Raw genomic sequence first — 239,115 nt, 5'->3', positions numbered from 1 at the left:
CTTTTATTTCATTAATTAATTATTACGAATGAAGACTCGTAGGGTGTTTTGGAACGATGCGGACTGACTTATTTCGGGGGTCTATTATAAACCGTCAATATACTGTTGAATTACGTATGCACTTTTTTTGTCTCTTTCTTTTTGCTAATGACGTGAAAGGGATAAAGACAACAGAACCCAAATATTTCGAACTTGTATTAGGCCCCGCACGTTGAAATGACATTCGAATCTAAAGGTCACTTGAATGTTATTTTGTCTCACTCGGTGAGCAAAATGCGATTTTGCTCACTGTTTTTAAGCAGCAAATTACCCTTGTTCGAGCTGCTGACGTGAAAAATTTGTTTAACCCTCGTGCCTTGAAACCCTCGCAATGTTCAATATCTTCTCCGTCTTTTCGAACGACTCGTTACCCTCGGGGTCAATTTTGGAATCTTTCGCTTACTTGGGTATCAATATTAGCACGAGCGGTTAAACAACAAATTTGTCCCCTTGTAAAACAAATAACTATCGTTTACATTATTTTCCATTTTTATAATTCAACTGCACTTTACGAGTATTACCTGCCGCTAATAAATGCCAAACATAATTATCATAATATAAAATCCGCAATAATGTTAATGAATCGACTGAATTTAATCCTGAAGGCAGCCGATTCATATAGTAATTTGAGATCAATTGAAAATGCCCACCGCAGACATCCGCTAACAATTTGGATGGTGAACACGACATTTTAGCTGAATTTATAGCATAACGGCTGCGAGATAAATCGGCGAGTTGGGGAAGAACCGGCGCCGTGAATACCTTTTATTAATTGAATGCCGTGTCTCGAGTGACAGACTGCTTGGCGAATCAATGGCGCTCGAAATTCGCGCTCAGTTCTGTCATAAGCAATCAGCCTTTCGAAATCTACCAATTTGACAACTATAATGAACCATTCGCAATTTTTCTTGTTTTATGGTTTAGTTAAATAACCATACTGACGCCTGCGGTATTGCCGGACCGATATAACCTTCAAACCTTCAAGAAAAGAGCGTACTCCCATCTTGAACTTCGGCATCGCACTTCCAACCCCTCTGTTGTTGCAGGTGTCCATGGGAAAAGGCAATCGCTTACCATATCAGGTGATTCGTCTGCTCGTTTGCCTTCTATATCACAAAAAGAAAAACAGTTTAATAATTTTTTTAATGACAGCATTTGCATAGCAGTAGCACTTAGCTAGAGTTTATAAAAAGGGTTATCACATTTTTACAATAGGTACCTAATTATATAAAAATCTTCGTGGTACCACACGTAATAACGATCCAAATTTAGCTACCGATGGCACTTATTGTACTTAATCAAAGCTCTTCACTCCTATTTTAATACATGCTTTTGTAAATTACAAAAGTTAATGTCTTTACAACCCCTTTTAATATTTTGCCCAATATTATTCCAAAATTTAAGATAACATTACCTAATACTGAAAATGCTAACATATTGCCATGCTCTTGGCTACGTGAACTTTTGTAACAGTTGCCGACCGAAGAGCATTCCATCCGGGTCGACATATTGCTTACTACAAATTGTAACATAGTCGGCACCAACTTTGAATACAAAGGCAACATTGCGAGGCGCGTGTTGAAATATTCCCATCGAGCATGTGCAGCGTTCACTATGAAGATGTAAGCGACGTAGTGAGAATACAATCAAATTATAATCCGTACATTGACTTCCATCATCCAATACATTATGATTTCTAGTGTATTTAGTTTACAATACGCTTTGGAACGAGAGTAGTACCCTTACCACGAGCTTGGCACTGATGTTACACTGACATTTGATAGCGTGTGCGTAACTTACTTTCTATACGTCTCGCTCGTACTGGCATATTAATGCGAGCGAGATGTAGGTATAGAAAATAAGTCTCGCAGACGTCAACGGATATGTCAATGTCACATTAGTGCCAAGCTCGTGGTAGCCGTCTATGTTTACGTATAAATAGTAATATAACATGAATATCTATATGTATATGAGTCTATACATACACGGGATCCTATAGTTTTAATAACAATTAACCTCTTTCTGCAATAAAACTAAAAAAATTGATGCAGTACGGTAATCTTTTAAGCTAAAGTAGATACCCACAAGCTTTAGCCATTTTTCAGCTTATCAATTTTTTTATTATATTTGAGGACAAACTTAAACTAAGCAAAGCTTGTACTTTGGATATATAGGAAAAGACATACAAACAAAACATGACTCGGGAACAAATACCTGTGTTCATCACAAAAATAAATGCCCTTACAGGGATTCGAACTTGGGACCATCAGCTTCATAGGCAGGGTCACTACCCACTAGGCCAGACCGATCGTCTCAATTTTTTTGATAACAATGAATTATAGATTTTTCTTAATGTTCCACAATTAGTTCCAAGCAACTGTAACTCTATTTAATGAAGGACTCAGTTATGGTAAGCCATCGAAAACTAATCCAACAACACCGCACAGTGGTGGCAGCATCGTTCCGTTTTTATCACGTGTCACCACCGTGTCACTATGCCCGTCACCTTCGCAATTACATACTTGTTAGAACATGACAGGCATGGTGACAAATGATAAAGAGCCGACCATCTTAGCCCTACAGGTTAATATTCTTAGGCCATGCCAAAAAAAATGTCAAACATTATAAAAATAAAATAAGTTCTACGTTCCGTTCTCCCAAGTTTAGAGTGCCCTTGATTACGATACTTGCACTGTGTAGGTAGTTCGCAATTTTCTGCCCGGCTGCGCCGCCTTTAGCCTGTGCTCCATGACGTCGAGGAAGATTTATGTCATGTTTCGTGCATGATACTGAAACATTTTTCCGCTAATGCGCTTTATGATAAGAAAAGAATAATGCATTTTTGGGAACATAGTTTCGCTGAGTGAGGAAAACAGGAAACCTATATGGCTTACCTGGGCTGCTGTTGTTTCAGGTTTATAAATAACTAGCGACCCGCCCCGGATTCGCACGGGTTAACAAATTGTACACTTAAACCTTTCTCAAAAATTACTCTATCGATAGGTGAAAAGCGCATGAAAATCCGTTACCTAATTAGTTTTTGATTTTATCGCGAACATACACACAGACAGACGCGGCGAAGGACTTTGTTTTATAATGTGTAGTGATTACAGGGCCTGAAAACCTGTCTACATCACATTATGCAAGTACTTAAATACCCTGTGTCGTTACTGTTTTCAGGTACCCTGCCTGTATTAAGAAACTGAACTTAATTACTTTTAAATAAACATTAATTAGCATAAATAAATGATTCATATGACACTATTTTTAAACCAATGACGTAAAAAGAGGGGTGTAATAAGTTTGCTGCTACTTTAATGTGTCTGTCTGTGGCACCGTGGCCACAGAATTAGTACTTTATACAATCGTGATATAATAGAGAGCTTTCAGCCGTGTTTTGGTAACGAAGCTTGCTGAGTTGCCAAAGTGAGGTACGAGATTGAAAAGCTTGATTATATCGTTCTTATAGACGTATGTTATCAAAATCGGTTAATCTGTTTGTGTGTGTATTTTTTTAAATGTTTAATTTAATGTTAAAATACTACGTTTTTAGGCCGTCCAAGGGGCATGTTTTGGACCTTTGGACCTAAAGTCAGACCAAGCTAACTCGGCAGCGATTTTGATAGTAAAGGCAGACTGTCACTGTAAACGTCATTATTTCATAGAAGTTTGACGTTTAAAATAACACTTGCACAGTCTGCTATCAAAATCGCTGGCGAGTTAGCTTGGTCTGACTCTACGTTCTTATAAATCTCGACTCAGATTTGACCAAAGTTATGATTATTGTAAGGGTACACAGTTTGTAGTGTTTGATACGTTACGTAGACACTAGAACAGGTACGAGTATACCACAGACCAGTTTTCTATGTATGAGGTATACATATGTACTTATTGTACACGTATATGTAGCTAAATTTTATAGTTAATTTTCGGCAAATATAATTACACAATTATTATTAACAAATTGCGTTTCAATAGACGTTAAAAAATAGGTCAGTTCACTCATACGCACCTACCCTAATAATGTTAATAGAGTAGGAAGGCCACAACAATTAGTCGCAAGTAGCACCGTCCATGTCGGCACGGGCAACGACATCCGAGCATGCAACTAATGAGCGAACCCAGAACATGGGCTCAGAGACAGGTTCATTAGGTATAAAGACTACAGAAAGGTGCATTCTCATTTAGGCTAGAACCGCGAAAATCGAAGTTCGTAAATCTTGAGCATTTTTCTCTATCACTCTAATTACGACTTAGTGAGAGTAAAAGAGAAAAATTCCCGCAATTTGCGAATTTCGGTTTTCGCGGTAGGCCCCCGTTGTACCAGAGAAGGTCGTATACTAAGAAAACCTCAAGTGCAAGTTCGCTTAACTCGCGCACCGAGTATATTTTTTTTTAGCGGTCCAATCTCAATCTATTGGGAGAAATTATCCTCGTAAGCACTGAAATTGCTAGTTAATTGGTATGATTATATGTTTGAGAACATGAAAAATAATAAGCACGTGTTTTTTTTTTGCTTTTATCAGCTCAAACTCATATTTTCCGAAAACAGCACCCTTCTAACAATAAGTTTTATATTTCTCACAGTTGAGAACAAAGTGTGTGTCCTGTGAGTAATAATATATTATTTTTTATCATAGAAAGTTTATAATCCAAACTCCACTCGTTAATTCACGGCAATATATAATGTGGTTTGAGCTACAATTATTTTCACAAGCAGCCACTACAATATAGATATGTTTAGTTTTATGTTACAGTAACATTGGTGAAAATTTCAGAAAACGGATTTAAAATATGCTTAGTGCTTTACGAAAAAGGTATAGGAACACCATGCATTTTATACAATGAACATGAGTCATTGTTAGTTACTTGTCTCTGGTAAGTATAATGAAACCTCAACGGATATATATCGGGCGGTAAATGAAAGTTTCACCAGCGCAGGGGCATAAATCATCATTTGCGATGCACTGCGGCTCCAAGATGCAGCATATCTAACTTATTCGCTTTGTACAAGCAATTTAATATGCGCACAGTAAATAACATCTTACGTAGCTGTTATTACAGCGGCGGAATAACAATTAGATTAACAACTGGATTATTCAGAGCTTTCGTCATGAGATTTTAATATTTATTGAAGGTTGTTTTAATATACGCTTGGTTTTAAATTCAACACCTGGCAGCATTATATGATAGAGAATAAATAAAATTGTTTATTTCTGATGAATATTCACATGGGTACAGTTTTTACTGATCTCCACACTAGGCAATGCCTGTCCTGTATAGGAGAGATGGACAATTTTGAATATTATCTAGAAAACGATAAAGGTAATACTTACAAGGTATTTAAATGAAAGTAATATAGAACTGAATCACTATAGTTTTTACATTCAGAATATATAAAGCTAGTTAAAGACAACCAGAATATAAAAAACAACCAAAAAAGGTTAAGAAAAATACTCTTAACATAATGATAAAATAAATTTACGAGTAAAGTAGTAAAACTAGTCTGAGGTAGGTATACTTGTTCTTAAGGTATGTATGCTTGTGTCTGTGTGTGTGGTTACGAATGCGTATGTGTGGATGTATTGTGTGTGTATGAATGTGTGTGATTGAGTGCGTATGTTTGTGTTCATATGAGTAGGAAGGTTTGTATCAGTATGGTATCCTTATGAGGTTCTCCGTCTCTGGCGAAGCGGTGTGAAAATGAAGTATTGACGGAGGCGATAGGTTATTGAATATTCGGTTTTTAAGTAATGTATTATTGGGGCAGGTTTAAGATAGATTCGTGTACATACAACGAGACTCTTAGGGCCTGTTTCGCAATGTCCAATTAAAGTCCTGAATAAGCTACTTGTCACTTATTTGACGAATAAAGTCAACGTTGGCATTTGACAATCTTCAAATAAGCTTAACTGGTACATAAAATGCTAAGTTTTGTAGGAAGTTTTATCAGGCAGTTAATTTATTTGTTAATACTTTACTTGGATATTATGAAACAGGACCTTAGTACATATTGCTGAAAGGTTAACTGAAAGAGATCCCTCAAAGGGATAAGTTCGCCTTTGTACAAATGATGTATGTTCTTTGCTGTTTTATGTTTCTTTCTGTACAATAAAGTGTTTTACTACTACTACAACATATAGCTTTCAGGCACTGAGTACCTATCTTATTATTTAATCCGAATTTCGAAGCAAGATTTAAATCGCAATGGATAAAACAAATACCTAGATTATATTAATTAGGAACTTAAGAGTCACACGAACCTAGCCGCCGACATACAATGGATGTTGCGCTCTCATTTTAAGAGTTCCCGGCAAGCTCGGCAAACTTTCACCTTCCCGTACAAACGGAATTTCATTCCCATTTAAAAACTACGTGTTGGAACGTAATGAAATTTGCACATACAATGATATGAGGTATATCTAGTCCTGCAATTATCTTATATAGCTCCAGTTTATAAAACCAAAGGAAATAGAGCAAAAACAAGTTTTGTAGGAAAATCTTAAATTTGCTGTATTATTTTAACTATAGAATCTGAGGCTAAATTAATTACAGCCCTATAGATATACCTTTATCCTATTGTAAGTGCAGTTTCAGAGCAATCTGGCTAGTCGTTTTAACTTAGTCGTTGCCGACGCCTCAAATTTTACGCACAACGCAGTGCCGGCGCCTTCCAAGCGATGACGCGACGTGTCAGCGGCTTTACGACGTAATCGCGTTTTCTGCACTATGTGTAATATTTGTTTAATAAATATAGAATTCCATCAAAACGAGACGGGATTTCGAGGAAATTCGTGCGAACGTGGTTTAATTTACTTTTTTAAATTAAAATGAGACCGTAACTACGTTTGTATGGAGGACCGGGCTTGCTGGGGACCTTTAACACGACATTCTGAAATAATATGCACATTTAAGTAATATATATATATGTCTGGTACTAGTTTTCGGTGCTAGAATTAGTAACAAAGATTGTAAATGTGCTGCAAAGTTTCATGTAATTTAAGCATGTAGTGTCATGTTATGTACTCGACATTTAAACGTCGTTTTAAAATGAGAGCATAGCTTCGATCGTTTGGAAGCGACTTTTTGGTGGCGGTTCGTATGACTCTTAACTGTCAGTCATAATATAATAATACATACATACATATAATCACGCCTTTTATTTTCCGAAGGGGTAGGCAGACATTCTTCTCTTACACTTCCTTCACTTTCATAATATTCCTCATACACGCTAGCCGGTTTAGTTAGGGTGCTTTTGATCAATATATTATTTAATATTTGGCGATTTATTTCTGCAACGGGCTGTACAGTGTACACCCTCCTATATCTTCCTTATGACTTCCTACTACAAGTAAAAGAAAACTCATTTAGTAGCAACCCAATAAAATAAAGTAAAGAAAAAATGTGTCAGTCTAACGCTAAAAACAGCCCCTCGTTATAATGTCCTACTTTCATTCATTTTTATTTATTTTTAGCGAGAAATTACTAAAAATCAAGGCTTTAGGTATAATGGAATAACTAAATAACCGGTTTTAAATAAAGACTTAAATAGTAGTAGGCGAAGCAAAATGTCTATACCTTTATTAATACATCCAAATTAGACATCATCTAGACAAAACTTGCCTAATCAGGAATTTAGTTCTCTACTCCACTTTTCAACAATAGAAAGACGAGACAATAGGGCAGACATAGGGGTTGTCAGTTGATACGTTGTTACTCATGAGGACATTGATAGCTGATTATGTGTCCTAGGCTGGTACATTAGGGTCGATAATTGCTTGGTACCGGCTGGATATTTGAGGAGGCAGGCAAGAGCCCTCCGACGGGCAGTGCCCTGTTCGGTTGCTCGCCGGACGCCTCTCGACCCAATAGGCATCGAACTGCCACCAGCAGGCTTAATCATGTAACCGAGTTAATTTTGTCTTTTATTGGATCTTTTGTCAAAGCCTTACGATACGTATGTTCAATTTAAAATAACCGGCCAAATAATGATGCTTTGATGATAGAGACAACATTGAGTAATAGGTACCTATAATACGAGAAGTCACGTTTAGGAAACCATTTATTTTTTAATAACAAAAATACATACTTTTCACCACAACAGCTTGAGCTTGAGCATGAGAAAGTTGCATTTTATCCACCACCATGGTCAGGCCATATAATAAACGTAAGTTTACGCGATTAAGTCCCGTCTCTCTCTCTCTTACTCGATTCTCGATTAAGTCCCGTCTCTAACCCAAGACTTTGTAAAAGACCCTATTAAGTGTGATCTGTGTGATTCGGCATTGATATAGGTATCATATGGGTCTAAATAACAATAACTATTTATTTTATAAAAAGGGGGCAAGCGAAATATTCCAAAATTGAACCACGAGCAAAAGCTAGTGGTTCGAAAAGAAAATCGAATGAAGAAACAACTCAAAATTTGCATCAGATTACTTTACCGCTCTTGTGGATAAAATGCAACTTTCTCATTCTCAAGCTCAAGCTGTTGTGGTGAAAAGTATGTATTTTTGTTATTAAAAAAAGTCGTAAAATGCAACTTATTTAAGAGAAAAATATTTTAATTTTTATCCTTCTTAAACCTTACTTTTGCTTTTCCTTAAGATTTACTGGTAGAGAATGCTTTTGGCATTAAGTCAGCCTTTTGCACGATAAGTTTTTATTTTATGCAATAAATATTAAATAAATAAATAAACCTATTAAAAACAACTTATTGCCTTCTTATAGATTATCAAAATTTCTCCATGGACGTTATCCTGTTCAAAACTTAAAAATTAATAACTTACTTACTTACTTCACTGGCTCAGTGACCCAAACAGGATCTTGGCCTCTGACACAAGGAGCGCCACTCTGCCCTATCCTACGCCACTTCACGCCAGTTGGGTATTCCGAGGGCGAACAGGTCTTTTAGGACCTCGTCACTCCAGCGGTATCTGGGGCGCCCAGACGGACGTTTTCCACCCGGGTGCCCCACATACGCTCTTCTCACAGCAAGATCCTCTCCCATCCTCTCTAGGTGACCGAGCCAGCGGAGTCGTGTGGCTTTGATCTCGCCAATTATATTGGGCATCGCAACCAGCTCTTCTCGCTCCCTGATAGGTCCCAGAATCTTCCGCCAGATTTTCCTCTCCGCCACTAAGAGCTTGCTCTTCTTTCTGAGTCAGAGTCCAAGCTTCACACCCATACATCAAAATTGGCCTACTTACAGTCTTGTAGACACGAATCTTGGTTGGTCTACTGATCAGCTTGGACACTAAAACTCGATGGAGCACTGCCGAGCATCTTAAAGCGTTTTGGATTCGTAATTACAAATTAATAACAAATTGGCAAATAGGACACAAATGCGTTTTACGTGTAGGAGATGTAGAAGTCTATACCCCGCTCAAATATGCCACCCTAATAGACAAGCGTGGGTACAATCCAAAAACTAAGTAAGTATATGAATAAATTATAGCAGCACTCAGCAGCATTTTATAGTAGATATGTAAATAATAAATCCTGTATTTAACGTAAATAGTATGAATGTTTAGCTGTTTCCAATTCCATTTATAAATCTTATACCTTTAAACGAGCAATTCTTGTGTATATATATATATATATTTCTGTGATCTCGGAAACGGCTCTAACGATTTCGCTGAAATTTGGTATATGGGGGTTATTGGGGGTATACAATTGATCTAGATTAGTCTTATGTTTGGGAAAACGCGTGTTTTCGAGTTTTCATGCGTTTTTCTTTCGACGCAGAATATGGTCGCTAATTTCGTGTTGCCGGCCACTGTCCGTCTGGTCCAGCGGGTTAGGACGCGGACGGCTAGAAACGAGTGTTACGGGTTCGAATCTCGCCCGGTGACTAACTTTTTGTTTTTTTTTTATATGTTCAAGTTTATATATAATTTTTTTTTTTATTGTTTTAGACAAGTTTAATTTAGTAAAAAAAATGTAGTTAAGATTATCACCTATACACCACCATATTACAATAAATAGTTATAACCGAGCAAAGCTCGGTCGCCCAGGTATAAATATTTAATCTGTCTATCGATGAAACGTGTACATAATCATAATGAAATTTCATATAATCTCAAAAACTCTAGTATACATTTTTGTTGGCACATATAAAGTGGTATAAAATTCTAGCATGAAAAATTCCTCGAGGTAAAATCATAAAAACACTAACTTTCAATTTTCGAACTGCCAGTATTTCTAAAATACTCGACACTCAAACAAATTCTAATTTAAAAAAATATTACGTAGGTACACTATTTTAGCAACAGAACGGAAAGGCTCCGTTGAATCGTCTGCTTTTATATCGGAAAGTTTACCTCGGAACCTCCAAAACACGACACCCTTCGGCCAGTTTGTTTTTAGGGTTCCGTAGCCAAATGGCAAAAACGGAACCCTTATGGATTCGTCATGTCTGTTTGTCTGTCCTTCCGTATGTCGCAGCCACTTTTTTCCGAAACTATAAGAACTATACTGTTGAAACTTGGTAAGTAGATGTATTCTGTGAACCGCATTAAGATTTTCACACAAAAATAGAAGAAAAAAGACAATAAATTTTGGGGGTTAGTTACTTAGACCTGAAACACAATTTTTTTTTTTCATCTAACCCATACGTGCGGAGTATCTATGGATAGGTCTTTAAAAATGATATTGAAGTTTCTAATATATTTTTATACTAAACTGAATAGATTGCGCGAGAGACACTTTTACCGAAAAAGATTTGAGGATAAAGGAAACTAGATAAATTTTTCTTCGTTGTTTTAATGCATCGTAATGACAATTTTGGCTACAAAAAATAATAATGAGCTACAAAGGTCACACTTTAAACAATTTCATCTAAAACGTTCTCAGTTTATAAACTGAGTCTGGCTAACAAATTTGAAAATTCCACCATTCAAAAGGAAACCGGTATCAATGCCCTTGGGTGTTGAAGATTCGTTATAAGGTTGCTCTCTGCATCTCATTCCTCACTATGTCAAGTATAAGAGATACAGGGACGCAACGCGACAACAAACCACGACGAGTGGTAAGGTCCATTTTTTAAAGTGCCCCTTTTGTTATTTTTACTTCACTTGGTAACCATTAGCTACGTTAAACATTTACGCACCTTTTAATAATTGCACATCCAGCCCTATCCGGTACATAGTAAAGCCTGACCAGTAATATATGATCACGCGCCATATTGCGCGTTCAATTGGAACAAAATGTTTCATACTAAACTCAACTGTCACCCCATACATGAGAATAACAGCGCCCTCTAGACAATGATCATATATTTCTGATCGGGATTTACATATGTATCACCAATCACCCTTGTAACTTGGTTTTTTTTAATAGTAGCACTTTGCGATTCGCTGGCCAGACTCTAGCAGTGTTCACAATGAATATAATTTATCTATTATTTTCTAAGGAATGATCTGAAGTAGAATAGTAAGACAAGTAAAATAATGCACATTTCTATGCCGATCACAAAAACACGCCTTAGATCGAAAAAGTGATACGTACAAGTTTAGTATATTTTCATAGCAAACCATACAAAAGCGAACAAAGCGCTTGCGTAAACAACTTATTTCTTGCCTGCATATTCATCAGATATGGTCACACAGTCTCTACATCAGATCAGTCTCAATGACGCTACGAAATCAGAAAAATCTCTGTGGTAAGTTTTTAGATCTCGCAACATAAGAAGAGGCGAATGGAATAAACGATTAATGGAGCTTCAAACGTTACAATAGGGGATATTACGCAAAACTCTGCGTAGGGGGCCCCTCCAGGACACCTACCGTGAAATACGAAACTCAAAGTTTCATTATTTTTCTCTATCACTCTTGCATATTCGAGCGATGCAGAGGCAGATAACGAAATTTCGATTTTCACGTTTCGTGGTAGGCCTCTTTAAACAAACCGCCTTTATGCATCAATGTCATAGAGAAAACTACTCAAAAAGCTGTTTAAGGAGTAGTATGTATAAATTACTCTATGGTTTAGAATATGTGAGTGCTGCACTCTGGCGGCAGAACATTGCAGTAATACTCCCTATTTAAAATGGCACTGACAGTTTCTTGTCTGTATCCGACGTGTTGTCGTATTGTGACCTCTTCTTTTTTTTTAATTTAGTGCTTCTGGCGCATTCAGCCAGACGAGTAAATCGGGGAAATTGGTGGCCTCTTCTTAGGGTGCGATACAGGTAGTTTGGCTCCGTATCCATATCAAGCGTCGAAAGGGTATTTTTGACGGTTTGAAGGGTGTGACGCAACTATAAAACTGAATGATATCCCTCATTTCCCTTGCTGGACCACCGATATGAATACAGCGCTTCCAAAACGGTACATACCTACCACCTACCTTGATTGAATGTTTCCATCTATATGATAATGATGATTATTTTATACAATAATTAAAAAAACTAATCGTTTCAACTTACGAAGGAATGTCATCAGTAGAAATTCTACTTAGATTACAAGAAGATTATGTCTTAGTCTTAACTTAAACATTGATATGGCAACATTTCACACAGTCACTAGTGGCATGGTAACCTAAACTTTTACACTTTCAGTCGGTCTTAAAATTTGTAGACTCATTTTCAATACCGAATATATACTTGTTACTTGATACAAGATATCTCAGACAGCTAAACAATCATTATAATACACCTTTTTTACCGTGTTGGTATGTTATACTGACAAATAAACACTGAAAGATACTATAATGATTTGTATAAAATAATAGAAAGTGATGTCATTAGTATTTAATATATTACCTACTCTTTGTAGTTATTCCAATTTATTTTATTTTATTCTGTGTCGTTAACGTATGTGTCGTCACTAATTCGTAGTTTATGAGTGTAGTTGTGCCGTTTTCGAGACTATACATCTCTATTGTATTGTAGTAATTATTTATTTTAAGATTATTATAATGTAATATTTACCCAGGTATTGGCTGTTGTATTTAGAAATGCTGTTAAGTATGTATTTTTCATGTCACTATATGATGTTACTATAAATGTTGTATTGACTTGTAAAAGAGCCCCTGAGACCTACTTGCAGAATAAAATTTTGTATTTTTGAATTTCGAAAACGTTCTCCATTTTGTATAGGGAATATTCTTGTGCGAGAACATTCCCCATATTAACCAGAAAACGTTCTCGAGAACGGCACAATTATATTTATGAGTCAGGTCGCCACTGAAAATCAGCGCCACTAGCCAGCGCGGCATTATGCTGAGTGGGGATCCTATTTTAGCTTCCAACGTGTTTGTTTTTGATTTAAACCAACACGATTTTCGTTCATAGTATTAAAACTGTGTTTGTATTTGTTTTATATGTAATTTTGATGTACAGTTGTTTTCATAAATATGTATACAATTTTTTACCTTATTTCAATGACTTAAGATGGAAAAATGTATATATATTTAAGAACGCCACCATATCTATGTTGTGACGTTAAATAAATGTATATTATATATTTCTTTCTATTAAAAAGAAATTGGCTACAGTCAACATTCCTATTGCCAACTATTATCTTTTTAGTGCCATATCTAGTGCACCTGCCACATTGATGACACATATCTTGTTTAACTTCGTTTATTATGATAGTTTATATGTCTGAGATTAGTAGAAGGATATAATAACAGTACTTCCTAAGATTCAAATTACTTACAGTAAAGGCCTGACCTGAATAACTTATTATTTTGAGTATAATTAATTACTTGTCTTTATAAAGGGCCATTATATGACATAGTCCCGAGGTCGTTTCAGAACTTCATTACAACATTTAAAAATGGAATTCATGTCATGGTAACTTAGTTAAGAGCATAAACTTATGACTAACCAAAGCCCATACAATTTGGAGAATACGTTGTGTACATAAATAATCCGTAACTGTACATAAAAGGTTGAATGTCTAACTTCTTAAACGAAATAGGTACATGGGTACTATACTGATGTAAACAATCAATTAAAAATATCTGTGAAACATCACACACATTAATACAAAATCAAAACACTAACAATACTTCAACAAAATGCAAAAGCTACAAGAACTAAAATGTAATAAGTTCTTCAGCATCCACCGGACTGACGCAACTCAATGCGTATAAATTAAGAGTACATTTCAGTCAGCATTTAAATGGATAGTAATATAAAACTGGGCAAGTCTTACTGGAATTAACAGTAAGGGCGAATAATATGTCACCTCTGCTTTTTTTTTTACATAATATACCTATTGTTTTAACCTGGATTGCTTGCTCAATCTCGAAGATCTATCTATCGATGTACAGTCAGCATCAAAAGTAGCGGATCAAACAAGGTTTCAAAAGTATCTACCATTCTATAACAGCTTAACAAAATGTGGTGGTTCTATATGTAGAACAATTAAGACAGTAAAAGATATACTTTTGAATGTAAACTTTAGAGATTTATCTATATTTGGAAAAGTTATCCAGAATATCAGATACTTTTGGCGCGTTGTTTCATCCGTTACTTTTGATGCTGACTGTACATGAAGATATGATAATTAATTATTTTTTTCATTCATTTGCTTACGCTAAGCCGCTAATACCGCTTGACGTGAAGCGACTGCAGAGTTTTACGATGAAACGTGCATGCGTAGAAGATACTCCATATTTTTTGTTCTGGTACTTTGACGTCCACCATGAAACTATATCACTTCTCTGTGTACCTTATCGTTCGATAGAAAATCAGGATTAAGAGTCCTTATTCCTACAGACGAGCGTATTTTGTAAAATGCTTCCTTTTTCATTCAAGATTACGACGTAACTATTAGTATTTATTCAAAAACTGGTAACGTACTTAAATAATCGGTTCCTAAACTAGCGGCTCCAACAGTTCAAATTTTCATTTTCTCTTTTAAACCTCTTTTTTAATGAGTTTTTTTGGGAGTCTTTTCCAAATTTTGCAGTGAGATGTGGCGTTTCGGTTCTCAATTTTGCTGTAAACAAGAATCATTTGGTACATGAATGACTACAATTTGATTCAACATATCTCGTACGAGGGGCTGGAATGATTAACAATCGAAGATTCATTTGAAAAAACTGATAAAATACCTTCCGAGTTTTCTTAATTTTTTTGGCGAAAACAGGGTTTTATTATATTTTTTTTCCGCAAATTGTACGCATATTTTGCTTTAAAAATAATATTATAGCAAACTGTAACTTTATGTTAACCTATAAAAAAAAAATCATAACTATGGGACCTACATTGCCGTAAATTTATATTTTTTTAAAACACGTATAAATCACGCAGCAGCGACGCCCCGCTCTCAGTCCGCGCGGAGCGCGCTTAGAGGACGGACCTGTGCTCGATTGTCAGGCATTCGTTGCGATCGTAATCAGCTACGGAGTTCCGAGAAGTGCTATATATAGTATATATACTGCGATTAGAAAATCTTAATAAAAGTTCATTTTTTACACTATGCTTAACAGACTCTCGCTTATTGATGGATTTTCAGTGGTCCTTTTTTTTATACTACGTCGGTGGCAAACAAGCTTACGGCCCGCCTGATGGTAAGCAGTATCCGTAGCCTATGTACGCCTGCAACTCCAGAGGAGTTACATGCGCGTTGCCGACTCTAACCCCCTCCCGCCCCTCGTTGAGCTCTGGCAACCTTACTCACCGGCAGGAACACAACACTATGAGTAGGGTCTAGTGTTATTTGGCTGCGATTTTCTGAAAAACGCATTTTTACTTGAAATTACGTTAGGGTTTGCATTTGCATTATTATTTTTGACCCGGATGAAGTCCAAGTTCTCATGATGGAGTCAGGAGTTGGTCACCAGAACTCCTAATCTACTCATTATAATCCCATCGTGTTTGGGCTCAAAAGATTTGCCCTGACGAACACCATCGATCTAGATGAGGTCTAGGGTCTCATGATGGAGTCAGGAGTTGGTCACCAGGACTCTTAATCTACTTATCATAACGCCATCGTGTTTGGGCTCAATAGATTTGCCCTGACGAGCACCATCAATCTAGATGAGGTCCAGGGTCTCATGATGGAGTCAGGAGTTGGTCACCAGAACTCCTAAACTACTCATCATAACCTCATCGTGTTTGGGCTCAATAGATTTGCCCTGACGAGCATCATCAATCTAGATAAAGTCCAGGGTCTCATGATGGAGTCAGGAGTTGGTCACTAGAACTCCTAATCTACTCATTATAATTCCAACGTGTTTGGGCTCATGAGATTTGCCATGACGAGCACCATCGACCTAGATGAGGCCCAGGGTCTCATGATGGAGTCAGGAGTAGGTCACTAGAACTCCTAATCTACTCATTATAATTCCATCGTGTTTGGGCTCAAAAGATTTGCCCTGACGAGTACCATCGATCTAGATGAAGTCCAGGGTCTCATGATGGAGTCAGGAGTTGGTCACTAGAACTCCTAATCTACTCATTATAATTCCATCGTGTTTTGGCTCAAAAGATTTGCCCTGACGAGCACCATAGATCTAGATGAGGCCCAGGGTCTCATGATGGAGTCAGGAGTTGGTCACCAGAACTCCTAATCTACTCATCATAACTCCATCGTGTTTGGGCTCAATAGATTTGCCCTGACGAACACCATCGACCTAGATGAGGTCCAGGGTCTCATGATGGAGTCAGGAGTTGGTCACCAGAACTCCTAATCTACTGATCATAACTCCATCGTGTTTGGCCTCAATAGATTTGCCCTGATGAACACCATCGATCTAGATGAGGTCCAGGGTCTCATGATGGAGTCAGGAGTTGGTCACCTGAACTCCTAAACTACTCATCATAACCTCATCGTGTTTGGGCTCAATAGATTTGCCCTGACGAGCATCATCAATCTAGATAAAGTCCAGGGTCTCATGATGGAGTCAGGAGTTGGTCACTAGAACTCCTAATCTACTCATTATAATTCCAACGTGTTTGGGCTCATGAGATTTGCCATGACGAGCACCATCGACCTAGATGAGGTCCAGGGTCTCATGATGGAGTCAGGAGTTGGTCACCAGAACTCCTAATCTACTCATCATAACTCCATCGTGTTTGGGCTCAATAGAGTTGCCCTGACGAGCACCATCAATCTAGATCAGGTCCAGGGTCTCATGATGGACTCAGGAGTTGGTCACCAGAACTCCTAGTCTATTCATCATAACTCCATCTTGTTTGGGCTCAAAAGATTTGCCCTGATGAGTACCATCGATCTAGATTAATTCGAGGGTCTCATGATGGACTCAGGAGTTGGTCACCAGAACTCCTAATCTATTCATCATAATGGTAATTTGATGGTGCTTGTCGGGGTAAATCTATTGAGCCCAAACACGATGGAGTTATGATAAATAGATTACGAGTTCTGGTGACCAACTCCTGACTCCATCATGAGACCCTGGACTTCATCTAGATCGATGGTACTCGTCAGGGCAAATCTTTTGAGCCCAAACACGATGGAATTATAATGAGTAGATTAGGAGTTGTAGTGACCAACTCCTGACTCCATCATGAGACCCTGAACATCATCTAGATTGATGGTGCTCGTGAGGGCAAATCTATTGAGCCCAAACAAGATGGAGTTATGATGAGTAGATTAGGAATTATGGTGACCAACTCCTGACTCCATCATGAGACCCTGGACTTCATCTAGATCGATTGTACTCGTCAGGGCAAATCTTTTGAGCCCAAACACGATGGAATTATAATGAGTAGATTAGGAGTTCTAGTGACCTACTCCTGACTCCATCATGAGACCCTGGACTTCATCTAAATTGATGGTGCTCATCAGGGTAAATCTATTGAGCCCAAACTCGATGGAGTTATGATGAGTAGATTAGGAGTTCTGGGGAGTTCTGGTGACCAGCTCCTGACTCCGTCATGATACCCTGGACCTCATCTAGATCGATGGTGTTCGTCAGGGCAAATCTTTTGAGCCCAAGCACGATGGAATTATAATGAGTAGATTAGGAGTTCTGATGACCAACTCCTGACTCCATCATAAGAACCTGGATGGACTTCATTCGGGTCATAAATAATAATACAAACCCTAAAGTGATTTCATATAACACTGAAACTCTATAGCACTAATGTGCGCAAACGATTGGCATCTTGACTAGGCAGCATGGGTGCGTAGCCACCATGCCAATCGATACGACAACGAAACACTATCTGTCTCTCTCTCGTACTAATATGCACAAACGATTGGCATCTTGGCTGGGCAGCATGGGTGCGTAGCCAACATGCCAAACGTTTACGATACGACAAGGAAACACTATCTGTCTCTCTATCGCACTAATATGCGCAATCGATTGGCTTCTTGGCTAGGTATCATGGGTGCGTAGCCAACATGCCAATCGTTTACGATACGACAACGAAACACTACTGTCTCTCTATCGCACTAATATACGCAAACGATTGGTATTTTGGCTAGGCAACAAGCAAGTGTGTGGCCAACATGCCAATCGTTTACGATACGACAACGAAACACTATCTGTCTCTCTATCGCACTAATATACTTTATTTATACCTGCAGTCATTTACTAACTTCTTCATTTTCCATTGGTGTGAAAGAGACAGAATAAAGAGCAAGGGTTATAGTACACTCTGTAGTCTGTACACTTAGTAGTAGTGTACATAAAAAAAACTACTGTGCATATAAAATAAAATAAAGAGTGCCCTTATGATATCATATAACACTAAAATTAATGTTGCTTGAAATTATATTGAAAACTATCAAGATTATTCTAGTCTGCATTGAAACGCGCATCGCGTTGCCGGCGCTCGCGTACCGAGCGCCAACGCCATCTATCGAGCGTTATTTCGTGAAATCGGAGAACGCTCCAAGGATTAAGGGCTCTTAAGGTGAAATGTTATTTACTGGTACTGTATCATGCCGATAGCGCAAAAGGCAGGTTTAGTTATGAGACTAGACTCGTAGTGGCATTTGTGATGTAACATTACACTGATGACTAGCTGTTTTATGGTGAGGTTACGTTTTTATAAAAGCTTTCAAGGATGTAACTCTCGTCTTTAAGTCCATCTACACTTACAACCATATGTGGCATTATCTATGAAAAGGGGCCTTATTGTCGGTGGCCCTTACGCCGCACTACGTCGCGCAGCGTTGTATCCCTTTTCATAGATAACGTCACATATTCATGGTCAAATACCGCCACTTTCACGTCAATAATTGACACACAAAGGTGAGACTGCGTAGGCTTTCCGCATACCAGTTAGTATTTCTTTGTGCTAATCTTAACGTTACTATTGATAATAACTAAAAAGCCTGCCAACCAAGTAGTTTATTGGTTCATTCAGATTTCAAGGTATTCATATTCACATTAAGAGCAATACAGATTTAACAGTATTACTCAAAGATACTTACTTGAGATAATACTATAACTGGCGCTGGCTTGACGCAAATATTTTTTTGTTTCTGAGAGTATAATTTGAGCATTACTTTGCTGTCAACGGGACTCTGTATAGACAAATTAATTTACAAAGGCACACATCCCTAATTGTCATTCTGTACGTAATTACTCAGAAGTACGGACTTCTGTAAGTGACGGATCCATACCAACGTTTCTGTACTTATACGTATTGTTGTTGACACTGTGGATAACGTAAACACATACTAATAAGCTAATAACAATCCAGCCAATACACATAATCGAATTGATTATTTATATATAATAATTATGTAAAAAATAAATTTATGAATAATAACAAATAACAATACAATTACGCCTCTTCGGCTATCTAAAATTAAAGCCTTAACCAAACAGCTGCGAGATTCACAATTTGCGAAACAATATTTTGAGAAGGTAAAGTAAATATTAATATAACATAATTAATACATTGATTTTAATAACAAATAGGTAGTTAAAGAGTATAAGCAGTTACAATTAGAATAAATGTGTTCAAAGAGAGGAGTACGATCCAATAAACGCCGGCAAAACCGGGACTCTTAGTTATAAAAAGAATCCGATACATTTGTTCAGTTACATATTGTACGCTTACAAAATATGACATAAATGTGGTAATAAAATAAATATTTCTAACCTTTTTTATCACCTTAAATATTGCCTGTCGTTACTCAAATGACTTCGCTACGTCACTACACATTAATCTTAACCATAATAAAAATTATCCTAGCTTATATGACGTCTTTTATCTTAAGATTGAACACTACAAATATTAAAGCAAACCAATTACCTTAAATAGGGAAATGTAAAGATGTAGAAAGTATAATAGCTATGTACAGCGTAGATATTGTATATAAAAGTACTAAGATAAAAATCACTTAATAAGATAGCTTTGATAGGCAGAATACTAGGTTTCGATTATTTTGCATAAGGTCCGACATATTTCGTTCTACTTATAAAAGTAAAATTCTAATTACACCAGAAAGAAAGGTATGCATGTGGCTACCATTTATTCCAATAATATTATAATTTTGAGTTCAACATTGAGTATAAAGTGGTGTAATGGGAAAATAATCAAAATTAATATTGTGTATCTTGCCTCGGTATAAAGTTCGGAAATATTGCGTACATCGCCTCCGCTCCTCCATTTTATTTTTAAAAAATTACATGTCATTTTTGTTACACGTAGTTGCCATTTAATTTTAAAACATGGGAAACAAGAACATGTAATAACTACAACATAATTTTAAAACAAACAACATAAAACCATGGCGCAATTGCACTTACCAGTTTTACTACGCCATAGTATCAAACCGAGCGTTTGTCCCTAAGGCTTAGAACGCACTACGAATAATTTCTTGCGGTTTCAGAACCGCAAAAAGTGTAACATACAGCATGCTGCATGAGCGCACGCACTCGCAAGACTGAAATCGCAAGAAATTAGATTGAAACCGCAAGAAATTAATCGCAGTGCGTGTTAAGCCTAATAGTTACTACTTCCATAAAACCCTACAGTTGCCGCTGTTATTTATTTATCATTTAAATAATTGAAATCATTTGCTCTGCCGGTGGGAGTAGTAACCATCGGGAGTATCCTAAACAGTACTCGTTGTGCTTCTCATTTCGTATAATACATTCATAATTGCACTAAAGGCCCTAACGGCCATCGACTGCGGCCAACATCAATGTTAATTACTATGCACACCAAAATCGTCTTTAATTTTAACAAGATTTTTAAAGACTCACATAAACATAACAAACAAGCAATAAATCGAAGGAGTATTATTTATTCGAGATTCTATTTGAAGTTTTCTCGGCATTTTTTCACGATCGTAATAGCTATAACATCTAACAAGTTGAATGAAAATCACACATTCCCGCGTAGTACAGAATTGCCGCCCCGCCCGGTGGAACAGGGTCGGTGATAGTGGGAGGGACTCACAGATGTTCAGTGGCGTGGTTATAGTGGCTGCGCGGAGTCCTCGGGCAGCGCGTGCACGCGCGCCGACAGCAGGTTGTGCAGAATGAACACGGCCGGCTTCGGGCTGCCCTCCATATCCAGTTCCTGAGGACAAATTTCTTATGAGCAACTCTATTCCATAACCTCGTCAACCTCGTTTTTTCTTTTCCGTACGTAGACATAAAATTCACCTTAAGAAGGGACAATACATTTTGAGCAAGTAAGACGAGCAACATAGTACCACTATTTTGAGAGAACCCTGTTGCGAATTTACGTATGGTAGCGTGGCAGCACGCGTTCAAGGTAAACAACTTGAACTGCATTTTTTCTGGGCTGTCGTTGTTGGCGGAGGGCTAGAGATAGAGACAGTACTGACCACGGTGTCGTCGTCCGTGAAGTGCAGCCACAGCGCGGAGCGGTCGTCGTCGGCGGAGGCCTTGAGCGCGTGCAGCGGGCGGCGGTACAGCGCGCGCGCGCCGCCGCGGCCCAGCGAGCCCGCCGCCTCCCACACGCACACGCCGCCCGCGCCCAGCGACAGGCGCGCGCACGCGCCCCGGAACCGACAACCTGCAACCGATATCATTCTCACTAATCCCAAATAATATTACAAATGCGAAAGTAGCTCTGTCTGTCTGTTACCTCTTCACGATTAAACCGCTGAACAGATTTAAATGAAATTAAAAAAAAACTACGCAAAAGTCGCAGACCAAAAGCTAGTTCAATATCAATATATATCTCGTAGATCGAAACTGTAAAAATTTGTGCAGGTATAAAATCAGTCACAGCAAGTCGACGGTCAGATATTTTGCAGAATCCTTAGTGGGGAGTGTTGATCTTACGGAAGGTGAACTCGGGCTGCGCGCGCACGGCGCGATGCGCGCCGTCGACGAGCGCGCCGGCGACGGCGGCCAGGTCGTGCGGCGTGTCGGCGCGCAGCGCGCGCACGGCCAGGCCGGCGGGCGTGCCGGCGCGCACGCCCAGCGCCGCCGCGCCCGCGCCGCGCCGCCACCACGCCAGCCGCGTGGCCGCCAGCCCCAGCACCTCGCCCGCCGCGCACCACGCCTCCGCCGACCACGGCGCCGCCTCGTACAGCCTGGCAACGGGACTACTGTTCACACACTTGCGTTGTCTTCAAAAATGGAGTCGCGCCCGACATTGCGACTCATGCTGGGAAGTCTGGAGCTAGGTGTTTTTGAAAGGTTTCAATCGAGTCAGATTTCCTCAACCGACGAAAGAAAAATAAATAAAAAATCGGCCAAGAGCATGTCGGGCCACGCTCAGTGTAGGGTTCCGTAGTTACTCTTCCGTCACAATAAGCTAAACTGGAGCTTAAAGTATAGTCAATTGTTAACCAAGGGATGAAACGGTACCTTTCACGCGAGTTAAACAAATAGGCAAATTTGCATAATCAGTACCTAATTACAGTAAGTTTTTTTACTATGAAGGGGAAACTTTTTGCGATAACTCAAAAACAGCCAAACTGATCATGTCCGCTATAGTTTTCATTAAATGTCTTTCTTAAGCTCTACTTCCACGTTTTTTTTTTTTTCATATTTTTTGGACCTATGGTTCAAAAGTTAGAGGGGGGGACACATTTTTTTTTTCTTTCGGAGCGACTATCTCCGAATAAGTTCACTTTATCAAAAAATGTTTGTTGAAGACCCCTATTAATTTTGAAAGGCCTTTCCAACGATACCCCACACTGTAGGGTTGACGCAAAAAAAAAATCACCCCCACTTTACGTGTAGGGGAGATACCCTCAAAAAAATTAAATTTTTAGATTTTATTGTACGACTTTGTCGGCTTTATTGATTTATATATCCATGCCGAATTTCAGCTTTCTAGCACTAACGACCACGGAGCAAAGCCTCGGACATACAGACAGACAGACAGACGGACATGGAGAAACTATAAGGGTTCCTAGTTGACTACGGAACCCTAAAAACCAGAAATAATAGTCAAATTTAGACTGATAGAAAATTAGCATCGCCTCATACAACCTGCCAATGACATGACTTGCATCTGGACCGTGAAGTATGGTATTAAATAAATGTACCTTAATTCTCGGTCCGTGATAGCTACAAAGGTAGGTTGCCATCCCTCGGCTTCATCGGAACTGTCGGAGCCACCAGATGCGCTGATCTGTAAAGCAGAAATAAAATTATTCAAAGACTTTAGATTAAATCATTAATAGAATCAAGCGTTACTTTGCGGAAATCCATGCTAATTAAAACAAGAAATGTTACTTTGCTAATCTGCGAAAAAATAACGTGCTAGTCAATCAGTGCTAACCCGTTATACTTACTTGCGTGTTTTTACATGCAATTAGTATTCCCACCCTCCCGCAACCCCAACCGCAAAAATATATACGCAAATAAATATAACAACCCATCACCAAAACTAACGTCCGTCGTTGTAACGTCCGACAACTGAATCATCAAATGAACTGAATAATGATATTCAGTTGTCGGACGTTAGACCGTCAACATCTCCAGCATCTCCTGAGGACGCCTCGTAGAAAGGCGAAACACGTGTCGAGTTTTATACTTTTGGTGATGGGTTGTTATATTCATTTGCGTATTTATTTATTATTTTTTCGCGGATTAGCAAAGTAACATTTCTTGTTTTAATTTGACTTTAGATTAAAAAATAACCACATGAATTCATCTGTGTAATAAATGTAATAATAAAAGAGGCCTTTTCATCTGTGTGAGATGTTTTAAGCAGCATCCTGGTAACGACACTTGCGTTCGTGGCTGTAGCCCTATGCGAGAGAGGATCCCACGTCCACACACGCGGCAGATGTATGTTCCCCCAGGTGGGCGGGGAATGGAGTCAGGGAGCTAGAGTCTTTCAAAAATCCATCACGCGAAAAATTATTCAAGCACATTATCACTACCGTCGGCAGCTGTTCCATAACCATTGCGATAAATCAAAAGTTTCGTCAAAAACCAAAAAATACTGAGGTAATCACCGTTAGCATTTCAACTGTAATCGGGTATATTATATTCTTACGTTAAAAGATTAAGACAACAATGCTGCACCGAAATCGATACAAAATATACATCAGACAGGAACCGTCGGGCTCGGTATTAAAAAAGCACTGACATGGTCCATAGCGGGGCGGCGCGCCAGCCAGCCGGCGTAGCGCACGTCGCCGAGCAGCGCGCGCAGGCGCGGGCGCGCGCGGGCCAGCGCCGCGCGGGCCGCCCGCCGCGCCGCCGCGTGCAGCGCGCGGTGCCAGCCCGCCGCGCCCGCCGCGTCCGCCGCGCGCAGCGCCAGCGCGTGCACGCCGTCCGGCGAGTACACCTCGATCGTACGCTGTTCTGTAACCGAACCGTGTACGCTTCTTCACTTTGCTCAATTCTGACATTATCACATTTTACATGCACTTTTTTGTGATTACCCATTGGCATTTCTTACTGAATATCAAACCCAAAAAATATACAGAATTTTATCTACACACATATCATAAACCCTCTGTGATGCCTTCAAAGTCCGTAAATAATAGCCAACATTACGATAAACTGCTTTGTTACAACAAATTTCTTATCTGTGATGATGTTGTAATTGCTTCATAACTACATCAGAATTGATTTGGTTATACATAAAAAAAAACAATTCGATTTGCCCTCTATTCTAATATCAATCGAGATGCCTTTTTGTTCGAAATGAAATTTCAATTGCATACAATTTTGACATAATCTCGCATGTTAGTTTGTATGGAATGATACGGAAATGGGCCCCAGACTCTATTTTATCTCTGAATTACAAAAGTTTTCATTTATACCGCCATTTGACGTACACTTTATCGTTTAATTAGTTTTAAGTATAAAATGAATAATTTTGTTGTTGTTTTTAAAGTAACTATAGCAAAAGGTGCGTGTAAAATGAGCGATAAAAATATTTCGGTGACGCCACCACATATCCACGAGTTCCGCCAAGAGAGCAATGATGCCCCAATGTTGGCTGTAATTGGGGTTAGTGAAGATATCATAGAAAGTTTATAATATGAGTGTAGATAAAATAGTGTATGTAACTGTGCATAATTAGGCATTAAATCACTCGTGTATTTTAATGCCTTTTATTATGTAGCAGTCACATAAACTACTATTTTGTTGGGGTACATTTTGATTAAAATAAGCACATACATGACAAATGTGACTAAAAATGTTCAAAATTACCTCGGCTATCACCTCCTTAAAGTTTTGCACCTAGCTACCAAGCACCCTGTATATTCTACCGACTAGCCGCGCAGCTCAAGAGTGTATTGATACGTAAAATCTATCCAGAATAAACAAAAACTTGAAGAAAGGAGTATTTAAGAGGGAGCGACTATGGAAATAGTGGAGGATTTGACAAGCCAGTATTATTAAACAGGAGACATATTTCTAACAAGTTGATGTCCTATACGTGAATGCCGATGAATAGGATGAATTTATTAGTGTAGTTAGTATTTACCTGGGTCGTGGTGGCGCAGATTCTTGGCGACGCAGGCCATCAACAGCGGCACGTAGCGGGTATCGGCGCGGCGGCGGCGCGGCGAGGGAGGCGACGGCGGCGCCTCCGCCATGTAGCCGCGCTGCAGCTCCCATCCCACCTCGCTTATGATTGACGCCTTCCGGAAGTATGGCGTCACTTCGCGGAGGTACTTCACTGGAAAGTTATATTATAAGTATGAAGAATAAATCGTGTAAGAAGAAATAAAACAAGACCTTACAGATTTAGACTGGCGAGTGGCAGCCACGGTGGGAGCACCCCGGGTTTTTATTAGAGAAATTGCTTGGCAGTGCAAAGCTGCCTAGGTAACAAACAGCACATACATACATACATTAATATGTAGGTATAGTCTAAGTTTCCATATCGATATTTCTATTACGATTTTTTTGCCTCTTTTGGACCCTCATTCTAAAAACTTTGTTCGGAATTATAATCACATCAATGGACCTCAAGGGCTAAATAAAGTCTATAGAGTTGCAGGCATCCATTGTCTATGGTACTTGCTTACTATCATAGTCTTATGCTTGCTTGCCACTGACATGGTATAAATATATTTAGCTTCCAGTGTATTCACTGGCTCATATACATGTTTTAATAAGCGGTTACCATTGCCTATGGATGCTGCAAATACATTGTAACCCGTATTGAGTACCATGTTGTATGTATTGAGTATGGATCTGGGTTATTATTGACTCGCAAATTTAAATCTCTGGAAATCTCTGGGAGTGGTTAAGACATGTTTAGTAAAAGTAAACCGGGCATCATTTTTTAAATATTTTTTTTTTATTCTCATAAGACAGGGTACATAGGTGTTACATTAAAATAGTACTGCCAAACTGCGAAGCAGTTTGATAGCAGTTAGTTTCGCTCTTGATATCCATTTGTGTCAGTTGATTGAATATAACCATGCTGTATTATCATATCTGCCATGCTAACAGTAAATGCAGTGATCACATTTGAAAACTCATGCAATTGTTTATGTTGTTCTCTTTGAATAAGTTCTTTATTTAAACGACTCATCTCATATAAGTACAGCATTTACCATAAGCAGGGCTGGTATGTAAGGCGCGCAATGTCGGCCGACATGTCGAGCGAAGTCCGGCGACGTCGCGGCACTTCACTCGATGTCGCTGGCTTAAATTTATTCGAAATAAAGTATCAATAACAAAAATGGAAAATAATAAAAACGGAATTGAGCAACAACAGGAACGCTAGTGCAGGGTAGAGGTAGACGGGTTGGGTGCACAGTCATTAAAACCGAAGAAATGTTGGATGGATTTGAATCTGAATCTGTGCCTGTCCCACGGATACATATGCTGGTAGCCCGGATTATTGAAATCATAATTTTGGATCTAAGCCAGCCTATTACAACACTAAGGGATCTATCCCACCAGTCGGCGATGGCTTCACCAAGATATTTGAAAAAGGCGGACATGTGTGGAGTGAAGACTCCATCGACAGATGTGATGAGGGGAGTAAAAGTTGTGTGATACTTTTCTGAGGCATTCAAGTATTTTCTTTTTCTCTTCTTCTGCGGATTTTTGGACGATGCTAAGGGGCGTGAGATAAGAGAGAGACATGTTTAATATGACCTATTATTTGCTTATGATTATGAATAACAAATGCGTGGAAACGACCTTGGCAAATGCAGTACATATTAAAAAATAATAATATATCTATACAATCTAAGGTCAACAACAGTCAATGTAAGGTAAAGTAATCTTCAACAGCTGTATAATCCCAATATTTACATACCACAAACATGGGCCTTAAACAAAGAATTAGCTAAGAAATTAAAAATCAATCAGCATAAAATGGAAAGAATAATACCAAATAATACTAAGGGAAAACTTTCTTTAATTTAAAGCCCTAATAAAGAATTAAGATGTAAAAGCTGCATGAGAGATATACTCCAAGCCGCAAAAAAGCTCGAATGGGAAAATACAATGACAATAGATGGACCCAAAAAGCCATGTCCTGGTACCCAAGAAACATTACAAGGGCGCAGAAAAATGACAGAGGACCAATGGTGTGACAAGCTGGCTGACTTCTAACATGGAACAGACAGGCTACTGAAAAACGGAATTGAAATAAGATGGGGGAGGCCTTTGCCCGACAATAGGAGTCTTTGTAATAACCTTTGTATTACTAGGCTAAATTAAAAAAATATTTGCTTCGTGATCATGATGCAACCTCCTTGTCAAAGGTATTTGCCCAGTTGGCAGTGCGACACAAGCATAGAAGGGCATTAGTATTCTACCACACTGCAAAAATTCATATGCAAAAGCATGTTTGTTTACACATCAAGTTTGTCGTTTCAAATGAATTTGTAGTTTAAATCTTTATTTTAGTTTCATTTTTTAGATACAATGAGACAACAGTACAAAAATATAGCAAAATATTTCAATTATGCTGTTTTCTACATTGTTACTACAAATATGTTCTTCTGACATGCCATAATTAATGAAAGCATTTACAGTGACCTCATCAAGCTTCAATTGCCATAACGTTTATTAGAGTTAATTGATCAATCTAGATGAATTACCACTATGCAACAACACACACAGTGCAACAAATAGAAGAACAAAATTGAAGAATACAATTTTTTAAGTTTTTTACAGTTCATTTTTTTATTGTTATATTGACATGATCTTTGTTGGCCATAGGTATTTTGTGTGGTGGTGGAAGACCTGGTTTTGATCTTCCAATCACTTATATATTAAAAATAAGGGTCAAAAATACTAAAAAAAAGCAAGTTGAAAGTCAGTGCAAAAACTTAAGAGCAACTTTGTAAATGAATCACAAAAGTAATGTTGAAAATTCCTTCAAATATCAATCCTTATTGCTCATTATAAGAAGTTCAAGACTGTCATCATAATCCACAGAAGGGCCCATGGGCACAAAAATAAGTGTTCCTCTATAATTAAAATGGGACTGAAACACTTACAAGAGACAGAAAAATATAACTCTTCAAGTGGCATAAGTATGCAATTTATGAGTTGTTGGAATTTTGATTTAATTTAATTTAATCAAATTCCAAATTTAAATGACGTAATCGGTTGGGAGTCAACGGCCTACCACTCCAAGGGTTAATGTGATATTTTTAAAGTCATTTGTTTCTATATATTGAAGATGTCCACTTTTTGACCACTTATCCTATTCAACTTGATGTTTTACTGTAGCATATTCTGATCAGCAGAGGCCAATGGGAATTTGGTTTATTTCAGCAAAACAGGTCCACATTTCTGTGTTTGTTTTACCCTGGTTATTTTTAAATTACCTTCTTCTTCTAAAATTACCTGTACTATATGAATGACTCACCTTCCAACTGAACCATTTTGCCAGCTCTTTTCAGAGCCTTAACAGCTTCTTCATGTGTAGCATCCTTAAGATCCTCTCCATTGACCGACAAGATAGCATCACCAACATACAACTGTTCAGTCAGGTCTGCTGCCATACCTTTAAATATTTTTGATATCAATATGGGCATATTGTTTTCTATTCCACCCTTAATTGATATTCCAAGCCCATTATTGTCAGATTTAACCACTTGCACTAGTCGTTTTTGATTCGCGATCGCTTCCGGCACTTCCGTGAAGTCACTGTTGGGTGTTTCAACATTGTTATTGTTGAGGGTGCCATTGAGAGTTGTCGTTGCATCGTAGCCGTCGTCCAGGCAAACGCTGAAGTAGTCGTCCTCCAGGGAGCAGTGTACCCGGTACCACACCCCGCGTACCAACGTCTCCAGCAGACCCGACCGCCCGCAAGTCGCGTTAGGGCTATCGCTGCCCCCGCTTGAACCGCCGTTCTCAACCATTATTTCAATGACCTATGTTATGATGAGCAACAAATAAAACTACGCAACACTATGAATGCACAAATGATCACGTACTTAGTTCATAGTCCTCGGCCCATTTTCTTTGCAATTAATTAATACATAACGGAATATTAATATATTGTAAATAATTCGAAATACATTTTCATTGCACAATCAATATACAACACAGACTTGTCATTCTGTATACTCCAATACGTTCTCGTAGTCTGTCGTAGTTCTCTTTTTATTAATGGTTTTATTTTCGTCCGCATCAATCAGTAGCGCTAGTGATTGACTGAGGTGACGTTTAGAGAGGTATCTACGGACGAAATGCGTCATGCTACAAAATAACAATAAGATTTCGTAGACCCAAATATGTCATCATTCAGCTGTAATAGTAGGGAATAAAATAATAATAATTAATTCCCTGTGGTACTGTAGTTTAATAATAATAATTCAGCCTATATACGTCCCACTGCTGGGCACAGGCCTCCTCTCATGTACGAGAGGGCTCGGGCTATAGTCCCCACGCTAGCCCAATGCGGATTGGGGACTTCACATACACCTTTGAATTTCTTCTTCTTTGATGTTGAGTTTACTTTATTTAAATTTGTTTAAAAAATATCGAAATAACTGGTAAATACGGCAACAGCAACACTGCCTTCAGTCACACTGACGTGCCGTGCTGTCGTGGAAATGTCATGTTTTGTGATTTCAACACAGTGAGACCCTGGTGAATTTACAAATTGCTTATAATTTTCGATTAAATCCGCAAAAAATAACAATTTGTAGGATTGTACGGACTTGGAAATAGAATGCGATGCTTCCTCGGCGTCGTAATGTAGGAGGTGTGTCAGTGACTACCTCCGATGAGACACCACTACTGGAGAATGAATTAAGTTCTTACAGTAAATTTGATAAGAAGGGATCTAAATATCTGCAGACAGAGAAACAGGGATCCTTTCCGTTCATTGCTCCCAAACAAGGAAGTGGATTTGAAGAACCAGATTTTGTTTTCGACTTTCTCGAAGAACCTATATTTGAACCAGTCATGGCTGCAAGAGACAGGACCAACGAGTTCGCGTCAACCGTGCGGAGTCTTCAAGGCCGCACTTTAGCCAGGCCCGTCGTTCGTGATGAACGCAAAGCTGCAGTACTCGAGACCTATTCACAATTTATGGCAATGGCAAAAGTTATTAGTAAAAACATTACAGGAACATATGCTAAACTGGAGAAATTAGCTTTGTGTAAGTATAGTTTTTATCAGACTAAGGTACAAACCATATTTCCTATAACTCTGATTTGTTTTTACCTCACTAGGTTTTGAATACTGATTATTTCAAATTTTTAACAACTTACATTAATAGTTTGCAATTATAGGAAGAATTTGAAAGAATCGTTACAATAAAAACACAATTGATTGTGAATACTATTTCCAGTGGCCAAGAAGAAGTCATTGTTTGATGATCGTGCTACAGAAATTCAGGAGTTGACATATATGATCAAGGGAGACTTGAGTGCACTTAATCAGCAAATAGCCCGGCTTGGTGAAATGCCCCGTGGCCGCCGCAGTATGCACAACCATTCCTCCAGTGTGGTACTAGCTCTGCAATCACGACTCGCTTCCATGAGCAACCAATTTAAGCAGGTAACATCTACTTTTCAATACTATTATTTAAACATTCCATCCTTGTTGTTGTAACAACTTCTTAATGTTATTTTGAAATTACATTTCAGGTTCTTGAAGTGAGGTCAGAAAATTTAAAACACCAAAACAATAGAAGAGAACAGTTCTCAAGGGTGGGCCCTGTTGTCAAAGAAGTCCCATCTTTTCTACAGCAACAGGATGAGGTCAGCATAGACCTTGGAGACACTTCAGGTCTCCAAATGCAGACCCAGCAGTTAGCAATAAGAGATGACACTGATACCTATGTACAGCAAAGAGCAGAAACTATGCATAACATTGAAAGCACTATAGTGGAACTGGGGGGCATATTCCAACAACTAGCTCACATGGTAAAGGAGCAAGATGAGGCCATTGGGAGAATTGATGCCAACATTCAAGAGGCTGAGATGAATGTAGAAGCAGGTCACAGAGAAATAATGAAATATTTCCAAAATATTACTGGCAACAGAGCATTAATGTTTAAAATTTTTGGAGTTCTCATATTCTTCTTTATTTTCTTTGTTGTTGTTATGGCTTAAATTTTATCAACTTTGTTGTCTATGCCAATACCAATTTATGATGCTGGCTGCAGAAGCCCTAATCTTCAATTTTTGTGACACGTTTCTTTGTCACTAATGTGCTGTCATGAGTACTTCAGTTAAACATACAATAGATTAGCATTAGGTCATTTCTCTGCCAAGGTAACTACAACAATGTAAAGGGGCACTTAATTTTTTATGTTACTGTGATGCATCCCAGTTACAATATATTGGAACTCCCAGGGCATGAGGGCATGTATGGGCAATACTATATTGTATTATGGTTACTATTTTTGTTTAGGTAAAAGCAAAATGTAAACTGCAACATTATATAAATCAATAATTTTATTTTCTATTATAATCATGAAATTATGTAAATACAAGTGAAAAGTAAACAGGTATTTTTATTATTCTACATTCTTCTAGTTGGGATATTAATTAAGTATGTTGTGATGCTAAGAATACTAAAAATTGCTTCCATATTAAAACTAAATGTGTATGGTATATACCCTACTACTTAACCAACCGGAGACACCTTGTCTGTAATTTTCTGCCAATTTTTGCACGCGGAGAGCCACGTCAAACATTCAAATAGTCATTTATTATTATTTATTTAACCCTTTACCGCATATGCAACCATATATGGCAGATATTAAATTCAACTCTATTGATAGTTCAATTTTAAACAAATGATTTTTATGACTCCTGCTTGGTAAAGTACTGGTGCAGTGATTTCGTTAATATCTAGCTTAATTTTGGAACTAAATATTATGTTTTTTCAGTTCAGGGAATCAAACCGTGAATTAAAATCAACCACCACCACAAACTTCAACCTTATATTTAAAATTGCAGTATATGCAGGCAATGTTTGTTAAGCTTCCTATAATTCATAGAAATGCACATTCTAAGACAAATTCATGCTTTGAATTTGTCAGCTAATGTAGATGGCTCTGTACAGTACATTTCCATACATTTAATTGTCAAGATGTTTGACAATTCAGTTACTACAAAACATGGTGTCAGCATCTTTAGCTGTCAAAACTCTGGGACATGATTTATCTTAGACTTTCCACATCTTATACAATTAATGAATTTTTGGTAATTGTGATGGCAAATTTTAGGGCTAGAGCCCTTTGATGAGAAAGTGAGTTTCCATCCTTAATATGTTTGGCGAGTCATTGAATCTAAATATTCTTCAAGTTCTTGTAAAATTATTAACTTAATTAGCAAAACCCAATAAATGTGACCATGGCTGGCACAATGTCCCACTTTGTCAGATTATTTGTATAGATACAAGCAATTCTCATCCTTATGGTATCACTCACAAGTCTTACGGCTACAGTACAATCTTGATAATATGTCAGCACTAACACTGACATATCAGAGCCAGACTAATGGAATATTTGGATTACTGGATGTTACAGAAAATCTGCATATATTTTAAATCCCTACTAAAATTATAAATGCAAAAGTAACTATCTTTAAAGTAACTATTTTCACACTTGAAACCAATTCAGATGGAATTAGGTATGGACATAGTTTTAGTCCCAGGAAATGACATCATTTTATGTGTTGTGGGTAGAAGCTAGCATTTGTTATGTTGTTGTTTGTTTTTTACCCATAGAAGCAAAATCGTTTTTTGATTTTTAGCCATTAAAGCAAAGGCAGTGTGATAATGTAAGTGTAGATTGGTGGTCGATAGTTACCTTGGTCATAGAATGATTTCCTGTACCCCAATTTTACCATTATAGTGAGATTATCAACATTTAACTGTATAATTTATTCATCTGTCAAAGAATAAGTCAAAATGCAAACATAAGGTTTTTATTTAAATAAAAAAAAATTAATAGTTAATGTATACTTAAAAGAGATGTCAATATTTATTAAATCATTGAATGTTATCAATATTAATATAATTATTGTTAAATTAATATAAAAAAATACTATATTTTTACATTCTGGTGAACCAATCATATTGAATATGTGCAACTAATTAAGATTGGTTCTTATCTGGTTAGGTACTGTAACAATTTGTTCATTCCCATTAAAAAACTACATATTAACAAACACATACGAAAATGCATAGATTAGTCATAACTGCTTACTTTCCAATTATTTACAGGTAAGAAAATATTAGTCCAGCATCCCAAGTCAAGGTCAATTTACAAAAATTCATCACACCACTCTTGTAAGCACTGGTAACAATCTGCAGATTGCTTTGAGTTAGCGCTGCAAGTCTCTTTCATCCACTCTTGAAACAGCTCTTTATCCTTCTTCAGAACCAAAAACTGGCCGAGTACAACATAGGCCTGAAATATAAACAATACAATTACATTGCAGGAAGATAATTTTATTTACACAATATGATGACATGTATCTATGTTCCTTTTTACCTTTACCTTGTCAAATCCTGCAGTTTCGAGCCTGCGCCCTAAGACTTCCCCCACGCCGGCTAGATCTGTAACTGGCTTCTCCCCCATGGGCTCAGCCACGAAGTTTCGATGCTTTTGTGATGTACTAGACATTGTACTTGTTGAGTGGTGGCGGTTAGCTAAAAAACTCCGGCTTTAACCAGTAATATGAACTGTTTACACACGTAGAACAATAGCACAGTAATGCACCAGTTTTACCAACCACTTGTGGACACCACACCACAGTTGTAGATTGCAAAGATGCTAAGCACGGACGGCGCGCTAAATTTGCGTCACTAGACCGATCAAATCAATAGACAAGGATATGTATGTTCTGTAATATTTAAATGCCAGTGTATAATCGCAAAACTAATATTGTAGCGTACATTTCCTGCCCTACACGAAGACAGTGGCGCCTATTTTATCGGAATATTACAAATTTGTAGCACTGTTTGGTACGTTACACCACCTGTCAAATTGAAAACATCCGCTTTAATCATAGACTGCCTAACTCTAGATTCATCCATAAGGGACCTTATTGACTATACAATCCATGCCAAGTTTTTAAATCGTTTGCCAAGTAAAGGAATTTTAACAATATAAAACCAAATTGCCAATGGAATGGAGTCTGTATTTATTATCTGTTAATTGGTATTTTTACTTATTTATCTGTGGTGCAAATCGACCGTCAACTTTCAGCTTGACGTTTCGGTTTCAATCCCACAACAAAGCAAAATAGAAACCGCATGAAATTATTTTTTTCCTACACAGTTCACTATTTTGAGATCACATGCTAAGAAAGCTAAAGCCTTATAGTTCGTTTTACTAAAATGGTAAGTGATTTCCCACCATGTTTTCGAGTGGTGTGCTTTTATGATTATCTGTTTCTAATGCCGATTTTGTGTAACTTTTTACTTGAAGGACGCGTCAAGCACCGGCACTAGCTCGCCAGGTTTGATGGCAGCGGCGCCGCTGTTGCCGCCGCCGATGTTAGGCGGGCTAGCGCCCCCGATGCCGCCGCAAGTGGCGATGCCCCCGGTGCCCGGGATAACTCCAGCGATGACTGCGATGCCTCCTCCTATGGGTTTTCCACCTATGATACCTCCGTTCTCGATGCCTCCACCGGGGTTTCCACCATTTAAACCCGTAAGGCCACACTATTTATTACTATTATTTTTGAGGTTACATTGAACTTCAATTAGATTGAACAGAAATTTTAAGAAACCTTCAATGTGCAACACTTGGGTCCACAAAGAGATATATGTTAATGGTAAACATTTCTCAAAACAGTACTATGTCAAGACTTTAGCCATTCTTTGTGAGTTTAATTGTCTCATACAGATTTTTTTTAATTTGTGGAACCTTGAACAGTGGGTAATAGTATACTATATCAATTCTCATCAATCAGATATAAAATAATAATAATTATTATTATTTATGAATGCACAGGCAGCTTATAGCTGATATGTGCACATCAATGTCCTGCACTTGTGTTTTGTCCATTTATAAAATGTTTGTCGAGTCTATTTTTAAAAGAATTCACTGAGGGTGCACTGATTACGGATTCGGGCAAACTGTTCCACACTTTCACTACGCGGTTAGACAGGAAGTGTCGTCTTGAGTTGCTACTACTCTGCGTCCGTGTCAGCTTCAGAGAATGTCCTCTCAGTCTGTCACACATATTCCGAGTGAAAATATCACTCAATGCGGGTACGTTGTAGTGTCCTGTAAGTATTTTGTATGTTTCTATTAAGTCACCGCGTTGCCTTCGCTGCTCTAGCAATTTTTAATTCTAGCAATTTTTTTGTTATCTTAGGATTTATGGTAAATATTTTCACAAAATTACAGGATCTAACTGCCCCAGCACCAGAAATTGCTCCCATTTCCAACCACACCAGCCCCTGGTCCGAGCACAAGGCTCCAGATGGCAGAACATATTATTACAATTCTGTGTCTAAGCAGAGCCTCTGGGAAAAGCCGGATGATCTGAAGACTCCTGCTGAGGTATTTACCACAACTCCTGATTTTGATATTCCATTTATATTAGTGAAAATATTGTGTATACATAAAATTATATGTCAAACACATGGAATTATATGTGTTACAACTTATTGTAACCCATATTCTACAAATAAACAATCATTCATTCATTCATTCAATACATTATGACTATTATGAGTTGTATAGAGTAGAAGTCTTTAAAATGTTTTTGGGTAGTTCTAGATCACTTCCAAATGTAGGAATTGTGAGATATTCAGAACTATGGGTAATTCTGAACATCACCCATAATTCTCTCATATCATTGTCCATTTTCGGATTTATCATACATTTCAAAGTTATCCTCCATAACCCAAATACATCCTTCTCTTTAATTGGCCTAACCCAGGGTCTGGCAAACTGCGGGCGATAAGGGTATCTTTGGAGAAATTAATCCTTGAGAGTTTGTCAACAACTGAAAACAACATTTGTCACTCTTTTAGCTTCCTAAAACTGGTGATTTGTTCTGAACTGAAAAGTTTGCTGACCCAGTGTCCTTACCTATACATATAATATTTCAATGAAACAAATGTATGACATGTAAAATTTACAAATTGTTTTTAGAAACTGCTTTCTGCCTGTGTGTGGAAAGAGTATACAACAGATGCTGGTCGGCTTTACTACCACAACATTGAGACCAAAGAGTCCAGTTGGGTTGTGCCTGCGGAGCTGCAGGAGATTAAAGATAAGATTGCTGCAGAGGAAGCTGCGCAGTAAGTTTTAAAAGTATTCATCTGAAATTAAATTTAAATTCTCTAAAAATAGTTTTTATGACTTTCATAGCAACCTGCTTAGACAAAAGGAAGTGAGGGAGTATCAATATAAATTTATGTCATATTTGCATAGAAATTAGACATTAGTGTAGTGTGTAATTTTAATTTATTATAGAGAAGTAGGCATTTTATACGGGATTAGTTGGATTAGTTATTTGATAACATGCAATTTTTATTACATGACACTGATAATTTGGCATTACAGAGCAGCTTTGAATGGAGACCTGCCTCCTGGAGAGGTGCCCCTGCCAGGGTCTCCAGCAGTGCCCAGCACTGGCAGCTCGGCCCTGGATGAAGCCATGGCCAAGACCCTCGCGGCTATAGACCCTTCTATTGTCGGCTCTATACCTATACCAGACGACAGTGAGTTAATTTTAACACAGTATTTGCCTCATAGCCTAGTCAGTATTGAGCCATAGTAGGATGTCCTGGGTTCGAATCCCAGCGAGGGCATTTATTTGTGTGTTTGTCACAAATATTTGTTGCTGAGTTATGGATGTTATCTATGTATCTAAATATATATTTATCTATATAAGTATGTATATCGGCGCATAGTGCCCATAGTACAAACTTTGATTAGTTTGGAGCTAAGTTGATCTGTGTAAGATTGTCCCCAAATGTTAATTATTTTTTATTTATTAAAGTTTTCTGTCAAATGCATGGGGAAAGATTAATGTACGATTCCGACCGACGGCTGAGTCGAGCTGCACCGAAGCGCATTTTTAATGTGCCTATACTATACATTATGTATGGCAGAAGCGATGGAGTCCGTCAAGCCGTCCGCGTAATTGCGGCCGTACAATTAATGTGAGATACGCTCCAACTCCGCCCGTTCGATGGCAATCGCACTATCCCTCCGTCAAAATCATAACGTGTTGTTGAAACAAATAGGATAGCAATCATTTCACCTCAATGGTCTCTCAGCTGCATGTTATTGTTTAACGGTTACTTTGGCATTTGGCATTTAGACTGCAGACTGAGGCTTACATACATGACCAGTACAGAGCGCCTGCCGCGAACTACTTCGTTCGTCCGTTTTCTATTTGCCTCTTTATCTTCCGAATATGCAAGAGCAATAGAGCGGCAGATAACGAAATTTCGATTTTCTCGATAGGCCCCCTGTTTGTTTGAAGATTGTATCCCTCCTACATCTGCTGTACATGGTCTGTCTCTTTTTAGTTGAGCCAGAAGATGTAGCGTCACCAGCTCAGGCCCCGGGAGAAGCAGCCGACGCCGTCGCTGAACCGCAGTACAAAGACAAGAAAGAAGCTATTGAGGCTTTCAAAGAACTGCTCAAAGATAAAGTAAGTAAAGATACATTTCTAAAACTTTACCGACACTGTATATATTGGTTACTTCAGATTCAAATATATATTTTTAGATTCTGCGGAATGGAGTATCAAGACAAGCTATTCTGGTTTAACAATGCTTTTTGATCAAATATTATGTAATTTGTGATTTATCTCTAATAAATAAATAAATCAAATAAAAAACATAAAAATGCAGAAAGCGTCCATGAAATTTCAAATTTATAATTAAACTTTGATTCTCTATGCTGATGGGAATATCACAATGGTGAGAAGTGAGAGGTTAATATACATTAATAAGATAAGATAAAGATAGTTTATTTTCAAGTAGGCATATTATAATGCGCTTATGAACATCAAATAAAGCTACGCCGGCTCTAACCCAACACCGCTGACCCGAGAAGAATTAAAATAATAAATATTATTTACACCATGTTTCAGAATATTTCTTCAAACGCTACATGGGAACAATGCGTGAAAATCATATCAAAAGACCCGCGGTATGCCATATTTAAAAAACTCAACGAGAAAAAACAAGCTTTTAATGCATACAAAACACAGAAGATTAAAGATGAGAGAGAAGAATTAAGGTATATACAATAACTTAACTGATTTATATATACATACTACATTTTGTCATAAAATTAATATAATTTTTTATTTATTTTATTCCAGGTTAAAAACAAAGAAAAATCGCGAAAATCTTGAAGAATTCCTGCTGAGTTGCGACCGTGTGACATCTATGACAAAGTATTACAAATGCGATGACATGTTTAGCAACCTAGAGGTTAGTTATCGATACTAATCTGTGGTTATCGTATCGTAAACCATAGAGTAACTTATACATACTGTGCCTTAAACTGTTTTTTGACAAGTCTCCACAGATAATAAAATATGCCATTGATGCATCAAGGCGGTTTGTTTAAATCGAAATTTAGTTATCTGCTTCTTTATCGCTTTATGCAAGAATGATAGAGGTTAGATAACGAAATTTAGATTTTCTTGTTTCACGGTAGACCCTCAGATTTTCATGGATTGTGGTAGTGGAGCCCCCTACGCAGTTTCGCGTAATATTCCCTATTAAATACGTACATAATAGATACATTCTGTATTGGAACTATAATGTGTAGTGTAAATGTGACTATTTTTACAGATATGGCGATGTGTACCAGAGTCAGATCGTAGAGATATTTTTGAAGACTGCATTTTTACGATAGCAAAACGCGAAAAAGAGGAAGCTAAGGCATTGAAGAAACGAAACATGAAAATGCTAGCACAGGTATAAACAACACATAGTAGTTAGATATAGCCTAGAGATTGCACATAGGACATTTTTTTAACACAGAAATACTCTCCTAAGCGCCACTTGCACCATCCCACTTACCCGGATTAACCGGTTAAACTATTTATCCAGTGTCAAATTGTACTGGTAACCATGGTAATTCCAGGTTTAACCAGCTAAGCCCGGGTTAGTGCAAGTGGCCCTAAGGGAGTGAAATGGAGAACCATCTCCATTTCTGTGGGTTTGGCTAGCCTAGCTATGCCAGATGTAAGTAAATGCAGATGTCTGTGCAGTGTATAATCGGTGTATAGTTGGAAACATTAAATTGAGTGAAATCTTTTTAGCATCATAGAAGTGCCTTTCAATCCTAAATTTCATTCTAAATTGACTTGTTCTTATTTTTACTCTCACTCATGTCATAGAGAAAAAGTACATAGAGTGCTCACTCCATACATCAGTGTTGGTACCAAAACGCTTATTATTTTCGTAGTCAACATCTAGCATCGAGTAGCGGAATTATCAGTACCGCTACTTGACAATAGTTGTTGCGACGAACGAAAACTCTAATGCTCAACACCTTTCATCTAAAACCCGGATTAATTAGAAAGTCTATTTTCAACTCTCTCTGCTTGTAATATTAGTTGTAAATTGTTCAGCAATACAATGAGTCACGACACTCGAGACATCTAGTATCAAGTAGCGCTACTGATAATTCCGCTACTCGATGCTAGATGTTGACTACGAAAATAATAAACGTTTTGGTACTAAAACTGATGTATGGAGTGAGCTTTCTATGCTTACTTCTATATGCTCATGGCGACTTGCCACAGTCATCGCCGTGACAACCACTATCATCCGATGGGTCCGCATGGCATCAAAGGCCGAGAATTGGGGTAGACACTAGTTTTTACGAAAGCGACTGCCATCTGACCTTCCAACCCACAGGGAAACTAGGCCTTATTGGGATTAGTCCGGTTTCCTCACGATGTTTTCCTTCGCCGAAAAGAGACTGGTAAATATCAAATGTACATGAGTTCAGAAAAAGTTATTGGTATGTGCGGGGGTTTGAACGCGAAACCTCCGGATTGAAAGTCGCACACTTACAGCTGGAGTTTTGTTTTTTTATAAGGACATTACACAAATTGACTAAATCCCACAGTAAGCTCAATAAGGCTTGTGTTGAGGGTATTAAGATAACGATATATATATAATATATAAATATTTATAAATACTTAAATACATAGAAGACACCCATGACTCAGGAACAAATATCTGTGCTCATCACGCAAATAAATGCCCTTACCAGGATTTGAACCCGGAACCATCGGCTTCATAGGCAGGGTCACTACCCACTAGGCCAGACCGGTCGTCAAGCCAGCTGGAGTACCTGCGTTTAAAGCCACGGATAGACTAGGGACACTTGTCCCACGACAGGTGCCATCATATGTTTTTTTTTTTTTTTTTAATAGTACGTCGGTGGCAAACAAGCATACGGCCCGCCTGATGGTAAGCAGTCTCCGTAGCCTATGTACACCTGCAACTCCAGAGGAGTTACATGCGCGTTGCCAACCCTGAACCCGCCCCCCCTCGTTGAGCTCAGGCAACCTTACTTACCGGCAGGAACACAACACTATGAGTAGGGTCTAGTGTTATTTGGCTGCGGTTTTCTGTAAGGTGGAGGTACTTCCCCAGTTGGGCTCCGCTCTAGATCTGGAATGACATCCACTGGCTGTGCCCTACCACACAAAGCGAGATGAAATTCACAATGCCCATACCTCTCTTTTGGACGTAGTTTAAGGACGTACCCGGGTCCAAAATATATGTATAATGTAAGACGCATAAGGTCGAGCGAGCAACGTTGCCGGAGCAACGTCGCGGCACTTCACCCGACGTCGTGGCGACACGTGTCGTGGGACAATGGGACCACGTACTGTACTGTACACGTACCACATTTACTGATCCCTATGTTGTAGGTTTTAGAGAACATGAACGAGATCACATACAGCAGTACGTGGAGCGAGGCGCAAGTGCTCTTGTTGGAGAACTCCGCTTTCAAGAACGACGTGAGCCTGCTCGGCATGGACAAGGAGGACGCGCTTATAGGTGAGACCGGGATAGCATTAACGACATATTACACTACCACTCTCGCCTTAATATTACACTTGTAACTTTATAAATTATAAAGTCACCTACTAGATTCGGTTCATATTCAAACTGCTATCGTATGATATAACTGCTATGGTATATCGTATGAGATGAAATGCCATATTGAGCTTTCTCTATTATACATGTCGGTCGGGCGAACGCAAACAACTCAAAATTACTATAAAAATATTATATTTTCAATAAAATACATACAAAATCACAGCCGTACATCGTATGTCCAAAATCAATCTCCCGAATCCCCGGTTACAATTTAAAGTCGGCCCATAGCGTTTTGCTACCTCTTTCACACTCAGCGTCATAATCTCTCATTCACACATCGTTCATTCAATAGTTCGTTCTCTCACTCACTCGTTCACTCCTTACGTTCCAATCCGCGCATCCTGCATACATACCTAGACATACATTAATGTTTAGGGACCAACTTACACAGACCCTAATTAAGTAAAGCCTATAGGTAAAAATATATAGTATTTGACTAAAATCTTGTGTCTTCTACAGTTTTTGAACAACACATAAAGAACATGGAAGCCGAATATTTGCAAGAAAAAGAACAGCTCAAAAAGAGAAACAAACGACAGCAGAGGAAGAACAGAGATAACTTTTTGGTATGACTATTTTTTAGTGTCATTTGAATATTGAAATATGTGCTTAGCATCTAGCTTATAAACTAATCTTTTAGTGTAAAATTGATGTTTGAGAAGTAAAATATTTTTTAACATATGCTTAAAACAATTGGTCATTTACAACCAAACTCTCGAGTAGAATTCTTAGAAGCTCTATATTTTATGCCATTATACGCCATAACAACGCCAAATGTCGGGTGTCATAACAACATGTTTAGTAACAAAACATTTCATCAAAGTATTGTAATGTGTTTGACTTAATTGTTTGAACCAACAGGCATTGCTGGACAGTCTACATGAGGAGGGCAAACTGACGTCCATGTCGCTGTGGGTAGAATTGTACCCTGTCATCTCGGCTGACATGCGCTTCTCTGCTATGCTAGGTACGCAAGATTAATAATAAAAAAAATAGCACGCACACCGTCACCCCGTGTAAAAATATGAAATAGAATAAAGTGAAAAATTGTTTGAAATTACGTTATAATCATAACCGACACTATATATTTACAAAAAGTCAGTAATACCAAAGATACATTGATTAAGATGCGCAAAATCTAAGCCAATTTCGTGCTTCAAATTTGACAGGTAAACAAGATGGCGCTGTACAACTCCATACATTTTGCTATGGAAGGTAATCTCCAAAGGCAGAACTGTAGCAAAAGTACTACAATATCTAGAATACTTGAACAAGAAAATCAAATCATAGACAGCGCACTTCACTCTGTCAATAGCGCCTAGGTTCTTAGCTACTCTAGCGCTACTCTGGAGAGATTTGGAACTATTATTTATAGCTAACAGCTGGACACTTGCACACAACAGTTCTACCATAGGAGATGTCACTCCTCTTAATTCTACACTCCATATTCCATACATTTTGCGGTAACTCTGATTGTCAAAAGTAGACGTTTGACAATTCAGTGACCGAAAAACATATGGCAAAGTACAGCGCCATCTGTTTTGGATGTCAAAAAAGAAAAATTTTTTTTCTTAGATTTTATCTCTCAGTTACAACCAATTCTGGTAATACTATATCCAGACAAATAATTTTTTACCCACCTACAAACCCTTTATTCCAGGTCAAACAGGTTCAACCCCACTAGACCTATTCAAGTTCTACGTTGAGAACCTAAAGGCGCGCTTCCACGACGAGAAGAAAGTCATCAAGGAGATCCTCAAGGAGAAGCAGTTCGAAGTGAAACCGGACACGAGCTTCGAGGAGTTCGCCACCGTGGTGTGCGAGGACAGCAAGTCTGCCGCCTTGGACGCCGGCAACGTGAAGCTCACCTACAACTCGTTGCTAGAGAAGGTCTGTCTGTGGCTCCTACATACAGTAGAACCAAGATTATACATACTTCGATTATCCGAACCCTCAATGGGGTTGGCAACTGTCAAAGGTTTGCATAGATGGCGCCATCATAGCTTGCCCCTGTCTCTAGTTTTGTTCTATGAGATTTGGCTTAAAGTACTGGAATCCAGGTCACAAAATTCCAAAAAAAAAAACAAGAATTTGACACAATTCTAGGGATTGACAGGGCAAGCTATGATGGCGCCATCTGTTTAATACTTCGACCGGCCAACCCCATTATCGGAACGCCGACTTACTTTATGCGAACCCTCAATAATCCGAACTTTTTTGCGGGTATGTATTTTATATTTTAACGTTAATCAGCGAGATGCAAAAGTGATTGACTGATGAATGATTGAGTGAGTGAATTATTTTTCGTCTATCCCAATTATTTCGGATAATCGAGGTTCTACGGTAGTTGAATTCAAAAGCCCACGGCTCACCTCAATAAGGATTAAAAGCTGCGGGTTATGCCCACTAGTTACCACCAAAAGGTTGTTAGTGTTCAATACAAATAAAAACAGTAGAAATTACTATACTTAGTGTGAATATAGAGTGCTTTAATAAATAATTATAAGTCGATTAGTATTTCAGTAAACTGCCTTAAAAGTGATGAAAAAGATTAAAACCGATGCAAGTGCAAAAAATACGTACTAAAAGGGAAATTAACGTGTGGATGAAATTTATCTTATTAATTGTAGATAAATTGAATTAGTTGTGACGTTACCTATGAAATATGGATATTTTGTCGAGGTCGCTTATGGTGCACTGCGTAGCGCAGCGTTGTATTTATATAGGAGCGTCGTTGATAATGGCGTAAGCGCCATCGACAATAAGGTCCCTTTCAATAAATAGCGTCACAATTATACGAACGAACACACAAATCAGTCAAAAACAGACTATTTTTTTATCACTTTAAAGGCAGGTTACTGAAAGAGTAATCGACTTGTAATATAAATAATTGATGGATAACAAAATTTTGGTGGTGACTACTGAGAGAAAAAAAACTCAGTAGTTACACTAACCACTGGTAATAACTCAAAGCTGCCCGTGCACACCACAGTAGGTGCTTGAATTGATGCCAACTGACAGATTATTTTTTGTACGTTCTATTTATTCTTTAGAACATGGAATTTAAACTCCAAAGCCTGGCATTTATACGCATACTTACCGACCTTAATCTTTGCGCCTTTAACCTCTTTCACGTTTAATAATAATCTATAACAGGCTGAAGCCAGAAACAAAGAGAAGATGAAAGAGGAATCAAAGGCCCAAAAGAAGATAGAAAGCTCGTTCAAATGGGCACTAAGCGAAGCCAACGTGGACCACCAGCTCCCGTGGAGCGAAGTCAAGGAGAAACTGGACCTGGAGGCACCGGAGTTCGCCGCCGTGCCTAATGAAGAGGACCGCGTTAGGATATACAAGGTATCTGCCATTTCCCCCTCGCACTATTATTGGTACAACGACAGTGTTGAAAGTCGTCGGTCTAAAGGCGCGTTCAAATGGGCACTAAGCGAAGCCAACGTGAACCACCAGCTCCCGTGGAGCGAAGTCAAGGAGAAACTGGACCTGAAGGCACCGGAGTTCGCCGCCGTGCCCAATGAAGAGGACCGCCTTAGGATATACAAGGTAACTGCCATTTTCCCCTCATACTGTTATTGGTACAACGACAGGGTCGAAACTTGTCGGTCGGAAAGCGCGTTCAAATTGGCACTATGCGAAGCCAACGTGGACCACCAGCCCCGTGGGGCGAAGTCAAGGAGAAACTGGACCTGAAGGCGCCGGAGTTCGCCGCCGTACCCAATGAAGAGGACCGCCTTAGGATATACAAGGTAACTGCCATTTTCCCCTCATACTGTTATTGGTACAACGACAGGGTCGAAACTTGTCGGTCGGAAAGCGCGTTCAAATTGGCACTATGCGAAGCCAACGTGGACCACCAGCTCCCGTGGGACGAAGTCAAGGAGAAACTGGACCTGAAGGCACCGGAGTTCGCCGCCGTGCCCAATGAAAAGGATCGTCTTAGGATATACAAGGTAACTGCCATTTTCCCCTCGCACTGTTATTGGTACAACGACAAAACACGAAAAAGGCGTTTCTTTATATTAACCAACATGATTGATAAAAAAGGTTTATGTAAAAATAAAATACATTTTATCAAAATACAATAAGTATAACTAAATACTAAATTTTGAACTAAAATTATTATTGTAGTTCAAAATTCTCTCTCTAAGATCTATTGATCGGTTTGACAAATTACAACAATCAAACTATAATTTTAGAATCTGAAAGTAACTGTTTAAGAAGTCTGAACGTTGTTTAAAAGTATTTAAATAAGGTTTAATTTGGTATGGTTTCACAGGACTTCCAACATGAGCAGGAGGAGAGCTGCATGCACTACCACCACCCGAAGCCGCGGAAGGCCAAGCGCTCCAAGAAAAAGAAGCGTTCACACTCACAATCTCTGGTAAGTTTCTCTCTTTACAGTGAGATTGTCGTGCCGTTCCCACAAAATCAAGGAATAATCTATTGTGTAAGATTGTCGAATCTCTCTCTCTCGCTCTCTTTAACCCTTCTCTATCCCTTCGGGTGTAGGCCTCCTTCATTTTATGCCACTCGTCACGGTTATTTGCAACCTGGAGCCACTTCTTCCCCGCAACCCTTTTGATGTCATCGTCCCAACGCATCCGGGGTCTACTTCGAGGACGTTCCTCCCCCCATGGTCGCCACTCCAGTAGTCGTTGAATATTATTAATTATTTATTTTTAAAGCTATATGCTCAGGAAATGCTTTTTTAAATGGATTATATAGGTACACAAAGTAAAACTTATCGGCTCGCATTAAAAAAAAGTGCGCGACGTGCCCCCGGCGAGCCTCGAAATACAGTCCAGTGCACCCTTTGAGATCTTGATATATTTTTCAGATTCAAATGGGCAGTTTTACGCATTGGTGAAATGATGATGTGTGATACGTGCAATAACACAATTTTCCACTCATATCAAATTGATTATTTTGTGCACTTGTACCTATTACTATAGTATATTTCATGGCGAGTGCGAAAAGTGTGTCATTCATTATGTACGAGTCCCGAGAGTACACGGGACAAGTACATAATGATACTTTCACTCGTACCATGAACAGTGTTATTTAATACATTTGCGAAGTACTTGTTAATGTGTGCGCCTCCTCAACGGTACCGTTATCTATATTCTGTATTTTTAAGTATTTAACAAAAGGTAAACAAAATCTACCCTCAAATGGCTCCTTATGCCAGTTGGGGGTAGATGAAAACATTGCATGAATAAATAATTTAGGTTTAAAGTCTGGTCGTTCACTGACAGATCCAGGCGGTTTTGTATTTGGTTGGTTAACCAATAAATATTATAACTACCCGAAAATTTACAAATTGTTTGTTTACTTTTATTCAAATACATAAAGATACAGAGTATACAAATGTTACCCCTGGGCCACGAAACGCACGCTCGATGCTGGCGCAAACCGCCATACGCCAATAGTGTCAACGTCCAGCGTTGCTCGCTCTGGGCGTGCGTGTCGTGGCCTCGCGTTAGTGTAAAGCCTGAGTGGACGCTCGAAGCGGAGCGTTCAGCGGGGCGTGCAGCGTGGCGTCGGGCTCACGAGTGATTCGAGCAGCGTGCACTAAGGCCGCTCCTATACGCTTGCATTTGTTTAACATGCACGCCGCACGCCCGCCCCGCTGCACGCCCAACTCGAGCATCCACTCGGGCCCCGCACTGAGTGTCGCGCCGTGTCGCAGTCGCCGTCGCGCTCGCGCTCGGGCACGCCGGCCGCGGCGCCGCGCTCCGCCTCGCCGGCCGCCGCCAGCGCCGCCTCCTGGACCTCGGAGGAGCGCAAACACAAGAAGTCTAAGAAGAAGCACAAGAAACCTCGCGACGAGCCCGCGCCTGTGAGTACTCACCTCAATACATTTTTTAATATCTCGTCAGCGACAAACAAGCCCTTGATAAGTAATCGGTCACCGTAGCCGTTACGCCTGCAACAATATGGTACGATTGAGATATGCACCTCGAAGGGCGATACATTTCTTGACAGTCGTCTTTGAGTAGAGTATTTATTTCTTTAATAAACAGAAAAACGCTTATACTATCTCACCCATACTCACATCATAAAAGCGTAATTTGTAAATTAGCGGGCATCAATATTACTTTACTGTGCAGCGTTCGGCGTCCCCAGAGGAAGGTGGCATCTCGGATTCGTCACCGCCGCCTCAGAAGAAGAAGAAGAGCAAACGCAGCGCACCCGCCTCCCCCTCCGCCGACTCCGACCACGCCTACAAGCCTAAGAAGAAGAAAGAGAAGCGCGACAAGAAGGACAAGGACAGGTATACTGCTCGTACTGTTGTAAGCTAGTAAGACAAGGTGAAGAGCAAACGCAGTGCGCCCGCCTCCCCCTCCGCTGACTCCCACCACGCCTACAAGCCAGAGAAGAAGAAAGAGAAGCGCGACAAGAAGGACAAGGACAGGTATACTGCTCGTACTGTTGTAAGCTAGTGAGGCAAGGTGAAGAGCTGACGCAGCGTGCCCGCCTCCCCCTCCGCCGACTCCGAGCACGCCTTTGTAGGGCCTTTGTTGGGCTTGTGCCCAAGAAGGAGAAAGAGAAGCGCGACAAGAAGGACAAGGACAGGTATACTGCTCGTACTATTATAAGCTAGTAAGGCATGATGAAGAGCAAGCACAGCGCCGCCTCCCGTCGCCAATCCTGACCGCGTAGTCTGCAAGCCCAAGGAAAAGACAGAGCAACGTGACAAGAAGGACAAGAACAGGTATAGCACTCATTTTTACGCTGTTATAGCGTGTAATAGTCGCAAGTTTACATATTAGGTGAATCATAGTTTGAAAAACTGCCATAGTTGCGACCAGCGGTTAAATTTGTTATAAACGATAACCCGGTGTTGTCCAGCGACACCTACTCCGACTGTCAAATTAAAAGTACAATTTCTTCTTAGACTACACTTCTAGTAACCGGCTTTCTTCTAGTATAATATTTACGTAAATCCGCTCGTATCTTTAAAAATGGACGACTCCCAGGCTGCTATATGTGTCCTGTCATATACAGAGCGGCGGTGGCGGCGGCGGCGTCGTCGACGGCGTGGAGCGACGCGGAGCTGGAGTCGCGGCGCGCGGCGCTGCTGGCGCAGCTGCACGAGCACGAGGCGGACTGACGCAGCGTCACGCACGTGCGCATCTACAACGCCTACCCGCGCCCGCCCCCGCCCGCGCCCGCGCCCGCGCCCCCGCCGCCGGAGCAGCAGCCCGCGCACTGGCCGCACGACCACACTTCCTCGGATGAAGGATAAATAAAGTGACATACAAAAAACATTGCGACCATATTCGGCCGTTTGGTCCATCGTCATTATCTTGCAACTCTCAACCCTAACCCCAACCATAGTACAAAGAGTGGGGAAGTAGGTTATTTTCATATAACACACCGCGCGCGGCTTGTATGTGTGCGCCATAGTATCTATACGTCGCCACACGCGCACTCAAACAAAATCTCGACCCGTTTCTCAGTGCGCGACTCGACAAAAGTCGGGACTTTTGTTCGAGTGTGCGTGCGGCGACGTACACATACAAGCCGCGCGCGGTGCGTTTGTATAAAGATAACCTACTTCCCCGCCCTTTGTACTATGCCCCAACAAACTTAAAAGGGTTAACCCTTTGAACGCCACGGTTATCATGTGAGACGAGTCATCGTGAACCTTGGCGCAATACACGCAGGTTGATATTGAACTGTAGCCGCGCGCGTCTATTGACGGCGGTCAAAGGGTTTACCCCTCTAGCACGTCATTCCCGTGGGACTTTAGATACCCTTGTTACGAAATAGCATAAAAAAAACTTGAGGTAACTTCTGCCGACCTGATATCGCATCCGTGGGACTCAAAAGGATTAAACCTTACCCAGTAAACTCTTAATGAAGTCGAGTCATTCTCCTCATAAATTGCTCACGGGGCCGAAATTAATAAAATTGTACGAGTATGCAATCGTCACGGTAAAACATGCATATGTCGCGTCTACAGTAAAATATGAAAGCGATGAACAAGTAGAAAATCATCAAAATTTTCTAAATCCTGCCGTGTAAGTCAAGGATAATGACGGTGGTACAAACGCATGAATATTCGACCAACATTAAATAATTCAATAAGGCTACTTATGTTTTAATAGATTGTCTATCTTAATGCTCTCAGATCGTTATTTGTATACATGCCTGTTAAGAGACATGTTTTAGTTTCTGATTACTGTATTTAGTACTTTTTAATACAATTATTTGCAGATAATTTCAGAATTCGAGTATATTTGAAATGATTATTATAATATGGGTGATGTTTATAAACATCATTCCATTGAGAATAGGGAGTCCAAGAAAAAACTTATTTTGCATAAGTAATTTGTGTTGTATTTACATTCTTAGATTTTAAGTTAGTCTTAATGATAAGTAAATAAACATTACTTAAATAATTCAAGATATGTGATTTATTCAGTTTGTCGACCTCGGGGACAGAAGGGAGTAAATCTTCTCTTCTCAGCACTTAAGAGCCCATCAACGTGCTCCAGCAACATAGAAACTAGTTTGATGTATTTAAAAGGTACTTAAATACAAATTCCAGTACATAGCGCCCCCCTTTTTTATATATATATCGTTAAATTTAAACAATCACAATTATTTTCCAGTGGCGCTAGTGAGCACGTTGATTGGCTCTTAACACATTCACTGCCAGCCAAAAAAATTAACAGTACCCCAAAAACTATGCAATGACAATAGTGATTTGATTTCTGAAATCAAATGCAAGTTATTTTATTATAAAATAACTAGTCTAGCCTGTCTTATCAAACATATTGATGCATGTCTAAAATAATGTAATTATTACCAGTGTCAATCTTGCTAGCCGTGGCGATGTGCGCCCGCCAGGTGCGCTGTGGCGTAGCCTGTTGTTATAGCTCTGGTATCTGAACAAGAGTTACGAGCGCCCACTAGGCGGTTTCCTGGCAGTAACTGTTAAATGAAATGATTTACCTACATTTTAAGACGAATGCTAATATGTAACGCTCGTTATCATCTATTTATCGAGTATCCCGTATACATTGTGACTTGGACACTCTGTATCCAATACTTCAGATGCGGATTATTGATGATCTAAGGGGTTAGTGGAAGTTTACAAATAAAACGACACTTGACAATTTATATTAGAACTCTTTATTTATACATATAGGTATATGGCTTATAATTTATAACATTTAATATCACTATATTATCTTATACTTTTGTTCCCTTGTTTATGTAATTAGAAATATGTTAACAACAGTTTCATAGTACAAAACAAGATTATAAATAATGGCATTTCTACCAAAAAGTCTATAAATTATATAAAGAAGCATTGCATAACGCCCACTTACCTGAAAAATATTCGAGCACTTGTCAGGCTGTAATACAGGAGTTTATATTCCTCCTCCAAAGTCTTGATCTTCTTCTCAGTGAGTGCCAGTGCTTGCTGTAGTTGTACTGATCCCTTAGCTTTTTGTTCCTCGAGGACTTTCCTTTCGTCTTTAATATGTTTCCATACAGAGTCAAACCAATGAAGAGCCTCAAAACTTGGGTCCTGAAAAAGTATATATTTAATTATATACTAGTCATAATTCCAATTTTAATTATTATACCTGTAAATATTTTTTTTGGACTAGAAAATAACTGAATACCTGATCAAGTAATTTGAGTATGTATGCTATACCCATAGCAAATCCGTCATCTGTAAATGCAGCCCCAACCTTATTCCTCTTTGAAATCTTGTCCTTTGACAAAATCATGTGTTCTACAAAATTCAGAGTCAGTGGGGGCACAATGATGTAGAAATTTTTTAGATGAACATTTTTGGGGTTTCTGAAAACTGGTGCAAATACATCCAAAAGCAATTTAAAGTATTCCGTTCCTTGAATGAAATTGCTTATCAAGCAATTGATATTGCTCTCCAAAACTTCAGATGCCTGAATTACCTTAGCATCAACACCGCTTTCTTCTGCTAATTCTTTAAATGACTTTGTAGGCTCTAGGGAAGGTAAGAATGCAGTGGCATCGGCACAACAATGTCTTCCACCGGACCGAATCATTCGAACGTAACCCATGGCATTCCCTATCTGACTAATCAGGTCTCTGAACAGGTCCAAGTAACTCTGGCCATCTTCTGCAAGCCCCAGAACTTTTATACCCTTGTTGAACTTTTCTGCGCTCTTGTATGGATACATGTTTCCATTAGTATCTGCAATTTCCTTAAAGTTCCTCAAGTCCTTGATGAGTCGCGATTTTATGTGCTCGTCGTACATAAATTGAGAGAAAGTGAAGAATTTTTTTTTTAGAAATTGGTATGTAAAATTTACTGTGGTATTCATTATTCCAGTGCCATGGGTTCTTATAGAATTGGCTATGTGTTTGATATTTATTGAATTCAAATGTTTGTTATTACTGCTCTTCTCTATAAATATCTGGTTGTTGAGATTGTATAGGTATTTGGAGACAAATATGTGTATATTACGCATGATTTCTAGAACATCTAAACCTTGTTCTAAGGTTTGCGTGGGCAGGTTGTCTTGAACTGTAGTTAGATTAAATTTGAATTTAGCCATTTGTCTCATTTCCCCATAGGTTTTCCAGTCTGATAAAACAACAGTAGTTAAATTGTAATACATTGTGGACAAGTAATGTTCTAGTGATGGTATGACAGCCATGTAGACACACTGGATTCTAAATCTATCAATAACCAGCAGCAACTTTTTCGTCATATCTGTTGTAAATGGATTGATAACATCAAGTTGCAAGTGGGAGTGAATGTGTAGTCTTAAGTTAGTTTCTATGTTTTGATTTGTGGTTCTCAGAACATTTTCTGTTATAAGGACTTTGATATTGTCGAGCAACTCATTGGCTTTGTCTTCCCTAAACTGTTTATCAGTCTTATGTAAAAACACCACACAGTCCTCTAATACCATTAAAAAGTATTTCAATTTCAAGACATTCAATTGGGTGGTGAAATTCTGTTCAAAATAAATAGGTATGACATTTTGATGCCAAACTACCCATGAGCAATTACATAAGTCTTCCATTACTTTCATAAAGTTTGCCAGTGATTGTATTTTTTCAAGTAGAAACCCAAGTTTTTCGTAGCTATCGTCAAGATAAATGCTTTCTGGAATAAAACTTAGAGCAACGTTGGCAGCAATGTTACGCTCTAATGTGACTGGCCCCTTGAGGGCTCTTTCTGCAATGACAATACATGTCAAGTCATCTAATCTCTTATTTGCATAGTTCTTGTCACCCATTAATGTCTTTTTCACTTCTAGAATGGAACATGTCGCTTGAAAAGTCAGATGTTGAATAACCATGTTTACGGAGTTCAATATCTGATCGTGATTTCGGCTAACTGCGTTTTTTATACTCTTAAGTACCTCTGTTACCTCAAACAATGACTTCAGTACGCTTTTCGATAGTGGTATGCCTAAACATAGGTGCAGGTTGATTAATGTTAAGATAGAATAGTTGATATTGGATGCCAAATCAAGTCCATCTAGAAGGGTCTTGGAGTGTACATTCATTTCTGCCGCTCCTAACTCTCGATGACTAGAGGAATAGATATCCTCCATGTTGAGTACCCACTGCGTGCACACTGCCTGGAGAGTAGTAACATCTCGAGCCAGGGACGACTTTTTGCTACTCATATATGCTTGCCGGGCTTTAAGCATTGTCTGGGACAACTTTCCATAGCTTGCACAAAGTGATGATAAATATCTTTGGAGAAATTGTTCTGGGAACCAAACTGTAGTTCCAACAATTGGTATGCTATGTGCCTGTAAGAAAACAAAATACATAATTATGTATAAATTCATAAGTAAAATTTCATTTTTGTACAAACTTACAGTAAACCAAGAAAGTTGTGCATTATACATTTCTGTAATGACTGGCATGGTGGTATGCATAAATATTTTTAGCATAGTAGCACCATTAAAAAAAATATTTTCAGCAAAAATCTATACTATATTTCTTTAGTTATTTGAGGGAAGATGAAAACTTTACACAAATCATTGAAATAGTTAGTGTCAGAAAGATGAGGAACAGATTGAGTTAGTTTTCTATTTGTTTGGGTAACTGAGAAATGTTTCAGGTACCCAAAAATGTAAAAACACATTGTTTACATTTATTTTTATTTTTTTAATACCACGTCAGTGGCAAACAAGCATACGGCCCGCCTGATGATAAGCAGTCACTGTAGCCTATGGACGCCTACAACACCTGAGATATTTAACTACCAATTATCAATTGTTTTGAATACCTTAGTGTTGAGTTCGATGAGAGCCTTGAAATTCTTCTTGTCATTATTTCCAAACAAGTGTGAATTCAATACAAAAAGTGCATTAATTTTAATACACTTGTTCATACTGCTTACATTGGGCTTGTCTTGCACTAGCTTGTCAAGGCTGGCTATGGCATGCCTCAGATAATGACTGAATTGATCAGCAATCATTGAGCAATTCCTGTCTATCAGGGTCTTCCTTAGACCAAGCAGGCTGTTAAGGGAGTTCAGCACAATGTCATCACTCATAACTTTAGCTGTTATGTTGTCAATAGCTCCCAAAACTGCAATGAACTTATCATCAGCCAAGTCCACAGTTTCTGCACTCTTCTTCAAGGATTTTAGCTGTTTGCAATAATTGTACCAATTCCTGGTCAGAGATGAACTGGAGATTAAGAGCTCCAAAAGAACTACAGTAGTGAACATCTCTCCTATGTGGTTGATTATGTAATGAAGCTGGAACTTTGCTGAAATCAATTGTTATAAATAAATATTAATGGGACTAGTCCCACAGTAAGCTCAGTAAGGCACTAGACAACAATAATATAGAGTTAAATATAAATACTTGTATTATTTATATACATTTCTAACTCAGAACAAATATTTGTGATACACTTGTGTTTACTTCTATAAATGTCCTTATCCGAATTTAAACCAAGGACACCCTGCTTTATAGGCAGGGTCACTACCAGGTAGGCTAGGAGGCCACTGTGCCACTTATCAGTGTTTTATAAGAAAAAAATATCGAGAAATAAAATAAATTTATGTGCTTTGGCAATTGCAAACATTCACAAACATATGTAATTTTTTTTTAAATATCATATTATGCTATTTCTAGTTATAATATTCAAAGATTGTAAAAAAATACAATACTATAAAATAGCTTTCTTAAATGGATCATCCTCGGATAATATCAGCCACTACATTAATATTAGACTATTTAGACTTTTTGGTAGCCTATATTAGGAGAGTGATCATCTTCAGAACAGGTTACTTTAGATCACTCTGCTGAGGAACACAAAAAAACAAACTACTTACATAGGTTGATTATGTTCTCAGCAAATAGAGCAAAGGTCTGTGTGCAGAGATTCTTCAATGTGTCTTCACAGCGGCTTGTGAAGGCACTTAGCTGGCATATTGCTTCCATTTGTGAACTGATGTCACTTTTGCTGTATTCATCATAAGCAGCCAGGAATATAAAATGCCTGTAATTTTTTTACATAAAAAGTTATTACTTAATAAAGAAATCATTACTTCATACAACTTCAAAACAGCTTATTTGCAAATATATTTAAGTTGTATAAGGTTTAATCATTCAAAAGATTTAAGGATAACAACAAACCTGTCATATGCTTCCCGTTTTAAGGTCATCACTTCAATACAAAGTGAAGAAAGAACACTGAGTACTTTTGTCATTAAAGTGTTATCTGATGAAACCAATTCTGTAATAGGAATGAGTTCGCATGACTCCATAACCACTTGCACGGGTAAATATGTTTTGTTTCCTTCCCAGTATTCATTGTTAGATATTGATATACACTCCTGATATTGCTGCTTGAAGAACTGGCCATATTTTTTCAGGAGCGTCGAGCCTGCTTCTTTCTCGACGTCGGCACGCATTATTATAAATGGAAAATATATTTACTTTTAATTATTATAGCATTTTTTTGTTAAATTCTTGACACCGGAAAAAATAATCCGCCCACAGCTTTAAAAATCCGTATGCGACAATTTCCACTTATACTGAACCGTACTCTAAATATAGTGCATGACTAACGTCAACAATTAATGAAACCACAAATTAGCCTAAAATTAGAAGAAAATACACATTACATTAATAAAAATTATGAACTTATAAACTTGAACTTGTAGATGAAATCCAAATCTTTCCAAGGAGGTAATTTGGGTAGTTTTGACAGTGACATTTAGCGCAGTGTTGCAATTTGCCATAAATATTTCCATCTTGCATACCTTGAAAAACAAAATGTTCAGGCACTTGTGGAGGTTATTAAAGGTAGACGTCCTCAGGGCCTTATCGCACGCAACGGATTTTAGTATTCTTTGTACAGAAAGTTACACAAGTGCGCGTTGCGTATAATGTGTCCAATGCGTGCGCTGCAGGCCGTCTACCTTAACTGGAGCAACTAAAGACGCTGATTGATACAAATGATACGCGAATTCTGACTAAATGTATGTATCGTGATATAACTTAAGCAAATATTCGCGTATGGCACATGTAACCTGAGGGCCTACCGCGAACCACGTTCGACGTGTTGCCTATCTGTCGCACTTGTATATAAGTGTGACAGGGAGGCAACCCGTCGAACGTGGTTTGCGGTAGGCCCTCTGAGCTTCAACATGTATGTGCGAGATACAGGACGCCATCATCGTTATTTTTACGGAAGGTTGACACTTCTATTATCATAGAGAAATAAGTAAGCATCATGTAAGCATAGAGTGCTCACTCCGTACATAAGTTTTCTTACCAAAACGCTTATTATTTTTGTAGTCGAGTAGCGGATTTATTAGTACTGCTACTTGACAATAGATGTCGCGACGAGCGAAAAGCCTAATGCTCAACAATTTTCAGTTAATATTCTAACCGGAACTCTATTTTCAACTCCTGCTTGTAATATTAGTTGTAAATTGTTGAGCAATACACTTTTCGTCAGCCGCAACACCCCGTGACATCTAGTGGTACTGATAAATCCGTTAGTTGAGCATTTCGGTAAGAAAACTGATGCATGGAGTGAGCACTCAATGCTTACTTATTTCTCTATGGTCTTATTGCACATTTGTGCCATACTGAGGAAGTAGCCAACTCCATCAATAATATCTGGCTGAACTAACTTTTACATAACCAACTCCTGCCACTTGACCTTAAAATGATTCTTTGGGAATTTAAGAAATAGAAGAAAAACGTAACAAAAATCATTCTGTTTATTTATTTATCAATTATCCTTAAATCAAGAACTTATTTGTACAAATTAGTCTTAGTAAAAAAATGCTTTTCAAACTCTTTTTCACCACTCAAAATGAACTTCACAGAAAATAACTTAACAACAAATTATCAAACAACCTAACCTACTGTTTTTTGAAACTTTTCAAAATTGGATAAATATTATCAAAAGCTTCATAAATCTCTTGTCGTACTTTGGCACCTGTTAATACTACTTTGCCAGAGACAAATATTAATAAAACTATTCTAGGTTTCACCATACGGTAGATCAGTCCAGGGAAAAGTTCAGGCTCATAAGAGCTGAACTGGCCGTGAGTGAGCACTAGGCCTTCAAGGCGAATGGGGAACTTGACGTCGCAGCTTCCCACCATATTCTGTATTTTGAAGTCAAGGAACTTTGCCTGGAATAAATAAAATGTATGATGTACTTGTTCACCTTAAAAAAAAGCTTTATACATAAATAGTGGAAAGATTGTATTTGTAACTTTTGGTTGGCGATAGGGATATCGCAAATTTTATTAAAGTATGAGACTGCTATTTGGTCTGTTGAATAGCGGTTAGTAATAGAGGACGGAATCGTCTACGTAAAAAGCGAATTTTATGAAAAATTTGTATAGGATAAACTTCAACCTGTTTTAAGGCAGCATTACCTACTTCAAAAACGGGTATCAATGACAATGCTTTGATTTATCATTTTATAACAAAGAAAGAACGCTAAATAGACAATAAAACGTGGGTTTTTATTGGACAGGTGTGGAGACCGGCATAATCCTCACATATCTTTCAACTTACAGTAAACCCAAGCTTTTGTATAATCCGAGCATACTTCCTCGCCGCCAGCCGGGAGTCCTCCTCACTCTTGGCCCCCGTGCAGACCATCTTGCCGGAGGAGAAGATGAGCGCCGTCGTCCGGGGCTCTCGGATACGCATGATCACGGCTGCAAACCGCTTCGGGTTGTACTCAGCGTTGCGGGCGTGGAGCGCGATCTTTTTTAAATCTAACTTGCAATTTAGATTTACCGTTGATACTATGTTCCTGGAAAGCAAACAAGCAAACAAAGGCTAGACCAGTGTAGGACAAAGTACGGCCCGCGGGCCAGCTCCGGTTAACGGTTTCAAACTAAAATGCATTTTTTCTGCAGTTCAGGCCCTCCTCGGTTTTATTTTTTTTTATTTTCTGGCCCCCCGTGGAGGTTTGCCCAGCACTGGGCTAGACAGTAAAAGTGTGTTTTACATGAAACATCTTTTGGGTTTGAATAAAAGGACGAAGAATATCTCAGTCTGGGGTAAGTAGGTATGCCATCAAAAACATAACTTGTAAAAAAAACCAAGTCTCGCAACTCAGTTCTTCTACCGTAAAAAGTTGGGAGATCCATGTAATACCAAGTCAGTTAATTTATTCAGTCTCTACTTAAGGGACCTTCTGTCTTAAGTTATTACGTAATTAGCTAATCTTTTATGTTTTAAATACTGTCCGTTACGGTTTACGAATTAATATGTCAATTCTAATTAACGTTCAACACTGTCCGGTACCTCCTACTTTTTTTTATAATACCACGTCGGTGGCAAACAAGCATACGGCCCGCCTGACGGTAAGCAGTCACCGCAGCCTATGGACGCCTGCAACACCAGAGATATTACATGTGCGTTGCCGAAAAATAAAATACTTCCTGAATTTCATTATATTATACATATACAGGTACACTGATTCATTCCCTGCAAATGTAACTTTGTAATCCTATACATTTATATGGGATAACAAAGTTATTAATGTATTAGTGAGCAGTTGGTGTATCTAGAAAACTGGACCGAAATTGCAACATATTGGAGTTTTTCCTTGATTTATACACTAAACACTTATCATAGTAGCGGAAAATAATCTATCATATTTGTGTTTTTTTTAAGTATTTTTTTATGGCTGCCTAAACGATTATCACGTGAAAGTCCTTTAGATGGAGAGTAAAATCATATACTACATTTGTATGACACCATATAAGAAACTCGTTTTGTACGAGTTTATTAAAAAGTGCATAAAATAACTAATACTCGAAATATAGGTAAAAGTGGTTTATTAATAAAGAAAACAACAAAAATTACAGATTCTGCACTGAAAATCAAAATATTAGATTAGTCCTTGGTACTGAAACCCTTTGCATCAAGAACAGCTTGGCATCTTCGGGGCAGTGATGCAATCAACTTCGCGAGGAAAGAACTTGGAATGCGTTCCCACCCTTCCTTTAATTGTTCAAATCTTTCGTTGACATTTCTTGCATTCTTGCACTCGCACGACGACCTAGCTCCTTCCATAGGTTTTCTATAGGATTCAAGTGCGGACTTTGGCTGGGCCATTCCAAAACCCTCACTCTACGTTTTCTGAACCATTGTTTAACAAGATTAGACGAATGTTTCGGGTCATTATCTTGCTGAAACATAAACGCTCTGCCGAAATTTTGGCGTACCCAGGGAAGAAACACATCTTGTAATATTCCTTCATAAACTTCCTTCGTCATAAATGTCATAATGCCAGTTATTCGATGTAAAGGACCAACTCCACTTGCACTGAAACAGCCCCACACCATAAGGGAGCCGCCGCCGTGTTTGACTGTAGGGAGCTGATACTTGGGGTCATAGCGAGCATTGTCGGGACGTCGTACGTAGGTAATTCCATCTGTTCCGAATAGTAAAAACTTGGATTCATCGCTCCAGATTACCTTTTCCCACATTTCCGCAGTCCAAGAAAGATGTTCTTTCGCATATTTTTTTCTAGCTGCTCGATTTTTCTTGGAAGTCAGTGGTTTCTTTGCAGGACGACGAGCACGAAGTCCACCATCCATCAGGCGATTTCTTACAGTACGTACGGACACAGAAACTGAATTTCCACACGATATTTCCCGCATAATGTCGCTCGTCGTGAGTCGTGGATTGTGTCTTGCTATTCGCAAAATGTTGCGGTCTACCAAACTTGATGTGCAGCGTGGGCGACCAGGTCTGTTGGGCCTTTTGTTACCTCCGTGAGCTTTTTCTCGTTTCAAAACCTTCGATATAGTAGACTGATGAACTTGAAATTGCTTAGCCAGCGTCGATTGTGTGAAGCCATTTATAATTGAGAAGAGCCATTTATAATAGGTACTGTTAAGTTTTTATTTCCACGAGGTCTCCCCATGACGGAACTGATAGTTCTTACAAATATTATTATGAATAATAGCACGATATTCCGTTTTTTTATCGACTTAAATACTACTAGTGACGGACGCTAAAATCCAGAAAAATGAATTCGTCTTATCTCCGCTAAACGGAGTCCATTCCATCTGACTCCTACTTTCCGAAATGTATCCCTTCCGATAACCGACCATCTTGAGCTTCTCGGAATCTCGCTGACTTCGAAACTCAACTTCGGCCCGCACATCGAGTCGAAAGCACAGTTAGCAGCAAAAAAGCTGGGCATCCTCAACAAGGTGAGGCAGTATTTTACACCTAGGCAGCTGCTCGACCTTTACCAAGCACAAGTCCGATCGTGTGTGGAATACTGTTCACATCTGTGGGATGGTTCAGCCAAATACCAGCTTGAGGCGCTCGAGTCAGTCGAGAGGAGGGCCAAGAGAATAGGGTTGTTTCCATCTACAAATCTTAGGGCAGAATTGTATCCTAATAAATTCTTTTGGGTTATAAGAACATGTTAAATTACTTTGAGGGGACCTGTAATGAACATATTTTTGTAAATATTGAATTTAAAATATCTTTTGGCACACGTCACGTGACCAAACTCGAAACGTCTTTGAAGATTCTGATGACGTCACAACTCTCGGATTGACACTTGACAGTTAGGCGATAAACAACAAATGACAAATGTCAGTTGACAGTTCGTATCTTCTACGTGTGTATGTCAAACCGTAAACTGTGACGTCACACAATTTTCAAAGAGCGTTTTGGGCGCGAAAGCATCTGTCAAAATATATTTTGTTAATTTAACATATTTAAAGCCGTTTTTAGTATAAAAGTTGAATTTTAGGGCAACTTTTAGTTAATGTAGAACGTAATACAAGCGTTTCAAAAAATTGGAAACAACCCTATTATTAATGACGACGATCTGACGAATGCTCGACTTCAAAGTCTGGAGCATCGTCGCAAGGTTGCCAGCCTAACGATATTTTATAGGATACATTTCGGAGAGTGTGTTGAGGAATTGCACAACCTTATTCCTCCGTCCCCATTTCACCATCGGACTACCAGACAATCGGCACTTCGGCATCGCTTCATGGTAGGTATTCCACAAATACGCACGAAGCGTTTCGCTTCAACATTCCTTATGCGAACTGCCAAGGAGTGGAATGCCCTGCCCGAGTCTGTGTTTCCGTATGAGTACAATCTGAATCTCTTCAAGGCTAGAGTAAATAGGTATCTCATAGGTAAGCGTGCTCCACCGTAGACCGCATCATCACTTACCATCAGGTGTGATCGTGGTCAAACGCCTGCCTATCCTCCATAAAAAAAAAAAAAATTGAATTTCGAAATATGTACATGTTAGCGTATAACTGGTTGAGAATGAATCAATATAACCTTTTTTGATTAGTTATCAACAAATTCAGTTCTTGGCTTCATCTAATTTGAAATATTTTACAGAAAAATCACAATATGATAGATTTTTTTCCACTACTGTATATTCTAAATTTGAAGCTTCTATGTCTGCTAGAAGGGCCTTAGAGTTTTGATGATCAATCAGTCAGTGACTTGAGTGAGTGACAAAATTAAGAAACTTTGACTAGTTCTTTAACTACTGGTTCAATTTGAATGAAATTTTAAATACACTGTTTATACAATGCCTGCTCGGTTACTGAAAATTCAGGCTTCTAGTTTTATCCACAACAAAGTTATAGCGGGTCGAAAATGGCCTGAAATGCTTCGAGAAAAGGATGGTACGGCCATACCGCTTTTTTGATTGACTTGGCTTGGCCCAGACAATAAATTAATACAAAATCTCACGGTCTCAAACCAAATATAGTTATGTAGGTAATGAATAGGTACAATGCAAAAATACTTCACCAAGTTTTAGGGCTAGTGTTCCCTTGACTTGACATGGTGGCAGTTTTTATAAAATTTGGTAATATACTTCCACCACTGTTACAAAAGCTAATTAAGCTGAGTTTTAGTGATACTATACTATTCAAAAATGGGCTACATAAATTTCATAACAACCACCATACTGATTACTAGATTTTGAATTTATTGTATAGGTAATAAATTGGATTATTTTTTGAAATAAGTGTACATTGGGATGCAGTTGGGCCTGACAAGGTCAGCTTTTGTAAGTAATAGTCTGATACAACAATTCCAGTAACTTACTGCAGTTGTGGCAGAATCCCAGGGTCGGCAGAGTGTGGGGTCATCGGAGTCATTGGGGCTGGACTGGCTTGTGACATCATCTGTTGGCTGGCTAGGTTCCCACTTGTGATCAACGGTGACATCATGTTTTGCTGCACAAAATTAATATAAAATTTCTCAAATAACATGTTCATATTACTTATGTAAATCAGAACCAGCAAAAGAAGTAAGACAGTGGATTGGAGGATACAATACTCTGTGTAGGCAATTTTATATTGATAAAGTGGCAATCAAAAACAGCATTGCTAGGAATCATAACCAGTAATTCATTTCATAAATCAACACAGTATTGTTTACATATTTAGATTATCTTTAATTGGTGGGTGCCACATCCAAGATCCAACAACACCACATTCACATAGAAACATGATTTCAGTAAACCTAGTAAGCATTTGAATTCTGAGTTCATAAATAAGTACCAGTGAGCATGTAAATTTGTTATTACTTTTGATTGACATAATAATTCATGTGCATTTAAAATGTTAGGTGTGATTTTAACCCTTGGAGTGGTAGGCGGTCGTCTCCCGACCGATTATGTCATTTAAATTTCAAATTTGATTAATTGAAATAAAATCGAAATTTCAATAACTCAAAAATGACACATGCCACTTGAAGAGATATAAAAACAACAGTTAAACCAGAACAGAAATGATGGTGGTTGTTGTCTATGTGACAGCATGATAAATATAGTGTCTGTTACTTTGAATTGGTAGTGTTGAAACATGATGGTTATTTTATTACAAGGATGAAGTCATTGATCATACACCTGTAGGTGCCTTGCAGGTGATTTTATTTCATTCTTCTTTCTTTCTGTATTGTTTTATTTAGCACCTCAAAAGGATAATTCCATATGGTATGGTATGATAGGTAGAAATTGATAACTCATGAGATAAAACAGAATAAATCTGAACCTTAGTTCAAATTTATTTCTTGAGTTATCAACTTCTTCCCGCCGTGTACTAAATTAATCTCTCTTAGGACTTATCTCCATCAGGTACTCTCAACAGTTCAATAATTATTTAAACTTAAACGGTTACTTTTTTTTCCTTTGAGTGCCACAAAAAATATTGAATGTCTCAAGAACTTCAGATACTTATAATTTAATTTAATTTATTTATTTCAAAAGACAACAATGGTCCATAATGGTTAGTAACATTTAAGGTTTAAAACAAAGTGTTAGTACAACAAATACAAAAAGACAAAAAGAAAAGCGAAAAGTACAGCAACAATTAATAACAAACAATAACAAACAATCACCTGGTAGCGGTCATGATACCCTCAAAATGTCGCACAACAGGTGAGTCGTATCGGCCCGCTACCGTAGCCAGGATGGGGTTGGAGCTGGCCCGCACTCTGCAGAGCAACGAGGCAATCCTCTTTCTTATTATGGCATAGTAATCATCTGTGCGAGCTTGTGCAAACATACTCGATGCGCTGCAGAAACAGGGCAGCCCCAACAACATCCTGAAACCATTATTATATTGGACGCGCAGGGAACTGATGGTCTTCTGCGTAAAACTAGTCCAGAGGCTGCATCAAGGATCTTATGCATCACGGAATTACATTATTGAAGCTATCCTTCATACAAAACAGCCTCTAATAAACAACAAGGTAATAATTATAATTTTTGTCCTTGAATATAGCAATACAAGTCAACAGGTTGTTTTCTTATATTTACCGGGGTCTGTGGCTGCATCATCTGCTGTGGAGTGGCATAGCTGGCGGTGGGAGCGTATGTGTGCATGGAGCGCTGTGGGGTGCCAATAAGCCCCCCGAAGCCCACGAGCGGAGAGCTCATAGTCGCCAGTGACTGCATCTGCGGCTGCGGTTGTTGCTGCTGTTGTTGCTGCTGCTGCTGTAGCGCGTTCGGCAGGATCTGCTGGTCCTCCTCGGGTTGATGCAAAGGGGTACCAATCCCCGGTATGTTATAAGGACTTGATAGCATCTGATCCATTGCGATGCCTTTTGACGCCTCCTATCTACAAAATGAAAGTTAAAAATCTAAAGACTTGCTATACAAAGAAACAGCAAGATAGTTTTTTCAAATTTCTTTAAAAGGTGAATATTATTCTTATGTATTAGATAAAATAAACTGAGAAAACAACTTCAACGAAATCTAGTACACGCTCAGCTAAACGAAAATACGGATGGATGACACTTGCTTGACACTGTCGTTGACAGCTGGTAGTGGTTGGTAGGATAATAAAAAGGATGCGTTCAGAATTTGGGGAACCTTGGTCATCAATAAAGAATATAATACTCACTAACTTAGGATATCCTGTAACGATGGTTGTGTGTATGTAATAAAAAAAAAAAAAAAAAAAAAAACTTACTAATCACAACGATTTTGTTTTTCATAAATTGAGCCCAAATCTCTAATGCCAGTCCAGACATGATGATAAAATCGACCGATTTGATTTGAAAAGAAATTGGGTACTTGACACATTTTGAATATTATAACAAAATTTAGTTAAATGGATAGAAAATGAGCCATCCATTATAAATAAGTGAAATTTAAAAAATTATATTGAGATTATAAAAAAATACAAGGCTCCGAAGTCTCAAAAAAAAATTTCTTTTTTGTTTTTCGAAAATAGAAAAGAAAATGGTACCATTCGATTTATTACATTTTATTGAAAAATAAATTGTACAACAACTATACACATAAACGCAATATTTCAGGGTCAAAATGGCAATTTCCTTGATCTTCCATACATTTAGGACAGACTTATATGATGTGACGTCACATCACCTTATCATTAGAGGCGTTTCAATCGTCGAGCGCGAGCGTCAGATTTTAACTCTCATTTCTGATCTTTGTGTTGCTTAAATGCCATGAGTCCCATATAGACATTTGATCCTCAGGAAAATCAAGATCGTTTGATATTATTTACAAAAAACAGTCATGTAGCCAATAGGGTTGTTTCCATCTACAAATCATAGGGCAGAATTGTATCCCAATAAATTCTTTTGAATTATAAGAACATGTTAAACTACTTTTAGGGGACCTGTAATGACCATATTTTTGTAACTATTGAATTTAAAATATCTTTTGGCACACGTCACGTGACCAAACTCGAAACGTCATTGAAGATTCTGATGACGTCACAACTCTCGGATTGACACTGTTGACAGTTAGGCGATAAACAACAAATGACAAATGTCAGTTGACAGTTCGTATCTTCTACGTGTGTATGTCAAACCGTAAACTGTGACGTCACACAATTTCCAAAGAGCGTTTTGGGCGCGAAAGCATCTGTCAAAATATATTTTGTTAATTTAACATATTTAAAGTCGTTTTTAGTATAAAAGTTGAATTTTAGGGCAACTTTTACTTAATATAGAACGTAATACAAGCGTTTCAAAAAATTGAAACAACAATAAAATTTTAGATTCCTGGTGAAATTTCGCGCCTTAATTTAAAAAGAAATGCCCCCAACCGCGAATACTAGCGTCACAAATTGACATTCTTGCGTCCCTACCTCCTTGGTGTTTTGGTCAAACTGACTTGCCTAGTCCTCAACTGAGCGTTTCTTCTTTGACCTTTGTCGCGGCGTTCTCATTATGTATACTATATAGACAAATAAATGTACTAGACTACGACAATAGTCTACAGACTATAGAACGCCGCGACAATAGAAATAATGGTAATGTGTGTGTATGTGGGAGTAGGAGTGGTTAGTCCTACCTTATTGTCCCGTCGTAGTCTCGTCTATCTGCTTCGCTCTTTTGCCTCTCATGCACCATCTGTGGTTAAAGGTATTATATGATTACAACGTTCACCAAGTGTTTACAGCTAAGTATGGTATTTTTTCATATATCTATTTCCAAGGGTGATGGCATCATCCATCAATACACAAGTGTTACATATATATCTATCAGTTAACTCTAGTACACATGAGCACCATCTTATCCGGCCGGATGAAGGGTACAAATTCAAGGGGGCGTACCGCAGCCGAAGCTGCCCCTTGCGTGCTGATAAAGGAGTAACTAGCGGCCGAAGCCACCTTACTCCTACACGGGGATAAAGGAGAACCTAGCAGCCGAAGCCACAGAACTCCTAACGAGGTAGTTTTAAATACACAGCCACTAAGTGCTGGAATAATATCCCGCCACCATTACAGATTTTTAATAGTCTTAACAGTTTTAAAACACGGCTTAAGCGACACCTCCTACATATTCAAAATGCACTACCTCTTGGCTGTAGAGCTATACCTTCTTATCTCTTATAATGGCCCAGCCAAACATAATTTATTAGCTATATTCTTAATAAGTACAAATTTACACTCAACTATATATCCTATCCTAACTCATATATACAAAAAAAAATGCTTGATAATGCTCTAATATGATATTGTACACAAACTAAAGCACATACAAAAACTACACAGTAGGTACACAAATAATTTTATAAATTGCACTCCGTTTCGTCACATATACACATACACACCCATCTAACTTTTTCTTCTCTTCCTTTTCCTAATGTTTTTGTTTTGAAATTTGTTTTCTTATGTTTTGTTTTTATTACTAGGGACCGACTGAAAACCAGCGTTGCAGTACATTTACTGCAACTTTATGCTGAGTCGAGCCCCTTTTTAGCATCACGCTGTTTATATGTCAGCCAACGCATCTCAGTATAAAATTGTTTTAGTAGTTTTAAGATTTTATGTTCAAATGTACCAATGCGATATTTGTGATGTTAAATAAAACTTTTCTATGTCTATGTCTATTCTATGTCTATGTCATAACGCCTTTCTCTGGATTCAAGGGGGCGTACCGCAGCCGAAGCTGCCCCTTGCGTGCTGATAAATGAGTAACTAGCGGCCGAAGCCACCTTACTCCTACACGGGGATAAAGGAGAACCTAGCAGCCGAAGCCACAGAACTCCTAACGCCTTTCTCTATAGTAGCCGCTCCCCTTACGGGGAGCATCTAGCAGCTAAACCTGCCATTCTCTTACACATTGATATAGGAGGATCTGCAGCCGAAGCCGCAGACTCCTACACATGCATAAAACACCCTAGTCCGCCTTAACTAAGATGGCCTCTAAACAGCCTCCACGACGTAAATCGTGGCAAGCTCAACTCATACAAACTTACTGCTTCCACGGCAAAGTCACGTGGCAAGCCAAAAGATTAATTAGTTAAATGTATAAGATATAAGTATATAACAAAGCGGTAAACACTTAGCTTTCTGGTAAACCAGCTCATGTGGTCACCGACTCCACGCGTCGCCTTTGTTCACTTTACTAACACTTGTTATCACAGCTCTAACCACTTGAAGCTCTAACGACAAAATGGCTGTCCGTTAGCGACCGCAGCGTATTTAAATCTTCATCTACCTACATGAGTATCTATAAATGTAGTAGAAGTTGTCAGAGCTGTCAGACTAGATTTGAACCTTCGCGATACGATCCGATTCGACTTAACTCGATCGGATCGATCGTCGCGACACTCCCTACACACGGAAAGTGACTATTTGTCGACACACAATTTTGACTATGTCATTTCTCTCTATCTACAGTTTTTAACCTTCTCATCATCAAAGTTTCCATCCACTCCAAACCCTTTCTGGGTGTAATCTGGTGTAGAACGTCGAGATAAATTTCAGCCGTTATACTCATTTAAATAAGTTAAAAATATTTAAGAATGAAGGTATTTCAGTTTAATTAGTATCGATATCAATCATTGTACCACAAAATAACTCTGACTAAGCTCAGTCTGTAATTTACTGTGCCATATGACTAATAAATTGTGTCGTCAGTTACTTTAAAAGATCTTAGATATTCGCTCAAGATCAGTCGAATCACTATCTCTTCTGATATGTATAATCATCATGAACATCTTGAAGATATCACATTGCTAACAACTTAAGCGAACCCAATTTCACATTTCTTTGTCTTGAAATTGAAACTTGTATTATGTGCTTAAAAATCGTATTTCCATCTATCCAAATACTATCTCTGTATTGTGGGTACTTCTAACCCTTACTCTTACTTCTTACTCTTCTTACTCTTTATGAACCTAAATCATATTCTAAATCTACTATTCGCTTTATATGATTACAAATCGTACTCGGATATCTTTATGGGCAATACAAACATCGATGCCACAGCGGGCCTTACACGATGCCTAGAAATTGCATTTATCGCTTCATGCGTGATCTTGAATGTAAACATCAATGCCACAGCGGGCCTTACACGATATATAGAAAGTTGAATTCACAGTCTCATGCGTGAATATAAACATCAATGCTACAGCGGGCCTTACTCTATACCACAACAAAGTAGGGGTTGTTAGATCTAGCAACGATTGCCTGCACCTGCAGGTTCCTGAACCTGCCTTCTGTCTTTCCTGATGTCTGACTTAGTCTGTCAACCTTCATTATTACTGTATGGACTTGTCCTGGTTGACAGCCCTCCCCAATAAAGGGAAAAAAAAGGGGGCGACTTATGGTACTTTCAAGTCGTAATTGTTTAACATTGATAACGGAAATATTTAACAGTCTATATACCAACAAGACTACACGCACCGTGTTATTCAAACACCTATCATATTTTATTCGTATAGGTTATCAAAACTTATTTATTTACTGAGTTACATCCCCTAGAGATGCCTTTCTATTCAATATAGAAACTACTGTCTTTAGGCTACTGGCTTTGATTTTAATTGAATATAATTAACTTAGACTTCGATTTAATTAATCGAATAATAATAAAATATTTCAGCCTCTATACATCCCAGCACCTCCACCATTTTGTCGCGGCGTTCTCATTATGTATACTATATAGACAAATAAATGTACTAGACTACGACAATAGTCTACAGACTATAGAACGCCGCGACAATAGAAATAATGGTAATGTGTGTGTATGTGGGAGTAGGAGTGGTTAGTCCTACCTTATTGTCCCGTCGTAGTCTCGTCTATCTGCTTCGCTCTTTTGCCTCTCATGCACCATCTGTGGTTAAAGGTATTATATGATTACAACGTTCACCAAGTGTTTACAGCTAAGTATGGTATTTTTTCATATATCTATTTCCAAGGGTGATGGCATCATCCATCAATACACAAGTGTTACATATATATCTATCAGTTAACTCTAGTACACATGAGCACCATCTTATCCGGCCGGATGAAGGGTACAAATTCAAGGGGGCGTACCGCAGCCGAAGCTGCCCCTTGCGTGCTGATAAAGGAGTAACTAGCGGCCGAAGCCACCTTACTCCTACACGGGGATAAAGGAGAACCTAGCAGCCGAAGCCACAGAACTCCTAACGCCTTTCTCTGGATTCAAGGGGACGTACCGCAGCCGAAGCTGCCCCTTGCGTGCTGATAAAGGAGTAACTAGCGGCCGAAGCCACCTTACTCCTACACGGGGATAAAGGAGAACCTAGCAGCCGAAGCCACAGAACTCCTAACGCCTTTCTCTATAGTAGCCGCTCCCCTTACGGGGAGCATCTAGCAGCTAAACCTGCCATTCTCTTACACATTGATATAGGAGGATCTGCAGCCGAAGCCGCAGACTCCTACACATGCATAAAACACCCTAGTCCGCCTTAACTAAGATGGCCTCTAAACAGCCTCCACGACGTAAATCGTGGCAAGCTCAACTCATACAAACTTACTGCTTCCACGGCAAAGTCACGTGGCAAGCCAAAAGATTAATTAGTTAAATGTATAAGATATAAGTATATAACAAAGCGGTAAACACTTAGCTTTCTGGTAAACCAGCTCATGTGGTCACCGACTCCACGCGTCGCCTTTGTTCACTTTACTAACACTTGTTATCACAGCTCTAACCACTTGAAGCTCTAACGACAAAATGGCTGTCCGTTAGCGACCGCAGCGTATTTAAATCTTCATCTACCTACATGAGTATCTATAACTGTAGTAGAAGTTGTCAGAGCTGTCAGACTAGATTTGAACCTTCGCGATACGATCCGATTCGACTTAACTCGATCGGATCGATCGTCGCGACAACCTTAACATCCAAATGGACTTGAATTCAAAATATTCCGGAGGTAAAGTAAGGACAGGTAAAGGGCACATTAGGAGAATTCCTGGTAATTTCGGCTCGCTCTCTAGCTCCGTAAACAATTCGCTCCAGATATTCTTGAAAATAAACACATGAGTAATGATGTCATGGTTCGGGTCCTTCTTGCACTAATGAACTTCAGGCATAGGACGTATGTCTTGTCTAATGTCTACGCAGGTACCTCCATAGATGCACTCTATCTCGTCTAACTTAGCGGAATCAAATTGCACAAATCTTGGCAGTGTCCGCAGAAATGTTTGTCGTAAACAAAATATAAATAATCATCGGTTGTCTTCATCGCTGCTTGATCGCTAAGGAGGATGATATTTTCTTCTTACCTTCGACATCTGAGGGCCTACCGCGAACCACGTTCGACGTGTAGCCTCTCTGTCGCACTTGTAAATTCGTACGTAAGTATGACAGGGAGGCAACACGTCGAACGTGGTTCGCGGTAGGCCTTCTGAACCTCCCGGCATTGCCTTGAACAGTGTTAAAATTTGAAGCCTCCAGGTTTCGTAACATTGGAACTATTGAGATTCTAATTTCCCTATTTGAATTTGACTCGTGTTTAATGCTTGCTCCGATTTTACTCTGCTTTGCTCTGCAGTTAAAAATTAATAGAGAAATATGTTCATATCAATCATATCTTTGTTTACTTTTCTTTTTGTAAGTTGAACAGGCAGGATCTAATTGTTGCCTTTAGATTGCGATCTGGCCACATTCCTTTGAACAATTTTGCGTTTATGCGTAAAGTTGACTCGCCCAATTGTAATTTATGCGGAGTAATTGAAGACGTGTTTCATATAACAATGGAATGTCGCCGAGGTGTCGAGTCAATAGCATCCTAGCATTCCCAGCCTCGGAAGAGGCTGGGCTCCTTTATTATATGGTTATGGATATCACATAGCACGTAGAAATAGTGAAAGTTAGACTGGTGTAGTTTTGTTAGAGAGCCACTATGAGGGTGGCATTTGTTTAAAAACCCTCAATAAATAAATAAAGATATAAAAAATAATCTTTAAAAAAAATAAGTGGATTTTTCCAAGATATCATTAGTTTTTGCAATATATGAAAATAGTTTTTGAGTAAAACCATAAAAAAACCGATTTCTCGTTAATTTTCTTATTTCTTTAAAATATTTGTATTTTATTCGAATATTCGAATATCTCGTCAGAAAAAATCAAATATTCGAATACCCGAAAGTTTCGAATATTTGCAATCCCTAATCGGATCCCATTAATAGAAACCGCCGCAATCTGTTTATAACGTCATCTGAGTTATTTGTATAAAAAACCTATCATGTGTGGTATCTAATGAAAGGGTTTTTTAAGCCAATTCTTAAAAACTATCTCATCAGTAATTTTTCCCACGCGGCGTGGCGTGGCGGGTTATTTCAGTATTTTTTTTTAAATTATAATAAAAATATATTTTTGGGTTTCTCCAGATACAATACCGTTCAATTTTTTCAGCTATGTATATATTTTAAAATTGCTTTCTTAGGGTTAGATATAAGTAAATTAGGTACAAAAAAATAAATAAATAAATGGTATTGTATAAGATTGGATTGGTGTTGTTTAAGATAATCTCCAAATATAGAGATTGTAATTGAGTTCAGACTGTACCTCAACAAAAAAAAACAAAAGCGGCCAAGTGCGAGTCGGACTCGCGCATGAAGGGTTCCGTACCATTTAAGACGTATTAAAAAAAAATCTACTTGCTAGATCTTGTTCAACATTTTACCACTTTGGACACACATTTTACCACTTTGGAACTGTCTCTCGCGCAAACTATTCAGTTTAGAAAAAAATGATGTTAGGAACCTAAATATCATTTTTGAAGACCTATCCATAGATACCCCACACGTATGGGTTTGATGAAAAAATTTTTTTTTTAATTTATTGACGTATTAAAAAAAAACTATTCACTAGATCTCGTTCAAACCAATTTTCGGTGGAAGTTTGCATGGTAATGTATATCATATATTTTTTTTAGATTTTTCATTCTGTTATTTTAGAAGTTACAGGGGGGGGGGGACACACATTTTTTCACTTTGGAAGTGTCTCTCGCGCAAACTATTCAGTTTAGAAAAAAATGATATTAGAAACCTAAATATCATTTTTGAAGACCTATCCATAGATACCCCACACGTATGGGTTTGATGAAAAAATTTTTTTTTTTAATTTTTATGACGTATTAAAAAAAAACTACTTACTAGATCTCGTTCGAACCAATTTTCGGTGGAAGTTTGCATGGCAATGTATATCATATATTTTTTTTAGATTTTTCATTCTGTTATTTTAGAAGTTACAGGGGGGGGGACACACATTTTTTCACTTTGGAAGTGTCTCTCGCGCAAACTATTCAGTTTAGAAAAAAATGATATTAGAAACTTAAATATCATTTTTGAAGACCTATCCATAGATACCCCACACGTATGGGTTTGATGAAAAAAAATTTTTTTTTTAATTTTTATGACGTATTAAAAAAAAACTACTTACTAGATCTCGTTCGAACCAATTTTCGGTGGAAGTTTGCATGGCAATGTATATCATATATTTTTTTTAGATTTTTCATTCTGTTATTTTAGAAGTTACGGGGGGGGGGGACACACTTTTTACCACTTTGGAAGTGTCTCTCGCGCAAACTTTTCAGTTTAGAAAAAAATGATATTAGAAACCTCAATATCATTTTTAAAGACCTATCCATAGATACCCCACACGTATGAGTTTGATGAAAAAAGATTTTTTGAGTTTCAGTTCTAAGTATGGGGAACCCCCAAAATTTATTGTTTTTTTTCTATTTTTGTGTGAACATCATAATGCGGTTCATAGAATACATCTACTTACCAAGTTTGAACAGTATAGCTTTTATAGTTTCGGAAAAAAGTGGCTGTGACAGAATCGGACAGACAGACGGACATGACGAATCTATAAGGGTTCCGTTTTTTGCCATTTGGCTACGGAACCCTAAAAACGCTGAAATAAACAGTTTTTTTTTTTATCTTGAGAAATCTTGGTGTTCTAAAAAATACTTTTATTTTCTTCTTGCTAGCGAATTAGGAAGAAGATAATAAAAATATTTCTCATTGGCGTAGACACTAGTTTTTACGAAAGCGACTGCTATCTGACCTTCCAACCCATAGAGGAAAACCTAGAGGGTAAGGCCTTGTTGGGATTAGTCCGGTTTCCTCACGATGTTTTTCTTCACCGAAAAGCGACTGGTAAATATCAAATGATATTTCGTACATAAGTTCCGAAAAACTCATTGGTACGAGCCGGGGTTTGAACCCGCGAACTCGGGATTGAAAGTCGCACGCTCTTACCGCCAGGCCACCAGCGCATATTTTTAGAATTGGCTTAAAAATACTTTTCATTTTATATCACGCACGATACGTTAGGTTACTGAACAAAAAAATCCCATACACAAAAAAATGACGCCATAACTCCTTTCCATTGTTTATCTATTTTTTGTTCTTCGGGTCAAATTTATTCAAACGGCCTAAAGACCAATAAGAGTGCAGCGTTTTTATCGCACCGCTAGCGCTATACTAATATTATAAATGCGAACATAATTCTGTCTGTTATCCTCTTTACATTTAAACCGCTGAACCGATTTAGATGAAGTTTGTTATGGAGATGGTCCGGGAAAGGATATAGGGTAGTTTTATTAATCATTATCATCAATCCACGCAGACACAGTCGCGGGTAGAAACTTATAAATGTTGCTGTTGTTTTTAGCCATTTATTTATTTAAGTATTTAAACTTTATTGCATAAAACACAAAAAAATGTACAAATGGCGGACTTAATTTATAAAGAGAACTTTTTTGATGCATGTATTTATAATACATTATCTAAATTATATAATTGAAATATAGACCTTAATTTGACGTTTAACAATTAGAATCAAAGAGTAAAAGTAAGTATATAGGTAAAGAGAGCCCTCTTTAAGCATTTTATTGAAACTCATTTGAAAGCGCCATCTCTGATTTCTTCCCCAAGTTAAGTATGTATGTGTGCGTGCACAACTACGAGTACATATGCATCCGTACGTGTACTTTCGTCCTAGATCCTAATTTGGCTTTATTTTTTAATGTTGGCAACATTGTGTAAGACGCCATTTCATTGCGCCTCGACTGCCAGTGTTCCCGCGTCGCTCAGGGAGTCGGGCTTGTGCTATACGCAATCACAGAGAGCAAGGTAAATTTCGCGAATTCTTTCTTCTATCCGATCTTCGACCTGTAATTTATTTTGCGTATTGTGATGAAACTGTGTTTGTTTTTGTAATTGTGTTAACAGACCTACCACTGCTGTAGACCGCTATCCGATCTTGACCCTTCCAGGTAAAGATCGGAAGAAACAATCCGATCTTTACCTATTTCAAAAACAGCAGTGATTGTCAAACTTTAAATTTTCTTCAATTTACCTACTGACCTACTTAATTATCACATTTATTGTTTTCTTGATCACACTTTCGTACCATTATTTTTATCCAGTACCACTACCAGCGCGACGGTAAATCAAAAGGAAGTGATTTTGGCAGTCTATTTTGTATGTTTGTATATTGTATGTGTATGTACACCTACTTACTGACAATGTAATTTTTTTAATTTCCGCAACTCAAAGGTTGCCTGGAAGAGATCGCTTTTTAGCGATAAGAACGCATGTTGTTTACCTGATGTGCTTATGTTTCTGTTTCCTTTTATTGAGGTGTGCAATAAAGAGTATTTATATTGTATAGGGATGATGATACATGTTGAATTGTATTACAAAATTGAGTAAAATAGATAGCAAATGAGCAATTTTTCGCAATAAAGTACCTACACATACGGATGCATATGTAGATGTGCACGCATACATACATAGCTAGTTTAGGATACAAAATAGAGATAGGGCTTCGAAATTAGTTTCCTTAAAATTCTTCAAGAGGGCTCTCTTTTCCTATATATTTACTTTACTCTTTACATACGATCCTTACTTTTTATAAAAAAACGATACATAATTGCAACATTATACCAACAAAATCGCAATTTTACTTATTTTTCATACTTCAAGATGGGCTCTCAGTGAGCTCAACGAGGGGTGGGAGGGTTAGGGTCGGCAACGCGCATGTAACTCCTCTAGAGTTGCAGGCGTACATAGGCTACGGATACTGCTTACCATCAGGCGGGCCGTATGCTTGTTTGCCACCGACGTAGTATAAAAAAAAACCTTGACCTTTTTAAAGAACTACTTAATCTTTTTGATTTCTAAGATTGATTCTTATTTTTTTGGCGACCTTCATTAAAAAATGACTGGGCACGATTATTTTTTATTTTGATTTTTGTCCCTCCTACTTAAGTATTTAATATCCTCTAGTACATTCCTTTCAATAAACAATACATTTACACTTTCACTAAACCTGTGCAGTTCACGAGATCTTAAATTGTCAAAACTTCGAAACCTATCTATTATAAAGTAAGAAAAATACTTTATTACTTCGGGTAAACCTTACAATAAGAGGTTTCTTAGCACATTGTTTACTTATCAAATTGCCTTATGACATAGGTATCAAAGTTTGAGAGCCACAATTTTACCAATTTTTGTATCAGGCTTAAGATCGGATACAAAAATACGAAAAAGAAACTTTCGTTGACAACTTTTAAGTTTATAATTATTGGTGGCTGTAATGTAATTTATATACATTGGAGAAGGGTAGACACCGGACCTATTTCTTTGTGATACCTTATTCTCTTTCCATTAGAAGCAACTTTTTTTCACCATCCGATGTTCTCCCTTGATGGTAAAACACTCGTTACTCTAAAAAAAGTATGTATTATCTTTACACAGGTACAAAACTGAAACCGTTCTATATTGAAGATAACCAAAATTCAGGCCGAATCTACGGTTATTATTTAACGATTCGCTCCGTACTTCAAGAATCTGTCACGTGCTGAGATCTCGAAAAAACATTTTCTCACGAGTTCTCTCAATTGGTCCCAAAATTGTCCGGCATTATCCCAACATACTTTACCCAGATTGTCATTGCGATACGTTCTTCAATAAGGCGGCCCAAGTTGAGCCCCATCGTACTACAAGTTAAATACTTTAAATAGATTGTAGTTTAACCTTTCGAGACCCGGACAAATATAGCGACATTCCGTCATTGGTTTTTGAAGCTGGCTACCCAGGGAGCCCACGGGTCTCGAAAGGTTAACCATATATTTATACCTACTTACAAAAACGGATAGGTACAGTCAAGTGTAAAAATATGGGTGTACACATCTTGTGACGTCACGGCGACGTCACAACGCAACGGCGGGGCGCGACGCGCGGCGGGCAGAGAGCAGCGATCACACCCCTGCCGCGTGACACCGGCGCCGCGCACCTATATAAGCGGCGCGGACCATGAAGCGTTAGCCAGTCGATGTTTCGAGCCCGCGCTGGAAACAACGGCTGCTCAGCCCGGTGTGGCGGCGTGCGTTCTCGCGTTCGTCCCGGGCTTCCCGTAGGGCCGAGTCCTGAATAGGCCGCGCGTGTTCTCGCGTAGATAGCCGCAGGACTCTTCCTTCCTTTCCCCCGTAGTATAGCTTTCCATGGCCGCGCGTGTCCTCGCGTAGTTAGCCGGGAAGGTTATCCCCAGTGCCCCGATTCCGCTAAACCTGAATAGGCCGCGCGTGTTCCCGCGTAGATAGCCGCAGGTTTATCCCTGACCCCGTTCCCCGTGGGAACATTCCGATCTCCCGCCGTACCCAGGGCCAGCAGGCCGATCGCGTAACGCCGGTTCTATTTAATGATATCCGTGTATACATAGCTTGCTAGTTAAGTATAAGGTTCTTGATAACAATAAAGGGCGCGAAAGACGCCATTTAGCTAAGTGAAACCTGTGTTTGCTATCAGCTTATCCTCCATACCCTGAGTTAGCCTGGAAACCTTCACTAAGCCCCTCAGGCTGAAGGATATGTATGGTTCGCCCTCAGCGACAACCATCACATTTGGCGCCCAACGAAAAAACTCACAAAAGGAGTTTTTGGCTAGCTTACGAGGATAATTTTAAGACACAGGTTGATATACGACGCGTCCCACCCACCCGTGTAGGGCGTAAGTAATATTTTTTTTACAGAATAATCCCGCCACTTAGCCACCGTCTGCCGTCTGCCAGCTTAGCAACGGCAACCGAGAAAGCCAAACCCGTCCGTACCGAGCACTGGGGTAAGTCGAAGCCGCTATCCTAGACCGCCCCCGCTCCGCGAGAGCACTGGTCAGTAAGACCTAGTTATCCCGACGCGTCGACCGCACCAAACCGTAAAAACACCGCTCCAATGTCAACAGCCTGGATCTACCAGTTAAAGAAACCAGAGTTAGTCCATGAAGCCGCCGACAGAAATATACAAACCGAAGGGTTGACAGTAGAGCAGATAAGAAAGTTACTAGTAGAAGCCGTGAAGGAAGCCGACGAAAGTAAATCAGACGAATTTAAAACACCGGACAAAAAGCAAGCCGTGAAGATGGACCCACCTGACAAGAAGGACGGATCCAAGAACATAGGGAAAATAATAAGGGAGTGGAACCTCACATTTCAACCCGGGGACAACGATGCCGTCGAATTTACGGAAAGGTTAGAAGAACTAATATCGGCGAGCGATATAACGAAAGAAGATGTGCTAACCGCCCTACCCCGGATACTACAAGGGAAAGCCCTACTGTGGTATAGAAATAATGTCGATACATGGAACACATGGGAGGAGTTCATGGCATTGTTTAAACTTTACTATTTTCCTGTTAATTATGAAGAGAACCTGGTTACAAGAATCGTGGCCAGAAAACAAAGATACAAAGAGAACTTCACGGACTACCTCACAGATCTGCAAACGTTAATGAGAAGGTATGGAAACCTGTCAGAAAAGGAAAAGTTATACCGCATTCACGAGAACATGCAGAGAAACTATAAACTATATATCAAGAAACAAGACTTCCAGGACCTGTCCGGATTACTACAACTCGCTTCTGAGTACGAAAACATAACGACTGCAACATATGGTAGCCAATTTATGGAGGACAGAAAGTCGCACAATACCGACCAAGACATGACCTCGCAGGGTGAACAAGGACCATTTTGTCTAACAGAACAAGCAAGTTCCACAACGGGATCCATGAATCTTCGCCAGTCGCAGGCCGATGCAAAAGAATGCGGCCGCGAGACAAAGATAAACCCCAGATACGATGCAAAGACGTGCTGCTGGTCGTGCGGGAGGTCGGGACATACAACCAAAGAATGCCGGTCAAGAGGAAGTATGTTTTGTAGTGAATGTGGAAAATTGGGTGTATTGAGCAAGAATTGCTGTAAGAAGAAACAGTGGGGGAAAAACGAAGCCGTAGGAGCGGCAAGTGACCTAGAAGATAACCGAATTTACGAACAAGTCCAGATAATGGGTAAAGAATATCGCTGCCTAGTGGATACAGGCTCAACAAACACATACATCGATCAACAGACATACAGGGAGTGTATGAAAAACGGTGCGATGGAAAAGGAAGTACAAAGAGAAGTGACACTCGCAAACGGTGCAAGAGCACAGGTAAAGAAAAACGTGTTGGTGGACATCCAGATGAAAAACGCAAGAATCAAGCACTGCATTCGCGTCCTGCCATCAGCCTCGTGTATTATCGTAGGAATGGACGTTCTACGACGAACGGGCATGACAGTCACGTGGGCAGGTGATAACTCCGCCGGAGAAAACGGTGACGACGACGTACATAAAAGTACTCAAAGCGAACCCAGCGGGGAAAATGCCTCGAAACCGCAACACAACAAAAAAGACACCGAGGAACAAACCACCACAGCACCAGAAAATACCCGCACAGAAGTCATAGCAATTAAAGCAACCGAATTACAAAAAAAAGAATTAAATGCGTTACTCGAACGAGAATCAGAACAATGCGAGAAGTCACCAAAAGGAAGGTACCGAAGTGGAAAACAGAACCGTATCGCCGATGAGTTGTCCAGGAACCCTATATGCGCAGCAGAGGAAAATAACTGGTACAACAGGAAACGAATGCAAGTAGAGAAAGGCACGGACCGATCACAAGACTACTGCATGAAGGACGGCAAGTTGTACAAAAAGGTACACAACCAGGCATATCAACAAACAGATCCGAGTTCAGAATGGAAGATATGCGTACCAGAGCAAGATAGAATACAAGTCATAAAACAAAACCACGATGTACCGAGTACAGGCCATTTAGGGAGGGCCAAAACCATAAAAAGAATAGCACAAAGACACTATTGGCCAGGGATGCGAAAACAAATAGTGGACTTTGTGAAGAAATGCGACGTATGCCAGAAGCATAAAGCAGTGCAACAGAAAACCCATGGACTCAGGCACATAAAAAGCGAAGAAGCACCCGTCCATTCGGAACCCAGCGAGGGACCCGCCCCACCGGAACCCACCAGTACCCAAGAAAAGGAGGAGCTGGTCCAGGCGCTCGACTCCTTGAGGCACTGGGCAGAGCATGAGGCCGAGTACACAGCCTACATAAACGAGATGCTGGGCCACGGCCAGCACCAAACTCTGGCCGAACCAGAGGCGGCTGTGGTGGACACCCTGCAACGTGTCCACAGAAAGAGACGGAGGACCGGACGCCGCAGAAACGGCGCCTCGAGGCGAGGAGTCGCCAGACGGCCGAGTACGAAGCAGAGGCCGAAATAACGGCACAAAACCGAAGATGGTTTATTTTTCTTGTTTTAATATTTTTGTTTTTCTATATATTTTTTTTAATACTTTACATTAAGGTTACTCATATAGGTAGTAAATACCTACGACATCCCGTTTATTTTTATTACATACTGCCCGTAAAGAAAAAATAAGAATAGTTAGTAATCATAGATCAGTAACTAAACAAATTAGTATAGCATAACAAGGCTAGAGCGTAAGCCACAGCCTATAAGAATAGAATATAATTATACACATTACATTTATGGGGGGAAAGCCCAAAGTAAATGAATCAAAGTTATCTATGAGAAAAGTTAGAAGCTAAAAATTATAAAATATATACATGTTCATAAAGTATGTACAAGCTAAATAACACAGAGGGCGGGACATAACCCCCGCCACACATTCATTTTCTAATTACGGTGATTTTTACCTTAGGCAAAAATCTCCTCGACGGGGGAGGCACTGTGACGTCACGGCGACGTCACAACGCAACGGCGGGGCGCGACGCGCGGCGGGCAGAGAGCAGCGATCACACCCCTGCCGCGTGACACCGGCGCCGCGCACCTATATAAGCGGCGCGGACCATGAAGCGTTAGCCAGTCGATGTTTCGAGCCCGCGCTGGAAACAACGGCTGCTCAGCCCGGTGTGGCGGCGTGCGTTCTCGCGTTCGTCCCGGGCTTCCCGTAGGGCCGAGTCCTGAATAGGCCGCGCGTGTTCTCGCGTAGATAGCCGCAGGACTCTTCCTTCCTTTCCCCCGTAGTATAGCTTTCCATGGCCGCGCGTGTCCTCGCGTAGTTAGCCGGGAAGGTTATCCCCAGTGCCCCGATTCCGCTAAACCTGAATAGGCCGCGCGTGTTCCCGCGTAGATAGCCGCAGGTTTATCCCTGACCCCGTTCCCCGTGGGAACATTCCGATCTCCCGCCGTACCCAGGGCCAGCAGGCCGATCGCGTAACGCCGGTTCTATTTAATGATATCCGTGTATATATAGCTTGCTAGTTAAGTATAAGGTTCTTGATAACAATAAAGGGCGCGAAAGACGCCATTTAGCTAAGTGAAACCTGTGTTTGCTATCAGCTTATCCTCCATACCCTGAGTTAGCCTGGAAACCTTCACTAAGCCCCTCAGGCTGAAGGATATGTATGGTTCGCCCTCAGCGACAACCATCACAATCTTATTCCAGTGTAATAAGAGCGTAGTACCATATTTATGAGACGATTCTTTCGATACATATTTTTGCACTTGACTGTACGACGACGACCGAAGCAGGGACATCATTCTTTTTTGCAGTTTTTACCTATATGTTAATTAATAGATACAGTATAATATAAAAATGAAAAACAATATTATGTGATAACAACAAAAACAACTTGCGTCGGCAGTGCAGGATAAATTCCGTTCGGCTCGCGGGCGATGTCGACGGAACGGCGCGCAATGAGCGAGCACTCGAGTCTCGCGTCTGTGTGCGCGCACTCACACTTAGATAGCTCCCGCTCCCGCCCACCGCAGCGCGACAGAAACATGGCTTCAAAAATTCGAGATTTGAAAAGTTGCTCAGCTAAGGAATTGCTCTTAAAGGCTATTACTTTAGAGTGGCATAACTTGAATTTACGTATTCACATCAAACATCTTGCTCGTAAAACCATTTACTTTTCAAAATCAGAAACGATGCATGACAAGGTCATTGGATGGTAATGTTGGTATTTGACCATCTATCATTATTAACAATTTTTAGTCACGGCCACCAACGGCGAAAGAATTTCATTCCACACTTTGTCACGCAGATGCGGCAGCTGGTTCTTTTCCAGCTCGGTCAACCCATATCCATCTGGATTTTTGAGCACATTTTCAAATTTTACTATGCGGCAATCATAATTGTCGGCATCCAGGTGAGCGTTCACTATATAGATCGGTAAGGCTCTGACATTTGTCACAGCTGCTTTTGCGCCAAAGTAACTCACAATGTCAAATTTCACAAGATAAGCAAGTTTCGAATTTCTGCTGTTAGGATGGTAACTTACGAAATCGCCAAACGCATAAATGACCAACGCGGGAGGCATGTTAGGTCGCTCAATAATTTGAGCGGGTTGGCTGACATGTGGATGATTGCCGAGTATCGTGTCAACGCCGCGTTCAATGACTTTGTGTGCGGCTTTGACGATGTTGACATGCGGGTACATCTCGAATTCCCATCCCCAGTGACAATAAGCAACAATATGTTCTGCTCCTTTTGCCTTAGCTATAGCCACTTGTTTTTCAATCAGTGAATAGTCAGGACATATATCGTTAAAACGAACTTCATTGACCATGTATGGGGCATTATCAGGCACTTTATACCCGTTCAAATCGAAGGTGAATGCAAGCAATGCAACCCTTAGTCCGTTTTTCTCGATAACGACGACATCCTCCTGTTCCGCTTCACTGGCAGCGGTTCCAGAATAATAGGCTCCAGATTTTTTAAGGACACTCAATGTTTTGAGCACGCCATCCTCTCCTAAATCCATAGCGTGGTTGGTAGCGGTGCTGAAGAAATTGATCTTAGCATCGTTGCGAAATTTATGAAACATCGATGTATGGGTATTCATTATGAAAGGCTTCCCTTTGACCTCCATACGACCGAACGGTTTATCATCATCAATCGTTGATTCTAGATTGGCACTGACAATATCAGCACTACTGTAGAAATCGGTAATATCGTCGAATAGATGTGTAGTATTCTTTGGTGTAAGTACATCGACAGCCAGCAAATCTCCACCGCAGGACAAGGAAAGCGATCTTTTCCACATTTCCTGCGGAATAGGGGGAATAACGATTGATGTTGGCTCCTTCACCATGATATTTACATCTTGAGAGGCAAAAAAAGATTTTAATTCGGAACCTTTCTCGGGAACTTCAAGCTGGTTGAACCAGTAGCGGTAGACCCACTTTAATTGGTCGAATTTATTGCCTGCGATATCGTAAACGCCTGTTTCTGGCTGTGGATAATGAAATTCTTCATAAAAGATATAGCTCATCAGCAGCACAACAAACCGTTGTTTGGTTTTCAGGTCCGCGTGGATCAGCCTCTCAATGGCCGCAATTACTTTATATCCGTCCCAATTAGGTCCATCAAAGGTCTGGTTCTGTTCGGCGCTGAAGACAGACTCCAGCATTTTCAGGATTTCCTGCGGCCTAACCTCACAGAACCAGCCAAAAATATCCCTTATATCACTGATCTCCTCTACAGATAAGCAATCCGGAAGGGGAAGTTTCCCGGCCGCTACCTGCTGAAGATTTTTTGTCACCTCATGAAACTTAATGTCTACTAAGATTTTTTTAATATTGTTGATGTCAAGAAATTCATTTGTTATAAATTCCATATTTGAATTCTCCTTTTTATTCTGTCCAGATCTACTTGGTGCCGAAGCCAGGCGTAGCGCGCTTTCGTCTGCTGCAACAGAGTGGTGATACTGTGTCTGACCCAGAGTGCAAAGCAGACTTGTCTTTCACTGGAACGTAGCGGACCTACAGAATCCACTCGTGCAAACGTGCCAGCTTCAGCTCTTATGGATAAATCACGGTTCTTCTTCCTCTTCTTTTATTTCAATGGCGGTCTGACCAAACAAGTTGGCACAAATTTGTCAATGTCATGTATTTGATGTCTGCACCTGAGAACAAAAAAGGACAATACAAACATATACCACGTTTTGTTGTAACTAGGTTCGATAAAACAAAGGTGAGTGATTAGTCCAGATGCACAAAAATTATATAATCTTTTTTTGACCGAAGCGTAGCGAAGGTCTACGTTTTGACTCGGGCAATCTGCTTTCGGTTGTACGGATGTTCTCCTCTACAGGTCGCAATTCTCAACCGATTCGCGTGAAATTTTGTGACCATATTCTATGATTAAATATACCTAATTAATTGTCGATCCAGTTTTTCAAAATGGCGGATTCATGGTACGTCGTTCCTTATATTATATCTAAAACAGTTAATAAATAGAACAGTAGAATAAGGAGTACCGCAGGGTAGCATATTGGTGCCCTTATTTTTATTATTATTTATCAACGACTTGCCTAAAGTAAGTAACAATCGTACTGTTCTCTCTGCTGATGATACAACTATCTTAGTTACAGGAAATGACAGCGATATCTATCAAGACAGACAAAACTTGGCATTAAACAATGTTATGAAATGGTTTACTATGAATCAACTAATTGTTAACTTAAGTAAAACGAAATTTATGCAGTTCTACCTGCCAGAGTCAAATCCAAAAGAGATTGTACTAACATATGAGGATCTTCCATTACAAGAACTAACAGAAATCAAATTTCTTGGACTGATGTTAGACTGTCATGGTAGCTGGAAATCACATACAAATAATCTTTCTAAAAACCTACGTAAATATGTTTATGCTCTTAGGAAAATCTCTACTATGTCTTCCCAAAATACTGCACTCTGTGCGTATCATGGCCAAGTATCGTCTATCTTGAGATATGGTTTACTGCACTGGAGAAATTCATGTAATAAAAATGATGTGTTTATTCTAAAAAAGAAATGTGTTCGATTTATTGCAAGAGCGAGACATACTGATAGTTGCAAGCCGTTTATTCAATAAATTTGGTATCCCAACACTGCCCTCTATGTTTATATTGGAAGCGTGCATATTTGTAAAAAGCCCCCTCCAGACTATGCGCGTGAATCGCGGCGTGACTTCGCGGAGCGAACATACCGCGACGTTGACGTAGACTCCACACTCGCACAACTTCACGGCGATTTCGCAGTTTGGTTCGCGGCAAGATGGCGCCGAAGCGTCAGCTGATCGGATTTAGTATGCGGCAAGGCACTGATTCTACTAGGCACTGACTAATCTGGGAACTGTCAAATTGATTTTTGGTTGATCAAGTTCACACCCAATATAACCAAGTAGATGCCATAGAACGTTATGACAGTTCGGAGAAGCTCGCGCTTCGCGTCTCCTTTGACGCGGGCCAAATACCGACAAAAACGGGGAATAAGGCGCGAAGTCGTGAACAATCTGCGTAATCGACGCGAGGGCCCTCCACACTCGCGTTCGCGGCTTCGCGCCTCAATTTGCGCACGAGTGTGGAGGGCCCTAAAGAAAATTTAAATCTCTTTCGAAAAATAGAAAAAAAAACTTGCCAAAATTAGTATGAGATAGTAGATACTCCCAAAAATTCCTGTAAAAACCGCCTATTATAATAAAAGCTTATATGTAATGGCTGCTAAATTATTTAATAAATCGCCTGACTCAATTCAAGATCAGGATGTACAACCCCATTCCCCCCCCAGTCAAAAAGTGCCAAAGAAACTTGCGGCATTACTGCGCTAGATGGCAAGCGATATTTGTTGGACTAAGTAGGAGTAAGTGTCTTGTGTTTGATATTATTGCACTTGAATTTTTTCACATTTCAAATTTTTTAACGATGTGCAGACATTTCGTGAAACGGAAAACAACTCTAGCACGGGCACGACGTCGGATCCGGTGCAACGTGTGGATTTATTTAGCCCTACGAGTATTATTATGTTAGTGTCAAATCTCTTCCCGATTGAGCTGAAAATTTGCATAGGTACATATGTAATACAATATTATGGTACCATCGAAGTGACTTGATAATGGATACAGGAGGTGGCCGTGATGAAACAACGCAACCTAATTGTGTTTGGGGTTTTTAGAATTGTCTCGATGAGTATTAGTTGCTCGTGGTAAGAAAAGTACAGTCAGCGATAAAAGCTTGTACCACTTGTAACATTTTTTTTTTTTGCGAAAAAAATTTTTTTTTCATCACACTTGCTTGTAAACTGTGTTCTAGTATGCCAGCATACTGAGATGTAATGATCTATAATTATTATGGCCACTGGCATAATAGTTTTCTTAAATTTCATTATGCCCATGGGCATAATGTGTTACTTTATAAAATACTAACGTTTATAAATTAATATTTGTGTGTATATTTACAAATATTTAATTTGATTAATTTAATAGCCGTAAATATATATTTTTAAGCACACAATTTTCAATCGTGGCTGAATGCCATATGGGTGTGCCTTCGATACCTAACCTGACAAAAAATTACAATATGTAGGACTAATGTTTGAAATGTCACCGTATTTAAGAATTATTTCGCTTAGTTTTTCTTCACATATTTGGTGAAAAACATTGTGTGTAACTCCGAGGATAAGAATAAGGTGACTGCGGGCAAGACCGGCAATTTTTTTTACTTTAGAGTGATCTAACTCCTTTAATTACCTACGTTACCGCTTATAATCGCATATGATGAAGAATTCAATAAATAATAGTTTAGCTATAGTGACACATCATTTTAATAACAAATTAAGCAAAAACAATAGTAATTTTAAAAATTCGACAACTAGACGGTCTTCCCGTGCAGTTTAAGGTAAGTCCGTCTAGTAATGATATCAGCCAATCTATGGGAGCCTATATGGTTCATAGTCGACTTCTTAAAAAGAATGAATCAAGACAATGAAAAGTGTACTTTAAACTTGTTGATATAGGGTTTAGATTCGAAATAAACACCATTTTTCTAATACTAAGGCTTATATAACGTAAATGGGGTGGTAAAACTTTATTGGCCGATAATAAAATTACACATACTTATTTATTGTGTTTCCGAAATAAAAGATCAATATTAATTTTAAGACGTATTTTAATTTACTGATATCAAAATTTAGTAAGGTAACATCATGCGCAAGTTCGTGAGGATTTATCGATCGATACCTTATGAAATTGTATTAATATTTAAGTGGTAAAATCTGATTTAAGGAAAGTCTTTGTGCGGACGAAATAGACGGACTTTCCAACTTAATCAAATTTTAATGTGATAAATGGTGGAACGTATAATTACGAACCTAAGCCAACTTTGTCGCTTGACGCTTTCAAATTCGTCGTCGTTGTAGGCGGTCTTGCCCACAGTCACCTTATTATAACGCCCCCTCAAACTGTTGCCTAAATAGCATGTTTGGTAAGTTTTTTTTTTCAATAAAATATAATGGATATTGCCTTAATATAAAATACAACGTCCCAGAAAACAGTTTGCACAGTTTGACTGTGGGATCCGTGGGTCTATACTAGATTAGGTACATGATAATTATTAAGTCTGAAATTTAATTAATTGTTGAGGCAAAGATTGGATAGTTTCTATAGGCGTTAAGGATAAATGATCTTTTTCCTTAATAGCAAACCACCTATTTGTTGAGTTGGGAAATTATTAATTGGCATCTATGTTTTTGGCACTGTTTTTGGTATAACATGAAAATCTAGCAAAAAACTTCCGGTAATCCATTCGTAACCTGCCGGGGAATCCACCCGCTGCTTCAAGGTCCAGTTTAATCGAGTCTGGTGTGGTTTGAAACTGGGAGAGATAAAACTGCGATTCCAGAACGGCAGAGGGGACAGAATTTATTTCATAAGTGCCTTCATTCGGGATGATCAACTGCATGGCACTGCGAACCTCATCATCTGATTAGGAGTCAGCGCGGTCTCTTTTAAGGGGAGTCGGATACTACATCCATCAGAACGGCGGATTCGAAACAAGTAAGCGCTCTTCCGGGGGTCTCCCGGGTTCAAACGGGTTTGACGACATCATGCCGTCTTGGACAAGGTGGCAAGTACTTCACTTAGAAGTAATACCTTTCCCATGTATTTCTACTTACCAGGTTAGATAACGCTACCACACAGATTTACAACAAACATAACACTATAAAAAAAAAGAAAAACACAGAAATCTCCCGTTTTCCGGGCCGTGATGTATAGAGTAACTTATATGTGATTTTTTTTATTGCATGATGGATACATGTCCTTCAGACGAAATGGCGTGATGCCTGTGACCCGTGATTCACGGCGTATTTTTAGTATAAAAGTGCCAATTACATCCACACTTTATCAGGCCTGGTATTAGACCCGATTTCGGGCCAGAGAAAGAATATTTTTCCGTTTCACCAAATATCAGCACATCGTTTAAAATATTTGAAATGTAAAAAGATGGTTCATATGCAAAAATATCAAATATTAAACATTTTTGGCAACTAGAGATAAAGTATTTTTTACATTTAAAATATTGTTAACGATGTGTTGATATTCCGTGAAATGGAAAACGATTATCAGGCCCGAAATAAGTCCCGATTTCGGGCCGTTATCGGGAAGTGTGCATGTAATTGGCGCTGAAAGGTACTGTTACCGCGGATTTACAGTCGCAGCTCGTGGCTCGGCTCGCAGCTCGTCTCGTCCACAACTCGTGAGTTCCTCGCGCTAGTGTACACACTCTCACCTCCTGGTTCGGCTCGACGCTCGTCTCGTGTCTCGGTCACAGCCCCGAAGCTCGTCAAGCTATTCAATTTTAAACACAAGCAGTACAGTATAAAGGGCCCTCCACACTCGTCACTCGTGCGCGAATCGAGGCGCGAAGCCTTGAACGCGAGTGTGGATGGCCCTCGCGTTGATTTCGCAGATTGTTCACGCCTTATTCCCCATTTTTTGTCGTTATTTGGCCCGCGTCAAAGGAGACGCGAAGCGCGAACTTGCAAGACTCCACATTCGCAATCGCTTCGCGCCGCGATTCGCTCACGAGTCGGTTAATCTGTTAAACTGTCATAACCTTCTATGGTGGCTACTTGGTTATATTCGGTGCGAATAGGTGCGAACTTGATCAACCAAAAATCAATTTGATAGTTCCCATTTTGAATAAGTGCTTTGCCGCAAACTAAATCCGATCAGCTGACGCTTCGTCGCCATCTTGCCGCGAACCAAACTGCGAAATCGCCGTGAAGTTGTGCGAGTGTAGAGTCTTGGTCAACGTCGCGATATGTTCGCTCCGTGAAGTCGCGCCGCGATTCACGCGCATAGTCTGGAGGGGGCTTAATGTAAACAGCAAGTGCGCGTCCCCCGCGACCCTTTTTGACTCGTGCCCAAAAAACCGCTCCAGACGCGAGGCCAACGACTGGCGAGCCGAGCTACGAGACGAGCCCACCGTTTACATCGTTTACATACACGTCTCTTGGCTCGGTTGGCGGCTCTGCTGGACCATGGAGATCAAAGAATACAATACTCACTAGGAGAAGAACGTTAACTCCATACAAAAAATGCCCCTTTCAAAACTTCGTTTATACTAGTGGCGCTCTCTTTGTATCTCAGAACTAAAATTGACAACCGGTTTAGTCTGGTGGGGTTTTGTAGGTAGTAATCTAGTTCTAGCTAATGGCCCTGAGTTCGAATCCCGGCGACAGAATTTCCTTTTGTATTTGTTCTTTTTTGTTTTTGTTGAGGTGAGGTTTTTAAATTAGCATTTCTCAAATAGACAAATATTATGTTAGATATTAATCAAAATCACAGGCATCATTTATCTTAAGAAATAATGAAATTATTTTAAAATATAAGGTAACAAAACAGTTATTATCAATTTATAAATGTTTTTATTCCTATATTTTAGGATCTTTTTACGTTCACCCTCTAAAAAAAACAGTCACATTTTAAACAATATTATAAGTCCATAACCTATCTCCCAATTACTAACCTCGCTAATTGCTACCAGGGGTCTAAACTAAATTGCCAGCTAAAACAATATTAGATTTTACATATATGATGATTTTTTATTCTAATTTCGGACGGGATATAGCGTCCGTGGGACTTGGTAAGATTAAATTTATATATTTAAATTTGGCAATAGTACGCTTATTTTATTTTAAGATTAAAATATTTCTTACCTTGAAATAATTGTTTTTTCTTCGTTTAGTACAATGGATTAAACCTTAACTGAGTCTGTGCGGAGACTATGTGCGGTAGATTTTTAATTTTGAAAATTAATCAATAAATATATTACAAGCAAATAAGCAACCTTTTATTTTGAAATAACTTCAAAATATAGAAATAATTATCTCTTAGGACAAAAAATGTCTGTGATTTTGATTAATATCTAATAATAAAAATATATTTGAGAATGATAATTTGAAAATCATACCCAACAAAAACAAAAAAGATATTCCGTCGCCGGGAGATCGAACCCAGAACCACTAGCTAAAACTGGATTACTACCTATAATTAAATAATTACTACCAAACCCCGCCAGGCTCAACCGGTTTTCAATTTTAGTTCTGAGAAACAAAGAGAGCGCCACTAGTTTAAACGAAGTTTTGAATAGGATTTTTTTTTGTATGGACTTATCGTTCTTCTCCTAGTGAGTATTATATTCTTTGGTGCAGATAAATCGAAGATTTAATATTCGAAACTGCCACTGATGAACTTCCAATGAACGATAAAATATATAGAGTCTGGCTACTGAAATATTACACACATTTTTGGCGGGAAATTCAAAAAATCTTAAGCTGGTCACACTTTGTGTAGTAGGAATTATAGTTTTGATACTAGAAAATATTTTTGATTTTCTGTGCACACGTAAGGTACCGAAGGAAATGAATTAAATATACGTTGATGTGCACTATGTAAAGTACAAAGACATATATGTATAGACATGTTTCGCCAAGATATTTTTATATATTTTATATTTTTATGTCGAATTACTACGGACCAGTCACTCCACAGATTTCTTCTAAATATTGGTTTTCAGTAACTCGTTACGTTCCAATGTTTTGATTTTACTGATATTTTCCAGAACTTCTAGTTTATCCGTGTCTTTACACACTTGTCCTGTTCATGAGATTCAGGTATTAAGAAATTCACGTACTTAATCAAAGTTATAGGCAAATGTTAAAACTAGTGCTTAAAGTATCAAAATATTAATAGAGCACCAACCCACTAAATTGTTTACGACTTGTAAACATTGCAGTCTTTCGTTATACAACTCTTCACGTCGACTTCGCACATTGTCGTAATTATTTACGAGGTTAAATAATAGTTTGCGGACCTCCTTCGGTATAGTCATTATTAATATTATTTAAAATAAACTGAAATAAACCCCTTATAAATAAACCGCGAACAATTTAAATGAATGACATAAATTGACAACAGACTTTTAGCTTTTTTTAAAATCATAGACAATTGGTGATACAACAAGGAAATATCTGTCAACAATATTTGGTTAGCCAGACTCTAGTTATCAAATCGACCGATTTGTTAATTCCATCTCGACTAGCCTTTATAGTATTTTATAGTCTATGATACTATACTAAAGGTCTTCGCACACTATACCAATTCCACACCAACTCAACTCACTTTTGGTTCACCTTAGTGGACGACGAGTGGACGACGCGTAGACCACCCGACAGTTACCTAAATTTAAACATTGTACTATAGGACATACAAGATAAGGCTTTAATTTCAATATTTAATTTTGAGTCGAGTGGCTGTTGAGTTGTAACAATGTGCTAAGACCTTTAGTCTATGCACAGTTGTCATATTTGACAGCATTGGTCATGCTCGTTTTCCCGCACATCTTTTTAGATTAGAGCTAAGTGATTCTGCTGTTTGTGCACATTGTAATTTTGATGTATGTGATCTTGAACATATTTTTTTCCATTGTCCTTCATTTAATTTACAAAGGTTATTGTTTGTTGCTATGTGTATGGATACTGGTTTGCAAGTTCTGCCAAATTCAGTAGAGGGCCTTTTGAAATATCCACAATTATATCCTGTAATCTATCAATTTGTTACTCATACTATAGGTAGTTTGTAAATATCTCATGTAACTATTAGATTCGTGTCTCATTTTTATGTGAATTAGTTATAAGTAAAGTACTTATTATATGTTACTTTTGTATTTCATGCTTGAGCTGATAGCCTGGTTGCCAATGCTCGTAATAAATAAAAAAAAAAAAACATATTTGACACTTTTGACAGCTGACGTTTCTTAGATATTATTGCATGGCGAAGCCACGCGTAACCTTACTATTTTACAAGTATTTTAAATAGCTAAAGCCGATAGAATTTCTAAAATGGCAGAAACAATGAAACAAACTGTCGCCAGTATACTGAAAAGTATAGAACGGTAAATACGCTGTTTTCCTAGTGTAATCTTTTAGTACCTTGAAAACAGTCTTAACTATTTTGTAATTTTTAGATATAATCCTGCGAATCTGCAGACTCTGGAACGCTATGTTGATATGCAGTCTCGGGAAAACACGTACGATCTGGAAGCGAATCTGGCAGTGCTGAAGTTGTACCAGTTTAATCCGGAGAAATTCAATGCCGATATTACCTGCCAGATTCTTCTGAAGGCATTGACGAACTTCCCGCATACTGATTTTACTTTATGCAAGTGTTTACTTCTTGAATCAGTGGTAAGTTAACAATTTTTAATATTTTATGCCCTTATATGCAAATTTTATTGTAAATGGGTACAGCATTGCTAATTAACCTCTAACATTCAAACCAGGTTTACTTTCCACGAGTATTATTGTTGAAAGTTTATTCTAAATTTGTAGTATGTAGCTCTGTCCATTAAGTGCCATACCAAATATAAGTTTTTTGTTTGTAGGCAGTTGTGTTTGGTCTTTGTTTCTAACAAATCTGCTTAGATGGATACTTATATGTATATTGTATAATATAATTTAAATATTAGCATAATTTAGTGCACTTACCTAAACTGGTATTTTAATTAATGTTTATAGCCTGAAAACGAGACAATATCACAAATCAAGTATTTAGCTGACATCCTGGAGCAGTGTGACTTCGCCCAATTCTGGAACCGTGTGCACCAGATGCCAGAGCTGTGCAACCGCATCAGCGGCTTCCACGATTCCATCCGCAAGTTTGTCTGCCATGTTGTGGGCATCACCTTCCAGACTATTGAGAAGAACAACTTGGCCAATTTGCTTGGTGGCATTGATGGTGAGGCTTGTAAACCACTTTTGTATATTATTAAGTTTTGAGTATATTGTTGTATTATAAAACAAACCAACTATAGTCCAGTCACACACAAGTTCAATATGTAATTTGTTAACTTTTTTTTATACTAAACAGATCAACCTAGCCCTAACTAAATAAATCTTGTACTATGGGTACTAGGTGACGATATACATACATATATGGATAAATACATACTTATATACATAGAAAACACCAATATATGTGTTCATCACATAAATAAATGCTCTTATTGGGATTCGAAAACTAGGATAGCCGAAAGCCGATGGGGCTTCATAGGCAGGGTTACTACCCACTAGGCCAGACTAATAAATAATTATATAAATAATAGGTAATTAAGGATCAATACCAATCTTCTTTTTGTTGTTGCCTGAGTTTTTTCTTCCTTTTATCAATATGTTTTGCCGCAGAACTGCGACAAATAATATTTACACCTGATCAAAGATATCTGAGTTTATTTTGGACCATCCCTGGAAGTATTTGGACTTTATGATATTCATTGTCACAAAAGCTAGTTTATATCTTTGCAGTAAAATTATATAACATAAATTTTGCACTTTTTGCAGTAAAGTTTAGTGAGAGTAAAAGATTTAATTTTAGATGTTTGTTTCAAAACTGTGTACCATACATATAGATTTGTCACTCCATAGCAAGGAATTCAAACAAAGCTACCTTTATTTTATATGTCAATAGCCGGGTCCACACAGAGCGAGCATACGCGCGAGGCAATTTCCTCACACACAAACCGGTCTATGTAGACGTGCCTGGGCCGTGGTGGCGCGCTCGGGCGAGGAAAACGCACGCGTCGCCTAGGCCTAGGCACGTCTACACTGGTCGGTTTGTGCGTGAGGAAATTGCCTCGTATGTACGTGCTCGCTCGCTCTGTGTGGACCTGCCTAGTTTCAAACTCAGTTACTAACTATTTACTAAAACATATTATGTCTTTTCTCCTATTTCAGATGTTACTCTAAAACACTGGGTTAAGAAATATGGATGGCGGGATGATGGCAACCTAATTTTCATTGCCAATCAAGATGAAAATATCAAGACAAAGAATATCACTGAAAAATTGAGTTTGACCATCTTGCTCCGCTCATGGCTCTCTTGTAATGTGATGAAATATTTCATAAAAATAAAATAATCATGCTTACAGGTTGAGTATTGAGTATTATGTTTGTGTATTTGCTATTTCACCTTTGTTGTAGATGATCCTTGAATATTTTCCGAGTAGATTTTATAGTGTAATATACCTTTAACTAGTAAAGAAACCCAAAATAAAGATTTATAATTATAAAAAAGACAACATTTAATAATAACAGCCTTACTGTTTTATCCTGTTATTCGTAAAGTTAGACAAATTAAACTAGTCAATATCTCAACATAGCTGATCATCACACTACGCTTCGTCGCATCACTTAAGGTCTACAGACAAATTGTTGTTAATGTTAACGTTTTCGAAATGGGTAAATAAATTAATTTTGGATCTAAGTCTAACCGTTAAATCTAAATTACATACTTGCTGACTTAGTATTATGCAAAATGACTTATACACATAAAAAAAATATATATTATTATCACAAATGAAAATGAATAAGTAAATTTGGTAATTAGCCCTTTTTGTGGTGGCTGTATCCATGCTCCTTGCCGCCGGCGTGGCCGCCCTTCTTGCCGTGGTCGTGGTGGTGCGCGTGGTGCTCCTCGTGGCCGTGGTGGCCCTTGTGCCCCTTATGGTCCTCATCGTAGTGGCCCTTGTCGTGGTGGCCCTTCTTGCCATGGTGCTTCTCGTGGTGGCCCTTCTCGTGGTGGCCGCCCTTCTTGTGGTGGCCTTCCTTCTTGTCGTGGTGGCCGTGGAAGTCTCCGTGCTTGTGGTGGTGGCCGCCCTTGTGGAAGTCGTCATAGAACTTGTGCTCCTTGTGGTACTCGTCCTTGTGCGACTTGTGGTGGAAGCCGGTGGTCTTGGAGCCCTTCTTGTGGCCCTTCTTGTGTCCGAACTTGCCGCCCTTGTGCCCGTGAGCCGCCTCGTGGTGCTCTCCGTGGTGGTCATGCTCGTCGTGGTGCTTCTTCTTGTGTCCACCGTGCTCGCCGTGGTGGCCCTCGTGGTGGTGCTTTTCGTGGTGTCCGTGCTCGGCCTTGTCGTGATGGTGGTGAGACTTGTATCCCTTGTCGCCCTTTTCCCCGTCCTCTTTGTGGTGATGCTCCTTGTGTTCGTGGCCGCCGCCTGCCTCGTGGTGGCTGTCCTTGGGCTTATGTTTGTGCTCGGTGCCCGCGACCGCCTGGTCGCGAGCTTCGGTCCCGGCGCCCGCTAAATCGTCTCCCAGTATGGCACCCACCTCCGCACTCACATTTTGATCGCCTTTCAAATCGCTTACGTTCCTTGCCCGTGATGAAACGATGGCCAAGGCTAAAAGCCCTGCTATTACTGTGATTTTCATCCTCTGTAAGGAAACGAAATGTTAGAGTAGTGCGTCGTTAACACAGCAATGATGTAACAATTCGGAAAAATATTTAAAAATAAATTGTTTTCTTACCGGCGTTGCACGTGGGTGTTTAGGAGGACAACTACTGACGCAGAGTGTCACAAGAGTTTCCGTTCTTTGAATTTATAGATAAGAACACTTTCATCTGTTGTCGATTACAGGCTGATCTTTAGCAATCATATTGCTGTTGGTTTCTGGACGAGTGACTCCGCGCGGTGACGACATCGCTCGGGCTCCGCGCGGACTGAATTGGTTTCGGTGCTACAGAAATATACCGGGCCAGACTATGCGTCATTAACTACTCTTATTTTAATTTAGGGTTCAGCTGGAGTAAAACATTGACGGTAAATATAAATAGTATGATACGTTGGAGTTCCGTACGATACCTAGGTACTTTGCTCGCGACTGCTTTTTTCACAATAGTGGTATAGTTGAGGTATATCGATATAATTATCCGTATATCAATATAATTATCTCTAGTACTGAGACCACAAAATTTGAGTTCGGTATATTTGTCCTTGGTACCTTGTCCAAGTATGCTGGGACTTAAAATGTCTTACTATAAATGATTTGAATATGAGCCGCTATCTTAATTCATAATTAAAACTAATCTCTTATTTTAAATTCAACTTTATTTTACATTTATTTACATGGAGGTATTGTAAAAAATAACAATAAAAACATAAGAAATATTTTAACAGTCTCAGTGTTTGCCATGATGGAAGCCCCAGTGCTTGTGGTCTTCGTGGCCGCCCTTCTTGCCGTGGTCGTGGTGGTGGTGGTGGTGCTCCTCGTGGCCGTGGTGGCCCTTGTGTCCCTTGTGGTCCTCGTCGTAGTGGTGCTTGTCGTGATGGCCCTTCTTGCCGTGGTGGTGCTCGTGGTGACCGGAATGGTGATGGCCGCCCTTCTTGTGGCCACCGCCCTTCTTCTCGTGGTGTCCGTGGTGATGGCCGTGCTTGTGATGTTTGCCCTCCTTGTGATGGTCGTCGTAGAAGTGGTGGTCCTTGTGGTACTCGTCCTTATGGTACTTCTTGTGGTAGCCCTCTGTCTCCTCGCCCTTGTCGTGGTGTTTCTTGTGGCCGTGCTTGCCGCCCTTGTGGTGGTGGCCATGCTCGTGGTGTTTGCCGTGGTGGTCGTGCTCGTCCCAGTGCTTCTTGTGGCCACCGCCGTGCTCCTCGTGGTGGCCCTCGTGGTGGTGCTTGCCGTGATGGCCGTGCTCGCCCTTGTGGTGGTGGTGATGGCCCTTGTGTCCCTTGTGGCCCTTCTCGCCGTGCTCGTGGTGGTGGTGCTCGTGGTGCTCCTTGCCGCCACCTTCCTCGTGATGGTGGCCCTTGTGGTGGCTTGCGGCGGCGACTAGGTCGGTTTCTTTCTGGCCTAGCTCGCGGCCGGAACAAACGACCATCACGCACCCCAGTGCGGCTAGGGCGACCAGCGTCCTCATTTTGGTCGTTTTGAGGAACTCTTGTTGAATGATTGAAACCTGGGTGTGTACTGATTGTCTGAGTGTCCGAGAGGCATTTATATTATGAGATTTTGTTGCGGGTTGCACGGTGAAACCACCGGCAAGGACGTCGCGGCCGCGCCGCATGCGCTACGCCTAATTACGGTTTCTGGTGATTGCGGTTGCGACATGGGCCTAAAAGTGTTTTGTCGTCGGGACGGGGCAAAAACGCTAGCGACACGTGGGTCATGGATATAGCGGCTTCACCAGTAGGTGAAGCCGCTATATCCATATTTTTAATAGTAAGTAGTTTTAAGTACTATAAAAAATATATCATCTTTGTGATCCCTTCTAAATACAAGTTTATTTGTAGTTCGCTATTCATATTGTAAATATTGCTTGTACCTAACTTACTATTTGTTTACATAGTAGGCAGTATACACTGTACTTTATTTGTCTAGTCTGTATGTAATATTGGTAGGTATGGGTACTAGAGTTGAAGTCACGCATACAACAACAATAACATATAATGACAGGGATTTTTTGAAATAAGTTTTTACCTGCCTACTTATTCTTTCTTTGTACAGTCAGCGTCAAATACTTTGTAGCAGTCAATGTGGCCAATTAGTTCGGTACACCATATATATATATAGTCCTCCTCGCCGTATCCGACGATGGCGACTCCTTCAACTGTTTTTATTCGGAAACATGGAAAGCTCTAATATGGCTTGCAAAGCCAAATTTGGTTTTGAAAATGCGATCGCATGGCGCGCAATGAAGCTGACCAGCTGGGTTGTAGGTATAGGTATACGAGGGCCTCGGTCGCGTCTTACGGAGATGGCGCTTGGCATCCAGGTCTTCCAAGCGCCGCTGCTCGTATTGCTACCATACCATACTAAATATATGGTGTACTGAACTATTTGACTACAAATACTTTGTAGCAACCAAGCTACAAAGTATTTGACGCTGACTGTACCCAAATTGAACCGCCAAGTGCAAGGTGGACCAAAAAGTTTCTTAAAGGTTTACTTTTAGCTTAATATCGTGCGCAAGTCTTATTCACCTATTCATTTATTCAATCCTGTTTTTGCAATTAGTACCTACTCTGTGTAGCTGTGTGTGTAATCATTCACCTCAACTACATTAGGTACATATCAACTAATTAGGATTTATTTATTGTCATATGCTTTAAGCCAGCAGGATAATGTCACTTAAAAAGCTACTAGTTTTTGTCAATAGTTTTGGGGATAAAAATTTGCAGTTATTTATTTTGAGTACATAGATAAGCAAAGTAAAACAGACATCGTAGATAGTCCTTAAGTACTCATGTTTCTTTGCGCAGTCAGTAATATTTTACTTATATAAAGGTAGAGACGTTTCCAACGGACCCATGCTGCCGCGGAATTGCATTGCATTTTATTTTGGTGTAAAGTGATGTAATCCGTGTTAACTCCTGGTGCATTTCGATCAAAAACGCGGCATACCTACGGCAGCAGTTTCATTGCCGTATCGTAACTTCCAGACATTTTTAACGCGCGTTTGTACAATTTTTTTGTGATAGGTACGGCAATATTCTTAAGAATTTCTTTATAATCACGGCTATTTAAGACTATACGCAAAATATGCGTATTTTTTCACATTTTCCTTCATAAACCATATTTTTCTACAACAAAAAATATTAAATAATTGTTTTGGAATCATCAATTTCAGCTCTTTCAATGATGAGACTGAATTTTTGCCCCCTCTTCATATTGGGCATTTTCCATAGTTATTAAAAGTAATATTTTTAATGTGTCTTGGGTTAGCGTTGTTCATAACTATGATGAATAACTACAATGATTCAGGCGTTACTTTGCGGAAATTCATACTAATTAAAACAAAAATTATTACTTTGTAGTACGGGAACTACGGGAAGTAATGTCATATCATAAGGTACAAATTTGAGTATCGGATGAATTCATTTGGCACAGATGTAATATACGTCAAGCCTAGCGGATTTAGCCCGGTAGCCATCTGCCACCCCCTGGAGGGTAGGCAAGGCCCCCCCTTGCATCCAAAGTTTCACGCCGCCACGCTTTAGAAAAAGCGGCCAAGAGCGAGTCGGACTCGCCCATGAAGGGTTCCGTACCATTTATGACGTATTAAAAAAACTACTTACTAGATCTCGTTCAAACCAATTTTCGGTGGAAGTTTGCATGGTAATGTATATCATATATTTTTTTAGATTTTTCATTCTGTTATTTTAGAAGTTACGGGGGGGGGGGGGGGGCACACATTTTTCCACTTTGGAAGTGTCTCTCGCGCAAACTATTCAGTTTAGAAAAAAGTGATATTAGAAACCTAAATATCATTTTTGAAGACCTATCCATATACCCCACACGTATGGGTTTGATGAAAAAAGATTTTTTGAGTTTCAGTTCTAAGTATGGGGAAGTCCCAAAATTTACTGTTTTTTTTTCTATTTTTGTGTAAAAATCTTAATGCGGTTCATAGAATACATCTACTTACCAAGTTTGAACAGTATAGCTCTTATAGTTTCGGAAAAAAAGTGGCTGTGACATAAACGGACAGACAGACGGACATATAATGTATAGTTTAATAGAAAAAAAGGAAAACATTGACGAACATATCAATCTCGGTTTGCAATTTCCGATTTGCGGTATTTTTGAAAATCCTGAATTTTGTGCGAAAAAAATTGTATCTTAAAGAATATTTATCTAACTTTAAAAAAGTATATAATTTATTATATATAATAATCATTCATCTATCTAAAAAAAATCGGACAGTAAGCGGCGGTACCTAGGAACAGTAGGAACTTTTTCAATCGTCTCACATAATTTGTTGCGTGTATTAAGTATTCGGTTTTCAGTATTCATTTATTTCTTGCTTCCATGATACATTTGGTTTTATATGCAAAATATGTATATTTAACTTAGTTATTGTCTGTTACTTATTATCTGATGCATCAATAATAGTATTTTTATATTTCTAATCGTTTATCTTTTTTTACATTTTCTACCACAGTGGCATAATTTGGCACATTTTTATTGTTTTTTTAAGACAGTTGCACCTAAAGGGCCCTTCACACTCGTGCGCGAATCGAGGCGCGAAGCCGCGAACGCGAGTGTGGTTGGCCCTCGCGTCGATTTCGCAGATTGTTCACGCCTTCGCGCCTTATTCTCCGTTTTTTGGCCGTATTTGGCCCGCGTCAAAGGCGACGCGAAGCGCGAACTTGCAAGACTCCACACTCGCAATCGCTTCGCGCCGCGATTCGCTCACGAGTCGGTTAATCTGTTAAACTGTCATAATCTTCTATGGTGGCTACTTGGGTTATATTCGGTGCGAATAGGTGCGAACTTGATCAACCGAAAATCAATTTGACAGTTCCCAGTTTGAATCAGTGCCTTGCCGCAAACTAAATCCGATCAGCTGACGCTTCGGCGCCATCTTGCCGCGAACCAAACTGCGAAATCACCATGAAGTTGTGCGAGTGTGGAGTCTATGTCAACGTCGCGATATGTTCGCTCCGCGAAGTCGCGCCGCGATTCACGCGCATAGTCTGGAGGCGGCTTAACACCGCACCGTGACTTGTACTTGCACCGAATCAGTTCACGACAAGCGGTAGCAGCAACTGCTGCAGTAGACCGCTTTGGTTTCCAATTATTTTATTCCATTTCCCATTCCCAATCCACGGGACTGGGAAGATTTTGAATCGGCACCATCGCTTGTCGCCATACGTGCACATATCTATATCGATATCGCACACAGTGTCGGCATTCAGTGGATGAGGGAAAAAAACTGCTTATGAAGCATGGAATATTTTTTCATCAGCAACTAATATATTTACAGTGCCGGATTAAGACATTTTGATGCCCTAAGCATTTCTACACCATGGTGCCCCCTCATCAAGATTACATTGAATTTTCTTGGTAAATTGAGTGACGTTTATTGCCGCATTACTGCTGAGAATAGAATTTTCAATCCGTCACATCATTTTATCACTGAAATTGACAGTACTGCAGCAGTAATGTTCCAACAGTATGTAAGGCAAATTGAAGATCGTGCTTCGCATAAGGCCGGAAGCGAGTCAACCAATGTCCAAGTGTGAGAAGACATAAGCCGTACTCCGCACAGGGTTTTGCAACCTCTAGAGCTTTCCTGCGAAGCTCATTCATGTGAGAGCAAAGACAGAGCTTCAGTAGGAGCTTATCCATTGGCCGCAAGTGTCTTAAATAGCAAATTATTGTTTACGAAAACGGGACTTAATAGGGTAAGTTTTAAAATTACCACTGACCCGACGTTTCAAAAACGGCGTTGTCCCCATTTTTATTTTTTTTATTTTAATATTTAATATATATATACAGCATTACAGTCGAGACCAAAGCACTGTACAATTCAGATTATATGATAGGATTACATACTAGGAAAAACAGATCACAATCAACTTTCGTCCATCACCTCGCAATACCGCAGACACATCTGATACACAGCCGTCCATCGACTTGCAAACATATCACAATCTGGTGCCCATGACAGAAAGGAGTTCAGCAGCCTTAGAGCCCGCACAGCAGGCGAGTTTTTATGTGCTACAGTGCGTGTAATTGGGACGGCCAAAAGCTTGTGACTTCGCGGTCGCAGGAGATTTTTGGGCACAAATGGAATAGCGAGTCTAACAGTTCGTCCTACCAGTTCAGGACAGTCTGTCTCGCCACGTAAAACTCCACATGCTGTCACCAGGAGATTGTAATTGCGTCTGACTGCAAGGGAATTAAAACCTAATGATCCTAATAAGTACTTGGTCGGATATAAGAATGGATAGTAAGTATATAACTTCTTATACAAGAACCTAAGAAATGTTTCTTGCACTTTTTCTACGAGAAGGGCGTATGTGATTTCAGCTGGGTTCCAAACAATACTTGCCGCCTCAAGCTTACTCCTCACAAGAGCCGTGTAGAGCAGTTTGATGGCTCTGGGATCGTTGAATTCGCGCACATTCCTGATGACGAAACCAAGTCGCTTATAACAATTGGCAGCTAATCCTTTTATGTGGTCATGAAAAGTAAGAGAGGCGTCGAAGGTAACACCCAGGTCTTTGACAGTTGTTACACGAGCTATGACTTCTGAGCCAAGGACATACTGTGCAATTAAAGGTTTTGGCGAGCGAGTATAGGACATAACGCAACATTTAGAGATGGTCTCGGAGATGACTGGGTAAAGTCGACATCATTATCTTGACGTTGGAAGTAATTTAGAACTTAATCAAACGCGATTAAGTCCCGTTTTCTTAAATAATAATGTGTCACAATTAGGCCAATAAAATTAGATTTTTTCGAATTTGGTCCTAAAAATGCGTGTAATCCCAGTTTGCTCCATTCCAGGAGGTGTGCATAAATGTTTCCTCATTTTCAGTTTTTTTTTTTTTGAAAATCGAAAACGGTACGTCCGGCGGAAAATTTGTTCTAATTATGATTAAAATTATGATATCTGAGGATCCGAAATGTAATTTAATTATGTTCTTGCAATAAAACATATTGATTTATTGAAGGTACCCTAATATGTATTCCTAGTCTAAATTGTATAAAAGGGTCGACATTTTTTATTTTTGGTAAATTCATGTTAAAAATCCAAAAACGCCTTCTTACTAGTGTCTAATCCACGAACTGTCCTATGTCCTTCAAAATCAAGTGGTTTCGAAAAGAAAAAATATCTCCTAAGGATCCCAAAATGTATGCATACCCCCTGAGATGGAGCAAACTTGGATTACACGCATTTAGAATGAAATGAAAGTATTAAAACATTTTCCAGCTTGCTGGGAATTAATTCCTCAAAACGCTATTTTTGGATCTAATTTGATTGGCCTAAATCGTGAAAGTTTAAATCAGTGTTTTTAAAGGCAAAGTCTAAGGCTGAGCTTTTCATAATAAGGCTGAACGCGTGGAGCGTTCGATCGGCGCTTACGGATGAGGCATGGATGAGGCCAAAGGTAGAGCTGGAAGAAAGCATTTGAATTTGACCACTGGCGAGGTATGAATGGCTGAACGTCCGGAGCGTCCGATCGCGGTGGGTTATCATACAATACAACTGATGGCGCGGTGTGAGCAAGGCAGAAGGCCCAGCTTCGAGAGAGGACAGCTTAGATTTGGATCCATGTTAAGTGAAAGTAAGGCAGTTTGCACAAAGTAGAAGGCCTAGCGTCGTATAAGACCTAACGCCGAACTGCAAAAGAGTGGCTTGAAATCGAACCTGTAATCACGGTTCTCCTACTGCTCGGCCTTTGGCTTAAGTGGAAACCGAAACTTAATAAGTTGCTTTTGGTTTAGTGCCTTCGCGGGGCCCTTTATAACAGTTTGACAATTAGGTCGCAGGATCATGGTTCTGCAGCAACTCGGCCAGGCCGACACATCTGGCGTGCAAGAGAGCAAAATTCGCTACCAAATCGGTAATCTACGTCGACAAAATCGGTTGGCCACAAGCCCGACGGTAAAATATTTTGGCTATGACCTTTGAGGGCCTCCGCGAAGGGTTGGAGATGTGCTTACGTGTCCTCACTCATTTACGACCCTTCGTTATTAGATGGGTACTTGCACACGTCAAAGTCGACAAAAAGTTTCGTGTACTTACATAAGTACTACGACTGCGATGCAGCCTGCGCGTTTTTTTCCTACGATTTTGGTGCCCCCCTAGACGTGGTGCCCTAAGCAAGTCTTATTTTGCTTAATGGTTAATCCGGCACTGTATATTTAATATGCTCGCTGATGGAGACTTAGAAAACTGTAACCAAATTATTCAAAAATGTATTATAACGATGTATAGCACAATCGGATTAGGACCAATCTCTGGAACAGTCATGAAATTTGGTATGTATATAAATTAAGGTCCCCTTTTTCATGCCCACGCCATTTGACATTTGGGGACCTCGAGGTTTCGCAGCCATCTTGGAAAATGTGTACCATCCAGGAGAGATTCGCGTTTTACTCTAAATCTACATTCTTTATGAAAATAGTGTAAGGCAACATTAAAGCTTATTCAATTCTACACTAAAAAGTCCTGGATATCGATTTCCAGAGGATGAGGCATTCTAGTAGCTTACAGGTGCAACTGAGAAGCGATATGGGTCGGAAGTTTTCAGGCTTGTCGTCTGTTTTGCCAGGCTTCAGGACTGCGATGACTTTGCCCAACTTGAATTCCCTAGGTAGGCAGTTGTTTCGTACAATGTGGTTGAAGAGTGCAGTAAGCCAGCTTTACGTTTGCTGGACCCATGGCTCGAATAAATTCGTTAAGCATGTTGTCCGGTCCTCCTGCTTTCCTATATTTTATGCTAAAGGGTCTTGAAAGGTACTGGCCCGTTGGAGCATTTCTTCTAACAGTCCTCAGTTCTTGTTTTTGTTTTAAGAGCTGATTACCAGGGTGTGCAAAAAACAATCAAAATGTACCGAATTATGGCACTGTGATGGAAAATGCAATTAAAAAATAAACTAATAGAAATCTAAAAATACTATCATTGATCCATTAGGCCAGAAGCGACCCAGACACAGTCAATAACTAAGTTAAGTATGTAATCTATATATTTTGTCCATAAAACCAACTTAATACTTGCAACGAATTATGTCAGACTAGACGATTGGAAAAGCTCCTAGGCACCGCCGCGTACTACGTCCGATTTTTTTCAGATAGATGTACCTATGTATAATAATTATGTACATATAATAACATATATTTTTTAAAAGCTAGAAACATATTATTTAAGTTTTTTTTTGTTTTTGTTATACGCCGTATATTTTTATTACGTTAAGTTAGAAGTTTGATTTTTTCACAGCTTCAAGGGACTGAAGATCTAAGTACCTAATTACAGTGAAACCTGGATAACGGAGATCTCAAGGGACCTGCGATTTAGTCTCACTTAAACGGGTATTCCACTTAGGTACACAGTTTTCTCAGATATCCAGGTTCAAAAAAATATTTGTCTCATTTAAAGAGGGTTTCAGTAATAGAGTTCAGAATACAAGTTAATTCAGTAATAGAGGTCATATTATTTAATAAAACAACCGTTATTTGTAAACATTAAACATACAGTTGTAAACTTTAGATATAGGGAATCAGAAAACCAACAAAAATAATCAAGTTCGTGTTTTTGTATGAAAGAAGTGTGTGACTTAAAAATTTTTTTTTTGTTTTTATGCTCGATTCATGTTAACAGGCACGGTTCAGGTTCAGGATATTCTGATAAATGTTTACGTTTTAGTTTTCATCGTCCTTCCAAAAATTGAAACTAAATATTGTGTTTATTGTTAATTATTCGAATAAAGTCGATTTTTGGCACATTAAATTCCACACAGACTTCATCGCGTGTCTTTCCATTTTCAAAAACGGATATTAACTTTTATTTTTCACGTGTTGTTAAAAACTTAAGCCATCGTTTCGGCATATTTCAAATATGTAAACACCCGGATGATAGCTAAACTAAACTAACACGAGACTCATTTCATTATGCACAATAAGCCAAAGTCCAAAATTAGACAAAGAACGAAACGGAAATTTATTTGCGTCCTACATAGCGTCTAGGTAGAGGTTCGAAGTTGACAGCATTCCAGTAATAGAGACTATATTATACAATATAAAATTCAAGAAATTCTTTTCATTTTGAGAGTGACATAAAAATTATCCTAGATGTTTGTTTTATTTAAATATACTGTTATTTTATTTTTTACCCCAGAAAAATACCTGATATTTTCTTATGTCCAAATAGTGCACTTTATAATTATACCACCTTTGTTTTTACGCATAAAGTATTATGATTGTAATGTTAAATGATACTTAAAACTGATTTGATATTATTTTAATAGCGATAGTATGAATATGAATATGAATATGCGTTCGTTAAGGATGCGTTCCATGTCATCCTTCCTTTTCAGCGATATCTAGCAGGCATGACCACTAGCCGCTGCGGGTACTTCGAGGTTGAGGAGCTGTCAGAAGCGGCTGTGGTTCTGGACCCCCCACAGTCAGTGTGGGTTTTGCTGGTGATATAGGTGACGGCTGCCCTACAGAGACTGGTCTATAGGTGACGGCTGTCTGTCTTCTGTCTGGATCTTCTGTTCCTGGCACTGGATCTTTTGTGGCCAGCTCTGTAGAATTTTCTGTCGGTTTTTAGCCAGGAGTTTCTTTTATAAATTGCACCATCATCAGTCTCTACTTTGTCGGCTCGGTGACCTTCTTCTGTCACTACTTTTGCTGGGACCCAGTTTTAATGAACTTTTCGTAGCATCACGTTTTCATTACTAACAAACTCTTTATTTTCCTTTTTTTCCGCTGTCTGCATATTTCTTTTCGTCTTCTTTAATTGTTTGTAATTGTTTAGTAACATTTTTTATTATTTTTTGGTGTAAGGAGTTTAATGTTTGTAGGAAGTAATTAAATAAATAATAAATAAAAATAAATAAATAAAAATGTTATTTATTCAGGTATCAACCCATTAAGTTACAATAACGCAAATATACAATTAAATTAAATATACAATTAAATTTCTCTAGACTAAAATTAAAGCTAATTATATAGCTGCTGCGGAGAAACCTTGCTCATACAGTAGCAGATTGTATACACTACTTTAATAATACTGTTCGCCGATTCGCTCACTCTCCCGACAAACGACCAGTGCCTTTTACGCATTATAGCGTAAAAGTCATTAAGGTTTTAAGGTTTTAGTCCTTCCAATAAACATTCTTTGTGTTGGTGACCCGAGGTTCAGTCGGGGTGTGTTCCTGTGATGCAGTAACGCTAATTGTAATGTCTGTGTTGTCTTCCATATATTTTTTCATCAAACTTTTAGCTTTTTGAACATAGCGTTCTGCTAATCCATTGGAGCGTGGAAAGTGTGGATATTCTGTGTTCGTAGTTCCATTCTTTTCTGAATCGTCTAAACTCTTGGCAGTCATATTGTTTACCACCATCAATCAATAGTATGTCTGGAATTCCAAATGTTGCAAACCAAGATTTCAGATTGTCAATAGGGTTGTTTCAAATTTTTTGAAACGCTTGTAATATGTTCTATATTAAATTAACCAAATGTTGCCCTAAAATTTAACTTTTACCCTAAAAACGGCTTTAAATTGACAAAATATATTTTGACCCACGCTTTCGCGCCCAAAACGCTCATTGAAAATTGTATGACGTCACAGTTTACGGTGCACAGTGTTACAGTACACAGTGACATGCAAATTTTATAGTTTTTACCTAATACTTACTAAACATGCACTTAAATAATGTCTAAAATTAATTCATGTGTATTCACATAGCAATATTAACATACAAAATAACAAATATTAAAGACTAATTATATCGTATAATACAAATAAATTGAGCTGTAGCAGTTTACTTAGCCAGATATTCATTTATTGAACAGAAGGTCTGTTCATTATGCCATTGAATAAACGTCTCTTAAATAATTGTAATGTAAGGCTTTTAATAGTATCTGGCAGCTTGTTAAACAAACGTATGCTCATGGGATAACAACTTTTCCTATAAAGACTCGTGTGTGTTCTCGGACATATCAGTTTGTTAGGGTATCGCGTATTTAAGTTACATATTTCGTCATTTTTTGTATATAGATTTTGATTGCATTTTACAAATACACATTTCAAATATCTATAAACAAGGAACAGTGAGAAGATTCAGTTTTTTGAATAATGGTCTGCATGAAGTTAATACCGAAACACCACAAATCGCGCGTATACACTGCTTTTGAGCTATATAAGCAATCCATTTATATTTGACCCGTCACCCCATACAGTTATACTATATCGTAGACTAGATGACACGTAGCCAATGATACGCTTGGATTGCTGTTTTTTGGCTAGTAATTTTCGTTAAACGCCAAAGGGCATAGGCAAATTGTTTAGTTTCTTACACACGCTTTCAATATGATGTGTCCAGTGACACCTATCATCAACTAAAATCCCAAGAAATTATTTTATTTTATTTATTCATTTTAGGGATAACAAACAACTATACAATATAATTAAAATATATCGACATTTTTATACTTGTACCTATTGCTCTTTTGACATGAAATCATTATATATGGGAATATGAATAAAAATAGTAAATTTTGCCATCGTAATTATTATTATTTTATTTTATGTCGTATTATTTTATTTTGAATTTGACATGTTAATTTATTAATTATTGTTGTATTAATTATTTCAACTAATTTTTATTTTACTATGAATCTTAATTTCATTGTTATTATGTCAATATTATTAATTATTTGATGCAGGTGCTTATTTAAACAGGGGAAAAGGTATCCTATGTTAATTATGTCACGCCTTATATAACAAACAGGTAACGAAAAGAAATGAAGTGTTTGCATTCGTGGAACATTCTTGCCAAATTCAGATGCAGATTCAATCTAAACTTAAGCTTATTTGCTGTTTTAAAAAAAATTACTAAACCTGATTTTCTATCAAGGGTTTTTAAAGGAATCTAAGAAAGCAGATAGCATACTTTATGATATATAATAACTCAATTATTACAGAAAACATATTTTATTACTTGGTTAAAAACTCACACAGCTTGCCCACCACCTAAATGGCTAAGGCTTTTTGTGGGCAAGTGCGATATAGTAAACACCCCTATAATGGAACAGGCACCAGTAATGGGATTGTATAGACAAATCCTGTAAAACAAGTATTTACCAAAAGTATTTAATCGCTGGCAACATTTTACCATAAACAAGAGCCAAAGAGCTGCTTAAGTTTATTTTTTATTGATATTTATTAGTTTGAAAATTAATGGCGCCATACATCCCATGACTGGAGCAAAAAAAACCATAGTTTTAATTGGTTAATCATATTAGCATCCAATTGCAGTAGCTTTCATTAAATATATAGAAAACATAAAGGACGAATTGGACATTGAACTTTTAAAGCATAAAGCGGTAGAAATTTGACAGATCCAAAATACTCCAATTTTTCTCTTAAATGTCGCATGATTGGTGCCGTTAACAGAGTTGGTTATCATTTTTCTGTTGTTTCGTTTTTTGGGATTTTTTCAAAATAACGAAAATTGGCCTAAAGGTCTCAAGCGCCGGCTCATAAGTCTAATGTGAGTTTTCTGTGATAATGTTAATGATACAACGAAGTCATTTTTTTTTAGTTTATCGCATGGTCTACACCTCACAGAGCCACTATTAGTGTATTCTTTGGGTAACCTATTACTCAACTAATAGTTCAAACTAGTCCTATCCTATCTAAGAAAAGTGTATATTAATACATTATAGTATTTTATGCAACAGTTGTATAAGAAGGGTCAAAAAAGGCGAGTGGCGTGAGTTACAATGTGAGCCGGAGCCGAAGGCGTAGGCGAACATTGTAAATGAATACGCCACGAGAATTTTTTGACGTACTTATACAACGTTGCATACAATATTTTTCCTACGAGTCAACAAAAATAAATCTTAATTTAGGTAAACAAACTACAGCAAAAGTATATAGCCAAGACGCGCGAGCATACCTTGTTACGCGCCCGGCCCGCCCCGGGCCGCGGCCGGCCGGTCGGCGACACCTCCTCGTAACTCATGAGGCCCTGGCACTTGCTACTTGCTAAATTAATTTTTTGGACAGTTTTTTCTCAATTTTGGCCACCGTAGCCTACGGAGACTAACAAGCAACGCTAAGCGGTCTTCGTAGTCTATGGGTGTTGCTATATTACGGGTGTCACATGCGTGTTTCTGACTTATGAAGTAATTATTTTTACTATGCAACCAAATGAATATTTTGTAAGTTGGCATCAATGCACTTAGTTTAAAACTGTATTCGTTTTGGTTTTGTTAGGTTTGTAGCCATTAATCGCAGTAACATTATAGCTTATAAAAGCACAAGAGCTGTTATGAGGAATAGACAATATAGACTTTTCTTGAAACCTTTTATGTATGTTCTTATATTCGGGTTAATGAATGCATAAATGACAGATAACAGTAGAGGAGTAGGAAAAATGTTATAAAAATATTTTCCATAATGTCAATGTCCAGAAAGAAAAATGGGGCCTACGTTTGTATGGAGAAGCGACCGTCCCCATAATGACTTTTTTAGAATCCTTTATATATTAAAATGTCAGTTTAAGTAATGATTGTCCATATACAATTTTTCATTTCTTATGCTCTGAAAATGGGTCGTTATTGCTCTAAAAAGTGTGCGGAAAACAATACGTTTCTGCTCGAGAGCTACTTTCTAAGTACGTTTTTATTTCTCTTTTTTACAGTAAGCAATTAAAATATTGGTTTTATGTTGATTTGTTGTATAACTTCCATTCTCATAATTAACTCCCCATTCCATAAATAACGATATTTTTACCTCGATTGTTAATTAAAAGAACCCTTAAGAAATATAACTGAAGATTATACTTTATAATGCACGTGTATTTTACTTTCCTCGTATTCGAAATGAAAAGTAGAGCGTTTAAGTCGGGTGAAAGGCACCATTTTTGAAAGGTGTTATTTACTATCGAACCATCTAAAAAGAACTTCATTTTTAAATTAATTTATAGTCATTTTCTTTTCAAAATGTGCTTCACAATTAGTCTCCAATATAATAATTCAGTTCCCAAATAAATAATTGGGACTTGCCTTAAAATAAACAAAAGCTGTAACGCTGCTGTAACGGCATTAAAGTAATGCTCATATTGAAATATTTTAAGGCTTCGTTTTTGTGGCCAAACTATTAATTTTAGTACCTATTCCATTTTTTTTTACTTAGTTGACCGGATAATACGTGTCATTATATATATGGTACATACTTCTTAAACATAAAGTGGTAGAGAATGCCTCGTGGCATTAAGTCCGCCTTTTGTACTATAAGATTGTTTTTCTTTTGTGGAATAAAGATTAAATAAATAAAAAATAAATAAATAAATATTATAGGACATTAGTACACAAATTGACTAAGTCCCACAGTAAGCTCAATAAGGCTTGTGTTGAGGGTACTTAGACAACGATATATATAATATATAAATATTTATAAATACTTAAATACATAGAAAACACCCATGACTCAGGAACAAATATCCATGCTCATCACACGAATAAATGCCCTTACCAGGATTTGAACCCGGGACCATCGGCTTCGTAGGCAGGGTCAAACTGGTCGTCGAATAAACGGAAAAAAATAATCGTATTTTATATGTTAAATCACATTTTTTAAATATCTCTACTTGATTATTATTGACCCCTATTACATCATAACATAATTATGTATACTCAGTCAAAACGTACGTAAAAAACGGTCGAGATTTGCGATTGGGCATGTCTATTTAAAGTTGTACCAAATTTTTTTTGTGTTAGAATTAGGAATTGTTATGATTGTTGTTATGATTCCTACTCAGAATCATGAGTTTTTTTTAATTTTTACTTAAAATTTTTGTTTCGTTGGTTACGGTTTTCAATACAACCTATGTCCGTAACAAAACGGACACAAAAAATTGTACGACATTTTGGGGACATTTTTTTTTCTCGTATTTAGGATCGAAAGAGCTCGTGTTTCTGAGTGAAAATAATATAAACATTCCAAAATCGAACTTTAAATAGAAATGCACAATTAGCAGTCCTAAAATAATCTAATATTGTTTTTAAAATGATACCATACATACATGGAGTCAGGAATTCACTAGAGCCAGAGCAGCTAACAACTTTCGGAGCAGCCCTCGTAGCTCAATCCGTGTAAAAAATGTCCTAGTATGATATTTCTTTATTTAAGAATATCTGCACAAACTAGGTATATTAAACTGGACTATGCCATAACAGTTTATGTGCAGGGTTAGTTATGTCATCTATGCGTTTGGGTCAAAGAATATAATACTGGTTCAGATTATGTGACACATGCCATTATGAAAATCAAGTTCATTCATAAAGACTGTCGGCTTCAACAATAAATAGTCTTTTTCTTCTTATTTTCATCCTGTTACCCTCTGCTGGGGTGTAGGGCTCGAACCATTTTCTTCCACTGACTCCGGTCCTGGGCAGCTTGGGTAACCTCCTCCCGCCCCATCCCCAGCAATACACTCAAGTCTTGCTCCACGGAACGGCGCCAAGTAGATTTAGGGCGACCATGTTTCCGTTTAACAAACAAACAATTAAATAGTAAGCAAGTAGTCGGTAATATTCGTTGCAAATTGCATCTATCTCTAGAGTCTGCTTTGTCTCTTAGGTCTTAGGTCAATCGAATTAGGTCTGAAGAAGCGTTTTAATAATTAATTCCCAGCAAGCTGGAAATCGTTTTAAGAGGAAATACTAGCTGAGCTCCTCAGATTTGAGAAATGAGAAGTTTAGGTAAATATCTTCGTCGCGCTGACGAGAGCGGCTCCTAAAATTACTGCGATAAGGACAACTGCAGCTAGTCCTAAATGCGTGTAATTCGAGTTTACGTAATCCTAGGTGATGTGCATACATTTTGGGAGCCTTTGGAGATAAATATTATATTCTTCCTAGGATTGCCAAACTACTCGATGTAGAAGGAACCATTAATTACAATGACATTACCAGCAAGATTTGGTTGTGTGAAAAGGAGTTGTTGGATTTTAAGAGCCAACAGGAGTGGTCATTTCTCCATACAAACGTACTCGACTGTTTCCTCCGTGGTTTTCAAGCTAGAAGCAATGATTTTTTCGACACAAATTATTATTATTAATTATAAACTGAAATAAATGTCATATACTAAGAAAAAGTGACCATGGCCTCCAGTGCCCTAGGCTGGAATCGAACCAGAGCGTCCTCTGCTATCGCGGCAGGTGCCTGAGCCACTCGGCCACCGGGGTCACGGCAGCATTTCTTACTGAAGGCTTATAGCGCCCCCTAGCCACCCCTAAGGTAGAACAGTATGGTTCATACCTTCTAACTGGATCAAATCAGGTGATACCGAGCTAGCGAGAGAGATGGCGCTGCCAATCAATACTATTAGAAGTATTAGAACAAATTAAATTATTTTCAGAAAATATTTTAATTTGTTTATATTTTGAAGTAGAAACACTACTATATAAATTATAACCCGCGATAGCAGAGGACGCTGGTTCGATTCCAGCCTGGGGCACTGGAGGCCTTGGTCACTTTTTCTTGGTATATGACATTTATTTGAGTTTATAATTTATATAGGTAGTAGTGTTTCTACTTCAAAATATAAACAAATTAAAATATTTTCTGAAAATAATTTAATTTGTTCTAATACTTCTAATAATATTATTATTAATATCTGTGTCGGACTGTTTTGCTTTTATTGAAATTTTTGTTTCTTATGGTGAAGTGAACTTCAAATATTTGCAAAAACGCAAAGAGAAGCATGGATTCTTTACTGATATCAAGTAGCCTAAAAAGCAAAACAGTCCGACACAGATAATTTCATTACCATTTGGTTAAGTTTTGGAGGAGGAAACAGTCGAATGCGAAACATCGTTTTATGAGTATTTTAAGCAGGATTTTTCGCCTAATCTGGTGTTGTCTTTATTGTACTATTTTTAGGAATCACTTCCGGTAGCGAGACGGATATAACTATTCACCTAAAATATTTAAATCTCAGCTCTCATATCCTCTTAACATGATTATAACAAAAATCTTAGACACCCCCTGTGATGATAGATACTAATAAAATTTGCCTTGTGCATGTCGGACCACGCATAAGGAAGGGTTACGTAGCTGTAGATCAGTATAATTACATTAATAGAATAGTATACTACCTAGTTGGTTACTAAGTTCTGTTACTCGATTTGCAACCTCTTTATTTCCGTTACAACAAATGCTAGGTACCGAAAAAATCAAAAATGACATAATGTGGTGGATTTGCGAGCTATAATTATATACCCCACATAAAGCTTAAGTATCTCGTCGTATCTATAATGAATTGGGGCCTAAAAGATAATCGTATCGCAGTAATTGCGTTGCACAAATGTGGGCACCCGCCAAACATGATTTTGAAGTTGCTTGAAAGCCTAAAAATCAACAAACAATTTGTTTATTGCACAATTAATAGATAAAATAGTACTCAGAGCTTCGATGACCGCAAGAGGCCTGGAAGACAACGCACCGTTCGGACCCCAGCTCTAATAAAGGCAGTGAAGGCGAGAATTGCAAGAAACCCCCTCCGGAAGCAAAAGTTGTTGGCAATACGGCAATACAGATGTCTGTGAAGAGAAGCTCCCTAAAAAAATTATCAATGAAGACCTTGGACTACACGCTTACCGCAGACAAAAAGGTCATTTGTTTAATGGACGATTAAAGACTATGAGGCTAGAGAGAAGTCGCGTGCTATTGAAACGGTACGCACAAAATGGCCACCGAAAAATACTATTTACAGATGAAAAAAAAATTACCATTGAAGAATGTTGTAACCGCCAGAATGACAGAGTGTATGCAAAAACAATCAAGAGGCGATTGCGGCTGTTCCGAGAGTGCAACGAGGCCATCATCCCTCTTATGTGATCATTTGGCTGGGTGTGTCATACTCAGGGCTAACACAGGTTAATTTCTGTGAAAAAGGTGTGAAAACTGGGGCCAAAGTTTACCAGGAAACCGTTCTCGAACCACACCCTATTTCAAAACCAGCCATGGGTCTTTCAACAGGACTCAGCTCCTGCACATAAGGCAAAAACAACTCAAGCCTGGTTTCGAAGGAACAAAATTGACTTTATTGCCCACGAAGACTGGCCTTCCTCCAGCCCGGACCTTAACCCCCTGGATTATGCCATATGGCAGGTTATTGGGGAGAAAGCCTGTGCTAAACCCCACACAAATCTTGACTCCCTCAAGCGGGCCATAGTTAAGACTGACGGAATTAGACATAATAATCGTGCGTGCCGCTATTGATGACTGGCTTCGTCGTTTGAGGGCCTGTGTCAAGGCCAAAGGAGGCCATTTTGAATGATATTGTCATATGTAATTCCTGATTTTGTGTACTTCATTTTAATAATTATACATATAGTTTATTTAACTTTCGTTCGTATATTTTATGTGGATAAAGATTATTGCAGTAACAGAATTTAGTAACCAACTAGGTAGTTAGTGGTCCTGGGTTCGTAATCTGGTAGGAGAATTGGTGTTGTGATGAGTATTAACTTTTTTGCTTAGGTGGGTCTAGTTCAATGTGTGTAGGTTACCGTAAAGGTAAGATATTTATACACCAGTGCCTCTGTGAGCTGTAGACTTTGCGATAAGTTAAAAATAATAAAAATAATTTTTACTCAATTGAATCATTATCACAGCAAACTCGCAATACTTTTAAGTGCCACCCTGCCGGCGTTTGAGCCCTTTAAGCCAATTTTCGTTATTTTGAAATTTTCCCGAACATCGAAACGGCAGAAAAATTATATCTATCTACCGAACCTGCTCACAAAAGGAGAATCGGTTAAGAAATGCTACCTGCAGAGGAGAATATTCGGACGTACGAAAGCATTTTTGTCCAAGCGGAAACGGAGACCTTGGCTAACTCTCGGTCAAATTATCGGTAATTTTTCAGTACCACTAGTACTAGCAATACGAAAAAGGAATTGGAAACTTGCCCTGTTTTAGCCAAATAAATAATATTGTGACCTAAGTACTAAAGGATGAGAGGTTGATTTTGGTTTAACTCCACCGATCGTGTGGAAAATAATTTTCGTGGAAAGTATTTATGAAGCTTTTTTTTTCCAATTTTTTTGCACCCCCGGTTCAAAAGCTTGAGGGGGTTGGGGGGGGGGGGACAACAATATATTAGACTAACGTAGCGGTTATTTCCAAAAGTATACACTTAATTAAAAAAAAACGGCCAAGTGCGAGTCAGACTTGCCCATGAAGGGTTCCGTACCATTTATGAAAAAAAAAACTAATTACTAGATCGCGTTCAAAGCAATTTTCGGTGGAAGTTTATTTATTATTATTTATTATTTATTACAGATAAATCACAATTACAGAATATTTGATCAAAAAGTATCGTTAAACCACAATGGTTTGTCTCGATACTCCATTCCGCAGTATTTAATAATTAAGTAGAAATACAATGCATGGTAAGTTTGCATGGTAATGTACAGTCAATTGCAGAGAAAAGGTACCCCCCTGCATAGAAATTTTGTATGCAGCGGGGTACTTTTTCTCTGCAGCTGACCGTACATCATATGTTTTATTATTCATTTTACCACTTTGGAAGTGTCTCTCGCGCAAACTATTCAGGTTACAAAAAAAATGATATTAGAAACCTCAATATTGTTTTTGAAGACCTATCCAGATACCCCACACGTATGGGTTTGATAAAAAGAAATTTTCGAGTTTCAGTTCTAAGTATGGGGAACCCCCAAAATTTATCGTTTTTTTTTTCTATTTTTGTGTGCAAATCTTAATGCGGTTTACAGAATACATCTACTTACCAAGTTTCAACAGTATAGTTTTTATAGTTTCGGAAAAAAGTGGCTGTGACATACGGACGGACAGACAGACAGACATGACGAATCCATAAGGGTTCTGCTTTTTGCCATTTGGCTCCGGAACCCTAAAAACGGTCAAGTGCGAGTTCATTTTATTCGCGCACCGATGGTTCCGTACAAACTTTGAAATAGCTCGTGTAACTATACTTAGTACCTATAATAAGTATTATTGTGTACAGTTCCATCTATCGTCAAATTATCTAACTAATACGCGGGATGTAATTGTATGTTGGTTTTTTGAGGATAATTCTTTATCATGTGACTCGATTCCAAAACTTTTTATTTTATTAGAAAACAGGTATTTTTAATGTAATTTCATAGAAAATTTATGTGTTATAAACACACGTAAAGTTGATTAAATTGCAAACTGAATTTGGAAATATTTATTGTTAATAAAAAAAGTTACCAAGATAGAGGTCTGAATTATATTTTACCTGTAAAATTTATAGTAATGTTAATATTGTATTAAAAAAACATAATTTTTCTTCGGTAAACTTCGGAGATAAGGGGGAAGGTATTTTTTTATATTCATATTTTTTTCACTATGAATAAAAAAGAAAAAAAAAATTTAAACGTACAATTTGAGCTCTTTCAAATGATACCCGACTTGACCTAGTTACTAGAATTTTGTCCCCTCTTCATATTGGGCAATATCCATAGTTAATAAAATAAAAAAATACTTTCAATGTGTTTGGTTTAGTGTTATTCATAACTATTCTAAATTTCAAATCGATAGCTTAAGTGGTTCTCGAGATATTTAGCGATGTGACAAAAAGACAGGCGGACGGACAGAGTCGCTCCATAAGGGTTTCTTTTGTACCTTTTTGGTACGGAACCCTAAAAACGCTCTTAGATAAGTACCTTATTTTATTTTGAAATCGAATGATTTGCCAAATTTTTTATTTTACTGAAAAAAATACTTTCTACACTTTTAGTAATATCCTCCATATATGTATATGAAGTCCCTCCCTAAATATATTTTTTCATAAATTTTAACTTTTAAATTAAGTAGCGGCTCACGTTAGGCCTACGTTCTTAATATGACATACGGACAGAAGGACGGACGGGCATGACGAAACTATAAATAAAAATAAATTAAATAAAAAGCCCTTTATTCCAAAACCAACTTACGCTATAGGTACACGGAAAAAAAATACAGTTTTTTTTTTTAACTAATTAACTAACAAAATAATACATAGGTTTGGACCCCTCTCGGGTAAAAGCCTCCTCCAAATCATGCCATAGCGCTCTGTCTTGAGCTACTTCCTGCCAGTTCCTTACTTTTCGTTGTAAGTTGTCTGCCCAACGAGCGTTTGGTTTGCCGGACGGACGGACGGGCATGACGGTTTCGTCAAAAACAGAACCCTTATAGTTTTATAAGGGTTCCGTTTTTGCCATTTTGGTTACGGAACCTAATACGGAATTCACGTGATTGATATGTTTCAGTGACTTCTATTATTATAATAAAATAAGGGTGACAGCTGGTAGCTACAGCTACCAAAAGCATGAGAGTGGTTAAATATACTACTACTGTCGACGAATGTCATCTAGCTTGGCGGGGTCCGTGTAGGGCTTAGATGTTCGGCTCTTTATCATATTATCACCATATTGTCACCATACCTGTCACGTTCTAACGAGCACGTAAGCACGAAAGTGACGGGCATAGTGACAGGTGATGAAAATGGAACCATGCTGTCATCGCTGGTGGCTTTGCGGTGAGGCGTGCGAATAACACCGGTAGTCTAGAGTCAAGAGAGAGTAGAGGTCAAGGTTCGAACCACGGCTCGTGACTGACTTCTAAGCGTACCAGCGAGTAGCTTCATGAAACAATATATTTTTTACAGTACATATGGGGCTACTTTATAGCACTAGTGCGAGAAGTAGCATATTACGTTACTGTGTCGAACATTTAAAGGGCCATATGTACTGTAAAACGTTGTACGATACATGTGCGAATAGGTAATTCGCAACTCGTGTCGATTTAAAACACTCCCTTCGGTCGTGTTTTAATTTATCGCCACTCGTTTCGAATTTCCTATTTTTCGCACTTGTATCGTAATGTACTATTGTGAGAAAATTAAAATCCAAATCTATGTGTGTCACAAATTATTCGAGTCTCATCTCAACAACTGAATTAAATTACATTAAAATTAAAATGTGTTTATTTCAAGCTATTTGGCTCATACGAGTATCTGCTTTGGATAATACTTTTATATGTTTTTGTATTGAATCAAATTTAATTAAGTGACTTTAGAGCATTTCTGTGTAATTCACTAGTAGAAAAGAAACTGTTTTGGCTCGTGTTTTAATCATGTTAGTTTATATTTTGTATAATTGCATGTTGTTTGTTTCCCATTAAAATATAAATAATCATTAATAACGACTTTTAGAAAATTTTCGTTTTTGGACTATAGGTATATAGTATATTTAAATTTAAATTTGGGTTATTAAATAATCAAAACCCTTCCTTTTGATAAAGAAATAAAACACAAATAAAAAAAATCGCATGATAGGTACTGACTAATACACATCAACCCTGAAAACATTACTCTCCTCTTTTGGGCAGTTGCGTAAGATTAGTTCAGCGAAAACGAATTCGCTTAACTAACCTTACGCGCTTAATCGTTAAAATTTGAAAAATAAAGTAAAACCAAAATAACTTAATTTCATATCTCAAAAAACAGGGAACTACCTTCAATAACCGACCCACTGAAAAGCACAAATATTTTTTTTCATATATCCCATCTCTGTCCTTGTCCAGTCCCTATCTCGTCCGAATCGTTCCACATTCCGAATGTCAACTAATTCCTTAAACGGACTCTTCGAAATTATGGATTTACCGAACGTTTGAAAATTATTTACAATTACTCGAATACATCTTCTTTGTAGTCTACATTTGGTCTACATACGATTGAAGTGAACACATTTTAGTGGTTGAAGTTACGCTAACTAGCTACTGATTTTTTAAAGATAAAATCTTAATATTTTAGTAGTTGTTACGTGATTTGACGACCGGTCTGTCCTAGTGGGTAGTGATAGTGACCCTCTCTCTGAAGCCGATGGTCCCGGATTCGAATCCCGGTAAGGGCATTTATTTGTGTGATGAACACAGACTGACTCATGGGTGATTTCTATGTATATATGTATATATTTATACGTAACATATGTATGTCGTTGCCAAGTACCCACAGTACAAGCTTCGCTTAGTTTGAAGCAAGGTCGATTTGTGTTACATTGTCCCCAAATATTTATTATTAATTTATTTTATTATTAATTTTCTTATAATCTTAAAATGTACCTAGTAACATTTTGGACACCGAATCTAAGATAATTTAAGGTGCTATTATATCCCACCAAAAACATTTTCATGTAAAAAGACGAGTATATTTTTTCGCACTGTCAAATAGTTATTAGATCTTATGCAGAGTCAACCTTCTAACTTCAAGCTTCTTCGTGTAGAGACACGCCATAACTCTACAAGCCCTAACTAATTTCACAGTACTTCTTGTAGTAACGAAGTATTTTGACTTAGGTTGTAGAAGCTTGGCTCTACAAAAGATCTGATAACATTTTGACAGTGCGAAACATATGTACTCGACAGCATTTTACCTGAAACTGTTTGTGGTGGGATTTCACTTCTTTTTGTAAGTTTCTTATAACAATCTTCCATCCCCTAATTTACAGAATGGGGGTGATTGGCTAAAAATCCTGAAATATGTATTTTATTATTTATAACATGGAGATCCTATATCAATTTTGCGGAATTATCATACAAACTTCCATCCCCTAGGTTAAGGGGTTTTGGGGTAAAAGTTCCAAGTTTAGAGTTGTTTTTGTACTAACAACAAAACAGTTCTAAAACTAACACCGAACATACCAAATTTCAGCTTTCTAGGACTTCAGGAAGTACCCAAAATTTTTGATAATCATCAGTGAGTGAGTCAGTGACGAAATAGGGTTTTTTAAGATATCAATAAAATCGAAAGTATAAGAGGCAGTTGAAACTTTATAATATGTATGTTTAATAAGTCCACCTTTAATATCATATCCCGAGAATTTTGTTTATCTGGTATAATCCAAACCTAAGTTATGAGGGTTCAAAAATAATTACGAAGCGCTTCGAGAAAATGTTGGGCCTTGCGCTTCGCTTGCTCTTCTTGGCAAGGGGGTAATAATACTAACGTGCCCCCAGAGCTAACACGGTTGTCAGCATGTTAAGCTAACTCTTCCTCCTTAATAGAGGTTTAATATCCGCAATGAGCAGGCGGAGTCGTTACCTAAATATGTATGTTTAATTGAGTGATTGAGGTAATTTGCTTTAAATGGACAGGGCCTATTTCTATTCCAAGGAAATCGACAGACGACAGACAGACGTATGGGTAAGGGCGGTATGACGAAACTATAAAGTTTGACTGCGCCGACTACGGAACATTGATCTTATAAATAAATAAAAACCGGCCAAGAGCATGTCGGGCCACGCTCAGTGTAGGGTTCCGTAGTTACTCTTCCGTCACAATAAGCTAAATTGGAGGTTAAAGTATAGTAAATTGTTAACCAAGGGATGAAACGGTACCTTTCACGCGAGTTAAACAAATAGGCAAATTTGCATAATCAGTACCTAATTAAAGTAAGTCTTTTTACTATGAAGGGGAAACATTTGCGATAACTCAAAAACAGCTAAACTGATCATGTCCGCTATAGTTTTCATTTAATGTCTTTCTTAAGCTCTACTTCCACGATTTTTTTCATATTTTTTGGATCTATGGTTCAAAAGTTAGAGGGGGGGACACATTTTTTTTTCTTTCGGAGCAATTATCTCCGAATATATTCACTTTATTAAAAAATGTTTGTTGAAGACCCCTATTAGTTTTGAAAGACCTTTCCAATGATAACCCACGGTCGAAGCAAAAAAAAAAATTCACCCCAACTTTACGTGTAGGGGAGGTACCCTCAAAAAAAAAATTTTAGGTTTTATTGTACGACTTTGTCGGCTTTATTGATTTATATATCCATGCCAAATTTCAGCTTTCTAGCACTAACGACCACGGAGCAAAGCCTCGGACAGACAGACAGACAGACAGACATGGCGAAACTATTATACAAGGGTTATTCCCACTAGTTACAAACAAGTTGTTACCAGTGGTAACTATGGGGAATTTTTTTCCCACCTTTCGCCACTGGTAACTACTGGAAAAAAAATCCCACTAGTTACCACTACCTTGGTTTGGTGGTAACTACTGGGATTTTTTTCCTAGTAGTTACCACTTACATTAATTACAAGTCCAATTAATGATAAGTTAAATAATTATAAGTCGATTAGTGTTTCAGTAAACTGCCTTAAAAGTGATCAAAAATATTAAAAACCAGTGCAAGTGCAAAATAAACAAAAAAAATATTAAGAGAGAAATTAACGTTAGGATAAAATTATAATTTAAAATAATATTTATTATCCAAAAGAATATTACAGTTCACTTACATAGAAATACAAGCAATCATAATATACATTATTTACATAGTGCATGAATATCATAGAATATATTCTAAAACAAAACAACTTATTTCTGTAAGAAAAAGTGGGTACGTACTACGTACTGTGTCAATTGGCAACTGGTAAGCTAAGTACAGTACAGTGAAATTGTTATCGCGCGAGCGTGGGCGGACCGGGCTGTCGCGCAGACCAGCGTAACGTGACCGAGACATTGATGAAGAAAGCACGCCAGAGATATGCGTTTACACTGGTTGTTCTGAGCGGTCAACATGTCCGCCGAGCTCACCCAGCAGTTGGCGATAACAGTCCTACAACATGCATGGAGTTATATTACGTGTTAAATTTTAATCACCACGCGCCGATAGCAATTAAATCAATGTTGTTCGTTGAAAGAATATTTATATTTATTTTTACCTATAATAAACATTTCATTAGTTTTATTTGGAATTATATTAATTATATCAATTATTAGTATATATGTTTTTTTTTTCCTTTTTGCCATCAACCCCGAGAGCATCAGAGCATTTATTTTACTAATTGTAAATTTTATTAATTGTGACGTTATCTATGACACCTGGATCTTTTGTCAAGGGCGCTTACGCTACACTGCGTAGCGCAGCGTTGTATTTATATAGAAGCATCGTTGATAATGGTGTAAGCGCCTTCGACAATAAGCCCCTTTCAATAAATAACGTCACAATTATACGAACGAACAATCAAATCAGTCAAATACCGATTTATTTTTATTTATGATTTTTATTTAAGGCAGTTTACTGAAACACGAATCGACTTATAATTACACTAATAATTAATTAACTTATAATTCAATGAACTTTTAATTAATTATTGATTAAAGCACTCTCTATTTAAACTGTTTTTATTACTATTGAACGCTAACCAAATGGTGGTAATCACTGGGAAAAAAAATCCCAACTTTTACCAAACACCAAACCAAGTTGGTGGTAACTAGTGGGATTTTTTCCCAGTAGTTACCAGTGGTAAAAGGTGGGAAAAAATTCCCAGTAGTTACCACTGGTAACAATTTGGTGGTAACTAGTGGGAATAACCCATAAAAACGTGTAAAAATAAAAATAAAAGAAATTGCATTAAAAACTATCCTCAAGCATTATTTTGTAAATGTTAACATTTATTTATTTAATCGTATGGCTAAAGAATAATTCGAGTTGCTTAAAAAATATTAGTAATAAAGAATTAAAGACCTACTTATTCCAGTGTCTTTTGCTCATAGGGCTGCGTCTTCACGTAAACGTTTATGTAATTGATACCATTTGAGTGCTATTAAGTATTGTGGAAACCTAAACAGTTTCAAAAATAAAATACAAATACGATTTTGTAACCCAGATAAGTAATGCTTAAATTAAGCAAATTGATCTTCTCATCGCTCAGCTAGAATTGAAAGAATCCTTAAAAGTTTTATAAATTAAAACGATGGTCGATTGATGTATTAAAAGTCTAGAGAGTGCCTTACTCCCACATCGTGCGTAGGGTTTCTTTTAGCGAGCGAAGCAATTAGCAATTTTGTTTTATTTTACCAATGTATAGGTAGGTGCTTATACTGCTTATTAACCTTAATATTTATGTTATAGCATGTGAAGGTGGGTCATTCTTCAGAATCGGATTATTCATACTATTCCCTAGGCGATAGTTATAATAAAATATCAAATTCAATTTAATCATAAGATCATCATCTTTAGTTCCGTTTATAACACATCAATTACGGCAATTTTATTTTAGCTCTCAGAGGAATGATAAAATCTACAGGGACTACGAAAAAACGACAAGAGAATGATATAAATGATAAGGGAATGAGAAAACGGAGAGGAAATAAAACTCAATACCGTAAGTATTTGAGATATTTACGATACCTTACACAATATATAAATAAACAGATTCACAGCCTTTTTGGCACCTTTCACTGGTACCTTTGCTTCTTTATATGCCGATATAATAATATCAAAACTCCCTTTTTGCATGGCTCAAGAAGAAATACTGAGATGACGTTTTAAGCTGTTCTCAATAACATAAGAAACAAAAAAACATGTTAGACATAATAGTTAAATGACTTTAGTATATATATATTTATTAGTTAGTTACTTTCATTACGTCAGGTCCATACATCAAGGGAATGAACACCAACGGAGTATAAATATGTACATATTGTCTGGTGATAATACGCTTAATTTTTGAAAAAATTGGTGTTTATTCTAATAACTTTAAAAATATAGGAATTAAGTTCTATCGATGTTTAACTAACTAACTGCATTTCGCGCAAAAGTGCATGCTTATGATGCACCTACAAGTTTTTATTAAGGAGTTTTCAAAGAAAACTCAAAAATGGCTCAACCAATCATGTTCAAACTATTTTTTTGTTTTTTTTTTTCTACGGCTAATCTTCCGATTTTTTTTTAACTTTGATTCGAATGTTATAGAGGAATAAACATTATTTTGGACTTTAGAAACGGTTTTTTTTTTCCAAAAGTATTCAATTTATCCAAAAAAGTTTTATTCAAGTAATTATTAAAGACCCAGAAACCCCAATGATGCAAATCGCTCGTGGTTCCTGTTTTTTTTTTTTGTGACAAATAGTTACATGTATAAATAAAATAAATAAATATTATAGAACATTATTACACAAACTGACTAAGTCCCACAGTAAGCTCGATAAGGCTTGCGTTGAGGGTACTTAGACAACGATATATATAATATATAAATATTTATAAATACTTAAATACAGAGAAAACACCCATGACTCAGGATGTATGGAGTATATTTCTTACAATTTTGTGTATTTAATCCAGTGGCGGTTCACAAAATACACATATATTTCAAATTTATCATAGACGAGCGTGACAGGGTAACTGAAGTTTCGGCCCTTGGTATTTTTTTAAACTTGTTTATAATATTAAAAAAAGTGCACCAGTTAGATTACGTAGTGAAGTAATGAAAAAAAGACTAGACGTTTGAAGAATAACCACGGTATAGCACCAATAAAAACAATAAAAAAGTGTTGTTTCATTTTAAAGACAAGCTTTTTACTTTATTAAATAAAATTATATAAACGGATTATATCGCGTAATAAATTTATAATACATCTCGATGTTTACTATAGATTACTTACTGTACGTTTTACGTTCTGTTTAATTTTGGAAATTCCACTACAATAGTAAAACGAATTACCTTTTCATTGCAGGTTATTTTAAAATGGTCACTACCCTCGTTGAAATAAAAAGTAACACTTATCTAGAGTTCAGTTAAAGTATCGATACATTTACATCAAAACTAATAGTACATTATGATACAAGTGTGCTAAGTTGGTCATTACACACGAGGCGATATTGTGCGCGCGAGCTGTATGTATATGATTTTCAAAAAGGTGGCTTACAGATTTAACATCGAATAATTAAAAAGCGTGCTGGGCTTGTAGGCACTTATTCGCTAGCTCATTGAAGTAAGCTACCAACACGTTTTCCAAGAAAGACTGGGCGGTTTTGCTGATTTTCCATTGAATTAAAGTTTCACATGCCGCCAATTATTTTTCACCCGATTTTGATGGTAAATGGCTATCAATCTCGGCTCTTGCCTCTATTAGTAGTACAATGTATAAATCAATAAATAATCTTATATGCATATATATATATATACTTTTAAATATCAGGAGTTTTTACTTTTAATGAAAGGCCTCCTTTTGATTTGATGAAAGGAGGTTTGATGAAAAATTTTTTTTTTCTATTTTTGTGTAAAAATCTTAATGCGGTTCATAGAATACATCTACTTACTAAGTTTGAACAGTATAGCTCTTATAGTTTCGGAAAAAAGGGGCTGTGATATAATCGGACAGCCAGACGGACATGACGAATCTATAAGGGTTCCGTTTTTTGCCATTTGGCTACGGAACCCTAATAAATAATAATAATAATAAATAATAATAATAATAATTCAGCCTATATACGTCCCACTGCTGGGGACAGGCCTCCTCTCATGTGCGAGAGGGCTCGGGCTTATAGTCCCCACGCTAGCCCAAATGCGGATTGGGGACTTCACATACACCTTTGAATTTTGTTCGCAGATGTATTGCAGGTTTCCTCACGATGTTTTCCTTCACCGAAAAGCTAGTGGTAAATATCAAATGATATTTCGTACATAAGTTCCGAAAAACTCATTGGTACGAGCCAGGATTTGAACCCGCGACCTCCGGATTGAAAGTCGGACGTCATATCCACTGGGCCACCACCGCTTTTTTTAAATCGATAAAATGTATGTAGTACATATGGTGCTACTTTACCGCACTAGTGCGAAAATTAGCATATTACGTTACTGTGTCGAACATTTAAAGGGCCATATGTACTGTAAAACGTTGTACGATACATGTGCGAATAGGTAATTCGCAACACGTGTCGATTTAAAACGCTCCCTTCGGTCGTGTTTTAATTTATCGCCACTCGTTTCGAATTTCCTATTTTTCGCACTTGTATCGTAATGTACTATTATAGTACATATGGTGCTACTTTATAGCACTAGTGCGAAAATTTGTATATTACGTTACTGTGTCGAACATTTAAAGGGCCATATGTACTTTAAAACATTGTACGATACATGTGCGAATAGGTAATTCGCAACTCGTGTGGATTTAAAACAATGTACTATTACGACATCATTTAATCTATAAATTATGTTTGGTGTGATAAAACCTCTTTGAACTAACATTTGAAACCTAATAGTTGGTAAAAAAATTAATTACTCGACCAAATTAAGACGGCTCCGTTTCCATGCATATTATTAACAATCAGTTACCTTCTTAACTCAGTCGGATAATATAATGAAAAAGCACGAGTGTTATATTAATATACTGAAAAAGCACGCGTGTTTAATATCTAGGAATATGAGCCAAAAATCGGTGGAATAAAAAACGTCGTTTTGAGCAAGTGTGTTGAAAAGGTAAAAAAAAAACAACTTAAAGATTGTGTCAGCGCCGTTTGTATTTTTTGGGACGTTAGGTAATGTTTGGTAGCGACCATCTTTTCTGATATCCACTTAATTTTATCAGGTATTTATTAGGTAGGTTCTTAGTTGTTTTAGATAAAAATATTTACAAACATTTGTGCACAATACAAATCAATTATACTTAAAATACATTCTGAATGAAATCAATTCAGCCTTGTGATGGTTAAGAGAAATCTAATCGGGCGTTCTGACTACACAAACACTTTGATTTAGAAGTCCCATTTTCGACAATTTCCTTCTCTAAAATAAAACGTAAGTACCTAATAATGGAGTATAAACTCCATATTTTTTTCGTATATTAAATGAAAATCCCAATTACCAACGACATCTCTCTCTTCAGCGTTTATTGATAAATTACAATATAGATGAACAAAGGACTTTTATATTTGACTATATTTTAATGAGAATAATTTGAACATCTGAAATTTCCTAAAAGCGAGGCGTCCAGATTATATCTATTTAAAGCAAAGTACTTTAGTCTATATATTGTAAAACTTTTCGGTATCGTGCGCTACTAGTTGCAATTGATATAAAAAGCCAATCAACGATTCGGAGGTCAGTTACCGACAAACTTCCGTTCTACAACAACCTATCGGCACAAACACCGACACGGTATATCGGCAAACATGAGGGCGCTGTTGGTGTTTGGAGTGCTGTGCCTGGCGGCCGCCTGCATGGCTGACTACTCGCAGGACATGGCCGTGGCCGAGAGCAAGGGCCATCACCACGAGCACGGCGGCGGTCACGATCACCACGGCCACCACCACCACGAGCACGGCGGACACGGACACAAGGGCCACAAGGGACATCACCACCACCACAAGGGCGATGAAGGCCACCACGACAAGCATCACCACGAGGGTCATCACCACGAGCACGGCGGCGGCCACAAGAAGCACTGGGACGAGCACGACCATCACGGTGAGCACCACGAGCACGGCCACCACCACAAGGGCGGCAAGCACGGCCACCACGAACACCACGACAAGGGAGAGCACACCGATGGATATCACAAGAAACACCACAAGGATCACTTCCACAAGGACCACCACTTCCACGACGGAGACCACAAGGAGGGCAAGCACCACAAACACCACCACCATCACGGCCACCATGATACCCACGGGGGACACCACAAGAAGGGCGGTCACCATCACTCCGGACACCACGAGGGCCACCACGGCAAGCACGGCCACCACGACAAGCACCACTACGACGAGGGCCACCACGGCCACAAGGGCCACCACGGCCACGAGGAGCACCACCACCACCACCACGACCACGGCAAGAAGGGCGGCCACGACGACCACAAGCACTGGGGCTTCCATCACGGCAAGCATTAATTATAACAGCAGTGCCATTGTTATGGCGGCGTTCGAAGGAACGCATTCACCAAAAATTAATTTGTTATTGTTGATGTTTTTTTATTTTTATACGAACAAAATAAATAATTTTCTATTAATTATTACTCTATATGTCATAATTTACATCCTTATATATCATTAAACATTAAATGAATTAATAGGTCCTGGAGGGCTATCTCCTGTCCTTGATTTTAAAAGAAACATTAAACATTTCGAAGAAAGATACCAATACATACATACAATACCATACATAATACATTTAAAGCAAGAAATATTACTTTGCTAATCCGCGAGAAAATAACGTGTTAGTCAATCAGTGCTAACCCGTTATACTTACTTGCGTATTTTTACATGCAATTAACCCGACAACTGACCTAAAGGTCAAAATACCTGACCTAAAGGTCAGTTGTCGGGTGTCAGACCGTCAACATCTCCAGCATCTCCTGAGGATGCCTCGTAGAGAAGCGAGACTCGTGTCGAGTTTTGTATTTTTGGTGGTGGGTTGTTATATTTATTTGCGTATTTATTTTTGCGGTGGGAGGGTGGGAACGTTAATTGCATGTAAAAATACGCAAGTAAGTATAACGGGTTAGCTCTGATTGACTAACACGTTATTTTCTCCCGGATAAGCAAAGTAATATTTTTTGCATTAATTAGCATGGATTTCCGCAAAGTAACGCCTGATTCTATTAATTATTTCATAATACATTTACCAATTTTTGTGGATTTCCATCAAAGCTTACTTATAGGTGTACGTTATTTCGACGTTTGAAAACGCCCATCAAACAAAAAAAAACTAACTAGTTTAGTTAGTTCATATTTTAATAGTTTAGTATGCTAGATATTGATTTTTTTCTGCCCGAAGCATTGGCGAAGGTCTCCGATTTGACTCGGGCAAACCGCTTTCGCATGTCCGGATGTTCTGCGATGCGTAACTTGACTCGTATTGTCATGTTATTAAAGGTTAGATTTGACAAATCTGCGCGTCATCGTCGATGACATGAACTACACAGGTTTCAATTCTCAACCGATTCGCGTGAATTTTTTTGTGCAGGTTTTGTGGGCAGGGGTGAGTAGTTAGATATATATATTTGGAAATGTTTAAAATAGAATTTAAGACCAATGTGAGTATATATGTTGTAATAATGAATCAACGAAGTAAATATTTTTTTGTTTATACATTTTATAAAGCTAATGAATTTCATCGTGAGGCCCGCAAAGCCAGTAGTATATTTATATTATATAAGTACAAAAATAATCTGTTTAGTGTATTATTGTCATAATTGTATTGTTTACTGTAAGAGTCTGTTAAACAACTTTGTCCGTAGAAAAAGGCGCCAAATTCAAATACATTTTTTTATATTTGCTGCTTTTTTTCTACTGAAATAAATGGCTTAACAGACACTGTACTTTATTTAGTTTTGTATAACCACTCATAACAGCCATAGCAACCGTAACCGTGACATTGGGAAATCAATTTGAACTTGGAATTTTTTTGCGAGAAATTAGGGTAAATAATTGAGTGGGTTTTCGAATGCCACTTACGGTTGGTATGCGTGGTCCCCATATTTTACATATTGGAATTCTGCGTAATGGGCTAGTGGGGCAGAATTGGGATCTAAAACGGTAGGCACAGTAAGCTGCAGAAATAAGTGACCCCTTTGCATAGACACTTGTTTGCAGAGGGGTCACTTAAATCTGCAGCTAACTGTAGATATAGCATTGTACCAAGGTCAAGTTTCGAAAAATGACAAATTTCTATATAGGAAAGTTCGCAGAATAAATTTCTGACTTGCTGAAGAAAATATACGGGACGAGATGGATTGATGCTATTCTATAACGCCAGCACCACATGGCGTGTCAAGATAAATTAGGTACTTAGTTCTTTTATTTTTCCATTACTTCAGCGGTAGCAGCATGGTTCCATTTTTATCACCTGTCACTATGCCCGTCACTTTCGCGCTTACATATTTGATACATAATTAGATCTGGATTACTTAGATATGGATTTGATCTAATAGTGTCAAAAGTAACGTTTTTGATTGAAGAATTGTAATTTTTGGCACGACATATCAGATCCATATCTAATACAGATCTAATTCATAACCTGTTATTAAAATTAAATACACCTGTCATATGTCTAAGCCTTCAGTATTATGGTCGCATTTTTATCACCTGCCATGTCATGCGCCACTTTCGCATTCACATACTTGTTAGAACGTGACAGGTATGGTGACAAAAATAATAAAGAACCGACAATCTTAACCACACACACACACACATATGTAATCCAGGGGGTCGATTTTTGAATTTCGAGCGTTCGTTTTCGTCACTCGAAAATCTGTGGAAAACGGCGAATTGATATTTTTGAAATACGAGCAACAGGGATTGGGAACCTAGTGGTATTGATCACTCGTTTTTAATTCTGTTAGTAGAATTTAAATGCCTAGTAATATATCTCCACATATATTGAAGGAAGCCATACGACATCGAGCGCTAAAAATTCAAAAATCGGCCCCCAGATCTAATTCATAACCTGTTATTTAAATCAGAATACGTACGTCGTTATACACCGAACTCTATTATTAGCGAGTAGTTTAATTAAAAACATAATAATTACCAATAAAATAATGATAGTGAATGATTTAAAATTTTAAATATATAAAACAGAATAAAATAAACCGTGGTTTGTAATTCCAAGGTGTGTGCTGTATCTAACGAAAATCGTTTTTTTTAAGTTGCGATTTCTGCCATTCGCAATATTTATCACTTAATTTTTTCTCAATATCTTACTTTGCCGAAAACAATTCTAACCATTCGCATACTTCGTCATTTAGTATACAATTTTATTAACACCAAATAATGTCACCGAGCTTACAGACTCCAAATTCAAAACTGTCGTTAAGCAAAAACCCAGTTCGCGAAATACAAAATAGTCGATTATATCATGGATAGGGATTTTACACATTAATATAACGTCCTGCACATTTAGCAATCTATTAGTGCATCTAATTTCTATAAGAAAGGGTACTTTCTTACCTACTTAGTTTATGTTTTTTTTTTTTTTTTTTATATATATTCTTTAAATCTAATCTTCTCGGGTCAGATGTGTAGTGTTAAACGGCCTACTTGAAAAAATAAACTAGTTATCTTTATCTAATGGCTAACTTTCCTAATAGGGTTTTAAACATTTATAATCATAAAGTTGCTTACAATTTTATTTCCGGCAGATGGTGACTCGCGCCCACAAGATGGACCCCCACAAAAAGCGACATCTAGGATGGCTCCGTGAACAAAGTTTTATACGGAGCACTAAAAACATACTTGTTTAATACTTATCGAACGGTAGGACAATCCAGGTCGGCTTTATATGTTTGCATATAATATTGTGCAAGTAAAATAAAACAAAACAAAATAAAACATTTTCACGACCGGTCTGGCCTAGTGGGTAGTGACCCTGCCTATGGAGCCGATGGTCTCGGGTGCAAATCCTGGTAAGGGTATTTATTCGTGTGATGAGCATGGATATTTGGTCATGGGTGTTTTCTATGTGTATAAGTATTTATAAATATTTACATATTATATATAGACACCAAAACCAGCTATGTAATCGGTCCGAAGATCTACAATGCTATCCCAAACAACATAAAAAAACATAGAAAATAATAAGTCTTTTTATAACAAATTCAAGAAATGGCTTATTTTATGACATCCGAGAATTCTGTGACATTTAATTGAATTTTATTTTCCTTTAATTTTTGTATTCTATTATTATTATCTTGATAGTGTTAGTCTTATCTTTATAATGTGTGGACGTGTAGTAATGTATCATGCATTTACGAAATTAATATGAATATGAATATATCGTTGTACCCTCAACACAAGCCTTATTGAGCTTACTGTGGGACTTAGTCAATTTGTGTAATAATGTCTTATAATATTTATTTATTTATTAATTTAGGAGCACATTACTTTCGCCTTGAAATAAGGGTTAGGGCTACGCTATTGTCCCTGTAGGGACTAGGGTAGGGTGTACCCTACATTAGTCCAGTGCGCATCGTGGACCTTTTTTTTCACCGCCGCCCATGAACACCTGCAACACCAGAGGGGCTGTAAGTGCGTTGCCGGCATTTAAGATGGAAGTACGCTAAGATTCTTGAAGGTTTGAAAGTCGTATCGTCAGGAACTCTTACTATGCAGCAACTGCTAAATAGTATTAACTTCCAAGAAACTTATTGGTACCTACTTAATAAAAGAATACGAATAGGTATTTGACCAGGGCGTACGAATTCGAACACACCACCTCCGGTTTAAGCTAGTGCATCGCCTCCCTGTTCGGCTACTAAGTGCTCGCTAGTACTCAATTGAAAAAGAATGAAGAAGATTCAAAAAGACGATAACTACCTACATTTATCCTACTTAGATAGGTAAAAAAGCAAAATAAATTATCATAACGAGTGAAGACCGTTTGCCTTCAGGGCCTATTTGTTTTTTCCACACTGTACCTAGGTACATACATACCTATTAAAGAAACAAGTGTAACTGTGTCGATTTAACTGCTAATATAATAATAATAATAATAATAAAGTTTATTTCATTCAATATAAAATGATACAATAATACAAGGGGTTGAGACCTTCTAGTAGGTATATAGAACCTGTGTCAGAAAGTCTCGCTCTTCCAATTGGTAACTAATTAGAACATTTTAATATGATTTGAGTATAACACTACATTGAGTATCTTAAGAACTAAAACTAAAGAACTAAGTAACAAAATTGCAAGCTAAGTGTGTGTGTGTGTGTGTGTGTGTGTGTGTGTGTGTGTGTGTGTGTGTGTGTGCGCGCGCGCGCGCGCGTGTGTGTGTGTGTGTGTGTATGTTGTGAGTGTGTGTGTTCATGTTAGCAGTTGGGTTATTAAATTACAATATTAAATTATTAGGTAAATAGAGTTTTATCCTTAATTTACATGAAATAAGATCCAACTTTTATTATTATTTTTGAATCAAATTTTCAGTCTTACTGTAGTCTAATGTATATAACCAATCACAAAGTAATTGTTTACACTCGTATAAATGTTTCGAATAAATATTTAGTTCACTATTTATCTTATTATATAAGACCGCAGATTGTACATCATATTGTCTCCTAGCATAAGCTGAATTACTACTGGGTACTGAGACAGCTCTATGTTTTCGTCTTCCACTTAGTAGTAGCTTGGGGTCGAATTTAATTGTCCTGTGACATCGTACGATTGCTGAGATGATGTACAGTTTTCGTATGCTGAGCAGTTTGCATTCAGCGTAAAGGTCTGTGGTTGGGTACCTATACTGTTTAAAAAACATGGTTTTCAAGAGACACCTCTGTCCTCTCTCAACTTCCAGAAACTTGGTCTTATTTGCACTTCCCCAAACTGGTATACAGTATGTAATGATTGATTGTGCAAGCGCAATGTAAATCTGTTTTATAAGTGTGTTATTAGTTACATGACGGAGATTTTTGAAAATCCAGACGAGTTTACATTAATATGGCAGACTTAATCATGTTTAGGTAATATTTTTTTAGACAACACGGAACACGGTACTTACAGTATTTAAGTGAACAACAACTAATAACAGATAATCATTTCATTTATTTTGTTCGTATAAAAATAAAAACATCAACAATAACAAATTAATTTTTGGTGAATGCGTTTCTTCGAACGCCGCCATAATAGTAGCACTGCTATTATGGTTAATGCTTGCCGTGATGGAAGCCCCAGTGCTTGTGATCGTCGTGGCCGCCCTTCTTGCCGTGGTCGTGGTGGTGGTGGTGGTGCTCCTCGTGGCCGTGGTGACCCTTGTGGCCGTGGTGGTCCTCGTCGTAGTGATGCTTGTCGTGATGGCCGTGCTTGCCGTGGTGGCCCTCGTGGTGTCCGGAGTGATGGTGACCGCCCTTCTTGTGGTGTCCCCCGTGGGTATCATGGTGGCCGTGGTGGTGGTGGTGTTTGTGGTGCTTGCCCTCCTTGTGGTCTCCGTCGTGGAAGTGGTGGTCCTTGTGGAAGTGATCCTTGTGATATTTCTTGTGGTATCCGTCGGTGTGTTCTCCCTTGTCGTGGTGTTCGTGGTGGCCGTGCTTGCCGCCCTTGTGGTGGTGGCCGTGCTCGTGGTGCTCACCGTGGTGATCGTGCTCGTCCCAGTGCTTCTTGTGGCCGCCGCCATGCTCATGGTGGTGATCCTCGTGGTGGTGCTTGCCGTGATGTCCTTCATCACCCTTGTGGTGGTGGTGATGGCCCTTGTGGCCCTTGTGTCCGTGTCCACCGTGCTCGTGGTGGTGGTGGCCGTGGTGCTCGTGACCGCCGCCGTGCTCGTGGTGATGGCCCTTGCTCTCGGCCACAGCCATGTCCTGCGAGTAGTCGGCCATGCAGGCGGCCGCCAGGCACAGCACTCCAAACACCAACAACGCCCTCATGTTTGCAGGTATCCCGTATCGGTGTTTGTTTTGATAGGTGGTTAAGGAGAGGAAGTCTACCGGTAACTGACCTCCGAATCATTGATTGGCTATTTATATAAATTGCAAATCGTAGCGCAGCGAACAAAAAGATGAAGAAATTGTTCCGCAAGCCTTCCGCCGCACTAGTTCAAGGACAATGCAAAAAACTGCACGTTCATCAAGTGCAATATAGTTAGAATCGTTCATTGATCGACTCCAAACAGTTACCTACTGCTCGTCAGATTTTACTTATCTCTACACACTTGAACGCGCTATATACCTAAGCATCGATTGCCGCGTTGATACCTAGAACATATGTATTCACAGCTCTCGGCGGTGCATTGTGTTCACTCCAGTTCGCTCGAACTGCATCCGACATCGCATTTAATTTACACACTTGATTGACAGCTTATGAACTCGCATCGATCGAAATTATCTGCTTAGTGGATCCTTTCTCGTACGGAACACCGCTATTTGGATAGCGCTAAACAATTCTTCCGAGTGACTACTCGTGTAATCCTCGCCCTTGTTGGCTTGTCCGGGATCTTTTCAGTGTAATGTTTTTCTGTTTGGGCATTCAGCTTGATTATGTACGCTTATGAGTTCATCGTGGTCTTTGTGAACAGCTGAATGTACGCCTACCTAACCATTGAGGTGTTTTGATTCAATATACTATGAGTATTCATTGAAATAAGGTTTCTCGTTTTGTACTGGGATGTTATACGAGTATTGTTCGTTACTACTTTAAAATGTACATTGATGTAGGTACATACATGCTTAGCGTAGCTGCTCAAAATTGCTTATGTTCTACGCGCTTTTAAACCTAGCTTCATGTTATTTCTTCGCCTTCGTAAATACGAGTAGCCTATTAAAGTCTAGTAAACGTTGGCAGATAATAGTGATAGAATTTGTTGCAGAGTTGACACACGTAAAAATATTCTACAGAAGACAGAAACCAGGCTGACGCAACTAGGAACAAAATAAGTTTTGTATGGAACTTGTTTCGCAAATATTTGCCAACGAAGAAAAATAAAACGTCAGTGCTATTTATTCTGTCAAGTTTACATCAAGTCAACTGTCAGCCTAATTGTTTTGTTTGTTATGAAGGCTTCAATGTTTTGTTCGGGTATTTCATGCAATTTCTTTATTATTTAGTGAAAATATCGAAAATAGTGAACCGTGATCAGAGTAAAGAACGAGTTTGTTACAATGCCACCGAGAAAACGGTTTACTAAGGGTGAAATATGTGGCAAGCGAGACACTCGAGAAAATCACGAAAAAAGGGATTTTATGGCGAAGTTTCCCTTGGATAAAGACCGGTACGTATTGCTTTAGATACTTTTGACCTTATTTTGGTGCAGCAGGCTTTAAACACATCGAAAATTTGATATTTTATTTTATTTTTAGTTGTGAACTAGGGATGTACTAAAACTATCGATAATTGTATGTTTATTTGTATATCAGTGTAAGTAAATAAATAAAATATGTGAAATTTCCTGAGAACTTGCATGCAATATGACACAAAATTAATTCATCAAAGATTTTCAGTGGATAATTATCTATCATCTATGCATTAATGGCCATTATTTAAAATATTTTTTTTAATCTAGTAATTATTTAATATATTACACAAATTGACTTAATCCCATAGAAAGCTCAATAAGACATGTGTTGTGGGTACTTAGACAACGATACATACATATAAATACATAGAAAACACACATGACTCAGGAACAACTATGCATGGTCTTCACATAAATAAATGCCCGTACCAGGATTTGAACCTGGGACCATCGGCTTCATAGGCAGGGTTACTGCCCAGTAGGCCAGACCGGTTCTCATGATTAACAGACATATAAATACATAAAAAGTTAGAGCATTGATAAAGGGTTGTTGATAATTGGATGCTGCGCTAAATAATCAGTTGATCATCTCATTAGCAAACACTTGGAATATAAACTGTACATAACGAAGGCTGTATGTTTTCAGATGCAGGCAGTGGGTTAAATTTGTTGGGAACGAAGACCTGATACATCTTCCCATAGAAAAGTTACATTTATTGAAACATGTATCTGCAGATCATTTTGAAAATAATGCTTTTAATAAAAAAAAATTAAGAAAAAAAATAGTGAAAGATTTTATAATTACATTCTGAGTGTAACGAGGTATTCTAAAATAGAATCCTAGCGTAGTGAGGGATTCAAGTGTTAACGCCTATGGGTGGTATTCCACCTATGCAATTTCTTTGTCCAATATGTATTTCGTCTCACATTTTGATTAATGACAGAGTGAGACGCAATGACATTGGACCAAGAAATCGGATAGGTGGAATACCACCCTAAAGTGGAAATGTTTTTGCTACCACGTGATAAATTTACATACTGCTTTTCACATCACCTATATTATTATGTTACAAATAAATAAATAAATAAATAAATTTAATTAATGGTAACTAAATTAAATAATGTCACCTAAGAAGTATGCAAAAAGAGGAAAAAAAGTGATCCCTCCTAGAAGGGAAAAAAAGTGCTACTTTGATCCTTCCTAGTGGTGAAAAACAACAAGGTGTTCTAAAAAAAAATCGAGTCCACATTAAGCTCGACCACGTATTAGTCCACTCATAGAACTATCCACTATATAACATACAACTTAAATGTGGACTCGATCCTAACTTGATTTCGAGTACAAAATTTGTAGACAAGAGTCTATATTTCAACCCTCCCCATTTTATCGATATCGATAAGAAACGCAAGCGTGTAGCGTACTACACTATTTTAATTGCTTATGTTGGTACTATGGTTCTTTGACAGTTCTTTGTCGTACATTTTGGTAATGATTTGCGAAACAAAGGGATTCCACTCGCTAGTATGGAAGTCCCGTCTCTTAAAACGTAGTGATTATATGCTCTTTGACAGAAACGGCTATCAAAGCAGATATCTCAGTAAATATACCTTTGCCTAAATAATTAAATTAAATTAGTCTGTTTTTAGGGTTTCGTAGCCAAATGGCAAAAAACGGAACCCTTATTTTTCTTTGATTCATATGAGATATACATAGGGATAATAATTATGTATTTGGAAAAATCCTACAAACTCTGCATCCTACAATCTCTCCAACCAAATTAGGTAAGTAATCATATTGATATATAAATGTTGATAATTTATATTTAAAATAGTAATTATTATCTTTGATTGTCATCATACCTACATTTTTGATTACAATCAGTAATAATTTTTAAAGAAAAAAAAACCGACTTCATATGTAGGAGAACGGTGAAAGAACGATTATTGTTGATTTGAGAATTCATACAATGAAATTAAAAAGACAGCGTCTTACGCCTAATTATGTAGAAAAGGAGGTAACATGTTTTTTTTTTGCCACTGCACCCACCTTGACACATTTCAGATTTGCCCTATGGTTGACTGGTAAGATACCTACCCGCAATAGGGTATTCGACTGAATTTAAGATAAATTATTTCAAACCATGCACGAAATAAAGCACCAGATAATTATTAAAAAAACTAAATAGGATAGAAATATAAAAATGTGCCTTGAAAACCTAACTGCTTGGCAAAGAGAACAAATTGCCAAACGTGAACTATGCATCATTGAAGAGTTCCGTTCAGAGATAAAAAAGATATCTTAATTCAAAACGCAAAACTCTCTTGCGCACGGTTGCTTAGATAAAATAATAAATTGCTTAGTCCAATAAATACGTCTTGAGTTAAAAACAACATAATTTTTAAAGGAGAATAAAAATTATTTAGTTTTATCTTTACACATTTTTAAAGCGAATGGTAGTGATTTGAGTTAAGATATTAATTATTCGCCGCAAGAAAAAAAAAGTCTTAGCAAGAGATATAGCACGCTCTTAAAAAACGGTTTTATCTTGAGTAACTCTACCTCAAACCAAAAATATTACCAAATTCCAAAGAAGAAGCACTTAAATTTTCCTTTGAGACTTTTAAGTTTTTAGGCAAGAGCGATTAATTCTTGGTTTGATGTTTTCAATATACAGCCAAGAGCTAAAGCTATTTTAAAAAAGGAGCACCAAAACTTTGGTTTGAGACTTTTAAGTTTTTATACTAGAGCCATTAATTCTTGGTTTGATGTTTTCAACCTACAGTCAAGAGCCAAAGCTATTTCAAACAAGAAGCACCAAAATTTGCCTTTGAGACTTTAAAGTTTTTAGACAAGAGCGATAAATTCTTGGTTTGATATTTTCAACCTACAGTCAAGAGCCAAAGCTATTTCAAAGAAGAAGCACCAAAATATATGTTGCTTTGAGACTTAAGTTTTTACGCAAGAGCGATTAATTCTTGGTTTGATGTTGTCAATATACAGTCAAGAGCCAAAGCTATTTGAAAGAAAAAGCACCAAAACTTTGGTTTGAGACTTTTACATAAAATAGTATCAATAAATTTGATGAAGAGGACAAAAGCGCTGGTGGCCTAGCGGCAAGAGCGTATGACTTGCAATCCGGAGGTCGCGGGTTCAAACCCCGGCTCTTACCAATGAGTTTTTCGGAACTTATGTACGAACATTTGATATTCACCAGTCGCCTTTCGGTGAAGGAAAACATCGTGAGGTAACCGGGCTAATCCCAATAAGGCCTCTAGTTTATTAACCCTCTGGGTTGAAAGGTCAGATGACAGACGCTTTCGCAAAAACTAGTGCCTACGCTCCCATGAGCCGTGGCAAAATGCCGGGACAACACGAAGAAGAAGAAGATGAAGAGGATTAGTGAAAACTACAAAGATTTCAACGAATGACGAAAATCATGTTGGTTTAAGAAAATTAATTCTTTATTCAAGACATACTAAACTTCGCGCTAAGAGATTTCAGCTCTAGATATAAATAATATCATATTTCACATTGAGTAACGTACTCTTGAACCAATGCTTTTTCTTGTTTTTATGGAGAAATATAATTCTCAATTCTGATGATCTCAATGAGTATCTAACCCCAAGAAACAAAGTTTCTTGGCATAAGTTATTTAAGTATTGCACTAAGACAGTTAGGTTCAATTTAAAAAAATACAATACTTAAAACAATACGTAAACGCTCTTGGTGAGAATAATGAGCTTTTTTAAAAATCTTTTTATAGCTCGGATAGAGAATTTAATTTTTTAGGTTAAATAATAAAGTTTGAAATATTTTATATCTTGACGCAAGAATTTTATTGTTTCCTTATATAGGAAACACAAAATGTCTTGACACAAGAGTATTTACTTGGCTGGAGAACTATTTTTTTTCTGTGTTCTGTTCATCATCAGCAGTTCCACTTCATCAAATGTCACTTCTACAAATGTAAATACTTGATTTGTTAAAGAAAATGCAAAAATCACTATTTCATATTTGAAGAGTTCACTCGATTCCTCATGGACCCCTTCGTCAGGACTCGAACCTGACAAAAAATTGTCTTGAAAATCTAATTTACTTAACAAACACAGCGAAGAGGAGAAATCGCCAAACGTGTACTATGCGTCGTTGAAGATCATCCATTCTGATCATCATCAGCAGTTCCACTTCATCAAATGTCACTTTTTTAAATGTAAATAGTTGATTTGTTACAGAAAATACAAAAATCACTATATGTATGCCTTTCACATTTGAAGAGTTCCCTCGATTCCTCATGGATCCCATCATCAGAACTGAGTTTTGACCAAAACGGGACCAATCTGTATATATATAAATTCAAACAAAAAATAATTTTCAAAATCGGTTCAGAAATGACGGAGTTATGGAGTAACAAACATTAAAAAAAATACAACCGAATTGATAACCTCCTCTTTTGAAATCTTGAAGTCGGTTAAAAATAAAACTCGAAGAAAATTAATACACATATATAGAGCCACTAAATTTACAATTATATGGCGCGGATGATATGGTGTCTTAATTTGATTGAAATAAATAGTGATGAGTAGGGTAGAGCGCAGCATTTTGAGCACACTTGAGTTCACCGCTTTGTAATGCCTATAAAAACAATTCAAATTCAAGAAGAGTCTTAGAAAAATCAAATCTACTGGAGACAGACTGATATCGATAAAATATTGATTTGGGACAAAACGTCATTAGTCACAAGTACCTAGTCACAAATATCTTGTTGTACGCATTCATACATAGCAAAATGACAACTTTCCTCGATAGTGAGTAAAGCATAGGTATGTGGTAAGTTGAGGAAGGAAAATATATTGAATAAAACCGGCCAAGAGCATGTCGGGCCACGCTCAGTGTAGGGTTCCGTAGTTACTCTTCCGTCACAATAAGCTAAACTGGAGCTTAAAGTGTAGTAAATGGTACCTTTCACCCGAGTTAAACAAATAGGCAAATTTGCATAATCAGTACCTAATTAAAGTAAGTCTTTTTACTATGAAGGTAAAACTTTTTGCGATAACTCAAAAACAGCTAAACTGATCATGTCCGCTATAGTTTTCATTTAATGTCTTTCTTAAGCTCTACTTCCACGATTTTTTTCATATTTTTTGGACCTATGGTTCAAAAGTTAGAGGGGGGGGGGACACATTTTTTTTCTTTCGGAGCGATTATCTCCGAATATATTCACTTTAACAAAAAATGTTTGTTGAAGACCCCTATTAGTTTTGAAAGACCTTTCCAACGATACCCCACACTCTAGGGTTGAAGCGAAAAAAAAATTCACCCCCACTTTACGTGTAGGGGAGGTACCCTAAAAAAAATTATATTTTTAGATTTTATTGTACGACTTTGTCGGCTTTATTGATTTATATATCCATGCCAAATTTCAGCTTTCTAGCACTAACGACCACGGAGCAAAGCCTCGGACAGACAGACAGACAGACAGACGGACATGGCGAAACTATAAAGGTGGCGACTGACTTGTAACATTTCGGTGTAATGTAACGTGATACAACCCGAGCATTACAACAGTCAGTGCAGCGAGCCGAGCCGCTCGACGCGAGCACCGCGTGCTCCACTCGGCTGTCGGTTTTTACGCGAATCCCTTTGAGTGTTACAAAGGTGGCGACTGACTTGTAACGATCGCCGTGAACGATACATTACAAGCAAATGTTACAAGTCAGTCGCCACCTTAAGGGTTCCGTTTTATGCCATTTGGCTACGGAACCCTAAAAACGAGAGCCTTATAACAAATTGCACAACTAGCCCAATGTTTTCTTACAATTAATTAATTCTATTAAAATAAATAAAAGCTGTATTCAATTCGGTATTTTAAATGAATAAACACATAAAAACCTATTACATGCCTGTAGCACTTATTCTCGTAGATCTATGAGAAATTCTAGTTAATCTCAATGTTTTACCTAATAGGTGCAAATATATATGTATAATTCCTGTCACCTTGTCATGCGCCACATAGGAAATGTGTTTATCTTGGTAATGCCTTTCATTTGTAATTGAATATTCCAAGCTGTCGTGTATTGGGTCCAAGTTTTTTCCCATGCTGTACTCACCCAACTATCCATTTTCCCCGTTCTACCCTAGTACATTGATAGATGCTAATTATTCGACCTAGAAATGAGAATATTCATAAAAATCCTATTGAGAAATTGTACCATATGAGACTAATATACTATAGGAGATCAAGCTTCGCTCGGAAAACATATATTTAAGAGCCCTTATTCCTTGGAGCGTTGTCCGATTTCACGAAATAACGCTCGATAGATGGCGTTGGCGCTCGGTACGCGAGCGCCGGCAACGCGACGCGCGTTTCAATGCAGACTAGAATAATCTTGATAGTTTTCAATATAATGTCAAGCAACATTAATTTTAGTGTTATATGATATCATATGGGCACACTTTATTTTATTTTATATGCACAGTAGTTTTTTTTATGTACACTACTACTAAGTGTACAGACTACAGAGTGTACTATAACCCTTGCTCTTTATTCTGTCTCTTTCACACCAATGGAAAATGAAAAAGTCAGTAAATAACTGCAGGTATAAATAAAGTATATTAGTGCGATAGAGAGACAGATAGTGTTTCGTTGTCGTGACGTAAAAGATTGTCATGTTGGCTATGCACCCATGGCGCCTAGCCAACATGACAATCGTTTGCGCATGTTAGTGCTATAGAGAGACAGTAGTGTTTCGTTGTCGTATCATAAACGATTGGCATGTTGGCTACGCACCCATGATACCTAGCCAAGAAGCCAATCGATTGTACATATTAGTGCGATAGAGAGACAGATAGTGTTTCCTTGTCGTATCGTAAACGTTTGGCATGGTGGCTACGCACCCATGCTGCCTAGTCAAGATGCCAATCGTTTGCGCACATTAGTGCTATAGAGTTTCAGTTTTATTTGAAATCACGTTAGGGTTTGTATTATTATTTTTGACCCGAATGAAGTCCATCCAGGTTCTCATGATGGAGTCAGGAGTTGGTCACCAGGAGGCCTACCGCGAACCACGTTCGACGTGTTGCCTCTCTGTCGCACTTGTAAATTCGTACGTAAGTGTGATAGGGAGGTAACTTCTCGAACGTGGTTCGCGGTAGGCCCTCTGAACTCCTAATCTATTCATTATAATTCCATCGTGTTTGGGCTCAAAAGATTTGCCCTGACGAACACCATCGATCTAGATGAGGTCCAGGGTCACATGACGGAGTCAGGAGTTGGTCACCAGAACTCCCCAGAACTCCTAATCTACTCATAAAAACTCCATTGTGTTTGGGCTCAATAGATTTGCCCTGATGAGCACCATCAATCTAGATGAAGTTCAGGGTCTCATGATGGAGTCAGGAGTTGATCACTAGAACTCCTAATCTACTAATTATAATTCCATCGTGTTTGGGCTCAAAAGATTTCGATAGATCGAAGATAGGTCGATGGTGCTCGTCAGGGCAAATCTATGGAGCCCAAACACGATGGAATTATAATGAGTAGATTAGGAGTTCTAGTGACCAACTCCTGACTCCATCATAAGACCCTGAACCTCATTTAGATCGATGGTACTCGTCAGGGCAAATCTATTGAGCCCATACACGATGGAATTATAATGAGTACATTAGGAGTTCTGGTGACCAACTCCTGACTCCATCATGAGACCCTGGACCTCATCTAGGTCGATGGTGTTCGTCAGGGCAAATCTTTTGAGCCCAAACACGATGGAGTTATGATGAGTAGATTAGTAGTTCTGGTGACCAACTCCTGACTCCAGCATGAGACCCCGGACCTCATCTAGATCGATGGTGCTCGTCAGGGCAAATCTTTTGAGCCCAAACACGATGGAATTATAATGAGTAGATTAGGAGTTCTAGTGACCGACTCCTGACTCCATCATGAGACCCTGGACTTTATCTAGATTGATGGTGCTCGTCAGGGCAAATCTATTGAGCCCAAACACGATGAGGTTATGATGAGTAGTTTAGGAGTTCTGATGACCAACTCCTGACTCCATCATGAGACCCTGGACCTCATCTAGGTTGATGGTGTTCGTCAGGGCAAATCTTTTGAGCCCAAACACGATGGAGTTATGATGAGTAGATTAGGAGTTCTGGTGACAAACTCCTGACTCCAGCATGAGACCCCGGACGTCATCTAGATCGATGGTGCTCGTCAAGGCAAATCTTTTGAGCCCAAACACGATGGAATTATAATGAGTAGATTAGGAGTTCTAGTGACCAACTCCTGACTCCATCATGAGACCCTGGACTTTATCTAGATTGATGGTGCTCGTCAGGGCAAATCTATTGAGCCCAAACACGATGAGGTTATGATGAGTAGTTTAGGAGTTCTGGTGACCAACTCCTGACTCCATCATGAGACCCTGGACCTCATCTAGATCTATGGTGCTCGTCAAGGCAAATCTTGTGAGCCCAAACACGATGGAATTATAATGAGTAGATTAGGAGTTCTAGTGACCAACTCCTTACTCCATCATGAGACCCTGGACTTTTGATGGTGCTCGTCAGGGCAAATCTATTGAGCCCAAACACGATGGAGTTATGATAAGTAGATTAAGAGTCCTGGTGACCAACTCCTGACTCCATCATGAGACCCTGGACCTCATCTAGATCGATGGTGTTCGTCAGGGCAAATCTTTTGAGCCCAAACACGATGGGATTATAATGAGTAGATTAGGAGTTCTGGTGACCAACTCCTGACTCCATCATGAGAACTTGGACTTCATCCGGGTCAAAAATAATAATGCAAACCCTAACGTAATTTCAAGTAAAAATGCGTTTTTCAGAATATCGCCGCCAAATAACACTAGACCCTACTCATAGTGTTGTGTTCCTGCCGGTGAGTAAGGTTGCCAGAGCTCAACGAGGGTCGGGAGGGGGTTAGGGTCGGCAACGCGCATGTAACTCCTCTGGAGTTGCAGGCATACATAGGCTACGGATACTGCTTACCATCAGGCGGGCCGTAAGCTTGTTTGCCACCGACGTAGTATAAAAAAAAGGACCACTGAAAATCCATCGATAAGCGAGAGTCTGTTAAGCATAGTTAGACCAATAGTGGGACCGGATTTTTGCCCTATAAGTTTCGATAATTCTAAAGAGTGAAAAGTGATGTTTATCTGGTATGTGACATATTTTTAAGCATATTTGTAATATATGAAGAAAATTTAGAACGAGCGTTAGATATAAATAAGGTATTTATGTATTTTTATTGATGAATTTTGAATATTGAATTAAAGTACAAAATTTAAGCATCGTCTTTTATAATATGTATGAGGCTTTATGCTATCAAATTTTTAGAAAAAAAATCAACGTGCTACTTTGTCAAACTCAAATTAGCTTATTATTTTGTCAATATTGAATTAAAGTTTGAAAAATCCACAATATCATATCTAAATTCTTAAGTTAATAGGCAAGGCAAAAAATTAGAAGAATAGGATATGTGCTTTACAATGAATATGCGTTTTTTGTCCTGTAAGATCTAATATTGAATTAAAGTCCGTAGAGATAAGTCTATTACTATAAAATAATATATGCAGCCATTTTATGGAAAGTAAGAAATATCTGTGTGTAGCTTGCATTGTAATAGTAAAATCAACTTAAAAAGGCGCGAAATTCATAACCACGCCGCGCTGGTCCGTCAACATGTCGGCTCGGCGCGCGGGAGCCTATCGTAGCCGACCTAGTGAGCGATAGATACCTCGCCCCGCCCGCGCCCCCCGCTCAGCTTCGCAAGCGCTGTTTGTCTTTTCTTTCAAATCATTCATTTGTGTTTATCGTGCACATAAATTAGATGCGGACATTACATGAATTTAATTATACTTAGAATAAAAGTTATTATGACTTCAAAATGAGTGAAAAATGTTTGATATGTGTACTGTACTGACTTAGTAACAGAGAAAAAACGAGGAATTGAGCAGCTAATAACTGCGAGCAAATAATCTTTCTTGGTGATGGAAAAGTTAAATATTTCTACGGGAAGGAGGAACTACGTTTCCATAAAAAGTGTAGATTATACATTGAGTCGAAGGCTATACCGGCGTACAAAAGACTAATGGAGGTGGCATCAGAGGGCTTACCGCGAACCACGTTCGACGTGTTGCCTCCCTGTCATACTTACATACGAATTTACAAGTGCGACAGAGAGGTAACACGTCGAACGTGGTTCGCGATAGGCCCTCAAATGTACAGCCAAGTGACGATGATGAAAATTACATTTTCAAAACTTTTGTCTTTTGTTACCATTGTGTTAGCCGCCTGTACTTACTTTCAACATATATTAGTAGTTTATGTTACTGCTACATAATAAAAGGCATTAAAATACACGAGTGTGGGCTTAGGAAACGAACGAAGTGAGTTTCTTAAAAAGATCACACGAGTGTTTTAATGCCTAATTATCTTATACCTTTAAACGAGCAATTCTTGTATATATATATTTCCGGGATCTCGGAAACGGCTCTAACGATTTTGCTGAAATTTGGTATATGGGGGTTTTTGGGGGTAAACAATCGATCTAGATTAGTCTTATGTTTGGGAAAACGCGTGTTTTCGAGTTTTCATGCGTTTTTCTTTCGACGCAGAATATGGTCGCTAATTTCGTGTTGCCGGCCACTGTCCGTCTGGTCCAGCGAGTTAAGACGCGGACTGCTAAACGAGTGTTACGGGTTCGAATCTCGCCTGGTGACTAGCTTTTACGTTTTTTTTTATATGTTCAATTTTATATATATTTTTTTAATTTTTATTGTTTTAGACAAGTGTAATTTAGTAAAAGAATGTAGTTAAGATTATCACCTATACACCACCATATTACAATAAATAGTTAGTTATAACCGAGCAAAGCTCGGTCGCCCAGGTACTGTATAGTTATTGCAGGTAGTTCGCAATCACATTTTTAGCACAGGCATTATAAGAGAGGTATGGGCATTGTAAATGTCATCTGGCTCTGTGTGGTAGGGCACAGCACAGCGGAGTGTCATTCCAGATCTAGAGCAGAACCCAACTGGGGAAGTACCTCCACCTTACAGAAAATCGCAGCCAAATAACACTAGACCCTACTCATAGTGTTGTGTTCCTGCCGGTGAGTAAGGTTGCCAGAGCTCAACGAGGGGTGGGAGGGTGTTAGGGACGGCAACGCGCATGTAACTCCTCTGGAGTTGCAGGCGTACATAGGCTACGGATACTGCTTACCATCAGGCAGGCCGTATGCTTGTTTGCCACCGACGTAGTATAAAAAAAAAACACAATTAAAATATTTCATACGACATGTGCTAATTATTTGTCTCAGTGTAAACAAAAATATATCATAATTATGATATCAATTTTCAAATTCAAAATGGCGGACATGTTTTATAACTTATTTTAAGAAATTATGAGTAGTTTAAGACTTTAAAAAGCAAGAAATTGTTTCTTGCTTCTGTTTGTATATATATCATGTAGTATTTGATGTTTTCATTATTTTGGAAAGTCCTCAGGGTGCCGATTACGAAAATGACATCCATTATGGAACCCAAGGTGGCGGACATTCATTTTTCTTAAAAATCGGTATGGGTGTCATCTCCGAGGTTCTTCGAGGTTCCGATTACGAAAATGACGTCCATTTTGCAATCCAAGATGGCAAACATTATTTTTTCTTAAAAATCGATATGGGTGTCATCCCCGAGGTTCCTCGGGGATCCGATTACGAAAATGACGTTCATTTTGAAATCCAAGATGGCGGAAATTATTTTTTCTTAAGTCGGTATGGGTGTCATATCCGAGGTTCCTCGGGATTCCGATTACGAAAATGACGTCTATTTTGAAATCCAAGATGGCGGACATTAATTTTTCTTAAAAATCGATATGGGTGTCATCTCCGAGGTTCCTCGGGGTTCCGATTACGAAAATGACGTTCATTTTGAAATCCAAGATGGCGGACATTAATTTTTCTTAAAAATCGATATGGGTGTCATCTCCGAGGTTCCTCGGGGATCCGTTTACGAAAATGACGTTCATTTTGAAATCCAAGATGGCGGAAATTATTTTTTCTTAAAAGTCGATATGGGTGTCATATCCGAGGTTCCTCGGGATTCCGATTACGAAAATGACGTCTATTTTGAAATCCAAGATGGCGGACATTAATTTTTCTTAAAAATCGATATGGGTATCATCTCCGAAGTTCCTCGGGGTTCCAATTACAAAAATGACGTCAATTTTGGCGGTTCTTGTTGGTCCAGATTTCAAAAATAGAGACCATTTTAGAATTAAAGGTGGTTGATATCACGGCTACACACATCGACACCCATTTCAAAAAGTAGCGTCCTCCATATTTATTTTCAAAATAGATGCCATTTTTGAAATCCACACCCCTAAAAACCCAGAAAACAACACCCATGACGACTTTTTCAAAAAAGTGACGTCCGCCATCTTTATTTCCAAAATGGACGTCATTTGTAAAATTAGTACACATACATCATACAACATGAAAACTAAAAACATTTCCATCCTCTTTTGGGCAGTTGTGTAAGTCTGTGATAACCCTAGGTAGGTACGGAGACCTTGAGCGGTGTCGGCATTTACGCAAACATCAAAGGCGTCGGCCCACTGTTACTTTTTACACTGTGCTTTTAGTGTGTAAACGAAAACGTCACATGATATATCAAAAGAAAAGTTATTTTATCTTATACCTTTAAACGAGCAATTCTTGTATATATATATATTTCTGTGATCTTGGAAACGGCTCTAACGATTTCGTTGAAATTTGGTATATAGGGGTTTTTGGGGGTATACAATCTATCTAGATTAGTCTTATGTTTGGGAAAACGCGTGTTTTCGAGTTTTCATGCGTTTTTCTTTCGACGCAGAATATGGTCACTAATTTCGTGTTGCCGGCCACTGTCCGTCTGGTCCAGCGGGTTAAGACGCGGACTGCTAAACGAGTGTTACGGGTTCAAATCTCGCCCGGTGACTAACTTTTGTTTTTTTTTATATGTTCAAGTTTATATATAATTTTTTAATTGTTATTGTTTTACACAAGTTTAATTTAGTAAAAAAATGACCTATGTAATAAGAGAAATCGACAATAGGTGGCGTTACTCTGTGACAAGTGCTGTAAGGTTAAAATCGATTGTAAATAATAATAATTGTCAGTTCACATTTTACTTTTTAAGTTTATGTAGATTATCACCACCATATTACAATAAATAGTTATAACCGAGCAAAGCTCGGTCGCCCAGGTACTATATTACTAACTGTACTAGGTTGCCTTTTTAACAAGTTGGTCCAGTCCATGGTTGCCTACATTTTATATAAAAATCGGTTAATCTAGGCGACCATTAACTGGACCAACTTTTTTAATACGGCAACTTTCAAATAAGCTTTCATTTGATATATCATACGATGAAATAACAAACAAAAAAACTATCCGTACGCAATCTTACAAGGCAACCTACTTGAAATGTATCACTGTGAATTTTGTCTTACATTTATTTCTTATCAGAAATAAATAACATGAGGGTGCATATACCTTATAACGTATCTCTATATAACTATCGGTTATCAATATTAGCATTAGCGGTTAACAACAACATTCCCCTTAAAACAAATAACTATCGCGAGGAAAATACCAAGTCCAAACATCTGAAAAAAATCGGGAAAGAAAAGCTGCAACTGGCTTTTAAAATGGTACAAGGAAGGGTCATCTGTATGAGAATGTGTTTTTTGTCTCTATTTGACCCAATGGTTGACTGGTAGAGAATGCCTTTTGGCATTAAGTCCGCCATTTGTGCTTTTTTTTGTTTGTGCAATAAAGTTCAAATAAATAAATAATATTCATGTAACGCGATAACGAATTCTACGTGAACGAAACCGCGGGCAATACCTATTATAGTAACAACAAAATAACAATTTTCTATTGCTATTAATTTAAAACACGCTTTAGGATTTTTTTTGATGGACCGTAGACGCAGTCAAGGGCACCCCGCTCCCCACTACCGTTGTTTGCTGCCTCCTGCCACAGCGCGCGGCGCGCGCAAACTTGCCGCGCGTTTGAAACGTAACGTATTTATATAAGCAAGGAATGCATACATATCAGTAATGAGTGTCGCCGTGATTTTATATTTCTAAATTTTTGTTTAGTAACTGAGATCATTGTTGATGATCGATTATTATTAACTCTACAAACTTTAATTCAATATTAGCTATACTGCTTAACCTGAAATCAATATCTAGACAAGCACATTGTCTACATATCTAACTTTTTACTAGAATACTAAGTTGATCGATAATATCGTAATTTTGCAATATCAGCAACTCTAATTCTATATTTACAAAATAACTCGTGTTTTTACGTTTACCAGAAAGCAGCTGTTCCATATTTCTAAAAACTGAAAATTGTACATAAATTGAAGTGTTATTCGATATGCTAAAGTTTTCTGTAACTTTAATTCTATATTTACTTAGTTATTAGCAAAAATTAAAATATTTAAATATAACCGAAAGCTCAACCTTAAAATTTCTAACTTTTTACCAAAGTATTATTTAACATACTCCCAATGACATATCAAAAAAGAAAAAACTTTAATATTATCGAAACCCATTTTTGTTCAACCGCTGGTCTAAGTGTAAAAAATGAACTTTTATTAAGATTTTCTAATCGCAGTATATAGCACTTCTCGGAACTCCGTAGCTGATTACGAACGTAACGAATGCCTTACAATCGAGCACAGGTCCGTCCTCTAAGCGCGCTCCGCGCAGAATGAGAGCGTGGCGTCAATGCTGCGTGATTTATACGTGTTTTAAAAAAATATAAATTTACGGCAATGTAGGTCCCATAGTTATGATTTTTTTTTTATAGGTTAACATAAAGTTACAGTTTGCTATAATATTATTTTTAAAGCAAAATATTCGTACAATTTGCGGAAAAAATATATAATAAAACCCTGTTTTCGCCAAAAAAATGAAGAAAACTCGGAAGGTATTTTATCAGTTTTTTCAAATGAATCTTCGATTGTTCATCATTCCAGCCCCTCGTACGAGATATGTTGAATCAAATTGTAGTCATTCATATACCAAATGATTCTTGTTTACAGCAAAATTGAGAACCGAAACGCCACATCTCACTGCAAAATTTGGAAAAGACTCCCAAAAAAACTCATTAAAAAAGAGGTTTAAAAGAGAAAATGAAAATTTGAACTGTTGGAGCCGCTAGTTTAGGAAACGATTATTTAAGTACGTTACCAGTTTTTGAATAAATACTAATAGTTACGTCGTAATCTTGAATGAAAAAGGAAGCATTTTACAAAATACGCTCGTCTGTAGGAATAAGGACTCTTAAACTCAAAATTGCGCGTTTTCCCAGAGATAAGACCTAGCTAGATCGATTTTTCGCCCCCGAAAACCCCCATACATATATTTATATATTTCTGGAATTTCGGAAACGGCTCTAACGATTTCGATGAAATTTGATATATATATACTACGAGCGAATCTTATATAGAATCGCTCGTTTAAAGGTATAAGATAAGATACCTTCTACCTACTACAATAATGGTATTGGAGTGGTAGGTGTTATTATTAGGTATACCGTGTTATTATTAGGTTTAACTGCTGTAAAAAGTAGTGAAATAAGCGTATTTTTATTTGAATTGGCTTACTTAATTCTGAGTCACGCCACAGTCTTGGGTAGTTCTGGTAATGGCCTCTGTTATGATGGAAATGGAATTATGGGTTATTTTCGTTATTAATCGGTAGTGATTCAGAAATCAACTTACTAATTATTCCAATTTGCCTTACCTAAAAATTAATAGAACAAAAATAATACCAGAAGGCCATTCAGAACTTTTAAACATTTATCTTAATATGTTTGTTACAGACCTGTGCGTCTTTCCCGCAATTTTATATACCTACCTAATAGATTAAGATAAGATTTTGCAAATCCGCATTGGTTCCCAGATGGCTGCATTATCTACAAAAATAGCGGTGACTAAAACTTCATTTGAACTGAAATATTAATTATGTAACTAGGTAGTCGTGTTTAATAGGAAACCCATCGCCGTCGTCAACAGAAATTCATCAAACTCATCACCGCCGCGCAGCCGGTACAATAAGTTCACGACCGACACGCTCTGTTGCACTCTTTTCTAAAGGTGCACTTTCAATATAACTCATTTTCAAGGCCGCACTGACCTTATAAAGTGCTTTCGTTTGCGCAACGCGTATTTGCGGTTAATAGAGCACCTACATAAGTGTTGTGTTCATAACTATTAACGAGGGTTACGTAGTTGCCTCAGGCTCCTTTTCTCAAATTAGGTACTTATTATGGACGATTCTAATGTGTTGAATGGAGGAAGGGGAAAAAACATGAAAAATCGCAGCATTCATTGATACTCGTATGTGGTCTCGGGTAGGTAGGTAGGCCAGGCTCGTCAATAGGTGTCCAATCAAATACCAATGCGGAGTTCCTTATACAAAAACTGATGGCTATTTTATTTCTCTCTTTTTAGCGATATATGCCTAAGTAGATATTTAATACATTCAAGTCGGTACAGTTTACTTCATAATAGTGTATTAGCCCGATGATGAATAAGTATACTTAATTGGTCGAATATTTGGCATTTAAGTAAACTCTAGTAAATATGTGAAAAGTATAAAATTACGCGAGGAACACATTTGATATAGGCTGTCCCAGAAGTACCTACAGAGCACAGACCATATTTTCTGTGGTACAGAGACTACTTTCAAAATCTTATTGCCTGATTTTTTTATTAAAACAAAAAATAACGGATAAGTTTTGTTGTCATTGGCCCAGGCATCGGAGTTTTTATCGCACGGTAAGACTAATAGCGAGCTATGGAGTCAACAATAGCAATAAAATTCAACTCATATTCATACTCATACATATTCATCTATTTAATTAGTGATTTTAATTGTACAAGGAGAAGGATGTTTGTAAACGATCCTTTAATTTTGTCTTTCAGGACATAAATATTACAAATAAGAGTAATAACCATTTTTTGTATATATTGATTAATTTATATTCATATAATTTTTACCTCTTTTAATATACATACTTATTTTTTTTTAATGAAATTTCCTAATATAAGTAATCAACACAAAAAATGGTAATTACTCTTATTTGTAATAGTTATTTATATGTTCAAAGACAAAATTAAAGGATAGTATATAACTCATCTAAGTTCTAGTACTTGATTATTAAAAAAATTAAATCAATTATTAAATAGATGAAAGCGTTTGCGATTGCGTCTATGATATTGTTAACTGTCATTCGTTATTGCATATTAGTTTTTCAAAATGAAGTATCATAGGTTATTCCTATTTGGGTAATTCCACGAGACTGTAACGTACAGTGAAAACACTTTCTCCAAGAAGTTGAAACAATTTGAAAAAAAAAATACTCAACAATTTATTGAGGATTCACCCTATGTTCCGGCTTCCGGCAAATCCTAACGATGTTCATGAAGGCAATATTTTTAATTATTACTTTGAATGTTTACCTTATATTTACATATTTTGAAAATAATTAATGTCTCTTTACATCTGGGATACCCCAGTATATTTACCTAGGTACATATTTTAATATGTTTAAGTCTAACGAGAGTTTTATATATATAATTAATAAAATCTATTTAACTAAATTCAATTTAAGGTATAACTTTAGGAGGCAGTTTTAAATGTGATTTAAATACTTGGGGGCCTAACCAAGATTCTCGTTTGCGCTACGACAACGAAACTTCTCTATAACGGTCTTCTTTATTAGTGCGTACCTAAGAGAAGATAATAAGCGCCTTCATTTATTGTATTCGATAGCATGTGTACTTGTGTATTCTGATTGTTGCTGACAACAAATCTTACATAAGTATAATAATAAAAATAATAATTCAACCTGCATACATCTGCGAAGAAATTCAAAGGTGTATGTGAAGTCCCCAATCCGCATTGGGCTAGCGTGGGGACTATAGCCCGAGCCCTCTCGCACATGAGAGGAGGCCTGTACATAAGTATATTCAGCATTAAAAGTAGCGTACTAGGTACCTTAGTCAAAAGTATTTACTAATGGTTGGGGAGCCCAAGAGGGGATTTTTGTAGTTATTCGAGCGCGTCAGATTAAGATACCTATGAGTGATATCTTGCTGCCCCGTGGAGTCTATGTTAACCACTTTTATCAGTCTATGTTAAGCAGATTGTGGATTTGGTAATTTTAGTCCAAATTTTCTTAATTTGACGGTTACAATGTGAAAATCGGGCGTCGAACTTGTAATCGTCAGATTAAGGAATGTTACAAATAATTGTCAGATTAAGTTTTAGAAAAATTATAGCATTATCTCGGAAGAAAATGTTATGGTTAGTGTCATTAAGGGTCGGTTCTCCATACAAACGTAGTTACGATTTCATTTTAAAACGACTAGCTAGATTGCTCTGAAACTTTGCATTTACAATAAGATAAGGTACTTATATATCTAGTCCTATAATTAGTTTATGTAGCTTCAGATACCATAGTTCAAAAAAATACAGCGTATTTAAGTTTTTCGTACAAAACTTGTGTAAAGGCACCTATTACCGTGGTAGTTAAGGAACTTTTCAAAAGAGATCCAAAAATTAAGGGTATCAATGCTGTCTAACAGCCAGGAATATTTTTTTTTCATCAGAGCATTTAATGAACTTTCCGTTTCACACGTTTTTGGATTCATTTTGGGTTATTATATGTATTAAAATATTTTTTGAAGCCAAAATGACCAAATCTTCTATTACCGTGGTAAGGGACAGGCTGTGATTCTATTATCGCGAATTGAGCTTTCATTACCGAGGGTACAATTGGCATGATTTTTCTGCACTCGTTAATAGAAATCAAACTCAAAATTCGAAACCTAATACCGAGGGTTAAAAAAATAATAACGACGTGGGTTCTGTATATTATTTTTGTGTCATTAACTTTAATAATGACACAAAAATAAAAAATAAAACTATAGGAGTATGTTTAAAAATAAGAGATATATTCGAAGAGATTATATTTACACTTTGGCACAATCAAATACTATTAAATAGTTAACTTACCAAGTACCCACGAGTACCTGTATAACAAGTTATAAGTTGAATGTTTTACATGTAAAACAACAAAAAATACTATTAGTAAAGTTTTACTAAGGACGTATATGACAAATAGGCCTGCCTGTTATTAAATAAAGTAATTTTTAAATGCTATAAAGATTGATAAGAATTTGTCTTACTGACATAATTAGCTGCACAAAAAAAACAAGTAAGTAAGGCACAGCGTAAATTATAGTCGAAATTTTATAAGCTGGACGTTTACCACCTGAGTGAAAGTTTACCACAGTGAAATGGTAAACGTCCACCTTATAAAATTTCGACTATATATAAAAACATGAAAATTTTTAATTCTAATATTTTTGATAAGGTAATTAAGTTAAATAAAGTCTCTCACATATTATGTGTTATAATTTACCCGTTTATAATTAACAAATCACAGTACTTTTCTTATTGCTGATTCTTATAGCTAAAAAAATCATGTCTGAGATTTTGGACTACTGTATAAATAAAATTATATAAAAAAAAATCTAATCGGAAATGTCCGGCAGTTGGGTACCCTTCCTTGTCAGAGTAATAACTGAATCAGAAAACAGAAGAATTTAAATCTGATAATGATAACTGAAGTCTAAATTTTATCAACGAAATCTGTACTTGCGGTACCCTAAATGCGATATTTCAATACAATACCAAATAGTCACTCGGTAATAGATAACTCTTTAAGAGCCTATTACCAACCCATTCGATATTTCTCTGGGTCGGTAATAGATTTCTATACATTCTATTACCGAGGGTAATCTGATCATACCATCGGTAATAGGCTTAATTTGGAGTTTAATTAAACCTAATTCCGACCCATAAAAATAATAAAACACAGATGGTTTTTCAAATCAGATCAAACACGTATATTACAAGCTTCTTGTAAAGACAAAATCACATAACTGGCAAGTAAATTTTAGGTTTTAACTCAAAATAAAAAAAAGTTGACAGATTAAGGGTTCCCATAGAAACAAGGAAATCGGTGCTGAAGTTTTTGTTAAAAATTAAGGGTTAGTTAAATACTTTCCATACCACGGAAATAGCTCTTTGATAGCGTGAATAGATCAAGATTGGAATAAATAAAAGAAATTATAAAATTGATAATTTGTAACAAAACTAAAGAGTAAATAACAAAACTACCACTTTTTCTATTACCGTGGCATACCACGGAATTACTTACCACAGAAGTAATTGGCGCCTATCACCGCTGTTTTTTATTTTCAATTTTAAACGTATTTCCGGGTCAAAAACTAAGTTAAAAGTAATTCAAAATCGTGTAGAAAACAATACACAACCTCTTAAAAGGCATTGCACTAGTTTATTTGCCATAACTATTACGTAAAACACTAAGTAAGATTGGAGTGCATTTACCTGTGGTGTCACGCGTCTGTATGGAACAACCGGTTCTTGCGCCGCCGTCGCACAAACTGACGAATCGCGAGTTTTTTGTTACACTCACACAAATGCACACTAATGGGCACGATAGACCAATGAATGAGCTTGTTTTGTGTATGCTTTATTTCTTAGGGGATAGATCTGTTTGCTTGCAAAATGCGTATTTGTAAACACCGCGGTGTTAGACGTCGATTTTGATACCCGCGTTAATAGCCGCCGTTACCCTATTTCATTTCAGTGCAAAGCTTCATTACAATCCGACACGTAGTTTTAAAATGAGAACGAAACTCGTTTGTATGAGAAGGTGAAATGCGGCAGAGCTTGCCTGGGACTGGACAGCTATCTACTTAAGCTGGCCATACACACTAGGGTATGCCTGCGTTGTTTTACCTGTACAGTTCAACTGCACACGCAAAGCTAATAGGGAACTGCACAGTGGAATGCCACACACGCTTCGTTTTACCTGTGCAGTCGATAAAACTGCGCAGGCATACCCTAGTGTGTATGGCCAGCTTTATATAAGTATGTAATAAAAAATGATTCGTACAACAAATTTGCAAATAACTATCTATGCACCACGTGCTTGTGGTACCTTTTTCACATGAACATTATTAACGCGTTGAATTGGATATCCATGCGTGCGATTCGTAAAAGGTAATTAATTAGATTAAACGTATGAATGAAAATGGAATTTTGGTTGTTATGTTGCCAAACCTACAACACAAGCCTTAATTGAGTTTGCTGTGGGACTTACATAGTCAATTTGTGTAATAATATCCTTATAATATTTATTTATTACTTATTTACAGATACAGTGGTCCGAGTCCTATTTCTGGAGGAGTACTTATGTTTTGTTAAAATCCGTGCCTACGTAATAATATCCTGTCCCAGTTCCAGTGTTACACAAACCGCTAACAGACTAATGCGCTTAGGGCTTGCACGGCGACACTTACGCGACTTACTCGCTAAGGCGCTACTAGGCGGCGCACAACAGTGGAATTCCAACCACAAAACACATTAGGTTATACAAAAACCAATACTCGTGTGATCTCTAGATCCGTAATAACATGCATAAATGAAGCCCACGCTTATACTGGTTAGTGAGCGAGTGATTGCAAAATTTCCTTAGCGATGGGAATGACGAGACCAGAAAGGGTGAATCTTCGTACAATCTTGTTAGTCAGCATTACGTCTTACCTAATACTATTAGTTAGCGGCTTAGCGATGACTCCTATTACAACTGATGCACGTACCTATGTAGGTTAGGTAGGTATCAAGTTACATACATAGCCACTCACTTGCTTTTGGTAGCTGTGGTTACCAGCTGTCACCCTTATTTCATTATAATAATAGAAGTCACTGAAAAATATCAAGCAAGTGAGTGGATAACATTACCGTGGGTTTGAATTATGCTAATGCGTTGTGTTATGCCTAATTTAACACCCGTTCAATTAAAAGTTATTATACAAAAAATAACTTTTGTATATCGGTATAACCTACTTACATCTAATTTAATTTTAGGTAATCCAGAAACGAATGGATTGCGTAGTTGGGTCATACACATTTAGTTGTATGTAACTCGTTCGCGTCTTTCCCGTAGACATCGCAAAGTTAAGTGAATCAGAAGCTAATTTTTACGCTGCGCTCTTATAGGCGGGATAGATTTTTTCAGTTATTTAAATACTCAGACTCAAATAAGAAAAATGTGAGATGTACCAGTGTTGTTAACTTTTAATGTGTTGTGACTTTTTTTCTAAATGTGTTTGACCTGGTTACAAAATAGCTTTTGCTCCACACTTGTACGTGTAGGTATGTACGTTCATTACACAGTTGGTGCATGTTTTAAAGTAAGTACTTTAACTCTAGAGTCAAACCCAGATAAGTTGGCAGCGATTTAGCCCAGACGGTGCACGTGTTATTTTAAATGTCAAACTTCTATGAAATTATGACGTTTACTTAACACTTGCATCTTCTGGGCTATCAAAATCGCTGCCAACTTATCTTGGTCTGACTCTACCTTTTAATCCCAATAGAAGTCAATTTAAGTTGGTTAAGCATTTGTTTTTAAATTATATCGAAGCAGATGAAAATTGCGATTCTGATTGGAATTAAATGCAATGTCCTGGCAATGATTGCGGACAAGTTTTGCCCGTACTTAGGTATATTACATTTTGCTGCGGATTTTATACGCGCGCGCGGCAGCACTGTGATTAACACATTGAGAAATAGATGACGTTTGTCAATGTGATAACCACGGTTGCAATAATGTTTTAAATTTTTTCCTACTCCTCTACTGTTATCTGTCATTTATGCATTCATTAACACGAATATAAGAACATACATAAAAGATTTCAAGAAAAGTCTATATTGTCTATTCCTCATAAAAGCTCTTGTGCTTTTATAAGCTATAACGTTACTGCGATTAATGGCTACCAACCTAACAAAACCAAAATGAATACAGTTTTAAACTAAGTGCATTGCTGCCAACTTACAAAATATTCATTTGGTTGCATAGTAAAAATAATTACTTCATAAGTCACAAACACGCATGTGACACCCGTAATATAGCAACACCCATAGACTATGAAGACCGCTTAGCGTTGCTTGTTAGTCTCCGTAGGCTACGGTGGCCAAAATTGAGAAAAAACTGTCCAAAAAATTAATTTAGCAAGTAGCAAGTACCAGGGCCTCATGAGTTACGAGGAGGTGTCGCCGACCGACCGGCCGCGGCCCGGGGCGGGCCGGGCGCGTAACAAGGTATGCTCGCGCGTCTTGGCTATATACTTTTGCTGTAATTTGTTTACCTAAATTAAGATTTATTTTTGTTGACTCGTAGGAAAAATATTGTATGCAACGTTGTATAAGTAGGTCAAAAAATTCTCGTGGCGTATTCCTTTACAATTTTCGCCTACGCCTTCGGCTCCGGCTCACATTGTAACTCACGCCACTCGCCATTTTTGACCCTTCTTATAGGTACAACTGCTGCATAAAATACTATAAATTTTAATGTTATCTGTTTAATTTTTGTGTGTGTTTAATGTAAATACTAATTTAATTATGTAATTATGAGTCATTATCATTATGGTACTTGAACTAAATGTTATTTTTATTTTTATTTAATTAGTCAAATATAAAGTTTACATTGCTTCTCGGAAACAGTTCGGCAGTTGTTAGTTTCACTAATTCATATCGATGCAGCATCTGTAATTAAGTACGCGTCATATTTTACACGTGCCTTTGATACAAAAACCTTTCGCTTTGATCAATCACACGGCTTGATAAACCGACAAATTGGTCCAACAAGCGCTCCTCAGTCGAGCAATACTTTGTTAAATCCGTAAATTTAGAATGGATCTCGATTACCTCTGTATGATTAATATATTGTCACACATTTAAATGGCACGTAAATTATCTCAGTAGGCTTAGCACAGGAGCGCCGCAACAGTTAGTATCTCGCCCTCGTCCTTTTTTAACTATAATAATTAGAGTGGGACGGGTAGTCTCTATCGCGGGTTTCCGAGAGTTACTAAAATTAATTAATCTAATTACATCAATTTAAGGATGGAACAAAACTATTTTCTGAATTCTACCAGTGTTCGGTGATTAACTTCAAACATTATTAGCTTCAGTTTCACGAGAACATTATTAATTTAAAGTTTATGTATGTACTTATTTAATTTTAAGAAACGAATTGCAACGAATAAATGATTATGATTATTATTATCCGTATTAAAATAAATCTAAACCACTATCCATCGTACATTGGATGCTCAAAATTTCGATTAAAAGTGCAACCCGTATCGATTCCATTGTTGACACTCAGAGTCGACATACAATCGGAAAAACATTCGCAGATTTGTCTCGTCACGATAAGCAGCTGCCAATCTCTTAGTCCCTTTTATTGGTACGTACAACTAATGGAAAATTAACTCCGTATAATACGGCGATTATCCGCGTATGACTTAATACAGGACAGTCGCACAAAGGGCATAAGCATTAAAATAGCTAACAATGGTCGGGATTATCCGGGCTAACCAACAATATGCCCACCGCGTCCCCTGCACATAACATATCCACATACCAGCGCGACCGCGGAAAACGACGTAAGTTCGCATTCAGTCGTGCATACATACGACGTTGTGGGATACAGCCTGTTAACGACATTTGGCAAATCGAACAATGTGGTTCCTGCCCTAAAACATCGGCCCGGTACCTATGCAATTTACATATTTAACGTAAGATTAGAGAATTATGTCTTACTTATGTATATAATATACCTACTTAGAAAGAATATTGTCAAATTACAAATCTTACTAACATAATTATATTCTTGTCGCGCCTGCTTCAAATAAAATGGGTTAGCGAGCATGTTATAAGTTTTACAGTAGGTACATAATATGGTGCTACATTCCCGCATTAATACATGAACAAGCATTTTCCGTGCTTATGTTGAAAATTTAAAAGGCCATATGTACTGTAAAACGTTGTACAATACACGTACTAATAACTTAACTGGACTCGATTTAAAACACACCCTTCGGTCGTATTTTAATTTATCAGCACTTGTTACGAATTTCCTACTCTCCGCACTCGTATCGTAAATAACTATTGTAGTATCTGGTCTGGCTGCGTAGCCAACGTGCCAATCGTTAGGGTTCCGTGGCGTAGCATAGTCGTCTCTCTCTATCACTGTTTCATATTAGTGCGACAGTGACAGTTGCGTTTGAGAGAGATAGCTACGATACGCTACGGAGCGTGAACGATTGTAACGTTGGCTACGCGGCCTGGTAATTAAGAAGTCGATCCTGGAAATCTTGTTAAGTACTTACCTACATATGTCAATTTTAATGCTTGAACTTACTGCGAGGTCTTGTGTCTAATATTTGTCTCGTTAGAAAGTGGCGATCTAGTTTCTACCATCGTCACCAGCCTTTACAAGTAGGTGCTACAGCTGGATACTACCCACCTCATTGTACCCTGCAAGATGGTTTGGGCTATCGGGTAAGGTATTGAGTTTCTACCACTACGCACTGCCATGTTCTGGACAGGATTTCCTCTCCTCTTCTCCTCCTCTTACCTCTATTTTCTCCGTCACCACGAGCAGCTAGAGGGTAAAAAGAAGATACAACAGGTAGGTAGGCAGGACAATGGTATTAAAGGTTGTGGTCGTACCGAGTAATCGGGCCTAGTGTCACGCATCGTCGAGTGCGGCCAATATTTGCCGGAACGCGACACCGTGGAGATGTTTCCGGCGCTCTAAAGTATCATATTAACTGTCCAAACATTGCATCGCAGCTGGCCGACACGACTAATTACATCAATTACTGGCAAACAAGGCTGCGCTTGGGTTTCGGGCTCCCACCTTTGTCAATATTTGCAGAGTTGCGCCGCCCCGGCGAGTTGTTCTGTATTTCGTTTACTCGGAGCATTCAATGCAGGCCCACCAGTATTATGCTGATCTCCAATGAAACACAGTTGTTACAGATTTCCAGGTCTCACTTACCTGAAGCACCTACAGCATTTGCTCTGTAGGTGTGTTATGGGAATAGCAGCCCTTTGCCGAGCGCGTTGCGGACGCGCGGACAATCGACTGTCTAGCCTAATTCAAATTTTTAATATTAAATGTAAGCTCAACCTCGACTCTAGAATAGCCTGGTCTCGACTTCTGTAACAAATACTCACCGAGGGAGTTAAACACTTACTTATACTGGATCGCTTTCAGGCGTTGAAATGAAAGTGTGGAACGTCGTTGACGCCTTGACGGCCGATGCTCATACCGGCGACCTCCAATTAACCCGATCGTTGCGACCCGTTAATTTTATTACCTAACTTTTATAACTTTTTCAAATTAAAATTAACGTAAACGAATAATTGGTTTATGAAGGTCCTCTCTATACGTTGATTTTTAATTTAATTTAAAAATTAAAGAATAGGTTACAAAGTTCCTACGTTTTTGTTTTGACTTCTCGTTTAGTTTTGATCTCACAGCGAATTTAAATTTTCTAATTATTATTTAGTGTTATTCGACTAAAATTTTAGGATAAAATTATTATATTATGTAAATTTTTAAACCTGAAAATAATATAAAGTCTGATGCGAAATGAGAAGAGTCGTAGAATGTGTCAGTTACATTTCACGACTCTCCTCTTTACGCACAGGCTCTATCCACTTATATATATATATATGTCAACAAAGGTAATAAGGTAATTAATAAGTACATCTACTGTCAACCTTTTTTAATGCTGGAATGATATAGGTATCCTAATTTACTTTGTTACCTATATTGACAAAAGGAATGAGCCTAGGGGTCTGAGTATATACGATGTAGTAAGTACGTAGGTATTCGGATTTCGGATACAAACGGTGTTTTATTGTAACATAAATAAACACATACAAAACATCTCTTAAATCCGACAGATCTTCACAATCTAATGAAAAACCCACAAAAAGATCTGTTTTTTGTCACCGATCCGTCTTTTATTTCTCTGTGTTCGCGCGTAACTAGGCGGGCTTAAGTATTGTTAGAAGCTGTAAGCTGCAAAAGGCCGTCGCGTCGCAAGCCGCGGGCGCAGCTTACAGTTCCAATTTGATCGCTGTTAGCAACCGCCTTGTAATCCCTCTGACGTCTACGAAAAGACGTCATCTTAGAACGCATATCTCGTATTTAAGAAAATGTGGGCGGTAAAATAACCTGCAGATTTTGAGTTGGGAACTATGTACCTACCTTCAGGTAGATAGGGGCGGAAACAGCGTCAATTCTGCGGTTGATAATGTAGGTAGGTATCAGGGTAGATATATCGGGAAAAACAAGGCCCCTGATAGAATTCCCGTGGTAGTTTTCTTTCCTCACGAAATTCATCATGGTTCAGCATTTCTACAACAATAAGGTAGGCACTTAAGCAATGATTTACCTACCTAATAGTTAAATTAAAATTATTAAGAGTATTTTTAAGAAAATTGTAAATATCGCATTGTCAATAAGTCTCATACTTTTTATTTATTACATTTTATTACCTCGTATGTTCATAAGGTTTGAGACGAGAACAAAAGTCATGATAGTAAATAAGAAAACACAGAAATTTCAGGACAGGGAATTTCGTCTTCGTGGAATCCAGTGATTAGCAAATGTAAGGGTGAAAAAACTTCAACACATACCATGTCGTGAGTGTTGTGTGTAGGCAAAGTGACAACCCTAGCGTACAAGTGAATAATCAAGATCAAAAACGGGTAGTTCGCAAAACCCGCGCAGCAAGATGTTGATACAATTCATCGCCAGTCTGCCTGTGACCACGAGCGTAACGTCACGTTCGAAACGTCAGGCCATATAATAAACGTAAGTTTACGCGATTAAGTCCCGTATTCGTTTTAAAAACTATGAACGAAAATCGTGTTGGTTTAAATCAATATAATGCCCTTAATTTCTAAAAATACATGTTGTTGATTTCTAGTTTTTAGGGTTCCGTAGCCAAATGGCAAAAAACGGAACCCTTATAGATTCGTCATGTCCGTCTGTCTGTCCGATTCTGTCACAGCCACTTTTTTCCGAAACTATAAAAGCTATACTGTTCAAACTTGGTAAGTAGATGTATTCTATGAACCGCATTATGATGTTCACACAAAAATAGAAAAAAAACAATAAATTTTGGGGGTTCCCCATACTTAGAACTGAAACTCAAAAAATCTTTTTTCATCAAACTCATACGTGTGGGGTATCTATGGATAGGTCTTTAAAAATGATATTGAGGTTTCTAATATCATTTTTTTCTAAACTGAAAAGTTTGCGCGAGAGACACTTCCAAAGTGGTAAAAAGTGTGTCCCCCCCCCCGTAACTTCTAAAATAACAGAATGAAAAATCTAAAAAAAATATATGATATACATTGCCATGCAAACTTCCACCGAAAATTGGTTCGAACGAGATCTAGTAAGTAGTTTTTTTTAATACGTCATAAAAATTTAAAAAAAAAAATTTTTTCATCAAACCCATACGTGTTGGGTATCTATGGATAGGTCTTCAAAAATGATATTTAGGTTTCTAATATCATTTTTTTCTAAACTGAATAGTTTGCGCGAGAGACACTTCCAAAGTGAAAAAATGTGTGTCCCCCCCCCTGTAACTTCTAAAATAACAGAATGAAAAATCTAAAAAAAATATATGATATACATTGCCATGCAAACTTCCACCGAAAATTGGTTCGAACGAGATCTAGTAAGTAGTTTTTTTTTAATACGTCATAAAAATTAAAAAAAAAATTTTTTTTCATCAAACCCATACGTGTGGGGTATCTATGGATAGGTCTTCAAAAATGATATTTAGGTTTCTAATATAATTTTTTTCTAAACTGAATAGTTTGCGCGAGAGACACTTCCAAAGTGAAAAAATGTGTGTCCCCCCCCCTGTAACTTCTAAAATAACAGAATGAAAAATCTAAAAAAAATATATGATATACATTACCATGCAAACTTCCACCGAAAATTGGTTTGAACGAGATCTAGTGAATAGTTTTTTTTTAATACGTCAATAAATTAAAAAAAAAATTTTTTCATCAAACCCATACGTGTGGGGTATCTATGGATAGGTCTTCAAAAATGATATTTAGGTTCCTAACATCATTTTTTTCTAAACTGAATAGTTTGCGCGAGAGACAGTTCCAAAGTGGTAAAATGTGTGTCCAAAGTGGTAAAATGTTGAACAAGATCTAGCAAGTAGATTTTTTTTTAATACGTCTTAAATGGTACGGAACCCTTCATGCGCGAGTCCGACTCGCACTTGGCCGCTTTTTTTAATAATCGTTCGGTCGTCTGAAAAAGTGGCAGTTCTGGCACGAGATTTGTTTAATGGAATTATTTTGTTTCTTTTGTAGTTATTTAATAGCGGCAAGATTTCTGTTCTTACACCTTGTGGAAAAAAAAATTAAATTTGTCTAACAATATTCTGGAAGATTTGGGTCAGGGCTCGATGAAGATACGAGTAGTAGGTACTGGGTACTCGGTCGGAACTACGAATCGAAGTAAAAAAAAAATTTGACTCTTAGTGTTTAGGTATAGTATGAAATATTATTTTTACGACTAAACCTGATCAAGTAAAAAAAAAGAGAGTATTTTGAGGCTGATTGTATGTTAGATAAGGATTTTAAATCTACGTTCAAATAATTTGTCCGTCAGTTTTAGACTTTGAATTTGGCACCTTTTCTTGGGGAATAAAAACTACCTTCCTATGAAAATATCCTTCCCACTGCGATACAGGGCATGTTAATAAAATATTGGTAATTCAGCATAGAATTCGAAGTATTTCTCAATATTATGGTATATAATTTGATATTTTATGTATTACAGTTATCTTCAACTTCAGATGCTATAATGAAAAACACACAAGACCATTTAAAATAAACTCTTACAATTATTATTACTATGTACGGTCGAGGAAATTGATTCTTTAGCAATTTGCGGTTCAAGTAAATTTGGTTGTACATACTTATGCTATGAGCTTTCCAGTGTAAAATGAACCACAACCTGCTAAAGAATCAATTTCCTCGACTGTACCTAAGGAGGTACCTAGATACCTTCTGCCCCCAAACAAGCCCTACGCTACCTAGGTATACGGCCTCAGGCATAAGGCTCAGGAAGTTACTTCACAATGGGAATATCTTGGCACAAAACAAAATTTAGCTTATGGCTTCAGTATCTAGATAAGCATTTTACCTTCAACTCTAAATAAACTTCTAGTTAACAAAATATTTCTATTAGCAAAACCTGATGTTCTTGCGATCCATGATTTGTGACGGCAACATAGGCTCTATTTAGCTCTGCCTACCTTGGTACCTAATTATAACAATGCCGGTCGATGGGTACAGTCAGAAAACTAGCAGGTGCTGCATACATTTTTTATATGCAGGGTGCTAAGCTAATAGTTTCGCTGACTGTACTTATAAATACTTACTCGACATTGATAGCAGATATCAGGGTTCAAAAAAGATTATATTTATTATTTATTTTTATTTGAAACCTAAGAATAACATGATAGATACAAGAAGTTGATATTTTAATGTATGAAATCCGTAAAGTTATTTAACATTTACCCTAACATCCTTCTCAATTATAAGGGATAATATTTATTAAGGCAAAAGCGAAATAAGCGTGAGCAAATTACAGATTTAATAACTCATACTTCTAACTTACGTATAAGCAGAGTTATAGAATCAAGGTTGTTATTTGAAATAACGTTTCGGGAGCGTCGTATTGTCACATCCATTAAGCCGGGGCAGGGCGGAGCCTGGCCACGCCCCGCGCCCGCCCCGGGCCGCGCGCCGGCACCCACTCCCGGCTCCACGCCGCCGCCGCGCGACAACTTACTAAAACGATTTACTCGCAATCGCATCTCGCCCCGTGCGTCCTATCATCTCCTAAAAAATAACCTACTTTAGTGAACATGATAAACAACGCGAACCATTTTTAATAAATTGCGTCAAATACCAATGATCGAACTATTCATAGATTGGTGCCTTAGTGGATTTTTTTTCTAATTGTTTTATTAGAGTTGTTGTTATTTCGGACCATGTTGAGAAGCAGCAGACTGTGATGTCGTGTGAAGGTGAGCGTGGGTGTGAATCCTGGTGGAGTGTGCGTGTATCGGTGCAGCGGTGAACGTCGCGACGGTGGCGACGGGCAGCGCGCGCGAGCGCGAGATGGGCGGCGGCGGCAGCGCGGGCGGCGGCTGGGCGCGCGAGGCGCCCGCGCTGTTGAGCACGGCGCTGCTGCTGGGCGGCGCGCTGCCGGAGCGCCCGCCGGCGCCGCTCTTCACCATCGACAGCATCCTGGCGCCGCGCCCGCCGCCCGCGATCCCGCCGCTGCAGCTACACCACCTCGCGCACACCACGTTCCACAGAGCGCACGATCTCTTTGGTACGTCTGCAAAGATGTTGTTCATGAACGGTGAGCTTGAAGAATACATTTATAGCCTGCTTCTAACTAATGACATTCTATAGGATTAGGTACATCTCAAAACCCATGCAGCTGCATGGCTGAACACCCTAAATGTTGACATCGGACTTTATAATTATGTTATTGTAATTTTCAATTGATTTGCCTATATTATCTACTTGTGCCATACGACAAAATAAATAGAATAGGAATAAAAAATATTCATATAGCAAATAGTACCTATTTACTTATTAGATGATGGGTGACATACGTAGACAATTTTATGTAAGTAAACATACGCAAGCTATAGTAAATATGTAGCTATTAAAGCAAATAAAATATACGTACCTTTAAGATTATGTAAAAAATATGTCCGACAGGGCACACATTACCCACGATACGACGTCGTATCGTGAGACGATGCGACGTCGTCTCACGTCCCAGTGTCGTGCAACGTTGCGGCGCCGCAACGTGGAAATCTACGATGTGCATTGATTGATTCACGACGATATTGTATCGTAATATTACTCGATCACAATCAGAATACGATTCAAAACTACCGTTAGCACCAAAAAACATACTCATATGTATTGACGTATATTGATATGATAATATGCCTTCATACGAGTACTACAAGCCGTGACTGAACAATCGAAAGCGAGCGAAGCGTCTCCATTTCAGCTTGGGCGAATATGCTTTCGTGTGCTCAGGGGTTGCATTTTTCAATCAGCTTTCATGAAATGTTGGAGCAGCTTTGATGATTATAATTATAAGTACCTAGATTTTATCGAATTAGTTTTTACACTTTTTTTTTTAATTGCGTGACTATGAGAGTCGCAAGACAGCTGGCAGAGGCTCTAGTAGATAATGGCAATGACGATAAACAGTCAATACATACATATTTTAGCGCTATTATTGATTCATAAAAAATAATAATAATAAAAAATGTTTATTTACAACAAGTGTATAAGATTTTCTTAACCTATGACTGCCACGCTAGGCTATGCCTTTGTTGTGGAGTCAGATTGAAAACAATACTAATTTGAGTTACATCTTACGCTGAAGTTTTTGTTTTCTAATAACTAAAACATTTTTAATAATAACAACAGGCTTAAACTAAACAGGAACAATCACAATTAAGGTAGAGTAAAAAAGATTACACGAATTTATATTATTGACTGTTATATATTTATATTAGATAGCAATTGTGTGTGGTGTGTTTGTGGTGTGTGTGTGTGTTTAAGTGGTGTTATATTACTAAGCGAAATTGAAGTAAAAAATTACCGGCATTATCGCTAATAAAGCCTACCGAGAAGTTAAACCATTGATTTTACCAATCATTACCTACCTACCTACCTTCATTAGTTGTTTCTGTTTCATTATAACTAAGATTTTTTATCCAAGACATCTATTGTTTTAGCTTCACCTGCATTATAGTTCTTAATATCGCAATATTTATCTACTTTATTAAAAGGAAAATTTTAAATCTTTTTGCAAAAACAGTCTTTGTCCTGGGAACAGGCAACTTAAAACGCGCTTGCTATGAGAAGTACTATATTTTGCTGACTTGACTAATTCACAGTGCATTATCATTGACAACCTAATTATAGCAAGCTAACGGACACTGAGTACGTCTATATTCTTATATAAGTCTACTGTAGGGTAAAGCCTGGCTTTTTTAAGGATTACCTTAAGTAAAAACCTCTGTGCTCTTTCGAAGGTAATCGTTGCCGAGCTAGTTGCCCCTCCCCATACGGTGATGCAGTAAGTTAAAATCGGCTGACAAAGTACAGTATAGGTATACCATTTTAAGTACTGTCCTGTTAGTTACTTTGCATCTCTTAGTTTCTTCATCACATAAATTAATTTTCTTACTCTAGCAGATACTGATTCAATATGGCTAGAAAAATTAAGTTTTTTATCTAGTGTCACGCCTAAGTATTTAATAGATGACGACTGTTCAATTGAACAACAATTGTAAGAAGATGTTCCTTGATTGCGGTTTATTTCATGTATCTTTATTTCAGGGTGGATTGTCGGCTTTGAGGCAACGGTTTTGTGAAAACAAAGAAACTTAATTTTTGCGGTGTTGAAAGTTAATAGATTACTTTTTTACGGCATATTACTACTATGAATTTGAAAATGTAAAAAAAAACTATCGCAGTTAATCAAGAGAAAAAAAATGCAACAGTCGTGTTGTTGTTCTGCTGCTATTACCTCTAATAAGTCGCAGAAAGTTTACTTACAGTTTACGATGTAGGTTTTTACGACACGTCGTCGCAACGTTATACGACATCGTATAGTGCCCACGATACGACGTCGTAGGTTTCTACCACACAACGACCCAACGTGACACGATGTAGTATAGTGCGCACGATACGACGTCGTAGTTTTCTACGACACGACGTCGCAACGTTACAAGACGTCGCAATCGCAACGTATTACGGTGTCACATCGTCCCACGATACGACATCGTATCGTGGGTATGTCTGTTGGCCCTTAGTCTTAGGTACATATAAATTGGACTGCGTTATGTAAGAAACGATCGAGCGACACTGAGTTAAAACTGAGAAAATGAATTTCGATCGCAATTGGTTGTTGTATATGTGTTTAATGTCTTTGTTATGGTACACTAATAGGCTCAGCCAGCAGAGTTTTCAAAAATTCGTACCGCTTTTTATGCTTCCGTACCTCAAAAGGAAAAAAATTGAACCCTTATTATAGGATCACTCGTACGTCTGTTTGTCCGTCCGTCCGTCCGTCTGTCCGTCTCTCACAACCTATTTGCTCCGATACTACTGGACCCATTACGTTGAAATTTGGTCTGTGTCCCAGACGGACATGATGTAACGTCAACAAATACATTTTAAACATAGGGGCTACTTTTAGGGGAGATATATCAGAAAATTAAAAAACAAAATTTGAACTACATAAATCGTGGTAATTTTATGAAATCTCTTATTAAAATATAATTTATAAATAAACAGTTTAGAAGTTATTCCAAAAATAGGCAAAAAACGCCGGGAGGGGTCCCCCTAATCTCTGAAACTACAGGTTCTAAAATTTTGAAAAAAATACACAAAATAGTTCTTTACCTAAAAATAACAGGCAAACCAATTAAAAATTAACAGTCAAGTCGTGAGTCTGATTTAAGAACAAAAATGCGGTGAGGCTGTTTTAGGGACACAACCGCAATGGTTCACGTATAACGTGGCGTAGAAGCTATTGCGAAGGCCGAAGGCTGAGATCCGCGTAAGACCAAAGGCGCGAAACGTCTCGAAGAAGCGTCAAATCACCCGGTTTTTCAGATCACAATACGGTTGCCAAAATTATTAGCAATCTTGAGGCCTTTCTCTAGTAACTTTATTGCTCCGAAACCTAATTTCTTGATATTCGCTCGATAAAAAAAAATCACGGACAAAACGCACCTTAAATATTTGTAACAATTTTTGCACAAAAGCTAATAATATGAAATTTGCTTCTAAAATGCGCAATATTATGTTTAATATAACTAATAGATATCTTTTTTTTGTTAAAACTTCCAAAAAAATTATATTCCCAATGCAACGTCATCATTCATAGTGTCAAATATAACGAAAGCTGAGAATATTATTGATATTGGGGAAAAACAACTTCGATATTTGAAATGGCAGCAAGCAGCAAGGTATTTTTTAAATAATTTCAATTATATTTACTTATGTACTAGGTATGTATGGTTTATTATTATTATCCTTATTTTGAGTTGCACATTAAAAAAACACCACAAGATTTTGAATTTTAGGCATTTAATGCAGTTGTCAATAGATCCCGTCTATATTTTTTAGAAATTCACACTCACAGGAATAATTAAATCTACAAAAACTGAATTATGGTATGGTTGAAGCCCGCGGCAAGTCCTCGCAGGGGTGAAGACCGCTTATCTCAAATAAAGTATTCTTTCACTTGGCTTGGAAAGCTTTTATCAAATTTCAAAACATCCCAAGGGCATTGTTTTTAGGACGTTTTCCGTCAAGAGTGAGAAAACAACAAGATATAGGCGGTTAAATACCATAAACTTGTAAAAAAAATAGATAACTTTTTATTGAAACATCTATACCAAATGTTTAGTTTTCAATGTTCTTTCGATTTGAAGCTAAGTCATATCTTCTTTTAAGTGCAAATTACATCCAAACTTTATCAGGCTTGATATCATACCCGATTTCGGGCCCGAGCAAGGGACTCGAAATCCAATCGTACCTACCTACTAAATGGCATACCTTTTAAAGCGCTTGACACGCATTATTATAATTTATTGATTTTATTTTATTCTGCAATCTAAATGACTATTATTGTTTAATAGATCGTGTCATTCATGAAGACGCGTGCCTTGAATCGTATTGTCATGTTATTAAAGGTTAGATTTGACAAATCTAGACAAATCATCGTGCATGACACGAACTATTTTCATAGTTTTGTTAATCCTTTGTCCCTTTCTGTCATTTTGGCATTTGTGTTTGTTAGAAACAGACCAAATTTGACAAAGGCTTTCTAAGTTTTATGACTATAGGGTTTTAGTCACCATTGTAACCCTGTTTAGTAAATAGTCTTATTACACTATCTAACAAGGAAGGGTACCCAACTGTCCGACTCCGATTTGATTCATTTTGATATATGTTATAGAGTAGTCTAAAATAACGGACACGTATTTTTTTTAGCTGCCCAAACTCGACCTATTGGGAGAAATTGTCCTCCAAAATACTAAAAAGTTACTAAATCTTCTAACTCCTATAGAAAGTGATGCTCAAGCAACTTGCTAGTTAATGGCTTGTTTGAGTATATGTTTGAGAACAGGAAAAAATAATGTACACGTGTTTTGTTATGTCTAACCCAAGACAGTAACTAATTTTTTCCACTCTTAAATGTATTCTAAGCTCAATCGATTTTAGTCTAGTGAAATTAACCGTGAATCATTCAAAACAGTTAATAGCATGGCGCCACTCCTTAAGATTTGCACTTATTTCTTTGATTTTGCTGCATTCTCTAAATAGGTATAATCCAGGTAGGTATAATATATCTGTCAATGCACTAAGATTCAAATAAAGGTTAGGGTGGTCTAACTTTGTATGAAGAAAAAAAGTACCTATAATAAATTTTATCTCCACAATTTACTCTAGATTAGGACCAACCTCGAAATCTCTAGAACAGTCATAAAATTTAGTATGTACCTGAAATAAAGGCCTCTTTTTCATGCCCAAACCATTTGACATTTGGGGCCCTCGAGGAATCGCAACCATCTTGGAAAATGTGTACCATCCAGGAGAAATTAGCGTTTCTCTGTAAATCTACATTCTTTATGAATATTTAGTGTAAGGCAACATTTAATCTTATTAAATTCTACACAAAAAAGTGATATCTTTGCGGAAAAAATACATCTTGTTATAGAAAATACTCGCTGAATCTAAGGTTAAAGCTTATACACTTACAGGGGACATTCTCTTAATAAGAAACTCGGAGGAATATGAATTCCACATTTAAATATACATTTGTTCGTGATCTTCCCCAACATTAACATTTTTCTCGACTGTGACTTAACTAGAAAGTAGGGTTATGGATTTAAGTACTGATGATTCAGTACATCCTGTAGCTTAGGATACTGTACGATTTTTTAAATGACGTATCGGTAGATTCATCTTACCCTTCACAACCTATTTACACTTGTTTTATTACAGAAAAACTAAATCAACCGTCTTGAGAGGACTCCGAATAACATAAGAAATACCTTAGAAATAGAATTTGAATGCTATATAAGGCATCGCTTTAAAGCTTTAAAGTATGTATTAGAAGAAATAATTAATTAAAATAAATTGGCCAAGAATATGACGCCCGTAGCTGAAATAAGAAAATGACTCCATCATTGCTATCTATTTAGTTGTTTGGAGAAAATAACCATGAGTTATGAATTTTTTTTAATATAAAATCGAATGCTATAAAGCTAATATTTATTATCAATGAGAGTTTGAAATAATTTGGACCAAGAATATGACACTTATATTTAGTAGGAAAATTACGCCTGTATAAAATAGTCTACAATTTTAATCTAAGGTAATGTGTGTAAATTAATGCATTAATGGTGCGCTTTAAATCTTTAATCTTGTTTGAATAATAAAATAATTATTCCTGCTATGTTTATCATTTTCCCGGATAATACAACCAATGACATCAGGATGGTGAAGATAATGAGTGTTATTTACTACTACTGTTAATTTAATTTACATTAAATTAAATTAAATTAAATAATCATTTAATTCAGGCATAGCCCATATAAGTGTTAGCAACAACCTTAAATAATTATGTTAAACTATGTATACGTTTAACATACATACATATATATATATATATATGTTTTAACATATACAACATGTATATGTTAAAACACGCATGTTGTATGTTTTATCTGTACACGAAAATAAGGATAATAGGAGCTATTATGTAACTGGTAAACAAATAATCTGAAATACAGTCGTACTAGGTGCTTAAAACCAATCAAGGAAATGACGTTTACGGGGACGAAAATATATCGTGTGAATGACACACCTCATAAGTAACTTAAAACTTTCTTAATATATCTACTTCCGCTTATTTTTCTGACTAAACACAACTAATGTACTTATTCATAATGGCGTCACTATCTTTGGCTAATTAGATATTGATATTTATTTGAGAGAAGACGTATTCAGACTATAAGTATGACAAAGACATAATAATGGACAACCTCGAGTGTGACAGGTCTCACAGCTTACTGCACGCAGTACTTAACAGTAACTTTGGATTTTTTTTCTTGCATGTGGTAAAAATCATAGGATTAATTATTTTTACTATTCCTTGCTGTATTTATATGTATTACTTACATATTATGAATAATAAAATAGTCTGAAGCATTTATGTTGCGTGTGACACCTAAAAATCGCACTTTGAAAATACAACCGCCCATAAGGTGAAAAAAGAATAAAAAAGTTCAGTCTAAGATATATTTGGCCTTGCCAAGATAAGGGTTAAAATACCTGCGCCAGAAGGCTCGGTTCTTAACTATGCCTCCATTCAAAATGTCATACGTTATAAGTGTGGGTATTCAGGTATTCTCGGGTATTAAGGTACGCCTCTTAACTTACAATAATGTAGGTAGGTATAGGTACCTATTTACGCAGCAGCAAGTGTGTCACGGTAAGTACACATTCTAATATAGGTAATTAATATTTGTATTTCACGTATTTTTTAGAATAGAGTCAGACCGAGATAAGTTGGCAGCGATTTTGATAGCCCAGACGGTGCACGACGTGTCTAGTAAACGTCATAATTTCATAGAAGTTTGACGTTTAAAATAACCCGTGCACCGTCTGAGCTAACAAAATCGCTGCCAACTTATCTTGTTTTACTATAGCCACCTAACTAATTATACAAATACAGATTGGTTTAACTATTTATTTCTTGTACTGAATTGATAGATATACATACCTTGGAATACCTTATCTTCTATAAATTGCTAATCAATACGTCTTTACACGCCGGCGGCCACAAAAGCTTTCAACTCCCAAGGAAATGCTAGTAATACTGTTACCAGCTGAATACTTATGCAAAAATATTCAATTTTTATTCGCAACAGTATTTTTAACGCTAAGGAGCGCCGGGGGACAGCCCGGGGCTCCCAGCCGGGATATTCATGCATCGGCTGCCGCAGATACATGTTTAAGCTGATAGATAGTGACGCGGTAGGATTTTAAAAATGTACTCACCTTAAATCTTTATTGATTAGCACGGTGGATGTTTGCTTTGAAGTTTTGCACGTCTTTTAATAAGTACCGAAGAACGCATAACTTTCATGGAGTGAGGAATGAAATTTGGTTTGCATTTGGTACCTAGGTAGCGGCGGATATGTATTTTGAGCCAAAAATATAGAGCCAGTAAAAAAGAGTAGCGGTCCGATTCGAAGAATGAAATACGATAACGATAAGTTCTGGTTTAGATAAGTTCTCATTTAGATATCGTTTGTATGTCGTATAATTGACAGAAGTAGCTCGATTCGGGCAACCAATGTCACTTTGACGTTAGAAATATCGTAGATAGATCTTATTGGGATCACAGCGGAATTGAAATAAACGTCAATTTTGACATGTCGTTTAGCTATCGATCTTTTAAAGATCTTTCCAAGATCTTAAACGTGTCTTAATCATTCTTCGAATCGGCCCGTAAGTATACCTTATCTACATATAGGATGACTCACACTAGAACGGTCTGGGTTCAGGCCGAGGCGTCTATCACTTTGTTTTCTATGATGGGTGATCGGTGATCACGCGATGCTTTCTATAAATAAACGAAATGTCATAAGGATGACATACAGGTAAATATGAGCATAAAGGTATGCTGGCATCCGCCCACGACTTCGTCCATCTGGAAATCGTTAAGCAATTTCAACTCAATTTTCACGCCCTTAAATAGGATCAAATTTCAAAAAATCCTTTCTTAGTGGAGCTCTACTACATTTTAAATGGTTTATGTTTCAAATAAGGTTCTGCCTCTAACTTTAGTCTGAGTTTCAAATTTTCAATCAGTACCTAGTAGAGTCACGTCTGAAAATATCGATAGGAAAAAAGTGCCAAAAATATGTTTACACAACTTTATTGCCCATATATTAAGGCAGTGTATACATATTTTTGGCACATTTTTCGTACCGATATTTTCAGACGTGACGTGTATATACATATATGTAAATATATTCTGTTTACTGATATTCACAAGCATCCATTACAGGGCCAAACTCGTACTTCGGAATTGTGTAGTTTCCGTCATTGCATTGCTAATCGAACTCAGATTCTCGGCCCGATTCGAACTTTAAGATACGTCAAATAAAATAAAAAATAGGTATACACTTTGTTTTTAAATTTTAACTACAGTTCAAAGATTGTTAAGTATTGTTTTAAAAGTAGGTCATAATAATTCAGGTAATAATAATAGGTAGGTAAGGTAATAATAATTCAGGGTTGGCAGATACATGCGGAACAAAATATCTCAGATATGTCCACCACTTGTACGCAAATGTGAGCCCTTATCATCGCAATTTGCTGCATATTTTCGCACATTTTCGACGTTATCTTAGTAATTTTGTATTGTAACTGTTTAAATTTCATCAGCTTGTTAGCATAGACACGTAATTTTAGATAGCTCGACTCGACAAAAATAAATCGGGAGCTGCAAAATTTGGGGAATTCGAGTGCCAATCACTGTTACTTTCTTGAAATTAATCGAGCAAACAACGTGTTTTAAACAACACAAACTTGAGATAAATTACTTGCTGCTAGAAGAGGTTGACATTTGGCAGAAATTATTTTTCGTATACAATTGCCAACCCTGAATAATAATGAATATTTAATAAATTTTGCACTAAATATGAAAAAAATATCAAACAAAAATGCCTCTTTTGACACTGGCATATCTGATCGATATCGTATCTAAACCTAATATTTGACGTATCTTAAAGTTCGGACGTTCTGTCAATCTCATGTCAACGTGCTGCCGAAACGTAAGGTGGTCCGCGGCCAATCTGTATGAAATACTATTAATAATTCTCTCATGTAATGTAATTTATCTGTGCGCAGGAGTGGGCAGCATGGGCGGCGGCGTGTCCGGCTCGGGCGGCTACGGGCTGTACGGCGGCTACGCGGCGGCGGCGCTAGCGGGGCTGGCGGGCCCGCCGCCGAAGCGCAAGCGCCGGCACCGCACCATCTTCACCGAGGAGCAGCTGGAACAGCTCGAGAGCACGTTCGATAAGACGCACTACCCCGATGTTGTGCTACGCGAGCAGCTAGCGCTGCGCGTCGATTTGAAGGAGGAGAGGGTTGAGGTAATTATTTTCATTTTTTTATAGGGAGATACTTTCTCTGTTTGCAAGGGTGCATGGGTAGTGTATCACGTTCGACCCATGATGTGACGTATACTGATTGTTAGGGTTAAATAATGATTTTTTTTTAACAAAAGTCTCTTTCCGACAATTATTTATTTATCTTTCTTTCATTTGAGCCTTATTTACCTATTCAAAACTTACGAGCAAATTGTCCTTAATATTATATTATCATGGATAGAATCAAATTAAACAGATAATTTATACAATACTAAGATGCCACTTAGGTATTTGGTCTCATAGTAGAACTTGAAGATGTCATATAAAGTTTAGGGTTTAAAAAGCCCCACTTAGTTCCACCTCGCTAGAATAACTTTGGTGACCGTTGGTTACTGAGAGTGAGGGCAAATAAACAAAAATATAGGTAAGTATTTACAGTCATGCAGTACCTTCTTTAAAAAAAATTAAGAATGTTTCTCACATTTCACAATCTAATTATGTAAGGACCTACCTACCTACTGGCAATCGCAAAGTGTAACAACAATAAAAAAAAATAAGTATGTACAAGATCAAAGCGAGTACCTACCTACTTAATACTTTTGATGCGTGGGATTTCACTGATTTCAATTGTAACAATAACCGGGTAAAAATAAACAAAGTCGATAAGCTTTAGGATTACGGTAAAAAGAATATTTTTTTTTGTACATATTATTAGAATTTATTGACAATAACAAAATACATAATGGATATATACATATTTAATTCGTTTTTGGCATGGATCAACCTCGTTAGTATGGTGTAGAAGAGGGAGAAGCTTAAAAAAACTACTTACTGTTGATTATAGTTGGTGTAGAACTGCAAATCCTGCTACTAGTGCAAAGTTAGGCCGAATAATATAATATTTGCTATATATTATATTGGTTTTGACGTAAATAATTAGTATTAATCATATATAGTACAGTCATTCTAACAAGTCGAATCAGTTACCCTTCGTAAAACATGAAAACTGCTTAATAATTAAGATATGCAGTTAGTACTTAATTGAGAGACTTATCACGTTCTATGATGAATTCTAAAATCACCCTCGTGACTTCACGAACAAACAGTAGTTTCAGATTTTCATTTCATTTATTTCATAAATATAATCCATATACAATCTAATGATAATACAAATAACATTACATACACAAAAATCACTATGTCTAAATTTAAAATCTAAAAACCAAACGCATGTACATAAAAGTCAAAAAAAAAGCAAACAAAAACACTAAAACTAAAAAAAAAAAAAAAACACAATTATTAATTATTTCATGCAAAAAACCATGGTTATGAAAGGTGTTAAATAAAGGTTTGGTACATGGTCACCCTGCAAGGGCGTAGCACTGTCTTAAAACTAGTTTAAAGCTAAAGTACATTTATACAGGAAAAAAAAAAATTTTTTTTTTTCTCTAGATACCCAATTTAAATGTCACGATGCCATGTAGATGGTAAACAAGAACGTGTGTTTGTATAAATCCGTGTAGGACAATGTCTTTTGAGTTTTTGAGATAATGAGTTTCACGTTCACGTGCTGCATTAGTAGATTAACATTCGTACGCTGTATGTTTAGTTGTGTGTAAAGAGTTTAGTAGGGCGTAACGTTTATAAGTAGCGAAGGACCAATGGGTCAACAGTGCTGACGTGCCACTTTTCAAGTGCCAGTCTGTGGGTGGGCTCGCTGGGAAACAGTAAACAGCTATTTAACGGTAATTTTTATAACGTGATTTTGTTGGATTTTGATGTATGAGGATTTATATTTCTCCTTGTGTATGTAGATATTTAGAAACTTAACAGAAAAGTGGCGACCTTATTTCAATGATTACGCGCTACCTACAGAAAATGTTTGCAAAAATCAATGCAGTATCATTCAAGACGCATCCCATAATATGGGACTTGGGACGTATGGTATATTTTAATATGAAAATATTTCCCCTTTTCAGAACGCCCTAAAATATAATTACACGTTCACATCCGCACATTTAACCTAACCTAACCTAAAATAATGTTAAACAAAAATAAAGCTACTTATATTGTGTATTCTAGTACTTCTGAATGTCGCGTAATTCCTAAAATCGCTTATAATTCTATTATATTAGTCTATTTTGAATTACCCCAATACACCATATACCTAGTCCATGACAATATTAGTGAAAATTAAGTAGGCATTTTATAAAATGTCTAATAATTTCAGACAGCTAGCAAGATTGAACATTGGTTTATAATATGCAAATTATGCAATGTAGTTATATTTGAAAGGCTTCCTCGCGCTAAATACCGAGACCTCTCTTACTGAATAGTCTTGTTTGCGCTTAAACTCTTCGTAGTTTCGTCCGAGTGCTCTCGATGATAGAATTTGTGATGTTGAAAGTGAGCAGGGGATATTTGTGGCTACCGGTGTTGGCGTGTGTGCCGACCACTCCACGCGCCACCCAGGCCGAGGCTGTGTTTGCCCACCTTTATTCGTCTTACATGCGATCATTGCCAATTTAGAAATAGGTACGTTCTGAATGAAATCATTTTGCTTTTTTTATCCCGAATCTTTTAATAATGTTTTATTTTTAATGTTTGTATTCGTAAAAGGCAGACATTTTAAGGCAAATGAAATGGATCTATGATGGTACCTTAATATAATATCCCAAATACCTATACATATTATTTCTACAGTATATTCAAATGTTTTGTTCAAACGACCTTTTTTTATTCCCCATTGAGCTACTTTTTCCTATCGCATAAAGAAAAACAATTTCGGGATTTCCGATTACAAAAATACTTACAATGATTCAGCGAGATCATGAGCTGAACAAAATGAAACTAATTTAAATGCTCTTATACGGCTTACTCAATGGAAAAAGTAATGGACCATACGTTAACTCGCTAAGTGTAAACTTTTTATTAAGGAAGCCTTAGCAAGTCCCGCGGAGTTCACGATTGTCGACGTGGGCGGAGGGCGCGCGGCTCGGAGCCTGCCAGTAAATTAATATAAGTTAATTAAACCTGATTTATTTATGCTGCCCGAGACGAGGGCAAAAGTACAACAACGGGCTTAATGAGGGTCACTTTTACGGCTTTTCACGGATAACGGCGTTTTTCCGATTTGTGCTACTTTTAATAAAAGTTACCCCGTTTACAAGCTCTTTACCTACAAATTGATATTTTATATACCTACTTACTTCGAAAATTGCAATGTATTTTTTAAACATTTGATGACGTCTGATAGATTTGATATTTAACTTATATGTATTTTAATTTTCGTAACAATGCAGTGTTCTGGTACTGTAAGACTTGTCTGAATGTGTGGATCTATATTATCTCTATTAAACAGGTGATAGGTGATAATTGTCTTGATGGATGACTCTTATTTGGCTTCATTTTCCAAAAACTTAGTATCTAAATGCCTCGGTTTTGTTTCACCTGTACGCTAAATAAAACTTGAAGGAATGTAAAAACAATGAAATGTGTAGTATTTTTGTGTGGGCTCAGCGTAAAAGCGCGTGTTTGCAGCATCGTACGGCGGGTGGAGCCCCTGCTATTTGCGCAGCACCAATTGGAAACTGCATTATTAAACCGCTTTTGTTTAGGCACCGCAACACTTGCCCAAAATCGAGTTACTGCTAACCAGCCTTGTTTTTTTTCTGAATTCTGGAATTATTTATGTTTGTGTTTGTTTCTCCCTCACTGGGCAAGTGGGACGTGTATTGTAATGGATTTCTATGCCTATTATACTTTCAGTTAGGTATACTGCACGTATCTTCTTATTTTAAATTATCCAAGGGATATACACTACGATATGCTAACGATGCATATTTCTATATTGAGTCAGGAGAACCGTTTTATTTGTCAGCTTTCATTTCATAATGAAAAATTAATAATTAAGTATCCGTGTTTAACACGGACGACACACTTACCTATTTATTGCTTTTTTTTTAATTATGTCTGATTAATGAATTTGCCCTGTAGTGATATTTTCTCGTGAGGTATTTTCCGCAGTACTCATATTTGTATTTATTGAAGCACCAAATTAATACATTCAGTACCTACGTAAACATGACTTTTGAATATATATATCAGGTCTGTGTTACATATAAGTAAACGTTATTTTCCATTAAGAGTATGGATTATAATCCATTCCAATAATGTCCTGTTTTAATTTTAATATGATTCAACATAACAATATCTCGGGTACTTACCTAGCCTAAAATGAAATAAAAAGATGAAATGGTTTATGTTTTTTAATTTGTAGCCTAAACAAGGCAAAATATACCTGTGCTATTGCAACAGCACACAAATTTAGCAACCGAGCTTCTTCATATATATTTAAGAAAATTGAGTAAATACTACCAGTTGAGAATAGCAACTGAGTAAACTAAAAAGACAGCGGAGGGGTGGAATCCTATTGTATGGCGCGCTCAACTCTTTGTACAAATTAATTATTAACGAGATATGTAATCTTGGCTTCTCTGCCTGCGGCAACGAGACCTCTCGTCAGCTATACCTACCTTTCATATTCAAAGATTTTCACTCAGAGTAACTGAACTGAACATTTATTAGTTTATAGCAGAGAGATGGATTGTACTCGTTGTACCTTACTTACCTATATATATAAATTCTAATAAAATATCGTGCATACACATGCATTACTTAGATGGCACTGCACGGCACCATATAATTATCTATATTGTGTTGTGGTAACTGGAAGTCATACAGCACTCCATCTACACAAACTGTCAAATTCGAGGCATGAATTGTCTTAACCCCTTATTCATAATCATGCTACAAGACTCTAGGCTAGCATCGTTTGTCTTAATCTGTCATTTTGAATTGTGTATTTGAAAGAAAGGGATAAAACATAAATTAACCAATTGATGCTTATAAAGTTTTATGAATAAGGGGGTGAGACTGTACAATCTAACTGTGTTTTTTACGATCAATGAATATTTTTTATGTAGTAACTTTATTAAAGTAACAACATATCAGTAATATTTAAATTTACTCTTTAGATATTCTATTATAACTTATAATAAATTACGGATTGCCGCAAGAACATTTTTTGTGTAAATAAAAAATAGAGTGTTGATTTAGCTCCGCCACCCGGTGGCCATTTCTGCAGTTCTGAGTTAGGGTATCATAAGAGAAATATGAGACAAATTAGTACTTTAAAATGTCTACCAGCTTTCGGACCATCACTTTTGTTGGGTAATGTAATCCCAACCAGTTCGCAAATAAATAAATAAATATTATATAACCCACAGTGAGCTCAATCATATATATATACTTAAATACATAGAAAACACCTATGACTCAGGAACGAATATCATCACACGAATAAATGCCCTTACTAGCATTTGAACCCGGGAGCATCGGCTTCATTGGCAGGGTCACTACCCACTAGGCCAAACATGCCGATTTAATTAAATTTAAGGAAAGAGATATAATTAAGTAAAAATATATTTTGTAATCCAGCCTCAACTCTGATGTGACATTGACGACTTATTTAGGTACTGGAATTGAGAAATTGATCTAGGTAGTTGAAGTTTAAAACCCGTGCCATTAGGCGAGACTCGCACTTGGCTGGTTTCCACAGTTAGGTAGTAAGGAGTTAGGAATTTTTAGGAGTATAGATCGCGTGCCTTGACTCGTATTGTCTCATGTTATTAAAGGTTAGATTTGACAAATCTGCGCCTCATCGTGGGTCACACGAACTATACACTTGTATGATAGGAGAGCCGAATCTCAACGCAGATAGCAAACGCGAGTATGTAAACGCAGAATGTTAGGGCACTCGCTAATCTTACGAGTGTACAGGATGTCCCGTCACAGATTTCCGATAAAAAAAAAAATTAAACCTATACAACCACTATTTATTTTTATAAATAGAAGAAGAATGCGGATTTTTCGTAAATTATTTTTTCTACCCAGCTTTCAATCAGTTTAGTTGACAACGCATCACGAATACGGCGTATATTGAAATTGATGCGAAACGTATGCCTAGCCTGATTCTGATTTTAATTTCTTTTTCTGAAATTTCTGGAGCAGAAATGTCACTAAAACAGCTAACAGATCAAATCCATAACAGTTTCAGAACAAGAAATTAAAATCAGAATCGGACTCTTGTAAATAACTGAAAATTAGATACGCCTCAATAGCATACATATACAGCGACGGAAGTTCGTTGCATACATATGCACGCTGCTCTGCTGGAGGCCTAGCCAAGATGACAATCTACATCGACAGACGCCAAACGAATAAAAAAATATATCGGGACGCAGAAGCTACGAATATTCACGTGACTATTTCGATATATTATTTAAGTTTCGATGGGCGTTTTTTAACAATGATTGTCGTCTTGGCTAGGCCCCCTGGCCAGCGATCCATTATCACTAATCAATCCGTAACACTCACGAAAATATGTAACAAATCCACTAAAAGCTTTGGTCACCCATAATACAATTATAATTACAAATGTACAGTTTTCTCATTTTTCCCTATACTTGTAGTAGGTATAATACGATGTTAGTTACCAAATGTACTATTACATTTCTAGGAATCTAGGCCAACAGAAATAAATAAATAATAAATGGTGATTCCTTAATTAATTTTAAGATTTGTTGTAACTATATACTAACACTATATGGGTCTCCCAGATTCGAAATAAATAAATACAATTGAAATTGATTTCCTTGAGAGTGTCGAAATAGACGTAGAATAGTCTCCTGCCTAGAATAGTAAGCGTAGCGAGGGATTCAGTGTTAAAGTAATTTTACTACTATAGGAAATAATTTTACTACCATGTGACACATTATACTGCTTTTCACATCACCTACGAGGAAATTATTATGTTCTAAGATATTATTTAACCTAAATACATCGTATCTTACAATAGAAAGTGCCACTATGATTCCTCCTAGCAGAGAACAAAAGTGGCACATTGATCCCTCCTAGCGGGGAAGAAAAAGCCGTTTTCCGAATAGGTGATGAAAAAAATAGCTTGTATCACGACTGTCTGATCTAACACTGATTGCGGGGGCCGCGGAGAAACAGCCACTATTTCATGTGTACGAGTGACCGTGTCGAGTGTTCACGCGCTCCTGCATCGAATAATTGGCCGGCCCTAACTTACTGTCGCGTTCAATGTTTGTAGTACTTGTACATAAAGTTACAAAATCGGTCGAAATATTTTTTCACTCGTTTACACTTAGAAACTACACTGAATAAAACTGAGAGCGTTTTACATATGAACAAAATTTTAAGCGGAAACTGTAATAATGTGTGACGGCGGCCGGCAAAACGTTCCACTTTGTCGATTGCCATAAGGATGAGATTTGCTTGTATCTTTATACGAATAACTTGTCAAGGCGTCCTTATGGCAAGCGATATAGTGGGATGTTTTGTCGGCCTCGGTCACATATTGTCTCAATATTATTATTATTTTTTTTAATTTATTTAGAAAACAAACAGCCTTTTAAAAATATATCTAAAGTAAATGAACTAATAAATGAACTAAAAATAGGCCTAAAGCTTCCTACGTTACTAAGAAAACTATTACATAGAAATGTAAATTACGCAATTATAAATTACCGGTTTAGTTGTGTACTACACGCAAGTAAAGTAACAAAACATACAAAACTATGAAAAATATGACTGGAACCAAATTAGTAAAAACAAAATTTGCCGAACTTTGTTCTTGAACACGGACAAACTATGATCAAAAATATCTATATCGTTAAGAGAGAGTCGTCGTTATTTCACAAAACGCGTAGGTCAATATTTTTTCTGAGTACTTATCACAAACTTGCTTCCATAATTAACGATACGGTCCTTAAATACATATTTAATAAATACATAGTACATGTTTTGAAACATATTAAAACATCATAGATACATATAAAACATTCAGTATTTTTAGGGTTTCATACCTCAAAAGGTAAAAAGTAAAAACTGAACCCTTATAAGATTACTCGTGGATCTATCTGCCCGTCTGTCACAGCCAACTTGCTCCATAATTACTGGACCGATACGATATCATATGTAAGTCGGAGTCCACGACGGAAGTAACAACAATAAATTAATTTTAAACTTTTCGGCCATTTTTGGGGTATCGGTTACAAAATTTAAAAAATCGGCCAAGTGCATATCGGGCCATGCTCAGTGTAGGCTCCCGTAGTTACCCGTCCATCACAATAGACTGCCTTAAACGGGGGCTATAGGTAAGTAGGTATCGTCATATCCTGTATATAACAAGCAAAAGGGACACCTTAGCAGCTCTTTTACTAAGGGAAGACTTTTTGCAAAAATTTAAAAAACTGCTTAACCGATCTGTTGTCATAGCTTCGGTACCATACCAAAGAGTAAGTATATTGTTGGGTACTGAGACACGTGTCGTCTCAATACATATATTATATTTTGCGTTTTAAGGTTATAAATTATATGGAGATGGCACCGTATTATGGGTACGGTAGATTGGGATCTGGGATCTATTTGGAAAATATTATATCCGTGTAATAGCTAGCATCGGCATAACCTAATATTCAATGCGCAGTCCCAACTCCCTACAGCGGCTCCCTGAAATGAAAACGCAATAATATCTTTCAGTCTCGAAGAAGTCTCGTGATGCAAAGTCAAATGATAAAGTACATCCACCGACAGACACAGGCGGCGAGAAAAAGTGGGCGTGGCTCCGCCCCGCCCGTCGTGTCACCCTGTCTCCCGGAAATTTATCTCGTAAGGTAGCTATAAAACAGATATGCTCGCAATGTGTTACTAAGTAATAAAGCGGCGCCATTTTGTCTCCTGCCTCCATGACAAACGAATAATAACGACTTTATGAGCGCGGAAAGCGAGGCCCTGATCAAAGAACCCCGTTACGCTTGTTACTCCTATTTGATTGTGAAACTAGACGTGGATAATACAATTATTCCACAGACAAAAATATTTTTGAGTTGATATGGGTATACATACAACATTTGTTATCCTTTAATTAAGAAGGGGCTAACCGTTATAACTTTTGGTGAGCGCCTGCGGATGCCGGAGGTTACTGAATCGCGTCGTTAATGTGCTATAAAAGATTAAGTAGGCCATCTGGTTACTTGAAGTCTACACCGTTTTTTTGAACTTGGTTAATTTTAAGGATGCATTCCTGAGCTGAAATTAAGTTACTTTCTTATATACACCGGTATTAACTTCATGTCGGAGACAATCATATTTTTTTGCGAGCTTTAGGACCTCTCTGGTTTACACATTGCTTAAGTCACCGCTTAAGTGTTTAATACATTATCTACTAAACGCTAGATAGTCCGATGATCGATGTTTGAAATGACATTCATATGTCATAGTTTTCAATTGTTTGGTTGAGTGAAATATTATGTCATTTAATTATTTTCTTTTAACAACAACATTTTCGACAATTAACAATAGGAGGTGCCTATACCATTTAGTTTCCTTAAATGTACCTTCTTAGCCAATACTTAAGCCAATAATTTCAAAACCTAGCTGATGATGTCGACATTATTAACCCCCGACGCAAAAAGATGGGTATTATAATATAAATACGTTTGACTGTGGCATCGTAGCTCTCAAACGGATGGACCGATTTCGATGCGGATTTTTTAAGTGAAGGCGAGATTCCTTGCGGTGGTTCTTAACTATATTTGATAAAAATCGATCCAGCAGTTTGAAGAGTATTCAGCTTTTTTCCAAAATAATGTAAGTCATTTTTAGGGTTCCGTACCCAAAGGGTCAAACGGGACCCTATTACTGAGACTCCGCTGTTCGTCCGTCCGTCCGTGCGTCTATCACCAGGCTGTATCTCATGGACCATTGATAGTTAGCCAGTTGAAATTTCTACAGATTATAGATATCTACAGAATAAAATAAATATTTCTTTCCAATCTCGAGGGTCTCATCCACTCACCGTCAACGTCGGGCGGGGTCAGTACTTGGATGGGTGCCCGTTTTTATAGGTGCAAGGAGGTTTGTGTGTACGGAACCCTTCCTGTGCGAGTCCGACTCGCACTTGGCTGGTTTTTGTTATAATAGTAGTTTATGTGTCTGTGTGAGTTTATGTGTGCATTAAAACACAAGTGTAGGTTTAAGAAACGAACGAAGTGAGTTCTTTAAAAGGACCACACGAGTGTTTTAATGCTTAATTATGTAGAGATAAACACACTATTTTATCTACACACATATTATAAACTTTCTATGATATATTCACTAACTCAAATTTCAGCCACCATTGGGGCATCGTTGCTCTCTTGGCGGAACTAGCGGATATGTGGCGGCGTCGTCGAAATATCTTTATCACTCATTTTAAACGAAACTTTTGCTATAGTTACTTTAAAAACAACAAAACAAACTCATTTTATACTTAAAACTAATTAAAAGATAAAATGTAAGTACGTCAAATGGCGGTAAATGAAAACGAATTCACGAATGTCACGCATTTGTAGTTTTTTGAATTCAGAGACAATCTAGAATCGAAGACCTATTTCCGTATCGTTCGATACAAACTATAGTGAGATTTTTCTAACATCACATATTTGACACATGACATTTGATGTTTGAAGTGATGTGGCTAAGACAACATAATATGTCAAATCCAGCAATCGGATCGATTACAGTTACGATTTGTGAGATCGAATCGATTACCTATATAAAAAATCAATATTAGGAACCTGCACAGCAGTCATACATGCAAATTATACTGCTAGTGACTACTTAGTATTAGCAAAATCAGGCATTTTTAGATCCAAAGTCAACTAAATTCAAATATAAGCAAAGTCAAAGTCCAAAAATACGAGCCAAGGTAACCAGATGTGAAAGAGAAGAATCCAAAAATAAAGCCAGGTGAAAAATACGAAAAGAAACGGAATATGCGCACAGTAAGGCGGAGAAACTTCGACAGACTGCGCATTTGACATTTGACAAACGAATGATTTTGACGTCAAATTTGATCCGCTCAGAAATCGACATATTTTTTGCAAATCGTACGGTAAAGATCTATTATTATAATGGATTTTTAAAAGTATTTGTTTAAGTTAATGTTTTCTTAGTTATAATACCTTATTTTTGTATTTTCTGTAGGTTATAAATATATCGATTTTATCGATTATCTTTAACTTACGAATATGTTACCCGAATCGAAAAAAATGATTTGACCACAACGCTGGTTTTAAAAAAAAAGACCCTTAGGACGTAAACGTTTGTGCAGTGATTTATTATTGTTAAATACTTCAGATATACGATGCGAAAAAAATAACTATAAGCATAATTACATTCAAAAAGTGAGTGTAGTTTAAGTGGTAACGAAAGACATATTATAATTGCGTGGTTTTGTTTTTAATTATGTGAATGGATCATACACATTTACATTATATGGGTGCTGTCATGTGTCAAATATGTGATGTTAGAAAAATCTCACTATAACATGCAAGATTTGTCAAAATTGTATGCAATTGACATTTCATTTCGACCAAAAAGGCATCTCGACTGATATTAGTCGTAATAGATGTCGAATCGAATTGCTTTTTTTTCAGAGATGTTCGAAATTTGAATATCATTATCAAATCGATTTTGATGTAGTAATGAAGCTATTACAACATTTTCACAGATAAGAAATTTGTTGTAACAAAACAGTTTATCTTAATGTTGGCCATTTACGGATTTTTATGGCATCATAGTAAGTTTATGAGTCTGTGCGGAAAGAGAAGAGTCGTGGCAGAAATAGGAACTAACATTATCAATTTTATATGGCAATCAAACCTGAGACACATGACTAATAAAAAGTAAAGCAACTTCTGTCGTATATATGTGATTGCGTATTTTTATTTACAAAAACGTATTTTTATTTATAATATCGAAACGGGATAAAATCGTACCTAGTTCAACGAGGGAAATTACATTTTAATATTATTTTATTTCGTTAGCGGGAAAAAGCGTCTAAAAGCTTCACTATCGACTTACAAAAAATACAAAGAACATGTTTCCGCTAGAACAGTTATTTATACAATTGTATCTAATATTGAATTATTACCTATTCAATAGTCCCCCTAATAGTTAATCTCCGACACGAAATCGGTAAGTAAATTCTAGTATATTCATACAAAATGTATTAATTTACAGGTCATTCATTATCTTAATGTAACTGATAAATAGTTTTGACACTTTGCCATTTCATACATAATAATTATACTTTAGTACTTACATGTAATTTATTTTCAGGATTGATTAAACCTACAGTATCTCGAATTTACCATTTAGTATATGATATGCACGAATTTGTAATCCACGTATTTATTTCAAGCACATCAAATTCAAATGAAGTAATTTCTTCAAGTCTCTCTGGTTGTTCTGAAGCTAGCTCAATCATCACCATCAGCGAATAATAAATAATGAAATAAAGTTTTTCAATTAAAATATTTATTTATTTTTAAATTCATATACTAGATATATTAAGATTCAAGTCCTATGCTCAAAATACATATTGAGCCAATGTAGTAGTAATGTAATACAATAATTTATTGTAATGACATAAGGTCCACCGAAATGGTTCAAATGGTGTTGCTGTTAGTTACGTAATATTAATTCATAGGTATTTTGGACAAAGTAAAATATATGAGAAAACCGGAGAGTACCTCTTGCACTGTTTTTATATCATAGATACTAAATTGATAGTTCGATTGCTGCAATTTACCCTTCCGGTTTTGTGCTAAAATAACTATTGGGCAGATTAGATTGAAAATTGGACTCTATCTGGTTTTATACAAAAATGGCAGTTGGATTGGACAGATTCTTAACTAGTTTTAGTAGTTTTGTCAATCGAACTGTCACTTTAGTACCTGGAACATAAAAACAAAAGATGGGTTTATCCTCTAGTTAGAAGGTGAAATTGTATATTTACTTCCGTGAAAACTAGTGCCTGTGCTAATTCATAGGATTTGGTTACCGAGCCGACACCTCCCTTTAGTAAGCCGTGACAAAATGCCGAGATAACGGGATTCAAGTATCATGATATTTAGTGTCGTACTATAATTTCATGATAGTGTTGTCAGCGTAACAAACACCATAAAATAGCACTGGCACTGTTTCAACACACAGATAATAAATAATATGAACAGTCTTCGCGCTAAGTAGCGTTGAAAAACCCCGGAAGAATACGGGGAAATTTCCATAGGACTCGTTTATTTCAAGATCCTTTCGAAAAAAAAAACAATGCAAATTTCAGTTACAATACTTCCGAAAAAAACGAATGAAGCCGAAAAAACAAGTTTTTTTTTTTAACTTCTGTATTTTTCCATATTAATTTAATTGTGAATTTAAACAGGAAGGTTAAGGTTGCGCGTCTAATGTGTTAGTTTCTGGCATTTTATATATTTGGCACTGTCATCACTTATCTGCAGTGGCATTGCGTATGACGTATTTAATTTTTCTGAATAAATCAGGAATACTACCGAAAAAAACGAAATTAGTAAAATTCCCGAAAAAAACATTTGATTTTCTCCGGAATTTTCACCCCTAGCGCTAAGTATGTGGTTCCAGTAAGTTAACATATATACGGATACAATTCGCATTCAACTCTGTTTTTAAATTAAGGGTTAATTCCTCAAGCTTTACATTAATAGCTGGGAATTAATAGGTAATAACGTTATTATTTTAATCCAACCAAACCAACATCCCCGTCTGTAGTGGAGTATCACTCTATTATTTATGGACGCGTTCGATACGCAATACAAATTATTGTTTTCAAAGTATAACGTTTAGGGGAGCGCGTTGTTTGCAGTGCGACCCTCAGGGGGCCTACGAGGGCTCCCGGTCAATCGAATCAGACTCTTATATTAATGGTATTAAGCGCTGTTTTTGTTCATAACGTAAGGGATAAAATTCTTTTCTGATTTGAGTGGAAATCGGGGTACTATTAAAGCAATCTTTAACAATTGAATTTCAATTCGACTGTCGCATTGTGCGCAGATAGGCCTTTCCGAGCGTGAGCGTCGCGCGGACACGGTTGTTTGGGTGCGGTAATTGATACAAAGTGACAGATACTGGGGGATACTTTTCCAGCCTCCGGGCTGCAGGGGGTGTTTTGACATCTAGCAGAAAGAAATGGGTGTGATTTGAAGTGCCCTTTGTGGAATTATCGCGGCGTCTTTAATATTGACTAATGCATTTCGCGCGGATGGGGTGATGAAACTCGACAGGTGCGTGTCACATGATGATAGATTTAAAAAATGCTATAATTAGGGGCGCCATTATTAAGCCAAGCATAGGAAGGATTTTCCTTGATCCTAGAGTCGAGTAAAGTGATTAAATGGAAACGACATTATCGATTTTCGTGTTAAGATTTTTTTTAATACCGAAGTATTGTACCTAGTCATGGCCAGGCATAATCAAAGAAAATGAACGTACAATTCAAATAATTTATGAAAATATTATGATTTGTGTTATTTGAAGTAGAAATACTAGTACCTATGTAAGTACCTAAATTATAAACTGAAATTACTGAACTACGTACAGCCATACACGAAAGAGAAAATGACCAAGGCCTCCAGGCCTGCCCTGCGCCAGCGTCTTCTGCATTCGTAGCAGATGCCACACTCACCAAAAAGCGACTGGGAAATATCAAATGATAAAAACTCATTGGTATGAGCCGGGGCCCACGCTCTTACCGCTAACCCACCAGTGCTTCCGCTAGGTCTAATATGTCAAATATTTTGCAATAATTAATATACTTTACCCTGAACGCCATCGTCATCTATGTATCATTCGCTGTTACTCTTCTTAATTAACCTCCTAGTTGAAACAGAACATTCTACAAGCGGCAGGTTATTCGTAAATCAATTAACTTTCAAAACCTGAAAGCTAAAAACATCAGTGAATGCAAATTAAATCGACATTAAAGTATCAAGGGCGGATCAGGCGGTCCATTAATAAATCAGTTCGCTAAAACCGTAATTGTAATCTCAAACAGCGGAGGGAGCGTGTTTGTTCTAAAAACATTATTACAATAAGTTCGGGCTCGGTTCGCCGCCGCGGCCCACCGGCCCGTTCACACGACGGGCACTTTGCGCCGTGTGTTTACATTACATTTATTCTGCTATAGGAAAATCGGCAATGTGAAGAAAGTCTCATAACACTCTACTCTAATTGCCCGATTACCAAACTCCTATAGTTACTACTAAACTTTCGGGAGTCTTTTCATAGACAGATTTTGTATATTTGTCCATACAATCTTTTTTATTTATGCATGTAGTCGCAGGCACCACCGAGTACTTTATTACAGAGCTTCCGAGAGTTTTTCTGTCAGCTTTGATAAAAAATGGATTACTTCGTCGTTATACTAGAATTATTTTGTTTTTATTTATGGCGATATCCACACTCTATAATATTGTAACCCTTATAATTCGGAGTTATACACGGTTTCAAAACCAATTTCATCAATCAATAACAATATTCTATTGTAAATTCATGACTCGACGTTAGATAACCTAAGTAGGTAGGTACGTAGGTACTTTGGCATAAGAGCAGTTGCCCTATGTTTATATCAGATTGATTCTGTGCTATTTTAAGAAGTAAGTATTAGGCATAAAATGCCACGAAATAGAGTTAAAATTCAGCACCATACCATAATCAAAGCGAGGATACGAACATAAACAACTTTCAAAACTAAACTTTTGGCGACAAGATCATGTTATGTGCTAGTCCGATAGTTGAGTAATAGAGTGGAGCCCCCATCGTCGGTATAATAGGGTGTTGGCGGCACTCGGCAGGCGTCGAGGCGTGGTAGCCGGGGCGCCCCGCCCCGCGGCGATACTCATCTGCTTATCTTCCCATACCCATACGCTGTCGCTTCTACACTAATTACGTCCAAAGATTGGTGCAAATCACAGTTGTACTGTATGAAAATATAGGGAGAAGTTAGCGTTGAGAACATAATTTGAGAGTATTGGAATTGATAAAACTGCACTTCTTGAGGGAGTCGAAGAAATTTCTTTTGGCGGATATATGTTTGTCGTTCAAAATTCACGCGTATGTAATGTATCTATAATAGGTTGTTCTTTTAAAATCTAAAACTGCAGTAAAATAACAACTTGGAAAAACGAACAAATGTTACATAATGCATTGTTTTCGCATTGTCCAATCCAATATGGTTGTCGGGTGATTCTTGGGGAGAGGCCCTATAGAGTGCCCTATGGCATCGAGTCCTTTTTTCGGGTTAAAAGGCATAATGGACAATGTTCAGCCGTAGCATCATGGTTCCATTTTTATCACTTTGTCACTATGCCCGTCACTTTCGCGCTTACATAGGGGGAATACGCAATGAAACTGACGCGTTATGAAACGGACACTATTGATATCTTAGAAAAATCTGAACGAACACATTCATGTCTTTTGGTTGCTGGCAACACTGATGACCATAGATAAACCCACAGTGATGACAGATTCCGGCGGCCATTATTTAATTCACTTTTTCCCAGGTTGTTGAACCGCACGAGTTTTGTAAAAAATATTGTATATTTGCAAACTGATTTAAAATTCTATAAAAACTTAAGCTACAATTGTAATGGTTGTACTTGTTGTGACATATTCTCAAGAAGGTACGGAACGGTGAGTTATAATCTTATCAATACTTAATTATTTGGAATTTGGATAAAATGTTTTTAGATTAGATTCGCAATGAATCGGACAACTACCGTCGCGTTGAAACGGACTAAGTCTAAGAAGTTGAAATTATTTTATGTAGTTTTTTTTATTGTTAATTAATTATATGATCTCAGTTTGAGTTCTACCAAAATATTTGATAAGTATTATTGTGTACAGAAATATTGACACCTACTTTTTATTATTATTTATTGTTCGGAGAACCAACAGCTATAGATTGTACAATAGTTATATATATAGATAACAAAGAGCCAATTATAGGTTCCCACCGGTAGCAACAGGTTAACAGATAATTGGTGGTTAGCACTAGATTTTTTTTTTTTACAACGTGTTACCACTAATATTTTTAAATATTAATACTTATTATATTATATACTGAACAAAGAAACCAAAACTTATTAGTAATCTTAATACGTTAATCGATACAATAATATGCCAACACATACGACTCGCTCACTCAAGTAATTTGTCTGTTAGAATCCGTCTTATAGTTGTGATGTTGCTATTAAAAACGTCTATATCCCGCTCCTTCGTTAGTTCATTTAGACTTTTACCAGCTCGTAGTAGAAAGCTATTCTTTCTGTAATTACGTGATGAAAAAGGAATTGAGAGGGGAGGGAAGTATCTTTTAGACCTAGATGGAGTATTGAAGGAGAGCTTAGCGAGCAATTCAGGACAATCAATGTTTTATTGTTGCCAAATTGAAACTAAAACTAAGAAGTTGAGAGTCTAATAATTTTATGTTGTTTTTTTTGTAATTGTTTAATTTATGATCTCAGTTTATGATGTTTGACTTATATAAATAAAAGTTAATTTATAAAAGCAAAGAATTTGTGAAACATTGAGTATTCATGTGGTTCAAAGTATGGCATTGGTTCCTAGTCCGTTTCAAGACACCCATTGTCCTATTCAATGCAACCTGTGTTATGAAACGGACAATAATGAGATTAAAGAAAAAAACAAATTTCTTACAATAAATTGAATTTTCATCTAATATGGTGTATTAATAATTATACAATAGTATATCCTAATTCCTTAAGGATAGTTAACGAGTTCCTAAGTTTGTAACTACAGTATGTAATCTTACTTCAAATTTAAACGTCCGTTTCATGGCGTATCTCCCCTACTTGTTAGAACGTGACAGTCACCATGCGACAAATGTTAAAGAGCCGACCATCTTAGCTCTACATCAGATCTCCGGCCCATTAACGCCGGCGTACCCTAATCCAATGATAATGACTGTACAGCACCTACTCTGTTCATCCTTCATATCAATGATATGCTATTGACTAGAGTATACATTGCTATGCGGATGGCAGCACAGGTGATAGCTTCTACACAGGTCGTGCAAATGCCCCGCGTGAGCAGGTGTTGGAATGCAGAATGCAACTTCTGTCCGAAATCGAGGCCTCTCTTGAGCGGGACCCGAGTGGGGTAAACGTAATCTCGTCCACTTTAACCCCAGTGAGACACAAGTTTGCGCATTTTCCGCTAAGAAAACCCCATTTGTCTTAGCGCCAAAATTCCAGAACATTCCCTTTACCATCTCCAAGAGTATCGGGATACTCGGTGTCGACATTACGAATGAAGTCCAGTTTCGCGGTCATTTAGTTTCTTAAAGCCAAACTGGCCTTTAAGAAGCTCGGGGTGCTCAATAGAACGAAACAGTACCTATTTCACACCAGGTCACCGGCTTTCGTTATACAAAGCGCAGGTTCAACCACATCTGAAGCACCGAAATTCGAACTTCTTCCACTTGACTCCATCCAACGTCGGGCAGTTCGTATTGTTGGTGATCCTGATTTCACAGTCAGTTTGGAACCTGACTTCGAAGAGACGTTGGCTCTCTGTACCTGTTCTACCGTCTCTACAATGGGGAACGTACTGAAGAACTTTTTGAATTGGTGCCACCGTCGCTTTTTTTCACCGCACCTCCCAGCTAAGAAACAAAGTTCATCCTCGCTTTCTCGTCACTCGACTAGCATATGCTTCAAAAATTATCTCTATCCTGCTTCATTCACCATATTCCCCTGACCTAGCACCCTGTGATTTTTACTTGTTTCCAAAAATTAAAGAAAAGTTAAGAAGAAAGCGGTATGGGTATGACAGCAAAGAAGATGTCCTGATGGCTGCTTAATACTATGAAATTTCGGAGGTGTCTAAAAAAGACTGGTCTTCGGTATTTTGGTCTTATAAGTGGTTTAAACGAATGGAAACGTTTAAACGAGTTATCCTTACGTTGTCGGCAACCATTTAATTATAAGAATGATTTTTCGTAGTTTTTTTTATCTGAAATGCTAATCAATGAAATCACTCCTGTAATTTTTAGTAAGTTAGTTTTTGCCTAATTTTAAAAAAGAACACGACCTGCAGCTACAGCTCAAACGAACGAACGGATTTTTGTCTCAAATGTGTAGGAGCAGAATAGGCATAGGGAGTTTTCTGTTAAATAAAAGCGTTTTCACTTGTGTTTATGCTTTTACCTATCTATTACTTAGTCACGTCACTTAGCAGGTAAATGAACATGTGGAAGGAAACACAAATCTTCTTCTTCCTCCTGCCCTTATCCCACGTTATGTGGGGTCGGCACAACATGTTCTTCTCTTCCATTCTCCTCTATCTTTCGTCACCTCAGCACTCACTCCTTTCTTTCTCATATCCTCTTTCACACAATCCATCCATCGTTTTTTGGGTCTACCATCCGCTCTCCGTCCATCAACATTCATTCCTAACATTCTTTTTCCTATATGGCATTCATCCCTCCTCATTAAATGCCCATACCACGCTAACCTACCACTACTTATCTTCTCCGCTACCGGTGCTACTTTCAAACTTCTCCTTATATACTCATTCTTAATTCGATCCTTTCTCGTCACTCCACACATCCATCTCAACATTCTCATTTCCGCTGCGTGCACTCTTCTTTCATCCGTCACTTTCGTCGCCCAGCATTCTGATCCATACATTACAACAGGTCTCACGATCGTCCTGTAGATTTTCCCCTTAAGTTTAAGGGGCATTCGTGGATCGCAAGTTGTTCCAGAGACCTGTCGCCATTTCATCCATCCCGCATTTATTCTATTTTTCACGTCACGGTCGATGTTGCCGTCACTTTGGATCAATGACCCAAGGTACCGGAAATCGGAGCAAACTGGTAGGGATACACCGTCTAAGGCAATATGGGAAAAACTGGATAGACCACCGAAATCGCAGAACATATGCTCCGTTTTGGTTCTGCTAATTTTCAGTCCCACACTTTCCAGCTTTTCTTGCCATTTTCCCAGTCTGCTCTGGACCTCAAGTGCATTTTCTCCGACAAGAACAATGTCGTCAGCAAACAGCATACACCAGGGTGCTTCCTCCTGTATGTTCGATGTCAGAGCATCCATAAGGAACATCAGGAGGAACAAATATGGACTTAAAGCTGACCCCTGGTGTAAACCTACCGCCACATTGAACTTGTCGGTTACTCCAGCTTCAGACCTGACGTGAGTACTGGCTCTATCATACATGGACTGAATAAGCCGCACATACTTCTCTGGCATTCCTTTTTCTCTCATAGCCCACCACAGAACCTTACGGTGGAAGGAAATACAAATCAAAATAATTAATATAGCTACAAATACATACATAATTAACTCATTAATAAATTGGCTACCGATGCACTTAATTATTTTTTAATTACAGAGAAACCTAATCGAAACCTAAGTTAATAGTGCTTAAAGCACGCTCCCTGCTGGAGTGGTATAGCGCAGCTCGTTGATATTGAACGCCGAGTATTCAGCTCAACTCGCCGTGGCTAAACAAAGTGAAACATAATGCCTACGAATTTACCATACGGTTTAGCTTTCAATAAAACGCCATGTTTATCTTCGGTAGACTGTGAACTAAGAAATTATGTATGCATGATACGAGAAGCGATGCAGTACGTGCGGGTACAATGGAATTTGGGAATTCTCCACGCTCGGCTTTAAAACAATAGGTAGGTGCATGGAGGGAGCTGGAGGGAGGCTGTGCTAACTCCGCGTCAGGCGGTTAAGTCTAAAGCAAACGTTATGTACCTTACCTTACCTACCTAATATAGGCTACCAATATCAATTATACGCAAAAACGATAAACACGCAAGGATTTATTGAATTAGGTATATGGAGGATATATATTTTTAAGTTACCTAGTGTACTACGGGTACGCAACAAAACACACACAGTGCTTCATATTTATCGAAAACATTATTATGCCTCCATATTACGGTGCAGAAAGCAATTATTAGCAGCGCCGGCGTTTTTCAAAAAAGATTTAACACCAGCGATAAGGACAAACGAGTTAAACCAAAGTACAATCATGCACACAAAAGAGCGTCGCGCGGATAATCTTAGTGGGCGGGAGGACAAAAGAGGTTTGCGAATGGTTCTTTAGGACGAGACTCTATGCAGCGCCCCCGTGTCTGGCGCTGGCAGCATGGGCTACATTCCCATCCCTTACTAAGCATCAGCCCGAGACGAACCAGTATAAATCGTGATCTCCGATTACGTATAGTAGCTTCGGCTATAGTTAGACTGGTCCGCTCGAGAAGAACGCTAGTAATGCGATGGGAATGCAGCCTGGGCCATATTCCCCGCTTGAGTGCCACCGAATGGAACAACTCGCACAAGTGTTAAGCCGCCACTCGCTCGCCGAAAGTTAATGGGGCCTTTGTCGAGCTACCGGCCGGCCCTTGTAATGCAATTAACTCCGACAATGGTGCTATATCACTGACGAATTAATTTTTAAAGCTGCCGCGCGGAAGCGGAGATCTTATCAATGGTCGGGTCGGGGTGCGGCTTATACATAATATTCATAACAATTGGTGTTGACAATTTCAGCTCCTAGAATAAATAATATACTGCTCTAAGTGCGTATCGCTTTTCTTATAACATATGAATTAGGTATTTCAGAAAATATTATGTACATAGTACCTACCTACATAAAATATTATTATTAAGCTATTTATATCTACTTAGTTTTAATTATAGGTACTGTAAGCTTTGGTTGGGGTGTGTAATGTTTAATATAATTATAATAAAACTATCATACACTTGTCATAATACCATTAGATATATAAGTAAATAGGTATCATTACATGTTATAATATAATTTTTATTATAAATACGTTGCTGTTATATTTTGATTTAATATAAGGCATAATGCATATAATGCCTATTTTTATACAATTTTAATTAGTCTAAAGACACAATTCATAATGGATTTTGCTATGTTATATTTTCATACTTTATACTATCAAACTTTTTTTTTATTGCGGGATTGCAGTTTTAACCCAACCTAATCCACTTTTTAACTTTAACCACAAAAACCTTTATTTATATTGACGCTTTGATACAATTATGGCATGTCACTAGTTATGGCAAACATATTTTATAAATAATAAATATTATAGGACATTATTACACAAATTGACTAAGTCCCACAGTAAGCTCAATAAGGCTTGTGTTGAGGGTACTTAGACAACGATATATATAATGTATAAATATTTATAAATACTTAAATACATAGAAAACACCCATGACTCAGGAACAAATATCCATGCTCATCACACGAACAAATGCCCGTACCAGGATTTGAACCCGGGACCATCAGCTTCGTAGGCAGGGTAGCATTTTAGAGTATAGTACCTATAGGTAATCATTATGATAGTGTAAATTAGACGAAGTTTAAATAATATACTATAGGTAACCATTATACCAAGAATAACATTATAAACTAGTAGTGCTCGTAGATATGTCGTTGATTAGGTAATATGGAAGTATGCCTTTTATTTCATTATTCTAAATAACGCTATATCAAACTATAATATATACAAAGTAATTATAAACAATGTAGTTTGGTTGTGACTAAATACCAAAACTAAAAAAAACTAGAGGTTCCCTTCAGGTTTAGTTCAAACTATGCAAGGTACCTATATACTAGTATCTAAAAAAGCCAGCAAAATAATAATTTAACATCCATAAATAGCCGTTTGCAATAAATAATAATATTTGAATTGAATGATTCCATCCCTTTTATAACTTTCTCAACTTAATCCCAACGCCAAATGAAAATGTAATAATTTCTATTAAAAAAAAAAACACAAACTTTCACGTCAACATTTATGAATGAGTGGTAAGTACGTGAAAGCCTGCCGCCTGGTGTTGTGATCGTTTCGGTGGCACAATGGCAGACTCGGCAGACCACCCGGAGACGGGCGGTGTTGTAGGCCTCCGCTCGAGTGGAAGCGCGCACCGAAGCGGCACAAAGCCTACTGAGAACCAGTATCAATGATCATTACAATACGTGAACACATTTTTTTCAAACCTCAACAACCCGGTCAGTTCACAAAATTGGGCCGGACGATTGTCCGAAAATAACACGCCAGATTATTGATGCATCAGTTACAAATATCACAATACGATATCGCCTTCTGAATTTGAATGCTTTGTAAATATCAAATTTATAAACCTTTTGAGATGCGGAACGGTAGCTCTACAGAAATATTAAATTGAATTTTCATTCATAAAATATGTTATGAGGATAAAGTAATGAAATGTTAAAGTCAGCGTATGAAATAACGTGCCAATTTTTAAATAAAGAGCCGCCATAAGGAGGTTTTTAAATAAAGATATTATTTTAAAATTATGTTTGCTATATCATCACAAATTTTGGTGTGTACTTACATCTGATTTATCGAACCGAACCTGACACCACGTTTTCAATGACTTCGATAAAATCGTTAGCAGACCTATGTGACGCCACGCATTATTCCTTGTCGTGTGTTGTGTGATGTCTTGAATGACTGCTTGAACGATGCTTTGACTTCGATAGGATCGTTACAATATTTTTATGGCCCCGCCATAAGGAGGCAAAGCCTCAATGTCGGTTCCAATACTTCCAATCCGACCTACCTAGTAACTAGCCTGCTGGCGGCTTTGATCACTTCTTCTTAGATATAACTGTTTTACTTTGAAATAGGTAAATTAATTAGGAAACATACTTATTTAGGTTTTTAATTAATTTGTTTTATTTTAGTAGTGTAGGGGCACTCTCCTCTGTGCTATTATTGTTGAATTACTTTTCTAAAAGCCCGTTATTTTGGTAGGCAACGAGTCTTATACATCAGTTAGGGGAGTAGATCAAGAATTTACGCAAGTTATTGTTTCAGGTGTGGTTCAAAAACCGTCGAGCGAAATGGCGGAAGCAGAAGCGCGAGGAGCAGGAGAGGCTGCGCAAGCTGCAGGAGGAGCGCGTGTGCGGGCGGCTCGGCGGGCGCGCGTCTGCGCCCGCGCCGCCCGCGCTCGCGCACTCCCCGCTGCGCGCGCCGCTGCCGCCGCCGCCGCGCTGCTCCGACGACTCCGACTCCGACCTGGAAGTCGCTTGAGACCACCCCCAAAACAGACACTCGCGTGCTAAACGACTTTTAACTCAATTACACGGGTACAGCTTCAGTGATCAGTGAAAACTATAAACAAACAAGTGATGTGAACGCTGTTTTGTCAATAAGTGCAATCGAATGGAACGGTAAAGTGTCGCAGAAGAACTTGATGCAATATTTTTAGATGTTGACACTGGGCGACTCTTCGCAACTTGTGTAAGTTTCTTGTGAAACGGTGCAACGCTGTGTCCTTTCACAAGAGCAACAGACGCCAGTATAATTAAATGCAACAGATTTAACAACTAGTAGAATTAGGTAATTATCTATAGTTCGAGCACTCGACAACTGTGTGCTAATATTTATTATGTGAAAAAATAGTAGGTAGTCATATTGTATATTTTAGACTTTAAGGTGCCTATCTAATAAGCAAATGTAATTAGATTAGATATGCTCCACAGAATAATCGAATAGATAATTGATGTAACAAATAACAACATAACAAGTTCTATTGAGCATTGAATTCAAAAACTTTTTTTGTATTTTTAGACCTAAAAGTTTTCCTGGCCAAAACGAGTATCTAAGTTACATGACAAATGACGAACGATATAGCGATGGATACAGTCGACTTAAGTTTTCATTTATTTATCAAGGTACAGTCACCATCGGATATATCAGAAGGCCCAATATCGCTCCGATATATATAATGACGAATAACAATTTATATTTTCTTATATTCTTAAATGTACTTATTTGCGAATTGATAACAGTTGTGGAATGTGGATATTTCATTTTATCAAGCACTCGTTTTTACTAGATAAACTTCTAGTTCTAACAACTATGCCAACTGGAGTTCTTAAGGGGCCCACTGATTAAGAGTTCGCCTGTCACTTATTCGCGATTGTCAGCTTTTGCAAATAACTGACAAGCCGATATCGTCCGGCGAACTGGTAATCAGTGGCCCCCTTTAGAACATTTTGTGGCAGGTGGATGGTTCAGTGTAGGAAATTATTGCCAAAAGTTACTTTTTTAGTCATTAACCCGTAATTTGACCAACTACTGTAACATTCTTATACGTTTTAAATGTTTTTTAGTGCTCCGTACAAAACTTTGTTTACGGAGCACTTATGGGATCACTTCGGTACCTAATGCAAATCAGTTAAATGCATTTTTATACTTCAGTAGGTATACATAATTACATATGTGTTACATACGTTATGTACATACAGCAATAGGCAATATCAACGTATCTGTCAATCAGACTAGATGACTTATAAAAAAAAAATTTGATCAAAGGGCCCACCACGAGAATCTAAATAAGGTACGTTATCTATTCTGCCTTTCAACGCTCGAATATGCAACAGAGGCAGATAACGAAATTTAGACTTTCGATTTTCGCAGTAGGCCTTCAGGGCGCCTAGCCAAGATGACAATCGTATGTACATAAACGCCAAACGAAAAGAAAAAATGTATCGGTATGAAAGATCAAGATCAGTATCAGACATCATCATTGAAGGACAGCCAGGACTGGACAGAGTCCGAAATGAATATGTACGAGGCTCTTTCAAGGTCGCCACCATTGCAGAAAAGATGGCTGAAAGCCGTATGAGATGATTCGAGCATGTGTTGAGACGTGACGAAGAGTGCGGTAAAAAAGGCCTTAGCCATCTTAGAGGAAAAAAAAACGGCAAAGGGAGGCCGCTTACCACGTGGTGGAGAACCGTTACCAAAGACATGGAGCGAGCGCAGATCAACACACAGACAACCCAGGACAGAAAAATCTGGCGCCTTCGAACGAGGAGGCCGACCCCAAATAACGGGACATGGCAAAGAAGAAGAAGAGAGTAGAGTGTCGGGACGAAAGATGATAACAAATGTGAATTTACCTATCCAATACATCCATTTATGTTTCAATTAGTGTTTTCTATCAACATCTTGGCTAGGCCCCTAGATTAGATGAGTTTCATTGTGTACAGTTGGTCATAATTACTATATAGCGTATTTTCTACGTTCGTGTACATTGTACAACCTTGTATATGGATTTCGATTCTAAACATGGGTAGTGGCTTGTCACGATGTTTACTTATTTACCAACAGGTAAGCCGTTCAAGATAGAACATAAAATATTTGTCTGTAATAAACTTTCACTAATATCCAGTGTCAGTGTATTTATTTCTCTTTAATCTAATTATTGTACTTAATACATAAGATACAATAACAATTACTTAACACATATTCACCAGTACCGAAACATTTTTAGGGTTCCGTGCCCAAACGGCCCGTCCGTCTGTCACCAGGATGTATCTCATGAACCGTGATAGTTAGACGGCTGAAATTTTCACAGATGATGTATTTCTGTTGCCGCTATAACAATAAATATGTACTAAAAATCAGAGTAAAATAAATATTAAAGGGGCCTCCCCTACAACAAACATAATTTTTTTTGCCGGTTTTATAGATAATGGTACGGAACGCTTCGTGCGCGAGTCCGACTCGCACTTGGCCGGTTTTTTAATATTACCTTGTCAGCTATCATACCTACATAAAAATAGGCTAAATAAAGCGTTTGTTACAAAATTATGGAATTTTTAAAAGGTGATTAATATTCTACAGCGACATGCCTAACAACAACCAGCCGTTGTCGTTTTAAGCACGGAACCTTATTCTTACTGCTTCAGGATTATTTGCCGTTGAAAGGACTAAAATCGGCTGTAATATTCACCACACCAGCTGGTAAAGGCTCTATTGATTGTTCAAAAACGGATGAGAAAGTTGCATTTCATCCACAGGAGTGGCAAAGTAATATGATGCAATTTAAGTGATTTTCTGATGTTGGCTAGTGACTTTTAATTGCTGATTTTAAATGATAAATATTTTAAAACTTTCATTGCGATTTGGTTTTGTTTGATTTTTTACAGTAAGTATTAATTTTCCTCGCGTTAGTGTAGTGAAAAAAATTGTGTGTATCACTCGGTGGCAATTTTTTTAACCCACGTGCATTGTACCCTCACAACGCTCAAGATTCCACTTTAAAAACAACTCGCTAAGCTCGTAGTACAATTTTGGAATTTTTCGCTCGTGTTCGTGTATCAATATATTAGTACGAGCTGTTAAACAACAACTTTACCCCCTTGTAAAACAATTAACTCTATTACATCTTAAAAAGAAATCTATCACATGATCTTTGACATCCATTACATAATTATATATATGAGCGAGCGAGCGGGATATCGAGCATATATGCCCATAGCGCTATCACGCTCACACACCGGAGCGATGTCTGAATTCGCATCAGTGTTATAACCGCGATAAGTACTTGGGCCAAAGATTTCCGCGCTTTAGATAGTTGCGATGTTTAGGTACATAATATGATGTCAAGAAACAATTTGCGCTTAAAAGACATCAACGGTCACTTCAATTAGGTAAATATTAGGTACGCATGTTGAAACTAAAACACATATATACAGAATATAAAAAACAAATATAAGTATTAGAGTATAATAACAGGCTCCTATTGGCATACTGATAAGGAGGAAAACCACAAGGCCTGCGTCGATAACATTGCGTCACCACTCAACACCATACCATGCGGTCATGGGGCTGTCATCTCGCGTAACAGCTATGCATGCTAAACAGGTATTACTCAATACTCTGTTTATGATGTAAGTACTTACAAAGTACCTAGTTGTAATAATAAATCATCCGCTCATAATTCATTAACAACTTTACAATATTTTTATGCAAGTTGTTGTCAATAACCAGAATCTCTGGAACTGTGCATATTAGTAGATTAGGGCTATAACCGCGAAAGTCGAAGTTCGTCAATTGCGGGCATTTTTCTCTGCCACTCTAATTACGTCTTAGTGAGAGTAAAAGAGAAAGATCCCCGGAATTTGCGAGTTTCGGTTTTCGCGGTAGGCCCCCTGATCCTTGTAGTGGCGTTTCTAGGCTTCAAGAAACTCGATGTTGTCAGGCTGAAAAGTGGTGCCGTTTTCGCCACCAGCCCCTTGAATAACATTACCTAATTAATAATTATCTAATATTGGTACCATCTATATTTTTATAGTATTATTTTATTTGTTTAAATAGCATATGATTCAATCAACACTGCCTAAGAAAATTGTAAACTAAGAAAATGTTTACTGTCTGCCAATTATGATTTTTGATAACAGGCCGCTGACGACTTAGTTATACGCGTCAATTTAAATTGGAGTCTTATAAAAATAAACAAAGTATTACCAAATGAATCATACAAAATCAAGTTTAATTTTGTAACCCGGTTTAGATAGAGGTAGTAATAAAACAAAATTAAATATCTTCATAACAAATGTATTAGCAATCATTTAACGCCATTAGCCATTACACATAAATAATTAATCAGTCAAGGCCGGTGTTTCATTAAGAACTAGACCCGATGTCTTGGTAACAACAATTCGCAATTGAAAGTGAATTACTGTTCTCTAAAAATACAACTAAGAGCTCTTACATTATAATGACCTAGGGCTCAAATTGTAACACAATTGTACACCTGTTGTGAAGCTTTGACCGAAATTATAGTTGTATGAGATATATTGCACTAATTATACATTTAATACAGAATTAATATATCAATATCACAGGTTAGTTGGATATACATAGTGTCTTCTCAACACAAATTTATTTATGAGTATCTGGATAAACTCTCGAGCAGGGGTCGCATACCGGTATTTCCTTCATACAATTAACCGGTTAATGACTTTGGTTAATCGTAAACCGTGACGTTTTTTGTTCTTTAATCATTAATTGAATAGACTGAGGCTAATAAATACCCATTTTAAAATAAAAATAGAAAAATAAGTAATTAAGAAAGGTATTTAAAAAAATTAAATATTACTACCCGTGCTCTCGACCCTGTTAATCGTCGATTATGTAATTCGCAAAAAGGAAATACCATGTAGGTACCTATTTCAATACGGATGTTTCGATAGCTATCGTACGATTTTCTTAAATATTCGAACATAGTAAAATAACGATAACTTATAACCCCTTTGTCCCGCGAAGTCAAGTTACTCTAGTAATACGCGTAGGGGTAAGAGTACGTGTAGGCGTAAGGGTAGGAGTAGGCAACAGCGCTGTAGGGGGAGACGTAGGCGGGCGCGTAGTAGCCGGAGTATCCGTAGTCGACCAGCACCTGGGGCTTCGCCTCTGCAGGGCACAGCGCCAGCGCCGCCAAAAGGCACACGACCAATGCCACCTGCTCAACAGAACGAAAAATGACCATTATTACGTATTAAGATGAATAGGGACAACCGGTTCTCCATGCAAACGCAGTCTCCATTTTCCTCCTTGGATATTGACATTCTGGTTTATTTATTTATTTGATATTTATTAATTATAGCTATGAAACGAAGGGGTTTCATAATTTTTCGATTTTTTTATCATTATGCGAGTTATGAGCGAAAACAATTGATACACAATTCTTTAAAAGCTCTAGTCTATTTATAATATAATATTAAATATGATAATTAGTCCAATTATAGAAGTAACTTTTCACGACACCAACCGGTAAAGGCCCTCTTTTCAAGTTCAAAAACTAATGAGAAAGTTCATCAAATCATCATCAAAGTAATCAGAAGCAAATTTTGAGCTGTTTCCTTATGTTAGCTCGTAGAATTGACTTTTAAATGATTATTTTGAATGATACATTTTTTATTACGTTCATTTAGATTTGAAAAGGTTAGATTTTTTTGGTATTTCATAGTTAATAGTAGTTTCCTCGTTTTGGTATGGTGAAATTTTTTGTGTTTCACTTGGAGGTAAAGTTTGTTTAACCCTCGTGCCTTGGAAACCTCGCAACGCCCAAGATTCCACTTCTAGAACCACTCGCTACGCTCGTGGTTCAATTTTGGAATCTTTCGCTTGCTCGGGTATCAATATTAACACGAACGGTTAAATAACAACTTTGCCCCCTTGTAAAACAAATAACTGTTGTCTAGTTGACTACACGTTTTCTAGTAAGTTTGTTATGTTTTTACGGTAAACCTACTAAAGTGATTTTGATGAAATTTTACATGTAGAATGTTATTTTAACGTTTAAACTAAAGTTATAGCTACAGCTAGGTCTATTCGGGTTATGTTATTTCTATTCCTACTAATAAAATAGTCATAGTTCTTACGCATGGACTATTGATTAAATACCTAACACAGTCCGAATAAACCAAGTAGGAAAATGATCTACCTACAATGTATCAGTTTTTACCCAAATATAGGTAGATGAAATTTCGTATTAAAATGCTTGAGTTGGTACTAAAAAAGACTGAGGATACTTTTATCCCAAAAATAAACCTTTAAAGATTTACCCCGTTATTCATAGACGCGCAATCCTCAATTTCCTTATAACGTTTGCTATTACCTTTTCTTGATACCAAAATCGCAAAATCTGATATTTGAATTTGTCTGAGTTTGAAGTTAAGCGACACAATTAACCGTTTGTTTTAATTTGTAATTTTTACTTAGGTATCGTCAACCGGGGTGAATAGGGAGAGCTGAGGTGAAGTGCAATTTCTTATAAAATACCCACACAAATTGTATTATACAAAATATACTATTATTTTCAATCGAATGATATAATTTGTGTATTTTTTTAAGAAATCGCCAGGTAAATTTTAAGTTTTGTCGCTATTTACCCAAGCCGTCCCTATTAACGGTTGACGGTACCTATTTGTAAATGAAAAAACCGGCCAAGAGCATGTCGGGCCACGCTCAGTGTAGGGTTCCGTAGTTACTCTTCCGTCACAATAAGCTAAACTGGAGCTTAAAGTATAGTAAATTGTTAACCAAGGGATGAAACGGTACCTTTCACGCGAGTTAAGCAAATAGGCAAATTTGCATAATCAGTACCTAATCAAAGTAAGTCTTTTTACTATGAAGGGGAAACTTTTTGCGATAACTCAATAACAGCTTATCTGATCATGTCCGCTTAGCCTTCATTTAATGTCTTTCTTAAGCTCTACTTCCACGATTTTTTTTCATATTTTTTGGACCTATGGTTCAAAAGTTAGAGGGGGGGGACACATTTTTTTTTCTTTCGGAGATTATCTCCGAATAGATTCACTTTATCAAAAAATGTTTGTTGAAGACCCCTATTAGTTTCCAACGATACCCCACATTGTAGGGTTGAGGCAAAAAAAAAAATCACCTCCACTTTACGGGTAGGGGAGGTACCCTCAAAAAAAATTTTTTTGATTTTATTGTACGACTTTGTCGGCTTTATTGATTTATATATTCATGCCGAATTTCAGCTTTCTAGCACTAACGACCACGGAGCAAAGCCTCGGACAGACAGACAGACGGACATGGCGAAACTATAAGGGTTCCTAGTTGACTACGGAACCCTAAAAAGGGACAAAACATAAATTAACCACTTAATTGAGGCTTTTAGGGCGTTTATGAATAAGGCGAACAAGATAACTTCTAGAGCTCGACCTCTATCATCAAAACTACGGAAACACTCATTACCATTCAAACCTAATTTATACAAGCTGGTAAATGAATGAAAAGGAACTACTTACGCTACTTGTAATTAAATGGTAATTTTATGCGAATTATGCGCTCTTAGGTACCTACTCAACCGCGTTCAGAATTAAGTGTAGACTGAAACTATTTCAGGTGTTATTTAACCTAAACATGACATGGACAACCGGCAAACATTTTGGGCGAGGTAAGTTAAAAAATGTAATAATTACTTACTAATCAGGTACTTATACATTCTGTGACACTCTCAGTCAGGTATATTTTAACTGGAGATTTCTTGCAAAAACCGTTAAAATTGAAATAAATATGACTGTCTATAGACACGTAATTTACTCAGTAGTTTAAAAAATCGTCAAATACATGTAATTAAACGTGTGCGCGTGCCGGGTATGTTTACAGTTACACATGTCCCTACATTACATAAAAATTACAGTAAACAAAAAACATAGGTAATTTAACTACCTATGGAAAAGATGTGGGCAAGTTGAAACTTGTTAAAACTTTATCATATAACAATTACTTTTGACGTCATTAAAATATCAAAATTAAATAGGTTGTTAACTTTATTTTAACCTGCAGCATGTTACTTTTAAGTTAATCACATCCAACAAAGACACCCTGTTTATTCCTACCTACAAATACGTTTAATAAAGTCACGTATTAAGTATGTACCTACATTTAAATAATCAAAATATCATATTTTGGACCAACGTTTAAAACAAATCAAATTTGTAAATAAAATTAATGCTTTAAGTACCTAGTTTTGCATAGTTAGGTATTAACATTTAAAAAATGCTCACCGATTTCATCATCGTGGTAATGTGTGGTTTAAAAAAGCCACCAAAGCCTGCTCTAGCCTGCACTAGACGGGATTGCTGCGTGATATGTGTCAGTTCCTCCCGCCGTATCCTTATATACGCGACCGGGGTCCCTTCGTGCGCGGACCACTAATGCCCGCGTCCTCCGTTCAATGGTACCGGACTTAAACGCACACAATGTCACATTAAGCTATAACCAAACCATAACATTGTAAAACAAGCGATAATACGCTTTATATCAAACGTGACAAGTGCTTCGAAGCATCTGTAACATCATCTCCATATTGGACCCGGATCGCGGTGACAATAGATCAGTGCACATTCGACACGCATTAATCGACGCAAAAAATTATATAGTATCGATATAATTGATCTATCATGACCATTGAGACGTGGTCGTAGGCTCCTTTGTGATGAGATGTTAGATTTATAACGATGTTTTTGTATAGGGTCCAGTTTGAGAATCGTATCTACCTACAAGTATTTACTTTAGGTAGGTACCTACTTATAGGTACTTACCTACTGCAAAATGACCGGTATAAGCGGAATTGAAGTCCAACGAGCCAAGAGAGTTCTTAGGATTAACTAAGGGTGTAAGACCTCAGAAATCAGTTATAAAAAGCCCAAATTTTCCCGTAGCGTAGTCTCTTATCACTCTTCCATATTAGTACCTAGAACGTAGTGATTATATGCTCTTTGTTAGTACCTACATATTAGTTGATAGTAGTGCGACAGTGTCAATTGCGTTTCGTTCGTTACGGAGCGTTAACAATTAGCTGGTTGGCTATGGGTACGAACCCAGGACATAAAGAAAAAGACACGTACCTACTTCTTTTCTATCTTGTTTATATTGCACACAAACTGTAACCTATTTTCCATTGGATAGGAGAGACAATTTTTTTTATGAAATCTATGTTAGACTGTCTAGTTGATACGTACAGACTACGTAGTACGTAGTTACTTCTATGGTAACAATAAAGGTGTGTTACGATATATTTGACCACTTTGACTGTCATTATCTACTTGAGGCTGACTATACCTACCTATATGTAGGTATAACACCGCAACTCGATTAACCAACTTTATTGTTATACGTGTAAATAGTAGATTGTGTGTCAGGATGGAGGGTGTACCTAATAAATAGCATACCATATTTTTGTACCTCATTTATACTATTTAGTAACTCCTTAAAAAAAATTGTACCTCACGGTACAAAGCTATCACCAAAAAACAGTACACCCGCCATTTTAACAGTCAGAATGGCCGGTGTATTTTATTATGCGGTTATTCATAAATTCCTTAAAAACAAATTTTTGTACCTTCATATTCAATTATAATATGAGCCATTTTATTCGTGGTTTCAAAGTTTTACTCATTTTACATTTTGTACAATTATTTTTATTACGCCAGGAATTTGTACTTTTCACGTTTGAAAAACCATGTACCGAAATATTAGTCTTTCATTGGTTTTTGGTGATTAATCAAATAAAACACGTTTACGCGTGTCTGTCGATATATTAGTGTGATGAATATAATATACTTCTTCGTGGGATATCGATGAAATCTTTTTTTGCTAAAAAATGCAAAGTACCTTATATATGTACCTATATTATGACAACGACTATATAGTGGCTCTGTGAGCTCAAAAATTTAAGAAAGCAGTCGGAATGTTTTGTTTTTATAATAATTTACACAAATCAATCTAGAAATATCGACAATATCGTATTTACACGCGTCATAGGCAATTGTGAATTCGTAACGCATCTCAAATACATACCTCACGATAATATATTCGTATCTTACTTACTTCTTATTCTGTAGGTTGAGCTCGCATCGAAATATTGGAAGTATGCGGATCTGGGGACACCCAAATGACAAATAAACTAAAATTGTATCTGTGTACATCCGCTTCAGAGGGAAGTATACCACGTCCATACAAAAGGAGAAGACTTTTTTCTTACTTCTAAATATTTTCTATTCTCCGTGATTTTTAGTATGTTATTGATACAATGAAAAATAGATTTTCGCCACACCAAGTCGTAAAGGCCGTCTTGATTGGTCAAAAACGAATGAGAAATTTGCATTTCATCCACATGTGGTGCAAAGTAATCAGATGCAAATTTTGAGTTGTTTCCTTATGTTAGCTGGTAGAATTGACTTTTAAATGATGATTTTGAATGATACATTTTATATTACGTTCATTTGTATTTGATTTGGTTTGATTTTTTTGGTATTTCATAGTTAGTATTTTTCTTGAATTTTTTTCACCACACCAGTGGTGAAAAAAAATTGTGTTGCCGTCGGAGGCAAAGTTTGTTTAACCCTCGTGACTTGAAACCCTCGCAACGCTCAAGATTCCACTTCTCGCACTCGGAATATCTTTTTTAAATCTTTTCGCTTGCTCAGGTATCGTTGCGTAGGTAAAGTAATGAGAAAGTTGCATTTTATCCACATGTGGGACAAAGTAATCAGATGCAAATTTTAAGTTGTTTCCTTATGTTAGCTAGTAGAATTGACTTTTAAATTATGATTTTGAATGAATGATATTTTTTTATTACGCACATTTGGATTTGATTTAATTAGATTTTTTGGTATTTCATAGTTAGTAGTTTCCTCGCGTTGGTGTGGTGAAAAATTATGTCTTTCCCTCACTAGCACTAGCACCTTTCCATACAAACTTCTATGCATGGGGGGGGGGGGGGGAATAGTACCTTTTCTCTGCAGCGGACTGTAGATGTTTTTTTTTTTACATTTTCTTTTACACATGTACAGTCCGCTGCAGAGAAATGGTACCATCCCAACCACCCCCCAGGCATAGAAGTTTGTATGGAAAGGCGCTAAGCGAATACTATTGCTAACTGTACCTACTTACCTACAATTGTCGAATCTGCTCACAAAATTTCATTAGAAATGCGTTGAAACTCCACGGGCCGGAGGCTCCATGATCAGGAACGGATGTAAGTAATAAGTATCTACTTCTTTACTAGGACGACTATTGTGAGGCCAAAACCAACGAGTTAGTTACGACCAATCGCGCGCGTAATGCGAACTCATCAACCAATCGCGTTGTGGCGTTAGACTGCACGATTGACTCGAACTGGTGTATGTACGTGACACCGCTGTACTGGCCCTATTCTTATTGGCCCGTCCTTAGATATACTCGTACGTCAAACAAACATCTTAAGATAATGGAAATTAGTAGAGATGCCTCCTGTCCACACTGTGGTAAGGGGACTAGCTTACACTTACTAACAGAATGTATTATGTATGCGGTACCGCGATACCTATAATACATTCGGTAGAGACACCCTGAAAGAAAACGAACTAAAGGGCGTCGAACTTAAAGATGTCCTTCTGTTCTGCAGGAAAACAAAAAGATTTGAGGAGAATAGTGAATAGGCGTGGACGACGTGGGCCACCGCCTACGGCCTCGCGGTCCGAAGGGCCTCGTGCCTCAAATTTGCAGGGTAGAGCGGGTGGAGCGGCCGCTCTAAGCGCCAAATGGTAGGGGGGCGCCAAAATGGTAAATGTGAATGAGATTTGTAAAAAATAGCGCGTGTGGCGCTGGCGCGTAAATACGTGGGGAAAGGCGTAGCTGGGGTGATTCCAGCTCTCATTAACCCATATAGACTACGGTGTCAGAACAACCGACCTGCATGATCGAGCAGCAGAAGAGTTGAGATCACATTGACCCTATAAAATCAACTTCAACCTCAGCAGAGCACTCCTGCAGCTCTGTTTTCAACTTTACATTGAATCGGACGCCTTGAACCTTCGGCGTTATGCTCGACCTTCGGTCTCACTTCAACATGGCATTGGTGCAATTTGTTTTTCTCTCGCAAGTCCGGCCTTGGGCCTCGAACGGAAGCTCCTAACCGACGTTCCGGGTCACCTGCTATATAGTTTTTGAAACAGCGATTTGTTCTTGTCTGATCTCAGCTCTGCCGAAGCTTGTCTTGGCTGCCCATGAAAGCGTCCCGCAGGAAAGCTTTGAGCATTCAACCCTATGAGGAGATCAGCCTTCAGCTATTCTTACACTTGGCCTTTGGTTCTTCATGCCTCTGGCCTTCGGACAGAAAACAATTTGTTTCCCTACCTTTTACTGAAACATGGGTCTGAAAAATAATCAAAAATCTTTCATTTAAAACTACAGTGAAGGAACATGATCGATTAATCGGTATTTGAATTTTCGCAAAAAAAATCTTCCCTTGTTATAGTAAAACGACGTACAAGTCCTGCAGAGGCACTCCCTTTGGATTGTTATGTGCATGGTGTGTGCATGTTACCTTCATAGCCCCTTTTTAAGGCAGCCTATTGTGCATTTGGATGGATATACTAAGGGACCCTAAAATGAGCATGGCCGGACATACTCTTGGCCGGTTCTTATTTAACTGCAATTTGGGTAAAAAAAAACTTCAACCAAGGACACCAAAACTCGATCTCGCTCTACCCTGAGGTCCTACCGCGAACACCGAATTTCACAAAGTGCGGACATCTTTCTCATGTACTCCAATTTAGGGCATAATTAATGACAGAGGAAGATGCCCGCTATTTGCGAACTTCGCTGTTCGCGGTAGGGTCTCTGATCAAGTGCTCGGGCTGGCGCGGTAAATACGTGTAATTTGGACGCAACGTAAAAATGTAATAAGTTATTTTTTGCGCCACCAAAGGCCTCGCTAAATGTACCTTGCCCACACCAAATTTTCGTCATGCTCCGCCACTGTCTACTCTCGTTTCCAAATTCTCAGGAGATTCCGCTTAGCTGTTGTCTGTATATGGAACTTAGCACGAGTTACAGTCACCAAAAATGAGATGCTAATAAAGCGGAATTTCCTGAGAAATTGCGAATAGGTACTTGTAGCCTGGAGAATTAGATTTTTATAGAATGACCCAGGTTTGTCTCGGGAATAATGTAACACAGTATTTGATAAAAACGTATATTAAAACTTATAGCATAGTTATTATCAATCATCATCCAGCTTTTGCCGCATATTTCTTTTGGGGTTGTTTAATTTCCTCTTTTTGAACTCAACAGGGCCGTCGCCGAGCGAGTCGACGCGCCGCTCCCCGAACGTGGCGCGGGCCTCGGGCTGCACGACGACGGGCGGGGGCTGCACTTCCTTGTCGGGCTTCGGCAGCTGCAGGTCGATTTGCTCCACTGGTCTGAAAATATTCATGGGATCACTTTCTTGGCTTCACAAGATATGTCATGGTGCAAAATGCATACTGCCCATACCCACTCATACTCACATAATCTAAAAGGAGTCGAGTTTAAAAATTGACATTTATCCCTAAGTTATACACTCTGCTGTTCACTTCGATTGCCAGGAAAATTTACAAAAATATCCAATATCTTTCCATCTCATGCTCGTAAAAGTGACATTTAAGTCGCGTTTATGCGGCGTAAAATTACTTAAGGTGACTGTGGGCAAGACCGGCATACTTTATTTATTTTTTACATTGGAGTATTCTAGCTCCGTTAATTATTCACTTACGTGACCGCTTGTAATCACATACGATGAAGAATTTCATAAATAATAGTTAAGCTATAGTGACAGATCATATTAATCATAAATTAAGCAAAAACAATAGTGTTTTTAAAAATTCGGCGAGTAGACGGACTTCCCGTGTAGTTTAAGGTAAGTCCGTCTAGTAACGATATCAGCCATACTATGGGTGCTTATGTGTTCGTATTCGAATCCTTACAAAGAATAAAACAAGACAATGAAAAGTGTACTCTAAACTTGTTAATATAGGGTTTAGATTCGAAATAAACACAATTTTTCTTATTAAAAGGTAAGTAAGTAAGTAAGGCATATATTACGAAAATGGGGTGGTAAACCTTTTTTGGAAAATAATTATACGTACTTATTTTTTGGACTTCTCAAATAAAATACCAATAGTCATTTTAAATTTACTCGTTTTAAATTTACGGAGATCAAAGAGGGTTACATAAATAAACTCATAGTAGTAGCAATTTTAGTATAGTAATAATTTTTAGTTTTAGTAGTTAGTGTCCACATGCATGGCTTTGTCATGTCATGGAAAAACCATTTTCACATGCCATATGGCAGAACATATTAGGGGTCAACAATGTAAATTTATAACATCTACTGTACTGTACCATATGTTCTTGTAAAAATAAAATTAAAACTACAAACACCGTTTAAGTTTAAATCAAATAGTGATTGGCAAATCAACCTCCATAACACAAGTAGGTACCCTACATACGTAAATTTTCAGGATAAGTAAGGCGAAGAATCCACGTCACATAGCGGCGTGGCACGCGCGGTACAGCGTGTCGTGATCACGGTGTAGGCAAAACGCCTAAACCACGATAAGTACAATAAATGTTCCGAAATAAAAAATACGTACGGACTGATATGGCTGCAATGATTTTAATCTTCAAAACTGTCAAGAAAATATGACTGTACAACCGTATTCTAAAATTCAAGAGAAGTAAAAAGGGTAATAATATGTGTCATAGGTATAATAATATAACATATGAAGGCGATGATCATGGGTTCGAATCCCGGTAGGGGCATTTGCTTGTATAATCTACACAGGTATTTGTTCCTCCAGTCATGTTTGTTTTTTATGTATTTATCTATATAAGTTTCGTCGTCGCCTAGCACCAATAGTAAAAGCTAAGCTATGCTTAGTTTGCGGCCAATATTTATTTACTTAATAGGTATTTTCTTATGTGTATTTTCGGTTACATAGTGCTGAGGATGAAGAACACATTTTTTTAGTAGTTTCGAGATTTAAATTGTTAATAAACACAAAACACAAACATCATGCGCAATGTTGTAAAGATTCATATCTGTAGTAACCTTATAAAATCGTAATAAATAATATTGAAGCCATTTAACAGTTGGTAACCTCTGATTCAAGGAAAGTCCGGCATATGACGGACTTGCCTGGTGCATAGTAGACGGACTTTCCAACTTAGCAAAATTTTAATGTGATGAATGATGGAACGTATAATTACAAAACTAAGCCAATATCTGATAATTTAAACACATAATAAAGATTGCCGGGTCTTATATTACTTACGTAGTCAATTTCTGGTGCAAAATCTTGGCACAAACTATTTTTAACAATTTTATTTGCAGAGACTGTCGCACTAGCACTTCGAGTTCCATACACGTAATGACTTGTTTACGCGGATTGCTCTGAAGTTCGTTGTCACAGCGCCATCTGTTTTAGAGTGAGGGAACTAGCGCGAAAAACTGACTTATAAACTCGACGCCAAAGCGGCAAACGCTTTCTAATTCAAAAGTTATAACGTGTTGACGGACTTGCCTTGTAGACGGTCTTGCCCACAGTGACCTTATTATGCTCTAGAGCATAAAGTAAAATCATCCATTACAACCCTTATTAACTTAGCAGTAAATATCGGCATCTGTCATACCGCCTCCCAGCCCTGCCGGCGGGCCCCCGACCGGTCTGAGTACGATTTTCTTTAGTCTTGAACGAATACGGTAAAATAACGTAAAATATTGGATATTTTTGTGGCTACAACATTTTCTTTGACAATCTATCCTCTATTTCAAATTATCTTTGGTTATAGGTGTATTCTAGTTCTACACTATTCGATTAAAAAATAAATATATCAAAATAAAAAATACCTGAGATGTCACTTCACCGTTAAACAAGTTGAACTGATCCGGGTGCATATATTACTGGTGGTTTTTTTGATGAAGTTGTTGTAAGTTCCTTCCGATAATATGATAATAAGTACCTAATACTTTTTACAGTACATATGGTGCTACTTTACAGCACTAGTGCGAAAATTAGCATATTACGTTACTGTGACGAACATTTAAAGGGCCATATGTAAAACGTTGTACGATACATGAGCGAATAGGTAATTCGCAACTCGTGTCGATTTAAAACACTCCCTTCGGTCGTGTTTTAATATATCGCCACTAGTTTCGAATTTCCTATTTTTCGCACTTGTATCGTAATGTACTATTTACTAACATGTTCGTCTTGTTAACAATAAGTTCAAATCGTACTTTGCACCGGTGCTGCCACCGGTTTTGTTCACTCGAAACGAAACACTCACTCATTCCGCATCGATTTTATTTGCAGATTTTGAAAATCATGCGGATGTTCCACGGATGCGGATGCGAATATTCGCAACATCCCTGGTTCTGTCCCTCACGGGCGCCCACTTTAGGCGACTGTATAGTATAGTTGCACTCACTTGTTCTCAACAGGCCGCCACGTGCCGTAGGGGGCGGCGCGCGGCGCGGGCCCGAGCGGCGCCGCGGGCTGCTGCTGCCGGGCGGGCGGCCCGGGCTGCTGCCGCCGGACGGACAGCGCCCGCATGCTCTCGCGGGCGAGGTGCGCCTTCGCTTCCACTACGGCTTCTTTATGTTTCTGTTCTCTGACAAAATAAAGCAGTGTGTGCTTCATTTGTTACAATAGTACATTGTTGCAAAGGGCAATTTGTGGATGATTTTCGATTTTGTCGACAAAGAAGACGAATCCATGAATTGCTATTCCTGCCAAGTGAAAATAGGCCTTTGTCCTTCAGCACACCTGCATGAAATAAGATTTTTTTCGAGCAAGTGTGATGAAAAATATATTACAACGGGTCACTCACGTATTTAAAGTCAAAAATGCTCGAGATGTAAACCGAAATTTGCAATTTTTTCTTTTTTATCCCACTAATTTAAAGACGTAATTAGAATGACAGAGAAAAATGCCCGCAATTGACGAACTTCGATTTTCGCGGTTACAGCCCAAATCTCTTACTATGCTTCTATATTGTATAGAATTTTTCGTGTAGGTAAATATGGTTTTTGATAAAATTATTCTCAGTATATCAGTCAGAGAATTTTAGAATAAGATAAATTTATCTCCGGTATTTTTTTATATTCTACGTCGGTGGCAAACAAGCGTACGGCCCGCCTGATGGTAAGCAGTCTCCGTAGCATGGACGCCTGCAACTCCAGAGGAGTTACATGGGCGTTGCCGACCCTAACTCTCTGCACCCTCGTTGCGCTCTGGCAACCTTACTCAGCGGCAGGAACACAACACTATGAGTAGGGTCTAGTGTTATTAATTTGGCTGCGGTTTTCTGTAAGGTGGAGGTACTTCCCCAGTTGGGCTCTGCTCTAGATCTGGAATAATATCCTCTGTGCTGTGCTCTACCACACAAAGCGAGATGACATTCACAATGCCCATACCTCTCTTTTGGACGAAGTTCAAGGATGTACCTGGGTCCAGTATTAGAATAAAGGCCAAAACTTACTTTTGCTTTTTCTTAATCTTCTTAGCTTCCTCTTCTTTCAGTTTCTCTTTTTCCTGATCAGCAAGTGATAAATAATGGTCTGGGGGATCCCATGTAGTTTCTGAAAGATATATATATATATATAGAAACACTTAGTGCCATTTGCATTAGTTGTATAATATTGTACTGTTCAACATCAAAATGTTCATTACTACCAAAAGTACCAAGTTATGAAGTTACCTACTATATTATCACTTCACTCACTTTAATTACATGGCCTCTTTATGAATGAAGTCATTCTTAATATGTCCATGCAATTTGCTGAACAGTTCGCAGATAAGATCCATGGATTTGGGGGCTGAGGAAGTGGAAGGGTATGCACTGTGTAACCTGGCGTAAAGGTGTAGGCAGCAAGCAGAACCTTATTTTGCTTCTAGGGCTTCTTCGGTGAAGTGTACGTTCTTTATGTCCGATATATGTAATTATGATATTACAAATGACGCTCTAACAATTTTGTCATATACTTATATGTAATGATGTGGGTAGACTCTTTTACTTTCTATGATAAAAAGTAACTGAAGGTACTTCACTTATATTCCTATGTAAGTCGTGTCAATATGTGCTCCCTAGCATATTAAAAGTTATTTCCATTTAAATAGTGTTTTATTGGACGTAATAAATTTGTTACATTTTTGTTACATGAATATGTAAAATTGTTCACAAAGTAGAATAATATCCCACCTTGTAAGTTTATCTTGCCTTCTGTTGCAACAAATACCCATATGTGTAATTTACTGTTATAGTTATGTTAGTGAGACATCTATGTATATTTACCATTGGTTTCTGTGTTCCAAAAGTATGAACCATCATCAGCTTTGACCTCATGCCAAACTGGAGTGGGCCGAGCTTGTGAAACCTCCACAACTGCTTCATTTTTGTTTGAGGAGCTGCTTTCACCCAACATGTTGTTAATACTCTGAAATGTAACATACATTTACCAAATCTAAGTGCACAATTAAAATAAAAAGAAACAATGTCTTGCATGTTGAATATCTGACTGCATATTTGCAATATTCTTGATAATAAATCAGAAAGCAGTACTGGTAGAAGGCAAGAATTTTAAGACAGGTAGGTAGGTTAGGCATATCAGGTCAGTTTTTGTGTTTTAAGTAATTTATTAGATTTTGGTGCTCAATAATTAACAATCCCAAAATGGATTACTTAGTCTAAGACAGTTAACTATTATATTCTAGTACTATCAATCTGCCGCACATGCTATGATTATGATATGGTCTATGATTGTCTAATGAATTTATTGGCAGGAGACCACACATCTTGATACTTTTGCAAATAGTTAATTTACCAATCATTTGGCTTAGTTTTTGGCTTAGCACATTATACCAGTGGTACAAAACTAATGTTTTCATACTTTTAGCATAAAGTATGGTCAAGGAATTTGATTTTTATACCTCTGTACCATTTCATACCTTGTCATAGTAATCAATCATATACTGCTGCTGCAGGCTTTAATATTAATTGTTACTGAGGCAAGGTACAAAATGATACATAAATTAAATTCCTTGACTGTACACTCCTTAAATAAGTTAATTTACACCAGAATTTAAAAAAAAGGTACTTGTGAGGTGAGGTCTGCATTATTTTGTACATCCTTCAAGTAGGCAGCCATGGCAGCTGCCTCCATCTTTTTCAAGTCATCATCAATTTTCTCTTTTTGTTTAAATTCTTTAGTGCTTTTCTTTGTGATTTGGGATATGTGTTTTTGAACATTTTCTTTGTGACGTTTCCCTCCTTCATGAAAAGAAATTGACTGAAAATAATATACATAAAAGTTAATCATTAGTGTATAATTAGCTCATGTTTTTATTATAATGGTTGCCTTATGGTTACCTTGTAATATTATATGCAAGAGAATCTGTAAAAATTGGATAACCCCAATAAATAAGCTAAGCTAATTAAGTACAGTTCATACGGACTGAGCAATCACACCTTTGTTTATCAAACTTTAAGCATTACTTACAACTTTATTGTCAGCAAACCAACATTTACAAAATTCACAATATTTGCGAGCTTGCGATTTCCAGTATTCTGTCCTGAAATGGGGAAAACGAAGGTTATAATATATAGTTAGGCCCTAAGTTCTGTCACAAAGGTTTTACTGATAGAATGTAATACAAAGCTTTTAATAAAAAAAAGTTTGCCATGATTTGAAAGCTTTACCGATCAAAACGTAATATAATAAGTTAAAATTTTTGATCGCGTCTTTATTTTAAAACCACACTTAAAAAAGTGGTACTGGAATAAGTAACATTTGACGACATACATTTTGCTCAACTACAGTTCTCAGTACGACCAATAACTGAATTTAGTATTTTGAATTAATGCAAGTGTAATAGTGTATGATTAAATTAAATGCTTAAGTTTGGTTTACTTTGGATAAATCAAAATGTCTTTCTTGTCAGTTTTGAGTTTAATATGTGTCAAAGTCAAATGTCACCTGTAATATGTTTGTTCGAATATCGGATCTTGTTATATATATTATTTTGCGTGCAAGATATAAAGAAATCAAGATTCGTCAATTTCATTAATTATTGATAATAGTGTTTGAGCAAAGCGTGTAGAATGTTGTATATCTATTAATCTTTTTTATTAAAATTGATTTGGCGATGGTAAACAATTGGTAAACAAAGAGCATATAATCACTACGTATGGTAAACAATGTTTTCCGAATACCATGCCACAGACAAGAAAATGTCATATGTTAAGTCTTCTACAGACGTTGCAAAAATTACATGCGATTAGATAATGGCTGCTGGCTAAGTAGGAACAACGAATTCAATCAACCGACCTAATGACGAAATGTATTTTAATTCATATGCGAGTATGAATGACGTTTGGAGAGGCATTATGTTGGGATAAAAAGTCGGTTGACCCCTACGGTACAAAAAGTTTTTGATGCATGTGCACGGGCAACCCTAGAACTAGATCTCTATGGTAAACAGATTGTTGTCAGTTTTCAAAAAATAAAATCTTGTCTTTGGTGAATTGTTACTGTGATGTCGTCGTCGAGTATCGAGTGTCGTCGTCTTTTGTAAAGTTTTATCAAGGTAACGTTTGTTTATTATTCGTCACGAGAGAAAGCGTACTTTCTAATACATTATAGTAATTAATCTAGTCTTCTTTGATGAAAGTGTACTGTAATAATTTGAACTATATTGGATGCCACTGGCGGGCGGCCATATTAAAATTTTAAGACGAAATTTACAACTTGCACTATTGAATCGCTTTAAATCATCTTCATCGTAAGCCCAGGCTTTATTAATGTTTTAGTAATTAGTTTTATGCATATAATACTATCCCTTTAATGTAATAGTTGTCACTTAACAATTTGTATTGATATTTTGCGTCAATAACATTTAGATTGTATTTATAGGTATCTTGATTGTTGACGCGTCTTGTTCGGTTCTAATCTAATTTGAAGTACCGTTATATAGTTGATAACGTTTATGTCTTGTTTCAGATATTCCTGGACTTAACTTGGTGAACGTGATAAACTTTCTCAAATAGCTTATGTATCTAAAAGTGACTTGTAATAAATTTTGTTTAGTGTCGGACTTGAACAAAAAAAATTGTGATCAGTTTCTAATTTTAATTACCCCTAAGTGGGATAGTTTGGCAAAATGATGACCGAAAATAGAATTAGTTCAAGTAATCACGTCGGTAACAGTATGAGCAATCAGAATAAGGGGTCTGTATACTTTCCTTTGTTGCGTTCGTTGTCAAATAACGGAAATTTTAGATTCTTATGTTTATCCGTTCATTTAAATTTTCAGAGATGTCGATAAAACTGTCGACGACATCGGTTGGAAATCAAAATTAAAAATACCCCCAAAAGATAGAAGAATAAGAACTAGTGTAAGTGATTTTTCTGACCTACCTACTACAAAAAAAAAACATGCAACAGTTAACACCAATTTGACTAAGAAAATTCCACTTCTTTATCTTAAGTCGAAATGAAGTAAAATTAATCTTGATGTTTAAATTAGCTTGTTAATTGTATTTCTATTTTTAGGATGTCACTGATACTAGAGGTAATGAGTTTGAAGAGTTCTGCTTAAAACGAGAGCTGCTGATGGGCATTTTTGAGAAGGGATGGGAAAAACCTTCCCCCATTCAAGAGGCTTCAATCCCCATTGCACTTAGTGGTAAAGATGTGCTCGCTCGAGCCAAAAATGGTACAGGCAAGACTGGAGCTTATTGTATTCCAGTTTTAGAACAGGTAAATTTTTACAATAATTTGGTGTAATACATTTAAATATAGGGTAGCCAGCCCTGACATCTGCCACCCTCCTACTATTATTTGCTGCTATATTTACTATAGAATTAGGTCAATTTTAAAAAGGTTGACCAATTAATGTTAATTTTATGTTATACATTTTTATCTTCTTAATCTGATAGTGTCATTTTTGACAACAAACAATCTTCCTCTCATCTCTAAAATACAGGTGAAACTATATCAACATTCAATGAACCAGATTTTGGAGAGGAATTAATATTAATGTATAGGAACTATTATATAGCTAACAAATGTTGATATTATAGGGAGTGAATTAGGCTCGAGTCTGTCAGGACCGAAGAACTATAAGGAATGAAATCCCACCATGGACCGAAAGGAACTAGTTCATCCTAAGCACTTTTAATCAGTCTTGGTCCTTTCATTCAGTATGTTGGTACCTAGTAACAAATTGGTTGGAGTGAAAGATCAGAATGAGTCAAGGTCAGCTTTGGACCTGATTGATTTAGCTACATCCTACCATTCCTTCAGATTTCGAGATTTGCTCCTGAACTAAAGGAACTAAAAGAGCGAACTAGTTCCTTTGAACAATTGACCAAGATCGGAGCACTCTTTTTAAAGATCAAGCGGGCTCAACTCTAAGTGAATTGTTCTATTGAGTGATATTATATGGAGTTTACACTGTATTCTGAATTACTTACATGCCAATACTTGTACATTGAAACAGGTCATTTAATTCTCAGTAGCTTCATTGTGCCTATGGTTCTTTTTTTTCTTTCAGTCATCCATTTATCAATGTATTATGATTGCCTACTATGGCATTTGTACCTGTACAAATTTTTATCCACTACAGTAGGGCCTTGATAATCTTTACATCAAAAAAACTCCTGTTCAGACTCATGGCGCGTTTAGATTATAGTATGTTAGATATAAAACATAAGTATATTACGAAAAAAATACATTTAATAAGACTCCGAACTTTATTCACAAAGTAACTTGACAATATATAAATGTGATGTTAAATGCAAATCATTTAAAAAAATCAAAAGGCTCTGTCCCTCAAAGAAAGGGATCACTTGGCAGTTCGGATTACAATGACATTTGGATTAGCTTATGTAAGGATTATCGAGGCCCTACAGTATTCAAATGATGATACTTCTGGATTCCCCTTCATTTTCTATAAATGAGAAAAAACTGTTCTGATTCAAACTTGTTAGTTACTCATCTACATAATATACTTTCTCTAGTCTAATAGGTATTCATATTATTTTAGGTTGATCCTAAAAAAGACGCTATTCAAGCTTTAATTGTGGTACCAACTAGAGAGTTAGCACTTCAGACATCACAAATTTGCATTGAACTGGCAAAACACACAGACATACGCGTGATGGTCACCACAGGAGGCACCAACCTCAGAGATGATATTATGCGTATTTATCAAAATGGTAAGAATTTCAAAATCTTAAAATTATTAACAAATTCCACCAGGTTTCCCTGTCCCTTGTTCATAATGATCTATTTCATAGATATTAAATTTCACAACATTTCTTAAATAATTTATGACTTAAAAATCGAGTTTCATAGAAATTGCAAATAATGTATAACTGATTTTGTTAGCATTTGACACAGGTTCTTACGAATATATTTGCTATTTCTATTGAATTTCACTTTACAAATATATCGTTTTTAGGGTTCCGTATCAAAAAGATACAAAAGGAACCCTTATGGTGCGTCTCTGTCCATCTGTCTGTCTGTTACATCACTAAATATTTCGAGAACCACTTAAGCTATCGATTTGAAATTTGGAATAGTTATGAACAATGCTAACCCAGAGACATTGAAAGTATTTTTATTTTATTTATTTTTTTATTAATTATGGGAAATGCCCAATATGACGAGGGGGCAATATTTCAAAGTCTAGTGACTAGGTCTAGTGGGGTATCATTTGAAAGAGCAAATTGTACATTCTTTTTTTTTTTCATAGAGAAAATTTGGAAATTGCAGACCTAGCCCACAAACGTTTATGTTTATATATGTAGATTTACCATCATTGAGCATTGAAACTACTTTATGATGATATTTATTGGATTCCCCTTCACTTTCTTTAAGTGAGAAAAAACAGTTCTGATAACTTAACCGTGGCATATTTTATTCTCTAGTGGATTATATTTTAATAGTTTTTTATCATTCCAGTGCAAGTGATTATTGCCACGCCAGGCCGAATGATTGATCTCATGGACAAGCAGGTTGCTAAGATGGACCAGTGCCGGATGCTGGTTCTAGATGAAGCTGACAAACTTCTTTCTCAGGACTTCAAGGGCATGCTGGATATGGTTATTTCACGGTCAGTGTTTCATTTGATATACAGTTACAGTACCATCTCACTACTTACTAGAAATATTTATTAGCAAAAATCATGTACATGATACATACATGGCTATGGGTTCATCATTAATGTAGATAATGTAATGTACTTATTTGTTGTATACATTACATACCTGTACGCCATTATGAAAGTAGGAGGGAATTCAAAGCGTCAATATGCGCATTTTTTTTTATCAACCAAACCCTAGGTTTAAACATGTGCTATTTGTTTATAAATAAATAAAAAGTAATATATATTTACTTTTTTAGTGATAGTCTAAGTTATGTACTTTTCATAGCTAGTTACTAATAAAACACACTTTCCCAGATTACCCAAAGAACGCCAAATCTTGCTGTTCTCTGCCACTTTTCCATTGAGCGTGAAACAGTTCATGGAGAAGCACTTGAGAGAACCCTATGAAATTAACCTTATGGAGGAGCTCACACTGAAGGGAGTCACACAATATTATGCATTTGTACAAGAGAGGCAGAAGGTGCATTGTTTAAATACCCTATTTTCAAAGGTGAGTTCTTATTGACTGATATATGTGGATGGATTATTGTTAAGTCAGCTGCAGAGAAAAGGTGATGAATAGAAGTGTAAAAAGGAACATATAGTTAGTCTGGTTTTTTTTTCAGATTTTATAACCTCAAAAGTAGTGGTAACTTTTCCTTCAAAATGAAATCTGAGTAAGGCCCTCAGCACACGGAGCGTAATGGTAGGCGTCGCTTAAGCGTATCGTAAAAACGTTACGAGTACGACCCGCGTAGAATTCTGGGCACCAAGCGTCGCTTGAGCGTAATCGTGTTACACTTAAGTGAAATCCTATTAGTTAGAATCATGATGTCACTGGCGTCAGATGACTTCGGCGGATGTATCGACGATCTTGCTTTCTCGTCAGATGAACATTTTTTTGTTTGATTATGTCAGAAGTTATTTACGCCTGTCGTAATGACGAGAGAAATCTCATACGCTACGCTACGACGACGCTTCGAGTGCGGACTTATTTGAACTTGTACGTGCTCGTAGGGCTCTCGTTATATACGCGCGTATTACGATACGCTTACGCGCCGTATGCTGTGGGCCTAACTATGCACTGAATTATAGTGTTGTTTACATATAATTGTACCGCATTATTAGATACCATAGGAACCCTAGCATTTCGGCAGAAAAAGTTAATTACATACTTACTACTTTAAAGGTTAGAACATTTTTAATTTTAATAAAAATACAAGATGAGACAGCCCCATACGCCATCGCTTCGCACTCTCGTAGTTACGTCTCGGTACATGTCGTTGATGATATGGATATACTGCTCTTGCATTCCATGTGCTTGGAAAGCTTGCCAGATTAGTTCCCTTGGTACCCGGCCGAATGCTTTTTCTAAGTCTATAAATATATTTAATGTGTAAGTCTGTTTTATTGACTCTATATTTTTAAAATTCTGACCAAGAATATAGCATCTGTTGTTGATTTTCCTACGACAAATCCGCACTGGTTTTCAGACACGTTGGTAAGTTGGAGCAGTCCACCCTTATTTTTGTAAAATGAGACTAAGAAGCTTCTTTTCCATTCACCAGGTATACCATCGCTCAACATTCTGTTGAAAAGCATAGTTAGGAACTTGACCCGTTCACCTCCCGTTTTCTTCCAGAACTCTGCATATCGTCGAGGAATAACAATGAATTATAACCAGAGACCGGAATTATCGTGGTATTTTTTAACTGTCATAGGGAGTTCTCATTTATCGACTTCCGATACACATATATCGATACAATGTAGAACACAAAATATTAAAAAATTATAATAGGTAATGGATATTTAACTGTAAAAGAAGTAATTTAAGCAGATAATATGGTAAAATATAACGACGTATTTCTTTTATAAAGAAACTAATGGAATATTTGTTAGCACTGGAACAGACTTCAAACGTGAAATCGAAAAAATAATACGTTACTGAAGTAATTAAATGTGAAACTATTACGTTTTATTGCACATCTCTATTTCGCATTTTCATATACTCAAAAGTTATCTAGAAGACATCGCTCTTTGGCGATAAAACCGCTTGTTATTTACCTCTACTTTTAATATATTGTATTTTATTTGTATCGATATAGATATATCGAAAGTCGATAAATGAGAAGTCCCTAATGACACAAACTGCCACTAGAATTCCGGCCTCTGATTATAACAGAAACAAAAACACACCTTAATGTAAAGATATGCAAGTTTCGTATATAGATTGTTACAATATAGGTAGGGACACGTGCTATAATTACAATACATATAAATAATAGATACGAATTCGAACAAAAAAAAGTCTTAAGTGCAACTCGCGTTCCAAGAGCTCACCAATTTTAAACAATGTTGTTTGTTCTGAAGTCCGACTCACGTTTGACTGTATATTTCAAATATGTAGGTTTTCCTGTCATGTATAGGTAAACCATTTTGAGTATTGTTTCTAAATGTTAGTTGGGTCAGAAGTTCCTGTCACAAAGGTTTTAACTGATAACATGTGCCACCAAGTTTTTAATATAAAAACATTACCATGATTTGAAAGCTTGTTTTATCCTGAACAAAACGTAATATAATTAGTTTAAAATTAAGATCCCGTCGCGTCTTTATTTAGTACTTGTTTACTTTAGGATTTTCGTTAGACCCGAATACGCGGCTGGATTGTAAAAAATAATACTTTACAAAAGGCAATAAAGTCAGTGTAATATTAATAACATAGATACAATTGTTTATTTGTAACCTACTTAATTAGAACGTTATTTTATCACCAGCATTTAGCTCTCTGACACAAGTTTGTTCTTCAGCTACCCCTTAGCCACTGCCATCCAACGAGTAGGTTAGGTAAAACACGTACAACTGCAATTATGGCAATCCAACATACAAAGTTTTTTTTTTATGTATATTTAACTATGTAAAAACGAAAAATAAATAAATAGGGATCAAAATCACCTTAACCAGGTCGCGTATTTTTTGCTTGTTTTTTTTTTTTATATCATTTTTCCGAATATTACATAGAATTATGCAAAACTGGGACAGCAAATTACGTTAACCCTTTACCAGGCTAAGGGATATATATTTCCCACATGCGGCTCTTCAAACATGTGTTCTATTTTGGATGAGTAAGACTGACATTCGATTGTCATTTTTGAACTGTCAGCCTGGTAAAGGGTTAAATTATATTGTAAGTAATTCAGCATTAAATAAGCTTTCAACCCATATATATGAATGATAAGGGATCTGTATACTCCTTCCTTGCCGTATCCGGCAATGGCGACTCCATCAACAATTCTTGTCCGGATTATGAAATGCCCTTATGTGGCTCGCAAAACCAAACTTTGTTTTGAAGATGCGGTCACACGATGCGCAATGGAGTTGTCCAGTCGAGTTGCGGGTGTATGTGTAGCAGGGCTTAGGTCGCGTCTTGCGGATATGACGCTTAGCATCTAGGTCTTCCAGACGCTGCTGCTCAAATTGAGCTACTTTCTTTTGAACACTAGAACGCCATTCCGATCTTTGCAATGCAATGCCCTCCCAGCAGTCAGTCGGTATCCCGCAAGCGACGAGGTGGCGTTTGAGAACGTCTTTATGTCGCAGGTATTGGCCCCCCTGCTTCCGTTTTCCACAAGAGAGCTCCGAGTAGAAAATTGCTTTGGGCAGTCTCTCATTCTCCATACGCACGACATGGCCACACCACCTTAGCTGATGCTTCATGATCAGTGCTTCAATACCAGGCATCCCGACGCGACGTAAAACTTCCGTGTTCGGTACCTTGTCTTGCCACTTTATACGTAGAATTGAGCGCAGACAACGTAGGTGGAAGGTGTCCAGTTTTTTCATATATGATAATCAGAAATCAGATAAGGGATTTGTACAGTCAGCATCAAATGTAGCGGATCGAACAAGGTTTCAAAAGTATCTACCATTCTGTAACAGCTTAAAATATGATGGTCTTATATGTAGAACAATTAAGACGGTATAGGATATACTTGTGAACGTACATTTTAGAGATTTATATATATTTGGAAAAGTTATCCGGAATATCAGATACTTTTGGCGCGTTGTTTCATCCGCTACTATTGATGCTGACTGTACCTATAGCTTTTTATCAGTCAAAATCTTTTTCACAGAACCTATTACCTGACTACGTAGATTGGGAGATGGGGTATTTTTTGCATATATTTTAAATCTTTATCTTGAAATAAAATATATATAGATTCTCACAATGAGCCCTTTCATTAGTTATAGTTTTCTAATTTTTTCCTAGAAGTTCCCTTGTTTAAATATAATTTATTTACGTTACATGTCCGTCTTCGGGTCACAGACTTAGGCGCATAGCACACTGGATCCGATTCGCACGTCGCTTCGATGTGCGAGCGGGATGTCGCTATAATATGCTCATAGCGTTGTCTCGCTCAAACATCGGAGCGACGTGCGAATCGGATCCAGTATGCTAAGCGCCTAATATGCATGTTGGCCGAAAGTTAATAAGAATTGAAAATATTGAAAATTAACCATTACAAATTGAACCATAAACTGTAACTAATATGAATATGTATACAAAATGTTGACTTTATCAGATAAGTAACTTTGAAGCCAATAGGCTGTGACAGACAGACAGAATGAGCGACACGACCTTGCGCCAACTAATGTTTTTGTCCCACTAAGACTCCTCGATGCTTTGGTCCTAATTAACCACTTTTATGTTTGAATGTTAGGTTCTTATGCTGTGGACAGCCTTTATTTATATGTATGTGTACGAAAACTACAATTTTTATTGCATTGTTTTGTTGCAGTTACAAATAAATCAGTCCATCATCTTCTGCAATTCAACTCAGCGCGTGGAGCTGCTGGCCAAGAAGATCACGGAGCTGGGGTACTGCTGCTATTACATCCACGCGCGCATGGCGCAGGCGCACCGCAACCGCGTGTTCCACGACTTCCGCGCCGGCCTGTGCCGCAACCTGGTCTGCTCCGACCTGTTCACGCGCGGCATCGACGTGCAGGCCGTCAACGTCGTCATCAACTTCGACTTCCCGCGCATGGCCGAGACCTACCTGCACCGCATCGGCCGCTCGGGCCGCTTCGGCCACCTCGGCATCGCCATCAACCTCATCACGTACGAGGACCGCTTCGCCCTGCACCGCATCGAGCAGGAGCTGGGCACGGAGATCAAGCCGATCCCGAAGGTCATCGACCCGGCGCTGTACGTGGCGCGTGCCAGCGAGGACGACGACGCGGACAAGTAACCAGCGACGCGCAAGTGCCCGTCGCTGCTCGCGCCGCTAGTGCCGCAACCAGCGCCGCCGACTGACTGGTGAATGGATTACTATAAAAATATAAAACGAAAAACTTATTTGTAAAAAGTGTAATGAATTTATTGTAACGAAATGTGCGTGTAAATAGTTTATCGTGAAATAAGACTTTAAACCTGGAATGGGTTACTTTTTTAAAGTGTATATAAAACGAACATCGGGACTTGCGAGAGGCGTCTACGTTCTTTGTCCATATTGGATACTGTGCGTGAATTCCTATATTGTTAAAACGTAAAATATTTATCTGAATCTGTGGGAGTCTACCTAGATTTGTCAGTGAAATTAACATAAATTGTGGTAGACTTTGGACAGATGTTCATGAGGATACTTGCCCATATTTCGTACAGTAGAGCTAGCGCCGGTTTTCTTTTACACATGAATTTCTAAAAACCTAATTCTGTAATATGGGTGAGTATGAACAGTCTAGCTCTGCCGATCTGTCAAATTAATAATGTGATAAATGATTTAAAAAAACCAGTGTCAAGGACATTGTCTTTGTCTGCTTGGGACAGTGTCTATACCTTCAAGCCGTGTTTATATTTCAGATATATTAATGTCATTAAATTAATTTCCGAGTGTGAAGCAGCTAAGTCACAGTAGGATAACTTAAGGTGGTGTAAGGTTGGGTAGGCATGTGTAATGGAAGTAATGGAACAAATCAAATCTATTTTATAACTCTTTTTCTTGTTTCTGAGAGAAATGTTCACATCGCAAGGGCCAAGAAATGAAGTGATTCCAAAGGACTTCTAATAAATTGATGATAATGATAGATGCAGCTGGCGCCTACCTTACCTTATTGGGATGATTTTTTTGTTGAATTTAAATGAAACTGTGACTTCAACGAGGCTGGGCAATGAACAGTACTGCTGCGGCTTGCGGTCACGTTACATTGCTTGGTCTAGGGGAATTTTAATTTAGAGAGTATTTCGTTTTGATTATTAAAGTAACATGCTATTTTGACTCTCTGGGGAAATTCATTATGGGGAATGTCAAGTGAAGAGTTAAAACGTTTGGTCTGTATTTTCAGTCAGTAAGTAGCTTAATGTAAAATTGTAAAAAAAACACTGTGTTCAATATTACTTGGAATAAATAATTTCCTATATAGTGTGGCACTGCCTTTCAACAACTTGTGCCTGAGGACACTTGACCAATCGGCTAGTACCTGATCTTAATTGTCAATATTGTTGCAGAATTCTGCTTAGGAATTATAGTAGTATTTGATGTTCACATTTGTAATTTTAAACTGTCACTGTAATTTTGTTATAAATAATGCTGACTTAAATGTAAAAGAGTTGTGCTATGTTCATATCTACAGTCGGAACATACTTTGATAAAATAGTCCGCTGATGGTTTTATACTTCAGTGTTATTTTGAATGAACTTGAGAATCTGATGTACCTATTAGATTTAACATTTGCAATTTTACTTTCGAAAACATAGTCATCAAATTTATTACAGTTAGCTCTGGCATGTGTTACAAGGAATGAAACAGAGATTGTAATGAATGTGCTTTTTGTTGACATGAGTGTAAATGTATATACGGTAAAACCGTTACAAAAAGGCGAAACAAAACAAGAAATATGCAGTAATGGGAGCTATTATTTGTCTGTGATAATCTTCATGCTGGCTATGTTTTAGGTCTATATGACTTATGGGTTTGATTTGGTCTTCCGATATGCTAAGTAATGCCGTGAATCAAGTGATGTATGTTTGATGGAGATGTTATAGATAGACCAAATGATGTATAGGACGTCGTACCCGTATAGATCGTGTCATTCACGAGGACGCGCGCCTTGGTTCGTATTGTCACGCCATTAAAGGTTAGATTTGTCAAATTCGCGTCTCATCGTGAATGACACGATCTATATTCTTGAATCAGTTAACAAAAAGATATATACTGAATTTAACATCCAGTGACAATTTGACAATTAACCATATCATCTAGATTTTTTTATAACTCATATGTAATTATTTACTTGAGAAATCATGCCTTTATTATTATCTATACACTAGCATTTTGCAAATTAGTGTTTTCCAGTGGCAGTGTCATTAAAATTCTGTGATTTTGTTTTTGATATTAAAAAAAATATATTATTGTTGAAAATTGGCCAAAATAAACTCTTCACGCCAAATGTTTGTTGTTGTGATTCACCTCAGCCTTCGTAAACTTGCTTTTGAACGCAAAGCCCGTACGCGTTTGCGGTCGAGCGCCGAGTGTGCGTCCGTCTAAAGCTAACAGAACAACAAAGTGAAGAGTGTCATTATAAGCATATCATAGTTATAGCCTCAAATGTGCTATCTGGCGCGGGTGAACCAACCCAACAAAAAATATATGAGAAACCAACTGGCGCGGACGCGTGCGACGGATTACAATTACAAATATAGATTTAATTGTAGTTACACATACAAATGGCACCCGCCCGGGTGCGAGCCAGCTAGCGGACTCCTTAATGATTTATTCCCACTAGTTACCACCAAGTCAAATATCAGTGGTCACAACCAACGAAATTATTTTATGGCCGTCTAGGTTCGTATGCTTGAGCGAGAAAGATGTGCGTGCTCGGGACCACGGATATCATGTTTTTGAATTTGCAAGTTTTAACAAAAACAGTCAAGTGCGAGTGGAACTAGCGTCCCAAGGGTTCCGTACTTCGCACATTTTTTAACAATGCGAGTGAAACGCATTTAAAAACCCTTAGCAGGGGTTGGATTAACTAGACCGTAACAAAAAGTGTTATAGTGCGCGGTGGTTTATATCTCTGCAACTGTAATAACTGATTTCGATATTTAGAGGAAAGTAGCCATTACTTGGAATTAAATGTACCGCTGACACAAATGGCGTTGGTTCTGCACCAGAAACGACGCCTTAAAATTATGTCCCGTTAGTGGTTACTCATCATGGGCAACTATTAAGGTAAAAGTGGTTACATTTGATAGATCTTACTTTAATTCAAAGAAATAATACAAAATTAAGTACGTGGAATTGTAAGAAGCTGTAAAAAATGTAGAAATTTTACGACGGATCTGGTTTTAGACCACCGTGTGCAAGCTTTTCACATGCGCTGTCTACGCAACATTTTAGGCATAACTTGGTAGGACAAAGGGTTCTAGAAAAAGCGCAGCTGTCCAGTCTTACCGCTCTTCTCAAACAGAGACGCTTGCGTTAGCTGGGGCATGTGCACCGGATGGAACCCTCTAAAATACCTCGACGTGTCTTGCTTGGTGAAGTTGCGTATGCTAAAAGGAACGTTGAAAGACCGATGCTGCGCTTTAAAGACTGTGTTAAGCGAGACATGTCAGCATTTGAAATCGACCACCATGCCTGGGAAGCCTTAGCTGAAGACTGTGATGGATGGCGCAAGCGTGTTGTGGAGCGGAGAAGGTTATGCGACCAAGCCTGGTTGAATGCATTACATAGCAGAAGGTGTCACAGAAAGCAAACCGGGACTGGAACCTCAGATGGCTTGAGCTTTCTCTGCCAAAAATGTGGGAGGTCGTGCCGCTCACGCATCGGCCTTCACAGTCACCAAACCTGTTGTCTGAAACAACAATGCTTTAATGTATTGTACAATAGTTGTGTCAAACCGTAAAATGTGACGTCACAGAATTTTCAAAGAGCGTTTTAGGCGCGAAAGCATGTGGTAAAATATATTTTGTTAATTTAACCCGTCGTATGCGGCCTGTCAAATTTGATCATTGAAAAAGTGACCTAGACATTTAAAACAATAAATGTATTATTTATAAATTCCCACGCACGGATCCTTATCATACACAGACAAGAGGCAAACATATTTAAAGCCGTTTTAATAGCTGGGCAGAAGGCGTTAAGTTTTCGAGAAACAGATTAACTTTTAAGTTAACTTTAAAAACCTGTAACGGACTTGTTAACTTTCCATAAGTCCGTTAATACCTAAGTACCTACTTACACCAAGGCCGCGCGCTGCCGCGCCGCGCCCTTACAGCTTACCACGGTTACGTCTCATCTATTCTCAACTATGGTGTTATCCTATGGGGTAACTCTGTGGATGTGGAAAGAGCATTCAAATTACAAAAAAAATGTGTTCGTGCAATATGTAACGCTAAAATGGGCAGTAGCTGTAGACCATTGTTTAAAAAGCTCAATATCTTACCTTTAGCATGTATTTACATTCAAAAAATTTGTAATTTTGTTAAAAGGTTTCCAAAATACTATGTTAAACGTTCTGATATATATTGTTCAAGTAACCCTAGACCACAATACAAAAATATTCTAAATCAACCGCGCTGCATGACTGACATTTACAGAAGGAACGCTTACAATGCGAGTATTGTAATATACAATAAATTACCAGTACAAATAAAAGCACTCGATGGCAAGGAATTTACTAAAAAACTGAGATATTGGCTCACTGATCGCTGTTTTTATAATGTAAATGATTTTATGAACCATACGGAGTGATGTTATTACAACAATTTCTTAAACTATTTACTGTCTTCTAATTGTATTCTGATTCCAACTGATTCCTACTCTCTATATTACTGCCTCTTTTTTTTTTACTGATGTTATGTTACTCTAATGTTATCCTGAGTATTTAAATTCTAATGAATACCCTCTGTATTTGCATACTGTTTAAAACAGTTGGAAAAGGTGAAACGTATTTCTTTTACACTAACACATGTAATCTTTACCCTTTTTCTGCAAATAAATTATTGTTTGTTTGTTTGTTTGTTTGCCGATCACGTTCCGGCTAGTTTGCGTTAGGTTTGTATGCAGTGCAACTTTACATAGCGCGAATCGCCGCGTGCTTGTACAGTCAGCGTCAAATACTTTGTAGCAGTCAAAGTGGCCAAATAGTTCGGTACACCATACTAAATATATGGTGTACCGAACTATTTGGCTACTTTGGTTGCTACAAAGTATTTGACGCTGACTGTACTACCGACTGAAAGAGCAAGGGTACATTCCGATCAGCCCGTTGGGGAAAAGAATACAATCCCGATCTCGCCTACTACTACTTACTACAAGGGACGCACTTGACCAACCTCTTACAACTACCAGAACAGTCCTGCAAAACTCCCCTCATAGTCAGCATAGGCAGATACTTTTCGAAATTGGACTCAAAATTCCTATAGTCCCGTTGTACCCATCGCCTCGCTGGAACTTTCAATAAGCTAACTGGGAAAGCTATAGTAACATTCTAGACCAATGCGTTAGGTGGATACCACCATGTCCCGGTAATTACGAGTGGTTCAGGAAGCTTATTTTTTATAGCAACTGCGAAGAAAACAATACCCAGAGGGTACCGCAAGCACTATATACACTTAAAATGACAGACGGGTTTGTGGTCAAACAAAATAGCCATCGAGTAAGGTTATTAAAATTTATTACAAATCAGTCGCAATAATCATTAAGTACATTAAAATAAGAACAGCACACATTTTCGCTTAAGTAACTCATTTACAATACAATAAAATTCAATCATATAGGACCAAATAGATTTAAAAATTCAACAACGCCAATACTTATACAAAAGATTGTCGGTGTCTGATGATAATGGCACAGTTTTCTTTTATAGTAAGATAATAAATTATGGTTAAGTTTTAATTTAAAAGGCGGAAATAATATAGTATGAATTTTATGAAATGATTTTTTTCGTCTCGAGCTGTAATCGGTTAAACAAAAGCCTTCGTTTCTTTTATGCAGAGCGGTCAGCTCCCGTCTTAAGGACACGTGCTAAAGCAACAATATGTTTTTTAAAAACTAAGGTTTATAATTAAATGTATGTAATAGCTTACTCGAAGAACAATCATCCACGCGAGTGGCAAAAACAATAGGGCATTCTTTTTGGAGCTAATAAAACTTGTTATCCTCGAATCCTTTCCTTTATGAAGTACTTACTTCATAAAGGAAATAAACCTTTGTTTAACACATTCACTGCCAGACAAAAAACGGGGCACTACCCCAGAAACCGGGAACCCACCTGGTGGGCGCTCGTGAACTTTGTTCAGATGCCGGACAACCCGTTGGGCGGGTTGTTTTGTACGCAGCTATAGACCACCGGTTTCTGGGGTAGTGCGCCGTTTTTTGTCCGGCATCTGAACAAAGTTCACGAGCGCCCACCAGGTGAGTTCCCGGCAGTGAATGTGTTAACAGATTAGGGCTCGAACCGAAAAAAAAACATTTCATAAAATTCATACTATTCATTAAATTATAAATTCATAAAATAAATAACCTGCACAAGTAGAAATAATTTATTTCAATTTCATTTGGTCGGTTCGACTTGCACCTCTGTAAAGAAGTTTGTTTATTCATTTAACATTCTTTGCAGCTGACTACCTACTTCAGAACAATAAATGATTAGAACACACAAATTAAACTACTTCATTCATTCATTTTTCAAAAGTCAGTATATCGTTTTGAATTTAAATATTGATTGCATTAGGTACCTATGTGACACAAAATGAAATGCATTTGTATACAAAAGAAAATAAAGAAATCGAATTGACATAATTGTTTATCAACGCAAATGTAACTAGTGCTATACGACTGCTGACCATACAAAAAATAAATTGTAGCTATCTAGAGATCATTATTAAAATAGAACAACATAAATTATAAAAGTAAAAAAATAAGACATGGGACATCGAAGGCTACGTTCAAACGGAATGCAATAATAATTGTAAGTAGGTACATTAGGGATAGCCATTCTTATTGATTAATAACCTCTCTAGTATTATACTACACGTCTCTCCTAGTATTATATATTGTTTATACTTTAAAAAAATGGCCATCCCAAGGCCATATAGTGCATATCAAAGTAAAAAAGATAAAAAAAATATCAATAAGTATGCGCATCACGGGATATTTAAAAATAAAAGTTTAAAAATACACACAATACTAGGTGGTACCCGAAATGAATTGTACCTTTTACGGAGGTTCGCATAGTAAAACAGATATATAGGTATATTTCACCACACCAGCTCGTAAAAGCTCACTTTATTCTTCTAAAAAAATGCGAAAGTTGCATTTTATCTATAAAAGTGGCAAAGTAATTTGATGCATATTTTGAGTTGTTTCTTCATGTTGGCTGGTAGAAGAGACTAGCAGGGGCGTATTTACTATAGGGAGCTATGATTTGCAATGTTTTACAGTTAGTATTTCTCGGGTTGGTGTGGTGAAAAATTTCGTGTTTCACCCGGTAGCAAATATTGTTTAACCCTCGTGCCCTGAAACCCTCGCAACGCTCAAGATTAGCTTTTTGAAATTATAATCTATCACTTGCTCGGGTATTAATACCAGCGCGATGGGTTAAACAATAACTTTGCCCCTTGTATACCAAATAACTATTGTTGAACAATTATTTTCTAACTGATAAATTTTATTCTGCTTTTCAGTGTATATGTATAATTGTTTAACTTATCTATCTGCAAATTGCAGTCAAATTGACCGACTATAACGGAACAATTATTTGTTTACATATTGCACACGGTAAATGTGATATTTTCGTGTACTCAACACTTACTAGCTATACCTGTGTAGGTAACAATATATATTATGAAAATTTACTTACTAATTAAGTTAGTATTCTAACTATTGGGCGGGTATACATGTTTAAATAATAAAATTAAAAATAATATAAATTCGATATCTAAGTACCTAAGTGAATTGTTCAATATGAATTATTAACGAAAAGAACACATTTTGTCGCGCTTCTCTAATTTATGTACGCACCCTGTGGTACCAGAATACCTAGAATTCACGTCCGCGGCGAAAATGTCTTCACAACTGCTCTGCTAAGCCAAAAAGCGGTATCTCAAACGAAAATTGAATGCAAAAATGTTTCTTAAATTTTTTATTCACAACATATTTTTTTATTTCTCTATTTTCAAGATCATTTTTTTGAGATACTGCCATTTAGCTTATGAGGGTAGAAATATATGAAACCATAATATATGGGCATGCATCATAAACGCGCTTTTCGACTAATTGC

At 37.6% G+C, this 239,115-nt stretch overlaps 15 protein-coding genes across 17 annotated transcripts; 6 read left to right on the top strand and 9 right to left on the bottom strand.

The window, feature by feature from the left end:
- Positions 1-20,436: 20,436 nt before the first annotated feature.
- Positions 20,437-30,258, bottom strand: LOC133534844 (beta-1-syntrophin). The gene is made up of 7 exons (XM_061874135.1): positions 29,222-30,258; positions 25,862-26,056; positions 24,509-24,726; positions 23,457-23,542; positions 22,240-22,493; positions 21,777-21,967; positions 20,437-21,505 (listed from the first exon to the last, which is right to left on the bottom strand). Exons 1-7 carry the CDS (start codon positions 29,715-29,717, stop codon positions 21,401-21,403), a joined length of 1,545 nt encoding a protein of 514 aa, XP_061730119.1. The 5' UTR covers positions 29,718-30,258; the 3' UTR covers positions 20,437-21,400.
- Positions 30,259-30,399: 141 nt separating this feature from the next.
- LOC133534845 (syntaxin-5) lies at positions 30,400-32,317 on the top strand. Its single transcript, XM_061874136.1, has 3 exons — positions 30,400-30,964; positions 31,157-31,365; positions 31,455-32,317. Exons 1-3 carry the CDS (start codon positions 30,538-30,540, stop codon positions 31,920-31,922), a joined length of 1,104 nt encoding a protein of 367 aa, XP_061730120.1. The 5' UTR covers positions 30,400-30,537; the 3' UTR covers positions 31,923-32,317.
- Positions 32,318-33,730: 1,413 nt separating this feature from the next.
- Positions 33,731-34,802, bottom strand: LOC133534846 (barrier-to-autointegration factor). 2 transcript variants are annotated; one of them, XM_061874137.1, is made up of 2 exons: positions 34,316-34,802; positions 33,731-34,231 (listed from the first exon to the last, which is right to left on the bottom strand). In XM_061874137.1, exons 1-2 carry the CDS (start codon positions 34,445-34,447, stop codon positions 34,085-34,087), a joined length of 279 nt encoding a protein of 92 aa, XP_061730121.1. In that variant the 5' UTR covers positions 34,448-34,802; the 3' UTR covers positions 33,731-34,084. The 2 variants fall into 2 exon arrangements, with proteins under 2 accessions (XP_061730121.1, XP_061730122.1); XM_061874138.1 differs by having other exon boundaries at positions 34,322-34,764.
- Positions 34,803-35,009: 207 nt separating this feature from the next.
- LOC133534843 (pre-mRNA-processing factor 40 homolog A) lies at positions 35,010-49,414 on the top strand. The gene is made up of 18 exons (XM_061874134.1): positions 35,010-35,166; positions 35,255-35,479; positions 36,182-36,337; positions 36,935-37,083; positions 37,349-37,506; positions 38,323-38,447; positions 38,892-39,040; positions 39,126-39,237; positions 39,604-39,729; positions 41,706-41,835; positions 42,397-42,503; positions 42,799-42,904; positions 43,598-43,827; positions 45,094-45,291; positions 46,229-46,333; positions 47,642-47,791; positions 48,063-48,226; positions 48,961-49,414. The coding sequence occupies exons 1-18, from the start codon at positions 35,164-35,166 to the stop codon at positions 49,064-49,066; spliced, it is 2,499 nt and encodes an 832-aa protein (XP_061730118.1). The 5' UTR covers positions 35,010-35,163; the 3' UTR covers positions 49,067-49,414.
- Positions 49,415-51,073: 1,659 nt separating this feature from the next.
- Positions 51,074-56,459, bottom strand: LOC133534841 (WASH complex subunit 4). The gene is made up of 5 exons (XM_061874130.1): positions 55,578-56,459; positions 55,274-55,440; positions 54,215-54,702; positions 51,597-53,732; positions 51,074-51,499 (listed from the first exon to the last, which is right to left on the bottom strand). The coding sequence occupies exons 1-5, from the start codon at positions 55,853-55,855 to the stop codon at positions 51,293-51,295; spliced, it is 3,276 nt and encodes a 1,091-aa protein (XP_061730114.1). The 5' UTR covers positions 55,856-56,459; the 3' UTR covers positions 51,074-51,292.
- A 698-nt stretch (positions 56,460-57,157) lies between these two features.
- LOC133534842 (TATA-box-binding protein) lies at positions 57,158-64,729 on the bottom strand. 2 transcript variants are annotated; one of them, XM_061874132.1, is made up of 4 exons: positions 64,252-64,729; positions 62,535-62,665; positions 57,987-58,230; positions 57,158-57,595 (listed from the first exon to the last, which is right to left on the bottom strand). In XM_061874132.1, the coding sequence occupies exons 1-4, from the start codon at positions 64,525-64,527 to the stop codon at positions 57,320-57,322; spliced, it is 927 nt and encodes a 308-aa protein (XP_061730116.1). In that variant the 5' UTR covers positions 64,528-64,729; the 3' UTR covers positions 57,158-57,319. The 2 variants fall into 2 exon arrangements, with proteins under 2 accessions (XP_061730116.1, XP_061730117.1); XM_061874133.1 differs by having other exon boundaries at positions 57,383-57,595; positions 58,021-58,230; positions 64,252-64,725.
- Positions 64,730-81,873: 17,144 nt separating this feature from the next.
- On the bottom strand, positions 81,874-88,283 carry LOC133534840 (uncharacterized). Its single transcript, XM_061874129.1, has 2 exons — positions 87,971-88,283; positions 81,874-83,943 (listed from the first exon to the last, which is right to left on the bottom strand). Exon 2 carries the CDS (start codon positions 83,653-83,655, stop codon positions 82,018-82,020), a length of 1,638 nt encoding a protein of 545 aa, XP_061730113.1. The 5' UTR covers positions 83,656-83,943; positions 87,971-88,283; the 3' UTR covers positions 81,874-82,017.
- A 3,808-nt stretch (positions 88,284-92,091) lies between these two features.
- On the top strand, positions 92,092-94,289 carry LOC133534839 (eukaryotic translation initiation factor 3 subunit K). Its single transcript, XM_061874128.1, is given in 5 exon segments — positions 92,092-92,253; positions 92,326-92,545; positions 92,876-93,095; positions 94,091-94,198; positions 94,201-94,289. Coding segments are annotated over 5 exon segments (642 nt in total). The 5' UTR covers positions 92,092-92,200; the 3' UTR covers positions 94,242-94,289.
- Positions 94,290-94,419: 130 nt separating this feature from the next.
- On the bottom strand, positions 94,420-96,087 carry LOC133534838 (histidine-rich glycoprotein-like). The gene is made up of 2 exons (XM_061874127.1): positions 95,660-96,087; positions 94,420-95,566 (listed from the first exon to the last, which is right to left on the bottom strand). Exon 2 carries the CDS (start codon positions 95,561-95,563, stop codon positions 94,739-94,741), a length of 825 nt encoding a protein of 274 aa, XP_061730111.1. The 5' UTR covers positions 95,564-95,566; positions 95,660-96,087; the 3' UTR covers positions 94,420-94,738.
- Positions 96,088-96,222: 135 nt separating this feature from the next.
- Positions 96,223-97,282, bottom strand: LOC133534837 (histidine-rich glycoprotein-like). Its single transcript, XM_061874126.1, has one exon. The coding sequence runs from the start codon at positions 97,194-97,196 to the stop codon at positions 96,312-96,314; it is 885 nt and encodes a 294-aa protein (XP_061730110.1). The 5' UTR covers positions 97,197-97,282; the 3' UTR covers positions 96,223-96,311.
- A 30,144-nt stretch (positions 97,283-127,426) lies between these two features.
- On the top strand, positions 127,427-128,450 carry LOC133534836 (histidine-rich glycoprotein-like). The gene has a single exon (XM_061874125.1). It carries the CDS (start codon positions 127,614-127,616, stop codon positions 128,328-128,330), a length of 717 nt encoding a protein of 238 aa, XP_061730109.1. The 5' UTR covers positions 127,427-127,613; the 3' UTR covers positions 128,331-128,450.
- Positions 128,451-133,959: 5,509 nt separating this feature from the next.
- On the bottom strand, positions 133,960-135,328 carry LOC133534835 (histidine-rich glycoprotein-like). Its single transcript, XM_061874124.1, has one exon. It carries the CDS (start codon positions 134,795-134,797, stop codon positions 134,081-134,083), a length of 717 nt encoding a protein of 238 aa, XP_061730108.1. The 5' UTR covers positions 134,798-135,328; the 3' UTR covers positions 133,960-134,080.
- Positions 135,329-166,835: 31,507 nt separating this feature from the next.
- Positions 166,836-203,726, top strand: LOC133534834 (diencephalon/mesencephalon homeobox protein 1-A-like). The gene is made up of 3 exons (XM_061874122.1): positions 166,836-167,621; positions 177,239-177,483; positions 201,362-203,726. The coding sequence occupies exons 1-3, from the start codon at positions 167,375-167,377 to the stop codon at positions 201,575-201,577; spliced, it is 708 nt and encodes a 235-aa protein (XP_061730106.1). The 5' UTR covers positions 166,836-167,374; the 3' UTR covers positions 201,578-203,726.
- An 11,095-nt stretch (positions 203,727-214,821) lies between these two features.
- LOC133534856 (WW domain-binding protein 4) lies at positions 214,822-221,639 on the bottom strand. Its single transcript, XM_061874153.1, has 7 exons — positions 221,484-221,639; positions 221,181-221,253; positions 220,779-220,970; positions 219,977-220,118; positions 219,164-219,263; positions 218,111-218,293; positions 214,822-215,061 (listed from the first exon to the last, which is right to left on the bottom strand). Coding segments are annotated over exons 1-7 (891 nt in total). The 5' UTR covers positions 221,486-221,639; the 3' UTR covers positions 214,822-214,862.
- Positions 221,640-222,123: 484 nt separating this feature from the next.
- Positions 222,124-233,277, top strand: LOC133534852 (ATP-dependent RNA helicase me31b). The gene is made up of 8 exons (XM_061874147.1): positions 222,124-222,267; positions 222,681-222,908; positions 222,994-223,075; positions 223,233-223,439; positions 224,728-224,899; positions 225,648-225,798; positions 226,147-226,342; positions 230,628-233,277. Exons 2-8 carry the CDS (start codon positions 222,841-222,843, stop codon positions 231,078-231,080), a joined length of 1,329 nt encoding a protein of 442 aa, XP_061730131.1. The 5' UTR covers positions 222,124-222,267; positions 222,681-222,840; the 3' UTR covers positions 231,081-233,277.
- The last annotated feature ends 5,838 nt before the right edge of the window (positions 233,278-239,115 follow it).

This window comes from Cydia pomonella, chromosome 2, assembly GCF_033807575.1.
Source record: "Cydia pomonella isolate Wapato2018A chromosome 2, ilCydPomo1, whole genome shotgun sequence".
NCBI classification, from domain to species: domain Eukaryota; kingdom Metazoa; phylum Arthropoda; class Insecta; order Lepidoptera; family Tortricidae; genus Cydia; species Cydia pomonella.
This window is presented reverse-complemented; position numbering and strand designations above follow the sequence as displayed.

What these genes read in the sequence shown, in the direction of transcription:
- LOC133534841 (XM_061874130.1), bottom strand. Translation starts at nt 55,855, where the DNA reads ATGCGTGCCGACGTCGAGAAAGAAGCAGGCTCGACGCTCCTGAAAAAA. An exon ending in AAACGGGAAGCATATGACAG is followed by an intron (nt 55,441 to 55,577) that starts GTTTGTTGTTAT and finishes AAAAAATTACAG; the next exon opens with GCATTTTATATTCCTGGCTG. An exon ending in TACTCAAATTACTTGATCAG is followed by an intron (nt 51,500 to 51,596) that starts GTATTCAGTTAT and finishes ATACTTTTTCAG; the next exon opens with GACCCAAGTTTTGAGGCTCT.
- LOC133534845 (XM_061874136.1), top strand. Translation starts at nt 30,538, where the DNA reads ATGCTTCCTCGGCGTCGTAATGTAGGAGGTGTGTCAGTGACTACCTCC. An exon ending in ACTGGAGAAATTAGCTTTGT is followed by an intron (nt 30,965 to 31,156) that starts GTAAGTATAGTT and finishes TACTATTTCCAG; the next exon opens with TGGCCAAGAAGAAGTCATTG. An exon ending in TGAGCAACCAATTTAAGCAG is followed by an intron (nt 31,366 to 31,454) that starts GTAACATCTACT and finishes ATTACATTTCAG; the next exon opens with GTTCTTGAAGTGAGGTCAGA.
- LOC133534843 (XM_061874134.1), top strand. An exon ending in GCTGCAGAGGAAGCTGCGCA is followed by an intron (nt 37,084 to 37,348) that starts GTAAGTTTTAAA and finishes TTGGCATTACAG; the next exon opens with AGCAGCTTTGAATGGAGACC. An exon ending in TATACCTATACCAGACGACA is followed by an intron (nt 37,507 to 38,322) that starts GTGAGTTAATTT and finishes GTCTCTTTTTAG; the next exon opens with TTGAGCCAGAAGATGTAGCG.
- LOC133534836 (XM_061874125.1), top strand. Translation starts at nt 127,614, where the DNA reads ATGAGGGCGCTGTTGGTGTTTGGAGTGCTGTGCCTGGCGGCCGCCTGC.
- LOC133534846 (XM_061874137.1), bottom strand. Translation starts at nt 34,447, where the DNA reads ATGTCTAGTACATCACAAAAGCATCGAAACTTCGTGGCTGAGCCCATG. An exon ending in CAGGATTTGACAAGGTAAAG is followed by an intron (nt 34,232 to 34,315) that starts GTAAAAAGGAAC and finishes TTTATATTTCAG; the next exon opens with GCCTATGTTGTACTCGGCCA.
- LOC133534837 (XM_061874126.1), bottom strand. Translation starts at nt 97,196, where the DNA reads ATGCGGCGCGGCCGCGACGTCCTTGCCGGTGGTTTCACCGTGCAACCC.
- LOC133534840 (XM_061874129.1), bottom strand. Translation starts at nt 83,655, where the DNA reads ATGGAATTTATAACAAATGAATTTCTTGACATCAACAATATTAAAAAA.
- LOC133534852 (XM_061874147.1), top strand. Translation starts at nt 222,841, where the DNA reads ATGATGACCGAAAATAGAATTAGTTCAAGTAATCACGTCGGTAACAGT. An exon ending in CTGGATATGGTTATTTCACG is followed by an intron (nt 225,799 to 226,146) that starts GTCAGTGTTTCA and finishes ACACTTTCCCAG; the next exon opens with ATTACCCAAAGAACGCCAAA. An exon ending in TAAATACCCTATTTTCAAAG is followed by an intron (nt 226,343 to 230,627) that starts GTGAGTTCTTAT and finishes GTTTTGTTGCAG; the next exon opens with TTACAAATAAATCAGTCCAT.
- LOC133534838 (XM_061874127.1), bottom strand. Translation starts at nt 95,563, where the DNA reads ATGAAAATCACAGTAATAGCAGGGCTTTTAGCCTTGGCCATCGTTTCA.
- LOC133534844 (XM_061874135.1), bottom strand. Translation starts at nt 29,717, where the DNA reads ATGGTTGAGAACGGCGGTTCAAGCGGGGGCAGCGATAGCCCTAACGCG. An exon ending in CAAAATGGTTCAGTTGGAAG is followed by an intron (nt 26,057 to 29,221) that starts GTGAGTCATTCA and finishes ATAACTTTCCAG; the next exon opens with TGAAGTACCTCCGCGAAGTG. An exon ending in TCTGCGCCACCACGACCCAG is followed by an intron (nt 24,727 to 25,861) that starts GTAAATACTAAC and finishes GTTCGGTTACAG; the next exon opens with AACAGCGTACGATCGAGGTG.
- LOC133534834 (XM_061874122.1), top strand. Translation starts at nt 167,375, where the DNA reads ATGGGCGGCGGCGGCAGCGCGGGCGGCGGCTGGGCGCGCGAGGCGCCC. An exon ending in AAAGATGTTGTTCATGAACG is followed by an intron (nt 167,622 to 177,238) that starts GTGAGCTTGAAG and finishes ATCTGTGCGCAG; the next exon opens with GAGTGGGCAGCATGGGCGGC. An exon ending in TGAAGGAGGAGAGGGTTGAG is followed by an intron (nt 177,484 to 201,361) that starts GTAATTATTTTC and finishes TTATTGTTTCAG; the next exon opens with GTGTGGTTCAAAAACCGTCG.
- LOC133534842 (XM_061874132.1), bottom strand. Translation starts at nt 64,527, where the DNA reads ATGGATCAGATGCTATCAAGTCCTTATAACATACCGGGGATTGGTACC. An exon ending in TGATGCAGCCACAGACCCCG is followed by an intron (nt 62,666 to 64,251) that starts GTAAATATAAGA and finishes AATTTTGTGCAG; the next exon opens with CAAAACATGATGTCACCGTT. An exon ending in GGGATTCTGCCACAACTGCA is followed by an intron (nt 58,231 to 62,534) that starts GTAAGTTACTGG and finishes TTTGCTTTCCAG; the next exon opens with GAACATAGTATCAACGGTAA.
- LOC133534835 (XM_061874124.1), bottom strand. Translation starts at nt 134,797, where the DNA reads ATGAGGGCGTTGTTGGTGTTTGGAGTGCTGTGCCTGGCGGCCGCCTGC.
- LOC133534856 (XM_061874153.1), bottom strand. An exon ending in TTGGAACACAGAAACCAATG is followed by an intron (nt 219,264 to 219,976) that starts GTAAATATACAT and finishes TATATCTTTCAG; the next exon opens with AAACTACATGGGATCCCCCA. An exon ending in TGGCGGCCTGTTGAGAACAA is followed by an intron (nt 215,062 to 218,110) that starts GTGAGTGCAACT and finishes GAATATTTTCAG; the next exon opens with ACCAGTGGAGCAAATCGACC.